The sequence below is a fragment of the Oryctolagus cuniculus genome, chromosome 7, assembly GCF_051225735.1.
Source record: "Oryctolagus cuniculus isolate XC-2025 breed Fujian yellow rabbit chromosome 7, ASM5122573v1, whole genome shotgun sequence".
Classification (NCBI taxonomy): Eukaryota; Metazoa; Chordata; class Mammalia; order Lagomorpha; family Leporidae; genus Oryctolagus; species Oryctolagus cuniculus.
In genome coordinates this window covers 146636170-146916083 of record NC_142873.1, presented here as the reverse complement: position 1 = coordinate 146916083, position 279914 = coordinate 146636170, and the positions used below count along the sequence as shown (strand labels likewise).

Below are 279914 nucleotides of genomic sequence, written 5' to 3'. Positions count from 1 at the left end.
AGAGGTCACACAGGCGACTTCCAGGGGGACAGAGGTCACACAGGCGCCTTCCAGGGGACGGAGGTCACACAGTGCCTTCCAGGGGACGGAGGTCACACAGTGCCTTCCAGGGGGACGGAGGTCACACAGGCAACTTCCAGGGGACAGAGGTCACACAGTGCCTTCCAGGGGGACGGAGGACACACAGTGCCTTCCAGGGGACGGAGGTCACACGGGGCCTTCCAGGGGACGGAGGTCACACAGTGCCTTCCAGGGGACGGAGGTCACACGGGCGCCTTCCAGGGGGACAGAGGACACACAGGGCCTTCCAGGAGGACGGAGGTCACACAGGCAACTTCCAGGGGACAGAGGTCACACAGTGCCTTCCAGGGGACGGAGGTCACACAGCGCCTTCCATGGGGTGGTGGTCACACAGTGTTTTCCAGGGGGATGGAGGTCACACGGGCGCCTTCCAGGGGGACAGAGGTCACACAGTGCCTTCCAGGGGGACGGAGGACACACAGTGCCTTTCAGCAGGTGGAGGTCACACAGGTGCCTTCCAGGGGGATGGAGGTCACAGCCTTCCAGGGGGACGGAGGTCATACAGGCACCTTCCAGGGGGACAGAGTTCACACAGCACCTTCCAGGGGATAGAGGTCACACAGTGCCTTCCAGGGGGACAGAGGACACACAGGGCCTTCCAGGGGGACGGAGGTCACACAGCGCCTTCCAGGGGACAGAGGTCACACAGTGCCTTCCAGGGGGACGGAGGTCACACAGGGCCTTCCAGGGGACAGAGGTCACACAGTGCCTTCCAGGGGGACGGAGGTCACACAGGGCCTTCCAGGGGGATGGAGGTCACACAGGGCCTTCCAGGGGGACGGAGGTCACACAGCGCCTTCCAGGGGACAGAGGTCACACAGTGCCTTCCAGGGGGACGGAGGTCACACAGTGCCTTCCAGGGGGACGGAGGTCACACAGGGCCTTCCAGGGGGACGGAGGTCACACAGGCACCTTCCAGGGGGACAGAGGTGCCTTAGCGGGAAGCCAGGGGCCTTCTGCAGGATGTGCAGGTTCCAGGCAGAATCCTCTCCCTCTTTATTTTCTCCAAGTCTTACAACAATAGGAAGTAGACACTAGGACATCATCACTGTGTTTTACTTTATTCTGAAATGACTTGCCATTTGTACCCTCATTATTTTTCAAAGATTTATTTCCTTATTTTTTTGAAAAGCAGAGCAGCAGAGACATGGAGACACAGAGAGATCTTTCATCCACCAGTTCACTCCCCAGATGGCCACAGCAGCCAGGGGCGGGCCAGGCCGAAGCCAGGAGCCAGGAGCTTTATCTGGTGCCTCCGAGCTGCATTCGCAGGCAGCTGGGTCGAAAGCGGAGCAGCTGCAGTAGGCGTCGCTTTACCCACCGCATCACAGCGGCGACCCTGCCATCATTTTCACCGTCGCCTTGTCCCTTCTCAACGTCCTGTTTTAGGAAGTCGCTTCTTTGGTTTCACCAAACCACGCTGCTGTAGCTGGAATCCACCTGCCGCCTCCCCCTGCACGCCTCCAGGGGTGGCCCAGAGACTGGCCCCACGCTGAAGAAGCAGGAGTGCCCCTGGGGCTGCCAGGCCTGGCTGGGCCGTCCTGATCAAGCCCCTCCTCTCGGGCTCCCGTCCCCCCCCCCCCCCACACACACAGGCTCTGTCCCTTCCCTCGGCCCTGGTCAGTGGGAGGCTGGGCCGTGGCTCTTTGAAATTGCCTGCCGCTCAGAGGGTCTGAGAGGGCCCTGGCGCTCGGGATTCTGTTGCCTCCTCACGGGATAAAATGCTCTCCCCGCTTTCCCATCAGCCAAGGGGACACCTGGTGTTCCTCCTTGCCTTCTGTGGGGCCACCGTCCAGTCCCACTCCTGGTCTCCCGGGGGAGCCGGACGCCGCGCGTGGCCCCTCAGGGTTATGGACTCTCAGCCTATTGTGTGTGACGCGGCTGTCACTATTGATTCCGCCGCGTTGACGGAGAAGCTGCTGATTCCCTCTCAGGGACTTCGCTGGCAATTAGACGGGCTGCCAGCAGGTGAGCGATGCAAACTTGGAAATGGCCTAAGGCTTTTATACTCCATTACTCTTTGGAAACAAATATTTAAAGAGTTAAATAGTCCCAAAAGATCGAGATCGGCAAGGAAACCATCTCGCGAGCAGGACAGGGCCCCTCTCTCCCGGCACGCGCTCGGCTCCGCTCGCCCAGCGCGGCTTCCGTCTGCAGATTAGTCCCAGCCTCCCTGCGGCTCCCCGCCCGCGCGAGCAGGCAGTGAGCTCCGGGTTTGAGGATTCCAGGGAGTAAGGATCCAACAGCCCTTCTGTCTGTTCTCTCTGACGGGGTGGGGGTGGGATTGCTTTGCTGCTGCTGGTCTTGAGACAAAGGCTGAAGGGCTGCAAGTGTCGCATTAGCTCCCTGTGGATGCTGTAGCTTGGGAGCCAAAGCCATCTGAATCTCACCGTTCTGGGGTCAAATTTCAGTACAGCAGGTCGGGGGTGGGGCTGGGGGTGGGGCTTGCTGCTGCAGTGTGCACCTCCCACTTGAGCGCCTGTTCAAGCCCCAGCCCCTCTGTTTCTGATCCAGCTCCCCGCTGATGCACCTGGGAAGGCAGTGGGGGATGGCCCACGTGCTGGGGCCTCTGCCAACCCACGTGGGAGATCTAGTTGGAGCTGCTGGCTCCTGGCTTGGGCCTGGCCCAGACCTGGCCATTGCAACCATTTGGGGAATGAGCCAGCAGATGGAAGATCTGTGTGTGTGTGTGTGTGTGTGTGTGTGTGTGTCGCTCTGCCTTTCAAAATAAACAAACAGGTAAATCTTTAAAAAGAAGCTTCCCTGCTTAAAATCAAGAGGGGCTATGAGGCTTCTGGCACCCTAAGGGAGAAGCCATTTCCTGTCTCACACAGCTCCTGGCGGCTGCCCGCATCCCGTGGCTCTCGGCCCCTTTCTTCAAACTCAGCACCCCCATCACAGTGGCCTCCGCCTCTGTCCCCGATCTCCTGGCCCCACGGCGCCTCTCCTGCCTTCCCCTCTCACTTGCAGCAGCCCCTGTGGCTCCACTGGGTCCCAGGCCAGTCCAGAGCCATCTCCCCATCTGAAGATCCTTGGCTGCATCCCAGCCACAAAGTCCCTTCCATGTGTCGGGCCACAGGAGGAGGACGTGGACCTGCAGGAGCCACGGCTCTGCTTACCCCGGGGTCTTAGAGACAGCAGGATCCAGCGCAGGACAGCCTACAGCCCTGCCCTTTCTGGCGGGACTCTGACCTCCTAGAGAGGTTGAGTCTATTTCTTGTTCATCTGGGCGTGGGCAGGGGGCTGTCTTTGGCCAAGGGGACTTCGGCAAGCAGAGGCGTGAAAGCCCTGAGCCTCAGTCCTGGGAGCAAGGTCACAGGCGGCCTGCTGATAAGGGACACGAGGCTCCGGCACCTCGTCGTCACCCCGGCCGCCACCAGCCCTGCACCAGCTTCCACTCAGCAGCCTGTGCAGGACAGCGAAGCAGGTCCAGCCCCCAGCGACCCAACCATAGGCTTCCCAGCCAATCCATGCCTGTTTCCGGCCCCCACCACTTCTGGGGTGCTTTGTCATGCAGAAACGCCGACCCAGATGGCCAGGGACCTGCTTTCAGTGTTTCAGGAGCCCTTGCCCACTCCAACAGACATCTCCTGGTTCTGATGGACAGGAACTCAGGAAACGGAATTTACATCCTATTGTGGATGCTAAGGAGGAAGTTAGAAATTAGCCTAGTGCTAATTAGCTCAATAGGCTAATCCTCCGCCTGCGGCGCCGGCACACCGGGTTCTAGTCCCAGTCAGGGTGCCAGATTCTGTCCCAGTTGCTCCTCTTCCAGGCCAGCTCTCTGCTGTGGCCCGGGAGTGCAGTGGAGGATGGCCCAAGTGCTTGGGCCCTGCACCCCATGGGAGACCAGGAGAAGCACCTGGCTCCTGGCTTCAGATCAGCGTGGTGTGCCGGCCGCGGCGGCCATTGGAAGGTGAACCAAAGGAAAAAGGAAGACCTTTCTCTCTGTCTCTCTCTCACTGTCCACTCTGCCTGTCAAAAAATTAAAAATATATAAAAAAATAAATTAGCCTAGTGCTGAGGGGCCTGAGGACACAGAGCACCTGCCGGAGCCCACCCTGGGAGCGGCCCAGGAGTTCACACTCCAAGTCCTGCCCGTGCCCTGGTAACTTCCCAGGCAGCTCAGCCCTTCCTCCAGGGGGCGCTCTCCAGGAGCGTCCTCTCTCCTCAGCACCACATGGGTTCCTGGCCTGATGACACGGGGCGCTCCCACCTTCACCTCCTTCCTCCACGGCAGGCACCGAGGGGAGGCCCCCCTGCCCGGTGCCAGAACCAGGGGCGGAATTTTCCTAAGCTGTCAGCTCTCCGCTGAGCCGCCCACCTGGCCCGCCACGTGTATTCGCTCCATTTAACCTGTAACCTTGCTTCCTTCAGTCCGAGTGACTGGGCTCTCCTCTCTCTCTCTCTCTCTCTCTCTCTCTCTCTCTCTCCCTTCTTTTCAAGTAGATAAATAAAATAAAAATTTAAAAAAGCCTTTTCCATTTGAGTTGGGTTTGGGGGCCTTGGCTCTTGGTGAAGAAGCGAAATTCCCAGGACCGACCTGGAGCTGACTTGTGTTCTCGGGGAGGTGGGAGGCGGCTGAGACACCGCCAGCCAGTGCATCGGGAGCTCCTCACTCAGGGGTCTGCCTCCACCTCAGCACTGGCCCCTCCGCTCCTGCCGGGGTCCTCATTCATGATCGTGCTGGGCAACGGAAGCCCTGGCTGCACCCAGGACAAGTATTCCAAGGTGCCCTGCCCGCAGCCTCGGGAGTCGCCAGCGAGGTTTCAGAGCAAAACGGTGCTCGATGACCAGAAAACTCCCGAAACCGGCCCTGCGTGCGTTCCCGCAGCCACTGCTGTCATCCGTTCAATTGGCAAACTTTGGAAACGGTGAGTCCGCAGCCCAGACGTGGACCCCGTGGGACGCTCACCTTCACGCCACATCCGAGGCTCTGTGGCTACAGCCAGGCACCTCCCAAACGTTAAACTTTTAAAATTATGAGAGAGAGAGAGAGATTTCATCCATCGCTTCAGTCCTCAGATGCCCCCGGCAGCCAGCACTGGGCCAGGGCTGTGCCAGCAGCCCAGTCCAAGTCTCCCGCATGGGTGGCAAGAGCCCACTGCTTGAGCCATTGTCTTCTCCTGAGATCTGTGTTAGCAGAAAGCTGAAATCAGGGCGGCACTGGGACTCCCTCCCAGGCACCCGCCACGGCACGCGGAGTCCCGAGTGGCATCTTAGCTGCTGCACCACGGCCTGCCCACACTTTACACTACGGGAAGCAGTCCTTCCCAGTCAGGCTCCAGTATCAAGCCGACAGGTTTGCTCTCTGGCTTTGTCACTTATTGGCTGGTAACTCGGGACAATTAGCTCAACCTCTGTTCTTTTCGGGGCTGGAGAACCTTTTTTCTGCCAAAGGCCATTGGATATTTAGAACATCATTCATGGGCCATGCAAAATTATCAACTTAAAATAATGGCCGATAGGGGCCGGCATGGTGGCGTGGTGGGTAAAGCTGCCACTTGCAATGCCAGCATCTCATATGGGCACCGGTTCATGTCCTGGCTGCTCCATTTCTGATCCAGCCTCCTCCTAATGGCCTGGGAAAGCAGCAGAAGATGGCCTACATTCCTGGGCCCCTGCCACTCAGGTGGGAGACTGGGAAGAAGCTCCAGGCTCCTGGCTTCAGCCTGGCCCAGCCCCAGCCACTGATGTGGTTTTGGGAGTGAACCAGTGGTTAGAAGATCTTTCGCTCTCTGTCACTCTGACTTTCAGGTAAACAAATAAATAAACATTTAAAATATGATAAATAAATCGGCCTGCTATAGATTTATTGAATTTTGCGTTTGCCCTGTGGTTGCCATGGCAGGGCCAGCCCAAATGATGTCACAGGCCGTATGTGGTCCATGGGCAGACGTTTCCCACCTGACAGAAGCCAATAGCACCAACCTCCAGGGTTTTGAGAGGGTTAAAAGCTTACATGTGGGGCTGGCGCTGTGGCGTAGTGGGTAAAGCCGCCACCTGAAGTGTTGGCATCCAGTATGGGCGCTGGTTCGAGACCTGGCTTCTCCACTTCCGATTCGGCTCCCTGGGAAAGCAATAAAAGATGGCCCATGGCCTCAGGCCCCTGCACCTGCATGGGAGACCCAGAAGAAGCTCCTGACTCCTGGCTTCGGATCAGCTCAGCTGCAGCTGTTATGGCCATTTGGGGAGTAAACCAGCGAATAGAAGACCTCTCTCTCTCTCTGCCTCTCCTTCTCTCTCTGTGTAATTCTGACTTTCAAGTAAAATAAATAAATCTTTTTTAAAAAAATCAGAAAGAAAGCTTACATGTGTCACAGAGGACGCATTCAGCAAGTGGATATCATTATGATCGTCCTAACTACGACCGCCCCTGCTTCTGAGCAGAGCTAAAACACAGAATAATTTGCCCGAACTGACGCAAGTGCCCTAAGCGTTCCCGGTAAGTGAGCGGCTCAACCACAAGGCGAGCTGACGTGGCACGGCTGCTCAGAGGTGGGAGAACTGCTTCTGGCTGAGGTGCTCGGGGAAGGCAGCCTGGAGGAGGTGGCTTGTGAGCTGGCTGTGAGGGTCAGAGAGCACTTCTGTTAGCAGGGATGGGTGGAAGGTTCTTGTCTTCACGCAAGAAAGAATTCAGACGTGAGTCAGAGAACAGTGGTAAGCAGGGTAGCAGGGTTTACTGGGTAGGGCATCCATTAGAATGGATGGGACAGAATCCAAGAGAGAGAGAGAGAGAGAGAGAGAGCGCCCAGGCACCCAGCACAGTTACATGGTTACACGGAGAGAATACACCCGAGGCCAGGCGGGCGGCTCAGCGGAGAGCTGAGTGCTGAGCGCGGTCTGCATTCAGACCGGGGCTTCTAGGGGAAAGGGGTCCAGTTCTTCCCACCGCTTCTCCTCCCCCACCCCTCCCCCAGGACAAAGGTTGCTGAGTGTGCATTAGGTGAAATTCCTCGCCAGGGTTCACTGTTCAGTGCTGTCAGACTGGGGGGCCCACCTGGGGCCTGCCGGGCAGGGGGGCCTCCCCTAGGTGCCTGCCGTGGAGGAAGGAGGTGAAGGTGGGAGCGCCCCGTGTCATCAGGCCAGGAACCCATGTGGTGCTGAGGAGAGAGGACTCTCTCGGAGAGCGCCCCCTGGAGGAAGGGCTGAGCTGCCTGGGAAGTTACCAGGCACGGGCAGGACTTGGAGTGTGAACTCCTGGGCCGCTCCCAGGGTGGGCTCCTGCAGGTGCTCTGTGTCCTCAGGCCCCTCAGCACTAGGCTGATTTCTAACTTCCTACCAAGCACTCTCACATCATGATGGGGACACGACCCCTGCAGGAGGTGGGTGCAGGCTCCGGGGACCACTGGGGCGCCCCTTGCTGATGCTCTGCTGGCACACCGGGTGTAAAGGAGGCAGGGAGGCACAGGGGCAGACAGGGCCGGGCGTGGTGGGGCGGGTCTCTGCACCTGTGTGGTCGCTGGAGCCTCCCCCGGCGGCACGTGTGGAAGCTGGGGCGGGGGGTGGGTCGTCCAGAGTGGTCCGCGCGTGGGGAGCAAGCAGCAAGCAGGACCTGGCCCCCGGCCTGGCTCGGCAGCAGAGAGCACAGAGCTCCCACCAGGCGGGAGCCCAACTCTGTCCTCCGGCTCCTGCTCACGCAGCCCTGCAGGGTATGTGTTGGAGGCACCGCTTGGCGTCCACGTAGTCCGGCCGGCCAGCACCCTGCTCACACAGCAGCCCAAGCTCCTGACTCGCACCGCCACGCCTTCCCCAGCATCTCCACTTCTGCCCCGCCAAGTCCACTTTTCCCCTCCGGCCCTTGCCCCCCACCCCGACACCCCCACCAGCTGAAGCAGAGGATAGCAGGGGCGGCAGCAGAGGCAGTCCTGCCTGTGAGTGGCCCCTCCCTCCCTGGCTTGTGGAGGGTGGGATGGAAGGCACAGGTGCCTCCCTCCTCCAGGAGCTTCTTCCCAGCCCCTCTGTGACATCATTTCCTCGGGTCTCAGTTGTCTGACCTGGAAAATGGGGAGAACCACGTCTCCAACTCTTCCGCGGGGATCCTATGGGAAAATCGAGGTGAAGCCCAGAACCAGACGCTCCATAAACACTTCCGCGTGCTTCCTATTGCCTGAGCCCTGCAGGCCCGCCCAGGAGCCCCGAGCACACCCATCCCTGGCCTCTGGCCTGGCCAGCCCATCACCCTGGGGGCTGCTTGGCCAAGGGGGCCCGCTTCTCGCCTGGCTGCCAGAGGGGCCTTGAGCGCTGAAACCCTTCCATCCCACAAGGCCAGAGACGTGACGATGTGATTAATTAAAGCAAGATGCCGGGCTGGGGCATTTGTTTTCTTTTCCATATCTGCGGCTGTAAATGCCACTCAGGGAGCTCAGAAGCCCGCGTCGGCCCGAGGGGGCCCCTGAACAGCCATTCTGTTCCTGCCAGTCTGCGCGGCCCCTCTCAGCGCCGGGAAGGAAGCGTGTGCCGTGACACACGCCCCTCACCCCAACTTCCCCCACTCCCCCCGGCCGGCGCAGGCCCGAAGCGGGGAAATACCTGGGCAGTGCGGGATGGGGAGGGAATTTTCCAAGAACTTTGTTTTAAGTTTCTGCCCCATCATCGCAGGAGCTGCACGCTGCTATTTTTAGCGGCACATCCGAGCCAGGGCCACCCGCCCCCCAATCCCCTGCCCCCACCTTTGTTTATACAAAGCACATGCTGAAATCATTAGGCTACAAACCTCCAGATCCGCGGCGGCTCGGGGTGGTGAAGACAGCGGCCTTTAAGGCTGGCCGGAGTGGCCAAGGGGACCGACAGCTCAGCCCACGGGGATGCCCCGAGGAATCCCATAATGCACGGCAACGCAAGTGCAGCCAAGAATAAACAGCCCTGGAGCACCACTGAACCTCGCCCGAGGCTGCAGCCCGGGTTCCGCCTGTGACAGTCGAGTGACAGCTGGGCTGCCCAGTTCCGGATCCCAGAGTGCCAGGGATGGGCTGTGCAAGCTGCCCGTCTGTACCTCAGTCTCCTGGCCTGTAGAATGGGTGTAATGGAAACGCCCTCCTGATGAGGTTGGGTGAGGGTTGATGCTAAGATGTGTCTCGGGTCTGGGTCTGCAGTGCACACGGCTGAGCTGAGAGCCACCCCTGGGAGCTCCTGTGTGCCCAAGACCTGGGCAGGGCCACGCAGTGGGTCACCTACAGCTCTGGCCGTCAGGGGGCCTTCCCATCAAGGGGCCTTGCCTGGACGGGGCCTGCAGCGAGCCAGGCCAAGTCCCCTCTTCACCTGGTGCCACAGGACCCCTGAGGCCACACCTGTGAGCTGAGTGACAGGTGACATGTTGGGAAAGGAAGTGACATGGGGTCCGCCCTATTATACGTTCAGATCACTTACTTGTGACCCTTGAACTTGCTCGGGCCTGACCCCAAATGAGTCACCTGCATCCTGCAGCTGGAAGGAAGCGCTATGCCCCAGAACCTCGGAGCCCGGCAGCTCACACCGCACGCGCGGCTCTGCCACGAGCTCGCCGGCACCGCAGTCGCACACTCAGCCTCTGGGAGGGGAAATGTCATGTCAGCAGCTGCTTTTCAGGTGGAGAGCAGCTCTCTGCCAAGAGGGCACGGCCTTCCCACAAAACCCCAAGGATGGGGCCGGTGTTAGGTGCAGAGGGTGAAGCTGCCGCCTGCAGCGCCAGCATCCATAGGAGCGCTGGTTCAAGTCCCAGCTGCTGCACTTCCAATCCAGCTCCTTGTTGAGGCACCTGGGAAGGCAGCAGAGGATGGCCCAGGTGCTTGGGCCCCTGCACCCAGGTGGAGTTCATGGCTCCTGGCTTCAGTGTAGCCCAGTCCTGGCCATCGAGGCCATCTGGGGAATGGATCAGCAAATGGAAGATTCTCTGTGTGTGTGTGTGTGTGTGTGTGTGTCTGCCTTTCACATAAATGTATAACTCTTTTTAAAAGAGCACCCAGGGATCTGCACTCTCTCCCAATGGGACTCACCAGGTGCTCCCCATGGGGTCCTCATGGACCACAGAAGCCATCCAATGAGATGGCTCATATGGCCCAAGGGGCGGAGCTGTGTGTACCTCAGGCTATGTGATGCCTTTCATGTATTCAGGGTCATTTCTTGCATTAAAAAAATACTAACAATTCTATTTTATGCTTCTATTCATATGAAGAAATTATCTAGGATGAATTCATTATGATTATTTTTATTTTTTCTCTTGATTTTAAAATACATTAAAAATGCTTTGTGGGTCGGGGCTGGCGCTGTGGCACAGTGGGTAAAGCCGCCACCGACTGCAGTGCCAGCATCCCACATAGGCACTGGTTTGTCTCGGCTGTTCGACTTCTGATCCAGCTCTCTGCTAATACACCTGGGAAAATAGCAGAAAATGGCCCAAATTCTTGGGCCCCTGCACTTGTATGGGAGCCCTGGAAGAAGCTCCTGGTTCCTGGCTTCAGCCTGGTCCAGCCTTGGCTGTTGCAGCCATTTGGGGAGTGAACCAGTGGATGGAAGATACCTCTCTCTCTCTCTCTCTCTCTCTAATTCTGAATTTCAAATAAGTAAATTTAAAAAAAAGTGTTTTGTGGGCATCTAGAATACCATGAGTGGGGCTGGCATTGTAGCACAGCCAGATAAAGCCGCCATCTGCGACAACCAGCATCCCGTATCAGAGTGCTGGCTCAAGTCCCAGCTGTCCCGTTTCCAATCCAGCTCTGGGATAATTCATCTGGGAGGAAGCAAATGATGGTCCCAGCGCTCGGGCCTGCCCAAGATGGAGTTTCTTGGCTCCTGGTCCGGCCTGGCCCAGCCCCAGATGTTATAGGCATTTGGGGAGTATACACGGGGTTGGAAATCTCTCTCTCTCCTTCTGTCATTCTGCCTTTCAAATACATAAATAAATCCTAAATAAAACAAACCCTTGTGAACGCCTCAGGGCTAGGAGGTCCCTCTCAGCCTGGACACTGCAGGACGGGGCCCTCTCGCGCTCTGCCCACTGGAAGCCTGCACCTGTCCACATCACCCGGTCTTAGCCAGCGTGCCAGATGCTGCCTCCAAAATCCAGAGAGGCGCCCCGGCGCGAGGTCGGCTTGAGTGAGAGACATGGACGGCGACACTCATCCTTTCCGTGGAGCAGGGGTAGTAGCAGCCCCCAGACCACTGACTCCACCCGTGGGGCAGGCCCCCAGATCTTGGTGGGATTTACCATCAGTCTAGGGCCCATAAGGTCCTGGTTTACTTAGGGTACTCGCCACTTCTGCTCCCCAAGTCCCTTAGCATGAGGTCATCCGTAGAGCGAAGCAACAAGGTGGCCTGCAGAATGTCACGGTCATCCCCGTGGCCCGCGCCAGGGCAGGAGGCGGGCGTATTGCCGTGGCCCTGGCCCAGGCAGTGAGCCCGCACTGCTGTCCCTGCTGTGTGACAGCCAATGACTGGGGAGCCTCCCTGCTAAGGGACGGAGAATGACTCACTCGCCTCGCTCACAGGCGCGTACTAAGCACTGACGCTCAAGAAGTGGCAGGTGCCAGAGCACTTCAGGGTGCGGATTTTCTGATTAGAGAACTCGGCTGGGAAGTTCTAAGCCAACATGCCAAACCCAAAGAAAACACCACAATCATCCACACTTCCGGTCCCAAGCATTCTGGGGAGGGGACATCGGGCCTGTGGGGCTTTGTCGATGCTACGGCTCTTCCAGGTGCTGGCACCTGCTCGTGCCATCACGGACCCCTGTGAAGTACTGGGAAGCCATCAATTCCCAGGGGCAGACGCAAGTTTTCCGAAATCCTGATTTTCACTTAGAAGCTCAAATTTGATTATTGGGACAAACGCAGTAAGTTGTTTGCCTTGAAGTCACTGGCTGATTGTTTATTTTCAAACACTGAATAACCCTCATTTCTCAGGCATTCTTGCAAACAATATATGCAAATTCATAAACACACAGCTGGTTCAGCACGCTACTCAAAAAAACCACATCAACTACCAGCCTTCCAGAAGGTTCTGTGTTAACCACCCAGCTCCTTCCTAGAATACTAAGGAAGTGTCTACTCAAGGGGCACAATTCAATAACACTAACCTTTTTTTAAAAAAAGATTTATTTATTTAAAAGGCAGAGTGACACAGAGGGAGGGAGAGACAGAAAGGAACCTTCCATCCTCTGGTTCACTTCCCGAATGGCTGCAATGACCTGGGACTGGGCCAGCCCAAAGCCAGGAGCCAAGAACTCCCATTCGGGTCTCCCACATTAGTGCCGGGGCCCAGCACCTGGGCCGTCTTCCACCGCTTTTATCCACATTGGCAGGGCTCTGGATAGAAGCAGGGTAGCCAGGACTGGATCTGGGAGGCCGGTGTCATGGTCCTCAGCTCCACCCACTGCGCCACAGTGCCGGCCCCCAGCACTAAGTTTCTTGCTTTGTTTCCCTCTGAGTCTTGGCCTTGGAGAATAAATGATGCTAACGCAATGGGAGCACAGTCGTGACTGGCGTGCAGGCACCAGGGTTCACCCGCCTTTGCTTGGGTACCATCCCTGCCAACGGATGCCCTGGGAAAACAGCAAGCCTCGCCGGCTGCTCCACTTCCGATCCAGCCCTCTGCTAACGCATCTGGGAAAGCAGCGGAGGACGGCCCAAGTGCTTGAGCCCCTGCCACTGCTGCGGGAGGCTGGGGTGGGGCTCCTGGCTTCGGCCTGGCCCAGCCTCCACTGTTGTGGCCATTTGGGGAGTGAACCACCGGGTGGAAGATTCTCTCTCTTTCTCTCTCTCTCTCTCTCTCTCCCCCTCCCCATCTCCCTCTGTTTCTCAGCCCTTTACATAAATAACTAATCTTTTTTAAAAATACAGAATAAATGGACAGTGAAGAACACTATCCAATATTCCAGTAAGAATTTAAACATGGCTTAACTTTTGTTGTGCCTTTTCCTGATTTTGAAGGCGGACGTACTGGACGACCTTGTCAACTCTCAGGCGAGGACCAAGAACGTGCGCAACATGTAAAGCCCGATCTCAGATAAGAGATGCAGCTCTGCCAGGTTCCACCCTGCCCTCATTTCCGATTTCTCTTCTTGCACTAGCAAACTCAAAATTTAGTCTTCTATTTTATTTTATTTGACAGGTAGAGTCACACAGAGAGAGAGAGGCCTTCTTTCCTTTGATTCACTCCCCAAATGGCCGCCACAACCGGCGCTGCGCCAATCCAAAGCCAGGAGCCAGGTGCTTCCTCCTGGTCTCCCATGCGGGTGCAGGGCCCAAACACCTGGGCCATCCTCCACTGCCTTCCCGGGCCACAGCAGAGAGCTGGCCTGGAAGAGGAGCAACCGGGGCTAGAACCCGGCACCCACATGGGATGCTGGAGCTGCAGGCAGAGGATTAACCTAGTGAGCCACGGCGGCGGCTCCAAGAATGCAGTCTTTGAAGAGATTCTCGAAGCCCATGATGGCTCACGAGTTTGTGGAAGACAGAGCAGTCAGCGGCTTTGCCCCGTAATTGTGAAGGAATTGCGTTTTTAGATTCATAAGCACCAATGAGAATGAGCAATCCGCTAACATGCTTCCCGTTTATCAGACATCCCCTTCTAATGGAGGCCTGTCTTTGCACGCGCCCCCTTCTGCAGTGGGTCATGCAAACGCGGGAGCACATGCGTCACGACAGGGGAGGGCACCGCTGTGATGTGATGCATCTGGTAGGAGAGCAAAGAGCCCAGGTCCTCGTCCCAGGATATCGCGGGATGAAACCCTTCCCATCGGACGACCAAGCAGATGAGACCACTGCCTTTTCCCCTTAGAAATACGCTATTTATTCAGCTGGAGATTCTTGAGCCTGGGAAAACTCACACAGGGCGCTGCCACGGGAGTTGTCGTGACCGTCAAGGGTTTTCCCCCTGGGTGTGCGTCCATGTTCTCACGTTTCCCTCTTTGTCATTGTGGACGGACAAGGAAAAACTCCAAGTTTCCAATCGGACTCTATGGTGGGGTCTCCAGGCTTCTACTTGATATCTGCTGACAATGTGAAAGGAGACTCCTGTCGCTGCTGTTACAAAAGCGTCGGGACCCCGCGGAGCTCGAACACCGCACCGAACTCTCTTAGCTCCGGAGGTCAGAGGCCTGCCCACCCAGGTGCCCTGGCCGAGGTCGAACCCTCAGCGCGGCTGTGCACCTGCTCCCTCCAGGGCAGAGTCCCTCTGTGTTTCTCCCAGCTCTGAGAGGCCACCCGTCCCCTCGGCCCACGGCCCCATCTGCAAAGCCAGCGGCAGCCATGGAGTCTGTCTCGCCCTGCGTTGCCGCTGGTTCTCTGCTTCCATAACCACACCTCTTCCTGGACTGTTTCAGGGCTCTGTGGCTACACCGGGTCACCCCGATGATCCAGAACCAACTCCCACCTCAAGGCCCACAACTCAACCACACCTGGGAGGTCTCTTTGGCCAGGTGAGCCAACCTCTTCACAGGCTCTGGGGATTCGGATGTGGGCATCTCTGGGGGTCCACTACTCTGCCCAGCACAGCCAGCAACACAGCGAGAGAAAGCACAGGAGGGGTGACTCATCTCGTTACTACGTCGCCCCTCTGGGTGATGCCACCATTGTCCCATTTCCTTACTGCGTCAGGCTTTTCAGCAGAGTTGACAAGTCAGGACGAAATACTGCTGACAATGAGGAAATAGCAACATTTTTCAAGAGATGGGAAAAATAAGATCAATAAAATCCCATACTACATCTCAGATTCGTGGGCGTGTGCAGTGGGCGCAGGTGGTAAGTGCAAGAGAAAGTAATCTCTTTCTACATAAACCTAACAAGCACAGTTTCCCTTTGTTCTCTGGTATGTCTCTAAGGAAGAATAAAAGCCATGAAATCGCAATCCTTGCGAACAGAACTGTTCAAAGAAACTAAGCTAGGTTGCCACAGCCGAGGGTGGGGCTGTGCCCAGGCAAAGCCCTCGTGCACTCCCAGATAAGAACAGAAGACAGGGCTGGCAGGCTAAATCCTGACTGCCGAACCTCCAGTTAAAATCCGGAGCGGGAAAGCAAGTGGAACAGGAGGCACTGTGCTAGTTGGGGCAAGGTAACCCGCCACGAGGAATCCCCTGAAATCGGTCGCTTTTAAAAAAGCAAACATGTTTCTCCTCCCGTTCACATCGAAAGTGAATGCTGACAGTTGGCAGGTACCTCTGCTCTGTGCAGGTGACTCAGGACCCAGGCTCCTTCCTGGACCTTGGGGCTCCACCATCCCTTGGGAAGCTGTTGCCTGCCCTCCCCCTCCCCCACACCCTGCCATGGTCAAGGTCCCAGCGGATGGGAATGGGAAGGACTCACAGAGAAGGCCCAGCCACTTTCTCAAGGCTTAGCCCAAAAGAGGCGTGCAGCCCGTCCTGTTAGCATGAACCCGGTCACGGGACCTTGGTCAATGTGGGGAGAGAGGCTGGGACTTTAGCCGCGGCTACGTGCCTGGGTGGGTGGGGCAGGAGGAGAGCCGCTGTTGGTGACACTCCACCCTGCGGAGTGACCTCGTCCTTTGCCCACACAGAGCCGCTGACAGTGCCCAGCCGGATGTCTCCGCCACAGGCAGTGGCCTCGTTTTGCCCACACAGGAGAGCCCAGCTCAGCTCTCGAAGGAGAAGATGACACTGGACCCCGTCACAAAGCACAGGTTCTTGCTGGGTCAGAGCCGAGGATCACTGTGCTCCGGGGGCCCGGGCAAAGCCCCCCAGGGGATCTGGCCTCCTTCAAGGTCTGTGAATGGGGGCAAGACAGGTAAGGCCGGTGTGCGGGGGTCTCTTGGTGTGGATACCGACGCCCGGCTGCCTCGTGCCCTCAGGGGCTTCCTACGCCAGCATCAGACTGGAGTCTGGAGCCGGCTCTCAGCGTGTACCGAGTGAAGCTTGGCTGAGTTTATTCTTACTCTCACAGCAGGAAAAAGCAGAGTGGGGGAGTCCTTTGAAATGCCATTGCCCCATCAGACAGATAACTGTGTAGCCACCAGCTCAGAGAAATGGCACCTCCAAGAGTGTCCCTCCCGTGGCCTGGGGACAGCGGCACCCCTGCAGCCACCGCCCCGCCCCTGCAGCCACTGCCCTGCCCCAGAAGGCACCGCCCCACCCCTGCAGCCACCGCCCCACCCCTGCAGCCACCACCTCGCCCCTGCTGGCCCCACTCTGGAGCAGCGCTTCTGGCTTGAAGGTTTGGCTGCAGATTCTGCCCTGGGACCTCGGGAGTCAGGATGCTGTTTCCTAACAGCCTCGGGTCACGGCCAATGCCATGGGCCTGCAGGCCAGGCTTGGAGGACGGAGGAGCTAGAAGGCCAAGGAGCAGGCGCAGGGGAGTGGCAGAGGAGTGCAGCGCTGCTCCCTGGCGGCTGAAGCCGCAGGTGGTTCCTGCCTGTCTGCCCGGCTCTTGGGGAGGGGGCAGATTCCCGGCCTGTACTTGAGGGTCTTACAGCACCCCAAGGTGTGACGTGGGGTGAAAGGTGACACTTGGGGCCTGGGGTCCCTTCCCTATGAAGCAAAATTATTCCCAACATCTTTTGGGTGGAGCAGAGGCCAGGCGACCTCTTTTCTTGACGACTCCCTGGCGAAGAATCTCCCAGCAGTGAGATGAACTCTGAGTGGCTGAGACAGAGACTGGGACCCAGAGCAAGAGGCTCTAGGTCCTGCTCGTTTGTGGTTCGTTAGATTTTATTTTTTTTTTAAAGATTTATTTTCTTTATTTGAAAGGCAGAGTAACAAAGAGGGAGGGAGAGAAAAACTTCCATCCACGGGTTCACTCCCCCAAATGGCTGTGAAGACTGGCCCTGGGCCAGACTGAAGCCAGGAGCCTGGAACTCCATCCTGGTCTCCCACGTGGGTGGCAGGGGCCCAAGCACTGGGGCCACCTTCTGCTGCCTTCCCAGGAGCGTTAGCAGGGAGCTGGATCAGAAGTGGAGCAGCCAGGACTCTAACCAGTGCCCATGTGAGATGCCGGCATCTCAAGCAGTGGCTTAACCCCCTACGCCACAGCGCCATCCCCAGACTTTATCTTTGGGTCCCGGTTGAGGCTGAAAGCATGGGCGTCCTCAGCTGGGAGGGACTTTGGTAGCTTTGTCCGAGGATCTATTTTCCCAGTGGAGGCAGACAGGCAAAAAATAACCTGTCAAAGGCCACAAAGTTAATATCATTTCCATTCTCTGGGCTTCCAGCCTGGGCCTAAACGTTTCCCAAGGAATCACATCATCTAAACAACTCGTGGGGTGGCGGACGCTGTGCCCGCCGGCCCCCTCCGGCCCGGCCCGGCCCGACCCGGCCCCGCCAGCTGCCGGCCTTGCAGAAGGCCCTGGGCGATGCTCCCTTCCTCCCAGCGTTTCATTATTGATCCCAGCCCTCGTGGCCGGTGCTGGCCAAGTAAGCAGCATGCGTTGGTGTAATGTCAACTTCATCAAAAATGCAGGAGTTGGGGTTTTACTCGTCTGCGTGCTACCTAGACGGTTTAAGTCGATGGCTGGCGGTTTCCGCGAGCCCAGGAGGGCACGAGCAGCCCACAGGCTGGCTTCTGGCTTCTCTGAAGTGACGCTGGGTCCCCAAAGCCCTCGGGAGCCCAGCATCCCTCAGCTCCTGAGTGTTTGTGGCAGAACAGTGAGGTGGAGAGTTGGGGAGGTCGGGAACGGAAGCTTTTCTTTTTAACGGATTTTTAATTTTATTTGTATATTTGGATGTATTTGGATGGCAGAGAGACAGATAAGTAGACATCTTCCATCCTCTGATTCACCCTCCAAATGCGCGCAGGAGCTAGGACTGAGCCAGACCAAAGCCAGCAGCCTGGACCTCATCCTGGCCTCTCAGTGGGCGGCAGGGACCTAAGCCATGGAGCCACCCTCTGCTGCCCCCGGGGTGCGCGTCAGCAGGGCCTGGAGCAGAGACGCAGTAGTCGGGACTCGAACCCAGGTGTTCCGCTGCTAAACACCAACCCCAGGGGCAGCTTTTTCAAACAAGCGCCGTGGGTCACCACGCGCACCTTGACGTCTTCGGGCTCCACCGCCTCCTCCCGCCTGGAGGATAAGAGTCGCTGGAGGCCTGAGGCTGCTGCCCAGCTGCTTGGCGTGTGGTCAGGGCTGGGGCGGGGCCAGCGTGTCTGAGGGTGGGCCTGGAATGGAATCCTTTTTTTTTTTTTTTTTTAAGATTTATTTATTGGGGCCGGCACTGTGGCATAGCTGGTAAAGCTGCTGCCTGCAGTGCCAGCATCCCATATGGGTGCCAGTTCAAGTCCCGGCTGCTCCACTTCTGATTCAGCTCTCTGCTATGGCCTGGGAAAGCAGTGGAACATGGCCCAAGTTCTTGGGCCCCTGCACCCACGTGGGAGACCTGGAAGAAGCTCTTGGCTCCTGACTTCAGATCAGCCCAGCTCCGGCCGTTGCGGCCATTGGGGAGTGAGTGAACCAGCGGATGGAAGACCTCTCTCTCTCTGCCTCTCCCTCTCTCTGTGTAACTCTAACTTTCAAATAAATAAATAAATTTTTTAAAGATTTATTTAGTTGCTTGAAAGGCAGAGTTACAGAGAGAGAGAGAGAGGAAGAGAGAGAGATCTTACACCCATTGATTCACACACACACACACCCCACACACACATAACCATAACAGCCAGGGCTGGGCCAGACAAAAGCCAAGAGCCAGGAGCTTCTTCCTGGTTTTCCATGTGAGTGCAGGGGCCCAAGCATTCAGTCCGTCTTCTGCTGCTTTCCCAGGTGCATTAGCAGGAAGCTGGAACAGAAGTGGAGCAGCCAGGACTCGAACCAGTGTCCGTAGGGGATGCTGGTGTTGCAGGCACCACAGCGCCAGCCCCTTGCATGGAATTCTTTAACAAACGTCCCCAGGTGGGCGTCAGGGGCCACGGCCACTGCTGCCGGGTGGGCTGGTGCCCAGACACAGCCTCTCTGGGAGAGCAAACTCCTGCTGATGCTGATGCTGCCGGCCCCACTGGACCCGTGCCCTTGCCAGGGGGGTGGAGGGCAATGGCAATGAAGGTCCTCCATGCTCTGGCTCCGAGGCACCTGGGGGGCATGGTGGGTGGCTGCTGCAGGTGATGGTGGTGACCACAGCAACAATAAGTCACACAGAGGCCTCTCCAACCCTGCGCTCTCAACACATGGGGAGGCCTGAGGCCCCGCCCTCTACACGTCTTAATCCATCTAATCCTCATCATCTTCATCATCCTCATCCTGTTTTACCGGTAAGGAAACAGAGGCCCAGAGAGGTCCAGTCATTTTCCCAAAGCCACACAGCCAGGGAGTGTTGGGCGGGCAGGCTGATTGAATCCCACCCCCTCACCGCCTGGCCACACTGTCCCCTGCCCCCTGGCCAGGCTCTCTAGGGAGATGCCCTCAGCACTGGCTACATGCGGACAGCAGCTCTGATCCCTGTGGAGGCTGGGGAAAGGGGAAGTATGTGTGCGAGGCTTTGCCTCCTGGCCTCGCCACCTGCTTGTGCGTGACCTTAGTCACTTCCTTTGAACGCACGGCGTCTGTTTTCTCATCGATGAATTGGAGATGTGACGTCTGACTTCTCAGGTTTCGGCCAGGTTATTGTGCATTCCGACAATCACCAGTGTCGAGCAGGGGCTAAGTTTGCCAGCGCGGTGCAGACCCGTCCATGCGTCATGGATCTCTGTGACACAGTAGACACGAGGATCGCCTCCACTGGGCAGGGGAGGACCCTGAGCTGACCCAGGTCAGCAGCTTCCCGAGGTGACGAAGCAAAGGTGCGGCCCCTGGGCTCAGCCTGGGGCCTCCCACTGCGTGTGTCAGGGGAATGGACACCTGTCGGGGCTGGGCACTGAGCCTGGCTCCCACCAGCCCTCGGGGAGCTGGGGTGGTGATCGCTGCTCCTCAATGAGGGTGGAGAAGGAGCGTGTGCGCCTAGCGCGGGGCCTGGCACACTGGCAGGTTGCAGGAACCACGCGTGCTGCCCCAGGCACGGCCAGGCACCTCCTTACCTCTGAGCTCTGCGCCCTGAGGGCCCCAAGGGCCACTTCCCCCTCAGTGCACCTGGGAAGCAAGGAAAGAAGTTCCGGACAGTTCCATCCTCTACAACCCAGAGTCCCTTCCGGCCCCCACCCAGCCTGATTCAGCTCAGGATCAGCCCTGGGAACCCCCCGGCGCCCAGGCTGCCGGCAGTGTGATTTCTGCTGTGCAAACATCTCTGTGGCCTGATGTCCCTCCCCCATGGGGAGGGGCAGAGCCTCAGGAGGCTCAGGACTGGGGTTGTTTGTTCTCCATCCGCCCTGCACCGACCTCAGGTTTAAAGGCCAGTTGCTCCCCCGGGGTCCCCCCAGAGGCCTCAGTGGCTCCCATCTAATCCTGTATGGCTTAAATCCATTGTCAAGTTCTCCCAGCCCCCAGAGCCTACATAAAAGACAGACATGTGACAAGTGGAAAGGACCCACCAACATGCACTGTGACCTACTCACTTCACAGGAAAAATGATCAAGGCTCAGAGATGTTAGTGACTTGCCCAAGGCCACTCAGTAAATGATGTCACTGTGGTCAGAACCCGCATCCCTGGACACCCAACACCGTCCTGTGTCCGCGGCCCACCTATGTCTGAGGCACCCGAGAAATGTCAGTTGTTGTTGGTTACTCTGGACTTAAGGATCTTGGTGGTATTGGCCTTGACCTTGACTCCAAGAGGTTTTACACAGGCCACAGAGAGATTCTCAGATGCTGCAAGTTCACCAAGCAGGCGGCAGCAGAAGGCGAGGCCTCGCCCCTCCACTGCAGATGGGGAGACGTGCTAGTGCATTCGAATCAAAGACCAAGATCCTGCCTGCAGTCTTGGACTGACGGTTTTGCTGCTGTGAGCACTAGTTTACCTGCAAAATGGGTGGAGCTGCTCTCTTTAATAACTGAAATAATGAGGCCAGTGTCGCGGCACAGTGGGTTAAAGCCCCCGCCTGTAGCACCTGCACCGATATGGACACCAGTTCGAGTCCCGGCTGCTCCACTGCCGACCCAGCTCTCTGCTAATGCACCTGGGAAAGCAGTGGAAGATGGCCCCCAAGTCCTTGGGCCCCTGCACCTGCATGGGAGACCTGGAAGAAGCTCCTGGCTCCTGGCTTCAGATCAGCCCAGCTCTGGACACTGCGGCCATCTAGGGAGTGAACCAGCAGATGGAAGACCTCTCTCTCTCTGCCTCTCTCTCTCTCTCGCTGTCCCTACCTCTCTCTGTAACTCTGCCTTTCAAATAAAAATTTTAAAAATAAATCTTTTTTAAAAAATAAGTGAAATAGCGCGTGCAGCATCCAGCTCAGCGCCAGGCTCTACAGAGGAAATCGCAGAGCCAAACGTAGGCACCCTGAGCCGCACCTGAGACAAAGACCCAGCGACGCGTGGTCCTGGGCACGGGAGGGGCTGGGTGTTCAAGACGTGGTGCTGTCTCCCACGGAGCGCCGTTGAGTCAGGCTTGGAGCGCGAGCTTCCGCAGTGTTGGCCTAGGTGTTGATCGAAGGCAAGCGCCGAGAACATCAACAACCCGCTCGCGTGCGGAGCCAGCTCCTCCATCCCGGTCAGCCCCCAGCCTCTGGAGCGCATCTTCCCACGCGGTGCTGCTCTGCCTTCCAGGGCACTGCTGGCGCGGCACTTTCTAGAGAATCCAGGGGAGAAGTAAAGGCTCTGGGCGCCGGCCCTGACCCCCACTGCAGCGCCACGTGGCGCCAGCTGGCTTTTGACCATGTGTGGGCCAGGATGCTCGATCGGTCCGAGGGGCCATTTCTCCCTGTTTCTCCCGGGGTCATCGCCACTGCCATTGCTTTGTAGACGGTGACGGGGAGGCACAGATAAAGCGATGTTCCCAAGTCCCCCAGCTCACAAGGGCACAGCCAGGATTTGAACCGAGGTCTCTTCCGTCTAATCACCATAGGAGAGACGGATCCCTTCCCTGGGGTTTCCTCCGAGCTGGGTTTGTGTTAAATGAAGCCACCCCCGAGCTCGGGGAGCCATTCCTATTTTGTTTTCTCACTCTAGAGAGTGGCCACAATAACACCGCGTGCCAGGTACTGCTCTAGCCGCTGTGTGTGTCCTAACACATATGACGTTCCCAGCTGCCGAAGGCGGTGGGTCCTACCATCAGCCCATTTCACAGACGAGGAAACTGAGCTTCAGAGAGATGACATCACGTCGTCGTCAGGATCGCAAGGGTGGAAGACGGAAGGGCTGGGATTCAAATGCAGGCGACCGGCTCCAGCTCTCACTCCTCCCCCACGACTCCCACAGGAAATCCTCTGCCGGCCGCCCGAGTCCTGTTGACTCTGGTGGTGGCCGGGCTCCTCTCCTGCTGGGCGCAGGATCCGGGCTGTCAGGCCCGAGTCAGACGGATGGCTCTCCCCAGCCAGGCCTGGCTCCCGAGTTTCTTCATGCCGGACCCAAACACAACACGATCTAGCGGGCCTGGCTGCTCTTCAGAAGCAGACGCGAGGCAAGTGTGGAAAGACATCTAATTAGAATCCCTGGGAGCCCCAGCTCCCTGCTTATTAAGTTAGCCCCTTTAATGTGGAACTCAACTCATTAGAATAATTTGAATGCTGAGGGATTGTCTTATATGCTCCTGATCTGAGAAAAGCTGCTTTCACAATTGCATTTGCTCCCTCCCCAGTGGGACAAAGCGTGGCCGTGAGTGCCAAATGCTTCCTGCTCTGGGACTGGCGCGGGCGGGGGCCAGGGCGCCCACTCCTCTGTGGGCCAGAGCCGCGGAGGTGCCGGTGTTGGGGACCCCACACAGATATGGGGGACGCTTAGGCCCCCCCAGGCAGGGGCCGGGGTCAGAGACCACTCCAGGATGTACGAGCGGGCGGGGAATCCTAGAAATCCCAGGCCACGTTCTTCCTGTGGCCCGAATGGCCCTGAAGAGGGGTCCCACGTACAACCCACGGCCTGGCTCAGAAGGACCCGGTTGCAGGCCGTGGGGTTCCCCTCTGGGGTCCTCACACACGCAGTTGCGGAAGTGGTGCAGCCAGGTTTGGACCCACAGGGAAGGCGAGGCTGGGCCCCCGCCAGGTGCCTGGGATCTGATGACCACGCCCAGCCCGAGTCACCAAGCCGAAGCCCTGGACAGGCCTGGGGCTGAGTCCCCAGGGCGGGGGTCAGCTCCATGGCCGAGCCCCTCCCCTCCCCGCTGCCTGACATGGAGCGGCCTCCATGGCCCGCACCCTGGGTGGGCTTCCCCTTTGCCCACAGCGCCAAGCAAGGCGCCTCCGGCTCTCAACGTTAGCAAAGGAAGCGGCTTTGGAGATGCGAAGATCCGCCCCTTCTTGCTGACCTATTTCAAGTCCCACTGCCTCTACGAAGCCTTTGCTGAATGCCCCAGCCCCACGCAGCCGCACCCCAGGGACCCCCTCACCAGCCCCCCAGCTCCCAGGCCACCCCTCGGCCAGGCCTCTCCCCGGGGGCTGTGCCGTGGGGACTCGGAGCTGTGGATTGGTCTCTCTCACGGGCACCAGAGGCCCTGGATGGAGGCCCAGGCGGTCCCGAATCAAACAGCTGATCCCTGGGCCCTGGGGGAGGCCTCTGGGGCAAAGGATGCCCAAGGCCCAGGCCCATCAGCCCCTCTGGGGGGCCAGAGCCCCTGCCCCCAACCCAGCCTTCACGCACCGGAAATAGCTCCTTGTTCCTCTGACAAATCAGAGAGACACTGGGCATTCCTGTCCCCATCAGGGAGCGTCCCAGGGCCCCCTCCTCCCGCGGAGGAAGGAGCCGTGGAGCCGGAACTGCTCCAACCCACAGGGCTGGCCCCAGAGAGTGCCGCCTGGACCAGGCGCCGTGCCTCAGCGGGTCTTGGGAAGGAGCCGCAATGTCCTCGAAGAGAATTGTGGTCAGAAGGATGCCTCGGTCTCAATGGCCCGCTTTACTCAATTGAGCCGCTCTCTCTCCCTGGCTGCAAGTCCCATCCGCTGGCCTTGCTGTCCCACGGGCAGGGTCTCCGCGGCCGGGGCGGGGGTGCGGAGCTGCCAGCAACAATGCTCTCCTCACACTTTATCCTTCCCCTCCCCGTTCCTGAGATCCTAAAAAAGAAGAAATTGAAATATCTGACTGGCAGAGAGCGTCTCCGCCATCGGCCAGCAGTCCAGCCCGGCATGGCAGCCGTCCCGCGTGTGTGCCAGCTCGCCCAGCGGAGCCCTGCTGGGACACCCAGATGACATCAAAGACTGGCAGAGCCACCGCTCTCAGCAGGACCAGCACAGGGCACAGCTTTCTCCTCTGGTCTCCCATTCATACCCTTAGTTAGCGCCGGTCCACACTGCAGCCTGCCCCACACTGCAGCCTGCCGGGGGCCGTGAGCACGGTGATGCTAGCACCCGCCCAGCCCCCGGAGTCCCTCCCACCGCTCTCCCTCTGTGGGCTGCCACCTGCCAACCTTTATTCTTGCAACAACCCTAGGACAGAGAGCCTACATGCTCTGGCATTCCATAGACCTGAATTCAAGTCCTGGCTCACTCCGCCACTCTTGACTTTGGACAAGGCATGTCATCTCTAAGCCTCAGTTTCTCTATCTTTTAAGTGGGAATGATAGTACCCCTGGATTTAGTGAGCTCAGTAGGCAATGGCTTATCAAATGGCCTGGCAGAGTGGGGCTCCCAAGAGGGTTGTTACCTCCCATTTCACAGATGGGAAAATTGAGGCTCAGAGGGAAAGAGATTTCCCAAGAGACATGCAGATATGCAAGGTCTCCTGGAGGCAAACCCGTCTCTCCAGGTCTACATTCTGGCCGTCTTCATTCCACATCCCTACCGAGTTCAGCCTTTAATGCCGATGTGGGGACAGAGGCCCTTGACAAAAGCTCCGAGGGCACCAAACAGGATGAAGTCACATGACCATGACGCCCGAAGGAGCCGGGTCCCACCGACCGCTGCCGCCTCTGACACCAATCCAGCCTGGGACACTAGGGGAATGGAAGAGGTGGAAAGAGGGGAGTCCCTGGGGCCCCCACATCAGCCAGGCACGCAGGGCCAGCCCCCAACCGGCTGGAGAACTACACGCAGGGCTCTGTCCCACGGCCACAGGCGCCCAGCCCCAGAGACAGCAGAGGCTCCCAGGTTCCTGCTCGCCCATCTCTGCCCTGGAACATTCTCAGGCCAAAATAAATGTGGGAACCCCACGGTGGAGTCTTGGAACTGGCAGAGAATCCAAGATGTCGCCCAGCGCAGCCCAGTCCTTCCAGGCAAAACCACACCAGAAACCGTTCCCGACAGATGCTAATTAGATGAATGGTTTTAAATTAAATCATGGGGATGGGCAGGGCGAAGGGTGCCAAGGAGAACTGGAGCAGAAACGCCGGCCAGAGAAAACAGAGGGGAGAACCAGCGCGGCGGCCGCGCGCACAAAAGAAGCCGGGCCCCAGGTAGAAGGCCATGGGGAAGCAGCAGCCACAGGTCCCCCGGCAGACGGGCGGCAGCGTGGCCTGGGCCCATCCCGTTCCTGCTGGGCCATGGCTCTCCCCACTCCACTGCAGGTGCTGCCTGGGGAGGCCCAGCTTCCTCATCCTCCCCTCCTCCGAGGCCAGCGCAGGGAGTGAGCAGCTCTCCCTACTCCTTTGTCTTGCAGCTACGGTTCCCCCAGCCTGGAACACCCTTCCTGCAGCCCACGCCCTGCCCCCCAACCCCGAGCCTGTGGCTCACCCCGACCCTTCCAGGAGGTCTAGGCTTCGTCCTGGGGAGCCCATTTCCCACCCTCATCCCCTCCCCCAAGGCACAGGCTCCTGTGGGGGCTCCCTGTGTGCAGCCCAGAGCACAGCAGTGCACGTCGCCAGTCGGCCACCTTGTCACCACCGTGTCCCCTGGGCCAAGCGCTGAGCCGTGGACACGTCATAAATATTTGCTGGATAACAAGACGACGCGACTGCTAATTGCCCCTAACAGGGCCCACCAGTCCAACTGCTGAGGCTGGAATAATGAGAAGCGGGCCCCGAATGCGCCCTGGAAGACCGTTAAGCAGACACGGGCCAGCGTTTATGAAGCCTCCAACGTGGGAGGCTTGTTCAAGGGCACAGAATCCACCGCAGTTCAGCAGCACGACCCACGCGCCAGGGCGTAGCCGGCACGACCTGCGGGCCAGGGCGGCTGTCCTTATCCCCTTCTCGAGGGTGGGGGAACGGAGATCAGAGAGTCTGAGTAACTCGTCTGAGATCACAGAGCCTCGATTTAACTGAGGGCCAGCCTGGTCCTGGGGCCTGAGCCGGGGCGTTGCTGTGACGCCAGCCTCTCGCCCTGAAGCCCCCTCGCGACCCCCACAACACCCCTCCCCGTGGTAACTCAGAACCAGGCCCGTGACAAACTCAGCCCATTTCCTGCCCTAGTATTTCAAGGCCGGATGGGGTCCGAGTGACGCTTCTCCCATCCCCCGTCCTGGAGCTGGAGCCGGGCAGAGCCCTGGGACTGTGGGACTCCTTGTGGACCGAAGGCAGGAAGCAGTGACTGCTGCCGGAAGCGGCCATGGACCCCTGGGGTTCAAGGAGCCCCCGGGCCCTGGCAGCCTCAACCTCAGCAAAACAGCAGTCACAGGGCCAGGCGGGAAGCAGGAGGCAGGCAGAGCGCCGCCCCAGGCTGGGGCGTCCTCCGTCCAAGGCCAAGGCTGCCTCCCCCGTGCAGTCTTTCCAGCCCCCCAGAGCCCCGCCCTGACTCCGTTTGCATCTTGAGGGCTGACTGCAAGCAGCTCTACCGCTCACTTCAGTTCTCCATTGCTCAGTTGTCTCATCTGTAAAGTGGGGGTGTTAACAGCACCTATCCCTAGGGACTACTGGAAGGAGGGTGTGGATACACACACACACACACACACAGAGGCACTGGGGAGATGAGCATGCTGTGTGTGTGTGCGTGTGTGTGTGTGTGTGTGTGAATGCTCAATGCTTAAACTCCAGGTGTTCACTAAGTGCTTCGTGAACGACCTGTCAACACGACCGGGCACACAGGCCAGGGAGGGACATCGCCTGTGATGGGTGGGGTCCGTGCCATCTACAAGCTCCAGCTGAGGTTCCCAAACCCTGTAAGTCTGCCTCCAGGGGATCTCGCGAGGGCACTTGTCAGAGAGGTCAGACTCCCAGGTCCCACCCCCAGCCCCGCTCACGTCGCGTCTCTGCCATGGAGCCCAGGATTCCCATTCTCCCCACCTGCCCAGAGGACCACAGGTTGGGCACCCACAGGGTCGCCCAGCTCTTTCGCCAGAGACAGGCGGTGGGCTCTGCTGGGAGTCCCAGGTGCAGAGGCCCTTCCTTGCTTCTTTCCCATCGTTTCTGTAAAACGATGCTTCTACTGGGTTGTTTGATTATTTATTTGAGAGACAGAGAGACAGAGCTCGAATCTGCTGTTTGTTCTCCAAATGCCAGAGGGCTGAAGCCAGGAGCTAGGAATGCAATCCAAGTCACCCACGTGGGTAGCAGGGACCCAATTCCTTGAGCCATTGCCACTGCCTCCCAAACTGCATTAGCAGGAAGCTGGAGTCAGGAGTCCGAGCCAGGAATCCTACCCGGGTGCTCCGATACGGGGCGCAGGTGTCTTAACCCGTGTCCTAACCAACTGCGGGCCCAAACACCTGCTCCCTTCTTCCTTTGTTGCTTTTGTCAGCATCTTCTGCAGCTGCTTCGCCGCTGGTCCCCAGAACTCCAAGGAGACTGTCTCCTGGCCCTGTGAACCTGGGGCAGGCTAACCCTTGTTCTCCAGCCACTAAGTATCTTTCCAACCTCTGCACTTAACCAAGGTTTGCCACAATGTGACTTGTGCACATTTGATGGTTGGGGGCCACATTCAACCTACCAGACAGGTGCCTTGTGCACCACGTATTCTGAGCCCTTGGTTCACAGCTGAAGAACCAAGGGCAGAGAGGGCAAGTGATTTTTCCAAGGTCACACAGCCAGCAACCAGAGGGAGGTCCACAGCCCATTTCTTCTTCACCACTGCCTTTCCCACACAGCTGGGAAGACCCAGGGTTAAGTCCACACCTGCCTGATTCCAGAGCCCGACTCTCAGCCTTTCTGCCAGTCACGGAGCGGTTGTGTCTCACTCCAAACCTGCCCATCATGACTGCCCGCGGAGCTGGGGCGGGGACTCTGCCGTGTGTGAGCTTCACCTGCTGGCCCTGGGTTTGGCTTCCCCTACAGACAGTGGCAAGGCTGGACCTGCTGCTTCTGGCTCGCTTCCCGCTGCACCCCAGCCTCACCCCTGCACCTGGGGCAGCAGCAGGGTCTTCGTGTAGCAGCGGCTGAACCCGGTTTGCAGTTTTCCCACCAATGACAGAACTGCTCTGAGTCCAACAACACCTGCCAGCCAGCGCCCCCTTCTCAGAGGTCGGGGTCCCATCTCTCAGAGATGCCAGCCAAGTGCAGCCGACAGATGCAACCGCTGGATCTCACGGTGCAGCGTAAGGCACCAAGGCGGCTGTAAATAAGAAAAGGGCTTGTGTTGGTGGGCAGAGGGTCCGACCCCAAGGTGTCTGTTAGACCTAAGCAGGACCTACTGACATGCAGGACTGTCCCAAAGGAGAAGTCTGCTCCTTGCTGTAGCAAGGCCAGGAGCAGAGAACTAAGCCCCATGGGGTGGACCAGGCCCGGTCTGCACCCAGCACCGCCCATCCCAACTGCCTGGGGTTCCACCAAAGGGGACAGTCAGCGCGTGGAAAGGAGCGCCACGCTACTTGGATAAAACCCCAAGGAAACGTCTCTCCACACCTACAAGAACTCCTCAAGGCCAGACTCGGCCAGCACAGCACACGCTGGCCAGGATGCAAACGGCCCCGTTCCGACGTCGCCGGTGGGTCTGTTAGTGCCACAGCCACCATGGAAAACAGTTGGCAGTTTCTTTAAGGATTAAGCATGTAATTGTCAAAGAAGCCAGCAATTGCACCCTCGGGCATTTATCCCAGAGAAACAAAAGGCGTGTTCACACACAAAAGGGCAGTTTCCAGGGTGGGCACTGGGTACAGCACTTGGTTGAGACACTGACAGCCCACGTTGGAGTACTTGGGTTTGATCCTAATTCCAGCTTCCCGCTAACACAGACCCTTGGGGCAGCAGGTGATGGCTCGAGTGACCTGGCTCCTGCTACCCACGCGAGAGACCTGCATGGAAGCCCCCAGCTCCCTGCCTTGGCCCAGCTCCCTGCTGGAGCTATTGCAAGTATCTGGGGAGTGGGCAGGCAGAGGACAGAGCTACTCTCTGCCTCTTAAAGAAATAATGTTTTAGAAAGTAGAGTTGTTGTGTTTTTTTTTTTTTAATAGCCAAAAACTCAAAACAATCCAGATGACCGTCAGTGAGTGGTTAAAGACATCGTGGTATAGCCACACAGTGCAATACGACTCAGCAATGAGAAAGGACAAACTACAGCTGCACGGACACATAATGGCCTGCACTAACCCCAGAAGGGCACGGAGGGAAACAGGTCCTCTCAAAAGGTGAAACGCTGGCCGGGGCTATGGCTCACTTGGTTAATCCTCTGCCTGCGGCGCCGGCACCCCGGGTTCTAGTCCTGGTTGGGGCGCCGGTTCTGTCCCGGTTGCTCCTCTTCCAGTCCAGCTCTCTGCTGTGGCCCGGGAAGGCATTGGAGGATGACCCAAGTGCTTGGGCCCTGCACCCGCATGGGAGACCAGGAGGAAGCACGTGGCTCCTGGCTTCAGATCGGCACAGCACACCGGCCGTAACAGCCATTTGAGGGGGGAACCAAAAGAAGGAAGACCTTTCTCTCTGTCTCTCTCTCACTGTCTAACTTTGCCTGTAAAAAAAAAAAAAAAAAAAAAAAAAAGTGAAATGCTACAAGATTCCTTGTATAACTATTCCAGAAAGGACAAGATTAGAACTAGGAATGGAGACCAGATGAGTGGCTCGGGGGGGGGGAGGGGGGTCAGAGGGAAGTGGGTGTGGCTACACAGAGTAGCATCAGGGCTCTTTCTAGATGTGACATTGCCCTACCTCTTTCTTTTCTAAGACTTATTTATTTATTTGAAAGGAAGAGTATCAGAAAAAGAGAGAGAGAGAGAGAGAAGTCTTTCAGCTGCTGGTTCATTCCCCAAATGGCCACAACGGCTGAGTCATGGCCAGGCCAAAGCCAGGAGTCTGGAACTCCATCTGAGTCTCCCACGTGGGTGCAGGGGCCCAAGCGCAGGGCATCTTCTGCTGCTTTTCCAGGTGCGTTAGCAGGGAGCTGGATTGGAATCGGAGCAGCTGGGACAGGAGCTGGTGCTCCCTTATGGAATGCCGCTGTCCCAGGAGGCGGCTTAACCTGCTGTGCCCCGACGCCGGCCCCTGTTCTGCACCTTGATTGTGTCCAAGCCGGCACCCTGGCTGTGAAGTGGTACAACAGTCCTGCAGGACGTTGCTGGGAGGAAACCCAGGAAAAGGCCCAGGGATCTCTGTTTTGTTTGTTTGTTTGTTTCTCTTTTTTTAAGAATAGCAGATCCAGAAAGAGAGAGAGGTCTTCCATTCCACTGGTTCACTCCCCAAATGACCGCAACGGCTGGAGCTTTGCTGATCCGAAGCCAGGAGCCAGGAACTTTTTCCAGGTCTCCCACGTGGGTGCAGAGGCCCAAGGAGTTGGGCCATCTTCTACTGCTTTCCCAGGCCACAGCAGAGAACTGGATTGGAAGAGAAGCAGCCAGGACTCGAACCGGCGCCCACATGGGATGCCAGCACTGCAAGCTGGGGCTTTAACCCATTGCACTACAGCGTTGGTCCCTGTATTGTTTCTTTATTTCTTTCTTTTTTTCTTTCTTTTTTTTTTTTTATAGGCAGAGTTAGACAGAGAGAGAGACAGAGACAGAGACAGAGAGAAAGGTCTTCCTTCCATTGGTTCACCCCCTAAATGGCTGTTACGGCCAGCGCACTGCGCCAATCCGAAGCCGGGAGCCAGGTGCCTCCTCCTGGTCTCCCATGGGGGTGCAGGCGCCCAAGCACCTGGGCCATCCTCCACTACATTCCCAGGCCACAGCAGAGAACTGGACTGGAAGAGGAGCAACCGGGACAGACCGGCGCCCCAACCAGGACTAGAACCCGGGGTGCCGGCGCCACAGGCGGAGGATTAGCCTAGTGAGCTGCGGTGCCGGCCCTGTGTTGTTTCTTACAACTGCATGTGAGTCTACAGTTAGCTCAAAATATTAAATGTAGTTAAGAGAACAACGCCGCCAAGCACCCTTCTCAAGACCTCACCCAGGGAACGGATTCCCCGGGGTGGGGATGTGCTTATCTAAAGCCCCCCAGAAGCTGAAAACCACACAAGTGATTTCTAAAGTTCCTTCGCCTAAAAGTTTAGCGTTTTGATGTGAAAATCTGGCAAACTCCAAATGCCTCATGGAATCAGGTGGGAAGAGCCCCTCCAACACCACCTCCCAGGCAGAAAGGGAGAAGAAGCCGGAGGAGGCGACAGATCGGGGCGCAAGCAGCGACAGGAGGTGGGGGGCAGCTCTGTCCGTCACGGTCTGCGGACTTCCAACCAGAAGACTGTCAGTTAAGCATAGCTAATGGCCGCGGTGGCCAGGGGCGGCTGAGCCCGGCTGTCTGGCTCTGCCCTGCGAGGCCCCTGCAAGTGTCAGAACAGCCAGAAATGGTTCTAATTATAACCAGGAAGCTCGAGAGCGAGCGCGTGGGTGGGAAGGAATGCTGCCCACAGCTCGGCCCCACCTGGGAGGGAGCCTGTGGCCGCGCTCGCCGGCGCAGGTAGGGCCTGCGTGTCACAGGTGACAGCCCCCAAGGCGCAGGAACAGGAACAGGACAGCCGAGGTCTTGGGGCCCCCGGCTTCTCTCTAACTGGATGGCGTGGGGTTTTTTCCCCTTCTCCCATCATAATTAGCCACGAAATTATCCTCTTCTCCATGCTAATGAACCACTGAAGACTCTTTGAGAGACGGGAATAATCACAGATGTTTTACCGCCCGCAGCCCCCGCCCCCGGCTCTGGCCCCCGCACACGGCTCCTTCGCCGCCCTGAGCCCAGAGCTGTGAACTTGTGATCCGGAGCCAGTGAACTTCACAGCTAATGTGCCCAGCAGCGTTCCAGGCGGCTTCTGGAGCCAGAGCGGGGTGGCGGACGGGCCCCCGAGTTTGACGGCCAGGAAGCCAGAGCACCAAACTAAGTGAGGCTCCACTCTTCCCTCCCGGGAGGGGCGGCTGCGCCCAACCACACGGCCCGGCTGCAGCTGGCACCACGCCCGCCTTCCCCCCGTATCCGGCTGCGACCCCAGCTGCCAGCAGCAATGGAAAAATAACTGCAGGAGGCCCGGGAAGGGGCATCTGGCCCTAGCCAAGGCTGGCTGGTTTCCGGCGGGGCACCTCACCCCGCTGAGCCCCCCGGGGCTTCAGTTCCCACGAGACCCTTCAGAGTCATCAGGAGGATGAGAGAATCACAGCTCAGTGCCTGCGGGGAGAGGGGGACGCACCCCGAGGGGCAGCCACACAGGTGACCAGGATGGTCCACTTCCAACCTCCAAGGCTGCACCCAGCCTTTGGCGGGAAACGCAGGGCACACGTCCTCTCTGTGGCTCTGCTGTCGCGGCCCTGGCCTTGACAGCTTTGAAAGGCCAGAGAGCCACGGTGCCGCGTTCCCAGAGTGCTCATGGCCACGGGGAAAGAGCCCACCTCCAAAGCATCCTGAGTGATCAGCATAGAGCATAGCTGTGTACACAGCTGGACGCCGGGACTATCACGGCAGAGAAAGGTCTAGAACGAAACCCACCAAGCTGCTGCCAAGGGCTTTCCCTGGGTGCTGGCATGGGGGAGGGGTCATTAGAAGAAGATTGTGATGAAACTAACATGAAATTTCTACCATGAGCACTTAATATCCACAGAAATTCTACTCTACAGTTCTATTCCACATAGAACGCTTTGCTATTATACATCGCATTGGAAAGCAACCTATTTAAGACCTGTGCCTTCCAACAGAAGTGTTCAGAGCCAAAGAGCCAGTCTGTCTTTCATTCATGCACTGAACTGGCCCTGCAGGCTGAGGGGGTGGGAGTGCAAAAAGGAAGCAGACGTGATGTGCAGCTGAGCAAGGAAGCAAAGACAGGCATTGGCGAGGAGTCCTGCCGAAGGGTCCTGGGAATCCCAGAGCAGAGGACCAAGGCGGGACACAGAGCGCAGAGCCTACGTGGCACTGCTTCACGCCCCTGCAGCAGGCAGAGCGGGAACAGGGGAAGGCAGGTCTCCCTCACATCCTCCCACCTGCTTGCCTGTGGACTCAGCACAGAGCACAGTCCCTCTCTGGCTGCTCACGGAAATCACGGGACCATAGCAAGTCAGAGGTGGGCGGGTCACTTGGGGGGTCAGAGAGTTGAACCCCCTCACTCCACAGTTGAGCGTAACTTACAGTGGGGATGCACCCTGAGCACAGCACTGCTGGGCGATGTCGCGAATGTGCAAACATCATAGCATGAACGTAGCAAACCAAGCTGGCTACATCACCAGGCCGTGTAATCAGAAGGGACCGCCATCACACACGGATCCCCTCGGAGACCAAACGCTGCCATGCCACACACGGGTGTATGTACCAGGAAACTGGTACCCAGTGAGGGCAAGGGCCTTGCCCGGGGTCTCCGGCTTTCCAGCCAGAAAACCAGCGAGCTCCGTACTCCAGGGCCCACTTGGCTTTTGACACTTGCCACGGGAGGGTGCATTTTACAGAAGCAGCAGCCTCAGCACAACCAAGCAGTAGCTCTGAATGCTGCTGACTCCTTCCCCCTGCTTGTCTTCCGGGCATGGGCAGCACCTGCAACAATGTTACAGCGCCACACAGAGGGCTCCAGGGCTAGGGAAGGAACCTCCGGCTGCCTGAGTCCTACCTTGGAACTCAGCTCCGTCCAGGGGCTCACTGACAAGTCCCCCAGATCCATCCTAAGAAATCTCAGTGTCTCCACCAGCACCCTCCTCCAGACCTGCACGGAGGTGCCTTCCTGGCATGCGCAGCAATGCCCACGTCTCAGAGCCAACCATGTGACGGCTGAGGACAAAGACTTTGTAGCCAGGCCGACCTGGGTTCCAGTCTGCTCCATCCATTACCAGCCCACTGACCTTGGTCTGTTTACACAATCCCCTCCTCCCGTCTCCTCATCTACAACCCCCACCCCCGGGTTGTTAGAAAAAGTAAACTAAAGAGTGTTTAGTGCTGGGCTGTAATTCACACTGATAGACTGTGGGCTGCTGGGGAGCAGGGGGCTTCCGTCTTGTTCACTCTGCATCCCCAGGACTCATCTGGGGGTCACTTCACATCCTGGCTGCTCCTCTTCTGATCCAGCTCCCTGCTAATGTGCCTGGGAAGGCAGTGGAAGACCGCCCAAGTGCTTGGGCTCCTGCACCCGCTTGGGAGACCCAGAAGAAGCTCCTGGCTCCTGGCTCCTGGCTATTGTAGCCGTACCTCTCTGTTACTCTCCCTCTCTCTCAGTAAAAGTCACTGAGTGAATGAATGATTGAGTGAATGAATGAATTATCAGCCAGATTACAGGTTCAGTGCCGTGGTTGTTGTGTCTTACAGTCCCCTACCTGCATATCCAAACACAAGTTAAAAGAGAAAGAAACTCTGAAACTGATTCCCCAGTTTGCACTCCAGCGTTGCCAGCAGGAGAAAGGGCGTTTTGTGTTCCCAGCGAGACGCTGGCCTAAACACTCTCTCGGCGACCTTCCCACCAAAAAGAACCAAATATGCTAACTAGGAGGGAAATGCTTTAATTGCATCAATTAATCTCCAAAATATAAGGCATGCTCAGAACTGAGAGTTAAGTGAAGATGGGAACTCAGAGATGTTAACGGCAGGGAGCCCACCCACGGTGAGGACTCCAACAGGAAACCCCTCTGCACGAAGCCAAGACCCCAAAAAGCTACACATTGGTGTCAAGGTGAACAAGACCCAAACCACCCTACCCTGCTCCCTGAAGACGGAAGGCAAATTGCTTGTACTGAATCTTGGCAATGAATGGAAGAGGGAAAAAAAAAATCCCTCCCTTAAATCTGTAGCGAAAGCCAACCCTAATAAGAGGGTTTGCAGCCTGAATTCACTCTACTTGGGTGGTCCAAAAATGCCAAGCCAAGAATTTAGTTTAAAGTGGTCCCAAGTCAGTAATGACCACAGGCTCCTGGCAGGAGCCAATGCAAGTCCGCTTTGCAGGAATCCACCATCGACACTGTCCCAGAGATTGCCCAGAGGTAAAATTCCACACTGGGAGCTCGCAGTCGCCATCGCCAAGCACACACGGTGACCAGGCAGCAGGAGCAGTCAGCAGAAGCAACAGGCAGTAGATTCAGACCCACAAAGACCTCACACACCACAGTCATCACACATGGAATTTGAAATAATTCTCCGAACATGTTGAATGATGTTTTACAGTATTAGAAAGGTGAGTAGGGGCCAGCGCTGTGACGCAACAGGTTAAAGCCCTGGCTTGCAGTCCCAGCATCCCATATGGGCGCCAGTTCAAGTCCCAGCTGCTCCACTTCCAATCCCGCTCTCAGCTATGGCCTGGGGAAGCAGTAGAAGACGACCCAAGTCCTTGGGTCCCTGCACCCATGTGGGAGACCTGGAAGAAGCTCCTGGCTCCTGACTCCTGGCTTTGGATCGGCTCAGCTCTGGCCATTGCAGCCATCTGGGGAGTGAGCCAGAGGATGGAAGACCTCTCTCTCTCTCTGTCTCTACCTCTTGCTATAACTCTTTCAAATAAATAAATAAATCTTTTAAAAATGGGAATAAAGAATGAAAAGCTGTAAAAGTGACTGCAGGGATTCACTTTAAAAAAAAAAAAAAGAACTTCTAGAAACCAAAAACATAATAACCAAAAGCTAGAACTCTGAAGATGGGTTCAACAGTAAACCACTCACAGGTGAAGGAGAATGAAGGCAGAAGCATCAAGGTGGAAAGGTCAAAGATGAGGGAGGGAACAGCGCATCACATTGCAGCGTCTGCCTGACCACGGCCGCAGGACGAGGAAGAGTGGAGCAGAGGCGGTAGCTGAAGTGCAAGGTCACTGAGCCAGTGCCTCAGACACGTCCACACGATTCATAGATGCTCCATGAAGAATGGAACTCAATAGCCGCAGGTGTAAGACCCTGGAAACGTCCAAGCAGGGAGTGGGCATTCGGCACAGTGGTTAACACAGCACTTGGGCCGCCTGCCTCCTGGATCAGAGTGCCTGGGCTGGAGCCCCGGCTGCACTCCCGGCCCCAGCTTCCTGCTCACACGCACCCTGGGTCCCTGCTGCCCACGTGGGAGACCCACACGGAGCTCCTGGCTTCTGCCTCTGGTCTGGCCCAGTCCTGAGTGCTGGAGGAAGGTAGGGAGTGAGGGAGTGGTGTCTCTTTCAAATAAGTTGAATAAATGATTTCTTAAAGCCCAAGCAAGACAAATAAAAAGAAAAATTAATACCTAACAGGGTTGCCAGACTTCACAGATAAAACTGTCAGATAATCAGTTAAATTTGAATTTCAGAGAAACAAGGACTTTTTAGTATAAATATACAATATTTGAAACTGACACTAAAACCATATTTGTTGTTTCTTTGAAATTCAAGTATAACTGAGCATCTATCTTTTTTTTTCCTGATAATTGCAACACCCAGCCCCCACACAGGGAAACCGTACAACACCAAAGAATAAAGAGAGGCACACAAAAGTGGCCAAGGAGGTGAGACAGGTGGCCTCCAAGTCCGTCATAGTTAGAGTGACAGCTCTCACCCCAACAGAAGACGCTAAAACTCGCTGGAATAATGTCTTCAGTGTGTGGAGGAAAAAATATAACTAGTACCTCTATCCACAGAATATATCTGTAAAAATGAGACGAGGGGCGAGCTTTTGGCACACTTAGGGGGGCGGGGCAGCGTTGTGGCACAGCAGGCTAAGCTACTGCCTGCACTGCTAGCATCCTATATCAGAGTGCTGGTTCAGGTCCTGGCTGCTTCGCTTCTGATGCAGTTCCGTGCCGCCGGCCTGGGAAGGCAGCAGAAGACGGCCCAAGTGTCTCAGCCCCTACTACCCACGGGAGACCCACACGGAGCTCTGGTTCCCTTCCTCAGCCTGGCCCAGCCCTGGCTGTTGTGGCCATTTGGGGAGTGAACCAGTGGATGAAGGAGCTCTCTCCCCCTCCCTCTCCCTCTGTCACTCTGCCTTGCAAATAAATAAAAAATGAATAAATCTTCATCCCACTTCGGAGTGCCTGGTCAGAGTCTTTCCACTACTCCACTTCCGATCCAGCTTCCCACTAACGCATGCTGGGAGACTGCGGATGACGGCTCAAGTGTTCGGGTCCCTGCCACCCATGTGAAGAAGCCAGATGGAGCTCTAGGCCTGGCCCAGTCCCGGCTGCCGTGCACATTTCGGGGAGTGAATCAGTAGATGGACGATTTCTCTCTGCTTTTGTGCTTTTCAAATAAAATGAAGAAAAATTTCTAAATGAGACTAAATTTAAAATGTGAACAGGTTTGCCCTAAACATATCCTCAGCTTTTCAAAGATCTGCTACAGGATCCCTTCGGCAGGAGAAAAGTGATTCCAGACAGACTCAGAACGCAGGAGCAGGGACCAAGGAGGATGGCGAGTTTGTGGGAACTTGGTGCTGAGGGCAGAGCCGTGAGGGCGCGTGGAGATGGAACCCCACACAGGGTTAAGATACACAACCACTGGAGGTGGAAGAGTTCAACAATGATGATCAGGTTTGAAAAAAAATTTTTGACAGGCAGAGTTAGACAGTGAGAGAAAGAGAGAGACAGAGAGAAAGGTCTTCCTTTGCCGTTGGTTCACCCTCCAAGTGGCCACTATGGCCGGCGCGCTGCGGCCAGTGCACCACGCTGATCTGAAGCCAGGAGCCAGGTGCTTCCTCCTGGTCTCCCATGCGGGTGCAGGGCCCAAGCACTTGGGCCATCCTCCACTGCCTTCCCGGGCCACAGCAGAGAGCTGGACTGGAAGAGGAGCAGCCGGGACTAGAACTTGGGGTGCCGGCGCCGCAGGCGGAGGATTAGCCTAGTGAGCTGCGGTGCCGGCCAGGTTGGAAATTTGATTAAGTGAATGCAGTCACATTTCTGTAATGAGGGCTAAAAGAATAGCAATAAAACACTAGCATACTTCCAAAAGTTTATGGAAAATGGAACTCAACGATCATCTTGTTTTGGTGCAAAAAACCTTAAAATGCAAGCAGATTTGCTCACAATCTGTGTTTTTAATGTGCTTTTGAAGATGCTTCTGGGCATGGATTTCAAATTGTTTTGCAGCAAAATAAATGCAGCTTTGAATTCCACTTTCCAGAGCATTTTATTTAAAAAAATTTATTTTATTTATTTGAAAGGCAGAGTTACAGAGAGAGAGTGAGTGAATCTTCCATCCACTGGTTCACTCTCCAAATGGTGTAAGGGCCGAGGCTGGGCCAGGCTGAAGCCAGGAGCCAGGAGCTTCATTTGGCTGTCCCACATGGGTGCAGGGGCCCAAGCACTTGGGCCATCTTCCACTGCTTTCCCAGGCCATTAGCAAGGAGCTGGATGGGAACTGGAACAGCCAGGACTCGAACCAGCACCCATATGTGATGCCGGCACTGCAGGCAGCAGCTTAACCTGCTACACTGACGTGCCCTGGCCTCCAGAACACTGCACTCAACATAGCTTCAAGCATACATGAGGCGATTATCATGGAGTCATCAAAGATCTGGTGTCATAGGGCTGCACTCGCTAAGGAGGTGCAGGTACGTTAGTTAGAGGATCAGTAACAACATGGGACTGGAGAAATCCCTGTGTTCTGAATCCCAAAACGTTTTGTAATTGACTCATGCATGAAAAATAATTCATAATAGAAATTATAAAATATTTAGAGCTGAATAAAGAAAATATTTCATATCCAACTGATGGGACACAGCTAACAACACTGAAAAGGAAATGTACAAACAACGAAGGGTGACAACTAATAAATAAATAAATCTTTTTAAAAAATCTAACTTATTTGAAAGTCAGAGTTACAGAGACAGAGAAAAAGAGAGAGAGAGAGAGAGATCTTCCATCTGCTGGTTCACTCCCCAAATGGCCGTAATGGCCAGAGTTGAGCCAATCCAGAATCAGGAGCTTCTTCTGGGTCTCCCACGTGGGTTGCAGGGGCCCGAGCAGTTGGGCCATCTTCCACTGCTTTCCCAAACCATTGGCAAGGAGTTGGATTGGAACTGGAGCATCCAGGACTTGAACCGGTGCCCATATGGGATGCCGGTGCTGCAGGCAGCAGCTTTACCTGCTACTACGCCACAACGTCGGGCCAAGTTCAATGTTTACTTAAGCAACTTCAAAGACCATAGAATGAAAGAAACAATAAAAATAAGAATAGAAATAAGTGAGATAAAGACCAAACATTTTGAGTCAATAAACCCAAATACCAGTTATGTGAGAACCAATCACTGAATCTAAGCACAAAGAAGCCATCAAAGAAACCCAAATGCGAAGATGTACCAGTTTTTGTTGGTGCCTTAACAAATGGCCACACATTTAGTGGGAAAAAACCAACCAGGACTTCCTACCTTGCAACTCTGCAGGTCACGAGTCCGACGCGGGCCCCCCCAGGCTGTCATAGTGCCGGGGAGCTGGCTTCCTTTCCCGAGGCCCCGGGGGGGGGCTCGAACAGCCCGTGGGCAGAAGGTGAGACTGCCACCCCCACATCCCTGCCGGTATCGGCTTAGGGCTGCTTCCAGCTTCAGCAGGCCGCCCTGGGCCTGGCCTGGCTCCTCTCAGGTTGAGCCCCTCTCCCACTCCACGGCTCTCCTCCTTCTACCGTCTCAGCTCTCCTGACTCCCCTGCTCCAGGGGTCTCCACTTCTAGGACTCACCTGGATATGGTAGGATATTATCACCTGCCTGATATAGTGTTCTCTCCCCTGTGTGCTACTATAGAGCACTCCCTCCTGGATACTACAGGACACTCTCCCCTGTGTGCTACTATAGAGTACTCCCTCCTGGACACTACAGGACACTCTCCCCTGTGTGCTATAGACTACTCCCTTCCTAGATGCTACAGGACACTCTCCTCTGTGTGCTATAGAATACTCCCTCCTGAGTAATACAGGACACTCTCCCCTGTGTGCTACTAGAGTACTCCCTTCCTATATGCTACAGAATACTCTCACCTGGGTGCTATAGAGTACTCCCTTCCTAGATGCTACAGGACACTCTCCCCTGTGTGCTATAGAGTACTCCCTCCTCGGTACTATACAGCATTCTCCCCTGTGTGCTACTATAGAGTACTCCCTCCTGAGTACTACAGAGCACTCTCACCTGTGTGCTATAGAGTACTCCCTCCTGAGTACTACAGGACACTCTCCCCTGTGTGCTATAGAGTACTCCCTCCTGAGTACCACAGGACAATCTCCCCTGTGTGCTACTATAGAGTACTCCCTCCTGAGTACTACAGGACACTCTCCCCTGTGTGCTACTATAGAGTACTCCCTCCTGAGTACTACAGAACACTCTCCCCGTGTGCTATAGAGTACTCCCTCCTGGATACTACAGAGCACTCTCCCCTGTGTGCTATAGAGTACTCCCTCCTGAGTACCACAGGACACTCTCCCCTGGATGCTATTCAACACTCTCGCTTGTATGCTGTAGACTGCTGTTACCCAGGTATGATCAAATACTCTCCTCATTCAAGTTCCCTTCATCGCATCCCCAAAGTCCAGTTTGCTGTGAAAGGGGACCTATTTACAGCTTCCAGAGATCAGGGCCCGGGCATCTTTGGAAAGTCACAGTTCTGCCTTCAGAAGGTTGTTCTGAATGTCAGTATCATAAAAGATCAAAACTGCAAGTGCTGGCGAATTGTTGGAGATTGAAAGGACATGAAGAGACCCAAGAAGTAAATACAATGTGTCCTATGTGGATGAGTCCTGGAATAAGAGAGAAGACGGTGGCCAGCGCTGTGACACAGCATGTAAAGCCACCATCTGCAGTGCTGGCATCTCATAAGGGTGCAGGTTCATGTCCTGGCTGCTCCATTTCTGATCCAGCTCCCTGCTGATGGCCTGGGAAAGCAGCAGAGGATGGCCCAAGAGCTTGGGCCCCTGACCCACATGGAAGACCCAGAAGAAGCACCTGGCTTCTGGCTTCAGACCAGCCCAGCTCCAGCCATTGCAGTCATTTGGGGAGTGAACTAGTGAATAGAAGATCTTTCTCTCTCTCTCTCTCTCTCTCTCTCTCTCTCTCTCTCTGTAACTCTGACTTTCAACTAAAATAAATAAATAAAAGCGAGAGAGAGAAGACAGCTATAAAATTCATTGTTGTGATGATAGGGAAATTCAAATGAGGGCTAAATAGTAGTGATAGTATTTGTGCATTGTTAAACTTGCCTAAGAAGGCTGGCGCCGTGGCTCACTTGGCCAATCCTCTGCCTGCAGGGCGGGCACCCTGGGTTCTAGTCCCGGTTGGGGCGCCGGATTCTGTCCCGGTTGCTCCTCTTCCAGTCCGGCTCTCTGCTGTGGCCCGGGAAGGCAGTGGAGGATGGCCCAAGTGCTTGGGCCCTGTACCCCCATGGGAGACCAGGAGAAGCACCTGGCTCCTGGCTTCGAATCAGCGCAGCACCGACCGTAGTGGCCATTTGGGGGGTGAACCAACGGAAGGAAGACCTTTCTCTCTGTCTCTCTCTCTCTCTCTCTCTAACTCTGCCTGTCAAAAAAAAAAAAAAACAAAAAAAAAAAAAAAAACTTGCCTACGTGTGATTAGTGTACTGTGTGGTGTGGAAGAGTGCCTGTGTTTCCAGAAAAGAGGCACGCACCTGCTTCTGGATAAGGCGTCTTGTGTAACTTACCCTGCATTGTTCTGAAAAGTGATGAGAGAGAGAGAGAGAACACGGATGCAGCAAAATGTTAACATTTGGTGACTCTGTAAATTAGTGAGGATTCATCGTACTATTTTTCCAACTTTTATGTAGGTTTGAAATTCTTCCAAACAGAAAATCCTGGTAAATTTAATTCTGAAAGAGACAAGAGAAACAAAATTGTAATACATTCTGGCAAAACTGAAAAAAAGGCAAAAAAATAGGAATTTTAAAAGGGCATAACTACAGATGCTGTGGAAGTTAAAAATACAATAAGCAGGGATCGGCATTGTAGCACAAAGTTTAAGCCGCCATTTGCGATGCCAGCATTCCGTATCAGAGCGCCAGTTCAAGTCCCAGCTACTCCACTTGCAATCCAGTTCCTTGCTAATGTGCCTGAAAAGGCAATAGATGATGGCCCAAGTATTTGGGCTCCTGCCACCCACGTGGAAGACCTACCTGGCGTTTCTGGCTCCCAGCTTCAGCCTGGCTCAGCCCTGGCCATTGTGGCCATTGTGGTCATTTGGGTAATGAACCAGTGGATGGAAGATCTCCCCTAACTACAATAAGCAGATATCACAATCAAATGCCAAGAAATGTGAAAGCGTACACGAGTTGGGAAAATTCAAAAAAAAAAGTACAAATTACCAAAACTGACTTCAGGAAGAAGCAGAAACTGAATAATCCTAAAACTCTCAGAGAATTTTGCTTCAATAAAAACCTTCCCACAAAGAAAAGCTCAACATGAATGAGCTTATCAGCAAAATATTGGAAACATGTATTTATAATATCGGAAATATTGCAAATTCTCCCAGACTAATACATAAGAGGGAACACTCTCAGCTCATTTTATTATGGATGACCTTGACTCTAACACCTTCTGAGGACAGGATGAGGAAGAAAAATTGCATCCCAATCTCACTCATGGACATGGAGGCAAAAATCCTAAGTAAAATATTAGGGAACTAAATCCAGCAACGGGTAATTAAAGGGATAGTAAATATGTAAACATGCCGTGACCGTGTTGAATGACCTTGGGAATCCAAGAGTGGTTAACATTAGAAAATCATTTTGGGGTCGCTGTTGTGGCATAGTAGGTTAAGCCGCTGCCTGTGATGCCAGCATCCCATGTGGGCGCTAGTCCAATCCCTGGCTGCTCCACATCTAATCCCGCCCCCTGCTAACACACCTGGGAAAGCAGCGGAAGATGGCCCAAGTACGGGCCCCTGCACCCATGTAGGAGACCCTGATGAAGCTCCTGGCTCCTGCCTTGGACCTGGCCCAGCCCCGGCTGTTGTGGCCATTTAGAAAGTAAACCAACAGATGAAAGATTTGTTTCTCCTTCTCTCTTTGTAACTCTGCCTTTCAAATAAATAAATACATCTTTTAAAAAGAAAAGAAAATCACTTTGTGACCAACTGGGCATTGGGGCGCCACAGGTTAAGCTGCTGCTTTGGACACCCCACATCGCATATTTGAGGGCTGGTTCAAGTCCCAGCTACTCTGCTTCCAATCCAACTCCCAGCTAACGCACCTGGGAGGCAGCAGGTGATGGCTCAAAGACGAGTCCGTGCCGCCCGTGTGGGAGACCTGGCTCCTGGCTTCAGCCCGGCCCAGCCCGAGCTGTTGCAGCCATTCAGAGAGTGAACCAGCAGATGGAGCATCTCTCTGTGTTTTTCCCTCTCTCTACCACTCTGTCTTTCAAATAAAGAAATAAAATAAGTATATATACATACTTTGCCACATCAACAGATTACAAAATTAACATGACGATTTCAGTAATGCATAAAAATCATTTGCTATCATTCAACGCCCATTCATGATAACAAAAGAGTTATCAAACCAGAAGTCAAAAAGAAGTGTCTTAATTGTTAAAGGACATGAAATAGACAGGGGCTGGGGGAAGAGCGAGAATCACCTTCCATCAGCAAGCACAGCAAGCATTCTATTTAAGAGCATGAGCGCGGGGGGGGTGGTTCACTCCAGCTCCTCTGTTCATCCCTCCCTATACTAGACTCCTTGGCTAACACAGGAGCTTCTTCCAGGTGCAGGGGCCCAAGCACTTGGGCCATCTGTTGCTGCTTTCCCAGGTGCATTAGCAGGGAGCTGGATTGGAAGTGGCACCCATATGGGATGCTGGTGCTAAAGACAGCCAGCCCCAGCTCCTGATCTTAAAGGGACACATGCTGCTGGCGACAGCATAAATTGGCACAAGCCTTTGGAAAAGATTTCTGCAGTCTATGGACATTCTCTATGAAGTAGGTATACTTTAGGGCAACCCTTACACCGGGGGTGGGGATTGGCCTGCCCGCAGGCTGGATAAGGTCCACAACATCACTGGGTCCGGCCCAGGCTGGTTAAGTCCGTGATGTCACTGGGTCCAGCCCTGCTGAAGCAATGGCTGGCAGGACTTGAAATTCAATAAATCCACAGCAGGCTCATTTTTAAGCTGATGCTTGTGCATGGCCCGTGGATAACTGTGTTATAAATATCCCGGTGGCCCAAGGCAGAAAAAACTTCCCCATCCCTGCCTTCCACACACGCCAGAGGGCACAGATAAAATGTTCCTGGCAGCACTGTGTGTGACGGCACAGGCTGGAATCAATTGGAAAGTCAGGCCGCTGCAGAAAGCATAAAATAAACAGGGTACGCAGATAAAAGTGTGGCGAACGCCGGGTAGAGTGAACTGCAACCCTGCCCCACCTGTGGTGTGGATGTAGCTCAGGGCCAAAACGTGGACCGCGAAAGGCAAGTCCCAGAGAAGGGCAACATCTCATCTCTGGAAACTTCAAGATGGCACAGCGTGGACGGCACTTATCCCCAGCAACACACTCATCTGGTAAAACGGCCTCTGCGGGGGAGGTGAGGAGATAAGATGGGGAGGGAAGAGCTGGTGTTGTGGCACAGCCACTGCCTGAGACACGGGCATCCCAGATCCCGGCTGCTCCACTTCCAATCCAGCTCCCTGTTAGTGCACCCGGGAGAGCAGCGGATGATGGATCAAGTGATTGGGCATCTGCCCCCACTGAGGAGACCTGGATGGAGATCCAAGCTCAGCCCCAGCCGTCGCAGACATTTGAGGAGTGAACCAGAGGATGGAAGATCTCTCTGTGTGTGTCCCACTAGAATGCAAATAAATAAATAAAATCTTAGGGGGAAAGAGTGATTGAGAGGGAGGCACCAAGGACTTCAAAATAATGATAAAGCTGCCTGGGGGAGGGGAGAGAAAGGCTTGGAAGCGGGTTTTCCCAGTGGTCTTCCCGGAGAGAGGAGGAGCGAGGCCCGGACCCCCTTGACTGAGTGGGTTAAGAAGCAGAGGTGGGGAAAATCCAGGGAGATGCAAAGTGCAGAGGACAAGTTGGGGTGCGGAGGATGGAGAGGCAGAAGGGAACCCTGACTTAGTTCGCCCGGTGCTGCTGTGAGAGAGCACCCCGGGCTGGGAATCGGCTGTGCAGGCGGGGGGCCAGCAGCTGGCCAGGGCCTCCCAGCCACATTATCACACAGCAGGGGCGTGGGGGCAGACTCACCCTTTCTCAGTGGCGCTCGTTAGGGCAGAGCAAGTGCCTCTTAGAGGGCGTCTGGTTAATGCTGCCAAGACAGAAGTTAGGTCTCAGAATGAGGTTTGGACCATTAGGGTCTTTAACATACTCGGATGCTTTAATCCTTAGGATCTTGTAAAGAGAGGCATTATACCCATTTTTCAGATGAGGCAACTGATACCCTCAGGCTCCTGGGCTGATGCCTGTCCCAGTTTTCAAACGACCCAAAGCCCATACCTCTTCTCTATGTCCGCTTCCATGTGGGAAATCTGACCTAATCCACAGTTTTCAGTGTCATCTGGGGCTGGATGTTTGACACGGGGGCTTGGAACGCCCACGTCCCGTATCGGAGTGCCTGGGTTGGAGTCCTGGCTCTGCTCCTGGTTCAGCATCCTGCTGGTGCACACCGGGGAGGCAGCAGGTGATGGTTCAAGTACTTGGACTCCTGGGGCTGGTGTTGTGGCATAGTAGGTTAAGCTACCACCTGCAATGCTGGCATCCCAGAGAGCACCGGTTCAATTCCCAGCTACTCTAGTTCTGATCCAGCTCCCTGCTAATGTGCCTGGGAAAGCAGCAGAAGATGGCCCAGGTGCTGGGGCCCTTGCTGCCTACATGAGAGACCCAGGTGAGACTCCTGGCTCCTGGCTTCATCCTGGCCATCGTGGCCATCTGGGGAGTGAACCAGTAGATGGAAGATCCGTGTGTGTGTGTGTTCCTCTGCCTTCCAAAGAAAAAATGATGACAAATAAAGCAATGCTATTCAATGTCCCTGTCGACTGAGAATCTCCACGTGGCTGTCTGCAGCCACACATCTCCCAGGAAGCACTGGGCGGCGGCCCCAGCAGCTCACCCTCCACTCTAGTCTAATCAGTGTCTCAAATCTACTGCATCCCCCTGAGAATGCTGGGTTTTCCTCCGGCAGGAGGAGGGGTGCTTCCCCAACCCTCCCCGTCTCACTAAGGACACGTCCATCCACCCAGAGCCCAGCTCAGATCCCTGCATGGGCCTCGTCCCCTGTCTCCCTCCTCGCCCCACATCCAATGCAGGAGCTCACCACGGCCAAGGGGCTGGCGCTGTGGCCTGGTAGGTGATGCCTCTGCCTGCAATGCCAGCATCCCATGTGCTCACTGGTTTCTGTCCCAGCTGCTCCACTCTAATCCAGCTCCCTGCTAATGCCCTGGGAAGAGGAGCAGAAGATGGCCCACGGGCTTGGGGCCCTGCACCCATGTAGGAGACCTGGATGAAGCTCCTGGCTCCTGGCCTCAGCCTGGCTCAGCCTTGGCCATTGCAGCCAATGTGGGGAGTGAACCAGAGGATGGAAGATCTCTCGCTCCGTGTCTCTCCTTCTCTCTGTGTAACTCTGACTTTCAACTAAACAAATAAATCCCCCCCCAAAAAAAAGCCAAACCCAACCTCTTCGCGCCCTCCCTCACATCCTCCTGGTTTCTCCACTGAACCTTAGCAGGTAACAAATTCTCTCATAGCCATGCCAAGCCCCTTGTCTGCCCATTCTGCACAGAGCAGCCAGGATGGGCCTTTAACAAGGAAACCATCTGGGTGTGGTCTCTGGGAGGCGCCCACTTTGTAAAACCCCAGGGAACTCCACGGGTACCAGTGTCACCGCTCTGCATGTGTTTATGCTTGGGTGGACGCTCCCCCTGCTCCTCCTCTTGCCTTCCTTTCCCTTTCCCAACAACTCAGTGGCTCCTCACTCCTGGAGGGGGGCGAGCACCGACAGCAGTGGCCGCCAGGGGGCGTCAGGGTCTGAGCAGGAGGAAGAGGAGGCGGCGCTGAATGGGGCGTCCAGACTCCAGCAGGTGAGGAAGTCCTTTGCACAGGGGACAGCGATGGTTTGGCACCGTTGTCCCTCAAAGGGGCAGAAGTGGCCCGGAGAGGCTCTACTGGCTAAGGCAAGGACGCTGTGTGGTCCGCCCCATGGACAGGCTAAAGAAAAAGTCTCATGACCTTATCCACACTCGCAGGAAAAGCACGAGACAAATCCAGCATCCATCCGTGACTTTAAAATCCCAGCAGACCAGGAACAGAGGAGAGCTTTCTCCAAATCCCGTAGCAGCCATCGTACTAAGTAGTGAGAAACTAGCAGCTTCCCCACCGAGACCAGGAGCAAGGAAAGATTTGTCTTCTCAGCGCTCCGTTCAAAATCGTGCCGGAAGTCCTAGCCGATGCAATAGGACAAGATAAGGAAATAAAAGTGTACAGACCAGGAAGGAAGACGTGTAACTTTGTTTGTACATGACATCATTGGCTACATAGAAACTCGGAAAGAATCAGCAGCAAAAATCCTTGCAACTAGACAGCAACTATATAGCAAGGTCGCAGGGTACAGAATACACACACAAGTCCGTCTCTTCCTTATAGGCTGCAGAACGAGAGGAACCTGAAATGGGAAAAACCCCATTCACAGTGGCAGAACCCCAAAAACGAAACACGCAGAAGTCCCTGGGGCTATGCGTTCCCAGAGCGTGTCTTCTGAGGGACCTGGGGGTGACCAAGGGCTCGGATGTTACGTATGCGTAGGCGCGCATTTTGGATGTAAGGGGTAGTCGTCATATTCTCCATCTCGTCCCTTCCTTTTTGAAAAAAAAACTTAAACTTTCTATTTTAAGAGAGCGTTAGATTTGCAGGAAGGCAGCAGCCGCGTGGAGACCTCCTGTCCACCATCCTCCCAGCACCTCCCATTGTAGCCTCTGACGTTGGTATGGGCCATTTCCCGCTACTAAGGAACCAACCCAGGTTCACCCCTGCACTAGTTCCCCGCAGCGCTCGTCTTCGGCTCTGCTGAGCCGTCCAGACCCCGCACTGTGTTTGGTCGTCACAGCTGCTTGGCCTCCTCAGTGCCTGGAGGACAGAGGAGGGAGGAAATCCCATGCCCACTTCTACCTTTGGAATTTTGAATATGAATGGTTTAAAAAGCACAGTGGCATAGGTTAAACCGCTACCTGTGGTGCCGGCATCCCATGTAGCTGCCAGTTCGTGTCCCTGCTGCTCCACTACCGATCCAGCTCCCTGCTAATGTTCCTGGGAAAGCAATGGAAGATGACCCAAGTGCTTGGCCCCACATTCATGTGGGAGAGCTGGAGGAAGCTCCTGGCTTCAGCCTGGCCATTATGCCTGATTGGGGGATGAACCAGTGGATGGAAGATCTCTCTCTCTCTCTCTCTCTCTCTTTCTTTTTCTCTCCCCTTCTCTATCTCCACCTTTCAAAAAAATAAATAAATCCTAAAAAAAAAAAAAGCATGGTTCTGGAATGAAAGAGACAAAACACTAATACCTGTTCAGATATGGGGACCCTGCTAATCTAAATAATTATGTTCTGTAATTTTCTGCCTATTTGAAAAGTTAAAATCTCAACCAGAGAGTTCTGTGTGTGCAAAGGCCCTGAGGCAGTCTGGGCTGGGGAGCAGGGAGCAACATGGCACCAGAGGAGAGAAGAAGGTGGGACTCAGTCCCACAGCCACAGAAGACAGTGTCCTACCCACACATTCCAGAAGGTTCCACCCCGCCATCAGAAAGCCCTTCCTTTCTCAAGGAACTAGCAGGGCTCCTGAGCCTGCCTCCCCCGTCACTCAGAGCCGACCCAGCCCGGGTCCTCTCTCTCCCAGCACATGATAAGTTCATTGTTCCCTTCTCCCAGGGCAGCTCTTAGAAAGAGGCAGCTCCGAGCTGACAGGTTCCCGTGGGCAGCCGCCCTGGGCCGGGCTCACAGAGGCACCACTGTCGGGCTCGGCAGAGCGGGGCCCCCTCCTGATCCTCCAGCCCCACATCAAAGAGGGGACATCAAAGCTCCCGCCTGCCGCCCGCAGCACTGTGTCCACGTGCCAGGGGAGGCTCTCACACGGCACATTTCCTCCTCGGAGGGGGGGCGGAGGAGGAGGAGGCAGGACACGGCAGGGGCTGTAGGCGCTGGCTGGTGGCCCACCAGGAGGAGCGCCAGGCGGGACCGCGTCCTCTCCAAGCTGGGGCAAGCCAGCTGAGGGGAAAGAGTGGGGCCTTCTTCCCAGGACACCCGAGAGAGAACCTGCTGGACAGTGCTCACACACTCCCCGGTGCCCGGCGGTATGCATGGTGCACGGGCCGGGGTGGGTGTTGGGGAGGGGCTGCCTGGCCTCAGAGAGCCCCCTCTGGGCACAGCCCCAGCCCCTCCCCAGCTGAGCTGTGGTTAAAGGCGCTCAGAGCCACAGAGCAGGTGTGGGAGCCGAGAGACCTGGGGCCCAACCCCTGTGCACGGCAGTCGCCTTTGTTTCTTCCCCAGGCTCTGCCCCCGCCATCATGGGGGACAGTATTTATGCATGCGGCTGTCACAGGAGGGGGTGCCTGACCCCCAGGCGAGAGCAGCCCCGGTTTCCCCGGTCCACGTGCTCGCTGGCCCTGAGGTGTCTTCCTCAGCAGGTGCGGCTCCTCCATCTTCTACTTCCCAGTGCGTAGAAACGTGAGCCAAGGCCGGCACAGCCAGCCCTGCGGGCCCAGCGCTGCACAACAACCCCGCTGACCAGGTGCGCTGTGCGCCAGGCGCCCATCCAAGCGCCTTCGGTCTTCACCGTGACGCCAGGACGCAGGGTCTCTTGTCCTCACTTCCCGGATGAGAACACCGTTGCCCCGAGAGTTGAGGGAGCTGCAGAGTGACGGTGCAGCTACAGGGCCCCCTGCCCTGCCAGAGCCCAAACTGCCTTCCAACGGCTTCCCGTCACCTCCATCGCCATAGCTCAGGCCCCAACCCGTCCTTCTCCCACCACTCCCTGTCGGACACCCTGCTGCCCCTCTGTGTACCCCTTACAATCCACTCTCAACAGAGCAGCGGAGACAGCTTTGTAAGAGAAACTCAGTTCAGCTTTGTTCAAGCCCCTAGCGTCTCCCATATCACTCAGAGCCAAAGCCAAAGCACTCACCTTGACCTGCAGGGCTCCACTCCCTCTGACCCCTCCCAGCCACTCCCTTCCACTCAGTCTGCACCAGCCCCGCTGGCCTCATGGCTCAGAGGCCTCCGCACTTGCTGTTCCATCCCCTCAGCCTGAACGCCCTTCCCCCACTCTTAGCCCGTTTTCAGTCACTTTAAGAAAATCCCCAAGACCAGGTCATTTATAAAGAAGAGTTCATTTGGCTCGTGGTTCTGGAGCCGGCACCTGTTCAGCCGCTGGTGAGGGCCCCCTGTTGGCATCAAAACCCAGCAGAGGGCGTGCCATCGCCACACGGGGCAGGGGCGCTGGCTCTGGTCTTCCTGGCTTCATACGAAGCCATGAACGCCATCCTGGGGACCCCACCCTCCTGACCTCGTCTCCTGACCCCCAACCCCCTCCCAAAGACCCCACCTCTAAACACCATCGACACAGAAATTCGAGGAATAACTTCGCAACACATGAGCTTTGGAGGGACACATTTGCCCCCTGGCACCCCAGTTGCCCAGTGGGTTCATGCCATTGCTTGCCAGTGAAGTCTCCCCTGACACGCTCCTTAAAGTGCCATGTCCACCACCTGTCCTGTCCCCTTTGTTTGTCCTCGGTTTGTTCATAATAGTCGCCTTCCATGAACTTTTTGAAGAGCTCACCTATCGGTCCAAAAGACAAACCAATGATGCTGGCATGAAATTCCTCCAGGCACAGCTGCAGTCCTGTGGGAGTTCAGAGGAGGCAGAGTAGTCTCAGCTGGGGATGAGGGCCTCATACGGTTGGAGGTGACATCTGGGAAGGCTTCCTGGAGGTGAGGGTCTGACCTGGGCCAGTTGGCTTTGCTGAGGGCAACGAGCACAGCCACACAGTGCCTGCCCCACTGCAAGCGGGGAGCCACGTGGAGGTGGGCAGCAAAGGCTGGGGGTCCCCAGGGCGTTCTCCCTGGCAGACCGACAAGGCCCTGCAGGTCCGCCCTGCAGTGGGGCTCAGCTGCTTCCACCAGGTGGCAAATGGCCCCTGTGTGAGATCTTGGGTGCCCGTGAAAAGTCAAAACTCCGAAGACTGAATGTGCAAAGCCTCAGCTGCGTGGCCCTGGGCCGGAAGCAGTGGCAATGGTGTTGCAGCGGGAAAATCAGGGAAATGAGGAAGGGTGGTGCATGGGAAAGAATAATTCAGGTGCCGGCACTGTGGCGTAGCGGGTAAAGCCACCATCTGCAACGCCGGCATCCTATAGAGGCAGCTGTTCGAGTCCCGGCTGCTCCACTTCCAATCCAGCTCCCTGCTAATTTGCCTGGGAAAGCAGCAGAAGATGCTCAGGCCCCTGCACCCATGTGGGAGACCCAGAAGAAGCTCCTGGCTCCTGGCCTTGGCTTGGCCCAGCCCTGGCCACAGCACCATTTGGGGAGTGAACCCAACAGATGAAAGACCTCTCTCTCTCTCTCTGTCTCTGTGTGTCATTCTGCCTTTCAAATAAATAAATGAATAAATCTTAAAAAAAAAAAAAAAAAGAAAGAAAGACTAACTCACCAGTGGCACACAGGGCTGCAGGAAGCCAAAGTGAGGGAGGCCCCACTGGACTGGAGAGCCGGGGGGTGGGGGTGGGGGGGCTCCGTGGGAAAGGCGTCACACACCCTGGCCCACAGGAGGTCTGAACTCTGCATCCAGAAGGGTTTGGTTGTAGGGCAGGGCGTTGCCCAGCAGATGAGATGCCGTTCCGGATGCCCACATCCTGCATCGGGGTGCCAGGGTTAGAGTCTCCACTCTGCTCCCAATCCCAGCTCCCTGCTAATATACCTGGGAAAGCAGCAGAAGATGGTCCAAGTGCTTGGGCCCCTGCTACCCATGTGGGAGGCCCTGATGGAGTTCCAGGCTCCTGGCTTTGGCTTGGTCACCCTTGACTGTTGGCAGCCATTTGGGGATGAACCAGCAGGTGAACAATCTCCCTCTCTCTCTCTCTCGCTCTCTCTCTGATACTCTGCCTTTCAAATACGTGAATTAAATATATCTCTTTTGGCCGGCGCCGCGGCTCACTAGGCTAATCCTCCGCCTAGCGGCGCCGGCACACCGGGTTCTAGTCCCGGTTGGGGCGCCGGATTCTGTCCCGGTTGCCCCTCTTCCAGGCCAGCTCTCTGCTGTGGCCAGGGAGTGCAGTGGAGGATGGCCCAGGTGCTTGGGCCCTGCACCCCATGGGAGACCAGGAGAAGCACCTGGCTCCTGGCTCCTGCCATCGGATCAGCGCGGTGCGCCGGCCGCGGCGGCCATTGGAGGATGAACCAACAGCAAAGGAAGACCTTTCTCTCTGTCTCTCTCTCTCACTGTGCACTCTGCCTGTCAAAAAAAAAATTCTCTTTTTTAAAAAAAAGCATGGATAAATCATTATGATGCATTTATAAAATGAAAAGCCCACAGCAATGGAAAAAAAAATATTGCTACAAATAATAATGCAGATAAATCTCACAATCATAATGTTCAGTGTAAGAATCCAGACACAGAAGAAGACATAGCGGGTGACTCCATCTGTGTGACGCTCGAGAGCAGAGGAGGATAACGCATGGTGATAAGAGTCAGAGTGATGGAACCCCGGCAGGGGCTCTGGACTGGGGGAGATTTCTGCGGTGCTAGAAATGGTCTGGTTTTGATTTAGGTGGCAAATGCCCTTGAACAGCACAGTAATAACCCCCTGAGACCTGCGCCTTACGAGTTATATGCGTATGTACCCACTCACAAGATGGACCAAAGCATCCAGAAGGCACTAAAGGGACCAACAAGGCATTTGCCATCGACGCCTCTCACTGAAGGGAAGATGCCCCCAAAGCCCCAGCAGCCCTTGGGTCACCGCTGGGTCAGTGCCCGTCCCAGACCCACAGCAGCAAAGGGAGCTGGGAGTACTGCGACTGGCGAGGACCAGCTGTGACACAGGCCCTGGAGCCGGGCCCCTGATGCTGGAACAAGACCCGGGCTCCATTATAAAAGGAGGGGCAGGGCCCTTGGGCAGGCAGCCGACAGTGTCCACCATGACTGCAGAGAGCACGGGGAGAAGTGAAAGGCATCCCAGGCAGGGAGCCGAGAATGGAACCAACGTAGGCTCCCCAGGCACCCCCTGTGCCAGGCTCTGTGCAAAACACTTCCATGGAGAAGGGTGCGGAACAATGGTGTTGAGAAAGGTCCAAAATGTATGGCCAGGGTTCTCCAGAGAAACGGAAGCAATAGGATAGATGAATGGGTGGGTGGACAGGTGGGTGAGCGGATGGATGGATGGATGGATGGATGGAAGGATGGATGGGTCAATGGATGGATGGAAGTGTAGGTGGATGGATGGATGGATGTTTGGATGGGTGAGTGGGCAGATGGATGGATGGATGGATGGATGGATAGATGGAAGATGGAGGACGGATGGGTGGATGGATGCATGCATATATTTATTTTAAGGAGTTGGCTCACATGAGTGCAGGGGCCCACAAGCCCCGAAGTCCACAGTCGCCCAGCAGGCTGGAAACTCAGGCAGGAGTGGCTGCTGGCTTTCTTGAGGCTGAATTTCCGCTTCTCTGGAAACCTTGGGTTTGCTCAGAAAGCCTTCAGCTGATTGGATTGGGCCCGTTCATGTTACCTGTGTGTTCACTTACAGTCCACTGGCTGCAGGTGGGAACCATGCCTGGGTGCTGGGGCCAGCCAAGTGGCCCAGAACCGCCACCCCGCAGTGGCCACAGCCGCAGCAGCCTCCCATTCCCTGACCACGCCACCCAGTCCCGCCCCCGTCCCAGCTCAGATGGCCCAGGATGAGCCTGCAGACAATGCCGTATCCACCACTGAGGCCTCCCGGAGCCTCCCAGCCTCGGACAAGGACCTGGATGGAACCAGAAAGGTGTTTCTATCAGGAAATTGGAACAGGAGACCTGGACTTGGCCAAATCCACACACACACACACACACACACACACTCATAAAAAGGCAAAGAAAAACCCTGCTCCCCAGCTCAGCTGAGCCTCCTCCGGTTCTTGCTCGCGCTGCTCCATGGATTCCTGGGCACTCGCTGTCTCTCATGAACGTATTTCTGTGATATATACTGTAAATCTGCTTCATTTGAAATTCATAGCTAATGACCTATTCCCTCGTATTCAGGAAACAGAGTGAGGTTCCGGCTTTTAAAGGCCAGGAGTTTACTAGCCAGAATATGACAAGTATTACAAAGTATAGGCCTGCTCTAAAAGCACTTAGGAAACAGTCTCCATCAGAAATTTCAAGAATACCTTCAAATAACATCATTTATCTGCCAAGAGGCCGAGGGGATGGGGAGTGGCAGTGGGTGGAGGGCGAGTAATGGATCAAATCCGAGCTCTCGGCTCCGGGCGGGGCTGCAGGCAGCGGGGTACAACGTGCACCAGCCCCCTCGCTCTGGAAGGGTTCGTTTCCACGCTTACGTGCGCCAGGGAGTGCGTGCGAGTGTACACAAACCCGCGTGTGCACCAGAGCCTCGCCCCGCCCCCGCAGACACACCAAGCAGCAGCCCCACGGCTAGCTCTGCCCCTCTTGGCCCGCTGTGAGCAGGGGAGTAATTGAATCACACCAGGATCCCTGTTTTCGGACGGGCCCACTTAACTGAAACCCAAAGCCAGCTCGAGGGTAGGTTGGGCCCTGGGCGCATCGATCTGGCCCAGCGGCACTTTCTCATTTTCAATAGAGTCAGGCTGTAACCGGGTTAGTCTCGTTAAACACATTAGCCAGGTGCTCTCCTCTTACAGCCCAGCGATTTTGTGTCGGGCCTGAAGGATGGTAATTGCAATGCAGCGAGACGCTCGCTGCACCGTGTGATTTACCCGGGGCTGCGGGGCCGCGCCGGCCGCCTACCTGCCGGAGGCCGAACGGGAACCGCGCCGGGGAATCTGGTCGTGATTCATGGCAGCACGGGGCAGAGGCCGTCCCTGGGGAGGGCGGGGACCGGGGCCTGCCTCCCTGCAGTCCGGGGGGGCTAGGAGGAAGTGCCTCTTTGTTCCTTGGAACAGAAGCGCAGGAGGGGCCTCTGCCATCAGGGTCACTGGGAGCCGTGCCTGCTCCCTGAGCGCGGGTGAGCCACCTGCCTCAGGCATAGAACTTTCCCTAGACTTCCTTGCCAATCGCCCCCTGACCCCAGGCCTCAGCATCCCGAGACAGGCCCAGAGCCCTCCCCACCAAGACCTACGGCCCACGGGCCTCTGCCCCTGCACACGCCTGGTTCCGCCTGCTCTGTGGTCACCTCACTTCCCCGGGGCCCAGTCCCCTCGTCTGCGGAACGGAGGGGAGGAGGGCAAAGCCTGGGCACAGGGCCTGGTGCATTGTCAGGGCTGTGCCCTGGGTGAGGCCCCTGCATATGAGTGCTAGTTCAGGACCCGGCTGCTCCACTTCCGATCCGGCTACCTGCTAGTGTGCATGGGAAAGCAGCTGAGGACGGCCCAAGTCCTTGGGCCTCTGCACCCACATGGGAGACCTGGAAGAAGCTCCTGGCATTCCAGGCATGGAAAGCCAAGACATTGTGACAAAAAATGGCCTACATGAAAGATCTCTGTGAGTGAGACCCCAGTGGAAAGAAGGGGCCATCAAACAAGGAGGTACCTTTCTCTGAAGGGAGGAGAGAACTTCCACTTTGATTATGGCCTTGTCTAAATACCGACGGTGTTTGTGGACTCAAGAGGCTTCCATAGCCTTGGCAGCTCATGGCAAGAGCCTCAGGTGGTCACTGACATCATAAATAAGAGCGTCAATAGTTAAATCAGCAACAGGAGTCACTGTGCACTTGCTCCCCATGTGGGACCTCTGTCCCTAATGAATTGTACTATGAGAATTAACGCTCCAACTTGTCTTCAAACTGTACTTTACACTTTGTGTGTCTGTGTGGGTGCAAACAGTTGAAATATTTACTTAGTATAAAATTGATCTTCTGTATATAAAGATAATTAAAAATGAATCTTAATAAAGAATGGGATGGAAGAGTGAGTAGGTGGTGGGACAGGAGTGGGAGTGGGAGGGTGGATATGGGGGGAAGAACTGCTATGTTCCAAAAGCCGTACCTATGAAATTTATATTTATTAAATAAAAACTTTCCCCAGCCATCTGGGGAGTGAACCAGCAGATGGAAGACCTCTCTCCCTCTCTCTCCCTCCCTCTCTCCCTCTGTGTGTGTGTGTGTGTGCCTCTGCCTCTCTGTAACTCTGAATTTCAAGTAAATAGATAAAATATTTAAAAAAAAGAAAAAAGGTAAACACCAACCCCTCAAATCTACTAAAATAAATAAATAGATAAATCTTTAAAAAAGTAGAATGTTCAACGTGCAGGTACCATCCAGCCCCGTCCTTCCCCTCCTGAGAATTCACCCAAGAGAACCGGAAGCCGGGTGCACAGAGACTCCTGCCTGAATGGCCGCAGCAGCTTGGTCTGTTAGGGCCTGAAACCGGAGGGAGCCCGGTGCCTGTCCCCACCCATGAGCGGATGAGCAAGGCGTGGCTCGGCCGTGACAGGTGCGGAGTCCTGGCAGCTGCTGTAACAGGGACGAACCTCAACCCCGCTGTGCCAGTGGAAGAAGCCAGATGGGAAGCGTCCAGAAAAGGCGAGGCTGCGGACGGGGGGCGACCCGAGGCGAGGACGGGAGCAAGGGCGCTCTCATCGGCGCGGGGCCGAGTTCTAGACCCAGACTGCGGCGGTGCTGGCACAGCCCGGGGAGCTGGTGAAAGGCGTCGAGCTGTGCCCTGAAAATGGGCAAGTTGGACGGGCTGTAAATTATGCTTCAATCGAGTTGTGTCGAAAGAGAGGACAAGAGAGGCTGGTGCCTGCCGCTGACGGAGAAGCTGCCACCTTGGTGGCATTTGGTTTGTTGGCTTGTTTTGCCAAGGTGGAGCCGTGGGGTTTTGTGGGGAATGGAAAAGGTCAAGTCTGCGTCATCACGTGCGGCACTGGCGTGAAGCACCCAGCACCGGGCCACACATGGCACTGACGTGAAGCACCCAGCACGGGGCCCAGCGTGGTGCTGGCAATGGCAGCAGGCAAACTCGGTCTCCTGTGGGTTCTCGGTCACTGGGAAAAGCCTCCTGGGAGAGATAAGATCTAAGGGGCCATGGGCCTCCCGCCAGCACCGCCTGCCACTGGGCGTCCAGCTGTGACACTCCCACCCACCGGCAGGCAGGGGCTCATTTGTTTTAAAAGATTTATGTATTTATTTATTTATTTGAAAGGCAGAGGTTCAGAGGCAGTGGAGGTGGGGGGCGGGGATCTTCTGTCTGCTGGTTCACTCCCCAAATGGCTACAGCAGCTGGAACTGGGCCAACCCGAAGCCAGAAACCAGAAGCTTCTTCCCAGTCTCCTACATGGATACAGGGGCCCAAGGACTTGGGCCAACTTTTACTGCTTTCCCAGGCCATTAGCAGGGAGCTAGATCAGAAGTGGAGCAGCTGGGACTTGAACCAGCGCCCATATGGGATGCCGGCAAGGCAGACTGCAGCTTTACCTGCTACACCACAGCACTGGCCCCAATGCAGTGGATCATTTTTAATATTCATTTATTTTCATCCACTTGAAAGGCAAAACAAGAAAGGGGGAGAGAGAGAGAGAGAGAGAGAGAGAGAGAGAGAGAGAGAGAGAGAGAGAGCTTCTGACCCAGCTCCCTGTTGATGGCCTGGGAAAGCAGTGGAAGATGACCCAAGTGCTTGGGCCCTGCACCTGCATGGGAGACCCAGAAGAAGCTCCTGGCTCCTGGCTTCAGATCATCCCAGCTCCAACCACTGCAGCCATTTGGGGAGTGAACTAGAGGATGGAAGACTTCTCGACTCTCTCTCTCTCTCTCTCCCTCTCTCTCTCTGTGTAACTTTGCCTCTCAAATAAATAAATGAATATTTAAAAAATAATAAAATAGAACTTGCTTTGTAAGGTGCTTAGAACCCAGGTGGGTGCCGAGCACGAGCTGCATTCGTGTTGCATCGTTATTGGTTTGAAGCAGGCAGGCCCTGGCTGTGTTATGGGGAGAGAAAGATGCATACAACACACCTCCCGCGAGGGCTCTGGCTGGCCAGGGGAGGAAATGGACCAATGCCCGCCCCAACCCAGCAACTCCTTGAACAGAAGGTCAGATCCCAGCATTATTCAAGACATAAAATACTGCTCAAATGAAACACCCACACAAATGAGTATTGTGCAGCTAATCTGAATAAGGCAGATGGGTTTACCCACAGTCAAGGTCAAGGCGCTGTATCGGCATTGACCTAATGGCTGTGATATTGAGCAGAGTTACACAGGACGCCACCCTTGGGAGACACTGGGTGACAGCCATACAGGATCTCTCTGTATCATTCCTACCACTGTATATGAATCTGTGGCTATCTCAGAATAAAAAGGCTTTTTTTAATGTTCTTCAATATCAAAAGAAAACGTGGCCTGCCCTTCTGACAGTAGATGGGACTTGAATTCGGCGCGCGCGCACACACACACACACACACACACACTGTTGTGGCTGCCTGCCAGGAAGCCGAGGAAGGACAGGAGGGTCTTCCTATCAGGGGCCAGGCAAGCCCTCCCTTTCTCTGTATCGTCTCCCTCCCCCCAGCCCCACCCCGAGAAACAGGGCAGGCGGCACTGTCACCTTCGGATTCAGCTCACAGCTACAATGTATTCAGAACGTTGGGTGGGTCATACCTTGGCTTTGTGTCTCCTGAGGGTTTGTTGTCCCGTGGAAACAGTCGTTGGAGCGTGGCTACGTGGCTAAGTGGCTGCGTGGCGGCGGAGCCACACGCCACAGCTTCCACGGCACCCAACCCGTCAAACAGCTGCCAGAAGGGAACAACACAGGCCCTGGTTGATGAGGCAGCCGGGGGGCCAGTGGCACTGGGGAAACAGGATGCAGTCACTGCCCAGAGAGTCGAACCGTTCCACTAGAGACAAACGAGCTGAAGATCTTCGGGAAGTGACCGAGTAAGCGAGGGGAGTGTGGCTTTTCATCTGGTTCCGTGGCTTAATCTGCCACCAGGCAGCCAGGGCCTGTGGCCTGATTGTGACCCTTCCTGCCACCCACAGGACAATCTGCCACTTTCAGGGCAGAGCCCTGGTGGACGGCACAGACCCGTGAGGTCCACACCGCACTCCACAAGTCCTTGCAAGAACACTAACCCAGCATCAAGAAGAAAATCAGCCAGGGGCTCGTGCTTGGTGTAGTAGGCTAAGCCTCCCCCTCTGCACCAGTGTCCCTTATGGGCACCGGTTCAAATCCCAGCTGCTCCACTTCCAGTTCAGCTCCCTGCTAATGCGCCTGGGAAAGCAGTGGAAGATGGTCCAAGTGCTTGGGCCCCTGCACCCATGTAGGAGACCTGGAAGAAGCTCCTGGCTCCTGGCTTCAGCCTAGCCCAGCCCTGGCCGTTGCCGCCATTTGGGGAGTGAACCAGTGGGTAGAAGTCCTCTCTCTATGTCTCTCCCTCTCTCTGTTTGTAACTCTGCCTCTCAGATAAACAAATAAATCTAAGAAGGAAGGAAGAAAGGGGCACGGGCAGTCTGGGGTAGCCTCAGTGAGACTGGAAGGGAAAGGTACACCTCCCAGAGATATTTAGAAACCTTTGGCTGGCACTGCGGCTCACTAGGCTAATCCTCCACCTTGCGGCGCCGGCACCCCGGGTTCTAGTCCCGGTCGGGGCACCGAACTCTGTCCCAGTTGCCCCTCTTCCAGGCCAGCTCTCTGCTGTGGCCCGGGAGTGCAGTGGAGGATGGCCCAAGTGCTTGGGCCCTGCACCCCATGGGAGACCAGGATAAGTACCTGGCTCCTGCCTTCAGATCAGCACAGTACGCCAGCCGCAGTGTGCCGGCCGTGGTAGCCATTGGAGGGTGAGCCAACGGCAAAGGAAGACCTTTCTCTCTATCTCTCTCTCTCACTGTCCACTCTGCCTGTCAAAAAAAAAAAAAAAAAAAAAAAAAGAAACCTTAGAAGTACATTGGAGAAGTATGTAGAAATTGTAATTTTCTAAGTTACATTCAAATAGAATACAATGGCAGCTATAATGGTGTTGTCTTCTTGACCCAAGAAGCCCTTTTGGGAAAGACTTTGCTGCATTGCTCTGCCCTTCAGAAAGCTCTGGAAAGTCTCTGGACCCTCACAGGTCTCCACGGGTCCAGCAGCTCCCGACAGCGAGACTCAAGGCACTCCCAAGGCTCGTGGTGGGCGGGCACCGTGCTCGTGTCCCTGGGTTCAAGGCCGGCTCCAGCTCCTGACTCCAGCTTCCTGCTCGTGGCTCAAGGAATCAGGTTCCCGCCACCTGCGTGGGAGACTGCTTTGAGTTTCCGGCTCCCAGCTTCAGCCTCCCCACTGCGGGCACGTGGGCTGTGTCTACCTGCCTGTCTCTCTCAAATAGAAGAATTCTTCCAAAGTTCGTGAAAAATGGAATTCAAAAATCAGTTTATTTGGGTGCAAAATATTTTGAAATCCATGAAAACACAAGGTCTTCAATACAGTTCCTAGAAATATATACGGTGAAAAAATTCAGGAACAAATTTCCAAATTTTTTACCAAAATAAGTGCCCTTTTCATCCGTCGTCCTCGAACTCTCAGGCGTCCTCATGTGCAGACTTGGTGGGAGGAGGGAGCTCGGTGGCTGGGCCCAGGTCACCTAGAGGGACTTGAACCCTGGCCTTTGCATCCGGACCTGCGGCGCCTCCCAGCAGGGGCTGCTGCCCTCCCAGCCCTGGGAAAATTCTCTGCCACCCTTGCTGTGGCACAAACGTGGCCCAGGATGCAACATTTCCACGAATCATGGTGCAGCATCTATTGAAGGGATGAGCTGATCTTGGAAAGGTCTGGAACTTTATACATGTTTAGGCACAAGGGAGATCAACCCACACGCTCTCGCTGTAAAACGCGGTTGGCTGTGCACCCTTCCGTGTGCAAGGCGAGCTCCCGGGCAGAAGGAAGCAGCCCCCAGGCCTCACCGAGTTCCGGAAGACAGTGGAAGACGCCATCGAAGGAGAATATGACAGGAGGGAGATAAACGGACGCCCGCTCCGGCAACCAGCTGATCCCCCGGGGCTCAGCTCCCTGACCAGCGGGACAGTCTTCCTGCCTCAAAGTGGCTGCCTCTGCACGGTGTGCAGGCCCTCACCGCAGGCAGCCAGAGCAGCAGGCCTGTGCCTCGGTTCCTTCTTTTCAGAAACCACATTTTTCTCCCCCGGCTCCTGCACGGGAGCGCCGTCGGCAGCACACTCGCTGTCTGGGCACCGCGCTGTCTCGGCCGGCTCTGGGTCACTGACTGCACAACACCATGCGAGGTGGGCGTCTGTTCTGGGTTACAGAAGAGGCAGCGGAGGCCCCACAAGGCAAACACGAAGCGTGCACACCAGGCCGTGCCGCTGCCCTCGCGGGCGCCAGACATACAGCAGCCGCCGCCCGGCCCCTCCCCACCGTGCACCTGCGACCTGCGGCGCCTGCTTGTTCTCCCAGACTCCACTGAGCTCCCCCACAGCGGCTCCAGCCGGGTGGTTTCCAGGCCCTCCGGCCTCCCCGGCCTGAGCCACAGAACGAGTGTGGGTGCACACGCATGTGTGAATGAGTGTGCCTGTGTGTTTCCCGTGCGTCTCCTGGTGCTGTGCCCACAGGAGAGAAGCACCATGGTAGGGGCCAGGCAGGGGCTCCTGCTGCTACTGCTGCTTCCAGAAGGATCCAGAGCCAACGGGAGAGATCCTGCACCCCAAAAACCCCTGCTTCCCACCTGAGCAGCCAATGGTGGGGCGCGGACCACGGTCTCCATTTGTAAATGGAGAAACCCAAGAGAGGGTTGCGTGGGCACCATGGCCTCTCCACCCACACCTTCCTCTCCTGAGCACACCGCGCACAGCCCAGGCCTCCAAACCCGGGCACCGGGCACTGCCTGCCAGGACTCAGCGGCATGCCATCTTCCCAAGAGCCGGCAGCTGACGGAGCACTGACCGGGTGCCCACACGGTACCCGCACAGCCTTTGCAGAGGGGCAGAGAGCTTTGCCGATGGACAGAAGCACCAAGGGCAGATGCCACACCTGCTCCCCTGCACACATCCCCGATTAGTTCCTTAGGGCAGCCAAGCCGAGGCAGCCGGACGCAGGCTTCCGGCAACACGGAGCCCCTGGCGCCCCCACCAGCCCATCTCCGCCTCTGCTGGAAAGCTCCCTCCCACCTGACCTGGACCCTTCAGTCACACAGTCAGAGCCCAGAGCCTCTGCCACTTCCACTCCTGCCAGAAGGCTCAGGGCTCCCAAGCGAGCCCCTGGCGATCAGCCCGGATGTCCTAAGGTGACTCAGGTGGCAGAGAGGCCGACTCCACCCCACCACCACACACCCAACCTGTTCACAGGCACACGCAATAAATGGTTTTGGGTTTTTTTGGGTTTGTTTTTGTCTTGGTTTTTGGTTTTTGTTTTTTTGACAGGCAGAGTTAGACAGTGAGAGAGAAAGAGAGACAGAGAGAAAGGTCTTCCTTTTCCGTTGGTTCACCCCCCAACTGGCCGCTACGGCCGGCGCGTTACGGCAGGCGCACCGCGCCAATCTGAAGCCAGGAGCCAGGTGCTTCCTCCTGGTCTCCCATGCGGGTGCAGGGCCCAAGCACCTGGGCCATCCTCCACTGCACTCCCGGGCCACAGCAGAGAGCTGGCCTGGAAGAGGGGCAACCGTGACAGAATCCAGCGCCCCGACCGGGACTAGAACCCGGTGTGCGGTGCTGCAGGCAGAGGATTAGCCAAGTGAACCGAGGCGCTGGCCATAAGTGGGTTTGATTGGGACCGTGCAACAGGTAAGGAGCCGGCCAGCCCAGTGTGAAAAGCTGGGCGGAGGGCTGGCGCCATGGCTCACTTGGCTAATCCTCCGCCTGCGGCACCGGCACCTGGGGTTCTAGTCCCAGTCAGGGCGCCGGATTCTGTCCCAGTTGCCCCTCTTCCAGGCCAGCTCTCTGCTATGGCCAGGGAGTGCAGTGGAGGATGGCCCAGGTGCTTGGGCCCTGCACCCACATGGGAGACCAGGAGAAGCACCTGGCTCCTGGCTTCGGATCAGCGCAGCGCTGGCCGTGGTGGCCACTTGGGGGGTGAACCAACAGAAGGAAGACCTTTCTCTCTGTCTCTCTTTCTCTCACACTATCTAACTCTGCCTGTCAAAAAAAAAAAAAAAAAAAAAAAAAAGCTGGGCGGAAACAGGTCCGTACTAACAGACCCCACAAACATCCTGAGAGGAGGAACCCCCCCAAGAATGGGTGGGTGGGACTTTACCCAGGAAACAAAGGTTTTGCGGGTGGGGGGCTGCCAGTTCCTTCCGGTTCTGCTTTCTACCATAACTCATCCAATTAGGAGAGCTCCCCACTCACTCCGGAAGCGAAAGACCCCCTCTCAGCCCCTCCCCGAGAGCCTCCAGGGCTGCAGCAGCTGTGTGAATCTTTTCCCAAACTCATTAGCCCAGCAAAAATCCAGTTCTGTCTGGAGTCTGTCCCCTGGTCCCACCAGCGCGCTCCAGCCTCACTCCCCATTTCCTTCCATCCCTACCCCAGGTCTCACCAACCTCTTCCGGGGTCACCTAGCAAGGACAAAGCTGAATTCATAGCCCACAGCAGAGAACTTGAATTTGAGTTTGGACCTGGATGACAGGGATCAAACAGGGAACCACCTCAGGTGAGAAAAGGGCCTTGTCCTGCAGGCGTGCATGCAAACACACACTCACACATGCACACACATGCACACTCACATGCACACGCACACACTCACACATGCACACACGCACACCCACACATACACACACTCACATATGCACACACTCACACATACACACTCACATGCACACATGCACACCCACACACATACACTCACACAAATTCACATGCACACTCACACTCATACACTCACACATACACACACTCACATACACATGTGTGCACACACTCACACATACACACACTCACATGCACACACCCACACATGCATACACACTCATATGCACACACGCACACCATACATACATACACTCACACAAACTCACATGCACACACACTCACACTCACACACTCACACATGCACACACTCACATGCACACACGCACACCCACACATACACTTACACAAACTCACATGCACACACACACTCACACACACACACACACATCCGGCCTGATTTTCATTTCCCGGCTCCTGTTTTCCTTTGGGCCCTGTACCTGGGACAGTTCTCACGTTCCAGCCCAGGGCCAGGACGCACCCCGCCTGGCTCCGGGTCCCACCTAAGTCCCAGCCCCCAAAGCAAACACAGAACCAAACGCAGCCCTGGCAGCCGCCTTGATTTACAGTCCATCGTAAGCTCTGCGAATTCTATTTGATTTCCCCAGAAACACATGAAAAACTTGGCTCCTTCTTTTTGCTGACGAATCTCTTTCTTTTCTTGTTTTCCGTTACTTCTCCCTCCACGGTGCCTTCCTCTGCCGCGCGCCCCCCACCCCGCCCCGATCGCCAGGGCATTAATGAAAAGCTGCAGTTGCAGGGCAGAGAGATTGGGCAAACTGACTCATCTCGATCATGACTCCCCTCCTGACGCTGCGGCTCCTCCCGGGGCCGACGTGAGCTGTCCCAGCTGCCTCGCTCCCGCAGCCGGGCACCCGGCAAGCCTCCGCCCGAGAGGTGGGAACCGGCACCCCCTGCACCCTGCTTGCAACTGACTCTTGTATTTTTTTTTGAAAGGCAGAGAGACAGAGACAAACAGAGAGAGATCTCCCATCCACTTGTTCACTCCCCAAATACCCACGACAGCCAGACAGAGGCCAGGAACTTGATGCACATCTCCCAGCGTGGGTGACAGGGACCCAAGTACTTGAGCCGTCACCTGCTGCCTCCCAGCGTGCACAGTGGCAGGAAGCTGGAACAGGGAGTGGAGCCGGGACTCCCAGTCCAGGCGCTCTGACACGGGATTCGGCACACAGGCATCCCAGGCAGCATTCTAACCACCGCCCTGCACTCCTCTCTCGGGGTAAAGCCCTGACGTGGGGCCCCCTACAACCAGTCTGCCTGCTGGATTCTCCCGAGCCCCACTGGGACTTGAGTCAGAGGCACGTGGCACACACCTAGCCAGCACGTCCCCCTCCCCTCCCATCCACACAGCCTCAGGGAGGACCGTCCCTCATCCACAGCACAGAAATGTCAGGCCACAGAGCCACAGGATCGTTCCAAAGCCAGAAAGTCCCCACGCTTCCTCCCAGTCCTGTGCTGAAGTGCTCGCCTCTAGGCACCTCGTGTCGCTGCTGGGTGAGGGTGGTTTTTGGTCGCTCAATGCTGCCCTGCCTTTGAGGCTGGGGACCAAGCTCACCAATGGCCTTGGTGGGCATAGAAACCCTGGAAGGTGTCTCTCAGCCACACAGGGGGGACTCAGAGCCTCGGCAGGGGCAGTGACAGAGCCACCCGAGAGGACTGTGCCATCTCTGACAGCCAGAGCGCTGCGCACAGGCCGAGGGAGGGGCCGGGAAGCCCAAGGTCACTCCCGAGTGTCCCCAGGCCTCCAGCATCCCCTGGGACCCCAGAGGACACAGGCCGGCTGCTGCAAGAGTTCCAAGGCTATGAGGATGGTCCTCAGGGCAGCCCAGCCCACTCAGAGACTGTCCTGTAGACGAAAGGACAGCTCTCTCCATCCGGCCTGGGCGGGCACGGCGCCACTGAGCTCTGTAACAAGAGGGCCAGAGAAGTCACTGCCGGAGGTCAGACAACATGAACTGTTAGGGGCACAGTTAAGACCCAGCTCGAGACACCCACCTCCCCATCAGAACGCTCAGGCTCCGGGCTGCCCCCTTCCTGACTCCACCCTCCCTTGGGAGGCAGCGGGTGATGACCTGAGTATTTAGGTTCCTGCATGCACGTGGAAGACCACATTGAGTCCCAGGTTTCTGGCTTTGTGAACCAGTGGATATGAAATCCCTCTCTGATTCTCTCTCTCTCTCTCTCTCTACACACACACACACACACACACACACATATATATATGTGTATATCTTCTGTCTCAGTAACTCCTCAATACCGCTGTAAAAAAATTTAAATGTAGGGGCCAGTGTTGTGGCACAGCGGGTGAAGCCACTGTGAGACGCCAACACCGCATATTGGAGTCCGGCTGCTCCACTTCCCATTCAGGTCCCTGCTAATGCGCCTGGGAGAGCAGTGGAAGATGGGCCAAATGCTCGGGCCCCACCCACCCAGGTAGGAGACCCGGATGGAGCTCCCCGCTCCAGGCTTCCACTTGGTCCAGCCCCCGCTGTTGTGGCGGGTGTTTGGAAAGTGAACCAGCAGCCAGATCTCTCCGTGTCTGTTTGTTGTTGGCTCTTTGCCATTCAAGTAAAGAAAAATAAATAAATCTTTTTTAATAAAATGAAAGCACAGCCGCTGGCACGCGTTGAACCGGCAGCTCTGGCGGAGCGAGACCTGGCTTGCCGTGCTCGCCAATCTCCGCAGGGCAAACACTCCCACGGCCACCAACTCCCGTGTCCCGGTGGGCGGGCGGGCGGGACACGGCATAGCCACCCCCAGATGCGATCTCTGCAAATAACCTCAGGAGCAGGGACAGCAGCAGTACGCACCAAGGCCCCGCGGAAGCAGCAGGTTGAGAACACGGACTGTCTTCTGAAAAATCTAATCTGAGGGTCAGCTTAGGTAGCCTGATCTTTAATGATACTGACAGAAACAACAGAAAAAAAAAGTCTGAAAAGTCTGAAGATTGAACAGTCGGCTCTCACCAGCCAGCGCCAGCCAGCGCCAGCACGCATTGGGCAGAAGGTAGAGGCTGCGACTGAAGCCGCGATCCCCACACGTCCCAAGGCCCTGGGGTCGGGGGCGGTGCCCAGAGCTGGGGGGCAGCGGGGCCGACTGGAGCCACCCTCAGACTCAGATGCAGGCGGCGCTCCAGAGGTCCTGGGGTGCTGGGGTGGGGTCCCTGGCTTTGCAGGAACAAGGACAAGAAGCTGGACGGCTGCACCCTGGAGGCACGGGGGCAGGGACCCCTCGGCCTCCTCTGAGGGTTACGTAGGGGACGTTTCCCTAAGCAGCTGCAGGAGACTCAAGGCCGGAAGGGACTTGGAGAGCGCTGTGCTCGAGCGCCCCCTCCTGAGCTCAAGCAGGAACTCACCGCCGCACACAGGGCCGGGCGGCGGGCGCTGCTGTCCCAGGGGTGACCCCAGCGCAGCCCCCGGGGAGAGCCCGCGCCTGACCCGGCTCTCCTCTCTGGCCCTTGCCTGCACCTGACCCCCCACCCCGCCTCGCTGTGGCGCAGCTGCAAGGCCCCCGGCCGGTGCGGACACCATGCTCTTGGACTTCACCGCCCCCAGAACCAGGAGCCAGATCGACTCCATTTCTTGTTCGTTCCGCGGGCGCAGAAACCGACCCCGGCAGCGGCTGAGGCCAGTCTCCCCGCTCGCGGGCACTGTCTTTGCAGCTCTTTCCCAGATGCCCCCCAGGGAGCCCACTGCTTCCCGCCACTCACTCACGGAGGAGCTCACCGGTGCCCGCCTGTGCCGAGCACTGTGTTGGGTGCTGACCAGGCAGCGGCGAGCCTGGAGATCATGAACTTAAAGTCTCTTCCAACTGTTAGGAATCCACCCCGAGGCTCAGGAGTCAGGCCGACGGGACTTCCTCTCAGCTTGCTCCTAGCTACGTGGCTTTGGGGAAGGACTCATCTTCTGAGCCTCAGTGACCTCACCTGTAAAATGGGCACAATCATCCCTCTGCAAGACAATATTAGAAGCACAAGGCGTGGCTCAGAGCAGGTGCTCCCAGGGTCCTCGCTCTGCCCTCCACAGCCATGGGAGGTGTGAGCCCTCCCAAGAGGGACAGTGACCGCGATGACAACGATGATGACGATGATGAAGGGGATGACGATGATGGCGGCTGCGACCACTAATGCGGATCAGGTCGGTGTGCCAGAGGCCACTCTTGAGATTCTCCATTCATTCCTTTCATTCTCTCAACATCCATGGGACCTAGGCTGTCATACAAATGGAAAGCAAATACACAGAGAGGGTGAGCACCTTCTCAACGACACAGCGAGAGACTGGGCAGTGTCCTCCAGGTGACATCCCTGTCACACCTCAGGAGTTCCACTCGGTTCCTCTCCGTTTCCCACAGCCCCAGAACAGGGCTCCCTGCTCCAACAAGGCTCTGCCACGCCAGGGCGCCCCTCCCACGGCTGGGCTCCCCGCAGCCAGGGCCCAGGGTAGTGCCTCCCCTCCGCCGCCTCTGAGCGCGTCCTCAACGCCAGCGGGCTTGGAAAATGCCGTTTTAACCTGAGGCTGTCACTTCTTGTTCAACACCCCCGCCCTTTCCAGGACAGGCTTCTGGGGTCCCTGCCACGGTGATGGTGTTCAGCAGAGAGACGCTGGGGGCTGAGGTTGTGTGTGGTACAGCGGGTTAAGCGCTGTTGGGACCCCCACATCTCTTATTAGAGCATTGGTTCAAGTCCCGGCTGCTCCATTTCCAATCCAGCTCTCAGCTAACGCACCTGGGAAGCAGCAGGTGACGGCTCAAGTACTTGGATCCCTGCTACCCACGTGAGAGGCCAGGAGGGGGGTCCTGGCTCCTGGCTTCAGCCTGGCCCAGCCCTGGCTGTTACAGCCATTTGAAGAGTAAGCCAGCAGGTAGAAATATCTCTCTCTCTCTCTTGCTTGATCTCTCTCTCTCTGTTTTGATCTCTCTCTCTCTCTGTCTCTCACTCTCTGTTATTCTATCTTTTGAATAAATAAATCTTTTATTGTAAAAAAAAAAAAAAAAAGTGGAACCTGAGAGGTGATTATGTCTGGGTTGCTGCACCTGTTAGTCCATTGATCTGAGTAGTTGAATGCAGTTCCGGGGGGGGTGGGGGGAGGTGGGCCAGCTACCAGGGGGTGGGCTGCCTCTCGCTCTCTCGTGAGCCCCTCTTTCCCTTCTGCCTTCCACCCTGGAGCCAGCCCCTTGACGCTGGGCTCTGCAGCCTGCAGAACTGTGAGCGTGTGAATTACGCAGCAGGTGCGCCGGGGGGAGTGCCGATCACACTCCGTGTGCGGGTTTTGAGGGCTCTCCGGGCTGCACTAATTTCTGTTCCTCCAATAGCATACAAGAGGGGAGCGGGAGCCGACGAGGCCGGCGAGCACGTGCAGGAGGCAACGGCTGCTCCTCCTCACGGGCAGGGCAAATGCCAAGGCCGCTGCTTCCTCAGGTCTCAGTGCAACAGCGACTCTGGAAGACATGGCCCAGACTGGCTTCCTGGAAAAGATAGGAGGTGAGGCCGGAGTTGTGGCCGGAGCCAGGCTGCCGCCGCCTCGCTCAGCCCTAAGGCCGGGCCGGTGTGCGGCACAGTGGGCAAAGCTGCTGCCTGCAATGCCAGCATCCCATATGAGCACCAGTTCCAGTCCCAGCTGCTCCACTTCCCATTCAGCTCCCTGCTAATGCACCTGAGAACGCAGCAGAGGATGGCCCAGATGCCTGGGCTCCTGCCACCCCTGTGGAGACCTGGATGGGACTCCTTGCTTTGGCCTGGCCCAGTTCCAGCCATTGCAGCTGCCTGGGGAGTGAACAAGACGATGGACGATCTCTCTCTCTCTCTCTCTCTCTCTCTCTGTGTGTGTGTGTGTGTGTGTGTCCTTCTCTCCATAAGTCTTTCAAATAAATTTTTAAAAATTTTAAAAAGAAAAGAAAGAATGGAGCTGTTGTCAGGAAAAGAGTGCAGGATAGAGAGGATGCAGTATACAAATTTAGAGCCAGACCAAATGTATTCACAGAAAATAAATCCACAGAGGTGGGTGACCAGCTGCTGGTGTGCACACTGATGGAGCACACGGCAGAAGGGGGCGACCCCAGGGGCCCGGCCTTATTATATTATAGGAGGGCTGGGGCTGGGGGTGGGGTGGGGCAGCAGGTGGAGGGGACTTCTTGGTCTGGTCTTCCAGGTGGCCTGAGGGGCCATGGGGACCCAGCAGGGGTGTGAAGGCAGAAGGGTGTGAGCCCCAGCTGAGATCCAAGGGTGAGGAATACCTTCCAGCCTTTATCTATCCATTGGGCAATGAGGGAGAATGGCTGAGGCTCACGTCTTTGTCCCATCAATCCCGACTCTGGGTATAGATAAGGAGAAGGGGTGCTGATTTCTCTCTGGCTACTTCCTGCTGATACGGGGTGTAGACAGGGAGCCAGGACTTGAGCGGAGGTCTATACTCGAGATCAGATTGATTGAAGAAGAGAAGTCTTGTGCTGTCCTGCAAGATGGCTAGATAGAGCAGCTATTCATTCCTGCAAGAACCTTTGGGATGAGTTAGTTATGCTTGGCAGAAATAGGAGCGCTGTGATTATGAGGACAAAATAAGATACTAGAGCCATTGCCCACAGCAGAAACGGTGGCCAGAATGAGGCAGAGTTACCTTGTGATACATTTCGCGGCGCGTTGACCTGAGAGAGGCGGTCCTGTGGGCGTAGACTTATATGAGGGAGATGGTACCAGTTTTTTTAAAGATTTATTTATTTATTTATTTATTTGAAGGGCAAAGTTGCAGAGAGGCAGAGAGAGAGAGAGAGAGAGAGAGAGAGGTCTTCCTTCTGCTGGTTCACTCCCCAGATGGCTGCAATGGCCAGGGCTGTGCCAATCCGAAGCCAGGAGCCAGGAACTTCCTCTGGGTCTCCCACATGAGCACAGGGGCCCAAGCACTTGGGCCTTCATCTACTGACATCCCAGGCCATAGCAGAGAGCTGCGTCAGGAACAGAGCAGCCAGGACTAGAACCAGCGCCCATAGGGGATGCCAGCACTGCAAGTGGCAGCTTCACCTGCCACGCCACAGCACCGGCCTGACGTTATTGGTTTTAATGCAGTAAAATGTACCCCAGGAGGGCTTGGCCGCGGTCGGGGTCGTCAGCATCACTAGCAGGGCCTGCTCCATTTTGGCTCTAGAGCAGCCTCACCTTGTTTTGGGAAGACCCAGTCACGGGTTGAAAGGTAGGAGTACAGGGGGAGGCAGAGTGCGGTTTGGGTGGGTGTGTCCGCGAAGGTCCGCAAGTGAGAGCGCCTGTCGGTAACGAGAGGGAGCGCGCGGGGAGGAGGAAGGGCTGCAGAGTTCTGTAAGTGGGGTGAAAGGAGAGGCCTCCGTGGAGATTCCAAACGGGCTGAGCATCAACAGCTTCCGCGGAAGAGATCTGATTCTTAGCAGAGCTAAAGGGAGGGGCTCACCCAGTCCAAGTGGACCTGGCGGAGAGTTTAGTTGGAGCCTGTTTTAAAATTCCATTCATCCGTTCTACTTTACCTGTAGGGGGCCGATGGCTTCGAATCAGCGCAGTGCACCAGCCACAGCACACCAGCCGCAGCAGCCATTGGAGGGTGAACCAACGGAAAAAGGAAGACCTTTCGCTCTGTCTCTCTCTCTCACCGTCCACTCTGCCTGTCCAAAAAAAAAGCCATCTGCACCTCCATGTTTATTGCAGCTCAATTCACAATAGCTAAGACATGGAATCAACCTGAATGCCCATCAACAGAAAACAGGACAAAGAAACTATGGGATATGCACTCTATGGAATACTACACGGTGGTTAAAAAAAAATAAATAAATATATATATATACACATATGGTCATTTGCAACTAAATGGATGAATCTGGAAAACATCATACTTAGTGAAATAAGACAGTCCCAAAGAGACAAATACCACATGTTCTCCCTGATCTGTGATAACTAACAGAGCACCTAAAAGTAACCTGTAGGGGCTGGCCTGAAGCACCAGCATCCCATATGGGCGCCGGTTGGAGAACCAGCTGCTCCACTTCTGATCCAGCTCTCTGCTATGGCCTGGGAGAGTAGTAGAAGATGGCCCAAATTCTTGGACCCCTACACCCACGTGGGAGACCCAGAAGAAGCTCCTGGTTCCTGGCTTTGGATCGGTGCAGCTCCGGCCATTGCGACCGAATGGGGAGTGAACCAGCGGATGAAAGACCTCTCTCTCTCTTTCTCTGCCTCTCCTCTCTTTGTGTAACTCTGGCTTTCAAATAAATAAATAAATCTTTTTAAAAAATAAATGAATAAAAAGTGACCTATAGAAGTGAAACTGACACTACTAGAAGCAATTCCTTGGACAGCCCTTGTCTTGACTGTAGAGGAAGAGTTTAGTATTTCATTTTTTTCTTATCCTTTTTTTCTACTTAATATCATTGGTTGAACTTTTTACTTAACATAGAATTAATCATAGGTGTATTAAGTCACTTGAAAATAGATCCCAGTTAAAAATAAGAGTGGGAATGAGAGAGGGAGGAGCTGTACAGTTCGGCACACACTCCCACAGACTTACCTCTAAGGGTGAAGCTAAAAACTTGCCATGGGACTCCAAATCCCATTAAGCTGGGTGGTACTAATCCCAGCTTATGTGATAAAGTAATCATAGTAAGTGTGGAATTGATCATATAGATAGGAACAAAAGTCAAAGGGATCACACAAATAAGACCAAGTGTCTGGTAATAACAATAGATGGAATTACAAAGGAGAGAAGGTTCCAACATGGGAAGCAGTCCACACAGCAGACTCATAGAATGGCAAACACCCTAAACAGCACTCTGACCTCAGAATCAGTCCCTAAGGCATTTCGGATCTGGCTGAAAATCCCAAGAGAGAATTTCAGGCATGGAAAGCCAAGACACTGTGGCAAAAACTGTTATTCATGAAAGATCTCTGTGAGTGAGACTCCAGTGGAAAGAAGGGGCCATCAAGGAAGAATGTACCTTTCTCTTAAGAGAGGAGAGAACTTGCACTTTGCATATGGCCCTGTCTGTGGACTCCAAAGGCTTCCATAGCCTTGGCAGCTCATGGCAAGAGCCTCAGGTGGTCACTGACGTCAAAAATAAGAGTGTCAATTGTTAAATCAGCAACAGAAGTCACTGTGCACTTACTACCCATGTAGGACCTCTGTCCTTAATGAGTTATACTATGAGAATTAATAGTAAAACATCTTCAAACTGTACTTTATACTTTGTGTGTCTGGGTGCAAACAGTTGAAATCTCTACTTAGTATAGAGTTGGTCTTCTGTATAAAAATCAACTAAAAATGAATCTTAATGAAAAATGGAATGGGAGAGGGAATAGGAGGTGCGATGGGAGTGGGGGTGGGAGGGCGGGAATGGGAGGAAGAAACACTATATCCCTAAAAGCTGTACATACAAAATTTGTATTCATTAGATAGAAACCTTCTAAAAATAAATAATATAGTGGAAATGGTGGAAGCTACTTTATTAGTAGTGGGGAAAGCCTCTACCCACCCCTAGAAGGTGTCCACCATCACCAGGAGGAACGTGTTCGCCTAAGCAGTAGCATATGGGCGAAGTCACCCTGCCAGTCCTCTCCCAGGACTGATCCTCAGGCCTGGTGAGTGGGGCATGGGGGTGTCCTGGTGTCAGAGTTGGGGTTAGCGGTTTGACAGATCTACATGTCTGAGATGTGTCGTGCACAATCTCTCGTAGGGTGGGAGTTAGGCGTATGTGTGACCTCAGGAACTGGAGAAGAGAGTTTGAGTTTGAGTGACAGAGAGAATAGAGGTTGTTGTTGTTGTTGTTTTAAAGACAGAGTTAGACAGTGAGAGAGAGAGAGACGGAGAGAAAGGTCTTCCTTCCGTTGGTTCACCCCCCAAATGGTTGCCACAGCCAGCGCACTGCGCTGATCCAAAGCCAGGAGCCAGGAACTTCCTCCTGGTCTCCCATGCAGGTGCAGGGCCCAAGCACTTGGGCCATCCTCCACTGTCCTCCCGGGCCACAGCAGAGAGCTGGCCTGGAAGAGGAGCAGCCAGGACAGAATCCGGCACCCTAACCAGGACTAGAACCCGGGGTGCCGGCGCCGCAGGCAGAGGATTAGCCTAGTGAGCCGCGGTACCAGCTGAGAATGGAGGTTCTTTAGAAAGATAGCTTGGAGAGGAGAAGGGAGCATCGGTTTTTCATCCAGAAACCACATGAGTCCTTCCCGGATGCCCCTTGTCGTTGGAACTGAGAGATTCGAGGTCTGAGAATACAGGAGCTAAGTCACAGAGAAAAGGTGGGTCGCCTGCCCGAGCCGCGGCTCTGGCCGTGAGATCAGCCTTGCTGTTGGCGTCACACAGGTGGTGTTCCCCTTTCTGGTGGCCTGTGTGGTGAATAATAGCGGCTATGTTGGTAGCTGGGCGGCATCGAGAAGAGCTTTGATCAGTTTGCCATTGACTACAGGGGCCCTCGGGCTGTCAGAAAGCCCCTTTCTTGCCACATCTGGGCACTGGAATGATGACGTTACAGGCATGTCGGGAACCCGCAGATGAGAAAACCGAGACTCAGCGACACTGGGACATCCTTCCAGACTTCAGCCTCGTGTGGACCCCAGGCAAACCCACCCCAAGTCTGAGCTGTGACCACCGTGCCAGGGAATGAAACCCTAAGACTCAATCCATATTTGTAGGGTGACATTTTTGAGACCCCCTGGGTGACTCTGAGCAAAGCCGGGTTTGGGGACATGGCCAACCCAGAGGGCAAATGCCCCCCCCCGACTCCCAGTGGACACTGGACCTTCCCGCAAAAGCTCTGCTTGCCCTCGCAATTCTGGACAAAGAAGCGAGCAGGTGTGGGAAGCTGGCTCTGGGCCAAGCACAGAGGCCCTCTGGGTCCCTCCCACACAGCAGGACAAGTGAGGAAGCTGAAGCACTGTCCATCAAGTGGTACGGCAGCCAGTAGGAGGTGGCAGTGGGCCTTGGAGCCAGGCAGGGCAGCCCCAGCCCAAACCTCCACCCCCGTGTGACCCCTGGTGCTGCCCCCGGCATGTCCCCCGGCATGTCTCCGAGGCCATCAGCAGCTGGGCGATGGCATTGTCATGCACTGTGACAAGTGTCCCCTCACAATTGCTATGTCCCCTCCACAGCCCGGCCGGTGCCTCTGAGCTACAAGACAGGGCCTGGGGCCTGCACCCTGGACGCCGTGAGGAGGAAACCACCCCTGTGCTCCCCTGGCCAGGCCTGCCCAGGGCACGCAGAACACCAGCAAGTGTCCTCTTCAAGGGCCCTGAGGAATGAGCAGGACACACACTCACGAAGTGTGACACCAGCTAGCTGTGTCACCATAGTCAGGCAGACAGGGCGGGCCGAGCTGGCGCCGTGATGATGATGGTCTCGGGGACAGAAGCTCACACTCGTCCACCTACTGTGGGCCAGGCACATGGTCCTCCCAGCCGCCCTGCGCTGTAGGCCAAGCCTCCCCCTCACAGAGTGAGAACCGAGGCCCAGGGTGCCTACGCCACGCGTCCCAGATCGCACAGCTGGCAGCTGACAGAGCAGGTGTGAGCCCAGCAACCCTGGCTGCAAAGAGGAAGGAATCCCAGCAAGGATGGGGACTGGGAGGGGTGGGGTGGTGGGAGGGCAGCCCAGGGGCGCGGGGGCAGGTGGCGTCTGGGAGGAGATGCAGTGCCCCTCCAGCCCTGCCCTCTGGGGGCCCTAAGGAGCCATCTCTGTCCCTTCACCTGACCTTGGTGGTTCCAAAAGGACAAAGCCAACCCAAGGGGCTGCACGGAGGACCCGGCCCACGCTGGCAGGAGGCGCTGAGGGCAGGAAAGCAGGGCAGAGAGAGCCTGCGGCCCAGTGCCTGGATAAACACCCCCTGCCTCGGGCTCCTCTCCTCCGTGTGTTCTGCTGTGTCTGCAGCTCGGCGAGACCTCCCTGCAGCCACCGGGACACTGCGGCTCCCCCGAAGCGCAGCCCGGCCCCTGATGCCTCGCCTGGCTCCACCCAGATGCCCGGCAGCCCCCAGGGGACGCCTGGCGAGTTTACGAGTGCCAGAGGCCAGAATCGCTCTCCGAGGGAAGAAAGGGATCGTGTTGCCCGTCGAGGACCCATAAAGCACACTGGTGACAGCAGCGACAGATCGGGGTCCTCGGCGGGTCATTGGCACTCGGGTTAATGGCCGCGATGATGATGAGGCCGGAGCTGTTACAGAAGCCCAGGGGGGCCGCTCAGGAAGCTTTAAGTCTGCTGGGGGGGGGTGGTGCACAGAGGAGACGCTCCTGGCTGGGGTGCCTCACGCCGGCCCTGCTCCCCCTCCTCTGTGTTGGCTGCACCTTGGCAGGAGGGCCCCTGCCACAGGGAACACACAGGCTGAATCCTGACTCGGGGGCACAAGGGAGCAGCAGTGGTGGCATTTCCCAATCTTTGTCATTGTCTTCGGAACAATGCTCCTCTCTGCTCATCTCAGATGGGGTGGGGCAGCGGGATCCGGGAGACGGAGGCGGAGGGGAGCACGCCCAGGCGGCAGCAGAGATGCCAGCGGGGGCAGTGGCTGTCTGGGGGCCACGATGAGGAAGCCCTGCCAGCCGCAGTGTGGTCTGAACTGCACCCCCAATTCCTGTCTCCCTGAACCCCAACCTTAAGCCCATCAAAGGAAAGAGCTGGCTGGCACACACCACGCCCTGCCTGCCCCGTGCAAGGATTAAAAACCATCAGGGTCTGAACCAAGGAACAACCTCATGATGCCCAAACAGCTGTTCTTAGCTGATCTAAGTGTGTGAGTGAGAGAGACACACAGAGACAGAGGGGACAGACACAGAGACACAGAGAATCAAGGGCGAAGGGCGTGGCGTGTGAACCATCCATTGGCACACGAAGGAAAGATCCAGCAACCCTTGGCAAGCTGTGAACGTGCAGAAACACTGGCTTAATTACCCATTCATCCGCTCGGCTCTGCCCGGCACTTCCGCGTCACTGTCGCCAAGACCCAGCCGCACGCGGGCGCGCCGGGCCGGGGCTGCCCGGGCACACATTCCAGTGTGGTTCCAGCTCTTTCTGTGTTGAAAGAGAGAGAGAGAGAAAGAGACAGAGGCAGAGAGCCAGTGCTGGCGGGAGCAGCAGCGAGGCCCCCATCAAGGGGCTCTCATGACACCGAGCACCGCCGGGCGCGGCCAGCGAGGTTTGTCACCAGAGCCCCAGTGGAATTGACTCAGGCACATCTGCAGAGTTGTTTCCAGCACGAGGCCAAAAGGAAGCGGCTGCGTGTGGTTAAAGGGCGGCTCTCTGGTGTCCGCCTCCCTGCACGGATCCCAGGGCCCCTACGAGCCACTGCGGTGAGCGGGGCGGCTAAGACCCCACTGCTGGTCCTCCCAGCGCAGATCACGGGCCCCGCGGGGACGAAGCAGGGTCTTGGGGGTGGGGGTGGAGGAGACTGAGCTACAAGTCAGGAGCCCACACCTGCAGAGTTCTCTCAGGTGGCCTTGGCTCGGGGCCCAGTAGAGATGGGGCCCCCGGGGTCAGCTCCGTGCACAGACCCCTCCCAGGGTGAGAGCCTGAGCCGCAGGAAGCCGGCGCTCCAGCTGGGGATCTTGGAGCCAGGAGCAAAGCAAAGGCCCTGCAGGTGCACGGGTCCCAGGCCAGAAGGGGCCTTTGTGTCGCAGAGGCGTCCTGGGCTCCCTCGCGGACCCCAAACCCCAGCGCTTCCTCCCTCCACAGCACACGGGGGGCATCACACCTCCAAGGTGATGGCCCCATCACTCCTGCTCCAGCCGCTGAGTCCTCAAATCCGCCCCTAGAGACAGCTCCTGCGCCCCAGCCAGCCTCGTGATCTGTCAAGAGCGAACGAATCCAAAACAGCAGCACAGATGACCTTCGAAAATACCCCGGACTTGAAAATTTAAGGCAAAGAAAGCCGTTGGCAAAGACCATTTCCGGGTTGGCCAAATCCAAGGCTTTGAACAAATGTCTCGAGACACCTCCCCAAACCCAGGACCAATTGTTTGCAGCTTGTCTCTCTCCGAAGCAATTTTCTTCTATCCGCGAGCTGAGCTCCTCTGACCGAGGCTGGGCACAGCCCCCCCTCCCCCACGCCATCCCAACCCCACAGGCGTTCACGAACGGTTCTGGCAGGCAGCAGGAATGTAAGGGCCTCCAGCTCCAGTGGGAGTCCCCTGGGGACCCTGGCCCACTCTGGGCCTGCTCCATGTCAGTGCCAGGGGGCAGCGTGCACTCAGGGCCAGGCAAATCGACATTTGCCCAAGCAGGGCCCAGGCAGGTTGGCAAGGCCTGGCCGTCTGGACAGGGCCTCTTGGGTAGCAGTGTCTGACAAGGCTTGGGATACCTGTGCCTGGGAGAGGCAGGGGCACCTGGGCCTCTGGGAGGAGGCTCCCCCACCCCACAGTGCATAGAACAAGTTGGGCGGACGTGTTTCTTGATGGCGACCTACAGAGCTGGCTTCCAATCCCAGTCCTGCAACTCACAGAGGAGGACCCAGAGCCAGGAGCAGACTCCTCCTCGTCCACAGAGCTGGGATGAGCCAATGTCCAGTCCCAGTCCCAGTGTTGGCTGTGGTCTCCGGCATGGACGGCGAGCGGATACTTGGGGCCTTCTTGCTCCCCCACCTCCCCTCCACCGTTCTGTCTCCGCCTCCCATCCTCAGCCCGAGCTCCGCGGCGTCCAGGTCTGCAGCTCTTGTGTGCTCCCCTCTGTACCCCACAGCCGATGGCACGGCACTCCGGGCCACCCCAGGCCGGCGGCATCCATGTTCAGCCTTCACCCACGCGCGCTGGAGGTCCCATGTTGGAGCGGGAGATCAAGCCAATGGGTAAACAGATCCCAGGGAACACCTGCTCTGAGCCCGCCTCCCCCAGGCAAGGCCCTGGCACACCTGCCAACACCTTGGGCGCCAGAGTGACCCCTCCACCTCCCACAGCTCCCGCAGAAGCGAGCATGCAGGGCGCTGAGACCCCAGCATAAGCTTCCTCCACCTACGCCCCACATGCCCTAGCTTCATATTTCTGCTCTGGATACCCGTCGGCACGGCCCACGACAACAGACCATGGAGCAGTAAAAGAGCCACAGCTCCTGGCACGTTCATTTCCAGACGCCCCAGGGGGACCTGCTCATCAGAGGGCCTGGCGTGGCCGGGCACCTCACTCTCCCGCACGTGGAGACCTAGAACTGCGCTCCCCGTGCGCCTGACCCGGGGACCGCTGTGCCTCGGCCCCACAGAGAGCAACCTGCAGGCACCTCTGCTCTGCGTGTCGGCCCGGAGCCCTCTCCCCGTGGCCTCTGTGCCCCGTGTTTAGTCTGTGCCACGCCGCACCTCGGCCGAGGCTTCTGGCTCCTGTCACTAAAAGCGACGACCACGCTGATGGGGCTTCTGCAGGGTTAACTCATCAGGGCCCACCCGGCAGGACCGAGGTGTCTATACACAAAACGCCCAGGAGAGCGCGGCTAGGAAGCCGTCCAAGATGGAGGGACTCGGGCTAGGGGATGCAGCTCAGGCTGAGGCCAGGCTGGCTGCCGGAGAGAGAACCCCGGGTCCAGCCGCGGGGCCCGAGAGAGTGAGCGGACTTCTCTGAACCATGTCCGCCTTCAGACGGGAGGGAGAAGCGATGCATACTACAGAGGGCTCGTGGGAATCCAGCAGATACGGGGCATAAAACGCCCAGGAGCGAACAGGCTTCACCTGCAGGGGAGAGGAAGCCCAGGAAGTCCGAGGGCAGAGGCTGTGCCGGAGCTGGCGGAGGGTGACGCGTGGCCGCTCCGCCTCGTGGCAGAGGGCAGCTCGGCTCCTTGAAAGCTCGTGGCTGGCAGTTTCACTACAAGGGAATGAAACCCAGCAAGCAGTGCCTCACCTGCCGCAGTGAGGACACGGTGATTAAGGACGGGTGCGCGCAGGTGATTCTGCCGCTGCGCGCCATGGTCTTCAGTCTCCAATGCCGGGTGGTGCCCCACCCAAGCCTCTCACCTCCCCTAGGTGCTCCTGCTCTCCCCCTCCCCCACAAGCACGGCCACTTCCCTACTCCCGGTCACCCACCTGGGCTGGTGACCCAGCCCCTCAAGGCCTGGTTCAGTAATCTCTTCACCTGCTTCCAACCCGCCGTCTTAAAGGACCAGGGAGTAAGTATTCTAGGTGGTGCAGGCCACCGTGCCTGTGCCACAGCTGCTCGGCTCTGCGGCAGGAGCACAAAACAGCCCAGACAAACGCTAGGGAGTGCGGCTGGGTTCCAATAAAACTTTATTTACGGGGCCCAGTGCTGTGGCGTAGTGGGTAAAGCTGCCGCCTGCAGTGCCGGCATCCCATATGGGCGCTGGTTCAAGTCCTGGCTGCTCCACTTCCGATCCAGCTCTCTGCTACGGCCTGGGAAAGCAGTGGAAGATGGCCCAAGTCCTTGGGCTCCTGTACCTGCGTGGGAGACCCGGAAGAAGCTCCTGGCTCCTGGCTTCAGAATGGCCCAGCTCCGGCTGTTGTGACCATTTGAGGAGTGAACCAGCAAATGAAAGACTTCTCTCTGACTCTCTCTCTCTGCCTCTCTATAATTCTGCCTTTCAAATAAATCTTTTGAAAAAATGTTTAAAAAATTTACTGACAAAAACAAGCATGATGGCCAGCGCCACGGCTCACTAGGCTAATCCTCCGCCTGTGGCATCGGCACCCCGGGTTCTAGTCCCGGTCGGGGCGTCGGATTCTGTCCCAGTTGCTCCTCTTCCAGGCCAGCTCTCTGCTGTGGCCCAGGAGGGCAGTGGAGGATGGCCCAAGTGCTTGGGCCCTGCACCCACATGGGAGACCAGGAGGAAGTGCCTGGCTCCTGGCTTTGGATCGGCGCAGTGTGCCGGCCGCAACGCGTCGGCTGTAGCGGCAGCTTGGGGGGGGGGGTGAACCAACGGAAAAGGAAGACCTTTCTCTCTGTCTCTCTCTCTCACTGTCTCACTCTGCCTGTCAAAAACAAAACAAAACAAAACAAAAAACCATGAGCCATTTTTGTCCCAAGAATGTTAGTTCTCAGGTAGTTAGTGGCTTTTACTGGCTGATATATTGGACCTTCTTTTTAAGATTATTTTATGCATTTATTTGAAAGGCAGAGTGACAAGAGAAGGGGTGAAACAGAGAAAGAAAGAGATCCTCCCCTTGCAGCCTCACTCCCCAGATGCCCACACAACCAGCATAGGTCAGGCCAAAGCCAGGAGCCAAGAACTCCATCGGGGGCTCCAGCTGGGTGGCAGGGACCTAAGTATTTGCGCCACCGCCTGCTGCCTCCCTGGATGTTTCGGCAGGGAGCTAGATCAGCTGGGACTCGAACTGGTGCTCTGACGGGGATGTGCGCTTGATCACTGAGCCACAAGACCCGCCCAGTACGCTGGATCCAGAGACTCACTTCCTGTTCCAGCTGGAGCTTTCCAAACCTTCACCCTAAGTCATGATTCGTGGTGGACATTTTACAGACTGGGAAAATCCAGTGCAGAAGACACCTGAGACACGGGTGTCTCTCATCACACGCCTGCCCCATCACCCACCACTCCTGGTCACCTCCCAGGCCGGCCGCTTCCCATTGCAAAAGACCTCGACCTGCAGCGGCTCTCCAGCTGGTGAGAGCAGCGGCCTCGCCCACAGGGCTCGTGCGGACACACATTGCCAGACCCTGCGCCCGGAGTTTCTGATTTCACATTTCTTTCTTTCTTTCTTTCTTTTTTTTTTTTTTCAATTTTTTGACAGGCAGAGTGGACAGAGAGAGAGAGAGAGAGAGAGAGAGAAAGGTCTTCCTTTGCCGTTGGTTCACCCTCCAATGGCCGCCGCGGCTGGCAGGCTACAGCCGGCGCACCGCGCTGATCCCAAGGCAGGAGCCAGGTGGTCTCCCATGGGGTGCAAGGCCCAAGCACTTGGGCCATCCTCCACTGCACTCCCGGGCCACAGCAGAGAGCTGGCCTGGAAGAGGGGCAACCGGAACAGAATCCGGCGCCCCGACATTTCTGACAAATCCCCACGTGCAGCCGGGGCTGCTGTTCCCCGGACCACACTTTGAGAATCGCGGGGCTACAAGCTAGAAACCTGAAGGTACAGTGCCACCTAGTGGATGCTTCCTGGTAGTACCCTAGGCCAACTATCACTTTGATTCTTTTTTTTTTTTTTTTTTTTTTTTTTTTTTACTCACAACTATTTTAATTAGAGGTGTTAACATATAGATTAACATTATCTTCAGCTATCATGGAAATATGCTCTATAAAATTCAGAAATAGCAGGTATCGATGAACCTGGAGCAAGCATTTTGAAGATTTCAATGCACAGGATGGAATTCTTCAAGAATTTCACCGTAAGTTTTCTTATCTTTTTCAGGAAAATCCTCTGGATGTGAATTCATATACCCAAACATGTCATGGTCCCTCACAGCATACATATAATCTTGACGTTTTAAAAGATAATAGCCAGCAAAAACAAAGGAAGTAACATATAAAAGCTGGCGATGCAAACCGGCCATCGTCACAGGCCTCCGCCGGAGAGCGTTATCAAGCAGGCCGGAGCAGTAGCCCATGAAGCCGAAGTAGAGCAGCCGCGGGTCGGTAAGCTTGGGTGGCGGCAGGCTCCGGGCCTCATCAGGCAGGAACTTTAAGGGCTCTCGGCCCGGCCGTCCGCTCATCATGGTGTCGCCGTTCCCACCTGAGGCTCGGCCTCAGAATTGCAGCCACAAAGAAAACGACCACGACCACTGCACCGGTCTAAGCAGCGGACTTTTCTCCTCCGAGCGCGGGGCTAAGCGTACCCAAAAACTAGGATTGTCTTTTGTGTGCTTGGGAAGCCATGACCGTATTCCAAGTTCCTTTAAAGAAATGAGATGTCACAGTATTTACAATAACACGGCAGTGATTTTGAATCAACTTAAACCAGAAACAGATTCTTTTCCACCAGAGGAAAACCACGTTAAATATCTAAAAAGAAGAAAAGCGCGGCTGGCTTTGTTCTCTGGCCACTCTCCCATCGCCAGATGCACACGCCCCTCCCGAGATACCACACGCACAGCCCGCCCTCGCGCCGCCCTGGGGGCGCCACGCCGACCGGGAGCCGTGGGCAGCTTCTGCAGGAGAGGAACCCACAGGAGCCTGCCGTGACCGCTGCACACCCCGGCCGTGAGCGCGGCTCAGGCTTCTGTCCGTGGTAACCGTGTCACAGCGAGCACACGCCCGGGGCTGGTGTGCTGGTGCCAGATCCTGTCCCGGCTGCTCCACTCCGATCCAGCTCCCTGCTAAAGAAGAGCAGCCAACGATGGCCCACATGTCCGGGACCCTGCTCCCCATGTGGGATACCCAGATGAAGTTCCTGGTTCGGCCTGGCCCAGCCCAGCCCAGGTCGCGTGGTCATCCAGGGAGTGAACCAGCAGATGGAAGGGCTCTCTCTCTCGCTCTCTGTAACTCCGACTTTCAAAAACAAAATTTTAAATATTTAAAAAAAATGAGTGACCACACATGGAAAAAGCAAAAGGCTCTTTTTTAAAAAAAAGATTTACTTTAAAATCTTTAAAAATTTTAGACAGACAGAGGGAGAGGTCTTCCATCCACTGGCTCATTCCCCAAATGGCCATAATGGCCCGAACTGGACCAATCCTAAGCCAGGAGCCAGGAGCCAGGAACTTCTTCTGGGCCTCCCACGTGGGTGCAGGGGCCCAAGGACTTGGTCCATCTTCTACTGCTTTCCCAGGCCATAGCAGAGAGCTGGATTGGAAGTGGAGCAGCTGGGACTTGAACCGGCGCCCATATGGGATGCTGACACTGCAGGAGGCGGCTTTACCCACTGCGCCACAGCACCAGCCCCCAAAATGCTTTCTTAAAGTTGAGATCTTCTGGGGCTGGTGCAGTGATGTAATGGGTTAAGCCGCCTCCTGCAGCGCCGGCATCCCACTCATATGGGCACCAGTTCAAGTCCCGGCTGCATCACAGTTGATCCAGCTCCCTGTTAATGCACCTGGGAAAGCAGTGGAAGATGGCCCAAGTGCTCGGGTCCCTGCACCCACGTGGGAGACCCAGAAGAAGCTCCCAGTTCCTGGCTTCGGGCCTTGCCTGGCCCAGCCCTGGCCATTGCAGTCATTGAGGAATGAACCAGCACGTGGAATATCTGTGTGTGTGTGTCTGTCTGTCTGTCCTTCCTCTCTCTGGCTTTCAAATAAATAAATAAATCTTAAAAAAAAAAAACAAAAAAAAAAACAAAAAACAAAAAAAAACAAGTTGAGCTCTTCTGCACCTCTCTGATTCTCATCTCTCAGGTCATTTTTCCATTCACCCGGATGTGTCACCTGTGTCCAAGGCCTGGAAAAGCCCCGGTGTGTGACTCCACGTGGCACACAGAGCTCGGGGCCTCCCAGCGGGCAGGCTGCTGGGCTTCGGCGGCGTGGAGGTCAGGCTCCCGCTACAAAGGCTGGCGCGGGAGCGCGCGGAAGTGACAGGGACCGGAGCGGTGTTTGGTGCCAGCGGCTTGTATTTGATCTCCAGATGCGAAGCAGCTGACAGATAATTAGTCTCACTCAGATCCGCACGGCTCCCGCGCCGCCCACACGTGCTACAGCCATGCGAGTGTGAAAATGTGTCTGCCCGACTTGGCCTTTGATTGAGAATTCTCTGGAATGAACATACCCGGAAGGCCTGAGGACCCCGGAGCCCTGCCCGGGGGTGCATCTGGGGAGAGGGTCTTGTCCCTCCCTGAGGCCCCGGGAGCAGCGAACACAGCGGCTTTCTCCATCCCAACAGCCGATCCCGCCCTAACCAAGCGGGAGAAACCGCTCAGCTTCGGGTCTCAGCGTCCGAGGCCGCCGAACCCCAGAGACGAGGGCCCCTGCAGGTGCGTTCTGTGGCCATTGTGGTCCCTTCGCCGCGAGCTACTGGCGGGAATGAGAACGGACCACGGAGCAGGACAGGAGCCCTGGCAGCCCAAGAGGCAACAGGGCGAGGCGGACGCAGGGGCTGCCTGCCCACTGCCTGGTCCCTCCTGCCTCCTCACTGGCACGGATGCTCCGACAGGGGCACCAGGACCCCGGCCGCAGCATCCACACGGACATGTATGCGCCCTGGCTCTCGGCCTCCACCTGGTGCCGCCCTGGTCATTGAAGCCCTGGGGGCAGCGAACCCGCAACGGGAAGATCTCTCTCTGTCACTCTGCCTTTCAAATCAATCAATCAATATTGAGGGGGTGGGGAGGGGAGGGAGGAGGAGGATTACCCTGTCACCTTCCTGTGGCTGCACGGTGCAGAAAATGGCTTTCCCGCCCCTCGGCCACATGGCTCGCTTGGGCCCATGGGAGGTTTCCTGGTTACTCGGGCAGGGTTTCGATGCGTGCGGCCCAGAACGAGTCGCGTAGAGCAGCGTCTGAAGCCAAGTACCTGCAGCTGAGCAAACCGCAGCCAACCCACTGGCTGCGCCAACACAAGCGGGGGCCGGTGAAGCTCACGGCCTTGCGCGAACCCGTTCACGGCCAGGACAGCTTCCCGGGACCATTGCACCGCCAGGGGAGACTCAGCCGTGGCCCTGCCACCATCGGTGCCAGCCCGTGGACGTCATGCCCAGTGCTGGGGCACAGAGCAGAGGCCAGAGGCCAGCACGCTGAGGCTGTCCACCCAGAGAGAAGGGCGACCTCGCCACACCACTGGGCAGTCACCCACCCCCATGGGCTCCTTCCTGTTCAAGTTCATGTTAGCCAGGTGCCTGTTCCTCACCCTTGTTGGCTTTCCTAAGAACGGCAGAAACTTCCCCAAAGCCTGCATCTGCCCATCTCCCCCACCACCACCACCACCACAGCAGCCCCCAAAGGAGCGGGCTGTGTGTGTGTGTGCGTGTGTGTGCATGTGTGTGCGTGTGTGCATACATGTGTGTGACATGTATGTGTGCATGTGTGTGTGCATGTCACAAATCCTGCTGCTTCGCGTCCATCAAGCCACCTGCTGCAACTTGGCCTGCAGGCAGCTTTTTAGAGCTGCCTGAGGGGGAAGCACCTTAACCAGCGTCAAAGCTTTGCTCTTCTACCGGAAACTAACATTCACAATGGCCCCGCATCCGGACAGCTCTGCTGCAGCCCTGCTGGCCTCCGGACAGCTTCTCAGACACACGAGGCCCCGCCCCACCTGCGGGCCCCTGCCCCGGGCTGTGCCCCACCGCTGACGCCCTGAGCTCCCCGCTTCCGCTCAGGTCCTGCCTGCTCAGTGAGGTGGCCAGGAGCCATTTTACCCGAAATTGTATTTCCATGAAGCTGGAGGTGTGGCGTGGCGGGTGAAGCCGCCGCCTGTGATGCCAGCATCCCATACAGGTGCCAGCTGGTGTCCCGGCTGCTCCACTTCCGATCGAGCTCCCTGCTACTGACCTGGGAAAAGCAAAGGAAGCCGGCCCAAGTGTCTGAGCCTCTGCCACCTACAGGGGAGACCCGGATGAAGCTCCAGGCTCCTGCTTCCGCCTGGCCCAGCCCTGGCTGTTGTAGCCATCTGGGGAATTGAACCAGCAGATGGGAGATTCTCTCTCTCTCTCTCTCTCAATAACTCTGACTTTCTAAATTAATTAATTTTAAAACTAAAATAAAGTTATATTTCAACTTTGTACACGTGTTGAAATACTGCCGTATACCCCATAAAAATGTAGCAGTATTACATGCTAATCAACAATTCTTTCAATAAAAAGGTTTTTTCAATCATAATAAAATAAAATTACACCCTGTCCCCAGAATTCCCAACCCCGTATCCTGTTCTAAGGTTTGGTTTGGCCTCTGGCAGCAGTAAGAGCCTCTGGCAGCTGCACTTGTCTTTTATTTGTTTCTCCTTGCTAGTATGTAGCGCCCGGTAGTGCGTACAAGGGCCTGGCCCCGAGTCCTGGCTCCCACCCTCCCCCGCCCCGGGTCCAGCTTCCTGCCGCCGTGCACCCTGGGAGGCCGCGGCGATGGCTCCAGCGGCTGAGTCCCTGCGTCCCCCTGGGAGCCAGCACTGGCTCCAGCTCAGCCCTGGTCATGGAGGGCGTGTGGGGAGCGAGGCAGTGCATGGGAGTGTTTTCCTGCTCTCTCTCTCTCTCTCCCTCCCTCCCTCCCTCTCATAAACAAATAAAAACAAATCACTGCTTTGCTCCCCTCCCTGTCACAGCCGTGCCCCTGCGACACTCCCTGGCTGCGGGCGCTCTGGAGCCTCTGTTAAAGGAATCCTTTCCTTGACCGATGGGCGTTCCTGCAGAGGGAGCCGTCCCTCTGGAGAGGCCACCCTGGCTTCTCCGTCTTCTCCAGGGGCCCCCTGGATACCGCACTGTTAGGAAACTGGCGCAGTTGTAGCCAGGTGGCCGCATGGCCCAGCTACCTGAGCCAGGCTCCACCCCCATCCTAATGGGATTCGCTGCTCCTGCTTCCCTGCCCGCCCTCAGGCAAAGTGTTTTTTTTTGTTTTTTGTTTTTTTTTTTTTACAGGCAGAGTGGACAGTGAGAGAGAGAGAGAGAAAGGTCTTCCTTTTGCCGTTGGTTCACCCTCCAGTGGCTGCCGCGGCCGGCGTGCTGTGGCCGGCGCAACGCGCTGATCCGATGGCAGGAGCCAGGTGCTTCTCCTGGTCTCCCATGGGGTGCAGGGCCCAAGCACTTGGGCCATCCTCCACTGCACTCCCTGGCCACAGTAGAGAGCTGGCCTGGAAGAGGGGCAACCGGGAAAGAATCTGGCGCCTTGAACGGGACTAGAACCCGGTGTGCTGGTGCCGCAAGGCGGAGGATTAGCCTAGTGAGCCGCAGCGCCGGCCCAGGCAAAGTTTTAACAGGGCCTGTTCCTGAACACTCTTGACTCTTCTCTCTCGATTCAGTTCCTCTCTCTAGCCTCCTCCTCTGGGCTCTTGGCTCTTGGTTCTGCTCTCCTTTCTCCACTTCTCTGCTCTATCTTCTCTCCTTGCTAGCTCCTCTCCTCTCTGTTTCTCTCTTATATTCTCTTTCTCTCTTTTTCCTTCGCCACCCCTTCACTCCGGTCTGTAGGGTGTTCCCCAGTAAACCCTTTCCCTTACTCCGGTGTCCGGTGTGCTTTGCGACAGCTGACATTAAGATATAACACCGCACCCCTGTGCATTTGCGAAAGTCACACCCCCTGCGTGTTAAACAGACCTTCCCAACACGATGCTACGCCCACTGACAGAAACCTGCACGCTTCGTTGAGATAGAATACACTCACCGTAAAATTTGCCCTTTTACAGTGCACAGTTCAGTGGCTTTTAGCACTCCCAGGGTTATAATTCTAGAACAATCTCACCACCCCAGAAGGAAACCCCACTAACATTCACTCCCCATGAGCCCCTTCCCCCTCACGCAGCCCCCGGCAACCGCTCCTCTACCTGCTGGGTGACAGGTTTATCCTGAACATCTCACGAGCGGGATCACGCGGTATGTGTGGTCTCTGTTTTCCATTTCTTCTACTTGGCAAAACATTGTCAAGATTCAGCCACGGGGCCAGCGCTGTGGTGCAGCAGGTAAAGCCGCCACCTGCAGTGCCGGCATCCCATGTGGACACCGGTTGGAGTCCCGGCTCTTCCACTTCCAATCCAGCTATCTGCTGTGGCCTGGGAAAGCAGCAGCGATGGCCCCAGTCCTCGGGTCCCTGCGACCCACGTGGGCGACCTGGATGGAGCTCCCAGCACCTGCCTTCAGCCCAGCCCAGGCAATGTGCGGAGCTGTCGGTTAGAGAGCCGCCGGCTGCCCACACCCGGCCTGGCAGGCCACACACAGCAGCAGGCCTGCTCCCGAACACTCTCAAACCACATCCAGGATCTCTCAGTTTTCCCTTGTTTGCTCCTCGTTGTGGAACGAGACAGGCTCAAACTTCGGTAAGTGATGTGAGGGTTAAGCTAGTCCCACACACAAACCCCGGACAGACAGACAGACAGTCACAAGAGAAAGCAGCATCACATGGCAGCCAGTTGGGGAGGGGACTAGCGGATGGAAGATCTCTCTCTCTCTCTCTCTGTCTCTCTCTCTCTCTGCCTCTCCTCCCCTCTCTGTGTAACTCTGACTTCCAAGTAAAATAAGTAAATCTTTAAAAATAAATAAATTAATGAATTAATTAAATAATTAAAAAGAGAGTTTCGAGGCTGGTGCTGTGGCATAGCAGGTAAAGCTGCTGCCTGCAGTGCTAGTGTCCCATATGGACGCCAGTTCAAGTCCCGGGTGCTCCACTTTCAACCCAGCTCTCTGCTATGGCCTGAGAAAGCAGTAGAAAATTGCCCAAGTCCTTGGGCCCCTGTGCCCACGTCGGAGACTCGGAAGAATCTCCTGGTTCTTGGCTTCAGCCTGGCCCAGCCCTGGCTGTTGCAGCCATTTGGGGAGTGAACCAGAGGATGGAAGATCTCTTTCTCTCTGTCTCTCCCCCTCTGTGGCTCTGACTTTCAAATAGATAAATAAATCTTTTTTAAAAATTAACGAGAGGTTCAAATTAGTCCTGGGCTTCCCCTACCTAAAGATTTCATAAACCAATAAATGTATATCTCCCATCCTCCCCCCATGGGAAGAAGAATTTTCTATAATAGTTATGAATTAATGTTACGACGAGAAAAGAAGCCTTTCTGTTTGTTTTTACGTCCCCTAAAAAAACGCTGTTAGGTTGAAACATTGCAAGAATGATTTTGCAGCTATGCGCCTTGGGTGCCACAAGGGGGCGCGAAGCAGCGGCCGCGATCGCCTGGAGACGCTCGGGCACCCTGGGCCGGGCCCCTCGCCCTTCTGCCTCCAGGCTCCGCCCCTGTCCGCCCGGGCCTCTAAGCCACAGGAGCGACTGTTAGAAGAATGGGGAATGTCCAGACAGGATTTCGTGGTATGCTTTAACGTCTGACGGGTGGGGGACGCCCTCCCGGCATCCCTGTGTGCATATCTGAGACTGTCAGGTGCTGTTTGCATCCTCAATGGACCGGTTCGGCTGAAGAAGCACACACCTCTTCCCCTCCACGCACACGCACCTGTGCGCAGGCACGCACACCTTTCAGCAGGAGAGATGTCAGCACTCCCAGCCGCTCCTTCTCCATCCAGCCCAGAGCGCTCTCAACAGCCTGTAGGATTTCCAAACCAGAAAACCGACAACAGAGGGGCAGTCATTTGGCCTCGTGGTTAAGACACCCTTTAGGACACCTTCATCCCACACCAGAGTGCCTGGATCCGAGTCCCAGAGCTGATTCCAGCTCCCTAGGAGGCTGTGATTAGGGCCAGCACTGTGGCACAGCTGTGGCCTGCGGCAGCAGCATCCCATATGGGGGATGTGGAGCTGACTGTTCCACTTTCCATCCAGCTCCCTGCTAATGTGCCTGGGAAAGCAGCAGACGATGGCCCAAGTGCTTGGGCCCCTGCACCCATGTGGGAGTCCTGGAGGAAGCTCCTGGCTTAAGCCTGTCCCAGACCTGGCTGTTGTGGCCATTTGGAGAGTGAAACAGCAGATGGAAGATCTCTGTCTCTCCTTCTCTCTCTGTAGCTCTGCCTTCCAAATAAATAAATAAATCCTTTAAAAAGAATAATGCTGAGGTTATGCCTCAAGTAGTTAGGTCCCTGCCACCTGGATTGGGGTCCGGACTCCCAGCATTGGCCCAGCTCAGCCCAGGCCACTGCAGACGTCGGGGTAGTGAGTACGCAGATGGGAAGTATCTGAGGTTCTCTCTCTCTCTCTCTCTTTCTCTCCCTCTCAATCTATCTATAATTACTTTGATAATTTTTAACAAGACATAATTTTAAAAAATAATCCCATCCCTGGGAACAAGATTGTCCAAAATGTGAGCATTTGTTCGAGCTAGAGCCTAGCGTGGGGAGGAGACACTGTTTCTGCTGCTCTGGCCGTCAGAGCCACAAACCAGGTGGGACTCCTGGGGCTCCAATCCCGGCTCTGCCAGAGCCATCACCTCGCACAAGCGGGATCCTGGCTCCAGGTGCTTTGGATCAGAGGAGCAGCCCAGGGAGAGCAGGAAATCAAACCTGCAGAAGCAATGCATCCTGGCAAAGAGCCCCAGGGAATGAGCCAGCGCGGGGCAGAGCCTGGCGGGGTGACCATGGCCGGCTGGCGCTGCTGGGAGCTCAGAGCCCCCCGCCCCGACTGCCCCCTCTCTTCAAAGCCTCCAACTGGCAGCAGACAACATCCTGCTGGCTCTTACAGCACGGCCAGGACTTTCAGGGATGGGGAGTGAGTCACATGGGAGTCCCACCTCCCTGGAAGATTCTGGAAAGCTTGATGTGGAGTGAGGAGAGGAGAGCAGAGCCAGTGTGGGAGATTCGCACTCGTTCCTGGTTGGTGGGTGCTGTTAGTGGCTCAGTGCCCACTGCGAGCCAGATGCCGGTCTCAGCACTCTGCACCTGCACAGTTCTCACTCAGTCCGAGCCAGGCATTAGTAACGCTTCCTAGAACTGGGGAAACTGAGGCACAAAGTGCATGGGTGATGTCACAGGCTGTTTCATATGGAAATACAGGAGATCCCAAGTAGCTAAAGCAATCTTATACAACAAAAGCAAAGCCAGAGGCATCACAATACCAGATTTCAAGACAAACTACAGGGCAGTTATAATCAAAACATCCTGGGACTGCTACAAAAACAGATAGATAGACCAATGGAACAGAATAGAAACATCAGAAATCAATCCAAGCATCTACAACCAACTTATCTTTGACAAAGGAGCTAAAATCAATACCTGGAGCAAGGACAGTCTCTTCAACAAATGGTGCTATGAAAACTGGATTTCCACTTGTAGAAATAAAAAGCAAGACCCCTACCTTACACCTCATACAAAAATCCACCCGAAACGGATCAGAGACCTAAATCTATGACCATATTCCATCAAATTATTAGAGAACATTGGAGAAACACTGCAATACATTGGCATAGGCAAAGAGTTCCTGGAAAAGACCCCAGAGGCACAGGCAATCAAAGCCAAAGTTGACAAATGGGATTACATCAAATTGAGAAGCTTCTGTACTGCAAAAGAAACACTCATCAAAGTGAAGAGGCAACCGACAGAATGGGACAAATTATTTGCAAACTATACAACTGATAAAGGATTAATAACCCAAATAGATAAAGAGATCAAGAAACTCAACAACAAAATAAGAAACAACCCAGTTAAGAAATGGGCAAAGGACTTAAACAGACATTTTTCAAAAGAGGAAATCAAAATGGCCAACAGACACATGAAAAAAATGTTCAGGATCACTAGCCATCAGGGAAATGCAAATCAAAACCACAGTGAGAGGCCGGTGCTGTGGCTCACTAGGCTAATCCTCCGCCTGCAGCACCAGCACCCCGGGTTCTAGTCCCGGTTGGGGTGCCGGTTCTGTCCTGGTTGCTCCTCTTCCAGTCCAGCTGGAAGTGGCCTGGGAAGGCAGTGGAGGATGGCCCAAGTGCTTGGACCCTGCACCACATGGGAGACCAGGAGGAAGTACCTGACTCCTGGCTTCGGATCAGTGCAGCACCGGCTGTAGCGGCCATTTGGGGGGTGAACCAATGGAAGGAAGATCTTTCTCTCTCTCTCTAACTCTGTCTCTCAAAAAAAAAAAAAAAAGAAAAGAAAAGAAAAAGAAACACACAGTGAGGTTTCACCTCACCCCAGTTAGAATGGCTATCATACAGAAATCTACAAGCAACAAATGCTCGCGGGGATGTGGGGAAAAAGGTACCCTAATTCACTCTTGGTGGGAATGTAAACTAGTCCAGCCACTGTGAAATACAGTATGGAGATATCGCAGAAATCTGAATATATACCTACCATATAACCCAGCCATCCCACTCCTGAGAATTTACCCAAGGGAAATGAAATCAGCATATGAAAAAGTTATCTGTACCCCATGTTGACTGCAGCTCAATTCACAATAGCTAAGATATGGAATCAACCCAAATGCCCACCAACTGAAGACTGGATAAAGAAATTATGGGATATGTACACCATGGAATACTACACAGCAGTTTAAAAAAATGAACTCTGGTCATTTGCAACAAAATGGATGAAACTGGAAAACATCATACTTAGGAAAACAAGCCAGTCCCAAAGGGACAAATACTATATGTTTTCCCTGACCTGTGATAACTAATAGAGCACCTAAAAGGCAATATGTAGAAAAGAAATTGACATTTTGAGAAGCAATGACTTTGAACTTGACTGTTGAGGAACAGGGTTTTGTTTTGTACTTTTTATACTATTTGTTGAACTCGTTACTTAACATAGTTAATCATATGTGTATGAAGTTAATTGAAAATTGATCTTAGTAAAAAATAAGAGTGGGAATAGGAGAGGGAGGAGGAAGAGAAGTGGGAGTGTGGGTGGGAGGTTGGGCATGGTGGAAAGAATCACTATGTTCCTAAAGTTGTAATTATGAAATGTATGAAGTTCATAACTGTAAAGCTGTATAGTTCTGCATACATTCCTATGGACTTACTTCTAAGGGTACAGTTTAAAAACTTGCCCTGGGACCCCAAATCCCCTTAAGCTGGCTGCTAAAAATAGCAAGTATTAAAGTGATCATATGGATAGGATTAAGTGTTAAAGTGTTATGTGATAACATAGATAGGATTAAGCATTACAGTGATCATATAAATAGGATTAGGTGTTTGGTAATAATTATAGAGAGAGTGGCTGGCACTGTGGTGTAGAGGGTAAAGCTGCTGCCTGCAGTGCCAGCATCCCATATGGGCACCAATTCGAGTCCTGGATGCTCCACCTCTAATCCAGCTCTCTGCTATGGCCTGGGAAAGCAGTGGAAGAGGGTCCAAGTCCTCACATGGAGACCTGGAAGAAACTTCTGGCTCCTGGCTTTGGATCTTCACAACTCCAGCCACTGCAGCCATCTGGGGCATAAACCAGCAGATGGAAGACACCTCTGTCTCTCTTTGTCTCTCTGCCTCTGCCTCTCTGTAACTCTGCCTTTCATGTAAATAAATCTTTTAAAAATAATAACTATAGAATTAAAAAAGAGTGAATGCTCCAATATAGGAAGCAGACACATAGAATGACAATTACTTTCAGTAACACTCTGACCTCAGAATCAGCCCTTAAGACATCCTGATCTGGCTGAAAAGCCCACGAGAACATTTCAAGCATGGAAAGCCAAAACACTATGACAAAAAAATGCCCTACATGAAGGACCTTGGTGGGTGAGACCCCAGTGGAAAGAAGTGGTCATCAAAGAAAAATGTACTTTTTTCTGAGGGGAGGAGAGAATTTCCACTTTGCTTATGGTCTTTTCTGAATATGATGCAATTTGTGAATTCAAAAGCCTAGCCAGCTCATTTCTAGAGTCTTAGGTGGTCACTGACATCATACATAAGAGTGTTAATTGTTAAATTAACAACAGGAGTCACTGTGCACTAACTTCCCATGGAGAACCTCTGTCCTCAAAGAGTTGTATTATGAGAGTTAACAGTAAAACTTGTTCTCAAGTTCTATTTATTCTTGTTCTCAAGATTGATTTCATTTTAGTGTATTAAGTGGAGGATATTCTTATGTACCATAAGTCTTAGTTATGCCTAAGTGTCCAACTCCATTGCTTGTTTTGTTAGATGCTTCTTTAAAGATAAAACTTGTTCTCAACGACTTACTTTCTTTTAATGTATTAAGCAGAGGATATTCTTATGTCTCAGAAATTATAGTTATGTCTAAGAGCTCACGAAAGATGTATCATTCTTGGGTGTTTCTTTAAAGTTAATTAATTTTATTAAAAAAGTGAAATTAACTTTGAGATGCAATGACTGAACAGTCCTTGTCTCGACTGTTGAGGAACAGTTAATTTTTTATACTAATTGTTAAACTCTTTACTTAGTATAATCTTCTATGTATACAATTAACTGAAAATAGATCTTAGTCACAAAATAAGACCGGGAATAGGAGAGGGAGGAGGAAGAGGGGTGAGAGTGTGGGTGGGAGGGTATGGTGGGAAGAATCATTATATTCCTGAAGCTGCACTTATGAAACACATGAAGTTTGTATTCCTCAAATAAAAGGTTTCTTTGGGGAAAAAAAAAAAAAAACCTGAAGAGCAAAAGAAAAAATTAAGTATCCATGCTGACGTCTACCCACAGTGCACCTCAAGGTCACCACACAATGGAAGAGGAGACGTTTCTCTGCAGAGAAGCCTTCCAGAGATAAATGAAGAAGGGATGGAGCTGGAATGTCACCACTTAGTGGCCCCTAATGGACGATGACTCCAGGAGATACCCAGCAGCTGCTTACAGCTCAGGAGGCAGGCCCACGTTAACTGACCTTCCAGTGCGTGGGGGACACTATATGAAGTGCTCATCCTCACTCTAATCACACCTGTAGGCCCAGCTATCAACTCTCAGGAAAGGCGAGGCACAAAGGAGCCAGTTAAGTGGTGCCATTGGCCCACAGAGAAAGCAAGCAGATGAATGCTTGCCAGGGCTGGGGCAGGGGCAAACGGAGCGTAATTGCTGAATGGGCAATAGATTTCTTTTTGGGTGGAGGGAAAGCTCTGGAATTATATTACTCTTCCTCTTTCAAATAAATTTTAAAACAGGGTTGGGGTATCTGGCACAGTGGTTGACACACCTTGGAACACTGCCCTCCCATATAAGGGTGCCTGGGATGGAGCCCCAGCTCTGCTTCTGATTCCAACTTGCTGCTAATGCACACCCTGGGAAGCAGCGGTGGGGGCTCAGGTAGTGGGTCCCTGCCACTCACTTGCAAGACCCAGGTTAGTTCTGGGCTCCCGACTGCAGCCTGACTTAGCCCTGGCTGCTGTGCATATATGAAGGGGGAACCAATGGAATAGATCTTTGTCTATGTCTCCCTCTGCCTTTGAAACAAATAAAAATTTAATTCTGGAATTAGGAGCCAACACCTGCCACGCCAGCACAGCATGAGCGCGAATTCCAGTCCTGGTGCTCCACTTCCAATCCAGCTCCCTGCTAGTGTGTCTGGGAAAGCTGCAGCAATGGCCCAAGGGCTTGGGCCACTGCTACGCATTTGAGAGACCCGGATGTAGTTACAGGCTCCTGGCTTTGGCTTGGCCCAGCCCTGACAGTTGTGGCCACTTGGGGGGTGAACCAGTTGATGGAAGCTCTTTCTCCTCTCTCTGGCACTCTGCCTTTCAAGTAAAATAAATATTCAAAGAAAAGAAAGAAAAGGAAATCCTGACACCTGTTACGACATGGATGACCCCTGAGGACACTATGCTAAGTGAAAGAAGCCAGATACAAAAGGACTGTACTGGGAGGTTTGGGGCTGGCATCGTGGGGCAGCACGTTAAGTCACCAGCGATGCCAGCAGCTCATACAGATGCTGCTCCACTTCCAATCCAGCTCCCTGCTACTGCACCTGGGAAAGCAGCAGCAGATGGCCCAAGTGCTTGGGCTCCTGCACCCAGGTGAGAAACCCGAAGTTCCTGGCTTCTGTCTAGTGAGCACCTGCTGTCATGGCCTTTTGGAGAGTGAACCAGGAGATGAACGATCTGTCTCCCCCTTTCTGTAAACTCTGCCTTTCAAACCAATAAATCTTAAAAAGAAAAAAGAAAAAAAAAATAGAAAAGGAAATAAGATTGGCTGTGAATTGATTCCTGAACATGGGCACCAGCTAGCTGAGACTCATTGCACTACTCTTCTTTTGACTATGGTTGAAATTTCTTACAATTAAGAAAATTTTCAGTGTGTATGGAAAGTCAACACGTCTGTGTGTTTGTGTGTACACACAGATAATTGTGGTTTAAGATTTATTTGAAAGGCAGTTGCAGAGAGGTCTTCTATCCACCAGTTCACTCCCCAAATGGCTGCAACGGCCGGAGCTGCGCTGATCCGAAGCCAGGAGCTTCTTCTAGGTCTCCCACAAACGTACAAGGACCCAAGGACTTGGGCCATCTTCAACTGCTTTCCCAGGCCATAGCAGAGAGCTGGATTTGAAGTGGAGCAGCCAGGACTCGAACCAGCACCCACACAGGATGCCAGATCTGCAGGCAGCAGCTTTACCTGCTATACCACAGTGCCGGCCCCAGACAGTTGTTTTAAATAACGTTGTAAGGATTCTATTCCAAAGCACTGTACTGCTTTTTTAGAAAGGTGATATTCACAGGATGGTCTTGCTTCTCCCTGAACCTGGCCGCGTGTGGCCACAGTGGAGACAGGAGCTGCCCTCCAGCAGCCAGTGTGGGTTCAAGGTCAGTGACTTGCTCCCCTGGTCCAACTCTGGATTCTGTCAAATTCCCAGTAACATTCATGGTATAGTGACTATTTTGTGAATATTGCCACCAATCTTTTTTTTAAAAAGATTTATTTATTTCAAAGAGTTATACAGAGAAAAAAGGAGAAGCAGAGAGAGAGAGGTCTTCCATCCGCTGGTTCACTCCCCAGTTGGCTTCAATGGCTGGAGCCGTGCCAATCCAAAGCCAGGAGCCAGGAGCTTCTTCTGGGTCTCCCAAGTGGCTGCAGGGGCCCAAGGACTTGGGTCATCTTCTACTGCTTTCCCAGGCCACAGCAGAGAGCTGGATTGGAAGTGGAGCAGCCCGGACTCGAACCGGCGCCCATATGGGATGCCGGCACTGCAGGCGGCGGCTTTACCCACTATGCCACAGCACTGGCCCCACCAGCAATCTTAAACCCAAAATGCTTCAGGGATTGAACAGTTTTATACATTTAAAATACATTTAAAAATATAATTAGGATTTATACAAAGTATATTTTTACAAAATAACTTCACTACAAGAAATACATCTTATATCCAAGCACAAAAATGTGGAAATATACATGGACATGTATGTTTAAGAAAAAACATTTATTTCTAAGTGCTGCGTGGGAAGGCAGAGACCAGGTTCTGGGTTCAAAGCAAACTCAATCTGGTGGCAGAGATTTTCACCTACTGTCAAGTTTATAAAAACAGTTCCTGAAGGGATTAAACAGCTGTTCCTCTTTCCAAATTCTGTTTAATTTCAGCCGTGTACTTCCCGTAGAACCTTTCGGCTTTCTTGTTGAATTTGGCATTTCTCTCGTTAATGTAGTCAATATCTGCATCGTCGTTGTAAGGACGTCTCCGGCTGTATTTGTCTCGCTTTTCAATTCTAGAGGAAGAACAACATAATTCACAAAATTCAAAACTGTCTCGATGCAGTACAGCTGAATAGTGAGGAACGGAGGCAGTACGTCTAGAACACGATGTTCTGGGATTAAAGCTGATGAACAGGATGCCCCTGGGTATGAATCGTGAAACTCGGCAAATGCAAACTCATCTTCAGAGCATCCTGCAACAGCACCGCTGCAGTGCTGGGATCTGCACACCCAAGTGTCACCAGAGGTAACCATTACAGTAACCGTACCCACCGTAACAACCATGCCCGGCACGGAGCATGTAGGAGAACACACTGAACGGCCATTGTGCAGGGGCCAGTACGTGCCAGACCTGGCTCTCACTACACCTGCTAACCCCCATGTGTAGACTCACTCTGTTCTACCTAACACACACACACCCATCAGGGTTAAAAACGTGGACACAACTTCGGCACATTAACTAGAACATTCTTGCTTCTTCAAATCAAATAGTGGAATAACTGTTAAAGTCAAACCCCTAACAGTTTTCTCCAGACCCCTTCAATTCAACTTCTCCAGTGCTCTGTATCTCTGCTCCAAACCCCAGGGACTCCACCCACGCTTGCTGTGAGTCTTGAAAACCGCATTTCTGTCCGCTGTCACTCAGAGCACATCCTACGCCCACGGTGCCATCTGCGCGTGACCTCGCGGGCTGCCCCGCTGGTACTCACTGCTTTTCCAGGTCGGTGACCATCCTGTCGATCTCCTCCGCAGAGGGCACGTGTGTACCGTGCAGCAGACTGTTGGATGTCGGGAAAAACTCTTCTCCACTGGAATGACAGCAAAACAGCCTTCCGGTACCGCAACAAGCGCTCCACCCCACATTCACACAGACCCCGCTCACAGCGAGAGAGAACAGATACCAGACCCCACCTCAACGGTTTTTAAAAAAGGAAATACAGAACTAGAAAGGACTAAAGCAATCCACCCCCTCTAACACCCCTTCCCCACCCCACCCTTCCCCACTCCCACCCTTCTCCTCGCACCCCTTCCCCACCCCCACCCTTCCCCACTCCCACCCTTCTCCTCACACCCCTTCCCCACTCCCACCCTTCCCCACTCCCCCCCTTCTTTCCACTGGTGAACGAGCCAATAGCCAGAGGCCGCAGGCTCACCAAAGCCAAAAAAAATGAGGAACAAACTTGGGATTACACTTCTAAGCTCAGGTCTCCTCTCCTCAAAAGCGGGGATTTGCTACTACAGCCCACCACCTGCTGGTGGCAGGGTTTTTTTGTTTATTTGAAAGGTAGAGTGACAGAGAGTGAGAGACAGAGAGAGATCTCCTGCCCACTAGCTTACTCTCCAAGAGCCCTCCACACCTGGGGCTGGGCCAGGCCGAAGCCAGGGCTCCCACATGGGTGGCAGGAACTCAAGGCCGTGAGCCATCATCCGCTGCCTCCCGGGCACACGCAGGATGCTACACCGGAAATGCCCAGCAGGGGACTGAGACCACTCGGCTACGGGACACGGTGCTTTAACCCACTGCCCCACAACGCCCACCCCTCACCACCTGTGTCACTGGGACACAGTCACACCCACTCACTGGTCTCCTCTACGGCCGCCACCTTCACACTGAAGCAGCACAGGCGAGCAGTTACGACAGACACCAGACGGCCCACAACGCCCAAGATACTCACTCACTGTTCCTGCACATGAATTCAGCCAGGCCGCGCCGAAGCAGCCGGCCTCCTGCAACAGCGTCTATGGGACGATAATCTGGGCTGACCCCTCGCCCTGTCCTGGAATGCCCGGCCAGGAAGAACGAGGTGCTCAGCCTGAACTGCCGTGCGTGAATGGAGGCCCTCTTAGCTGAGGCTAGCCCAGACCTCACCACAGCTGAGGCTAGCCCAGACCTCACCACAGCTGAGGCTAGCCCAGACCTCACCATTAAAAAGAGGATGCGAGGGAGACAGACAGGCAGACAGACAACCCCCCAACACACAAACACATCCACACTGCCTTGGAATGGAAACTTAGCAACTTACTGCTTCTCTCTCAGTCTCTCATACGTCTCCATGTCAGGCTTGATCTGCTTGGTCAACCTGTGATACTGGCGTAGCTGGGCGGCAGCATAATCTAAAAATAAAATGAGACCCAGAGATAATGATTCCTTGTTGGTTACTACTTTTCTGAGGGAACTAAAACACCAACATTATTAAGAAACGCATGCATGAAGCACTATGCACAGCCTCTAGCCTAAAGATACTAATAAACATACTTGGATTAATTTTACCACAGAACATAAAGGATCCAATTGTCTGAAGTGCAGCCCTTTTTTTTTTTCACTCTGCCCAGTGAGAAATATTTGCATTTTTCATGGGTTCAGGCCTCTCAGAAAGTTTCTCACGAAAGAAGCTCGAGGTGCACATCGTCTCTCCACGCCAGCAACACTGAGCCACGCTCATCTCCCAGGCCAGCGCAATGCTCACGCTCAAACAGTGTCAAGCGTACCTGAAAATCCGAGATCCGGGTTTTTCCTCTTCTTTTTCCTCTCCCACCTCTCTGCATCCTCTGCGCTGATCTCCAGCAACTTCACTTTCTCATAGTCTTCCCCCCTGGCTGCACACTCCTACAAAGAGGAAAAGGAGCGGGCATTTGGCCTGGAGTTGAGACACCGGATCTCACATCAGAGCACCTGGGTGCGAGTCCCAGCTCCACTCCTGACTGCATCCCAGGAGGCAGCCGGCGAGCACGCACGTGGCCGGCTCCTGGCCACCACGCGGGAGACCTGGATGAGCTCCCAGCCCCAGCAGTTTCAGGCACTGGGGGAGTGAACCATGACAGGAGCCCTCTTTCTCTCTCTGCCTCTCTTTCTTTCTCAAGAAGAAACAGCTGATACCTACAATTATGTTACAAGTAATGATCTATTTTAAATCAAGAAATATCGAAAAGACATCAAGTAACATTTTTAAAATAATGACTCATATTTAAAGGAAACTTGGGAATCCACTAGGGTGTGTAGAAGGGAGCATATGAGAATTCTTTACCACATCTTTGTTAAAGATTTTTATTTATTAGTTTGATAGGAAAAGTTATATAGAGGCAGAGAGAGAGAGAGAGAGAGAGAGAGATCTTCCATTTGCTGGTTCACTCCCCAAATGGCCACAACAGCTGGAGCTGTGCCGATCTGAAGCCAGGAGCTTCTTCTGGGTCTCCCACACAGGTGCAGGGGCCTAAAGTACCTGGGCCATTGTCTACTGCTTTCTCAGGCCACAAGCAGAGAACCTGATTGGAAATGAAGCGGCCAGGACTCAAACCAGCACCCATATGGGATACCGGCACTGCAGGCGGCAGTTTTACCACTACGCCACGGCCCCAGCCCCCAGACCGTTGTAAATGTCCTGTATGCAGTAACTCATTTAATTCATAAGTAACTCATGTAACTACGATTATAATCCCTTTCTTACAGATGAGGAAATGGAGATACAAAGAGATTAAACAATTCACCCCGCGGGCTCTGTGGTGCTAAGCCCCAGCGTGGGACACCCGCATCTCTGGCTGCACTGGTGGCTCAAGTCCCTGCTCCTCCCTCCACTCCAGCTTTCTGCTGGCGCATCTTGGGAGGCAGCAGGTGCCGGCTCAAGTGCCTGGGCCCCATCACCCACGTGCGAGACCCGGACAGAGCTCCAGTCTCCCGGCTGCAGCCTGGTCCGGGCCTGGCTGTGAGGGCATGTGAGGAGTGAACAGCACATACCTCTAACTCTCTCTCTGCCTTTCAAGTAAATAAAAAAAAAAAAACTTTTTTTAATGGCAGGTAGAGTTATAGACAGTGAGAGAGAGAGACAGAGAGAAAGGTCTTCCTTCCGTTGGTTCTCTCCCCAAATGACCACTATGGCCAGTGCTTCCTCCTGGTCTCCCATGCGGGTGCAGGGCCCAAGCACCTGGGCCATCCTCCACTGCCCTCCCAGGCCTCAGCAGAGAGCTGGACTGGCGGAGGAGCAACCGGGATAGACCCCGGCGCCCATATGGAATGCCGGCGCCGCAGGCAGAGCAGGCAGAGGGTTAACCAAGTGAGCCAGGGCGCCGGCCCTAGTAGATTAAAACCTTTCCTTAAAAATAAGCATAAAAAAAAACCCTCCCCTCAAAGCGTGCGAGCTACCAAAGGACAGAGCCAGGGTTCAATTCCCGCCGTTCACCGCCAGGGCCCGCGTCCGCGGCCCCCACGGCCCCCGGCCCATACAAGAGAAGGAAGAGACCCCGCCCACAGCGACAGGCTCCCAACCTTTTTCTTTTCTTCCTCCTGAAGCTCCCACTCCAAACGAGCCTTCTTGGCCTCCCAGTTTGCCGGTAACTTGAGTCTCTTATCTTCTTCCACAACCTCCTGGTGGTTTAACTTACGAGCTTCGTTCTAGAAGCGAAACACGGAGAGCAGAGGCTGAGCCTGCACACCGCCCGCTCTCGGGGCTCGCGGATCGCCTCCGAGATGGACAGCGACCCAGGGAAGCTTCCGCCCGCGTCCGGCCAACGCAGCCCACCGAGCAGAAACGCCGCTAGGAACACACGTGCAAACCCGAGACAGACAGACAAGGCAGATCGGGGTGCAAGGGGCGGGAGCGCCAAGGCGCACTCCCCAAAGTTGTCGGGGCGACTGCAGTGGCCGCCCGCGGGACGCTCCAGCGCGGCGCGGCGTCTTCCTCGTCCCCTAACAACACGCAAAGGGCCCGGGCAGGTGACGGTCCGAGCGGGCCCCCGGGACCACTCACCCGCTTCAGGTGCAGCTCCCGGAATTTGCGCAGTCTCTGTTCGCGCTTCTGGGCCGCCAGCTCCTCGGCCGCCGTCAGGGCCCCTTCCTCGGCGCTGTCCACCGGCACCTGCAGCGAGGAGAACTAGCTTCAGGCGGGGCCGGCTTGGCTTCCCCCGGGACAGCCCAGGCCGAGTCCTCGCGGATCCCGGCAGGACGGGTGGGGCCCTCCACCGGCGACCCGACTCCAGGGTCTGGCGCCTCCCTAGCCCGTCGCCCAGGCTTCGCCTCCACCTCCGCCTCCGGACTCTCCATCTCCTCCTGACTCCATTAACAAAACCTCCTAGGCACAGCGCTGGCACTCACCTTCTGGACTTCAGCCGCAGCCGCCATTACAACCTCTCTCTTCCCACTTCCGGCAACAACTCCGAAGACTTCCGTCAGCCTTTGGAAAGCCTCGTCAGACAAGCCCCGCCCCTTCCCGACAGCCTCGGGAATGCAGGGCCAATCGCTGCCCCTTCAAGCGGTGCGAGGTTTTCGATTGGGCAGGGCCGTGCGCAGCCGCAGAGGGCTAAGGAGGTCAGAACCGGAAGGGGAGGAGGAAGAAAGGGCGGGGCAAAGGCTCGGAAGAGGGTGGTCGGCTAAGAGCGGCTGAATGGAGCCTGGTGGGCAGTGGGTCCGCGCTGTTCTCGAGAGCAGAGAATGCTTTCCGTTCAGCACTGAGCCAGTGTCACCTCCTCAGAGAGGAGGCCCGGCTTCCCGGACCTCCCGCCGCGTGACACTTAACTCCTCGATAGTGTTAGGGATCCTTCCTGTGCGCTGGTTTCCCGTTCCTGCATCAGCCGCCGCAGGGCAAGGCCCGTCCCGCCCTGGGCCAGCAGGCAGACGGGCTCCCATCCAGTCACAGGGCGAGGTCGCTTCGTCACAGAGAAATCCGGGGCGCCGACAACTCGGAGAGCTGTAGAGACGGGAAATACTCCCCAGCTAGTGCAGGCGTGACATTAAACATGCAGTTTGTGAATAATTAAATCCGAATCATGATGAAAGAACCTGTTGTGTGGTCGTCTTCGATACAGTCGCACAGCGATAAAAGGGCTCACGTATGAGGTGGTGCATTTCGGGTTTTTGGTTTTAAGATTTTTTTTTTTTTTTTTTTTTACAGGCAGAGTGGACAGTGAGAGAGAGAGACAGAGAGAAAGGTCTTCCTTTTGCCGTTGGTTCACCCTCCAGTGGCCGCCGCGGCCGGCGCACCGCGCTGATCTGAAGCCAGAAGCCAGGTGCTTCTCCTGGTCTCCCATGGGGTGCAGGGCCCAAGCACTTGGGCCATCCTCCACTGCACTCCCTGGCCACAGCAGAGAGCTGGCCTGGAAGAGGGGCAACCGGAACAGAATCTGGTGCCCCGACCAGGACTAGAACCCGGTGTGCCGGCGCCACAGGGCGGAGGATTAGCCTAGTGAGCCGTGGCGCCGGCCTGGTTTTAAGATTTTTATTTATTTGAGAGGTAGAGTTACAGAGAGAGAGAGAAGGAGAGAAAGGTCTTCCTTCCGCTGCTTCACTCCCCAAATGACCACAATGGCCAGAGCTGGTGGGGCTCCTGGCCTAGATTTTTTTTTTTTTTAAGGTTTATCTTGTTGCGCGTGGCAGGTGCAGCAGCCAGCAACACCCTCCTCTTCTCCCAGGGGGTGGCCTGGCAGCCGTGTGTGCCCCCACTGCACTGTGTGAACCTGAATGCACATTAAATTCTCCAACCGCACCAAGAAAAAAAAAAAAAGATTGTTTATTTGAAAGGCCGAGTTATAGATAGGGACACACACAGAGCTAGCGAGCAAGCTTCTTTGGGCCTCCCACATGGGTGCAGGGGCCCAAGCACGTGGACCATCTTCCATTGTTTCCCGGGCCATGGCAGGGAGCTGATGGGAAATGTTGCAGCCGGGACTCCAGCAGTCACCCGTACGGGATGATGGCATTGCAGGCTGCGGCATTACCCACTGTGCCACAGCACCGGCCCCTGGACTAGGATTTTGAAAGTCTCCTCTCCCTACTTCCTCCCATCAACCCAGGTGAGCAGGATGACCCTAGAACTGGAGACGGGGAAGAGTATTTGTCTTCATACAGTGAGCTGGTCACTCATCCCAAACTGCACTACTGCCCTTGGGTGTGGGACAGCCAACGAGGGAGCGGACGGAGCAGGAAGCAAGGGAAAGCCTGTAGCCAACAACTACTGAGGAAGAAGGACCTCAGAAGTGCCGAGAAGACCAAGGTGACACGCCGGGAACTCTTGAACGATGGGAAGGGAACAAGGGGCAAAGGAAGTCCTCACTGGGGCAGGAGGTCAGCAAGCAGCAGCTGCAACTGGACACAAGGGTACTGCACAATATAGGGAGAACAGTCAGCTGCAGGGCCAAAAAAACTAAACAACAGACGACCACACATTTAACTCACCTGAAATACTGTATAAAGAATAGACAGTAGCTATTTTTTTTTCCCAAAGATTTACTTATTTATCTGAAAGGCACAATTACCGAGAGAGGGAGAGATATCTTCCATCACTGGGTCACTCCCCAAATGGCCACGACAGCCGGAGCTGCGCCCATCAGGAGCCAGGAGCTTCTTCCAGGTCTCCCACACAGGTGCAGGGGCTCCAAGGACTTGGGCCATCTTCTGCTGCTTTCCCAGGCCATAGCAGAGAGCAGGATTGGAAGTGGAGCAGCCGGGACTCAAACCAGCACCCATATGGGATGCCGGCACTGCAGGCAGTGGTTTTACCGGCTACGCCACAGCGCCAGCCCCAGAATATAGAGTTTCGACAGAATGCACAGAAGCCAGATGCAATGTGAAGCTGTGATGTAATAATCAAGGTGTCACCCTCTGCAGCCCACTGAGTCCCTGGACTGCTACCACCACCGAAAGAGAGGAAAGCAGAGACGCTGTCTGTTTGGAGAGGGCACGGCACCAGCCTCATATAAAGTAGCCTTGCTAAGAATCAATGCGGCCTACGTGGTAAAGCCCCTGCTTCTGATGGTCACCTTGCAGGAAACACAGACACCAAGGAGCACGTCAAAGCACGTGGCACAGAGGCAGCCAGCAAAACCCACTTTGGGAAACTATAGGAGCTGCTTTTCCAGCCCCCACCCCCTTTCCCACACAGAAAAAAACATGGGGTTAAAAAAATGGGGAGAACCTATAGATTAAAAGAAGGCTTGGCAGATATAATGATTAATTACAACATATGGACCTTGTTTGAATAGTTCAAACTAAAAATAATGAACATTATGAGATCATCAGGAAAACATGAGCACTGGTAGGGTATTTGATACAAAAGGATTATTTGGGCAGTGTGATGATGATACTGTGCTATGTTTAAAGAGATTAAAATGTTTACAGAGGGGCTGCCACCGTGGCATAGCAGGTAAAGCCACTAATGCACCTGGAAAAGCAATGGAGGGTGGCCCAAGTGCTTGGGCCCCTGCACCCATGTGGAAGACCCGGAAGCAGCTCCTGGCTCCTGGCTGGCCCTGCCCTGGCTGTTGCAGTCATTTAGGGAGTAAAACAGTGGATGGAAGACCTCTCCCCCTCTCTCTGTTAAGTCTGCATTTCAAATAAGATCTTTAAGAAACACATTTTAAAAGTATTTAGAGACGAAACACAGTTGAAAATCGATTTGTATTCTCGGCCTAATTCTACCACTAACTTTGTGACCTAAAAACTTTTGAACTTCATCAACCACAAGGGAGTTGGGTTTGTTCAGTGTTTTTCTTTAAATTATCCTTTAATATTACTATTTCAAATGCTTTTGCTTTTTTAACTTTTTAAAATCCATAATTCTTTCCATTTTTTTATAAATAATTATTTTATGGAGGTTGAGAGATTTGTGGAGGTTCTGGTTTTTTTCTAGAGTTTCAGTGTGGGCTTTGCTGGCTACATTCTGATGGTGTCTCCTAACCCCATTGGAGACTGAGAAACTGTTAAAATGGGTTTCTCAAGACTATACTTTCAGGGATCATTTCTATAGTTCACTACTAGAGAAGTTTCTCTGTTAACTGAAAAGTGATCCCTGTTAAATATAAGAGTGGGAATAAGAGAGGGAGGAGATGTACAATTTGGGACATGCTCAATCGGACTTGCCCCACATGGTGGAGTTAGAAACGTGCCAGGGGGTTCCAATACAGTCCCATCAAGGTGGCATGTACCAATGCCATCTCACTAGTCCAAGTGATCAATTTCAGTTCACAATTGATCACACTGATAGGTCTAAGAGTCAAAGGGATCACACAAACAAGACTAGTGTCTGCTAATACTGATAGAATCAAAAAGGGAGAGAATGATCCAACATGGCAAGTGGGATACACAGCAGACTTATAGAATGGCAGATGTCCTAAATAGCACTCTGGCCTCAGAATCAGCCCTTAAGGCATTTGGAACTGGCTCTGAAGAGCCCATGAGAGTATTTAGGCATGGAAAGCCAAGACACTCTGAAAAAAAAAAAAAAAGACCTAAATGAAAGATCTCTGTGAGTGAGATCCCAGTGGAAAGAACAGGGCCATCAAAGAAGGAGGTACCTTTCTCTGAAGGGAGGAGAGAACTTCCACTTTGACTTTGACCCTGTCGGAATAAGATCGAAGTCAGCGAACTCAAAAGGCTTCCATAGCCTTGGCAACTCATGACTAGAGCCTAGGGAGATTACTGATGCCATAAGCAAGAGTGTCAAATTGTTAAATCAACAACAGGAGTCACTGTGTACTTACTTCTCATGTAGGATCTGTCCTTAATGTGTTGTCCAATGTGAAGTAATGCTATAACTAGTACTGAAACAGTATTTTACACTTTGTGTTTCTGTGTGGGTGCAAACTGATGAAATCTTTACTTAATATATACTAAATCGATCTTCTGTATTATAAAGATAATGAAAAATGAATCTTGATGTGAATGGAATGGGAGAGGGAGCAGGAGATGGGAGGGGTGCCAGTGATAGGGAAATTATGGGGGGGAGTGGGGGAGCCATTGTAATCCATAAACTGTACTTTGGAAATTTATATTTACTAAATAAAAAAAAATTTTAATGGGTTTCTCAAGGTGTGAAGACCCCCTAGTGGCTGAAACTCACCTTCAGTGGACCCTCCAACGTCCTCTCAACCAGGTCTGCTCAGTGCAGCTCAGCTTTGGGAAGCCTTGTTTCCTCCCAGGCTAAGGGAACTGCTCAGGTCCCTTAATCCCAAACACTGCTCCTGCCACACTGCCACACTGTTACCCGAAGGCAGGACAACCATGCCCAAAGGTTTAGGCAGTCGTTTGTCCCCACCTCACACCCCACCACACACACAGCATCCTCCAGTGGCTTCCCATCCCCACCACACACACACAGCATCCTCCAGTGGCTTCCATGCCTCTCGGGAGAAAATGCAAGCCCCTGCTTTGCCTGGCCCACAGGACACAGACAGGTTACATCTCTTTAGATTTTTTTGTCTATAGTAACAAATTTTGTGTCATGGTGGAATGAAGCTGAAAACTAAATCACAGGAAGTTATGCAGATAAAAGACTTAAGTTTCCTGCAACCCTAAGTTAGAAAAGCTCATTTGGAATGAAGATGACAGAAAACTCAATGCTGCCATTCTCACAGCTGTGGATTTAAATGTCTCATAGAGGCTGTCTACGGCAAGAACGAAATACACAGTATGAGAACAGTGTGTGGAACATTCAGAACAGTGCCTGAGCACCCTTAGAGTAGCATAAGCATTGGCTAATAGGGCACAGGGCTAAGCTACGATGACAGAAGCTCTAGCAATAAATGATAAAGTTCAGTAATCTCACCGGCGCCGCGGCTCATTAGGCTAATCCTCTGCCTTGCGGCGCCCGCACACCGGGTTCTAGTCCCGGTCGGGGCTCCGGATTCTGTCCCAGTTGCCCCTCTTCCAGGCCAGCTCTCTACTGTGGCCCGGGAGTGCAGTGCAGGATGACCCAAGTGCTTGGGCCCTGCACCCCATGGGAGACCAGAAGCACCTGGCTCCTGCCTTCAGATCAGCGCAGTACACCGGCCGCAGTGCGCCGGCCGCACCGGCCATAGGAGGGTGAACCAACGGCAAAGGAAGACCTTCCTCTCTGTCTCTCTCTCTCACTGTCCACTCTATCAAAAAAAAAAAAAAAAATTCAGTAATCTCTCATTATGTTCCCTGGAGAACAGCCCAAGTTGGAGGGGTAGGTCTGTTCCATGCAAGTATTCAATTACTCTGCCATTCGCAAGTATAAGACTGGCAGCTGCCAGGTAGTTACTAGGTACTAAGTAGTTACAAGTTCCACCCAGAAGGCGAGTGTACACTTGCAGCTACGGTCTAGAGTGCGAGAGCAAGCCTCGGCACTTCCACTTGTGTTCTGTTCAGAACGTCAGTCACCTGGTCGGACACAGTTCAAGGAAGGTGGGAAAACGGGCAGCCTTGAGCCCAGAAGGGAGGGGAGAAGGGACTTTAACACAATCTATCCACAACTATTTTTTAGTGTGTTACTTAGAAATATACACAATTTTCTTTGAAAGTTGATCATAGTTGAAAGGTAGAGATGTCAGCTGGTCTTCCATCTGCTGGTTCACTCCCCATAGGGCCACAACAGTCAGGGCTGGGCCAGGTGACAGGAGCTTCTTCTGGTCTCCCACCTGGGTGCAGGAGCCCAAGCACTTGAGCCAGCTTCCACTGCTTTCCCAGGTGCATTAGGAGGGGCTGTATCAGAAATAAAACAGCTGAGCCTCGAACTGGCACCCATATGGGATACCAGAGCGGCAGGCGGCGGCTTTACCAGTGCCTGCACTGATCAACATATAGTCTAAACAAGTCTCTAGGTCTCTGATTTAAAAGGAACCAAGGAATCATTAAGTGATAGAGCCAATGTTTTGTTCCCCCTTTTTAGGAATATCTAGCCAAAGACTACCAGAGTAAGTTCCTGGTGATCCATGCAGAAGATCCAAGAGGAAGACGGGGGATTGGGGGTTTGTGTGTGCCGATTTGTGCTTTTCAGACAAAATTGGCTTTTACTGGGCCTGGCATTATGGCACAAATTAAGCTGCTAACACCGGCATCCTGTTTGAGAACCAACTCCAGTCCTGGATGCTCCACTTCCAATCAAGCATTCTGCTCATGCACCCGGAAAAGCAGTGGATGGTCCAAGTCCTTGAGCCCCTGCCACCCACCTGGAGAACCTGGAGGAAGCTCCTGGCTAGCTCCAGCTGTTGCAGCAGCCATTCAGGGAGTGAGCCAGAAGGTCTTATAACTGTGCATTTCAAGTAGATGGATCTCTAAGTAAACTGGCTTTTACTTTACAGAATGGGCCTATTAATGCTGAATTTAGTAACAAGACTTATAGTGCTCCAATCTCAATTACAATGCTGTCCAGTTATACCAGTATCACTGGTAGACCAAGCACATCAAAGCTGACATAGAAAAGGCTGAGAAACAGGGAGGCAGTGTAACTTGATAGCCTACTCGGTTGCTAAAAGGACTTGAAGAGTGCTGATTCTGGCTGCACTGAGCTAGGACGTAGCCTTGGTTGTAGGAGTAACTCGTGCTGACCTCACAGGGCTACTCTGCGGAGGCTCTCACCAGCAGTGACACGGCACCCTCTCCCTACAGTAGTCACCAAGTGCTGGGCATCTGCACCAAGTGGGAGATCCGGACGGGACGAGGCTCCAGGCTCCAGCCTGGCTCAGCCCTGGCCATTACGGCCATCTGGAGAGTGAACCAGCAGATGGAAGGTCTCCCCAACTCTTTCAAAATAATACATAAACCTTTAAAAAAGCTTCCCTATACTTCTCTGTTAAACGAAGAATCATGAGAGGAGTTAAAATAATTAAATCAGTTTATTAACAAATATACAAAAGTTTATTTTCATCTTACAAATTTCACTCTGCATAGCTGGTATTATACAATATTTACAAGTGTATGTACAAAGCGCCCACCTGTATGTAACCTCTGGTCCATTCGAGTTCTCTATGAAGCAAGAGAAACCTAGAATGTTAATATTTGATTATTAAATGCTTCTATTTTTTGTGTGCAACAATTACTATAAATGGCTCAAAGGGATGGGATAACACTAAAAACAAATTTGCAATAAAGTGCAGTTTTGGGCGATCTTAGCCGTTAGTCTTCTTCTAGACGGGTATCCACAGTCCATACGGGCTTTTCTTCTTATCTATCTTCGGTGACCCTGAAGATACTTCTTCAGCAGCAGCTTTAGCCAACTTGTGTACCGGCTTTGCTACAGAATTCTGCAAGAGAAGAAATTAAGTCAGCGTCTCAAAGATACATTTCATATATTTATTTTCACCAAATATATCAGATCTATCCATTGAGGAAACCAGACATCAACCAAATCCGAAGCATGGGCTCACACCTGTGATCTGACTTAACGGGATGGTAAAGCCAGGAAAGCACGGAGAAGACACGCACGGTGCGACGGCTGAGGCTGCGCTTTCTGAGCCCTTATTGTAAGACATTCTCACTGACAAGTAGTCAGGGATTTCCTTTCAAAATGTTCCAACAACTTTAAAAGGGATTCAACAGCCAACGCTGAAACTGAGTCTGGGGGGTCAGACATAGGTGGAACCCCCTGTGACGGTCACCTGTGAAGTGGTGCCAAGTTACAGGAAACCCTGTTTTCAGGAGCTTAGCAACTCCCAAATTCTCACAAAGATGAACCAAGAGCAAACCCTCTGCAGTGATCCTGAGCGGTCAGTTCTCGGGTAACTTACGTTAGAACTAAAAGCTATGTTTCTCTGCTGAGCAGACTTTTCACTGAGTTTCTTAGTTCCATCTTCTGTCAGCTCTTCTGACACCTACATAAACAAGAGGACAAGTATTTTTTAAAAACACATATTCTTAGTTTACAAGTACTGCATAAAAACCAACCCCAGTGTATATAAATTTACAATAAGACACACAAACCAACTCAGACCTAACACTGTACAGTTAACAGCCTCAACAGAGAACTCTGTTTTTCCCTTAGGGAAACTGATTTAATAGTAGGTGTTAGGCACAGCTCCTCATATTTTATTCAAACTCTAATAACTTTTAAGTCATACCAGAAAGTAACGAGTTTCAAGGAACTAAATCATCTGCCAGTTGAGAACTGAATCATCTGAACAAGTACTGAAGTTAAGATCCTGTCTACTGGGGGGCTGGTGCCGTGGTGCAGCAGGTTAAGCCACTGCCCGCACTGCCAGCATCCCATATGGGCACCAGTTTGAGTCCCTGCTGCTCCACTTCCGATCCAGCTCCCTGCTAATGTGCCTGGGAAAGCAGCAGATGCAGGCCCAAGTCCCTGGGCCTCTGCCACCCCCGTGGGGGACCTGAAGCTTCAAGACTTTGGCCTGGCCCAGCCCTGGTCATGAACCAGCACATGAAGATCTGTCTTAACTCTGACTTTCAAATAAATCTTACAAATAAACAAGATCTTGTCTACTAATACCAAACAAACTCACATCTGGATTCCAGTGATGGGCTCACTTAGTTGTAGTGTTTTTACTATATTTTTACTATATTAACTGGTTTTTATTCAATTCTATCTTAGGGCTTTGAAAGCCAATAATTTTAAAGCTTTTGATTTTACACAATTAACTCGGAAGTACAGTGCAATCTGCCAATGCACATCCTGCACATTTCTGGAGAATTATAATAAACTTATCTTCAAATGAAGCAGGCATCCTCTTCTGTAATCTCTCAAAACATCTGGAATATATTGCATACATTATGTAAGGGACATCTATAGCAGAGATGCCCCACCATTACAGAGTGTACCTTTGCTTAGTTTAAAAACTGTCTTGAGTACCATATGCAAATGCAGCCCCAGATTCTAGCATGCACATGGATCTACCAATAGGGAACTCGAGTTTTCAGTGTCTGAGGGAAACTCAGGTAAACCTCTGGTGCTTTAGCCATGTACCAATTACCAACAGATTTTCTTCATCAATGTCTGGAGAGCACATTCATGATTTCTATAAGACAGAAATAAAGCAGGTAAACTATACTGTATGCTGAATATAGATGTGCAGGAAAACAACGCTGCAAATGAAAGCTACGGACAAACACCCTGAAGGCTAGAGTTAAGACCGGAATTGTAAAAAACTTAATAAAAATCACCAATGTCCCAGCTACCATATATTGATGTTGTCGTGAAGTGACTAACACCGTGTCTACTGAAGGTAAAGCTCATTAACTTCCCATTCTCACGGGTGCGATCCTGTCTAGAAGGTCACGACTGCTAATTTTAGGGAATTATGTATGGGTAGATGTCCCGAGAGATAGTCTAAGGTCAATCAAAACGGCTAATGAAACCCCTCTGGCAGCAGCTTTCTCAAGAGTCTGTTCGTGTAAACGAGAGTGCTTACCTCAGCCTTCGCGCCATCATTTGGCACGGCCGCCCCATGGCTTGTTTCTCTGGCTACTAAAACCGCTCTGAGACTAGCCGGCAGCTCGAAGTTGGTCGTTCCTAAAGCTTTCGCTGCATTGGCTTTTGCTATTTCTAACAGCTCCATTCGATCTATTAAACAAACAAAAAGACACATTTATTATTATTACTCCTGTAGTTTTTCCCAAAAATGTGCTTGTTTTACTTAAAACAGCTATATCCAGATGTGTAAAAGCCGTGTTTATTTGCCACAGGCACAGTGAAACCCTAGTTTTCAGTTCTTCTGACAACCACCTTGTTATTTTCTCTTCAAATATTTATTTCTGAACCTAGGAGTTTTTAACAGACCTTTGATATCAACTTCTTGATCAATACTACTACTACTAAAGCCCACATTCACACTTCCGTAAGTTTGTTACCTAATTTTTTCCTATTCCACAATCCCACCTACCACACCAGAAGTCATGTTACAAAATACTAGACAATTCAACTTTGTTTACTACTGACACTTTAAAAAATGTGTTTTGGTATTACTCCAATTCAATAAATATTTAAGGGGCAGGTATCTGGGAACCAATTTTAAAAAAATCCTTGGTACTGGCCGGCACCGCGGCTCACTAGGCTAATCCTCTGCCTAGCGGCGCCGGCACACCGGGTTCTAGTCCCGGTCGGGGCGCCGGATTCTGTCCCGGTTGCCCCTCTTCCAGGCCAGCCCTCTGCTGTGGCCAGGGAGTGCAGTGGAGGATGGCCCAGGTGCTTGGGCCCTGCACCCCATGGGAGACCAGGATAAACACCTGGCTCCTGCCATCGGATCATTGCGGTGCGCCGGCCGCAGCGCGCCGGCCGCGGCGGCCATTGGAGGGTGAACCAACGGCAAAGGAAGACCTTTCTCTCTGTCTCTCTCTCTCACTGTCCACTCTGCCTGTCAAAAAAAAAAAAAAAAAAAAAATCCTTGGTACTTTCCTCCCCAATTCAACAGTTCATTTAAGGGATAGATATTTGGGGAGCAGCTAAAAAATGTTCTTTAAAGATCATTTATTTGAAAGGCACAGTTAGAGAGAGGAAGAGGGGGAGGGAGGTAGGGAGAGGTCGTCCATCTACTGGTTCACTCCCCAGATGTCTGCAACAGCCAGAGCTGAGCTGATCATAGCCGGGAGCTTCTTCCTGGTCTCCAATGCGGGTCCAAGGGCCAAAGGACTTGAGCCATCCTCTACCGCTTTCCCAGACCAAAGCAGAGAGCTGGGTTGGAGGCAGCACAGCCAAGACTCAAACCAGCGCCCATATGGGATGCCGGTACAGCAAGCAGCAGCTTTACACACTATGCCACAGCAGCTAAAATTTTAAGCAGTTGGGACACCCCCATCACATGTCAGAGCACCCAAGTTCAAGTTCTTCCAGCTCCCTACTGAGGAAGCAGGAGGGGTCCCTGACACCCATGGAGGAGACTGGGTTCTGGGCTCCAGTCTGTGGCCCCGCCCCACCCTGGCTGTTGTAAGCATCTGGGCAGTGAGGCAGCAGATGGAAAAGTTGTCTACCTGCAAAAACAAGAAAATTTCTGGTAGTTACTTTAGTTAGCAACTTAGAATAGGTAAGCACATCATTCCCATTTAAAAGACTATGCCTGGGCCGGCGCTGTGGAGCAGCGGGATAACGCCCTGGCCTGCAGTGCTGGAATCCCACGTGGGCACCGGCTGCTCCACTTCCGACCCAGCTCTCTGCTATGGCCTGGGAAAGCAGAAGATGGCCCAAGTCCTTGGGCCCCTGCACCTGCGTGGCAGACCAGAAGAAGCTCCTGGTTTGGATCGGTGCAGCTCCAGCCTTTGTGGTAACTGGGGAGTGAATCATCGGATGAAGACCTCTCTCTGCCTCTCCTCTCTCTGTGTAACTCTTTCAAATAATAAAAACTTTTTTCTTTTTTAAAGAAAAAGACCAGGACGAGAGCAAACAGCCTGGAGAAAGCGTCTCCTCCACCCGAACCATCAACCCCCACCGCGTCCAAGGGCACCGCTCTCAGCCGCACTCCAGCCCGCGTGCTCCCTCCCCACCAGCACCCAGGCTTCCCCGCAGCACCGCGAGCGGCGGAGACCCCCAGACCCCGTCCCTCCCGGACCGACACCCACCTTTCTCGCTCAGCCGGAAGGGGGTCCTGCTGCGGGACCTCGTGCGGGACCGGGCCCGGCGCCGGCCGCGCTGCTCCGGGTACACCGTGCGCCCGAAGCCGTAGTGGCGGCGCCCGCGCGGCGACCTCCGGGAGCGCGAGCGGCTGCGGGAGCGGCCCCGCCGCGGAGACCCGGGGCGCCTGCGGGGCGATGCCCGGCGCCTGTCCCCGCGCCGGCGGCTGCGCGACCACGAGCGGCTGCGCGAGTAGGAGCGCGAGTAGCGCCGGTACTTCCGCTGGTGGCGCCTCCGGGAGCGGGACCGGGAGCGGGACCGGGAGCGGCTCCGGCCCGGCGACGACGACCGACTCGAGCGGCGGGAGGCCGGGCGAGAGCTGCCGGAGGACGAGCGGCTGGAGCGGCCCGAGCTGGCCGGCGAGCCCTTGTCCTGCGGCGAGCCGGGCCACAGCGCGCTCACGTAGCCGGACATCTCGCCCCCGCGGTCTGAAGAGCAGAGTCCTTCCCGGAAACTCAAGCCTGGCGGGGAACGAGAAACAGGAAAACAACTCAGCGCCCGGAAGTGGGGGCGGGGCCGGGCGCCCGCCCCGGAAGCAGCCGAGCCCCGAGGCCTCGGTCGGCCCCACGGCGCTACCGCGAAACGCCACCCCCCCCACCCGACGGAACTGCGGGAAACTTACGGCCGGCGGTCACCGCCTCCCTTAGGGCCGGAAGAAAGGCTAAGGCCAGCCTTTCTTTCGAAGGTCGGGACGAAGCTGCGCTTTTAGCGCCCACTCCGAAAAACGCGGCAAACTACCACAGCGAAGTCCTGACGCCAACTGAGCCGGACGTCCCCCAGGCGCGACTAAAGTACCAGAAACCCGAGGCCGCGCATGCGCACATACGTTAGCGCGGTGGGCGTGGCTCGCCTCTAACCCAACCGCCGCCTTCCCCTCCCTTTTTCCCGCCCACCGCCTCGCCTCCGAGATACGCATGCGTCAGCGCGTCCCGGGCACTGCGCCAGTATTTCCGGGTGTTGCGGCGGAATGTTCCTGGGTTGTTCTGATTTGAGGCCGCTGTGGGCTCCATCAGGCTCGATCTAGACTTGGGGGCGCCGTGTGGCTTGGCGTGACGCCCAGGGCAGATGCGGGCCCGAGTGCCTGGCGGGGGATGGCACGAGGGGAGACCCCGCCGCCGGCTGCCGATGGCGGCACCCTCCGGGCGGCTGTAGGCCTGGGCTGTGCCCTGGACGCTCTCCTGGCCCCCGGCCCCCGGGGCTGCAGGAGGCGGCGGCCGCGGCTAGACCCCGCGACATCACAGGGTTCATGCAAGTGCAGTGTTGTCTCTGAAAGTTTCACGTGTTAGCTGATAGAGGTAACTCAGAGACAAAATGCAGGGACCCCATAATTGGCCTTTAAGGGGTTAGGTTGATGTGGGGGATTAAATAATGGCGATTTGCTTGTTTGCAGGATTATACAAATAGGGTACATTCCAAGTGTTACCGGTGAAGGGCAGCGTTTTTTTCGCAAGAAAGAATTCAGGCCTGAGACAGAGTAGTGGGAGGTAAAATAGCAAGGCTTATTAGGGAAGTGACATCCGTGAGAACGGATGGGCACCTCTCCAGACAATCAGAGAGAGTGCCCAGTCGCTCGGACTGGGGAAGAGCGAGGTTGCATGGTTGAGTGGAGAGAGTACAGGCGGGCGGCTCAGCAGAGGGCAGAGGGCTGAGCGCGCAGTTGAGGCCGGGGGATTTTAAGGCCATGGGTCTTGCTTCCCCACCTCTGCTCCTCTTGGAACAAAGGACTTTTTGGATGTAAATAGAAAAACTCCGATCTGAGTTTTACCCCTTAAGTTAGATCTGAGTTTTCCCCCTGAAGTTATCAGACAGGGGGAAGCCTGCCTGGGGTCGCCCAGCCTGAGAGGAGCCTTAGAGGAAGGATGGTTATCGGGTAGGAGGGGCTGGGCTGCAGCTGGAAGATTGTCAGGCAGAAGGGTCGGGGACCCCCACCAGGCAGGTTATCGGGTAGAAGGAGCAGGGCAGGATGCAGGTACTGGGCTGCCCCTGTTATAGGGATGACTTCGAGATGCATATGCTGGACCCAAATGTCTCCTTAGGCCTTTGTCACACACACACATAAGCTCATATCTGACTTCTGCCTAACACAGGCATTGTAATGAAACTTGAAAAATGTGAATCAACTGCTGACTGAACTCGCTTCTGTGAGGAGAGCAAGTGCGTTTTTTTAAAAGATTGATTGATTGATTGGAAAGGGTTACAGAGAGAGAGAGAGAGTCTTCTCTCCACTGGTTCACTCCCCAGTTGGCTGCAAAGGCCGGAGCTGCGCTGATCAAAGCCAGAGCCAGGAGCTTCTTCCAGGTCTCCCACGCAGGTGCAGGGGCCCAAGGACTGGGGCCATCTTCCACTGCTTTCCCAGGCCATAGCAGAGAGCTGGATCAGAAGAGGAGCAGCTGGGACTAGAACCGGCGCCCATATAGAATGCCAGAGCTGCAGATGGCAGCTTTACTGTAGTGCCGGCCCAGGGAATGTTTCTTTCTGAAATTCTTTTTTAAAGATTTATTTATTTATTTGAAAGAGTTGTGCAGAGAAGAGGCAGAGAGAGAGGTCTTCCATCTGCTGGTTCACTCCCCAGTTGGCTGCAATGGCCAGAGCTGTGCCAATCCAAAGCCAGGAGCTTCTTCCAGGTTGCCCACGCGGCTGCAGAGGCCCAGTGACTTGGGCCATCTTCTACTGTTTTCCCAGGCCGTAGCAGAGAGCTGGATCAGAAGTGGAGCAGCCGAGACTCGAACTGGTGCTCATATGGGATGCCCACACTTCAGGCAGTGGCTTTATCCGCTACGCCACAGCGCCAGCCCCGCTGAATGTTCTTTTAAGTAAGCGAGATGGGTAGCTGACTGCCAGGAACCTTGGCTGAAAGTCCTCTGTGTGAGTGGACTGACCGCATATTGAGCTTCAGGCTGAGGAGTGGTGTAAGAAGGATCACGTTAGGGGAAACCTAACAAAAACATTTTAAAAGACAACTGCTTGTGGTAGAGTTGGAGCTGTTGGTGATGAGTAAAGGGGGATAGGCAGTATAGGAAGTCTGTGCTGGGAACCCGGTAGGAAGCGGCTCCGCCCCTGCGAGCGATGCTGCGTTTGCCGCTCATGCGCGGTCTGCCACAGTTAAGGTTTGCAAGGGATGCCAGTGCCATTATGTCTTCAATTGGTATCTCTAGAGTGTCGACTTCCCTCATGCAGAAGTCCAGCATCAGCTATGAGAGCACGGAGCTCTGAACTTGGAGGCCAGTTTAAAAGGCAAAAACGACATCTTCGCAATCCCTCCCATCTGAGAATGTGACACTTAGACACCCAGCGTGAAAAGCTTTTCCCTTCCATGGGTAAATCCAACTTTTACATTTATTGGACATCTCCACATTGACCTTCTCTCTTGCACTGGGTCTGTTTATCATCCTGTGCTTTTTCCACTTCTTCTTTTCCCCCATTTTATTTTGCTAGCTGATCAAGTATTCCTGCTTTCTCTGTCTCCCACTATTGAGTAAGAGTTTTTCAGGACTTCATCTTGCCATTCATGGTCATCTTTTATATCTCTACCAGACACACTTAAACCTGTTCCTTCCCTTCTATCCCTCCTATCCCTCCTTTCACGGATATTTATAGAACATTCATTGTATTAGACGCTGTTGGGTAGGTTAAGAAAATTCGCCATCCTTTCCTCCACCAAAATTAAATATTTTTGTTAATTTTAATTATCAAGCTGATTTTTTTAAACAGGGAAAGTATTCTAAATATGTATAAAGTGAATCTGATGTTAATCCATTGCTTACTTGTACCCAATTCTGTTTTCCGTTTACTTTGCTTAAACCTTAACTGAGATGACTGGAGTCAATAAATTTGTACTGTATTTTGCTTCAAAAAAAAAAAAAAGCTGTATAAAGTGAAAGGTAATGTGCTAGTCCATTCTCTGGAGGTGTGGCAGCCTCTACAAGAAGCTTCCGGCATCCTCTTGGTAACCAGTGCTAATGTTTCAGTAAGTGCTCTTTCATATCCTTTCTCCAGGATCTTTCAAATACACACGCTTATAGAATCCGGTGAGAATGGGCTCATTCTAAACAAACTGATTTGAAACATTTATAACCAATACCCTCTAAGATAAACCATGTAGATCTATCGTGTTTCTGTTTACCAACTGTTTAATGTTTCATAGTACAGAAGCCCCAGAAATTACTCTTTGTCCCATTATTTTTTATTCATGAACATGCATCGGTTTCCAGGTTTTCTGCTAAAAACTATGCTTTAAAACCATTGAAAGAGGTCGGAGTAGTTGCAGAACTCCTCCTGGTAATCCACCAGGCCAAGGTCAACAGAGCCGTGTACCAGGCACAACCTAGAACTGCTGGCTGCAGTAAAGACCCAGCACTCCTCAAAGAGTCACCGTCTGCAGGTCGGGGGTGGCTTGGCTCCTTCCCTCGGAGAGACAGGACCAGAGGGGCTCATCCAAAAGCATGAGAGCTGCAAAGAGGAAAAGGGGACCCTTGAGGGATTCCGGTATAGAAAACGTACTTGTTGATCTTCCATCAGAGATGAGTTGAGAAAAGACATCTGTGGTGTTAACGCTGCTTTGGAATCATTATTCACACATGAGTGCAGCATTCAAGACAGTTAACGCACAGATCAGTAGATATTCCTGTCTTCTGGGATGTCTCAAGGAATTCCTGCCACCTGCTCGCCATCGCCCTCCTGGGGGCTCACTCCTTCACTGCCTGCAATTACTGAGCCTCGATGGAGCTCAGCTGTTACTCCCACTGCTCGTCTTGGTTGATGGCTTCTTGGGTCGGTCGCTGTGGCATGGAAACACCAGGCTTGCAGTGGCGTACAGGAGGCACCCTTCATTTCACACTTGGCACAGCTGCTTCTTGCATGAAGACGTCACAAGTGAAGATGCTGTGCGTAGCAGCACCAGGAAAGCTGATGCCTCTGACCCAGCTCAGCCCTCACGCAGAATCACGAATGCCCCAGCACTGTCATTTGGCTTCTGTGTCTGTGCAAGCCAGGGAAAGCAACCAGCATACAAACATAGACGTGTGCCTGCGAGTATGGTGCCTGATGACCCCCATACAGCCGCCATTATTACCACTGGTGTCAGTAGAATGTAAGGACTGACCGGTGCCTCTGTGACTGGGAATGAGACAGTGTGTCCATGCCTGATGGCCACTTGTATTGCTTGTTTAAGGACTGCTGACTCTGCATAGCAATTCAACCATGCAGTGCACACCTTCGCTCACTAGGGTACTGTCTTGGTTGTGTTGCTATAACAAAATACCCAAGGCTGCGTAGCTTACAAAGAGGGGGTTGAGGCATGATTATTTTTTTAAGATTTATTTATTTGTGAGGATGAGTTACAGAGAGGGAGTGACAGAGAGGTCTTCCATGTGCTGGTTCACTTCCCGAATGGCCAAATGGCTGGAACTGGGCCGATCCAAAGCCAGATTCTAGGTGCTTCTTCCAGGTCTCCCAGGGGCCAAGCACTTGGGTCATATTTCCCTGCTTTCCCAGGCCATTAGCAGGGAGCTGGATTGGAAGTGAAGTAGCTGAAACTCAAACTGGTGCCCGTATAGGATGCTGGCACTGCAGGCAGAGGCTTAACCTACTATGCCGCAGCACCGGCCCAGAGGAACCATTAGCTGTGGATGGGTGACGCTGAACAACTTTCCCGAGGAATTTGGCCTCAGGAACAGCAAATATAACAACAAGAATGTCAGCTGGCCCCCAGTAGAGAAAGGAGAAATAGTATGAAAAGGTAAACGACAGATGCCGTAAGACTTCCTTTCCAAGCTTCCACGTAGTGCCATCTACTCCAAATCCTGCTCTCCCACGACCTCTCACAGCCTCTACTTGAGTTAACAACTCAAGAATGACAGGCACTGCCTCCAGGGACTTGGCACGTGTCTGGCCCTTCGTAAAGAACTATTTCATCCTCATCCCAGCAACAGATGCCCCTTCGTCAGGATGCAATGCAGTGAAGCCATGTGTTTCACACAATGGAACAGATCTTCAAGCACCTTGCACCAGTGGAAGATGACACACCCCAGTCTGGCCAATGAAATCCATGTGCTTTGGAAAAACAGCTCTGCCATTACCCCCTTGCTCATCAACCATTTCATCAAAGCCCTAAATAGTTTTTTTTTTTTCTAGAAGATTTTCTTTAGGATATTAAAGTGAGCGCTCATGTGTTGGAGGTGTTTGTATTATTGGACCTAAATCTGATTTCTCTGGGATGCAGGCTGTATCTTCAATGAGTCCATCTGCTTGGACAGATCACTTGCTTTCCCCAAGGCGCTAGGCTGGCCTCTCACTCTGACCTCTTGGGCAGCCTGCCTTGGGACATTGTACTTTTGTAACACTGGCAACTTTGCTAGGGGCCAGAGTCACATGCTGCTGTAAGTGCTTTTAGTGCTATATGATAAAGTCCCCATCGTGGGATCTCTAAGGTATGTGATTTTATTTTTAAGATTTATTTCATGTATTTATTTATTTGAAAGGCAGAGAGAAGGAGAGAGAGAAAGAGATCTTCCATCTACTGGTTCACTCTCCAAATAGCCATAACAACTGGGACTGGGCCAGGCAAAAGCCAGGAGCCTAGAATTCCATCCAGATCTCCCACATGGGTGGCAGGGCCCTAGTACTTGTGACATCTTCCAATGCATCCCCAGGTGCATTAGCAGGAAGCTGGATGGGAAGCGGAACAACATGGACTTGAATCTGCACCCATATGGGATGCCAGCATCACAGACGGCCATGCACTGGCCCGAGTCTGTGTGATTCCATATATTGTTTTCCAAAGAGGTTGTTACAACAACAATGTACCTTTGTTTTCCCGTCATTTCCCCCGTTGAAGAGTGCCCTAATTTTCTTGCCTCATACTTGCAGCATTTATCACAACCATAATTAAGCTTTAGTTCCCTTTGTGTGTTTTTCTTGCTAGAGTATGAGTTATTTAAGGACAGGAACTTGTTCTTCCTGTAGCCCAGCATTCCAGACAGAGCATAAACAGACACCTAAAACATCTACACTACAGAAATGCCTGCTCACCATAGAGTGATAAAATATGGCCATAAACAGCCCTCTGCTGTGGCCAGGGAGTGCAGTGGAGGATGGCCCAGGTGCTTGGGCCCTGCACCCCATGGGAGACCAGGAAAAGCACCTGGCTCCTGGCTCCTGCCATCGGATCAGCGCGGTGCGCCGGCCGCATCGCGCTGGCCGCGGCGGCCATTGGAGGGTGAACCAACGGCAAAAGGAAGACCTTTCTCTCTGTCTCTCTCTCTCACTGTCCACTCTGCCTGTCAAAAAAAAAAAAAAAAAAATATGGCCATAAAGTACACAACCCAGTGTTGTTTTTTTTTTTTTTTTTTTGGACAGGCAGAGTGGACAGTGAGAGAGAGAGACAGAGAGAAAGGTCTTCCTTTTTCCATTGGTTCACCCCCCCAATGGCCGCTTCCGCAGGCGCACTGCGGCCGGCACACCGCGCTGATCCGAAGCCAGGAGCCAGGCGCTTCCTCCTGGTCTCCCATGCGGGTGCAGGGCCCAAGCACTTGGGCCATCCTCCACTGCACTCCCAGGCCACAGCAGAGAGCTGGACTGGAAGAGGGGCAACCGGGACGGAATCCGGCGCTCTGACCAGGACTAGAACCCGGTGTGCCGGCGCCGCAGGAGGAGGATTAGTCTAGTGAGCCACAGCGCCGGCCAACCCGGTGGGTTTTTTTTAAATAAAGATTAATTTTATTTACTTGAAAAGCAGAGTGACAGAGAGGAAGACAGAAAGACATCTTCCATCCACTGGGTCACTCCCCAAATGACTGCATGGCCTGGAAGGCAAAAGCCAGGAGCCCGAAACTCCATTTGGGTCTCCCACGTGGGTGGCAGGGGCTCAAGCACTTGGGCCATTATCCGCTGCCTTCGAGGTGAATGAGCAGAGAGCTGATTCAGAAGTAGAGCAGCCAGGGCTCAAACCAGTGTTGATATGGGATGCAGGCATTGCAAGCAGCAGCTGGCTAGGACACAACACCGGCCCCCAGTTTCTCTACACTTTTCATAGTCATTTTAGAGTATATGAATTTACAGGAGTTTTGCTGCAAAGAGAAGTAAATAATTAATTAGACTGTTGGTTGAAATGGTAGTCTTTTTTTAAAAGGTGCATATATATTTTTCAAATATATTTAATTTGAAAGAGAGAGTGACAGAGAGAGGGAAAGACAGAGAGAGAGATCCTCCACCCACTGGTTCACTCCCAAAATGCCCACAATAGCCAGGTCTGGGCCAGGCTGAAGCCACAGACCAGGAACCAGGAACTCCATCTGGATTGCCCATGTGGTTGGCAGAGGCCCAAGAGGTTGGGCCATCTTCTGCTGCTTTCCCATGCACATTAACAGGGAACCCGACCAGAGCGGAGCAGCTGGGATGCAAACCTGCACTCTGATACGGAGTCCCGCATTCCAAGCAGGCTGTAGCTTAACCTGCTGCACCACAACAGTCCCAAGCTTTTCTTTTTAAAGAGGGATATACTGTAGCATTTTATCCACTGATGGAAATAATCCGGGAGAAAGGTTAAGACTGATGTGTTGAGAGAAGGGACAGCTGTGGGCCGTGTTCTTGAGTAGAAGAGAGAAAGGTGGGCGGAGAGGCCAAGTGGGGGGCTGCCATGGGAGCGCAGGTGTCCAGCAGGTGTACCAGGGAGGAAGGCAGAGTGTGTGGCTACAGGCAGGAGGATGAACACTTGTGAAGACCTCTAGTAATCTGTCTTCCCTGTGAGATAAGCAGCTGAGATCCCGAGGGTCTGTGGAGGCAGAAGGTGCGACCCAGTCAGCGGGGCAGAACTGACTGGACTGCAGCAGGACCGCCAGTCATCACTCAGAATCCACTGCAAGGGGCCAGCGCTGTGGCATAGCAGGTAAAGCCGCTGTCTGCAGTGCCGGCATCCTGTATGGGTGCTGGTTCAAGTCCCTGCTGTGCCACTTCCAATCCAGCTCTCTGGTATGGCCTGGAAAAGCAGTAGAGGATGGCCCAAATGCTTGGACCCTGCACCCACATGGGAGACCCGAAAGAAGCTCTTAGCTCCTGGCTTTGGGTCTGCCCAGCTCCGGCAGTTGTGGCCATTTGGGGAGTGAACCAGTGGATAGAAGACTCTCTCTCTAACTCTGCCTTTCAAATAAATAAATAAATCTTTAAAAAAAATAAGAATCCACTGAAAGTTGGTGACCACGAATTTAAAAGGAGACTAGTCACTTTTTTTATGTGACCTTACTATATTGGAGTGGATAAAGTGAGATAACACTGAATTTATGTTGCATGCAAGGAAGATATTTTTTCCATTTGCTATTTTTTTAAGATTTATTTATTTATTTGAAAGGCAGTTAGAGGCAGAGGCAGAGAGAGAGAGAAAGGTCTTTCATCCACTGGTTCACTCCCCAAATGGCCGCAATAGCCGGAGCTGGACCGATCTGAAGCCAGGAGCCAGGAGTTTCTTCTGGGTCTTCCACACAGGTGCAGAGGCCCAAGGACTTGGCCATCTTCTACTGCTTTTCCAGGCCACAGCAGAGAGCTGGATCAGAAGTGGAGCAACCAGGAGTCAGACCTGTGCCCATATGGGATGCCAGTGCTGCAGGCAGCGGCTTTACCCACTATGCCACAGCACCAGCACCTCCACTGGCTATTTATGTTAACTGAAAATGCCATGTTTGGGGCCAGCACGGTGGCGCGGCGGGTTAAAGCCCCAGCCTGCAGGGCCTGCATTCCATATGGGCACCAGTTCGTGTCCCAGCTGCACCACTTCCGATCCAGCTCTCTGCTATGGCCTGGGAAAGCAGTACAAAGTGGCCCAATTCCTTGGGCCCCTGCACCCGTGTGGGAGACCCAGAAGCAGCTCCTGGCTCCTGGCTTCCGATCGGCACAGCTCTGGCCGTTGTGGTCATTTGGGGAGAGAACAAGTGGAATGGAAGACCTCTCTCTCTGGCTCTACTTCTCTGTAATTCCTCTTTCAAAAATAATAAAATAATTCTTTATAAAAAACGCCATGTTTTGTGGAGCATATTAGTCTTCCTGGGATGCTCTATGGAGCTTTTTTCCCTTCGGCACTGCTCTTGCTGGCGGCAGCCTCCTCAGGACCGCTGCTCCTTACTCCTTGGTAGAGAATTTCCTCTTTTTCTTGGGGAACTTCCTGCTGCCCACCTCTTCCACACCATTCGCCATTTCCGAAGGTTTCTTCCTCTTGGGAGGGCTTACAAATGGCAGCTTCTTTTAAGGCGTGGTATTCATGCTATAGGGATCTCTTTCTAAAAGTCTGAATATGATTGGTTATCCCTGCGTTTATTCATTCAACAAGCATTTCCTAAGTATCTCTGCTTTCATTAGTTACAGGAAACACAAAACTAAATTAAATGTGATTCCCACAAGCTTCTGGATGTTACTTTGTTTTGAGAAGTGCCAGGGAGCTGATGTCATGGTGCAGTGGGTTAAGCTGCCACTGTTCCATATTGGATTGCTGTTTCAAGTCCTGGCTGCTCCACTTCTGATCTAGCTTCCAGCTAAGGTGCCTGAGGCGGCAGAAGAAGACAACTCAAGTATTTGGTCCCCTGCCACCCATGTGGGAGACCCTTGGCTTCAGCCTGGCTGTTGCAGCCATCTGGGGAGTGAACCAGCAGATGGAAGCTCTCTCTCCCTCTCTCTCTGTCTCTCCCCATCTCTGTCACTCTGCTTTTCAAATACATAAACCTCTTTTTTTTTAAAAAAAAAAAGAGGCAAATACACTTTTATATTAACAAATTCCTTTAGACAGTGTGTCCCTGTGTATCATCACATGAAAGTAGCACTATACTTAATAAGTTTATGTATTATAGGTGAGATTTTCCTGGTAGGGCCTCTGCTTTTGCAACAGGCAACACTGCTTTATCACCACTACATTGGTGTGTTTTGCAGAATCTTACTTTTCTTTAAAAATGATTTATTTATTTGAAAGATGAAGTTACAGAGAGAGGTAGAGACAGAGAGAGAGAGAGAGTCTTCCATCTCCTGGTTCACTTTCCAAATGGCCACAACAGCTGGAGCTGGGCAGATCCAAAGCCAGGAGCCAGGAGCTTCTTCCAGGTCTCCCACGTGGGTGCAGGAGCCTAAGCACTAGGGCCATCCTCTACTGCTTTCCCAGGTGCATTAGCAGGGAGCTGGATGGAAAGTGGAGCAGCAGGGACTTGAACCGGAGCCCATATGGGATGCTGGCACAGCATGACTCTCACTGTTCTGAAGACCACTTGGTGCTGCGAAGAATTAACAGCTCTGTGATCCTCATGGTGCTTCTGCTTCAGACCCGTGCCGCGGCCAAAGGGAGAACCGTGCACTGTCCCGACTGCAGGACTCCCAACAGGTCAGCGCGTGGCGATGTTTGCACACGTGCAGGCTGACTGCACCTGCATCCCAGGACTGTGATTTTCTGTTCTACTGCTCTGTCTCACTCTTGCCAAACAGGATGTGGAAAATGGATGGTTTCTTCTGCAATTTCAGTGGACCAATGGTCAAAATCGACTAAGAAGAGCATAAACAATTTATCACTGAAGGTGGTGCACACTGTGTGTGTGTTGGGGGGGTTACTGTGGAGAATCTTGTCTTGGCAAAAACATTATTTTCTTCAAAAATTCTGACAGACTAATGTTCTTCTTGTTTCCATGATGCTTGAAAAAATAAAAATGAGCACACTGTTAAATTAACACTTCTACTAATATAAATTAGTTGTACAGAGGCCACTGCCTCTAGCCAGGGTCGGTTCTTGGTGAAGCCTCCCTTCCTGTGTCCTCTCACACTCCTGATGCCTCTTCCTCTTCCTTTTCTCTTTAAAGAGAACTTTGTCTTCAGGCAGGCATTGGCGGAACTGTTAAGACGCCCTTGGGCTGCTTGCATTCCACATTAGGGTGCCTGGTTTGAATTCTGGCTCCCCCGATTCTGATGGGGCTTCCTGCCAAAGCACGTCCGAGGCAGCAGGTGATGTCTCAGGACGTGGGTCCCTGCCGCTCCCACGGAGACCCAGACTCAGGGAGTTCTGGGCTCCTGGCTGCAGCCTGGCCAGCCTTGGAGGCTGCTGGCATTTGGGGAGTGAGCCAGCAGATGAAGAAGATCTCTTTCTCTGTGTCTGGCTTTCAAATAAAGTGAAAATAAATTTTTTAAAAAGAGAAATTCTATCTTTGAATTATTTATTATTTATTCAAAAAGCAGAGATGCAGAGGCAAATCGAGATCTTTCAATCACTGGTTCACTTCCCAAGAGCTCGCAACAGCCAGGGCCGGGCCAGGCCAGGCTGAATGCAGAAGCCAGGAAGGGCCACAGTCATTACAGATGATAACTTTGTGGTTATTGTCCGTATGCGTGACCTTTCTGTGTCCACTGCCTTTCTTTCAGAGTTGCTGCCATCACACTTGGCTTTGATAGAGTGTGGTTTCCCTATTCCCCACACTACGAACTGCATCCCAATCAAGACATGTGTCTAGTGAGCACTCAACGTATTCCACAAGTCGGCCCATGAGGATACATCCATGAAGCAGCCATAACCCTGTCCTAGTGCCTCAGAGTCTGACTAGACTGTTGGAAACTCAGAAAATTTGCTACATACAAAGACATCCAGAGGGAGCAGTGTTGTGGAACATGACGACAGCTGAATGCGGTATTCTGTACAGGATCCTGAACAGGAAAAGGACATTAGTAAAAACAGGAAATCTGAATAGACTGGACCACAGCTAACGTCACCAACATTAGCTCATTAATTGTAATAAATGTACCACAGAAAATGAAAGATGCTAGCAATAGGGGAAAATCAGGGTTGGTGTGGGGGCGGGGAAGGGGGAGTAGGTACAATGAAGGAACCCACTTTCCAGCTCCTCACCCACGGCTCCACAGGGCTCCAGTTTAGGCACATAGAAATATTAGGATCAGAGAAATACTGGTGAGAGAAAAGGCCCGTAAGACAACTTTAAATCTCTCATTCATCCTTTGATGCAACCACTCTTTTAAACAGTATCCTCAGTGACCTCCCAAAGACCATAAGTTTCTTTCTCAGTTTTCATTCTTTTCTTTTTTTAAAAGATTTATTTATTTTGTTTGAAAATCAGAGTTAGAGAAATCTTCCATCTGCTGGTTCACTCCCCAGATAGCTACAATGGCCAGGAGCAAGGAGCCAGGAGCTTCATCCGGGTCTCCCATGTTGAGTACAGGGACCGAAGCACCTGGGACATCTTCCACTGCCTTTCCCAGGTGCGTCAGCAGGGAGCTGGATCGGAAGTGGAATAGCCGAGGGCTTTACCTGCCAGGCCACAATGCCAGCCCCTCATCCCCCCCCCCCATGTCCGCCTTTCCTTGGCTACTGTGGCACTGAACTCACCTGGTTCTATGATCACACTTGTTTCATATATATATATATATATAATTATTTTTTATTTGACAGGTAGAGTTATAGACAGTGAGAGAGAGACAGAGAGAAAGGTCTTCTTTCCGTTGGTTCACTCCCCAAATGGCCGCTATGGCCGGCGCTTCACTGATCCGAAGCCAGGAGCCAGGTGCTTCCTCCCGGTCTCCCATGAGGGTTCAGGGCCCAAGCACTTGGCCATCCTCTACTGCCCTCCCGGGCCACAGCACAGAGCTGGACTGGAAGAGGAGCAACTGGGACTAGAACCCAGGGCCCATATGGGATGCCGGCGCTGCAGGCAGAGGATTAACCAAGTGAGCCACGGCACCGGCCCCCCCACTTGTTTCTTTGCTCCTCTGTTTACTTCCTAAAATGTAGGCAATGCTTAAGGTCTTGAGTCCTTTCTGATTGTCTCATCTACTTCAAGGATTTCTGTACAAAATATCACAGAGACAGAGGATGAAGCTAAAGCCAGACCAGGTTTATTCAGAGTAAAATGAAGAGTAAAGCCTGGGAGGGGCGCACTCCCAGGGGAATGCACAGCAGGGCGAGGGCCCCCTCCCTCACAGATGAGCGGTTTCTACAGTACAAAGTGGTGGGAAGGGGCTTGGGGGTCTGAGCTAAACCCTGGCTGCCAAGACAGAGGGAGAACTTGGGCTCCTTCTAAAGGTCCTGCAAGATCAGTGTGAGCGGGGAGGGGTCTGGGCTGAGCTGCTGAGCTGGGGGAGACTGTCTGGGAGCAGTGGGGGGAGCCCAGGCTGATGGCTGCACTCCTCAGATAGTGCTGTGTCCAGCAGTCCATGCAGGGCGGGGCTGGCCAAGGCAGGGTGGGGCTGTGTTAGCAGGGCAGAGGACTGGGAGCCTGCTCGCTCTATGTAGGTGAGAGGTCATCCTGATCTAAGGCCTTTTGTCTTTGCTACGTCACAAAAGATCCTTTATCTTTTAGCCCTCACCTATTCTCCAAGATCTAGACCGAGGCCTTGGTGTTCAGAGAATCCTACTTGTGCAAAACTAACTTCAGCATCTGTGCATGTTCAGCGCCAGCCCCATATCCATTCTGTCAAGACCCCATGGCTTCCTTAACACCGTGCAAAAAGCCCCTTCATGGGGTCTTCCTATTGCTACTCATATCCTGCCTCAGTGCACCCTAGTAGCTGATGCCAGAGTAACCCTAAGCTCAGCTGGGGTCACCTCTCTCCTAAGCAAGCAGACTTTAAGGAGGTTCCCACTGCTCACCACGTCCAACTAGACATGCGCAAAGCCCTTAATGAGTGGCTCTGACCTTTCTTTTTCTCTCGGCATCTCTATACTTTCCCAATTCGGTATTTTCACCTAATCCAAAGTCTTTCCTCCATTCTGTCTGTTAAGACCCAATTCTGTGTACAAGGCCCTCTTTATCCTTTCTGCCAAAACTTAATAATTTGATAGCTCTCTTTAGCCAAAAGTAATTGGTAGAGAGCAGTGGGGGAACTCAGAAAATCCACTTTTAAAAGAGGAACCAAGGGGGCCGGCACTGTGGGGCAGTAGGCTAAACTTCCACTCTCTGTGCTGGCACCTCATATGGGAGCCAGTTTCTGTCCTGGCTGCTCTCTTCTGATCCAGCTCTCTGCTGTGGCCCGGGAAGGCAGTGGAGGATGGCCCAAGTGCTTGGGCCCCTGCACCCGCATGGGAGACCAGGAAGAAGCTCCTAGCTCCGGCTCTTGTGGCCATTTGGAAAGTGAACCAACAGATGGAAGACCTCTCCCTCCCTGTAACTCTGCCTCTCAGATAAATAATCTTTGAAAGAAAATAAATCAAAATTTCAGAGTTAGGACAACCTGGGAATCCCAACTGGAGAAAGCCAAAATAATTACCATAATACATAATATACATGTTATTTCAACAAAAAATGAAATATAGGTGTTCAGTTGAAAGTATATGTTATATTAAATCTGCCTGTCAAAAAAAAATAAAATAAAAAAAAGAAAGTATATGTTGTATTATCTATTTTTTAAAGATTGATTTATTTGAAAGGCAGGTTACCGAAAGAGAGGGAGACAGACAGAGAGATCTTCCACCCACTGGTTCACTCCCCAAATGGCTGCAATGGCTGGGACTGTTCCCGGACAAAGTCAGAAGCCAGGAGCTTCATGTAGGTCTCCCAAGTAGGTGCAGAGGCCACTGCTTTCCCAGGTGAATTACCAGGGAGCTGTACTGGAAGTGGAACAGCCGGGACTCAAACCGCTGCACCACCATGCCAGCTCCATTATTTACCTTTCACTTATATAAATACAATTCTTTAAACAAAAGTAGTTAAAAGCAACAGGCAGCAATCATTAGACTAAACAAATAATGAGAAACACAGCAGCCGGTGGTGCTGTGGCGTAGCTGGTAAGGCCACTGCCTGCAGTGCCAGCATCTCATGTGGATGCCAGTTTGAGTTCTGGCTGCTCCTCTGCTGATCCAGCTCTCTGTTATGGCCTGGGAAAGCAGCAGACGGCCCAAGTGCTTGGGTCCCTGCACCCACATGGGAGACCCAAAAGAAGCTCCCGTCTTTGCTTTAAAAAACAATGAAAAATACCTAACAATTTTATGTATCCTTGTTTTCTAAAACAGCAGTTATTTTGTTTTTAAAAATTCTGTTGAGGGGCCAGCATAGTATTTATTTTGAAAGTCAGAGTCATAGAGAAAGAGGAAGAAACAGAGAGAAATCCTCCATCCTGGTTCACCCCTCAGTGGCAAAAGCCAGGGCTGGGCCAGGCTGAAGCCAAGAGCCAGGAACTTCATCCAGGTCTCCCATGTGGGTGGCAGGGGCCCAAGCACTTGGGCCATCCCCTGTTGCTTTTCCCAGGCCATTAGGAGGGAGCTGGATCAGAAATGGAACAGCCGAGACAGGAACTGGCGCCCATACAGGATGCCACCAGCACTGCAGGTATGCCACAACGCTGGCCCCTCCATAGCCTTCCCATGCAAAAATAAGACTTTTTAAAAGAACACATATACAACAGCATTCACTAAACAGATACTAGACTGTCTCACGACACAGCAGGATACATTCCCTGTTTTCTTTCCCAGCAGTGCTTGTCTGAACTGCCTGCAGCCTTATGCAGTGGTGAAACCCAATGGTCAAATGGGAAATTTCTTTTACTTCCAGCTGTGCTCCTTTCAAACCCTGTTACAATGACCCCTGGCATCCGTCCAGGGCCGTGGCCTCAGCCTGAACAGCCTCTCCACAAAAACATTTGAGCGAGGAATTCTCAGAACTTTGTTGACTAGCAGCAGCAGGTTCTAAGATTCTCCAAAAATGTCTACCTTTTATCCATTGGCTTGCTTTGCTAGACCAGCTGCTTGTTGTTCCGGGGCTTTGCATCTGTAAATTCGCCATGGAGGCTACCCACGCCTAAACATCACCCACCATTGTTAAACATCCTGAAGCACACTGGATGTCATCCTAAGTTAAACCTCTGTTTCTCGGGGCTGGTGCTGTAGCTTAGCGGGTAAAGCTGCCGCCTGCACTGCTGCCATCCCATATGGGTGCCGGTTCCAGTCCCACTTGCTGTCCCAGCTCTCTGCTATGGGCTGGGGAAGCAGTGGAAGATGCGCCAAGTCCTTGGGCCCCTGCACCTGCGTGGGAGACCCTAAAGAAGCTCCTGGCTCCTGGCGTCAGCTCAGCTCAGTTCTAGCCATTAGGACCATTTGGGGAGTGAACCAGCAGATGGAAGACCTCTCTCTCTGCCTCTGCATCTCTGTAACTCTGCCTTTCAAATAAATAAATCTTAAAAAAAAAAAAAAACCCTCTCTTTCTCAAGAAAAGTCATTTTAAAACAGATAATCTCAACTTGTAAAATAGAAACTGGATTCCAAAAAAGCTATAATCCTGGCACGGAAGTTACGGAATCCCTGTTTCGCTTGGTCACCCTTTCCTGGGTCGATGAGTCACTCCTTCACTGTGGGAGTGTCTGTCGCAGCCTGCGAGCCACCACACAGCTCAGGTGCACCCAGTGCATCCTTCTCCCCGTCTGGCGTCCTCGCAGATCACCAAGCCGTTCTGGACAAAAAGCACACACATTTCCGTTGTACTGGGATTCACTGCTCCATTTTCCTCCTCAAAGGATTTGCAAACTAATAACGTTTCTTTCCTACAGTATAATAATGCCAGTTGATGCCAGGCCAACACTACCACCCTTCAATGAGGGCCATGTGTAGGCACCTGCCTATCACTTCTACCCAGTCCAAAATCTCATTAAGTGATGCCACGTTTTGAGGAAACTGAAAAGTAACCAAAAACTCTCATTACGAAAGCCTCAGTATCACAGGGAAGCAACTCACACCCTTCCCGGCAGTCTTGTGTACAGGGCGTGCAGGACTCGACAGGCAAGATCTTTCCGTTTCGTTACTAAGAAGGCTACAGACCGAACAGAATTTGCCGACACTTACATTGCACTCTTCACCGAATATGCTGATAAGCCAAGTTGAGTTTGCATTTAGACAAGATGTCAACAACCTTTTATGTTTTCTGAGGTTTCACTAAAATCTTCATAGAAATCAAGTGTGGGGAGCAACTCGGACTAGACTGTTACTGGAATTAAGACTTATTCTATGCATCTGCTCTCCCACAATATGGCGCTGGGAGAGGAGTGAGCTTCTACACAGCTGCCTCCAGTTCAACCAATAAACTGTAGGACCTGCTGCTGATTGGAGGAGAGCAGCGTACTCGGCGTGTGGGCAGCCGAGTTGGGATTGGCAGAAGAGGACTATAAAGGAGGAGAGAGACAACATGCACGAGGAACATCTATCTGAAGGAACACCTGTGCAGCCCCCGAGAGAGCCGGCCGGCGGTGTGCCGCTCCCCCGCGGAAGTGGAAGGGACGGTAGCCAACCCGGGAAGAACCAGCAGCAAACCCGGGGAGGGCCGAGCAGACGAAAGAACAGCGCAGGGTCCTGTGTCGTTCCTCCACGAAGACGGGGAGCGACAATCAAGAAGATGACTTGAAGTTGTGTTTTTCACATCAAAGAGCCTCAGAGCTAAGGGGAAAACTCTACTGCCATGACTCAACGTGCCACCTGACAAACAGCCGAGTGCATGATCCCTGGTAAGAACCGGCAGCCCAGATGGACCCAGCTCATCTGCTACCCGCTTCCCCCTCTGCTTGCCCACAACACCGTTTGGTTGCAGCTTCTGAATTAGGAAACGAAACTTCACTGTTTCAAACAATCAAGGGAACTACAGCATAATGCATGTTCGTTTGTGTGCTAACTCAGCAGCGGAGATTTTTTTTTTAAAGATCTTTTTATTTATTTGAAAGGCAGAGTCACAGAGACAGAAAGAATCTTCCATCTGCTGGTTCACTCCCCAGAAGGCTGCAAAGACAGAGCTGGGCTGATCTGAAGCTAGGAGCTTCTTTCAGGTCTCCCACGAAGGGGCAGGGGCCCATGTACTTGGGCCATCTTCCATTGCTTTCCCAGGCACCTTAGCAGGGAGTTGGATTGGAAGTGGAGCAGCCAGACTCAAAATGGCGTCCAGATGGGATGCTGCGATTTTTGACTGAGCATTGGTGTCTTTTGGGGAGACAGAAAATACTGAATTGATTCAAAAGTCCTCTGACTTGTGAGATTCAGCCTCCAAGTATGTCTTCACATTCCCCTCTCCACCGCAGCCAACCCAGATTCTGCTCTGCATGTTCTGCAGTTCGCCCTATTTGGGTAACTTACCTCCCCGAGCCAGCTGTATGCGTCCTTCCACCTGTCATTAAAATAGCACAGCTGCATAGCCTTCTTTTTCAGCAACTTCAGGGGCAAGGCTGCATGCTATTATTATTATTTTTTAAAGATTTATTTATTTGAAAGGCAGAGTTACAGAGGCGGAGGCAGAGAGAGAGAGAGAGAGAGAGAGACAGAGGTCTTCCATCTGCTGGCTCACTCCCCAAATGGTCCCTACGGCCAGAGCTAGACCCATCCGAAGCCAGGGGCCAGGAGCTTCTTCTGGGTCTCCTACGCAGGTGCAGGGGCCCAAAGACTTGGGCCATCGTCCACTGCTTTCCCAGGCCATAACAGAGAGCTGGATCAGACGTGGAGCATCCGGGACTCAAACTGGCACCCATAGGGGATGCCAGCACTGCAGGCAGTGGCTTTACCTGCTACGTCACAGCACCGGACCTGGCTGCATGCTATTGTACTTGTTATTTTCATTATCTGAACTCTTAGAAAGGTAACAATAGACTAGCAGTAGCTCCTTAGAAACCGCAACCATTAACTGGATTGTTAACACCAGGATTAGACTTGAGCAGCACACACTTCAGAACTTAAGTTGCTCTGAGAGGATGCAACAAGGGATGATGCCTCACCACGAGCCACAGTCATGGTGGCCAGGTTAGCTGACAGAGGCAGACAATTGCCACATTCATTTTCCACTAAAAACGATGCTGTCTTTGGCCTCTTTTGTGGTGGTGGTGGGGGCACCCCATGGGTTTTGTACTTTTGCCAGCCTTTCCCACGCATTACTGAAAAGCAAGTCTCTGCATTCGGGAAGGGTTTCCTGGAACATGCAGGGCCAGCGCCTGACAACCAGGACTGCCGGCTCACCAGAAATAAGGTCCAGGACTCTCCCATCTTCATGGTGACAGCCTGCCATTTTGACTATAGCAAATTAGATGTAGTCTTTCTGACAAGTAGTCTGTGATAAATGCAATAAATGGTTCACCGGATCTTTCTGACAATGGTTCTCAAGGGTTTTTCGTTAGTTTTTAATATACCTGCAGTACATACCTCAAACTCAGCATTATTTGGTACAGCTGTTCCACAGTTTGTTTCTTTTTTATTTTTATTTTTTGATAGGCAGAGTTAGACAGTGAGAGAGAGAGACACAGAAAGGTCTTCCTTCCATTGGTTCACCCCCCAAATGGCCACCACGGCTGGCGCGCTGCGCCAATCTGAAGCCAGGAGCCAGGTACTTCCTCCTGGTCTCCCATGCGGATGCAGGGCCCAAGCACTTGGGCCATCCTCCTCTGCACTCCTGGGCCACAGCAGAGAGCTGGACTGGAAGAGGAGCAACCGGGACAGAATCCGGCACCCCAACCGGGACTAGAACCCGGGGTGCCGGCGCTGCAAGGTGGAGGATTAGCCTAGTGAACCACAGCTCCGGCCCCACAGTTTGTTTCTTCAGCTACAGAACAGTTCTGAGATGAGCTGGCAAGTCAGGGCTGGCTATTCCTAAAGTTTTAGCTGCACTGGCATTTCCTAGCAGCTCCTCTCTATCTACAAACAACAAGCACTCATTACTCCTGTGGCCTTCCCAATACTGAGAACAACAAACTGAGCACACACTTTGGTCTAGCAGCAATATAAAGACACTTACTCATGTTTCTAAAATATTGTAAAAATCATGTTAAAGTTAAAAGCGGGGGGCGGGGGGGGGCAGTAAGAGACAGACACTGCACAGAGAAAGGCAAGTTGATACCTTTCCTCTCAGCTTTTAGCTTGTAGAAGCCGAAGTCAAGGTTTAGTGTGGCCGGTAGGCTAATAACTGGTCATCTCACAGACATGTACAGGTCTCTTTAAGAACCACCTGTGCTACATTCCTCCACCCTGAGACATTAAACTGTCACGGTCAGCTTTTAATCCTGAGCTAAGAATGATGTTCATTTCAAAACAGGTCACGGGGGCGGAGCTGCAGCATGGGGTAATGCTGCTGCCTGCAGCGCCAACATATGGGCGCTGGTTCAAGTCCCCGCTGCTCCACTTCCGATCCAGCTCCCTGCTAATGCACCTGGGAAAGCAGTGGAAGAGGGCCCAAGTGCTTGGGATTCTGCAAGCACTTGGGAGACCTGGCTCTGGCCAGGACCCTTGCAGCCATTTGGGGATAATAAGATAAATAAATAAATAATAAGATAGATAGGTCATGGACTGTACTGTACCGTTTTGCCTATTAATTAGCCTGCGAACGCCCCTCCAAAGTCCCGGGCTACCCAGATTTCACGCCTCAAAGGACACACAGGCACCTACTCATAAACCATCGCTACACAAGGACGTAAGATGAACGTGTGGGCCTCTCAGCCACAGACGGCCCATTATTCCCACCTAAGTGAGAGGAGTCTGCTCCGCCCGCCGCGTCCTTTGGCTACAGCCCGGGCTCTCCCCGGCCTGACCGCGGAGGTCCCCCGGCGCAGCACCTGCCGCCGCAGAGACCGGAAGCGCCTCCGGGACGAGCGAGGCCGTCGGCAGAGCGCCTGCTTCCTGCGGCGGAGCTTCCAGAGCCGGCCCTTGACCTGCATTTTCTCCTCGGCTGTCCCCGGCGCACCCCCGGGCAACGATCGACTCGACCGACAGCTGCTGGAAGAGGGGCGAGCCCGGCCGCGAGCCCTTCATGCAGCCAAGAATTAGCTGCTTCCGGCTTCTCCTCCTCCTCTTCCAGGAGGGCGACTTCCAGAGAGCCCGGACGATCCCCCAACTGGGGCTCTCCACACAGGTGCGCTTCCCCCGGGGGGTCTCCCTGGCCGCGTCTGGCGGTCCCCACGGGAGGAGGAGCTGCTTGCATCCAGCGGGAGGACGCGGGGTATGCGGATCAATACCCTACAATGTACTGACCCGTCCTCCATAAACAGAATTATCCGCCGCATCTGTCCGCAGCGCCCGGGGCAAAGGAAGGGGTCACCGTGCCGGGACCGGAGCCCACGAAGCTCCTGCCTCTGGAGACTGGGCAGGCGGGGCCGGGCTCCGAGAAAACAAACAAGACCAGAATCCCGAGTGTGCGGTGCTGGGGGGCCGCAAACCCGCACCCCGCACCTGTGCTGCGACCCACATGTGAGACAGCGGCGGACCAAGCCTCGCACTGCAGTTTGCCGCCTCACTTAAGGCGACGTACAAAGGCCCAACGAGCTTCTCCCTCTCGAAAGGTTAGAGCAAAGAGCGACTCCCTCCGCCGACTTTTACACGGCGCCCTCAAAACCACCACATCCGACGCCCGCACAGCCCCCTCAAGAGCCACTGAAGCGCCCGAAGCCAGAGCCCCGAGCATGCGCGGGTTCTGCGGCTCGGTGGGCGTGGCTCCCTCGGGGCACCACAGCTTCCGGGCTCCTGTCCTTGCGCGTGCGCGACTGAGCCCGGCTGGGCGGGAGGCGGAGCTGCCACATCCGGGTGTCTGGAGGCCTCAGGCTGTTTTGTTTTCGTGGGAGAAGCCTAAGCAAAGTGAAGGGGCCGGGTGCGGCGACGCCTGGCTCCCGACCCCACAGCCCGGGCAGGGCTGGACGTAAGTGCCGGGCGGAGTTCGGGGGGAAGGCAGGCGCGGACTGTCTGGCTAGCTGATGCCGACACCCTCCGGGAAGCCGCCGGCGCGAGCTGTGCCTCCCTGGATCCTCGCTGGCCACTTCCTGCTGTCTGTCCCGAGGCTGGCGGCGGCGGGAGACGCCGACCGCGTCCAGACTCCGTCAGGGCAGGGGTCAGTGGGGACAGTGCCCGGGGACGACACACAGACCCCGGAGACCGTCTCGCACCCCTGCTAGAGAGCCGAGACCCCGAGGGGGCGTGGGGTCCGGGTCCCAGGGCCTGCGGGGAGGGGTCGCAGCCAGGCGCGCCCGGAATCCGCGCCGAAAGCCCGGGGCTGGCTTTGCTCTACCTCCCGGGAGGGCGGAGGGAGCAGCTGTTCCCCGTGGAACGTGTCCGAGCGAGCGCCGGTTCAGCTCCGCGAAGTGAGGCTGGCGCCGGGCTTCCCGGAGAGTGTCCGGGATGCGGACGACGCGTGACTCCGGGCACGGGGTCCGCCTCGCCGTGGGAGAGCGTGCTGCTTGGGTAGGAGCAGGCGTCACGTCGGGCCTTTTTCTTGTTTCGCAAATGCTCGGGGCCGGGTCCTCGCGGCGCAGCGTGGTCCTCGCGGCCCAGCTTGGAAGGCTGTGTATGTAGTTCGATAAGAGTTGAGGTCGGCTGTGGGAAATTAGATAGCGATTTGTTTGCTTGTTTGCATTAATGTTAACCGCAATGCTGTGCTTGCTTTTGCTGGAAACAGCTGCTGGAGTCAGAGATACTAAAATGGGTGTTTTTAGGAATGCCACCGAAAAGCTGGCTTGGCGAGGAAAACACAGTATCGCAGTGGAAGGAAATGGTGTGGGTTCAGTTCCTTAATCTGGGTGTGAAAGTGCCTCTTCTGTTGCCTGGACGGGACTAGGCAGGCGGGGACCAGGTTCTTGGAACCTCGGACTGAAGGAGGCTTAGACGAACTACAAGCCTGACAGTAGAGGTTTATTTTTATTCCTTTAAAATATTTATTTGAGAGGTGGAGTTACACACAGAGGGAGAGACACAGAGAGAGGTCTTCCATCCTCTGGGTCACAGGCCCAAATTGCCGTAATAGCCAGGACTGGGCCAGACCAAAGCCAGGAGTCTGGAACTCCATCGGTCTCCCATGCATGGATGGCAGGTGCCCACGCCCTGAGAACACTCTCTGCTGCTCTCCCAGACACGTCAGTGGGGAACCAGCTTGGAAGTGGAAGTGGAGCGCCTGGACGTTGAACCTGCACCCACACAGGCTGCCAGAGCTGCAGGCGAGGGCTTAACCCCTGTGCCACAGGCAGGCCCCGAAGTTGTTACTACAGGAAGGAAGGTACACTTTTTTTTTTTTAAGATTTTTTTGTTTGTTTGTTTATTTTGAGAAGAGTTATAGACACAGGGAGAGACCGAGAGAAAGATCTTCCATCCACTGGTTCACTCCCCAGATGGCCGCAATGGCCAGTGCTGGGCTGATCTGAAGCCAGGAGCCAGGAGCTTCTTCCAGGTCTCCCATGTGGGTACAGGGACCCGAGCACCTGGGCTATCTTCCACCGCTTTCCCAGGCCATAAGCAGATCGGAAGCGGAGCAGCTGGGACACAAACTGACACCCGTATGAGATGCCGGCGAGACAGGCTGAGGCTTAGCCTACTGTGTCACAACGCTGGCCCTGAAAGTATACTCTTGAGAGAGTAGAAGTGGGCCAGCGGATCCGAGCCCCGAGGCCTCTAAGGCATGGCTGGCTGCAGCTTTTACAGGGGTAGTTAGGTACTGGGTAAAGGCCCTTTGTGTGGGTTTCTGACCATTATCGTATTTGTACGTGCAGCTTTTCGCTTATTTGAGAGGCAGAGTTACAGAGAGAGACAGAAAGGTCTCTCATCTGCTGATTCACTCCCCAAATGGCCACAACAGCCAGAACTGGGCCGATCCGAAACCAGGAGCTTCTTCCAGGTCTCCCACGTGGGTGCAGGAGCCCACCTGCTTGGGCTGTCTTCTGCTGTTTCCCAGGCACGTTAGCAGGGAGCTGGATTGGTAGAGAAGCAGCAGGGACACAAACCAGAGCCTGTGGAACACCAGCGCGAAGGCAGAAGCTTAGCCTGCTGTGCCACAGCGCTGGCCTCAGTACCCGCAGCTTTTCAGTGAGGATTTTTTTTTTTGACAGGCAGAGTTAGACAGTGAGAGAGAGACAGAGAGAAAGGTTTTCCTTCCGTTGGTTCACCCCCCAAGTGGCCGCCACGGCCAGTGTGCTCTTCAATCCGAAGCCAGGAGCCAGGTACTTCCTCCTGGTCTCCCATGGGGTGCAGGGCCCAAGCACTTGGGCCACCCTCCACTACACTCCCGGGCCACAGCAGAGAGCTGGACTGGAAGAGGAGCAAACGGGACTAGAACCCGCGGTACCGGTGCCGCAGGCAGAGTATTAGCCAAGTGAGCCACGGCACCAGCGTTAGTGAGGATTTTCTCAAACTTGCAAGTTTTGTCAAACTCTGACAAGCAGAACAGCAGGGTTGGTTTGGTTTCTCTCTTATCTCTTTAAAGATTTATTTATTTATTTGAAAGTCAGAATTACAGAGAGAAAGGAAGCAACAGAAAAAGAGAGAGATCTGCCATCCACTGGTTCACTCCCCGAATGGTCGCGACAGCCAGGGCTGGGCCAGACCAAAGCAAGGAGCCAGGAGCTTCTTTCAGGTCTCCTACTTGGAGCAGGGGCCCAGGCTCTTGGGTCATCTTTGGAGCTGGATTGGAAGTGGAGCAGCCAGGACTCAAACAGGTGCCCAGGTGGGAAGCCAGCGGCGCAGGCGGCTGTATCCGCCGTGCCGTAGCACTGACCCCCGTCTTACCTGTTGTTATTAGGTGTGACAGATTCTTCTTTACTAGTCAGCAAGAAACATTTTCAGTAATTGGATGCCCATTTTTATCCATATTACTGAAATATACCAAAGCCATCTTTTAAACTAAAAGAAAAACACTGAATGAATCCAGATTTTGTTTTCCAAAGGTGAAATGTGAAGATTTATCAAAAGCCAGGTCGAATAGTCTCACTTAAGAAGTAGATGGAACCAAAATAACGCGTTTGTGATACTTTCATTCAGCCGGCCTGAACCGTCCGTTCTTTCCAGGAGCGTCAGTCAGGACTGCAGCAGGTGGTGGAGCAGCTCCAGCCGTGTGTGCGCCGTGGCCTGAAGGATGTCGGGATTCCTAGAAGGCATGAGGTGCTCCGAGTGCGTGGACTGGGGGGAGAAGCGCAACACCATCGCGTCCGTGGCCGCCGGGGTTCTTGTGAGTGCTGGCGGGCGGGACCCGGGGCCGTCCGTGTTTCCCAGTGTGGCCGTGGGTTTGGATTCTCTGGGATGTTTTCAAATGTGTGCTATTTGTTTTATCTTTGACCACACTGAGTTTATTTGAGTAATTGTTGATTTTCTTAGAAGCTTTATTTGGAAGAGTTACAGAAAGACAAATCTGTTGACTGGCTCACGCGCGATGGCCGCCACAGCCTTGCTGGCTGGGCCAGACCAGGAGCTTCATCCAGGCCTCCGAGTCGGGTGGAGGGGCCCGGCCGCTTCGGTGTCTCCTGCTTCCCCAGGCCACAGCAGGGCGGGTTTGTAGCGGGACTGAAGCAGCGCCACGTAGGGTGCCAGCATTGCAGGCAGCAGGTCACTTCTCTGTGCCACGACGCAGCCCCAATTGTTGTTTTTTTTTTTAAAAGATATATTTTATTTATTTGAAAGGCAGAGTGGTAGAGGGGGGAAAGAGAAAGAGAGCTCTTCCATCTGCTGATTCACTCCCCACACGCCTGCAACAGCCAGGGCTGGACCAGGCGGAAGCCAGGAGCCAGGAACTCCATCCGGGTCTTCAGTGTGGGGTCAGGGACCACCGCTCTTGGGCTGCTACCTGCTGCCTTGCAGGCCCGTCAGCAGGAAGCTGGATCAGAAGTGGAGGCGGCGCCCAGTCCCAGACAGCCTGGCGTGGGTGCAGGCACGCCGAGCAGCAGCTGACTGCTGTGCCGCAGCGCCCACCCGCGATATTTGTGTCTCAGGATCTTACGGCATTGTGTGCTCTAAAGGGTACACTGTAAGTAAACAAATTAATAAAGTAAGTCTTTCCTCTTTGCCTGATTTCTGATGTTTTAAATTACGAGAAACATCCTGCGTTTTTCTAAATTAATGGCAAAATTTAATACCACTGTAGAAACTTAGTTTACAGATATTTTTTCAAAGCTTTAAATTTTTAAAAATTTTTTTTTCTATGAAGATGTCTTAAATCTATTGATTTAAGGGTTAAAAAAATAGTGAATAAGTTTTCATGCTGGCCAGTGATAGTATCATTAGTAGAGTATGGATCTGTGTGTAACCTGATGAGAGTAATTTGATTAGGCTAACATACTTATTTTAAAATACTTGTGAAAAGGCCAGCACCACTGCTCACTAGGCTAATCCTCCGCCTGCGACATCGGCACCCCTGGGTTCTAGTCCCGGTTGGGGCGCTGGATTCTGTCCCGGTTGCCCCTCTTCCAGGCCAGCTCTGCTGTGGCCCGAGAGTGCAGTGGAGGATGGCCCAGGTGCTTGGGCCCTGCACCCCCATGGGAGACCAGGAGAAGCACCCGGCTCCTGGCTTCAGATTGAAGAGCCCTCGGGCCGTAGCGGCCATTTGGGGAGTGAACCAACAGAAGGAAGACCTTTCTCTCTGTCTCTCTCTCTCACTGTCTAACTCTGCCTGTCAAAAAAAAAAATACTTGTGAGAAAATGGCATTTCCCATAACTAGGGCAGGGATACGAGTCCAAGCAGGAAACAGGTTACTTTGAAAACCTTCCGGGGCTGGCATTGTCATATAGCAGGTAAAGCCGCTGCCTGCGATGCCAACATCCCAAATGGGTGCCAGTGTGTGTCCTGGCTGTGCCACTTCCAATCCAGCTCCTTGCTAATGCGACTGGGAAAGCAGCAGGAGATAACCCAAGTGCTTGGGCCCCTGCACCCACGTGGGAGACCAAGAAGCAGCTCCTGGCTTCAGCTTGGCCCAGCCCTGGCCATTGCAGCCATCTGGGGAGTGGAAGATCTCTCCCTCTCTGTGTAACTCTGACCTTCAAATAAATAAATAAACCTTAAAAAAAAAAAAAAAAGAAAAAAGCCTTCTATGCTACTTGTCATTTCAAAGTTTCTGCTCAAATGACAAAAATGTATGCAGTGTTGCTTTTTAATATATTATTTGCCTTCGTTATTATCGAAAGCCAAGTTCAAGTAGCTGAGTTATAATCTGTTTAAACTGAATTTCAGATCACACCTGAACCGTCCCTAGACTGTGCTGAATGTGATCCCTCACGGGGCGAGCAGGGCTGCAGAGCTGTTTTCATCCACAGCACCAAGAGTTTAGCTGAAACTCTGCCTGCAATACGTTCCTCATATCAATCGGAGTAATTTTTTCTTCATGTTTTAAAAACTGAGAAGTTTGAGAGACAAGGAGAGAGCACTTCCATCCTCTGGTTCACTCCCTGAAATGCCTGCGTTGGCCAGGGCTGGGCCCCGGTGGACCTGGGAAACCACAGTCGAGGTCTTCTCAGGTGATAGCAGGAACCCAGTTACCTGAACCTTCACCACTGCTCCCCCCCTCCCCCCACCGGCTCTGCGTTAGTCGGGAGCTGGAGCCAGAGACAAAGCCGGGTGTCAACCCAGGCGCTCCAGTGTGGCTCTCAGACATCTTAACCTCTGGGCCAAAGGTGCCCCTCACTTGATCTTCGTTTGTGATAATATCTTTCTGGATGATTGTTCCATGTCAGCAACGGGGCGCCTCTGTCTGTTTGAATGTGCAGTGTACTCCCAGTTCACAATATCAGGTTACTGACTTCCTTGTGATACTATGAAATAATGACTGGAGCAGGTTTAGGAAGGAAGTTCACGTGAATTACTGGGAGATTTAGTGCACCTGCTGTTAAGCCATGTGCAGTTTACATTCAAGACACTGTTGGAACAGTGTCTTTGCTTTTTTAAATGTATTTATTTTAAAGATTGATTTATTTGAAATGCAGAGTTACAGAGAGGCAGAAAGAGAAACAGACAGAGAGGAGGTCTTCCATTCGCTGCCTCACTCCCCAAATGGCCGCAATGGCTGGAGCTGAGCCGATCTGAAGATGGAGCTTCCTCCAGGTCTCCCACTCGGTGCAGGGACCCAAGGACTTGGGCCATCTGCTGCTGCTTTCCCAGGCCATAGCAGAGAGCTGGATCGGAAGTGGAGCAGCTGGGACTCAAACCAGCACCCATATGGGATGCTGGCACTGTATGTGGCGGCTTTACCCACTGTGCCACAGTGCCGGCCCCTACCTTGCTTTCTTTTTGGCCAACAAGACATGAAATTGCTAAAATTTCTCACTGGTATCCCTTTTTTTGTCTGTCTGTTGTTTGCATTAGTTTTTTACAGGCTGGTGGATTATCATAGATGCAGCTGTTATTTACCCCACTATGGAGGACTTCAACCACTCATATCATGCCTGTGGCGTGATAGCAACCATCGCCTTCCTAATGTAAGTGTCACTGGTACCACGTAGAGAGATGCTCACCGACCAGAGTTGTCTTGCATGTAACTCATAGGCTTAACATGTTAGGTGTTGTCAAGTCCGCACTGGCCACGACCTGGACGTCGCATGACAGAGAGCACTTGCATAGAGCAGCACCCCCGTTCTTACTCCTTCTGCTCCTCTCGCTGTCCCAGCTCTGCCCAGCTGGCCTCTCAGCTCTTTGCTTCAAGTGTTTATACATTTACATGTAGGCCAGAAACAGTGTCCTTTGCCTAAGAGATTGCTCATTCATCCAGCCACTATCGGTAAAGCTTTATAATCCAGGCCCTGCTGTAGGTAGCAGGGAGTGAGTAGTTATTGGAGAAAATTCACGCTTTATGGAATGTGTGTGCTAATGGATGAGGCAGGTAGTCGCGGAGGACTAAATGTACGGCATGTTAGATAACGGTGACTGCAGGTGGGAAAACAGCAAGGCAAAAGGGGAGATGAGATGTCAGCAGGAAGTGAGTGTAGACAGCTTTTTTTTTTTTTTTTTTTAAGATTTATTTATATTTTGGAAGGCAGAGTTACAGAGAGAGAGGTTTTCCACCTGCTGATTCACTCCTCAAATGACCACAACAGCCAGAGCTGGGCCAGACCAAAACCAGGAGCCAGGAGCTTCTCCCAGGTCTCTCACATAGGTGTAGGGGCCCAAGCACTCAGGCCATCTTCTGCTTTCCCAGGCACATTAGCAGGGAGCTGGATCAGAAGTGGAGCAGCCAGGACTTGAACTGGTGCCCATAAGGGATGCTGGCACCACAGGCAGCAGCTTAACCCATTATGCCACAGCGCTGGCCTCAAAGTATTGAAATCTTTAAACAGGAGGGTCTCCCTAAGAAGGTGGTTTCGAGTAGACTTGAAGAAAATGCGGAAGCTGAGCATGGAACAGCACGTGCAAATGTTCTGTGGCAAGGAGGGCAGTGTGGCTGGAGCAGGGTGATCAAGGAAAGGGGCTGAGGCTGCTCCGAGGGCTTTGCTTTCACTGTGACTGTAAAGGAAGCCATTGAAGAGTCTTGAGCAGACAGATGATGTGGCCTGACAGATTTTAACAGGCATATTTCTGCTGAAAATTAAAAAAAATTTTTGAAAGGCAAACAAAATTCACTGCAAAATGAGATCAAGTTATAAGAGCAGTTTCAATACCACAACCCCTGATTTTTAAGATTTTCAAATTCATTTAGCAAATATTGTTGCACCTACCATGTGTTACTTAGGTTGTAGTATATGTTCATTTGATTCATCTTCATCATGCTTTTCATATTTAGTGTTTTTCTTGGAGTCTGTGGTTGCCCTTGTCTTGTTGATTGAAAGAATATGTATATTTTCCCTGGAATCTACTTCATTCTTCAATGCTGTTCTCATTTGGATAGTTGCTTACGCCTTGTTTTCCCTGGAACTTCTGGCATTTCTCTCTTTTGCATTTTCTCCCTCTTTTTTAAAAAATTGTATTTATTTATTTTTTTAAAGATTTATTTATTTATTTGAAAGAGTTACACAGAGAGAAGGAGAGACAGAGAGAGAGAGAGAGAGAGAGGTCCTCCATCCACTGGTTCCCTCCCTAAATGGCCACAACAGCCAGAGCTGTGCCGATTCGAATCCAGAAGTCAGGAGCTTCTCCCAGGTCTCCTACGTGGGTGCAGGGGCCCAAGGACTTGGACCATCTTCTACTGGCTATAGCAAAGAGCTAGATTGGAAGAGGAGCAGCTGGTACCCGAACTGGCGCCCACATGGGATGCTGGCATTGCAGACAGCGGCCTTATCCGCTACGCCACAGCGCCAGCCCCTGCTTTCTCCCTCTATCATCTTTAGTTCTTCCGAAGTTCTCGTAATCTTTATTGTATTATAACCTCCATTTTTCTGAGCTCTCCATCCGAGAAGCCCCTTTGTTTCAATGTAAAGTTGAAACTTTCCAGATAGTTCTTTCAATTAGTTAAACCATAAATAACTTGTTTACCCCTTGCCTAAAGATGGTTACATTTGGGGCCGGCGCTGTGGCTTACTTGGTTAATCCTCCGCCTGCGGTGCCGGCATCCCATATGGGCTCCAGGTTCTAGTCCTGGTTGCTACTCTTCCAGTCCATCTCTCTGCTGTGGCCCGGGAAGGCAATGGAGGATGGCCCAGGTGCTTGGGCGCCTGCACCCACATGGGAGACCAGGGGAAAGCACCTGGCTCCTGGCTTCGGATCAGCACAGCGCCAGTCGTAGGGGCCATTTGGGGGGTTGAACCAACGCAAGGAAGACCTTTCTCTCTGTCTCTCTCTCTCACTGTCTAACTCTACCAGTCAAAAAAAAAAAAAAAAAAAAGATGGTTACAGTTGCCAGGTGTGCTGTAGGCCAGGTAGGGCTTAGCAAACTACAGCCCCCGCTGTTTTGTAAATTGGGACATAGCCACATCCTTTGGTTACATATTGCCCATGGCTGCTTACTTGTGAAGATGTGACAGAGCCTGTACGACCCACAGGCCTGAAATATTTACAGTGGGATCTTCAAGAAAAAGTTTGCTGAAGCCAGGAACCTAGAACTCAATCTGGGTCTCCTACAGGGTGACAAGGACCCCAGTATTTAAACCATCATCTGCTGTATCTCAGAGTGTGCGTGAGCGGGAAGCTAGATTGGATGCATGGGAACCAGGGCTTGAAGGAGGCGCTCCAGTATGGGATGTCACCTCTGTGACAACCAGCTGCCCCAAAAATACTTTGTGCTAAATTTACAAAATAATGGGGCCAGCGTTGTAGGACAGCAGGTGGGGCCACCGCCTGTGATGGCAGATGGCATCCGTATGAGCATTCGTTCCCGTCCGGCCGTCTGCTTCTGGTCCAGCTCACACACGCGCGTTCTCTCCTTCTCCCTCTCCCTCTCCCTCTCCCCCCCCCCGCCTCTCTCTCCCCTTTCCCCCACTTTGTAACAGCCTTTCAAATAAATAATCTTTTTTTAAAATGGAGGAGAATTTAAAAAACTATATAGAGGTTCTGGTTAAAAACCTCAGAAAAATGATTCTTTCGTCTCCTTCCCAAAACCTATTCAAAGTGAGAGGACACCGTGCAGTCGTGTGGGAGCAGCATTCCTCAGCAGGTGACATCCTCTGTGTCCGGGATTCAGGTGACAGGCGGACGCCAGGAGCCGAGCTTAGCCTCTGCACGGAGAGGGCTGAGCCCTGGAGGCGCTGGCTGACAGAATCCCCGAGCTGCTGCAGACAGGGCCTGGAAACAGGGGTTAAAATCGGCTCTGTGTGCAGAAGGATGAGCCCCTTCCTCGTTTCTGCTCCCCTCCCCCACCTGTCTCGTCCTCGTTCTGTCTCCAGCACGCATGGATGTTCTAAGTGGTGTTAGGCGCTTCTCTTCCTGTACTGACATGTTCAGTCCAGAAGCCAGAAGCTGAGGGCCGGGTGTGGTGGTCCGGGCTCGGCAGGGGCTGTTCTCCATGCAGAGCAGGTGGGGGTGTTGCAGTCGAAGCCCAGGGAGGCGGGTTGGTGAGAGGGGAACACCTTTACCTGGATGCTGAGTGCCTCTGCCCGAATTCTCGTTAATGACCCGGGGGCGAGCCCCGGGCAGCTTCATGCCAGGTGCACATCGCCATCGTGGCGTGCACACCGCGTCAGAGGCACTGGGAGCGCCTGTCGTTCCTGGGCTGTTTCTGCCGCAGATGAGTAACCAGCATCTAAGCCTGAGGAAACGTTAACTAAACCCAAACCGCACGGGGTTTGTAACTGTACACGTGTCATCAAAGTCACGCGGGACCAGACAACTGCTGCAGAGAAGGACAGAAAGGCACAAGGGTGAAATGCATCCCAGGACTGTGCACGGGTCCTTCTGCTACTGAGGGCACTTGGGATTGGGACGGTTGGGGAGCTGGAGTGAGGGCTGCAGGGCTGACGGTGGCAATGGTTGTGGCTGTGGGTGTGTACGAGAACAGGCTTGCGGTAAGAGATAGGAGCACACGTTGGCAGTCCTGGGGTGTCAGGCCAACCTTCAGGTGCCTCAGGAAGAATGTGTTCATACTGCAAGTTTTCTGTAAATTTGCGACTATGTGTAAAAATAGTAGTGTCGGAGAGCAAGCGGAGACATCTATCCCAGGTGTCTCCACCGTGAAGACAGAGGGGTGGGGGTGGGACACCGGACTCAGACGAGCTCGGTTGGCTCTCTGCGGGGAAGAAGGAGCATAAGAGCCACTGCCTAAGAACGTCTGGGTTTGTTTTAAATATGAAGCTTGTTTCTAAATGTATCTGTTAATCACAGAATAATTTAGTTGTTATGGAGTCCACTGAAAATGATTGTATTTTGATCATTCAACAACTTAGATTTACATTATATTAATAAATTCAGATTTCATATTGTGAAAAAATCAGAGTTCTTGTATTCAGCACATGTATTTAGTATCTGCTGTGTGCCAGGCTCTGTCCTAGACCCTGAGAATAAAAACGAGAAACGAGATGGACTCGACCCCGTCCTCACGAAGCTTGTGTTCTAGTGGTAGGCGCACACACACACACACCCCTACACGGTCATAAATATAAAATGTTTATGTTTGTTATGACTTAGCTTGATATACTGTGGACATTGCCCCATGACATTTCCAATGTTTCCAAGGATATTCTAAAGAAAGCAGAGTTCTCTCCCAGCTTAGGGTGTTTCCTAAAGGTCATTGAAAGACCTTTTTTTTTTAAATTGAAAACATGTTTTAAATGATTTATTTATTTGAAAGACAAAATTATAGAGAGAGGGAAAGAGAGAAGTTGATTATCCATCTGCTGGTTCACTCTCCAAAGGCTGCAACAGCTGGGAGTAGGCCAGGCGGATGCCAGGAGCCCGGAGCTTCCTCTAGGTCTCCCACATGGGTGCAGGGGCCCAAGCACTTGGGCCATTCTCCACTGCTTTCCCAGGTGCATTAGCAGGGAGCTGGATCGGAAGTGAAGCAGCCAGGACACAAACCCACACCCACATGGGATGCTCATGTTGCAGGCGACAGCCTAACCTGGCCTAACAGCGCCAGCCCTGGTGAAAGATTTCCTGTGGTTAGAACACACATCAGGGATTGAAACTAGATTGTATCACTGGAATTTGTCCTTGATAAAATTTTCAGGTGAAAAAATTATTGGTTTTTTAAAATATGATTCTCTTAAACATCGGACATTACAACATTGTTAGAAAAATTTCATTCCAAAGTAATTTTTGGCTTGTCTAGGGACCATTCTGTCTCTGCCATTGCCATGCATGATTACATGTTAAGTATGTCTGATGTGTACAAATGGAAAACTGATGGAACCAAGCCAAATCATCCTTTGATCTGTTCCAGTCTTAGCAAGGTAAAGTCTTGAGAATTCTGTTCTTGGATTCTGACAAGCTTCTGCAACACCTGACGGACTTGTTAAAACTCAGAGGCCTGGGCCCCGCGCCCAGACTTCTGCTTCAGTAGCTCTGGGGTGAGGCCAGGGGGTTTTCCACCAGCTTGCCTGGTGATTCTGCCAGCCTGGGGCCCACAGCCGCGGCCTTAGAGTATGTGCTTGACGGGACTAGCCTGAGGTCAGAGGGACCCATTACTCAGGATTCAGGAGGCCTAACCTTGAAGCTGAGAAATGCTAGCCTATCGCATCTGGTAATCTGAAGTCATGGATAGTTTTCTTCTTGTAGTCAGAGATTGATTTCTTGGTTTTATTTCGTACAGGATTAATGCGGTATCGAATGGACAAGTCCGAGGTGATAGTTACAGTGAAGGTTGTCTGGGTCAAACAGGTAAATAGGTACCAACAACATCTTACTGTACGTGTGTCCGTCCTGAAAGTGAGGGTGGAGCCTGGAGGGCCGCCTGTCTGACTCCTGCAGGTCAGGCGAGGGTGGAGCTGTGTTGAGAACGGAGGGGAGAGGTTCGAGGGCATAGCAGAAAAGTTGCCTTTGGTCCCAGCTGGCTGCGTAGTACAGGATACCTGTGATTGTGAGTGTGAGCTCTGGCTGTTGCAGCCAATTAGGGAGTCAACCAGCAGATGGAAGACCCGTCTCTCCCTCTGCCTCTGCCTTTCAAATAAATCTAAAAAAAAAAAAAAAAAAGAAGAAGAAAAAGAAAAGGCACATAATATTCTATTTGCTATTCTTTATTGAGCCAGGCAATTTTAATTAAAATGTATATATGCTAATGAGGTAAAGAATTCCATCTCAGAATTCATTTTCTGCAGTCTAATGGCTGCACTTGTTGATAGTGAATCTTCATAAATATTAGACAACCGTGATTTAGAAGTTGATGTGATTTTAACGCCGCTTTCCTAAGTGGCAGCCACAGTGCCTTGAGTTTACTGCCTGACCTCTGTGAGGGTGGAGTGTCCTAGCCCTCAGAGTCCTGGTGTCAGCACATGGGAACTTCTTCAGTGTGTATGTGTGCTGCCTGCAAGTACTCTTGAGGATGGAGCCCAGTTCCTAGAAATCCATGCAGAGTGAGCCTGCAAACGTGGCGAGACATCTGAGGATGTCTCCTGGGGAAGCAGTTGGGGAAAGTAAATAAATGCTCCTGAAATACACGACCTATAAATGATGATAACTGGTTTTTTTTTATTTTAAAAATATTTATCTATTTATTTGGAAGTCAGAGTTAGAAAGGGAGAGAAAGAGAGAAGAGAGATCTTCCATCTGCTGGTTCACTCCCCCAGTGGCCACAACAACCAGGGCTGGGCCAGGCTGAAGCCAGATAACTGTTTTTTTTAAAAAGAATATGCAAAGCAGCCGAGAGGAGAGAGGCCAGCACCTGCCCTCTGAAAGATGCTGGGCGTGTGTTTTTCCCGCTGTTCTGTTTCGACTCTGGTTGTTTGGGTCTGGGTGTTTGTCCTCCTGGGGGTCTGAAGTGTCCTGACGGCCTCTTCCGGTTCTCCTTCTCCCAGGTGCCCGGATCTGGCTCTTCATTGGTTTCATGTTGGCCTTTGGCTCTCTGATCGCATCCATGTGGATCCTCTTTGGAGGTTACGTCGCTAAAGGTGAGCAAACACGGGCTCCGCCTCACTGCTGGGGACGCCGGGATTCTGTCTTAGTGGTGGTTTCAGAATCAGCATTTTAGCAGTCAGTTACCAGCAGTGCATTTCCACCCGGCCACGCCTCGCACCCGTGTGTGTTGCCTTGTGTGGTTTGCTTTCCTTTCTTCTGTGCTGTTTTTTCTTCTAATCCGGAGCCCGGGCAGGATGGCGGGAGGCGGCTCCACGCCCTGCTTCTCTGTGGCTCCCGAACCTCCGCAGCAGCGTGTGTGTTGTCTAGCTCTTGAGCAAATTTTGGAAGCGAAGTTGGTTCAGTTAAGCCTCCTGCTGACAGGGTGTCATCTCCTCCTAGACAGAAAAATAAGCAATTTTAATGCACACCTGCCTGAGAAGACAGTCGAAGGCAGGCTCTGGGAAGGGACACTGTTAGGTCCCTGGCTGGGGCTTCACCCGGAGGCACCCAGGAAAACAGGAAGCATTTTCGTGTTCCAGGTACAATGGCCTGTGCTTGTATCTGCAAACATATGGTATTCACGATGGGCTGGCCTCCATCTAACTCACCTTGTATCTTCATTTTACCTCCTTGAATAAACTGTTACCCCTGGACTAAAAGCACGGGTTTCCTAAATTTTTTTTTTTTAATTTTTATTTATTTATTTATTTTTGACAGGCAGAGTGGACAGTGAGAGAGAGAGACAGAGAGAAAGGTCTTCCTTTTGCCGTTGGTTCACTCTCCAATGGCCGCTGCACCCCTGCGGCCGGCGCACCGCGCCTATCCAATGGCAGGAGCCAGGAACTTCTGGTCTCCCATGGGGTGCAGGGCCCAAGCACCTGGGCCATCCTCCACCGCACTCCCTGGCCACAGCAGAGAGCTGGCCTGGAAGAAGGGCAACCGGGACAGAATCCGGCGCCCCGACCGGGACTAGAACCTGGTGTGCCGGCGCCGCAAGGCGGAGGATTAGCCTAGTGAGCCGCGGCGCCGGCCAGGGTTTCCTATATTTTTAATAAAATCATTTAGATCTGGAATGGTAGACATTTTTAAATATTTTATTTGCATCTTTCGTTTATATATTTTATTATTAAACTATGTTACCAAAGATGTAGAAAAAAGAATCTGTAATAATCTTGCCACTCTTAAATATTTTAGTATATTTCCTTTCACTCTCTTTTCTTATTTTGTTATGTATTTATTATAATATAAATGTAATTTTGGTCCCTGCTTTTTGCATTCAACATATCATAAGGTTTGTGTGTGTGTGTGTGTGTGTGTGTGTGTTTAAGATTTATTTATTTATTTGAAAGGCAGAGTTACAGAGAGGCAGAGGCAGGAGCAGAGGCAAAGAGATATCTTTCATCCGCTGGTTCACTCTCCAAATGGCCACAACTGCCAGAGCTGAGCCAATCTGAATCGAGGAGCCAGGAGCTTCTTCTGGGTCTCCCACGTGGGTACAGGGGCCCAATGACTTAGATCGTCCTCCATTGCTTTCCCAGGCACATTATCAGGGAGCTGGATTGGAAGTGTAGTAGCCGGGACTTGAACTGGCACTCTCATGTGGATGCCAGCATCCCAAAGTGGCAGCTCAGCCTGCTGTGCCACAATGCCCCCCTTCCAATTTTAATTAATGAATTTTTTATTCATTTGCGAGGCAGAGAGATACAGACAGCTTCCATTCAGTGATTCGTTCTCCAGATGCCTGCGGTAATTCAGCCCAGGTGTCCCGTATGGACGTCAGGGCCCTAGCCACTTGAGCTGGTACCTGCTTCCTCCCAGGATGCAGTTAGCAAGAAGCTGGAATTGGAAGCAGAGCCAGCACTCAGACCTAGGCTCTCCAGTATGGGGTGCAGTGTCTCACCAGCATGTTTTTTTTTTTATTTAAATTCATATTTTATGTATTTGAAATGCAGAGTTACAGATAAGGGGAAAGGGAGAAACAGAGAGAGAGAGATCTACCATCCTCTGGTTCACTCCCCAAATGACCGGAGCCGGGCCAGGCCGAAGCCAGGAGCCAAGAGCTTCTTCAGGATCTCTCACATGGGTGCAGGGGCCCAAGCACTTGGGCCGTCCTTTGCTGCTCCCCCGGGTGTATTAGCAGGGGCTGGAGCAGAAGTAGAGCAACCCCTGTGGGATGCTGGTGTTGCAGGCGATGGCCTGGCCTACACCGGCATCTTAGCCAGGTCCAATGCCAACCCAAGATAATCTGGATGTAATATTTTTATGAGCAATCCTGGTGGCAATGGATAGTGAATGTGGGATAGTAGTGAAAGCCTTTACAAACCACACATGCAGGTGAATGAGATTACTTGAAGCTATTCAGAGATGAGAAAAGTTAATTTATGTGTTCTGTGCCCCGCTCTGGCGGTCAGTGGGTTCTCCCTGACAGCCCCAGCAGTGGACGCTTAGGAGAGCTTCAGTCAGCTCTGGGCACGGTGAGAGCGCACGTCCCTCACACAGTGTTCCCGGCCTGGTTAAGGGCTGCCGCGGCCTTCCAGGCGTTGGGAGGCCTGTGGGGACGCTGGCTCTTTCCCTCACAGTCCACCAGCAAATGCTGCTGGCCCCTCCGTGTCTGTGTCCGGAATCTTGCCACGTGTTATGTGTCCATTGCCAGCACCCCGATCAGTCCATCACAGTCTCTTGCTGAAAGAGCCCCGCAGCTGCTCTCGGGCCCGCCCCTTGTCCTAGCTGATGGACTGTCAGCACAGCTGGCACAGCTGGCCCGCGTCAGCCACAGGACCTCCCGTGGCGTCTCCTGTCGTTCAGCGAGCATCAGAGCCCTCACCAGCCGCGGGGCTCTGCCGGGTCCTGGCTGCCCGGCCCGCGCCCCTCATGTCCCGGTCCCGGTCCCGGTCCACGTGGCTGCTGCTCTGCGGGACCAACGTGCTCCGACCTCAGGGCCCTTGCACTCGCAGTCGAGCTGCCCTTCCTGTGCTCACTGCAGCGTCACCCTCTCGTGAGGTCTTCCTGGCCAACTGCCAGGCCGCCGTCTCTGCACGGCTCTGCCTTTCCCGCTTGATTGACCTGCGTGGGTTCTGCAGGCTGCCCGTCTCCCCGGGAGCCCAGCTGCCGCGTCCTCGCATGTAGCGTGCCCTGGGACGCGTGTGTCAGATGAGCGGAGACAGCCAGTCCCTCAGCCACGGTGGGCTCAGTCCATGCCATGGGTCATTTAATGTTCACGCCAGTTGTGCTTACTGGAAAGTCTCTTACGAGGGCAGGAAAGTATATCTGCCAGTGGGTCTGAGCAAAGTGTTTTGAGATTCTAAACCTCTACATGTTCCAATTATTTTACAGAGAAGCCCATAGTATACCCTGGGATTGCTGTATTTTTCCAGAATGCCTTCATCTTTTTTGGGTAAGTTTATTTTTCATTCTTTATCTTGTCGGTTTTTTGTTGTTGTTGTTGTTAATAATAGCTTCTGTTACATCATTGACTATATTTAGTTGCTTAATTTGCCTCTGTCTGATGGTCCTCCCCTGTTATTTTCTTAAAGTATCAAGAATGAGGTTGAGGAGGACATTTTTTAATACAGGGGTTGGTTTGTTGCCAACCTTGGGAACATATATTAATTTTTTAAATCGCCACCAGACCTCCTTTAATGAATAACTTTCGTGTAGGTTTAGTTACGCGACTCTGACGATGTTTATTTTAAACCTAGATCTCTTAACAGCTGCTTTTAATGAAATCTTGCTTGAAACCATTTCTACTTAAATTCCGGTTTCTGGATGCATTTTGTAGCTCTTTTATCCTTAGTGTTATTCGAGTTTGTGGGTAGATTCGAGATAGGAAAGAAAAGCCGTCCCATGGTTTCTCCTGATGCAATTACTGATAAGCTGGAGCGGTCATGGTCATGGTCATCTCTGCTGCTTGTTCATCCTGGAAACCAGGGGCCTGCCCTTCCCCTTTCTGACCACGCCCCCAGCCAGGAAGCAAAACAGAACTCTCCATCGGCTGGGCTGCCTCGGAGTCCTTGACCTCCGTTCCATGGGCCCCTGAGGGTGGGGAGTCAGGCGAACCTGGTGTCCCGCTCACTTCTGGACAGGCAGAGTCTCTGGCTTTCACGGATTTTCAGAGAGAAGTCCCCAGTCCAAAAAAAGGTTAAGACACTGCTGTGTTCCTTCTCTGTCCCTCCCGCCACCTCCCGGTGGCCGCTCACACCACGTCTGTCCTGTTCCACCAGCAGGTGTTTTGGCAACTCTATAAAGTCAGTTTGGAAATACAGAGAAGGTAAACTTAGATCTGGCGAGGTGCACAGCCCCTTTGGATCCTACCTTGTGTCCAGAAACTCGTGGAGAAACTTCAAAGGGTTAAGAAAAAAAAAGGAGCAAAGCCACTGACTTTCACTAATGACCGAGGGCTGTTGAGCAGTCACCATGTTCCAGGCATGTCCTGTCAGTCACCTGCCCCAGCAGCCCTGGAGCTGGCCCCGCATTGTCCTGTTTACATGGGAGACACAGGCACAGAGAAGTTAGGTGACTTCCGCGAGACCACGCGGCAAAATTCAGACAGAAGCATGGAATGGGAGTGGGTGTGGTGCTTTGTGTTCACGTGAGGGAGGCTGTGTGTTTCTAATGCCTCTCCCTTTCAAGGACGGGGCGGCCTGAATTTTGGCTTTTCCCAGAGAACTGGCATATCTGGCACAGGGGCGCACCCCACCATCAGCCGGAGCTGAGTGCTTGTTGCTTTGGGTGGGGGCATCTGCACACAGCCCCATTTCGTTCTGCATTGCGGGCGCTCAGCACCGACGTCCCCTCACGAGCACACGCCCCGGCCCCCGGGCGAGACTCGCCACCCCGACAGTTGCCGTCCCATAAGCTGTAACCTGGCCATGCTGAGTCCCTCCCTGTTGTGTCACAGCTCCAGCGTCTTTGACACCTGCGAGTGCCCTCCTCGGCATCTTTAAGTTGAAGCGTAGATGCCCGTGCGCCCCCTCACCTGACCCAGCCTGTGAGCCCTGGGAGGCAGTGTCCCTGACGCCCTGCGCTCGTGGCGTCCACGCTGTGCGCCTTCCTCTCCCTGAAACACCTTCCTCAGCATCCCGCTGGCTCTCTTCCTCCCGGCCTCCCGGTCAGACCCCCCCTTGATCCGGTAAAGCCCATCTCAAGTACTTCCCACCCTGTAAATCCTGGTCCAGCTCGTCCGTGGTTCTACGCTCCTTTACTGACGTATGGTGAATGAGCCTCTCCCCTTCGCCCCAGTCCCTCAGCACCTCACCAAGCACGCAAGCCGCCTGAGGCCTCTATGGCCCTAGCACTAGACACCAGGACACTCCAAAATGTGTGTTGAATAAATGTGATAAAATCAAACATATGATAATTAGGTACTAAACTTTGGTCAACTTTTTGAAGTCACATGTGCAGGGACAATGAGGTAACAGCACAGTTGAGTATGATGTAAGATTTTACTATCTTGGGGCCTGCACTGTGGCGTAGCGGGTAAAGCCGCCGTCTGTGGTGCTGGCATCCCACGTGGGCACTGGTTCAGGTACTGGCTGCTCCACTTCTGATCCAGCTCTCTGCTAATGTGCCTGGGAAGACAGTGCTAAGATGGCCCGAGTTCTTGGGCCCCTGCACCCGTGTGGGAGACCCAGAAGAAGCTCCTGGCTCCTGGCTTCAGATCAGTGCAGCTCCAGCCATTGCAGCCAACTGGGGAGTGAACCAGCAGATGGAAGACTTACCTCTTTCTCTCTCTCTCTGTGTCTCTCCCTCCCTCCCTCTCTCTGCCTCTCTGTAACTCTGCCTTTCAAATAAATAAATAAATCTTTTAAAAAAATTACTACCTTAGAATGACCAGTTTCTGCTTGGATACATTCCATGTCAGATTGTTTCATACAACTCATCAAAGGTTGATTGGAAAGGCAGAGTGATCGACAGAGATCCTCTGTCCCCTGGTCCCTAATAGCCAGGGCTGCACCAGGCCAGAGCCAAGAACCTGGAGCTCCATCGGGCTCTCCCACCTGGGTGGCTGGGAACTGAAGTGCTTGGGCCGTCACCTGCTGCTTCCCAAGTACATTAGCAGGGACTGGAAGCGGAGTAGCCAGGACTCAACCCACAGCTCGATTTGGGATGAGGCTGTCCTACGCAGCGACTGCACGCCCTCTGCTGCAGCGTGGTGTCCACTGCTAATTATTTGTTCCTTCCCACCGTTCTGAGCCTCAGTACTCGTCCTCCTCCCTTGTGACGTGATACTCCTTATCTTAATCGTGTGATGTTTCTTCTCTTATTCATAGAGGGCTGGTTTTTAAGTTTGGCCGCACTGAAGACCTGTGGCAGTGAAAACCTGACTTCCTGTAGCGTGGAGCCCCGCGTGCGTGGATTTCTACTGCTCACTGCCAGCCGTTTTGTAATGCCGTTTTGTAAACCTCCTGAGTCTGGGCTTGGCTTACCGCTGTGTAACACTGAAATCATGAGAACTCTTCCTGTTTCAGCAACAACAGGGTGTTATGGTATGCACTTGATTAACTTATAACACGTTAAACTGTCCCACACGCGTCATTTTTGTCAAGTTTTATCATGGTATAGTTTGTAAAAATAAAAGTCAGTTACAGGAGAAATCGTGCGTATGTGTTCCTTCTGAAGTCCAGAACTCTGCGTGAGCGCTCTGAAGGTTGCGTTCACTGGACGTGGCCTCTTCACGTCGGGTGTTCAGCCTGTGTCAGCAGCCACCGTGTGGGGCGCCAGCACCGCTGCGCCACGACGCGGCCCTGGCTCCGCTTTGAGCCGTTTTCAGTGGTGAGAATTCGTGCTCACGGTGCTTTGGCTTATGCGGTGTCACCGGTGTCCTGTCAGCGTTTGCACCTCACGAGCATTTCGGGGCCTCCCAAGAAGGGGGTGACCACGCTGGAGGAGAGAGCCCAGAGTCCTCTGACCAGGCGTCTCGGGGCCCGTCTGTGGGGCTCTGTGCCACTGTGCCCCGTGGTCACTGCACGGGCACCGCTGGGGAAGAAGGAAGAGCATGGGGCCCGGCTCGTCTCGTGCTCGGGTAGCAGTGTCTGTCTGTTCGAATAATGAACTGGATTCCATGTTTCACTTTACTTCTGCCCTGGGCCACTAAGCTTGATGGACCGGCAAGGTCGATCGCCGGGGCCAACAGCTGTGTTTTCTCCCGGGCTCTGCACCCCAGTCAAGTGGGGTGCACGCCCTTCAGAACTACAGTTTGCCATGTCGCCCTGCTAACGCGTGCCACGATTGGCCCTGCGTGAACCAGAGTTCTCCTTGTGATTTCCCTGTGGGGCTCCTCCCACATCAGCCAGAGTCCTAGGCCGTGTTCTGGGTGTTGTCTGGTTACCAAGACATGACTCAAAGTCAAGACCGCATTGCTGCCACCTCTTGTGTTTTCACATGAAGGCACAGGACAGGCACTGGAGAGGATCTTTGAAGTCACCCTCTCTCTGCACAGGAGGAACCCCAGAGCATGGAAATCAAAACAATCTCAAGGTGAGAGAAGTCGCCTCCAAAGCCAAGGCAACGCGTCCTCACCCTGCACGCAACCCCAGCCTCTCCCTGTAGTGCAGTTCGCAGTGTGCTCGGGACACCGTGTCTGCTAAGACTGTAGAAATCAAAGCTTTACATCTGGGGGCCGGCGCTGAGGCACTGTGGGCTGAGCTGCCACCTGCATCACCGGCGTCCCACGTGGGTGCAGGTTCGAGTCCCGGCTGCACCACTTCCGACCCAGCTCCCTGCTGACGTGTCTGGGAAAGCAGCAAAGGATGATGGCCCAAGTTTCTGGGCCCCTGCACCCATGTGGGAGACCCAGATGGAGTTTCTGGCTCCTGACTTAGGCCTGGCCCAGCCCTGGCTGTTGTGGCCATTTGGAGAGTAAATCAGCAGATGGAAGATCTCTGCTTCTCAGTGTCTAACTCTGCCTCTCAAATCAAATAAATCTTAAAGAAACAAAAAAGCGTTATAAGTTTGCCGTTGTCTGCACTGCTGATGGAGGCAAGAGGTGATCTGGGGGCATGAGAAAGAATCCAGGCACAGTCAATAAAATTGAGCCAAAACCTTAATTACATCTGCAGCCTAGAAAACCATGATATTTAATGAAACCAGAACTGGTATTAAATTAGCACGAAAACAAATCTTTGATCTTTTGTTTTTTAATATGCAGTGACACCTGACCCTGTTTCCTTGCATGGGAGGGGACGTGGCCGTGATGAGTGCGGCACACGAAGCTGGGCAACGTGGCTTCCACGCAGCTCTCGTCTCCCGTGGACCTGCTTGCTTAAAATCCAGCAGCCAGATGAGGAAACTGTTAGGGTAGAGCAGAGCAAACGCCAGTGTTAGCATGAACCATTCAGCGCTGGATTTGTCTGTACACTGCCAACCTCACCCCTTGAAACTCACCAACCTCCGGGTCTCCTGTGAACAACTGCGGGGGTGGGGGGGACCTTTTCTCTGTCAAGGGCCATCTGGAGACTTAGAACCTCATTCAGGGCCAAAGCTCAGCCTTTGCACTGAGCCTGCTGCAGCTCTGTGGAATTGGAGCCCCGCCTGCACCCCGCCTGCAGTTGCCTCTGAAGGGCCAGAGCAAATGATTGCGCAGGTGGACACCTGCCCTGGAGGCTCCTTCATGGAATCCGGATTAGAAGAGAAGTTGGACAAGTCTGTGTGAGGCTCTTCCTGGGTCACTGGTAGTTCAATGCCTCCAGTGACGGGGCTCACCTCTGCCACATGCGGTAGCTCACGCCCTTTTACACGTTTGGATAGCAGCTCCCAGAGGAAAAACTTTCCCTCTTCTGCCTGCCAGTCTTTTCAGTTTTCCAAAGAGAGTCCTTAGGTTCCCTGGGGGTCTTCTCTTGCCATCTGGGTATGTCCTTGGTTCTCGCTGGGCTGTGTTACAGCCTGGGATATGGTACCACAGCTTGTGGAGTAACCTTGGCCCACAGAGCAGTGGAGCTGGGAGTCAGGGTAGCTAACAGCCAGGAGCTGTGTTTTTGTTTGTTTGTTTTTGACAGAGACAGAGAAACAGTGAGAGAAAGAGACAGAAAGGTCTTCCTTCCGTTGCCTCACTCCTCAAATGGCCGCTACGGCCAGCCAATCCAAAGCCAGGAGCCAAGTGCAGGGGCCCAAGCACTTGGGCCATCCTCCACTGCCCTCCTGGGCCACAGCAGAGAGCTGGACTGGAGGAGCAGCAACCGGGACTAGAACCCGGCGCCCATATGGGATGCTGGCGCTGCAGGCGGAGGATTAACCAAATGAGCCATGGCGCCAGCCCCAGCAATAAAGCCATTTAAAAGCGAAACTGCAGGGGCCTGCGCTGAGGTGTAGTGTGTAAAGCCGCCGCCTGCAGTACCAGCATCCCATATGGGCGCCGGTTCGAGTCCCGGCTGCTCCACTTCCAATCCAGCTCTCTGCTATGGCCTGGGAAAGCAGTGGAAGATGGCCCAAGTTCTTGGGCCCCTGCACCCACCTGGGAGACCCAAAAGAAGCTCCTGGCTCCTAGCTTCAGATCAGCCAAGCTCTGGCTGTTGCAGCCATATGGGGAGTGAACCAACAGATGGAAGACCTCTCCCTGCCTCTGCCTCTCTAACTCTGCCTTTCAAATAAATAAATAGCTTAAAAAAAAAAAAAGCTGCGGAGGTGCGCACGTGGTGTTTGGGACACCCATGTGCCGTACTGGAGTCCCTGAGTTTGAGTCCCAGCCTCTCTATAACATGAACCTGGGAGGCAGCACATGATGGCCCAGGTGCCAGGGGCCTGCCACCCACCTGGGAGACCTGGATTGAATACCAGGCTCTTGGCTTTGGTTCGGCTCAGCCCAGCCCTGGCTATTGTGAGCATTTGGGGAGTGAACCAGTAGACGGAGGATCTCTCTCTCCCCCCTCCTCCACCCCGCCTTTCAAATAGAATAAACAAACGCACTTAAACACATCTCTTTTTTGCTTGTTTCTTGACTCCCATAAACACCAAGTTCCCATCTACAGCAGAAACCCTGTCAAGTTCATGCACTTGAAATCTAGCATATTATGGGTTAAAACTCTTACCTCCCAGAAGGCTTGGTCATCAAAAAATTTTGCCACATGAGGTGCTCTCCATATTTTGAGATTTAGGACCAAACCTGTTTAAATTCACAATAAAATGTTACAACATTTGGAGCACAGCACTCATCTCAGTATGAGTGGGAATGATGTAGCTCGACCCTGGGACCTTGAAAGAAAGCTGTTTGCTTCTGTTCTCAGGAAGTAAGACAAATGCAAACCCCGTCCTCCTGGGGCAGCCCGATCAGGTCCATGGACATCGAACAGGACTGGCAGGAGCCACGCGCAAAGGACTGAGCCTACCCTGAGTGGTGTCCGAGATCTGACGGCCTTCCCAAGCCAGGGTAGCAGGGCTCCGACAGACGGCGCCCAGCTAAAGAGTAGGTGCAACCAAAACACAGGTGCTACCACGGAGAGCAACTCCAACACGCTCGCTCACGTCAAGTCACTCTTGTGCCTGCCTCCCCTCCCCCACTGCCTGGCGCCTCTGCCCAGAGCACCTGACCCAATTCAATCCCGGCTCCACCGGGACAGCTGCATCTCCCAGGATACATTAAGTGAACGCTTGCCTGTCGTGTGGGACAGGAAGACGTTCCTGATGACGCGTCTGCGTGTCTTTCACGATCAGTCCCGGTGTATGAAAGAACAGATTAACGCAGGCAGGTGCGAGCTCAGTGCAATTCAGGTTCTCCTCGCGCGGTGTGTGCCTTTAACTGGCACTGGTGTGCGGGCACAACCGGCACCCCGCACACACCTGGGCTCACTCAGAAGTAGCCCCTACCGCCCACGTGGATTTGCCAGACAGCTGAGGCTTCACTCCCCACCGATGGAAACCTGGCTCACAGATCTTTTCCTGTCCCATGAGACAACACTGAACATAGGAGAGTTCTTCACAAAGTGTGTGGAAGAATGGAATTAAAAGTGTGTGTTGGGGCTGGCATCGTGGCGTAGTGGGCTAAGCCACTGCCTGCAGTACAGGCATCCCATATGGCCACCACTTTGAGTCCCGGCTGCTCCACTTCCAATCCAGCTCCCTGCTAGTGCACCTGGGAAAGCAGCAGAGGATGGCTCAAGTGCGTGGGCCCCTGTACCCACGTGGGAGACGTGGATGAAGCTCCTAGTTCCTGGTTTCGGCCTGGCCCAGCCCCAGCCATTGTGGCCATCTGGGGAGTGAACCAGCAGATGGAAGATTCTCTCTCTCAACTCTGACGTCCAAGTAAAAAATAAATAAATCTTTAAAAAACATAGATGGTGTGTGTGGCCGGCACTGTGGTCCAGAGACAGGACGGGGGTGTGTTCGAGGCCACACAGCTCACTGGGGAGCGCTGTGCCACTATTCTGTGTGCGTTCTGGCGTCGACCCCTGCCTGGGGCATCTAACCAATAGATGTTCGCTTGTAGAACATAAGTGGACAGGTCTGGACAGGTGCACATGGTGCCTGTTGTACAGGAAGACTGGCTAATTAGTAACTCCCTGAGAGCCTCTGCTGTTCCATCGCCTTGCAGGAGCAGACACCCCCCTCCCCCCCTGTCTAGAGACCGCCCAGGGCTTCCAGGCCCCTTCTACCACTCGGCCCGCATGCCCTCCACGTGGGTCACACTGTTCTCCCTGCTGACCCCCAGACACGCAAACATGCTCCTGCCCCAGGACCTTGGCACCTGCTGCCCTCTGCGTGAAGTGCTCTTTCCTGGAGATGATGCCTTCCCCTGGGTCTCCCAGCTTCTCCGCGAGCTTCCCCCGCCCCGGGCTGCGTGTGTGGGCGTCCCTCATAGCACTCCCACCCTCTGACCCCATATACCTTGTCTGGCTGTTTATTATCGATACCCTCTCTGCTGCGAGTGGCAGCCCGGGGAGGTCAGGAAATTCGCTGTTCACTGTGGTGTCCCTAGTGCCTGGTTCCTCCTTAAAGACTGAAGATACTCGCTGAGTGACAGTATCGTGCTGTCTTAGGCAGCAGAAGGTAGGCTCCTGGGCATAAGGGTTCCTTGGCCTTCGGTGCACACTGGGCGCAAACACCAGCCTGGGCGCGAGAGGCCCCAGCCCGACACACACCGAGAGCCCGGTGAAGGCCTGCCTTTCCCCGGCCTGAGTCTGCAGCAGGCGACTTCTAAAAGGGCCTTCCCAGTGCTGAAATGACGCGGTTGCCTTTCTTTAAAACAAAGTTTGAGCCCTTTGCCCCGCTGGGTGAGAGCGGAGCGGGTGGGCACGGACAGAGCCGGGCAGAGGGCAGAGGATGGAGGGGGGCTCCCACCTACCTGCCAGGAGACCGGACGCCAGGCCCATCGCCACGGCCAGGCTGAGCGCCCCAGCGTCGTTGAGCACCTGGAAGCCGACCCTAGAAACGACAAAGCACGGGGGTCACCCGGGCATCAGGCTGCAGCGGTCACCGGGGACAGAGCGGACAGCAGCAACGTGGGGGGAGGGTGTGTCCTCTCCCCACAGCCACACTCCCATCGCCTTCTCACAAAGCCACGCACACTGGAGATGGGAAGTTGGGAGGGAAGGTGGACCTTAGGGTCCCCTCTGGCTTCCTCTGGCCCTGGGATCCCAGGGATAATGAACCAGGCCACAAATCAGAAAACCCACGTTCAAGTCCCAGCTGTGTGGCGCTGGGCAAGTTGCCTCCGTCTCCATCCCCGGTTTACGTTAGAAATGAGACGAAGGCTTCCTTCCTCCCCGGGACGAGATGGGGTACAGCATGGCCGCCACACCCTCCCCCTGCCCACCATACGCCCCGAGCCCTCTCCTCTAGCGACCTCGGGCCCATCAACTTCATGTTAAACTGTTACGGAGACCCTGGGTGCTGGCTGTGGGTCTCCCAGGGTTAGGCCTGCACCTGCGCACTGCCGGTCCCCTCACGGTGGCCCCAGGACACTTGCTCGGAACCAGCTAGTGTCTGAGTCTTTCCTGCTTCTTGTCTCAATGGTTCCACAAAATGGGGGCGGCCTACGGCCCCAATCTGAAGAGCAGGAAAGCACAGCTCAGAGCCTGCAGCCTCGTGGGGCGGACTGCTTCTGCGACCTTGGCCCGGTCACTTCAGCTCCCTCTGCTGAACCCTTGTCACAATGCAGAAGCAGTGACTGCACCTTCCTTACAGGGGATCCGGGCACAGGGAGCTCCCACACTGCCGCTCACGTGTGAGCGCGGGGCTCAGCGATGACGGACCACTGCCCAACTGCCCACTCAGCACGCCCCCACCCCCTGGAACGCTCCAGGCCCCCATTCTGCCGGCCTGGGCTATCTGGAGCAGTCTGCTTCTTCTCTAGCCCCCAACACAACCCAGGGTATCAGAAGCTCAGGGGACGTCCCTCTACCCCTCCTGGACTTTTGGGGCTAATGTAATCCCATGCCACTCTTGCTTTATAAAAAACAAAAGGGGGGAATGTTAATATAATGGCACAGTCATATCTATGGTGTAATCTACACCCCGGACACCATCCTAGGCTCTAGTCCCCGCCACCCTGGCTGGAAGCCAGGTGGCCACATGGCCCAACTACCGGTGTCAGCTCCACCCCCACCCTAATGGGATTCGCTGCTCCTGCTTCCCTGCCCGCCCCCCAGCAAAGGTTTAACAGGACCTGTTCCTGAACACGTGGCTCTCTCTATGTCTCTCTGTCTCTCTGTCTCTCTGTCTCTCTCTCTGGAGTTCCAGGCTCCTGGCTTGGCCTGACCTGCCCTGGTCATTGAGGCCATCTGAGGAGTGAACCAGAGGATGGAAGATCTCTATCCCTGTGTCTCTCCCTAACTCGGCCTTTTAAAATAAACAAATAAATAAATATTAAGATCATAATAGTATAATATTATATATAATAATTATAATATCTTATATATTATGTATATTATATATTATATAAGTATAATATATAATAATATTGCATATTATAATATATATTATATTATTTATTATATATATTTATTAATTATTTATTTGAAAGAGTTACACAGAGAGAGGAGAGGCAGAGAGAGAGAGTTCTTCCATCTGCCGGTTCACTCCCCAGATGGCCGCAATGGCTGGAGCTGCGCCAATCCAAAGCCAAGAGCCAGGAGCTTCTTCTGGGTCTCCCAAGAGGGTACAGGGGCCCAAGGACTTGGGCCATCTTCTACTGCTTCCCCAGGCCATAGCAGAGAGCTAGATCAGAAGAGGAGCAGCCAGGACTAGAACTGGCACTCAAATGGGATGCTGGCACTGCAGGCCAGGCATAAACCCACTGCACCACAGCACTGGCCCCAAGATTTATTTATTTATTTTTAAAGGCATAGTTACAGAGAGGCAGAGGTAGAGAGAGAGGTCTTCCATCTGCTGGTTCACTCCCCAAATGGCCACAACAGCCAGAGCTGTGCCGATCCAAAGCCAGGAGCCAGGAGCCAGAAACTCAGTGTGGGTCTTTCATGTGGTTGGCAGAGGCCCAAGCCATTGGGCCATCTTCCAGTGCTTTCCCAGGCGCATTAGCAGGGAGCCGGATCGGAAGTAGAGCAGCCGGGACTTGAACCGGGGCTCACATGAGATGCTGTCGCTGCTGCGCCACAACACTGGCCCCAGATTTTTAAAAAGCAAAAACATCAAGCGTGGTAGCCGGGTGGTTAATTAAAGGCGGAAGACACTGAGCGAGCACGGAGAGCACGGGGAGTGGGAGCAGTGCTCGGGCTGCACTGGCGCAGACGGCACAAAGCGCAGGACCCACTAAGCTCGCGGCCGCAGAGCGGGTGATACAGCAATTCACTTCTACGCACGCACTCAAGAGAAGCGCATGCATATGCTGCAGGGAGTGAAGACGAAACACGGCTAGAATGTCCACGCTGGCTCCCAACAGGAAACTCCCCAGGCTCATCAACGATGGATAAACAAACCGTGCTGTGTTCAAACAAACTTGTTTAAGCATCTTTTCTTGGAGCCAGTAGTTGTCGCTCCCACGTTTGCTCATCACGGGCCGGGCTCGCAGCCCATGCTGGAGGCCTCACTCCCCGGCCAGTCACTTTTGTGGGTGTGGGAAACTGATCCGTAAACCCCTCACCCACCAACTCACACGTGTGTGTTCCCTGCCAGCCCCGTGGGGGACATCCCCACCCAGTCACCCCCTGCCATGAGTCACAGAGGCACAGGGCCAGTTCCTCTCTCTCTGCTGCCTGGGCCCTCATGGGAGTTGGGTGTGGCCCTGTGTGGGCGCAGTGAGCCTCTGGGCGACGTTAAACTGCCCTTCCAACCACACCCACCTCTCGGGGTCTCCACTTAGTCATCTTTTTTTTTTTTTTTTTTAAGATTTATTTTATTTATTTGAAAGACAGTTACAGAGAGGCAGAGAGAGAGAGAGAGAGAGGGCTTCCATCCTCTGGTTCACTCCCCAGATGGCCACAACAGCTGGAGCTACGCCGATCCGAAGGCAGAGCTAGGAGCGTCTTCCGGGTCTCCCATGTGGCTGCAGAGGCCCAGTGACTTGGGCCATCTTCTACTGCTTTCCCAGGCCACAGCAGAGAGCTGGATCAGAAGTGGAGCAGGTGGGACTAGAACCGGTACCCCTATGGGATATTGGCACTTCAGGCCAGGGCTTTAACCAGCCGCGCCACAGTGCCGGCCCCACTTAGTCATCTTTGTAAGCGCAGACACCACCACCATAGAACGCTGCCCCCAGTGAACCTGAAATATCTGTATAAGGCTCAACCCCAGCCAAGACTGGCACAACTATGTACAGAGGGAGAGCACAGCCCGACTGCGTGAGAGCAGCTACACACAGGCAGAGCCGACGGATACTGTAACAGCCAGGTTCATGGTTCCCCTGGGACGAGGCATAGGGGGGACCTGGGTGCTGGTGACATGGGCATGTCAAGTGGAACCCTGATGATGTTTGCTCTTTTCTGAACACACTATAACACACTAACAAGGGTTGCTTTTACTTTTAATTTGTAGGTGGCAGAATGGAGGCTGAGCCCAAATCTGCTGACCTCCAACCCCGACCTGGTCTACCCTTGAAAGCGGGACTGGAGGAAGCGGAACTCCGTTGCCATAGCAACCGGGCCCCGCCTCCAGGGCCACCCTGCACCGGGCCTTGACTCCATGCTTTCCCATCTGACTTCACCCGTCCTCACGGTGGCCGTGGGGGTGGCAGCGTGGGGCTGCTGTGTCCATGGTTCACCAAGGGCAAGTCCAGGTCGGGAAAGTGAACCAATGTTACGTGCTGGGACCAGGTGGCTTGTGGGATTCCAACCAGGCTGACCTCAGGGCCAGTGCTGTGGCACAGCAGGTTGAGCCTCAGCCTGAGAGGCCGGCATCCCATACGGGCTCCAGTTTCTGCCCCGCTGCTCCTCTTCCGATCCAGCTCTCTGCTATGGTCTGGGAAAGCAGCGGAAGGTGGTCCAAGTCCTTGGGCCCCTGCTCCCTGTGGGAGACCCAGAAGAAGCTCCTGGCTCCTGGCTTTGGCCTGGTCCAGTCCTGGCCATTGCAGCCATCTGAGAAGAGATCCAGAGATGGAAGATTTCTCTCCCTCTGTCTCTGTCGTCTCTTCTCTCTCTGTAATCCTGACTTTCAAATAAAATAAACAAATCTTAAAAAAAAAAAAAAAAAGACTGACCCGGCAGTGGGTACAAAGCTCAGCCAGATGCTTCCCACAGGTCAGCACCTGAGGGCGACCTGCCTGGGCTTCGCCATGGGTATTCCAGGGCCGCTATTTTCCTAAAACAGATTTTTCTTCAAATTAGCCTTTTTTAACATGCACATAAATGAAGTAAAAAAGAAACTTTGCATCACTAACTTAAGTGCAAAGGAAATGGGAGGTAGCCTGGGGTCTCCTCTGCTACTGGGGACCCTCGAGCTGGAAGAGACGCCAGCTGCTCCACGATTTCTCTGAGAGCCCCCACCCCCGTAATAAGAGCTCAGTGCCACTCACCCCAGCACCTCCCCAGCTGGGTTCCAGCCCAGGGACCCGGCAGATAATGGTCCCATGGGACCACTTCCTAGAGAGTGGCAATCCATCCTCACAAACGAGATGGGACACGCCATGCTTTCTGGCCCAAGACCTGGCACTTAGGCAGTGGCTGATCAACAGTGGGGACGCCTACTGGTCTATTCTCATCACCACAGCCACTCATCTGTCAAACTGTAGCCCTGTCGCGTGCCCAAGTCCCTCTCCGGGTGCAGGAGCCACATCTGGGAAGTGCTTGTGGCCTGCAGGAGGTCACGGCCGGGGCTCTGGGGAGTCAAGTGCACCCCTGCTGTCCGTGGGGTGGGGGACACAGGACCTCCCTGTGGCCCAGCAGCGCACACCCCAGGACCTCGGCCAGGGCCCTCCTGTGCTTTGCGCTTACCTACACCAACTTGCTAGGTCCTCTGAACCACACAGCAGCCCCCCGGGAGCCCTGGCAGCGGAAGCCCTCCTGCTCTCACCCTCCAGCCAGGAGTGGGATGGGCAGAGCAGTCTCAAGGCCAAACCGCACCGTGCACACTCCCCACCACCATGGCGGGTTGAGAAAGGACCCAGCTGGCCTGATCCGCTCGGCCCGTGCTCGTGTGGTCTGGGAACTGAGGGCCTGTGCCCCACACCTCGGCTGTCCCGTTCAGCAGGAAGCGGCCCTGGGAGGTGATGACTGCACTCAAGGCAGGGCGTGGGAAGAGTTTCTGAACAAACCAGCCAACCAGTATTCAGCAGGGCCCACGGAGCACGTGGCCCTGGGCGCCGAGCACATTTCTCCCACCTGGGGTGCGATGTGCGAAGGTGGGAGAGCCCAGCCACTCACCAGGGACTGCTGGCCCAGCTGGCCTGAAGCACCATCAGCACAATGTAGGTGATGCCCCCGAGGAGGCCCGGCAAGCCGAAGGTGTAGTGGACACCGCTGGTGTCGTGAATCCTCAGCACGCGGTGAAGACACACCTGGGGACGAACGGCACCGTGGGCGGGTCTGCAGGTGAGACCCCTGTCCCCTACCCACCCTCTTCACAGAGCCTGGCACCCGGGGCCACCAAAGGGGGCGCATCTCAGACTTGAACGTGCACGCACCTCACCCGGGGATCTCGTTAGGATGCAGAGCGCACAGGAGGTAGAGCCCAATACGCCACATTTCCAACAGACCCCTCTGCCTGCGCTCTGCGTAGCAGGGGCCTGCATCAGCACCACTCCCATTTGGGGCTGAGGATTGGGAACTGGGGCGGAGGCTGCCGTCCGGTGCACTGCAGGGTAGTCAGCAGCGCGCTGGTCCCTATCTGCTCGAGGCTGGCAGCCCTCCACTCAGCATGCCACCCTAGAACGTCTCCAGGGACTGGGTGGGGGGCAGGGGCCAGCAGAGACCCCCTGGGCTAGCCACGCTTTAGCACAGCTGATCAGAGGGAAAGCGTCTGACCTCACCCCAGCTCCACTCAGCGCTCCCTCGGCCTCCTCACTCAGCCCCCCAGAGCCCACAGATGGGAACACCAACGCAGATCTGACCAGGCTCCTTCCCTCCGTAACTGCCACTCCCTCCGCCATAAAATCCAGGCTCCTCAACCGGCACCTGGGCACCTGCCCTCTCCCAGGCTCCAGTCCTAGCAGGCTCCCCGCTGAGCCTGTGCTTCGGCCCTAAGAATGTCTTTGTGTGTCCTGTGGCCATGTGTGCTTCTCACCACTGAGCTTGCTTTCTCTTTTTTCTTTTTTTTTTAAACATCTATTTATTTGAGAGGTAAGGTTACAGAGAGATGGAGAGACATAAAGAGAGATCTTCCATCCACTGGTTCACTCCCCAAATGGCTGCAACAGCCAGAGCTGGGCCACTCTGAAGCCAGGAGCCAGGAGCTTCCACCGAGTCTCCCACATGGGTGCAGGGGCCCAAGTACTTGGGCCATCTTCTGCTGCTTCCCCAGGTGCCTTAGCAGGGAGCTGGATCAGAAGAGGAGCAGCCAGCACATGAACCACCACCCATATGGGATGCCGGCGCCACAGGCGGAGGATCGACCTGCAGCCCCAGCTGCGGCCCCAACACTAAGCTTTCAACACAGTGGTCCTTCTGCCTGGAACACTTGTTCCCACTTCTTCGCCTGGCTAATTCTACTGTCAGCGTAGGCTGCGCTCTGGGAAGCCTTTCCTGACCTGTCCCAGGCTGGCTTGGGTGTGTTCCTGCAGCGGTCATCACACTGGGCTCTGGTCACTTGTCCACCTCCCTCTCTAAACCATAGCTTGAGAACCAGGTTAAGTGTTAAAACACACAAGGGGTCTTCAAAAAGTTTGTGGAGAATGCATAGTATGAAAAAAGTCACGCATAGATTTCAAATGCACCCCAAATGAACGTATCTCCTTTTAAAATGTTTCTTATTTATTTTACTTGAAAGGCAGAGAGAGAAAAGCAGAGAGACAGAGGAAGATCTTCCAACCACTGGTTCACTCCCCCAGTGTTTGCAATAGCTGGGCAGGACCAGGAGCCTAGAACTCAATCATGGGTCTCCCATGGGGGTGACAGGATCCCAAGTACTTGAGCGTTATCTTCTGCCCCCCAGGGTCTGCCTTAGCAGGAAGTTGGACCTGGAAGCAGGGCTGGGGCTCAAACCCGGCATTCCAACATAGAATGTGTGCATCCCAAGCAGCCTCTTAACCACTGCGCCAATGTCTACCCCAAACTTAACTTCTTTTAAAAAAGATTTATGTATTTATTTCAAAGGCAGAGTTACAGGGAGAGAGAGGGAGAGACAGACAGAGAGAATCTTCCATCTTCTCCTTCACTCCCCAAAGGGCTGCAATGACAGGGGCTGGACCAGGCCAAAGCCAGGGGCCAGGAGCTTCTTCCAGGTCTCCCACACGGGTGGGAGGGGCCCAGGGACTTGGGCCATCTTCCGCTGCTTTCCCATGTGCATTAGCAGGGAGCAGCCGGGATTTAATCTACTACACTACAGTGTCATCCCCCACAAACTTATCTTTTAATTCCATTTTCCATGAACTTTTTGAAACACCCTTCAGCACAATGACAAATGGTCTCTGAACAGTCCTCCTTGGGGACAGAGGCGAGGGAGCCGAGGCACCGAGACAGCCAGGGACTCTGAGCCCGATGACGCCCACGTGCCACTTCCTCTGCTGTGCCCGTGGCTCCTTCATCTCGGGGTTTCACAGCCAGAGACACAGGACCTGAGTTCCCACCGCAAGGGGCAGACCGCCCCGCCTTCGGTCAAATCAACCTGTTGGGAAATTCTCCCTTCTTGGGGGTGGAGATGGACCCTGCACAGTCACCGCTCATCCACACTCAGCCCTCACGATCCTCCCTTTCCCTCCTTCCAGCCTGCGTGGGCCCCGGGTGGTGCTCTCAGAAGTGCGCCGTAACCAGCCGGCCACAACGGGGCCCTCCGGTACGGTGAGCGCCTGTTGAGTAATAAAGGAACGAAGATCCGCCCACCTGGGAGAACTAAGCAGCGGAAGTGGCCGTGACCCGGATTCTCAGCCCTGGGTGCTTCTGCTCCCACCCCTCACCCTCCATGGCTCACTGGGGAAGCCGCGAGTCCACGGCACATCCCTCCGCCACCCCAGCTAAACCAGCAAGCCCCTTCTCCAGAGAATTTGGAATTGTGGCCAAGAGATTCCACTGACAGCTTTCTTAGGCAAGACGACATTCCATGTGCAGTGTGAGAGAAGGCAGGCCTACGGCGTGAGAGGAAAGCAGGAATTCAGGAAAAGCAAAGAAAGAGTACAACAGGGAGCTTTTGGGCTCTGCACACTCCAGTCCCTGGTGCCAGCATTTCTGGGTGCCCAGTGGCAGCCTCTTTGGTGGGTTCTATGATACCCCTGCAGCCATGCAACAATTCCCTGTCTGCAAACTCGTGTGGGCTCTGTTACTTGCTCCCCGGCACCCTAACCAATGAACTGTCCAACTGGGGTGTGGGCCCCTCATCCAGGCCCTGAAGCCAACCTACGAAAGTGCCAACTCCGGCCTAATGCAGCCCATGGCACCAACACTCGGGCCCACCAGGGACCCAGGAACCCAGGGTCCTGCTGCTCTAAGCCCAAACACAGGGTGTCCCCGGTCCAACTCCTTACCGGCAAGCACACGGCTCCTGAGACGGAGATCAGCCCAGCCACAAGGCCCAGCCCCATGGCGAGGGGAGGGTAAGGGATCAGGTGACAAGATGCACCCACAGCCACACCTCCTGCCAGCACCGCATTGTGGATGTGAGTCTGCAAAGAAATCGCTGGTGGGTGGATGAGGTGAGGCACAGAGAGGTCACCCGCTTACCCCAGATCACCTGGCAGCCTTCCCCTCCGCTGGGATCCACACCTTCCATCACCAGGCTTATCCCACTGCCACCTCTCGGGCCCAGGGAGCAGTCACCCCAATGGCGCCCCGCCCAGGAACAGCTGGAGAGCGCAGTCGCTCAGCCTCCTGGCCACCCCTCCCGCCTGACCCACCTACTGCTGCCCAGCACACAGCCCCCTCCTCACCAGGTTGATTTTCCCCTGAGGGTGCGTCCAGGCCGACGCGGAAGTGGCTATCACTGTGCTGACCGCGAGGGCGTAGTAGGTGTTGAGCACGGCGAGCTTCCTCTCATTAGGAATGTCCAGCAGAGCGGAGTTGAAACTCGGCCAGAAGATCCACAAGAAGAGGGTGCCTGGGGCCAGAGAGGGTCAGTGACCTCGGGGCGGGGGGGCTCAGGCAAGGGGGATCCTGGAGCTGGCAAGCGCGGGCAGTCACTTTGCAGGCTCTGGGACCTGGGGTGAGTCATGTCTCCCCTCCAAATACTCAGCTTGCTAGAAACCATCTCCTGGGACAGGCTGAAATCTACGGACCCCAGGCCTCAACTGCAGCCTGAGGGCGTGGCATGCACCTGCTGTGTTGATTTCGCCCCGTGGCTATGCTGCTATGCCCTTGCTGCTGTTGGGCGCCTCACGTGACTTCCTCTGAGCCTCTCCCAGCCATCTAGACTCATCCCTCTCCCTGTAGCCTCTCCGAACACCACATTGGGACCATTCTCCTCCTACTCCTGCTCCCTGCTCCCTCCTCCACTCCTGGGCTCTGCTTTCTTCCTTTGTCCAATTTCCCCCTTTCCATTGAGGGCAAAATTGCTCAGATAAACTTATTTAAACTCAAATGTAAGGGCTGGCACTGTGGCATAGTAGGCTAAGCCTCTGCCTGCGATGCCAGCATCCCATATGGGCACCGGTTCAAGTCCAGCACCTGCATGGGAGACCTGGAAGAAGCTCCTGGCTCCTGGCTTCAGAATGGCCCAGCCCAGCTCTGGCCATTGCAGCCATCTGGGGAGTGAACCAGCAGAAGGAAGACCTCTTTCTCTGTAACTCTTCCTCTCAAATAAATAAACACATCTTTTAAAAAACTCCAGTGTAACAGATCTCTCCTCCTTGCTGGCTATTCGTGAGCAAGGGCTCTGGAAGACAATGCTTCCTTCCAAGGCGTGATTTCAACAGGACCCCTGGAATGAGCCCCCCAGATGGGACGCCTCGGACTCGCGGGGCAAGTGGGCAAAGCACAGAGACGTTTTCGGCACAGGCTTCACCCACCCCTCCCACCTTACCCAGCATGGCAAACAAACTGGGGCTCGTGGCCATCTTTTCTTTCTCCTCGACTCCCTCGGGCAGAGGCTTTGACAGGAACCAGGCCACAGTCAGCCCAAAATAGGCTGCGAACACGTGGATGTGCATCATGCTCACGTGGTTGTCCATCTGCAACAAAAGCCAGCGGCAGCCATGAGTGTCAGGTCAATCCCGAAGCTCCGTGGACCAAGTTCTGGCTGGACTGCCGCTGGGACTGCCGTCACGAGACGGCGCTCAGCGCTCCCCAGCCCCTCCCTCCGCGGAGAGGCCGCAGGCTGGCCTTTACCAGCAGCTGTGGGCTGAGGTCCACCTGGGGGGTAAAAACGCGCCACCCAGCCTCTGCCTCCCTGCGGGATTTCAACCCTGCACCAAGTGCTGAGTGACATGCGCTTTGCAGCATGAAGCGGCGGACTGAACTGAAGCCTTTAGCAAAAGCTAAGAGATACACTAATTTTGAAAATGAAAACACAACATATCAAAACCTGTGGAATACACCAAAAGCAGTATTAAAAGGGAAGTTTATAGCATTATGTGCTTACTTAAAAAAAGAGAGATGTCTCAAAGATCTAATGATGCATCTTGAAGACTTAGGAAAACAAGAACAAATCAAACCCCAAATCAACAGGAGGTGAGAAATAATAAGAATCGAAGCAGAAATAAATGAAACTGAAACTAAAAAAATACAAAGGATCAAAACAGAAAGTTGATTTTTTGAGAAGATAAAACAGATAAACTTCTAGCCAGAAAGAAAAAAAGAGAAAAATAAAATAAAATTAGAGATGAAATAGGAGGCATTACAACTGACACCGCTGAAATACAAAGGATCATAAGGAACTACTATGAAGAACTATATGATAATAAACTGGAAAATCTCAAAGAAATGGATAAACTCCTGGATTCATATAAGCTACCAAGATTATATCAAGTAGATATAGACAATCCAAACAGACCCATAACAAGCAATGAGATTGAAGCAGTAATCAAAAGTCTTCCATCAAGGAAAAATCCGGAATCCGATGGCTTTAATACTGAATTCTACAAAACATTCAAAGAGGAAGTAACTCCAACACTCAAACCGCCCCAAAATATTGACCAGGGTGGAATTACGTCCAACTCTTTCTATCAGGCCTGTATTACTTTGATACCAAACCAAAGACATGACACAAAAAAGAAATCAGAGACCTATATCCTTTTTTTATTTTTTCAGCAGAAAATGAGGCTTTATTCAACCCTGGTGGAAGCAGGCCCCAGACCAATGTCCTTAATGAACACAGATACAAAGGTTCTCAACCAAATACTAGCAAATTGAATCAGAAACCACCTAAAAAAGATCATACATCACGATCAAGTGGGATTTATCCCAGAAATGCAAAGATGGTTCAACAGCTGCAAATCAACAAACATCATAAAATCGTAAGTTGGATGCAGGCACTCTGATGCAGCTTGTGGACATCTTAACCAGCAGCGTGGCTGCTAAGCCAAATGCCCACCCCTGTGGAGCACTTCAGCTCCTTCTAAAGCCAGCCCAGAGTCCGCCCGCTCTTTGTTATACCATGCGCCCACAATCCCAGACAGCGGCAGTGACCAACGTGCCGCTGGAGGACACAGGCCACCCCCTTGGCCCCGGCGCTGTCCTCAGATCCCCGTGTGGCTGTGCGCTCGCTCACTTCCTCCAGGGCTCTGTCTGCGTGGAGCCTTCCCCAGCCCCCTAACACCTTGTCCCCACTCTTTCCCCGCTTCGTTTCCCCCAGGAGTGCTTGTGGCTGTGCCATACGCCCCATCTTCTGCCTGTTTCGCTGTACTGGCCAACTCTCCCTTCAGACTGGAGCTCCTGCGAGAGTTCAGGGTTCCCACTGCCCCAAGAGCGCTGAGAGCACAAGAGGCACCAAACAGACCTTTGTGAAGTGAACGGCTGACGGCCAGCCGCACGCCACGACCGCGGTGAGGCCTGGGAGGAGGGCTCGCACGCTGGAGTCTCTCCAGCTCCTCCAGGAGCCCGGGAACCACCCTTGGGGCTCACGGGCCTGCATGCTTTGTTTCTGGAATCTCCTGAACTCTGATCCCCAGCTCTGGGTCCCCGGGGCTGCCCACCGAGCAGGACCCAGGCGGAGCTGAAGTTTGGAGGAGAGTGAGCCCTCAGTCAATGATAAATCCTCCCCGCGACCGTGAAACCTTTAGCAGGTCAACGTGGCAAAGAAGAGAAGAAATGGCAGTGAGCGAATCCAGTCTCTTCAAGGTGTCACTAGGAAGATCCCAGGGAAGTAGGACAAGGCTACAACGCTCTGCGTATAGCGAGTGCTCGCTCATGCATTTGTCTTATTTTATTCTCATTTGAAAGGGAGAGACGGAGTGACAGAGAGATCCTCCGTCTGCTCCTTCGCGCTCCAAATGCCAGATACCAGGAACTCCTTCCAGGTCCCGCAGGTGGGTGGCAGAGGCCCAGGTACTTGAGCCATCACCTGCTGCCCCCCAGGGTGCAGGCTAGCAGGAAGCTGGAATCAGAGGCAGAACTGGGACTCCAGGCCAGGTACTCTGAGACAGGGGATGAGGGAATGCCAAGAGCTGTCTCAACCCCGCCCCACGGGCTGCTGCGTGGGCCATTGTCCATGCTAGCTGCAGCTGGGTGGACCAGAGACTCAGGAGCCCAACCTGATTCTCGCTCCCTGAACTCTGGAACTGAGAGAACTCAGAGGAGTGTTCTTTTCTGGGCGGTTTGGGATGGGGAAACGCAGGAACACGTGGCGGGGAGGGGTTAGGTGGGGTGCAGTGCAAAGACACGAGCTCTCCCGGGATAGGGAGAGCGTGAACTACCTGGACTCTCCAAGGCTTCTGGTACCCGGTGCAGCCCCTTCCTGGGTCTGGCTTCACCTCCTGCCCCTGGCGGGCCTCATACTCAACCTCCCCCCATTCGGCCTCAGAGAGCTCCCAGTGACATTTCTCCCTTCGCACCAAGGCATTGTAATTAATCATTATATTAAACAAAGAGAAACAATAAAGCGTGCCTACGTGACTCCATGAAGTCACAGTGAGATGAAGAAGTGAGAGTGCCTCCTAACAGAACAATGCCCACTAACGGATGTCAGAGGGAAGGTGGAGTTACAAAAACCAGTATCAGCGGTCGTCATAGTCCTAACTGATTCAGGCAGGAATCGTGGTTGCTAAGACCGGAGCGTGAAAGTCTGATGAGAAATAGGGTGTTCAAAGGAACCTGTCTTCTTACAACACGTTAATTCATTACAAAGAGTAACTTAGGGGTCAGCACATATGAGCGCCGTTTCGAATCCCAGCTACTCCACTTCTGATCCAGCCCCCTGCTAATGGCCTGAAAGCAACAGAAGATGGCCCAAGTGCTTGGGCCCCTGCACCCCACATGGGAGACCCAGAAGAAGCTACTGGCTCCTGGCTTCAGATCGGCCCAACTCCAGCCATTGTAGCCATTTGGGGAGTGAGCCAATGGATGGAAGACCTCTCTCTGTGTGTAACTCTGCCGCTCAAATATATAAATACATATTTTTTAAAAAAGAGTAAAACAGTGACTTTACAGTGGAAGATGCTGGAAGACCCCACTGAAGTCAAGTGATCCGAGTCAACACGCCCCATAACGGGACACGTGAAGACTGTGTCTTCTGATACCAAGGACACACGTGCCTTCTACGGAATTCCTGCCAAAGCTGCTCAGCCTCCATCTAACCGCGAGGAACCAAAGACAAGGCCACATTCCAGCAAATAACAGTGCGTAGCTTCAACACAGGTCAAGGTCATGAAAGAGGAAGAAAGACCAAAGAACTGTTGTAGATCAATAAACTGCAAAATTACCAAGGGTAGGTAAATGAAAGATGGATGGATAGATATGGATAGATAGAAACAGACAATAGATAGGGAAGGATAGATAACAGATGACACAGATACACAGGTAAATGGCAGGTGATATGTATAGACAGATGACTGACAGATATATAGATAGATATTGATAGAGACATGTAGATACATAGATAAAAAGGCAGGAGAACTGAGTGCAAAGTGGATCTTGTAACAGGAAAAGTTTTTTCTTTTGCTGGACAGATTATTATTGGGCAGTTGGTGAAATTTCAGTAAGATGATAAAATCACTTCCATATTAACTTCTCAGTTTTGCTAACTGAACAATGGCTATGGAAGAGAATGCCCGAGTTTGGGGGACACGTACACGGAAGCGCTTAAGAGTAAAAATAGAAGTCATGTATACAGACAGGGAGAACCGAAAATCAACAGACAAGAGCCCCCCGCATCCCCTCCCAGGTCACTGCTCTTTCCTTTCCAGCCCCACCCCCACCCCGGCTTCCTGCTGCAGGTGTCAGCCTTGTCCTGCCCCAGGGCCCCATGTCTGCACCTGCCCTCCAGCCTTTCTCTCCATCACTCTCCCCAGGCACCACCTGGTCCACCCAACTCCTTCATCTCCCCTCCAGCATCTTTCCCTGCATCCGCCCACGTCCACGAGCAGCTTTAGTGCTGGTCACCCCCAGTACCCGCACCTCTTCCCAAATCCCCGTCTCACGCTTCTCCGCTTCTCACAGCCATCGCCTCCCACCTGCCCGGCTCACTTCCTCAAGGACCCCACGGCACCCTTCCAGGGAACAGAGCTGGGGGCGCTGGCGAGCTGGAAACGGCCAAGCCCTTTTCCTAACGCTGTTGAGGCCATGCTAAGCCGAACCATGACCCTGTCACATTCAAAACTGAACCCTGGATTCTCCCTCCCGGATCTGCTCGAGCCCAAGGCCTCATGGGCCAGCCACTGGCTCCAGAGCAAACGCTGGAAATCCTCTCTGCCCTTGGTCTTTCTCTGCCACCCCACGTGCAGCCCAGACGCACACCCTGCCAGTTCTGTCCTCAAACGCCGCCAGAGTCCGGCCACTGCTCCCCCAGCCACCTCCGCTGCTCTCAGTGCCCAAGCCCAGATGACCCCCACGCTCCTTTCTGGTCTCCACTCGCCCCTCCCCCTCTCAGCCCCCCAGGCTTTTCTGAACCCAGCAGCCAGAGTGAGTCTCTGAAAACATGAATCAGATGTCTCTCTCCTCTGCTCAAACTCCCCAAGGCGCCCTGTATTTCTCAGGGCAAAATCCAAAGTCCTTTACCCTGCGCCCCCTGAGACATAATAAAAATCCCTCCCTTCATTAACTCGGCTGCCCCCTGAGCCCAGTGCGGTAGCACTGCCGTGCTCGTAGAACGACGGAGAAACTGAAGTCTACGAGGCTCCCCCTGCCCGGGGCGGCACGGGACGCAGGGCAGAGCTGAGATGCAAACCCCGGGCTGGGCTCCCAACTCCGGCGCGAGCCCTGCGCGCCTTTCTGCTCGCCCATCGGCCACCCGCAGCCCCGGGGCTGGGGTTAAGGCGGCGGGGAAGCTGCGAGTGGCCGCCTCTCGCGGAGACATCACTCGCGCAGCTGCTGCCGCACACTGGGAGACCTTGGCAGTGCGCCTCGCTGGGACCCGTGCGCGCGAGGCCGCGGACGCGCACGCGCCCGGGAAGAGCACAGTTCTACGCCTTCCTACGTTGGGAGTCGAAGGCAGGCGGAATCCGAGTCTACACACGCGGCTTCGACCTTACTTGCGTAATCCCACGCCTGACGCCACGCGGTGGGCGAAGCCTCCCGCAGGGGCGCCGCAGCCAAGCCGGCTCCCCGCGTCCCGCTCCCCTCTCCAGGGCCCCTGGCCCTCCCCACAGCGCCGGGACTCACGTTCAGGACCCTCCTGTCGAGCATCCTTAACGTGCTGAAGGCCGTCACCTCCACCAGCGCCATCACCAGCAGCTGCACGAGGCTGGCCTTGCCCAGGACGGCGCCCGCAGAGATCAGCACGGACGTGGCGCTCATGGCGGCCGGCGGAAGGCTGCGGGGCGAGGAGAGAGAGAGGGGCGCTCACGCATTCGCTCCCGCAGCCGGCCCCCTGCCTGCCGCTTTTCAGCTCCGCGAGGACGCATCAGGGAACAAGGCAAGGTTTCCACCCACGGCGGGGCTCCCTCTTGCCCTCAGTCCAGGACAGGGAGCAACGCGCACTGGTCAGTGCCCAGGTCGCAGGGCCCGCTCCTGGGAGCCCGCACGCTGGGGCGTCTGCTCTGCAGGCACCACCCGCAGAGACTCAGTAGGGGGCGCGCCCTGCGGCTCCGTCTCGGCGCGCTGCACCTCCGCGTGGGAGGGCGCTGGGAAGCTGGTGGAGCCTGGCGCCCCTGCTCTGCCGCCCAGGCCGCTGCTCAGCCTGGCGGAGCCTGTGCAGTGAGCATGGGCAGCGCCCGTGTCCCGTGGGAGTGCGGCGGGACCAGAAGCAAGCGCCCTCGCTCCTGCGTGCCTGGAGGGAATTCACTGAGGAGGGAAGCCGCACTTCCAGGGAATCCGTCGCTCGCGCCTTCCTGCTCTCGAGGCCGGGCTTACCGGAGGAGGCGCAGCTTCTGTCTTCAAAGTGCTCTGTGATTCAGCGGGGAGGATAGTCCTCCACACCATGGACTAAGCAAACCTGCAGTGTCACAGCGCTGCGGGTTCGCTGGAAGGAGAGAGCATGCTCATCCTGGAGGGCTTCCTGGAGGAAGTGGCACAGCCCACGCACAGTCCACTGTCGCCTGAACACCTTGCTCTGAGACCCTCTCTGCTCCGCTGCAGCGAAGGGTGATGCGGCTGTGACCACAGCCCACAAGGAGATGATTTAGTCCACATTAGGGTGTTATTCCATCATAGTGAGCTGCAAAACGATGTCACTTTGCTGCGTGTCAGCCCCATTTTACAGAAGAGATCATCGAGGTGAGAGGCCACCAAGGCGAGAAGAAGGCAGGTTTTTGGCCACAGCCGCACAGCCATGAGGTTCAGACCTTGGTGGTCTGGGCGCAGCTGCCCCAGCGTCAGCTGCAGACACAGCGCCCTGTTGACGGCCCCAAGGTTCCAGAAGGAGGTTGGACAAGGGCACGGGGTCCCCTGGGGACCAGGCGTGATTTCCAATGTGGGAGCTCATCACCCCTGGGCAGAGTGTGCCTTGTAAGGGAGTATCCACTCGTCCACAAAGGCTGATGCAGGAGAGTGTGTGCCGGCCTCAGGGGCCAGGGTCGCTGGGGAGCCGTGGAGACGGTCAAGTACACTGGTTGGCAGAGTGGCCTCAGGGGTGGGCCACTGGGGCTGGGACTCTGGCTCAACCACTCCTGGCTGTGTGACCTCAGGCAGATGCCCTAACCACTCTGTGCTCAGTGCCTTTGTAAGGTGCAGGCAATCCCTTTGGAGCTGTCATGAGGGCAAAGCGCGCTGAGATGTGTGCCAGGTGCAGTAAGCGGGTCGGCTGTGGCTAGCGTGTTCCGGGGAGAGTCCCCTGGGCCTTTCAAAATGCAGCAGGAAAATTCATGTTTTGTTCCCCTAGTCGTTCACTGAGTTCTTCTGGGAGGAAAACAAAGGCAGGCAAAGCTGAGAAACAGGGCCCGGCCCTGGAGGGTCGGCCAAGGCGGGACCCGAGCAGCGCCGAGGCGGGACCCGAGCAGCGCCGAGGCGGGACCCGAGCAGCGCCGAGGCGGGACCCGAGTAGCGTCGAGGCGGGTGGCACTCGTTCCGCGGACTCCCGGGAGGCCGGCCAGCGCCCTGCCCAGCAGGAGGAAGCCCACTGTTCTGCTCTGGGAAGCCAGTTCCAGCAGGGCCCCGGCCACGGGAAGCAGCCCCCGAGGGGTGCCGGTGGGGCTGGGCCCTCCGGCTGCAGGTGGCCCCTTCCTGTCTTCCTGGATCGAGTCAAGAGCCAGCAGGTCCCTGCAGGTGTCCCAGGGGGCTTCTTGCTCCAACTGCCAAGGCCCAGAGGCTGCAGGCGTGTGTGCTGCTCAGCCCAGGCAGCAGAGACACCGGGCTAGGGTCGCCGCTGCCACAGCTCCCCCAGGGTGCCTTTGTCGCTTCCCAGGTGGAGCCCTGGGAGGGGTGGGGGGACCCAGTAATGCCCTTTAACAAGGGAAAGCATGGAGAGCTGTCGTTTGCTTCCAGGGCCAACGGGGAGCTGGTGAGACCGCTTCAGGACACAGCCACTCTGGAAGGGTTTCAGCTACGGAAAAACGGAAGCCACGGCCACCACTTAGCTGTGTGAGCCCAGGCAAGTGCCTTCCGTCTCTGAGCTTCCATTCCCTTACCTGTATGCCAGGTGAGCTCCCTACCTGGGAGGATGAAAGAAACACAGCAGGATTTGTGGAGTGTCGGCACAGGGCCTGGCCCACGGACAGCGATGCAACAGCAGTGCGCGGATGGCTCAGCAGGGGCCAAGAGGGGCGGCTGGCGGGGCCTCCGGAGGCCCCCAGGGCCCGGGACGCCTCAGATGGGGTTCTCCACCATCTGGGCAGGGCCGCGATGCAGAGTTGGATAAGACAAAAAACAAGCAGTGAGGAAAAACTTCACCGCGTTCCTCCTGTCAGGGGCCAACGCCTTTGTTAAAAGGATGTCACTTGATGTGTGCGCAAATTCCATGCGTCCCCGTGTGCCCATCGGCCAGGCTGGCAGCCGTGACGCGGCCGTCCAGCACCGGGGGTCCCTTCTGCTGGTTCTCAGCACTGGCCTCCCCTACCCGAGCAGATGAAAGGCCACAGAAGGGAAGCAACGGGGGCGGGGGGGGGCGCTAGCGCTTGTCCGCCAGCATCCGCGGGCCCAGCATCCTTCCTAAGAGAGGCTGTCTCTTTGGGTGTGGTCTCTGTTTCTCTTTGTCTAATATGTTTTTCTTGATTTTTCCATGAACCTACATTGATGGCATAACGTCACAAAATCATAACTGAGAATCAAAGCAGGGAGGCCCCCCGGGAGGGCTGTCACCCTCCCCTGGGCCCTGACCGGTGAACTCAGTGAAGAGGGCTGTCAGACAGAATGCAGGATCAGCTCCACTTACAGGCCAGGTGAACTATGCGTAGTCTTTTGTCTAAGTCTATCCCAACTGTAGCACCACATTGTTGGCAGCTCTTCTAGAACTTTCCCTCTTGGCTCTCCTATCCCCTCAAGTACCCAAAAGCAATTGGGCCATCTTACGGTTACCTGGACAGTTTGATGGACACCTTCCCATGGAAGGGTTGGTTCAGGAAACCATCAAGCAGGACTGCCCACTGCACGCCCACGGCCAGCAGGAAGAGGTTGAAGGCCACGCTGCTCCAGCCGTGTCTTCGCAGAGATGAGGTGAGGAAGCCTAAGCCGAGGGCCGCCATGACCGAGAGGTCCTGGACCACTGCACGGGGAGGACAAGGCAGGAGGAGGGAGGGCCGTGAGCCAAGAGTTGCGCAGAATGGCTGCTGGAAGGGGCCATTCCAGATCCTTCCATGGCCTTTTTTCTGATTGCAGTGCAGGGTGGAGGTGAGGAATGTGGGAGCTGGCGCCCTGGCGAAGTGCGTCCGCCAAGGCCCTGCTCACACTGGAGCCCGGGAACTGTAGGCCTCTTCTGTCTGTAAACAATGCCATGAGCTCGGGGAGCCCTCGGGGCTGGTGCTGGGCACAGAGTGGCCACTCAGGAGCGGTCCCTGCTGCTGCTATTCTGGGACATCGGGCTCAGCCCCCTGGTCCCGCACAGCCCAGACACTCAGTGACCTGGCCCAGGTCACACGGCAAGAGCAAGCAGAGGTGGGCCCAGGGCTCCCGCAGGCACCATCTGATCCCAGAATGGAGGACTGAGGCTAAGCGGGGCCCGGGAGCAGGGCGGAGCATCTGGAAGCAGTGTGATCAGAGCTTGTTTCCCAGAGCCGTTCCAGGGAAGCTCATCTTGCCACGTTGCATACAGGGGGGGCCTGACCTCCACCAACCAGGGCAGGGCAAACCTGCCTGGGTGAGAGCTGCCTGAGCAGGAAGGCCCCGCCCCCGTCTCCATCCTGGGTGCTCCTCCAACCCTTGCTGCAAAAGCCCTGGCGCCTGCTGGGTGGGGAGGCGGCTTCTTTGGGGGACAGCGCCTTCTTTGGGGGACAGCGCCTTCCTGCCGTCTCCTGCACATGTCGTCCTCTGAGCAACTGCCACTTGAGACTGCCTGTTTGGTGACACCCCAGGCAGACCCCCGGCGGGGCTGCCTTCACCACCTGCTGCCAGGGCCCTGGGGTGGGGGTGGAGGGGCAGGCAGCATTATACACCAGGCCCACCGGGGGGCCCTCACCTTTCCTGGCCCCAGAGCAGAGGTAACCGAGGCAGCTAGGTGGACGGGCAGACGGAGCTGCTGGCAAGGAGAGGACCAGCAGAAGGGAAACAGGAGCGTTCGGGTTGAATCCGGCTTTGAAAGACGGTCAGCAGGGGACAGCATTGAGCCTATCGGGTGAAGCCGCCATCTGCAGTGCCGGTTTGAGTCCCGGCTTCTCCACTTCCAATCCAGCTCCCTGCGAATGGCCTGGGAAAGCAGTGGAAGATGACCCGAGTGCTTGGCCCCCTGCACCCACGTGGGAGACCTGGATGAAACTCCTGGCCGAGCCTCAGCTGTTGTGGCCTTTGGGGGAGAGAACCAGCAGATAGATCTCTCCACCTCTGTGTATGTGTGTAACTCTGCCTTTCAAATAAATAAAATAAATCTTAAAAAAAAAAAAAAAAAAAGAGAGGCCGATGCTGTGGCCTAGTGGGTTGAGCTGCCCCCTGCAGCACCGGCATCCCATGGGGCAGTTCGAGTCCTGGCTGCTCCACTTCTGAGCCAGCTCCCAGCAATTGCTTGGGTTCCTGCACCCACGTGGAAGAACCGGATGGAGCTCCTGGCTCCTGGCTTTGGTCTGGCCCAGCCCTGACTGTTGTAGCCATTTGGGGAGTGAACCAGCGGATGGAAGATCTCTCTCTCTCTCTGCCTTTCCCTCTCTGTAACTCTTTCAAATAAATAAATAAAAATCTTTAAAAAAAGAAAAAGAAAAAGAAAGGAAAGGTGTTCAGCAGTCTGGGCTTCAGACCTCCACAAAGTTGGGTTCGGGTCAGAGCTGTGGCACTTCCTAGCTGTGTGACCTTGGTCTACTTCCTCAACCTCTCTGAGCCTCAGTAGCAGCCTGCATTTGTTCATCGTTCACCATGTGCCACCCTGGGTTGGTCACTTGGCGTAGACTCTCTTCCCACTCTCACAGCCACTCTTTGAGGTGAGTGCTGTTACTGTTACCATCCTACAGATATGAAAACTGAGGTACAGAGCATTCAGGAACTTGCCCCAGCCCATACAGCCAGGATTGAAACTCCCAAAACATTCATGGAAATGGTATTATGGAAAAACGAGACATGGGTTTCAAATGTATTTGCACCAAGTTAAATGCATCTCTTAATCCCATTTTCCCATGAACTTTTTTTTTCCAAAGATTTACTTATTTGAAAGAGTTACAGAGGAGGAGAGGCAGAGACAGAGAGAGAGAGGTCTTCCATCCACTGGTTCACGCCCCAAGTGGCTGCAACAGCTGGAGCTGAGCCGATCTGGAGCCAGGAGCCAGGAGCTTCCTCCAGGTCTCCTATGCGGGTGCAGGGGTCCAAGGACTTGGGCCATCTTCCACTGCTTTCCCAGGCCACAACAGAGAGCCGGATTGGAAGTGCTGCAGCTGGGACACGAACCAGTGACCATATGAGATGCCAGTGCTGCAGGTGGCAGCTTTTACCCGCTACGCCACCACGCCAGCCCCCCAGGAACTTTTACAAGTGCCTTCATGTCTGCTCTCTTCCCGGTCCCATCTGCTAAATGGGAAAATTGCTGTCCCCAACCAGGGTGCCAGAATCAAATGCGTGGAGTTGCTCAGGATAGGAACAACTATTTTGCAATAAACACCAACTATTTTTACACATGTATAGACGCCAAAGATGGATCTGGAAGGATTTTTATTTTCTTCCCCATGGATATTATCTCTGGATGTGGGAGATTTCTTTACTTTTGCTGTTGGTGTTTAAAGTTTCAGCAGGCCGGCGCCGTGGCTCAATAGGCTAATCCTCCGCCTTGCGGCACTGGCACACCGGGTTCTAGTCCCGGTCGGGGTGCCGGATTCTGTCCCGGTTGCCCCTCTTCCAGGCCAGCTCTCTGCTGTGGCCCGGGAGTGCAGTGGAGGATGGCCCAAGCCCTTGGGCCCTGCACCCCATGGGAGACCAGGAGAAGTACCCGGCTCCTGCCATTGGATCAGCGCGGTGTGCCGGCCACAGAGCACCAGCCGCGGCGGCCATTGGAGGGTGAACCAACGGCTAAAGGAAGACCTTTCTCTCTGTCTCTCTCTCACTGTCCACTCTACCTGTCAAAATAATAATAATAATAAAATAAAGTTTCAGCAGCCAGCACAGACAGTAAACAACTTTAGCAAAGAAGGAGGGGGAGGAGGGAGAGGGTGGGCCTGCGCTGTGGTGCAGCAGGGAAAGCCACTGCCTGCGACTCCAGCTTCCCATGTGGGCACCAGTTCAAGTCCCAGCTGCTCCACTTCTGCTCCAGCTCCCTGATAATGTGCCTGGGAAAGCAGCAGCAGATGGCCCAAGTGCCTGGGAGACCTGGATGAAGCTCCTAGTGCCTGGCCCAGCGCTGGCCACTGTGGCCATCTGGGGAGTGAACCAGTAAATGGAAGATCTCTCCCTCTCTCTCTCTGTTAACTCTGACTTTCAAATAAAACAAATTGGAAGGAGAGGAGGAAGGAAGGAAAGGAAACACCGCAGGGGCTTCGAGTTCTGACAGACCCCGGCGCTATGGTTTTCTATTACGCTAAACTTTATTAAATTGCTAACTGGCGGCCATTTTTGACTTAACACCAATGTTAGTGTGCTTCTCGCCCATAGCCCTGGGCCCTCGCTTGTGGTGCGCATTGTTTACTTTCCTTGTCAGCTACATAAAGGCAATCATTGCCTACCGCAGAGCTCAGCCAGTGCCTGGCTCACAGACAGCGCTCGGGGGGTGCCCGGTGGTGACTCCCCTTCAGCACGGGACCAGCACGGGACCAGCACGGCTCCTGCCCCACCTCCTGCACCAGCACTGCTGGCCACAAGGCAGCTCTTATGAGCCCTCCGGGGTCTTGGAAGCTCCTCTGATTGACACAAGCTGTTCTAGTCCACGCCTGCTGAAAACACCACGCACCTGGGGGCTGGCCTATAAGACCAGGATATAGGAGGCCCCTGAGAACCCCGGGGAATCGTGGGATCTGGGCAGTGGGTGCAGAGCGGGCATCAAGTCTTTGCGCCTTCTCCAGTAAGCTCAAGGATTTTTCCATCTCCTCCTTGCATCCTTTTAGGAATGGAAGTGGGAGGGTGCTGTCTTCCCCAGGTGCCTCCTGGGATGGCTCAGAGCCCATGAGGAGCCAAGCAGGAAACAGGTGTATGAAGATGCACTGTGTGTGTGGGAGTGGTGAGGCCTGCGGCTAATAGCGACTTCATACCCAACTTGAGAGACTCAGATTCAGCCTACGGGATCTTAGGCGAGTGCCTTGACCTCTCTGGACCTCAATTTCCCTATCTGTAACTTGTAAGAGTTGGACTTGATACTTTCGAAGGCCCTTATATTCTGGAATATTCCAAGGAGAGGGTCAGTGGGAGGATGGGTGGAGGAGAGGCGTCAGATTAAGAGTAGAGGGGGACCATAGGATTCGAAAGTCAGGATCCAGGGTGTAGCTGCTGCCCCTGATCCCAGACAGGGGGGCCAGGGCCTTCCTCGTCGAGGGCCCGCACTGTCCATCGGAGGAACTGGGCCTCAGCCAGCAAGATGAAATGAGGCGGCAGTGTCCAGGAGCTGCTGGCAGAGCCCAGGCACCCCGACTGCTCAGCAAATACCATTTGGTTTCAGGCTCCCTGGCCCCTCACCCCCTGCATCCACCCACTTCCTATCCCCAAGACATCAGGGCCACAGCCCAGCTCAGGGACTCCCCATGGGCCTCAGTTCCCGCCTCCCAGAGCCTGCCCCGTCTGATAAGCTACAGGAGACAAAGGTGCTCAGGGTGATAAGAAGAGGATGCGCCTGCCCTGGGCCCCCAAGGACTGGGCTGGGGATGTCTCCTGGTCTAAGGCAGGCTCGGGCAAAATTCAGGAAAGCCCCATGACTTGCAGTAAGAAAGTCTAACCTGCAGTCCAGCACCCGAGGAGGTGATAATTAGCATCACTAGAGGGAACCCTGCACCCACCAGCCCTGTTCCAATGGCTCCCAGCCTAAACCCACAGCAACCTATGCAGTAGGTACAATTTATTATCCCCGATTTACAGACAGGAAAAGGCAGGCCCAGGTCACACAACTTGAAACGATGGCAGGAAGTTTTGAACCCTGACTACTGGGGTTTAACCACTGTGCCATCCTGCCTCCCCACACAGCACCCATGGTGTAATGGTGATGCCCACAGGCCTCTGAGTCAGATGGTCAAGGGTCAGGGCCTGGCTCTAGCTCTGTGTCCCAGCCTCCTAAGCTGTAAAAAGAGTAGGAAACGATGACACCTGCCCCGAAGACTGTGGGGAACACTGAGCTCACCGGAGCATGCAAATCCCTTTGCCCAGCATTGGATGCAGAGCGAGGTTTGGAAATGTCACCCTGTGCCCGTCCTTGTTAGCTGTGCGAATTTGGGCAAGACTGGGCTTTCTCCAGACCTGTCTGTCCACTTGCAAAGAGTTTGGATAACTGCAGTTTGATCTCCCGTGTCCATCCACACGGGCAGCTGCTCCCACCAGCTTGCAGCCCCCACCAGCCTCGAGCCCCCACCAGCCTCCAGCCCCCACCATGCTGCCACCCCCACCAGCCTGCAGCCCCCGCACCCTGCCGTGCCAACCCACAGTCTGCTCCCCTAGCCATTCTGGACTTGTGAACCCCTCTGTTCTTGCCCCTCTGTCTGCCCTGCAGAGACTTCAGCACCGATGGCTCTGAAGCCAATCCCACTTCCACCCCCCAGGCTCTGGCCTGCACCCCTACACTGCCTCCCTGCTACTGAGCAGGGAAGACGTCTGTGGCCCCAGGCTGGAGCCACGCATGGACTTTGCCTGTGTCTTATCCCACAGTCCCTACTTCCACACTCCCCCTCCCTTGGGAAGGGAACGAGATTTCCCAAAGGGACGGCCCAAGGCTGAGATGTGGCAGGTGTCGTCTCACAGCCCTTCTCCCTGCCTCTGAGAGGTACAGGGAGAGCTGGTGGCACCCACAGCACAGGACTTAGGGTGGTGCCTCACTTTGGTAGCCCTAGGGCAGGCTCTGTGTGGCAGATTGTTTCAGTAATAGCCCCCATTGAATCATGCCTTCCAGTAGAGTCACTGGCTTTGGCCAATGGAATATTAGTAAACAAGCTACAATCAGAGGCTAGAAGAGCACCTTCATATTGGGCTTGCCCTCTCTCTGTGGGAGTCGGCTGCAGGAACCACAGTGCCCAGCGGCCAGCCAGCACCAACTGCAAACCCGAGAATGAGGCCCTCTGAACCCATCCCCCTCCAGCGAGATCCCTAAGGCAAACCCAACAGAAGAACCGCCCAGTTGAGCCCAGCCCAATTGCTGAACCCAGAGTCACCATCACAAATGAGTTAAAGAGCTGCTATTTTAAGTCACTGAGTCTGGGCGTGGTTGTTATGCAGCAATAGGGAACTGATACACTGTGTCGCCTGAGCTCCTCCTAGGCATCTCAACTCCACGCCCACAAGGACCACGCCCTTGCTCACTGAGCCCACACCTGCCCCTGCTCTGGGCCTCTCATCTCAGGGATTGGCACTGCCATTCTCCAGATTGCTACCCGTAGCCATCCTCCTCGCCACCCTCCTTTTCACCAAGAACGGCTGATGTTATCCCCTAAATATCTCTGGAACCTGAACTCCTTGCTTCTCTCCATTGCCCCTGCCCATTGACCTCCATCTCAAGTCCTCCAGCCCAATAGTCAGTAGAGCAAGGAGCACAAACTACAAGAAGCGTCCAACACAACCTAAAGAAGTTTCTAGAATATTAGCACTTCTAGCTTGATTTTTATTTAAAAAATAAGAAATTAGGGGCGGTGCAGTGGCGTAGCGGTTAAAGCCACCACTGGCAGTGCCGGCATCCCATATAGGCACCGGTTTGAGTCCCGGCTGCTCCACCTCCGATCCAGCTCTCTGCTATGGCCTGGGAGAGCAATGGAAGATGGCCCAAGTCCTTAGGCCCCTGCACCCGTGTGGGAGACCTGGAAGAAGCTCCTGGCTCCTGGCTTCGGATAGGCGCAGCTCTGACCGTGGCAGCCAGTTAGGGAGTGAACCAGTGGATTCTCTCTCTACCTCTCCTTCTCTGTGTAACTCTGACTTTCAAATAAATAAATAAATAAATATTTTTTAAAAAATAAGAACTTAAAGACTATTAATAACAAAAACTAATACTGTCAGTCTTTATGTGTGTTAACTCTTTTAGTCCTTCCAGCACTTAGTGAGATAAATACTAGCGCCAAACGGCAGCAGTTGACCTGGAGGCGGGGAGAAGCTGAGCAGTTCGTCCACGTGCTCACGCTCACAGCTAACAGGGCGCGCAGGGAGCCTCCATCAGTCCGGCTCAGCGGTTCCCAAGCTTTCTTGTGCAGTCTCCACCCTCAGGTGGCCTAATCGGGAGGCCTGGACTAGAGCCTGGGACTCTGCCTTTCTAGTAACTGCCAGGGAACCTTGAGTGGGGAACTGCTGACCTAGGCCATCTGTCTCTCGAGGTGCCGCTGGAGACCCTGCGAGGTGTTCGATATTCACGTTAATCCAGAAGCCTCCCCACGCTGCTCCAAACACCAGGCAGCCCGAGGTCCCGTTGCTTTGGGGGCCCCTGGCAAGTACTTCTTCAGGCTGCAACTCACGGTAGAATTTATAAAAGTTACTTAGCCATTATGGAAACCTTTAAGTATACACTAAAGCAGAGAAGGTAGCACAATGACCCCCCGGACTCGTCTCCAACCTTTGCCAAATGCTTCACAGGGCCAATCTTGTTTTTTTGTTTCTTTGTTTAGTTTTTTTATCCTTTTCTCCCCCCTTTCATATTCCTGGCTTGAAGCAAACGCCAGCCCCCCCCCCCCCCCCCCCCGCCATTTCGGTAGGCTTCTCTAATAGACAGGGCCTTAGAAAATAGCCACTGTGCCTCTCCCACACCTAACCAAGTCCACAGTCATTCCTGTTCGTCCAGATAGTCACGTTCTAGTCAAGTTTTGTGGCTGTCTCCAACATTTCTTTTTAGATGTGGCAAGGTTGAACAATTTATTGTAGCTTATGCACTGGATTAAATTAAGTAGACTGCCTGATTCATTTATCAAGGTTGAACTCAACTCCCACAAAACAGACTAACGGCTTAAGCAACTCCTGCAAAGCAAACCCAGAGTGGAGGCAAAACTGACCCTGGAGGCGGCAAGTGCACAGAAAGTGAAGGGCACAGCCATGCGTCTCAGTGGGCAAGCTCCATGTCAGTCACGTTCAAGGTTAAAAAAAGCATCAGTCAGGGGCCTGCACTGTGGCGCAGTGGGTTGAAGCCCTGGCCCAAGGTGCAGGCATTCCATGTGGGCTCCAGTTCTAGTCCCGGCCGCTCCTCTTCCGATCCAGCTCTCTGCTGTGGCCTGGGAAAGTGGTGGAGGATGGTCCGTGTCCTTGGGTCCCTGCACCCATGTGGGAGACCCGGAGGAGGCTCCTGGCTCCTGGCTTTGGATTGGCGCAGCTCTAGCCGTCGCGGCCATCTGGGGAGTGAACCAGAGGATGGAAGCCCTCTCTCTCTGTCTCTACCTCTCTCTGTAACTCTGTCTTTCAAATAAATAAAATAAATATTTTTTAAAAAAAGCATCAGTCCGCAGGCTGGCACTGTGGCGCACTGGGTTAAGGTGCCAGCCCCAGTACTGACATCCCATATGGGTGCTGGTTCGAGTCCTGGCTGCTCTTCTTCCGATCCAGCTCTCTGCTGTGACCTGGGAAAGCAGTGGAGGATGGCCAAGTCCTCGGGTCTCTGAGCCCACGTGGGAGACCTGGAAGAAGCTCCTGTCTCCTGGCTTCGAATCAGCTCAGCTCTGGCCATTGCAGTCATTTGGGGAGTGGACTATTGCGGAATTTGGGGAATGGATCAGCGGAAGACCTCTTTCTCTCTGGCTCTACCTCTCTCTCTGTAACTCTGTCTTTCATATAAATAAAATAAATCTTTCCAAAAAAAAAAAAAAAGCATCCGTCCAGACACACCTGACAATGAGACGTCTGTATCGTCAGCAGCAACCGCGGACCTCACCCCGAGACTGCCTGGCGCCACTAGTGATGGGAAAAAATCTCTGTCATTTTGATCTCCTCGGAGTTTTCTGATTTGTGTGTACGCATTATCATGTACAAAGCACATCACTGCAGGGGCCGGCATGGAGGCACACCAGGTTAAGCCAACACTTGCGACACCAGCATCCCATTTCAGAGTGCCAGTTTGAGTCCTGGCTCCTCTGCTTCTGATCCAGCTCCCTGCTAACACACCTGGGAGAGCATCAGAAGATGGCCCAAGTGCTTGGGCTCCTGCACCCACGTGGGAGACCCAGATACTCTTCCTGGCTCCTGGCTTTAGCCTGGCCCAGCCCTGACCATTGCATCCATTTTGGGAGTGAATCTGGATGGAAGAGCTCTCTCGCTCTCTCTCTCTCTCTCTCTCTGTCATTTTTCCTTTCAAATAAGTAACTAAATCCTATGTATATGTATATGTATATGTATATGTATATGTATATGTATATGACTGCGGTAGTCCTTGCGTGTAACCCAGAAATGTGCTGCGTGCACACTCACCGCAGGTTGAAGTCCAGTGACTGATGCTAGGCTACAGCCCCCACACTGGCCTCGTGCCCTCTCTGCCCCTGCCCACATCACCTACACCAGCTCCAGAGCAGCTTTCTTTATGACCCAAACTCAGTCCCTTAACTTCCTCTTGGGTCAGCAGAATGCAGGTCAAACTCAGCCCAACAGCCTGCTGTCCACTGGCCACTTTCCAAAGCTTTATACTCCGGTGACCCTGCTGCGTAAACCCCAGCCAGGCTCCTCCCAGTGTGCGTGCCCATGGCTGCTGCTGGCTTTCACTCCTATGGAGCCTTCGGGTCCTGGCTGAGCAGTCCCGGCCCTCCAGCATCATCGCCTCCCCTGCCTGAGCTGTAGGCCTCCGCTGTGCTTCCATATAGAGTGAGCTTCCAGTACACTTCGCACTGGTGAGCAGCACAGCGTCGGGCTGGGTTGCAATGGCGGCTCCTCCGCCTACTGGTTGTATGACCAGTGACTCAACTCTGCTTCGAGAAAGAGCCATGAGGCGTAACTGCTGAGTGCACAGAAGCCAGGGCCAGGAGGTCCAAATTCAAATCTGCCAGGCTATTGCCAGCTGAGGGACCTCAGGCAGATTGCTCAATGCCCACGTGCCCAGCTTCCTCGTAAGGAAAACAGAGATCAAAAGAGTAGCTACCTCATAGAGTTGTTGTGAGGGTTCCACAGAACGCGTGTAGAACAGTAGCTAGTGCACAGTGAGTGCCCAGCAAACATCAGCTGCAATGGTCATGCATCTGAACCCCACGTTGGATGCAATACGTGGTTGAATGGAGAAGTGCAAGAACGCAGGCATTGAACTATATTGGACTGGGATCAAAAGAATTAAAGGAAATTGAAATGGATTAAAAATGTGCCCATACCAGGAAAGCAGCAGCAGACGACCCCGGCACTGGACCCCCGCCACTCCTGTGGGAGACTCAGATGGAACTCCTGACCCCGGGCTTTGGTGTGGCCTGGGCCCTGATCATTGTAGCCATTTGGGGAGCGAGCCAGGGATGGAAGACCTTGATCTCTCCCCCACCCCCGCCTTTCAAATAAATTCATCTTTTAAAAGGCTTGTGCCCAGGTCTTGGCGCTGAGGCCAGGGGCTCCCTAAGTCCATCATGGCCCTCAGGGGCCTTCCCTTTGCTTCCAGGTGACCAGGCCATTAGCATCACTTAGGAACGAGCAAGCACTCAGCTATGCCCAACCTGGTTTCAGCCTTTTCCCACGGACGTCACGCAGTCTGCCCGTGACCACAGATGACGCAGCAGTGTACTGAGACGCCCGAGTCTTTGTGGAAGCCCAGTCTCACACTGTGGCCATGTGTCTGTTTCACAGTGTCCTCATCACAGTCTGGGGATATTTTTAGCTGCATATAACATCACCAGCAGCATTCTACAGCGCTCCCCCCCTCCCCATACGCTGGCTTTGCAGGCCCGATGCAGACTCCAGCCTCTGAGAAGGGGGCGGAGCCGGGTAACAGGCTACAGGTAGAGAAATGAGTAAGAGAGACCAAGAATGGCGACAAAAACCCCCAACAACAACCCACAATTCCTTGCTGCTAAGGAGAGTGAAGTTGGGGGGAGCACACAGAAGCACAGCATTACAAAGAACCACTGGCACAGGGAATTCGGGGAACGGGAAAAGGCCGCCCCTCCCTCTGCACTGACAGATGAAGGCAGGCTTCGCGGCAGAGGTGTGCCCAGGCTGCTCCTCAGGAGAGCATGCGTCGTTGGCTGGGTGAATCCCTTTCCGCGGGGATTTTTGTGGGAAGGAACACCCACGCCCCTGGGGAACCACAGACCTCGCTGGCCCCCAGCCCCTGCTATCTGCCTGCGTGCCCACTTCCCCAGGGGCCCCTCACCTTGGTAGGTCCCCAGGAGCTTCTTCTGATCCTTTGAGGAAGTGTCATAGGAAGTGAAAAAGAAGAAGATGAGGACGAGGGCGCCCTGCAGCATTAAGGCCCAGGGGGGCAGGCAGCCCCGGACAGAGCGCGGGTACTTCGAGCCCATGGTGCATCTGTCCGCGCTGGGCTCCACCAGCAGCAGGCATCCCCTCTCCCCACGCCCACTCGCGGGAGCGATAGGGGAGACACCCGCCAAGGGCCTTATCTCAGGCCGCAAGGCTGGCTCTGCAGGCCTGTCCGTCGAGTTAACACCAGCGTGCAGGGCCCGTGATCACGGCGGGAGGGGGTGCATTTTTCCCACATTCATTCATCCAACAAACATTTTCCATACGGTTCCTGCCAAGCTCACGGTGAAGGGGGCATCCCCCCCCTCGAACCCAAACATGATAACACTGTGTCACTTGGTCCTTCAGCTCATCCTCACCATGTCCGTGTAGGAAAGACAGCGAATGGGTCAGCACTCCTGCTTCACAAGTGGGGAAACTGAGGCTCACCGGGGTCTGTGCACCCGCAGGCTCCCGACAAGAATGAATTGATCAAGAGAGAACGGACGAATGAATGAATGAATGAATGCCAGCGAGGTACTCGAGAAGCCCCAGGGAGTCTGCAGACCAGACCCAGGAAGAGCTGCCCTCCAGGCTACAAGGCTGCAATGACTTATGTTTCAATCCGTATTTAAATCCCCTTTTTTCTAAGCATTTTTTAAAGGTAGGTGGGGGAAGAAAAAAATGGCTTGAATTCATTCAGTTCTGGAAAAATCCAGACGGGTCCTGGCCCAGCATCGGGCTGAAGATCCCCCCACCTCGGGCCGCCTCCATGCAGAGCATCCAGGACGCTGCCTGGGGCACGAGTGTCACTGACCTTTGCCGAAGGCCCCGTCTCTGCGTCCCCTCCCAAAGTGGTGACAGCCCCCGGCACAGGACTTGGGAGCCCGACATGGAGTTTTTTTTTAAAAAAGATTTATTTATTTATTTGAAAGGCAGAGTTACAGAGAGAAAGGAGGCAGAGAGAGAGAGAAAGAGAAAGAGTCTTCCATCTGCAGGTTCACTTCCCAGATGGTCCCTGCAAAGGCCAGTAGAGGGCCAGACCGAAGCCAGGAGCCAGGAGCCAGGAGCTTCTTCCGTGTCTCCCACGTGGGTACAAGGGGCCCAAGCACTTGAGTCATCCTCTACTGCTTTCCCAGGCGCATTAGCAGGCAGCTGGACTGGAAATGGAGCAGCTGGGACTCGAACCGGTGCCCATATGGGGTGTTGGTATCACAGGCAGCAGCTTTACCCATTGTGTCATAATGCCACCCTCCCCCTGCCCCGCCATTTGTCACTTGAATGTTTGTTTATTGTCTGTCTTCTCTGCAGCGTCTGAGGGAGTTTTGGGTGCTGTGGTGCTCAGTCCATAGTAGGTGCTCAATAAATACCTGCTGGATGAATAACAGCCACCATTTCTGCAACGCCCAGCACCAGACAAGCATCCTGCACACATTACTTCATGTAACCTTCCCCCGAGCCTGTGGCCACAGGCATCATTGCCACTGTTTTACAAGGAGGAATCTGCTGCTCAGAGAGGTCATGCACGTCCCCAAGGTCACACAGCTAATAAAGGGCAGGGTGGGACCTGGGTGGGACCCAACCCAGACACCCACCTGTCAGTACAGCTTGTGCTGTTAACCGATTTGCCACCCTGCCTCCCAGGGTACTAATCAACCCTCAGTCAGTTTCCTTGTGGGTCGAACAAGATGACCCGACCTGCTTCCCTCGCAGGGTCACTGCAAACACAGAGCCCATCTGGCAACTGGTGTTACAGAAATGCAGGCGGGCAGGGGCTTCTGCGACTCTGGCTGGCAGCGTGAGGGCCCAGGCTTTCCCCAGGTGTGGCGAACCGAGCCAGGGAGCCCGCAGCTTGCGCAGGGCAATGCCTGCCAGGAAACTCGCGCGCTGAGCTGGATTTCACCCGGCCTTTTCTGCAAGACCAGGGCTCGGTGGGAACGCCCGCCACGACCTTCCGCCCTGAGCCAAGCAGGCAGGGAGCAGTGCGGTGGGCAGGTCCTCCCTCCCCTCCCTGAGACTCGTCCCCACCAAGGCATGATCTTGCTCTGCTCGGGGCACACCTGGCTAAAGCGTGGCTAAGCCGAGCCTTCATTCACTGAACACTCATGAGCCTGGGAGTCGGCCACCTGCACTCGACTCCTGGTTGTGCAATTAATTAGCTGGCAGGACCTCAGGGAAGGTGGTCAGGGTCTCAGGGCGTAACTTCTCATGTGTACAGCGTTACTCTCCCAGGGCTGTGACGCTAACATGAGGTTGTGCACTGAGCATAGTCCATGAACGTTAGCAATCATTATTACCACACAGGCCTGGCACACTGACTGCAGAAAACTCTGAAAATTCCAAGCTGCACACGGCTTCTGTCAAGTACCCGCGGTGCTCCATCCCGAATACCAGTGCTGCGTTTTGTGCGTGCATCCTTTCAGGGGTTTTCTGGCTTAGGCCTCGTTTGTTTCCCTGCAAACATGGGATGGTACAGCACAGGCCAGGACAGCTCCTCTACAACATTATATACGGCACAGTGGTTAGGAGTCCGGACTCTGGCAGCAGCCTGCTGGGGTTTGAGTCAGAGGTCTCTGTCACTCGGTGTCCTTGGCGGAATCCCCTGCCCACCCTGAGTCACGATCACCTGTGGCGATGATTCTAGCCCTGTGTCTCCCATGATAAGCAGGTCATGTTGGCTCCACTTCGTAGATGAGAAAACTGAGGCTCAGAGAGAACAAGGCCAATGACTGGGCCTCTCTCATCTGGAAGACGGTGTTGTCATAATCTCAAGCTCATAGGATGTTGTGAGCTTTAAAGCAAATGCATGGGACTCGGAGCAGGGACTGTGATCCAGGGTGCTCGCGGGCTTCCACAGCCAGGGTGTGCGGCAGCTTCCTTAACCAGCCCTCTTCGTAGGATAACTGTAGGGCTGTTTCCAAACCACCCGGATTGTGACTGGTGTAGGCCAGGAACAAAGCCCTCCTGCGATTGAGGGAACTGAAGCTGCGGACCGAGGTGGAACCCACATTTCCTTATTTGGAGAACAGGATGTGGTGATCTCCCTCCAGGCTGCTGAGTTGAGCTGAAGCCCAAGTGTCAATCCCAACCCCTGGCTCATCAGAAAGTCCCAGGAGCGGGGGACAAGCCTCAGTTCCTGTCTGGGCCCTGGCCTTTTGAAGGAGAGCTACTTACTTCCCTTCCTCGTCTTACTCGTCTGTAGAATGGCCAGTGCAGGTCTCCGCCGCCTCCTGACTGGAGTGGCAGGATGGGGAGCAGGGGGCTCTCCTCTTCCCCCTTAGAATCCCCGAGGGCCACGGCGGGGCTGAGCAGGGAGAGGCTGGTGCTTGGCTGCAGCCCAAAGGGCTTGGCCAGGCTGCGTAGGGAAAAGGCAGCTGGGACTGTGGGAGGGGAATAGAGGGCCATGGAGAAGGGCAGTTGCACTCTGGCCTGTTCTTGGGCTCCTGGCAAGAAGGCCATGCCCAGACAAGCGCCCGATCAACACCCCTAACATCCACAGCACGCGCCTGAGCCTCGAGGCTTGAACTTGCTCAGCTCACGCCTGGGCTCATTTGCTATACTCTGCCGACTGTGTGGCTTTGTTTTCTCTGAACCTCAGTTTTCTCATCTATAAAGTGGAGCCAATGTGACCTGTTTGAGCGGGAACACGGGGCTAGGATCATCTCCAGAGTTGATCTAGACCCGGGGGAGGCAGGTGATCCCACCGGGGACACCGTGGGTTGGTGTCGGGATCGGACGGCTCCTTCTCCGGGCCTCACTCAGACTGCACTTCCTCTGCTCCCAGCACCCAGCCCTCCGACCGCTCCGGGCCATTCCACGCCTCAGCCCTGTCAAGCTCTTATCTGATGACAGGCTAGACCCGGAGCTTCAGCAGTCTGGCACAGGTCCCCAGCGCCTTGCTCATCTGTCCTCTGGATCACTCACCTCTCCATTCCACAGGGTGCCAGGGCCCTGACCTAGACAGCAGGGGCATGGCAGGGAGTGGGAGACACCACGGAGGCGGGGGCGGGGGTCTCAGCCACTCTGTCCCTTGCAGTTATGCGCATGAGGGATACGCAGGACTGGGGTCCCCACAGGGTCTGGAGCCAGAACCTTACCACGTACCTGTCCTCCCTAGCGCATCCAGGCCTCCGGATAACTCGGGCCCCTCCTGCGTCTTCCTCCAGGAGCCAGTGTGACTCGGCAGCAGCTGTGCCTTCCTGCTGCTCCGAGCAGAGCATTCTGCCCGTATCCTTTCCCAGGGATGGGCTGGCCTTGGTGCAGCTCCAAGCTTGCAGAGTTTGCTATTCTTGACTACCCAACATCACCCTACCAACGTAGCAGAGTAGAAGCGAGGGCCAAGAAACAGGCCCAGCGTGAACAGCAGTTACTTACTGTTAGCTACTGTACACCTGGCTCAGGAAGCTCATTACCTTCCAAGCCTTCAAATCAACCTGGGGCAGGGCGGGGTGTGTGTGGGGGGAGGCTCTGAGAGACTCAGGAACTTGCCCGATCTAGTTCAGTGGCCAAGCTGGAATTTCAACCCCGGTCTCAAAAAGCAGGACTCTTGCCATCTTTCTACAACTGCATCTCCACAGGCAATGGATGCGGTTCCCAAGGACCTTTTGGTCCAGGCGGATGGCTGCACCTCACCCAGGACACCCCATGCTAGACACAGCACCCGCAGAGACAAAGGCAGGAAGGAGGGAGACACAGCTGCAGGGGATTTAAGGACAGTGAGCAGGCCTGGGGCACTGGAAGAGGAGGGTAGGGCCGCACCCGACCGGCTCTGGACTCGGCACTAAAGAGAATGTGCTTTCTATTCCAGGCACTGGGCCACCTTTGAAGGTTTGTAAGGAGCAGAAAGGAACAGCTGGGATTCGGGTTCCTTCCGGGGTGGGTGCTGATACGGGGGTGACCATAAGGGAAAAAGGTCCACCGCGTCCATCTACTCCCCAGGAAGTTTGAAAAATGTCCTGGAAAATGAACTGCCCCCCCCCCCCCCCCCGCTGCTGGAAATCTGGTCAAGCCACGTGCTGGGATGCCCTGCAGTGACGGACGGGGCAAAACCGTGGAAAGACGCTGTGTACGCCGGAGAACAGGAGGCGGGACTTCACAGCCATTCGGCCCCTGTTCCCTGTGGTACAGTAATGTCATCCGTGGGGGAAGTGCGAGGAAGGGCAACGCAACGGGACGCCAGCAGCAGTCGTGCGGAGGCTGCGAGGCTCTCCGGCTCCTAGGCGGCATGTCCCCAGCTCCCTCTGCCAAGAATCCTGGCGGTCCTTTCTGATGGTTGCTCCGCCGTCCGTGCATGGCAGGGGCGTTAACGGGGAGAGACGCCAGTCGCCCAGCACAGCGCTACTACGGGTGGAGGGTCGCCGGCCCGGCGCCGCGGCCTCACAGGAGCCCAGCCAAGGCTCCGGTCCCCGCCCCGGGGCGGGCACGCCCCCAGTGACGAGGCGCGGCGACGGCGGCGGCGGCGCCCTCACAGGTCCCGCGGACCCAACGCGGCCTGCGGACGTGGAAGCCCCGGCCGCGCCGCCCCGCACAGCCCGGCGGCCTCGCGCGACGTCGCGCGCCCCACGGCCACGCCCCCCGTGACGCAGCGCCCGGGGGCGGGAACCGCGGCGGCCCCGCCCCGCGCCTCCTGCGATTGGCCGCCGCGCTGTCACCACGTCGCGGGAAGCTGGCAGGGTGTGTGTCCGTGTGTGTGGGGTTTGCTTTGTCATTCGTACCCCCGCCGCGCGCTGACGCGGCCGAGCTGGCCGAGCGCTCCGGCGTGCGCAGCGAGGGCCCCGGCGCCGCTCCCGGGACGCTCCCTTACATAATGACGCAACGGGCTGAAGCACATGTCAGCGCAGAAACCCCACACGCCGCACGCCCGGGCTTCAGGATCCCATTGCTGGGCGAGAGCCCACTCTGCCCTTCGGCGCGGCGTGCTCTGGAATGGATTCTAACACAGTGACACACGCAACCCCAAAACCCTGAAGCGTATCTTCGCAACAACGCATAATATAGGATGTTATATTTATAGGGCCTATTTATAAGCCTCTATTTAACTCTTTTCTGATAGGCCCTTCAGCGGGTCCAGACACCATAATGATTGGCGCATTCTTCCGTCCTTCAAGGAGGCGGGTTCTAGAGTCCGTTTTGCTCCAGTGGGCCCTCGGATTGGCCATCGGCAGCCTACCGGCGTCTTCGATTGGTCCCGCGGGCCGTCCGTCGGGGCCGAGGAGGCGGGGCAGAAGGCTGGCTGGTGCTGGGCGGGCGGGCCCCGGAATTGTCATTTCTTTGTTTCCGAAGGCGGAGGAGGCTCTGAGCCCCCCCTCCTCGTGCCACCCCCTCCCCCCGGGTGCTGGCTCCATGTCTGTGTGACCGGCCCCAGGGGTAGAGTCCAGGCCCGACGCGGGGCGGGCCGGCGGCGGCGGCGGCGGCTGAGGCGAGAGGCGGCGGCGGCGGCGGCGAGGGCGGCGCGGGCACCGGCCCCCCAGCGGGAGGATGAAGCGGCGGAACGCCGACTGCAGTAAGCTCCGCCGCCCCCTAAAGCGGAACCGGATCACCGAGGGCATCTACGGCAGGTGAGCGGCGGCGCCCCCTCCGCCGGGCGCGGGCCCCGCGTCCCCCGCCGCTCCGGAGGGGCCCCGGCCCCGTTATGTAACCCCGACTAGGCCGCACGCCCGCGCCGGGGGCTCTGCTGGCGAGCGCTGCCCCGGGAGCGGCCAGCCGGCCCGCCGGGGGTCCGCCCGGGGGGGCGCGGGGCGTGGGGAGGGCGCGGCGGGCGCGGGCCGAGGAGCCGCCGCACCGCCGTTGGGGCGCCCGGGCCCGCCGGGGGGAGGGGCGGCGAGCCCCCTGCCCGCCCGGCGCAGCGCAGCCCCCGGCCCGCGCCGTCGGGCCCGGGGGGCCTCTCCGCGCTGGCCTGAGCCCGGACGCGCGTGGACCCTAGGCACGGGGGGTGCGGAGCTGGCGAAGTTGGGCAGCCCTGGCCCCCCGGCGCCCCTGGGTGGCGGCCACGCCGCCCCTTCTTTCGCCTTCTGCCTGTCTTATGGGACCTCAAACTTGGCACCCGGGGCTGACGCCCCGAAATCCTGCCCTGGGACTCAGTCTCCTGGCGAACAGTATTTTGACCATTCCGAGCAGATAGTCCCCTCGAACGGTTTCCGAGAGCTTTTCTCCAAAGTCTTTTTTTTCCCCCCTCTCTTCTCCAAAAGGAAAGCAGTGTCCCTTTAAATAGAAATTGCACTCGGTCCTCCGAGGAGGACAACAGGTTCATGGGGCAGCGCAGGGACGTCGGTGGCTTCCCCAAGCCGACTTGGTGCGCGGCTGCTAATTTCTGGGCTGCTCACGGTGCGCGCTCTGAATGGGACGTGCCTGGCTGAGGAGGTGACTTCGGGGGAGAGGTGATGGGTGTGCAAAGCGGCCTTCTCGGCGTGGGGACATGCGCTTCGCCGAGTGCTGGGGGTGGGCCGCGGGGGCTCGGAGAAGTGTGTGCGGACGCGGGGGACCCCGGCTCGCCGTAACAGGACTGCCCGGCCCGGGCGTGCTGTTTGTTTACACGCGTGGGGTGTTTGCGCATGTGAACACTGGCGTTTTTCCGTTTTTAACTTCAGGTAAAAGCGTCAAGAAAAAGTGCAAAGGTCTTGGCTGTGCGCTCTGTTAGGGGCTGCAGCTCACGGGAGTCATTCATTCGCTCTGCCCTTGCACACGCCGTGTGTGTGTCAGGCCCTGTGGTAGCCGCTGAGCAAATGACTGGGGAAAACACTCCAAGATCTGCGCTGAGTTAGCCACACCGATGTTAACTCAGACCGCAACAGCAAAAGTATTTTTTCCTGAAGACCTAATGGGTGGAAAGGAGGTCTCTGCAAGTTACACTATGTAGATAGATAGATAGATCTCCTTGGATAAAGAAAAGGGTTTCCCCACCCACCTCAAAAAAGATTTGAGCAATCAAACCGTTAATAGTGGCACAGGGACAGAAGAGTGTGCGGCAGAGTTGGTAGACTCAGGACTGCTGTGTGTGCACGGCGGCCATTCACGGGAACCCGAGATGATGTGCAAGTCCTGTGTTGTCCGTGTTTTCAACTTCTCTTTGTACTTGAACAAATAGACTCAGTTTGCTACCTGTAGCATAGAAGCCACGTGCTCGAGCGGTGGGAAGCAGTGAACTCGCTGTCTAATCGAGGGCTGTTACTCTCCTGGTGGCTTTTGGAATGTGAGTCTTCCTACCCTAAGTTCACTATGCAAGTTGTTGAGGTCCATCTATGAAATTTTCAAAAACCAACAGTATTTCTGCCCTCAGCTCTATTTGCCCTCCTAAGCTTGGCCTTCTTTAAGTAAAATCTTGATGAAAAGACCAAAAAATATTTTACCTGTGTTTTCTGGTTGGAGCATCGTATATCACATGAACACGTCAATTTGCTTTTCTGCTTCTTAGTTCATATTATGGAGTATTGGACTAAAGAACAAGATCATGTATTTTTTTCCAATTCTGTTTTTAAGGAGATACTTAGAAAATTTCCATCTATTTCTTAGGCAAACAGAGTGAGTAGGCTAGTTATAAATTAGGATATTTGAAGATTCACGGATATCAAATTTCTGTTGATCATCACATTTAAGTCTGTCCTAAATTGTTTTTCACACCATCTAGGGCCCATTTTCTTCCTCAACATCTGGCCAATTTTAGTCTCATTAAACAGAGAGCTTTGTTGTTTTTCTGGTCCTGTGTTGACAGTTTTGATAAGCACTGTCTACTGTTTCGTAGCATAATCCTGGTGGACTTACCGTTTTCCGATTCTCAGTCTGTACAACTTTGTGAGCGCTGGCGTGGGAAGGAGGCAGCTGTGGAGCGGACAGCCCTGGACTGCAGGCTTCCGGAGGCCCGGGGTCAGACTCAGGATCCCAGCTCTGCCACTTGGGACGGGCAGGGCAGCCACAGCTTCGAGCCCCCGTTCTCACACCAGTTAAATGAGTTTTGAGGACTAAAGAAGATATGTACAGTTTGTGAAACTATGAATTATAGCTTGGTAAATATTACTAGGTTGTTGCTGTCACAGTTTTAACACTTGTGGTTTATTCTTTAAGGAGGCAGGAAAGACTGTAAGAATTGGTGCAGCCGTAAACTAAGAGATGAGCCATCGAAACAGGGGTCAGTTGTTGCTTGCTGTTGCCTAAAAAAGTCCTGTTGCTCCATGGGCTCCAATCCAGCAACTGTTACTGAGGTGATTGTCAAATGATGTCATTCATTGTCAGTGTCACGGCTGTGTTGTTGGAATTCTCTTTCAGGGACAAGATACAAGGCAAATTAATTTTAGACATTTTATGTATATTTTAAAGATTATTTATTTTGAAAGAGTTACAGAGAGAGAGAGAGAGAGAAATAATCCGTCTGCTGATTCACTTCCCAGATGGCCACGGTGGCCAGCAGTGGTCCAGGCTGAAGCCAGGAGTTTCATCTGGGCCTCCCATATGGGTGGCAGGGGCCCAAACACTTGGACCATCTTTTGCTGCTTTTCCCAGGCCATCAGCAGGGAGCTGGGTTGGAAGTAGAGCAGCTGGGACATGGACCAGTGCTTTACCCGCTACGCCATAATACCAGCCCCATTAGACATTATGCTAGTGGTTTTTTTTTTTTTTTAAAGATTTATTTATTTATTTGAAAGGCAGAGTTACACAGAGAGAGAAAAGGCAGAGAGAGAGAGAGAGATGTCTTCCATCTGCTGGTTCACTCCCCAATTGGCCGCAATGGCCAGAGCTGTGCCGATCTGAAGCCAGGAGCCTCTTCCAGGTCTCCCACATGGGTACAGGGGCCCAAGGACTTGGGCCATCTTCTGCTGCTTTCCCAGGCCATAGCAGAGAGCTGGATTGGAAGTGGAGCAGCTGGGTCTTAAACCAGCGCCCATATGGGATGCCAGCACTTCAAGCCAGGGTGTTAACTTGATGCCCTACAGTGCCAGCCCCTCATTATGTTAGTGTTATCTGCATGTAGATATATGCCCATCGTTCATAAATTGAAACCTGCTGTGGAAATATTATTCTAGTCAATTTAATAAGAGAAAGGAAGCAGGAATGGGGATTTTTAATATTATTGAAGGTTAAAATTCAGTGTAATTTTTTTTTTTAAGATTTATTTATTTGAAAGGCAAAGTTACAGAGAGGCAGAAACACAGAGAGAGAGGTTTTCTATCCGCTGGTTCACTCCCCAAATAGCCACAATGGCTGGAGCTGGACTGATTTGAAGCCAGGAGCCGGGAGCTTCTTCCAGATCGTCCTTGTGGGTGCAGGGGCCCAAGTATTCAGGCCATCTTCTACTGCTTTCTCAGGCCGTGGCAGAGAGCGGGATCTGGAAGTGGAGCAACCAGGACTCGAACCGGCGCCCATATGGGATGCTGGCACTGCAGGCAGTAGCTTTACCTACTATGTCACAGTGCCAGCCCCAATTCAGTGTCATTTTTTAAAAATCAGAGCCTAACACAGGGTAAGCAGTGAGTGTTGAATAAATGTTGAGTGAGTAAATTAATCAGTGAACATAAACTAGCCCATTCAGTTCATTGGAGGCCTGCAGTGTTCAGGGTACGGTGGAGGCCACAGGATAGGACATGCTCCTTGTCTTCAAAGCGTTAGTAGTCCAGTAGGCCAGAGGACCACCCTCTTAAATTCATACAGTGCTTTAGGGCTGCGACAGAACTTAGGGTTCTGTTCAAATAAAAGTCCTGCTGTTGGACCAAACTGTAGCTGACTGTATTTAGTGCTTCCCTTGACACATTAACAGCTATGTGTTGCCTCGTGTTATTTTATGATACAGTTGCCGTGAACTGATGTGAGATAGACGTGAGAGAACCTTGACAAACATGGAAACACGTTATTGATAAGAGGAAGAAAAATAAGAATTCTCCCCAGCTGTTCCATTTTCTGAGGTCCTCGGGTTCTGGCACGTGGCCCTCACACACAGAGCAGCCACTCCCCGTAGCTCATTGCGGACGTAATTCTCCAGGTGAGGTGGGGCTGGGCGCTGGGTGTTTCTCAAGGGGATTGTGGGGGTCCCCCCACCCCTCGGGCTCCTGTGCTCCCACCTTTCTTCTCCCTGGCAGTTACAGAGCCTCTCCTGTGTTGAATGTCTATTCCAAATCTCACAGTTACAATTGTTACCCAAGTAGGCACATGAGAATGTTAGTAAGGTGTGTCTTTACGCTTTGGGACACTGTTTTCTCTGTTAGTGTGGTTGGAGCTGTGAACTGATGACTACTCCCCGTCTTCCCGTGCTGGTCTGTGCAGTGCTGCTGCAGAAGCTGAGTGTGTACTGTGCCCGACCGTCCTGCTCCTGCAGCTAATGCCTTTGAAACGAGGCCCGAGCACGCAGACCGCCCTGGTGTTTGTGAGAGCTCTTCCCGTCTTTATTCCAGAGAAGAGTTCGCTGGTCTTTGGGGCGTCTCAGAAGTGACTTTTTAAATCATCAGATTTTATGTCTTTTTTAGCTTCTCCGTTTCCTTTTTCAGACCCTTGTTTAAATATTGTGGTCCTCAGAGAGTTCACTGCCGGGTTTTCCTGCCTCCCTTGTGGTGTCTAGGCCCAGTTTTCTTCTCCTCTGGGCTCTGCTCATTGAGGTCGCTGGAGGCTGGCTGCCTGGAGGGACAGGTGCTCCGCAGCTGAGCCAGGCCCTGGTGTCGCCGCCTCCCAGCCGAGAAGCCTGTCGCTGAGCTCGGCAGGCTCAACGGCCGGCTGCTGCACCTGCCATCCAAGTGACAGGTCTGGATGTTTTCAGAGGAGAGTTGGGGAAGGGAGTGAGTATACTGGAGAAACTGAGATGTACTAATGTGTGTGGTGAAGTGTGTTAGCTAAACTCCTGTGTTTGTGGCGTCCATGAAATACCTTTTAAAGTGTCACACTGGAATGTTTAGACTGTTTTTGTTGATAGTGTGTTCCCTTAAGAAAAGTACGTTCCTTCCACGTTGGTTGTGATTCTTGTCTGAGCAGCCTTAGCGCTGTAGTTGCACTGGGTGTTCCCAAAACCCCCTTCCATGGCGGCCTGGCTGAGGAGGGAAAGGACAGATGGGACCTACTCCAGATGACTTGTTTAAGCACTTCCTGTTTGTCAGTGGCATTCCCTTTTTCTTCACGTTGATTCTTCATGGCCTTGCTTTCAAGAACCTCACCAGAGTTGGAGATTGATCTTACTGGCAGGCTTAGTACTTTCTTTACCCTTCTCACTAGTTGTGTACCTGTGTAGCGTGGACTCAGACCTAGTTCTGGAAGCACTTGGGTTTCTAGAGCCTCTTTATTTGGTGATTTCTCCCCGATCTGCCTGGGTTTTGTGCGTATTTCATTTTGTCATTTGCTAGGCCAACAACTTATGGAGTCTGGAGGGTCAAATAGAAATTTCATGTAGTTAACTCAAATAAAGTAATTGAGTTGTTCTTCATAATATTTAGTATGCTGTTCACATACGCTGATTACTTTATTCTCTAGGTTTACTAGACTTGGATGTAATTATTTTACCTAGATCTTTCTCAAGAATTAGGTCTGGAAGAAGAGAAATTTGACTGAGAAGCTGCATATGTAAAGTGGCATGTGCCGATGGTACACACGTACCCTTTGCTGGACTTTTTTTCCATTGTGGATTCATTCAAATACTTAAAATGATTTCCTCATGGTCTCTCACCTTCAGGTGCATGCATCCTGGCAATGGAAACTTTAAACATTTATTCAGCTATTAAGAGAATATTCTTTGAGACTTCATGTATATAACTTGATATTTGGCTTAACTGGTATCAAATTGATCTCCGCTCATCAGACTTCCAGTGTACCTGTCATCCTGAGCCTTTGAAATTCTTTCATAGCACTGGCCTTTATTCCCTTACATTAAAGACAATAGACTTACTTTGAGCCATGGACTGTGACATCAGAAATAATTTATCCTCACGCTATCTTCTCTTTTTCTTTTCTGGGAGGTTTTTGCGTTCATGGATTGCAGTGTGCAGTGAGTGAATGCACTTTAGGTATATCTGTCTATATCGCTGAAGCATTTGAGCTGTTTGTGATCCATTTCCTGCCCAGTGCAGAGGAGGGGGCTAGAAATAATCCTCTTGTGTTCTTAAATAATATAATTACTTTGTTCATCTTGAAAATACTTAAAACCGTAAGTGGCTCATTGCTGAAGTCAGTACTTTGTCTTGTAACACAAGGACACTTGAACACTAGTGATAACGTGTGTCATGTTTGTGGCCAAAACAAGAATTCCTGTCTTGGACGAGAGAAATACTGAAGCTTGCATCTTCTTTCTCAGACATAGTAAGAATAGTTTTCAGCCGGTGACACGGCTCATTAGGCTAATCTTCTGCCTGCGGCGCCAGCACCCCAGGTTCTAGTCCCGGTCGGGGCTCTGGATTCTGTCCCGGTTGCTCCTTTCCAGTCCAGCTCTATGCTATGGCCCAGGTGCTTGGGTGCCTGCACCCGCATGGGAGACCAGGAGGAAGCACCTGGCTCCTGGCTTTGGATCAGCGCAGTGCTGGCTATAGCAGCCATTTGTGGGGTGAACCAACAGAAGGAAGACCTTTCTGTCTGTCTCTCTCTCACTGTCTGTGACTCTACCTGTCAAAAAAAAAAAAAAAAAAAGTTTTCTTTTTCCAGGTCTAATGAGCTGTTGCTCTTAATTCATTGTGCTTCTGACTTTATCAAAAAATGCATTCTGTTTATATTTTCTTTTAAAAAATTATTTATTCAAGAGGCAGAGAAAGAGAAAGAGCACCTGCTTTTCCATCCACCAGTTCATTCCCCAAATGCCTGCAGTGGCAGCCGGGACTGGGCCAGACCAGGTCTGAATGGGAAGCACCAATCTGGAGCCAAGAGCCAGCAGCTTCTTCTGGGTCTCCCAAGTGGGTGCAGGGGCCCAAGGACTGGAGCCATCTTCTACTGCTTTCCCAGGCCATAACAGAGAGCTGGACCGGAAGTGGAGCAGCCAAGACTCAAACCAGCACCCACAATGGGATGCTGGCACTGCAGGCAGCAGCTTTACCCACTATGCCACAGTGCCAGCCCCTCACCCCTGCTTTTTATTTTTAAATTACATGTTTCTCTATTACAGTGACCATTCTAGGAGAGTGAATGTTGTTGGAATGCAGACTTGACTTGTCCCATTTTTTTGTGCTGTAGTGACTTCTATAAAAAACATCTGACTTAGAATCTTTTTCTGGAGAGCTTCATAAATGTGTTTATAAATTAAGTTTATAAACTGAAAGATTATGAGTTAAGATACTGAGAGTTCTCATAAAGTACATCTGCATTTAAAAATATTTATTTATTTGAAAGGTAGAGTATCAGAGAGAAAGAGAGAGAGAGAGAGAGAGAGAGACAAGGAGGGAGAGATCTTCCATCCATTGGTTCATTCCGCGACTGGCTGCACCAGCCATGTCTGGGCCAGGTTTTTCTCTGATGTGAGTGGTAGGTTCCCAAGTACTCGGGCCATCTTCTGCTGACTTCCCAGGCACATTAGCAGGGAGCTGGATCAGAAGCGTAGTAGTCAGAAGTCAGGCTAGTACTTTGACATGGGATGCGGGCATTGCAAGCTGAGGATTAACCCGCTGCACCACAATGCGGGATCCACATCTGCTCATTTTTAAAAATCTTGTTTCTCTTGGGAGAATTGATGAATCATATAATCTGAATGTGTACATAAGAAGGGGTATATGGAAGGAAAATACTCACTGAACATCTAGTAGGTTGCAAAAGTCTAGGCAGTAGATAAATATGTGGACTTTGAAGTCATGGACTTGAATTCAAGTAATATCTGACACTAGTCGTGTGATCTTGAGCAAATCATTTATTTTATAAAATATTTTTTATTTATTTGAAAGGCAGAATTAAAGAAGACAGAGATAATCCTTTTTTTTTTTTTTTTTTTTTAAGATTTATTTTTTGTCTGAAAGAGTTACAGAGAGAGACAGAAAGAGAAAGGCCTTGCATCCACTGGATCACCTCCCAAGTGGCCACAACGGCCAGAGCTGAGCTGATCCAAAGCCAGGAGCCAGGAGCTTCTCCCAGGTCTCCCACATGGGTGCAGGTGTCCAAGCACTTGGGCCATCCTCTGCTTCTTTCCCAGGTGCATTAGCAGGGAGATGGTTTGGAAGTGGAGCAGCCAGGACTTGAACCAGCGCCCATATGGGATGCTGGCACTGCAAGCCAGGGCTTTAATCTGCTGTGCCACAGTGCTAGCCCCAAGAGAGAAAATCTCCTATCTGCTGACTTACTCCCCAGATGGCAGCAATGGTCAGGGCAGGGCCAGACTGAAGCCAAGAGCTTCTTCCAGGTTTCCTACGTGGGTAGCACTCAGGGAGCTGGATAGGAAGTGGAGCAGTCAGGACACGAACCAGCACCCATATCGGCGTCACAGGCAGTGGCCTTACTTGCTACGGCACAATATCTACCCTGTCATTTATTTATTTAAACCCCAAATTTTTTCATCTGTAAGATGAGACTGTTACCTATTTTATAGAGTTGTTAACAAGGAGACTATAGTTCACCAGTGTCCAAGTTTTTTCTTTTTTAAAAAGATTTTATTTATTTATTTGAGAGGTGGAAAATCAGGCAGGGGGAGAGACAGAGAGGAAGATCTTCCATCCACTGATTCACTCCCTAAGTGGCCGCAATGGCCGAAGCTGAGCCTATCTGAAGCTAGGAGTCAGGAGCTTCTTCCAGGTCTCCCATGCAAGTGGCGGGGGCCTAAGCACTTGGGCCATCTACTACTGGTTTCCCAGGCCACAAGCTGAGATTGGAAGAGGAGCAGCCAGGATGCTAACCACCTCCCATATGGGATGCCGGCACCACAGGAAGAGGCTTAGCCTGCCACGCCACAGCACTGGCCTCCCATTGTCTAAGTTTTTGCTTCCTGCAGTTTCAGTCACTTATGATTAACTGTGGTCCAAAAATATTTAATGGAAAAAATTAGGAATAAAGATTCATAAGTTTTAAATAACTTTTATTGTTATTATAATTTTTCTATTTATCATTAGCTAGTTCTTATTTCTTACTGTGCCTAGTTTATAGATTAAGCATTATCATAGATATGAATGAGGAGAAAAAAACATAGAGTATGTCAGGTTCAGTACTATCTGTGGTTTCAGGCATCCACTAGGGGTCTTGGAACATGGCCCTTGTGGATAAGGGGAGACTGCTGTCATTTGAGATAAGTCACATAAAATACTTAGCTTAGCATAATACCTGATACCGACAAATTGCACCCAAAGCTGTTCACTGTTACACTATTGCTATTATATTTTTATCTTCATTATCTTATTTAGTACCAATGAGTGTTAGCTTCCATTTATCAAGTGAGGAAGCCAAGGTTGCCAGAGACTTGGCTTGATAGAGACCCATATTTGTGTAACTCCAAAATCTACGCTCTTGTTTCATTATATTGTGCCATTTTACCCTTTAAACAATTTTGTTTATTTATTTTCTTTTGAAAGGCAGAGTGGTAGATATGCGGGATAAACGGAGGGAGAGAGAGAGAGATCTCTTTGATGTACTGGTTTTCTCCCTAAGTGCCTGGAACAGTAGGGCTGAGCCAGGCTGAAGCCAGGAGCCAAGAACTTTCAGATCTCCCACGTGGGTGGCAGGAACTCAAGTTCTTGGGCCACCATCTGCTGCCTCCCAGGTGCAGTAGCAGGCAACTGGATGGGAAGCAGAAGCGTGCCTTGATGCCAGCCACTCCTGATATGGGATGTGGGCATCCCAAGTAGCCACTTCACTCGCTGCGCTTAATGCCCATCCCACGGCACCGTTTCTGAATGGTACTTATGTGCAGTAATTTATCTAATACTTTCAAACCCTGTTCTACATGCAGGACAAGTGTCATTTTCTTCATTTTCCAGGTGAAGCAGTAGGTACCAGGAATGTCTTGCCCAAGGCCCATTAACCTTTTTCCTTCTCAAAATGGGAATCTCTCTTTCTATTAAATAAAAAAAATGAAAATAGATGAGAATTTAATACAGAATGTGATGCTAGACCAGGATATGTCTATTTGTCTGTGAGTATAAAGGACATTAGTGAGATAATGACTGAAATTTGAATTACATCTGTAGGCTAGACAATAGTGACAATAGTGCTATATGAATGTTCATTTCTTGCTTTTGCTAATTGTACTGTGGCTATATAAGTGAATGTCCTCATTTTGGAGATATTCAGGGATAAAGGGGAATTATGTCTAAAATTTATTTTCAGAGGGTTTAGAAAAAATATGTTTACACATATAGGGAGAGAATGTTAACAGACACTTGATAAAATGTTTTTATCAAGTGTTCTACATGGAATCTCAATGAACTAAGGGAATTCTTTGTGCCATTTTTGCAGCTTTCCATAAATCTGAAATTATTTCAAAATGAAACGTTAAATAACACATACTAGTTATAAAAAAGCTTAAGCGGTCTGACAATGTCTAATAATGATTTCCTTGTAAAAGCCCATAGTGGTTCTGCCCCAGGATTCTTGCTGTTGTATGATTTATAACTGTAGTTTATCTTTTCTGTAGAAACAAGTGTATTGCTTTCCCAACAAAAACAGGATCCCATCTTATGGTCCACTTCTTCACCCAGAGACTCACCTGATGCATTGGGCAGCAGCACAGGGTCCAGGTAGAATGACCGCTGTGCTCTGCAGACTCCTGCTCTATCCCTGTATGCTTTCAACAGTGCCCTGAGCCCGACGATTCCTTGTTCCTCAGGTTTCCGTCCTGTGAAATGCCAGGTGCCTACCTCACAGTTGTGAGGATAAAATAAGGTAATTACCATGAAAGCATTTGGAAAAGTTGCAAGTATGAATAAGTGCAAAGTGTAATTAAGTCGATCATCACTATTGATGACAGGATTGTATACTGGATCACTTTGCAGCGAGTCTCTAGTGTTTATACGACGCTAGCACACTTTTCCTAGGGCCTCTGGGTTGTTTTGCTTCTTTATCCTTTTCCTTCCCAGCCTACATAGATTCTACATGGTGTTAAATGTTTTTGAAGCAGAAATGTTAAACCCCAAACTCCCCTCTTGTGTTGGGGTACAGTACCTGTGTTGAATGTTCTGTATTCTCTGTGGTCCTTTATGAAAACCCCCACCGCGGGCCAGCACTGCGGCTCAGCGGTTGGAGCTCTGATCGCAGCACTGTCACCCTGTATCACAGTGCCAGTTCCAGTTCTTACTACTTTGCTTCTGATCCAGCTTCCTGCTCATATACCTGGGAAGGCAACAGAAGACGACCCAAGTGCTTGGGCCCCTGCCACCCATGTGGGAGACCAGGATGGAGTTCATGGCCCTTGGCTTCAGGCTGGCCCAGTCCTGGCTGTTGCAGTCATTTGGGGAGTAAACCAACAGATGGAAAATCTCTCTGTGTTTCTGTCTCTCCCTCTTTTTCGGATGCTCTGCCTTTGAAATAAATAAATGCATCTTAAAATTAATTATTTTTTTTAAAACTATGCAACAGAATTCTCGAAAGCTTTTTTAGCAATTTCCATCATGGATAATTTTTTTTCTTTTAAACTGTTAGATATGTCATTTCAGTGGCTGTGTGTCTATGTGTATGAGTGTGTGCGTGTGTAGGTGACTCTGGAATGATTCCCTTTGCAGTCTGCAGAAGGCTTAGAATAGAAAAGAGAAGTATAGAACAGCTTGGATCTTCCCTCTTTCCTGGATTTTACACAAGAGTGTGCTTGGAGAATCAGCAGTGGTTCTAGTCTATTTTATCTTGAGGCTCACACATCATTTCCCATAATCTAGCATTTCTCAATTTTATCTTTTGTTTTAGAACCTCTTTTTTTTTTTTTTTTTTTTTTTTGACAGACAGAGTGGACAGTGAGAGAGAGAGACAGAGAGAAAGGTCTTCCTTTGCCATTGGTTCACCCTCCAATGGCCGCCGCGGCTGGCGCGCTGCGCCTATCCGAAGGCAGGAGCCAGGTGCTTCTGGTCTCCCATGGGGTGCAGGGCCCAAGCACTTGGGCCATCCTCCACTGCACTCCCGGGTCACAGCAGAGAACTGGCCTGGAAGAGGGGCAACCGGGACAGAATCCGGCACCCCGACCGGGACTAGAACCCGGTGTGCCGGCGCTGCTAGGCGGAGGATTAACCTATTGAGCTGCGGCGCCAGCTCTGTTTTAGAACCTCTTTATGCTCATAAAAATGATCAAGAACCTCAAAGAGCTTTCATTTATGTGAGATTTACCTATAAATATTTACTTTGAAATTAGAAGTGAGAAAAATTTAAACATTCTATTAGTTCATTTTATTTTATTTTATTTTATTTTTATTATTTTTATTTTGACAGGTAGAATTATAGACAGTGAGAGAGAGACAGAGAGAAAGGTCTTCCTTCCATTGGTTCACTCCCCAAATGGCTGCTCTGGCTGGAGCTATGCCGATCCGAAGCCAGGAGTCAGGTGCTTCTCCTGGTCTCCCATGCCGGTGCAGGGCCCAAGCACTTGGGCCATCCTCCACTGCCCTCCCAGGCCACAGCAGAGAGCTGGACTGGAAGAGGAGCAACCGGGACTAGAACCCCAGCGCCCATATGGGATGCCGGCACCGCAGGCAGAGGATTAACCAAATGAGCCATGGCACCGGCCCCTGTTAGTTCATTTTAAATAACAATAATAGACCTATGAAAAAAATGATGAAGTTTACATTTTTGCATATCTCTTTAATGTCTGGTCTAATAGAAGATGCCTTGAGAGGCCGTTGCTGTGTAGTTGGTACAGACTCCGCCTGTGGGGCCGGGCGCCGTGGCTCACTTGGCTAATCTTCTGCCTGCGGCGCCAGCATCCCATATGAACGCTGGGGTTCTGTCCCAGTTGCTCCTCTTCCAGTCCAGCTCTCTGCTGTGGCCCGGGAAGGCAGTGGAGGATGGCCCAAGTGCTTGGGCCCCTGCACCTGCATGGGAGACCAGGAGGGGGCACCTGGCTCCTGGCTTTGGATAGGTGCAGCGCTGGCTGTAGCGGCCATTTGGGGAGTGAACCAATGGAAGGAAAGTCTGTCTCTCTCTCTCACTGTCTGTAACTCTACCTGTCAAAAAAAAAATAAATAAATCTTTTTTTTCTCATTTTTTTTAACTTTTATTTAATGAATATAAATTTCCAAAGTACGATTTATGGATTACAATGGCTTCCCCCCCATACCGTCCCTCCCACCCACAACCCTCCCCTTTCCCACTCCCTCTCCCCTTCCATTCACATCAAGATTCATTTTCGATTATCTTAATATACAGAAGATCAGCTTAGTATACATTAAGTAAAGATTTCAACAGTTTGCTCCCACACAGAAACATAAAGTGAAAAATAATAGATGATTTTTTTAAATGATGATGAAATCAGATCAGACCTATTGTCATGTTTAATCCCAGTGAGAGTCAAGTTGGGAGTTGATAATTTCTTTCTTTTTTTTTTTTTTTTTTTTTTTTTTTACAGAGGATCAGTTTAGTATGCATTAAGTAAAGATTTCAACAGTTTGCACCCCCATAGAAACACAAAGTGAAATATATTGTTTGAGTACTCATTATAGCATTAAATCTCAATGCACAGCACATTAAGGACAGAGATCCTACATGAGGAGTAAGTGCACAGTGACTCCTGTTGTTGACTTTACCAATTGACACTCCTGTCTATGGCATCAGTAATCTCCCTATGCTCCAGTCATGAGTTTCCAAGGCTATGGAAGCCCTCTGAGTTCTCTGATTCTTATCTTGTTTAGACAAGGTCATAGTCAAAGTGGAGGTTCTCTCCTCCCTTCAGAGAAAGGTACCTCCTTCTTTGAAGACCTGTTCTTTCCACTGAGATCTCACTCACAGAGATCTTTTGCCAGAGTGTCTTGGCTTTCCATGCCTGAAATACTCTCATGGGCTTTTCAGCCAGATCTGAATGCCTTTAGGGCTGATTCTGAGGCCAGAGTGCTATTTAGGACATCTGCCATTCTATGAGTCTACTGAGTATCTCACTTCCCATGTTGGATCACTCTCCCCTTTATTTATTCTATCGGTTAGTGTTAGCAGGTACTAGACTTGTTTATGTGCTCCCTTTGACTCTAAGTCCTTTTATTATGATCAATTGTGAACTGAAATTGATCACTTGGACTAGTGAGATGACATTGGTACATGATGGGATTAAATTGGAGTCCCCTGGTATGTTTCTAACTCTACCATTTGGGGCAAGTCAGCTTGAGCATGTCCCAAATCTTAAAAAAAAAAAACTCTGCCTGTAACTCCAGCATCCCATGTGGATGCCAGTTCCAATCACAGCTGCTCCACTTCTTTTTTTTTTTTTAAGATTTATTTATGGCTGGCGCTGTGGCTCACTAGACTAATCCTCCGCCTGTGGCGTCGATACCCCAGGTTCTAGTCCTGGTTGGGAGCCAGATTCTGTCCTGGTTGCTCCTCTTCCAGTCCAGCTCTCTGCTGTGGCCCGGGAGTGCAGTGGAGGATGGCCCAAGTGCTTGGGCCCTGCACCCGCATGGGAGACCAGGAGGAAGCACCTGGCTCCTGGCTTTGGATCAGCTTAGCATGTTGGCTGTAGCGGCCATTTGTGGGGGTGAACCAACGGAAAGAAAGACCTTTCTCTCTGTCTCTCTCACTGTCTAAATCTGCCTGTCAAAAAAAAAAAAAAAAGATTTATTTATTTATTTGAAAGTCCGAGTTACACAGAGAGAAAAGGAAAGGCAGAGGCAGAGAGAGAGAGAGAGAGAGGCCTTTCATCCGCTGGTTTACTCCCCAGTTGGCTGCAATGACCAGAGCTGAATGATCCGAAGCCAGAAACCAGGAGCTTCTTCTGGGTCTCCCATGCAGGTGCAGGGGCCCAAGGATTTGGGCCATGTTCTACTGCTTTCCTAGGCCATAGTAGAGAGCTGGATTGGAAGTAGAGCAGCCGGGACGTGAACTGGCACCCATATGGGATGCCGACACTGTAGACAGCGGCTTTACCTGCTACACCACAGTGCCAGCCCCATGCTCCACTTCTGATCCAGCTCCCTGCTAATGCACCTGGGAAAGCGGTGGAGGATGACCAAGTGCTTGGGCCTCTGTACCCATGTAGGAGATCCGGAAGGTCTATTTTTTTTTTTTTTTCAGATGGAAAGATGATGCACAGGTGACTAGGAAGAAAATATGAACAAAGCAGCATCAATAAAGATAAACAAACAGCTTCTGCCTAGAGGATCCCCATACACCACTCCTAGGTGGTGCTGACTGCCAGATCACCAGTCCTTTGGCCTGCTTACCACTGGCTCTGACTCAACAGTGGTTCTGAAGACGTTTTGTTTTGTTTTTTTAAACATTTTTTTTTTTTTTTTACAGGCAGAGTGGACAGTGAGAGAGAGAGACAGAGAGAAAGGTCTTCCTTTGCCGTTGGTTCACCCTCCAATGGCCGCCTTGGCCAGCGCGCTGCGGCCGGCACACCGCGCTGATCCGATGGCAGGAGCCAGGAGCCAGGAGCCAGGTGCTTTTCCTGGTCTCCCATGGGGTGCAGGGCCCAAGCACCTGGGCCATCCTCCACTGCACTGCCTGGCCACAGCAGAGAGCTGGCCTGGAAGAGGGGCAACCGGGACAGAATCCGGCGCCCCAACCGGGACTAGAACCCGGTGTGCCGGCGCTGCTAGGCGGAGGATTAGCCTAGTGAGCCGCGGCGCCGGCCCTTATTTTGTTTTTATTTAACAGGCACAGTGACACAGAGAGTGAGATTGAGAATGATCTTCCATCTGCTGGTTTACTCCCCAAATAGCCTCAACAGCCTGGGCTGGGCCAGGCAGAAGCCAGCAGCTAGGAACTCCATCTGTATTCTGTGTGGGTGGATGTCTTCTGCTGCCTTACCAGGCACATTAGCAGGGAGCTGGATTGGAAGGAGAGCAGCTGGGACTCAAACTGGCAGTCTGATATGTGGTGCCAGCATCGTAGGCTGGGGTTTAACCTGCTAAGCCACAACACTGGCCTCTCCTATCTTCCTTGTAACTCTGTAGTTTGGGTCAAAGCTTTACTGTCAATCCTAAATACCCCTCTGTACTACAAATCATTCATTCCACAACTATTTATTGGGGAAGAAGGTTTGTAAGTTCCTGTAGTGCAGTGTACAAGGTGCTGTACTGGACACTGGGCAGACAAAGCCAGGAACAAACGGGCAGCTCCTGTGATCTGTCGGCTTTACATATAAAGAGCTAATTACACACAATGTCATTGAATTATAATTGTCATTAATTGTTCCTATAGTATAGAATGCTATGCGAGCACTCAGTGGGGTTCTAGTACTTTGAGATCAAGGAGGCTCCTGTGAGAAAGTAGTGACCATGCTGTGTGCAGGATGATGGCAACAGGAGTGCTTCATGTAGGTTTAATTGTGGTTAGGTAGGGATCTTCTCTGTGATTCAGAAAGAGATGCAGAAAAATGGAAGAACTGACCCTGGACAGGTTGAGGGGTGGACAGTCAACAGGTTGGAGATAAGTACTGGTATCTGATTAGGGCATTGTCTTCTGAGACTTGCCGGAATTAAGTTGCAGTTCCGTAATAGTGAGAAGTTTATACTAAAGACCAGCTATCCTAGTCTGTTTCTGTAGCTATACCTGAACACCTGAGACTGGATAATTTATGAAGAAATTATTTCTTACGGTTCTGGATACCGAGAAGTCCAGGAGCATGGCACGGCGTCTGTTCACATCCAGTGAGGGCCTTCTTGCAGCAGAAACACGGTAAAGGGCAAGATGTGGCCAGATAGAGCAGCTGAGTGTCAACTCAGGTCTCTTCCTCTTTTTTTTTTTTTTTTTTAAGAGCTATTGATTTATTTGAAAGGCAGAGTTACAGAGCAAGATCTTCTGTCCACTGTTTTACTTCCCAAATGGCCAAAATGGCTGGTGCTGAGCCAGGTCAAAGCTGGGAACCTGGAGCTCCATCCAGGTCTCTCATGGGGTGTCAGGGGCCAAGCACTTCGGTCATCCTTCTCTGCCTTCCCAGGCACATTAGCAGGGAACTGGATCAGAAGTGGAGCAGCTGGGACTCAAACCAACTCTCATATGGGATGGCAGCATTCCAAGTGATGGCTTAACCCACTGTGCCACACGTTGGCCCCTCTTCCTCTTATGCAGCCACCAGTCCTATCACAACTTTATCTAAGCCCAAAGGCTCGCCCACCGAATACTGTCAACATGAAAATCTAGGGATTAAGTTCCTTCTTTTTTGTATTTTATTTTTATTTTTAAATTAAAAAAATTATTTATTTATTTGAAAGTCCGAGTTACACAGAGAGAGAAGGAAAGGCAGAGGCAGAGGCAGAGAGAGAGAGAGAGAGAGTCTTCCATCCGCTGGTTCACTCCCCAATTGGCTGCAATGCCTGGGGCTGTGCCAGTTTGAAGCCAGGAGCCAGGAGCCTCCTCTGGGTCTCCCACGCAGGTGCAGGGGCCCAAGGACTTGAGCCGTCTTCTACTGCTTTCCCAGACCATAGCAGAGAGCTGGATCTGAAGTGGAGCAGCCAGGACGTGAACTGGCGCCCGTAGGAGATGCCGGCTGGCACTGCAGGCAGCGGCTTTACCCGCTACACCACAGTGCCGGCCTATATATTTTTTTTAAAAGATTTTATTTATTTGAGAAGCAGAGTTAGAGAGAGAGAGAGAGAGAGAGAGAGAGAGAGAGGTCTTGGGGCCAGCACTGTGTCGTAGCAGGCAGAGCTTCCACTTGCAGTGCCGGCATCCATATGGGCAACAATTTGAGTCCTAGATGCTCCACTTCCAATTCAGCTCTCTGCTATGGCCTGGGAAAGCAGTGGAAGATGGCCCAAGCCCTTGGGCCCCTGCATCCGAGTGGGAGACCCGGAAGAAGCTCCTGGCTCCTGGCTTTGGATCGACACGGCTCTGGCCGTCATGGCCATCTGGGGAGCAAACCAGTGGATGGAAGACCTCTCTCTCTTTCTTTCTGTTTCTGCTTCTGCCTCTGTAACTCTGCCTTTCAAATAAATAAATAAATATTTAAAAGAGAGAGAGAGAGAAAGTCTTCCATCTGCTGGTTCACTCCCCATATGACTGTGACGGCCAAAGCTGGGTCGATCCAAAGCCAGGAGCCAGGAGCTTCTTCTGGGTCTCCCACATGGGTGCAGGGGCCCAAGCACTTTGGCCATCTTCCACTGATTTCCCAGGCACATTAGCAGGGAGCTGGCCACAGCACTGGCCCCAGAGATTAAGTTTCAACATGAGTCTCAGAGGGACATTCAAACTATGGCACCAGTGCTCCTCAATTCCGAGTTATGCACAAACGGCCTAGAGATCACATTAAAATGCAGGCTCAGAGTCAGCAGGGCTGAGGTGGGTCCAGAAATTCTGCTTTTCTAAAACGCTCACACGTGACGCTGATGCTGCTGGTTCATTGGCCATGCTTTGAGGAACCAGACTGAGTAGAAATGGCCAGCGTGAGACTTCAGCAGATGCACAAGCCCTATAGGGACTAGATGTATATTCTAGAGGTGATGCCCAGTGGAGGAGAGAATAGATAACAGAAGATAAAGCTGTTTGGTGGTAGAAGCATCGCTCTTTGTTCTGAGCACTTAGGACTGAGACAGATTGCTACCACTGCAGCTCTGAAATATTCCATAGACTCATTTCTGCGGTGAGGACAGAGTGAGTGGAATGTCCACTAGTCTGCCTAGGGAAAAGGTCAGCCCCTGAAGATTGATGGTCACCCCATGTAATTATGTGGGCTCCAGAGCACGAGCCAGGTGACAAGCAGCTAGAGGTCCTGAAGAGAAGGTGCACTACACCTGGAAACAGAAGCTTGTTCAGTACTGCTTCTCATTAATCATAGGTTAATCATCAGAGATTAATCCAGAACTGGAAAGTGTCATTAAATATTCAGGTAAAAACTGATTTAAATGTAGGAAGAGAATGAGGGGGGAAAAGCAAAAAACAAACTTGGGCTGGCATTGTGATGTAGCAGATTAAGCTGCCACCTACAACACTGGCATCCCATATGGGTACCAGTTTGAGTCCCAGCTGCTCCTCTTCCTATACAGTTTTCTGCTAATGCTCCTGGGAAAGCAGTGGAAGACAGTCCAGTCACATAGGCCCCTGCACCCACTTGGGGGACCTGGAAGAAGCTCCTGGCTCCTGGCTTTGGATCAGCTCAGCTCTAGCTGTTGTGGCCATTTAGGGAGTGATGGAAAATGGAAGACCTCTCTCTGTCTCTCTGTCTCTCCCTCTCTCTCTCTGCCTCTGTTTCTCTGTAACTCTGCCTATCAAATGAATAAAATAAATCTCAGGGCCGGTACTGTGGCTCACTTGGTTAATCCTCTGCCTGTGGCACCAGTGTCCCATATGGGTGCCGGGTTCTAGTCCCGGCTGCTCCTCTTCCAGTCCAGCTCTCTACTGTGGCCCGGGAGTACAGTGGAGGATGGCCCAAGTGCTTGGGCCCCTGAACCTGCGTGGGAGACCAAGAGGAAGCACCTGGCTCCTGGCTTCGGATCGGCACAGCGCCGGCCGTGGCAGCCATTTGGGGAATGAACCAACGGAAGGAAGACCTTTCTCTCTGTCTCTCTCTCTCACTGTCTATAACTCTGTCAAATAAATTAAATTTTTTTTAAAAAAATTAAAATAAATCTCAAAAAAACAAAAACCCCACAAACCTTATAGTTAATGTCCACTTTGAAAGAATCATTGCCATTAAACCTAATATTTGCATATGCCTTTTCTTTACTTCCCTGGTACCCAGAATAGAGGATTAGAAGGCTGCAAAAAGGCATTATTGGTTTCCTGAATTACTTTAGAAAATGCCTTTTTATTGTAGTTATGCTTTATAATTTTGTTCAATATGTTTTGTAGTTTTTAGAAAATTCATTTGGGTCTGAGAATCAAAGTAACATCCCTTCAAGCTATAACAGTGAACTATGTACATAAAGCTGTTTGATATGTAATCATATTTTCTTCATGGCTTAAAAGAAAAATTTTGAAATGCCACAATGTTAAAGCCCTGTTTCGTTTTCTTTCCTTTTGGAATGTCGTCTTTTTAGATTGGTCAAAATCTTAGGACCTTCACAATGTGGAAGGAGAGGTATTAGTGGGTCTCTATACTAGTGAGCAGTTAGCCATCTTTTAACTTCTGTCCAGGCACCTGCAGAATGAGGAGACATGATTTACTGCTACAGAAGACTGTGACTATTGAGTCAGCTTTCTTTTTAAGAATTTTTTTTGAAAGGCATAGAGAGAGGGGGAGAGACAGAGAAAGAGATCTTCCATCCACTGGTTAATCCCCAAATGGCAGCAAGGACCTCCATTCAGGTCTCCCACATGGGTGGCGGGGCCCAGATATGTGGGCTATCTTCTGCTTTCCCAGGTACATTAGCAGGGAGCTGGATCTAAAGTGGAGCAGCTGGACTTGAACCAGCACTCTGATATGGGACGCAAGCTTTGCAGGCAGCAGCTTAACCACTGTGCCAAAATGCTGGCCCCAGGCAGCTTTGTTAAACTTTCTAAAACTATAAGACTGAAGTGACTTGATAGAATTAAAGATTGACTCAAAAACAGAGAAAATCAGCTTTGTTAATTAGGTTGGTTGAGAGGCAGAGTTACAGAGACGGGGAGAAAGAGAGAAAGGTCTTCCATCTTTTGGTTCACTCCCCAAATGGTCACAATGGCCAGCGCTTAGCTCATCTGAAACCAGGAGCCAGGAGCTTCTTCCAGGTTTCCTATATGGGTACAGGGGCCCAAGCACTTGGGCCATCTTCCACTGCTTTCCCAGGCCATTCCCAGGGAGCTGGATCAGAAGAGGAGCAGGTGGAACTCGAACTGGCACATATATGGGATGCTGGCACTGCAGGCAGAGGCTTAGCCCACACAGTGCCAGCCCCTATGTTGTCTCTTGTTTTGAGAGACAAGCCCTCCTGAAAGGGGAGCCAGAAGAGACCTAAGGGTATTGCATATGTTAGTGAAAGATGAAGTTTCCTTAGAAGTCTGGGCTTATAAACTGTAACTCAGTAAGAACTGGGTGTCAAGGAACATCAAAGGTATGAAAGAAGTTTCTTGAAAAAAAAAACAAAATATATAAAGAACCTCCTAGCTTTGACATTACAGGCTTGGGGAAGAGTAGTCACTCACAAAGGTGCTCCTTTTTGTGTTGCCTTAGCTTAAATGATTAGATTTTAAGAACATCTTCAGGATTCTTTTTTTTTTTAAGATTCATTTATTTATATGAAAGTCAGAGTTACATAGAGAGAGAAGGAGAAATGTGTAGAGACAGAGAGAGGTCTTCTAACCGATGGTTCACTCCCCAATTGGCTGCAATGGCCGGAGCTGCGCTGATCCGAAGCCAGGAGCCAGGAACTTCTTCTGGATCTCCCCATGTGGGTGCAGGGGTCCAAGGACTTGGGCCATCCTCTACTGCTTTCCCAGGCCATAGCAGAGAGCTGGATTGGAAGTGGAGCAGCTGGGACTCGAACCAGCACCTGTATGGATGCCGGCATTGCAGGCGGCGGCTTTACCCACTATACCACAGCGCTGGACCCAGTGATTAGATTTTGTAAAGACATTCAACAGACTTCTGTTCTCTGGTTAGTGCTGTCTAAACGGAAAAGCAATGTTGCCAACCTGACTGAACACCTGCCATGTCTAGGGGGCATTTGGGGAAGATGGCAGCTGGTGATACTGTTCCTTCTCCGCCCAGGCAATGGTAGCACCTAGACAGGAGGAGTGGTCTCATCAGTTCCCTTCCAGGGCAGCTCCCCAGGAAACAGGATTAATCAGGAAAATATCTGCATTTTCATGCCATTTTTGAGGTGTCTTAGAAACGAGGTAGAGACTGTTATTCTATCTTCAATACCTAGAAGCAGTTCTGGACACAGGGAAAAGTCTTTTTGCTTTAAAATATAGCAGCTTGGACATCTAGCTTCCAACTAGGTTTGTGTTCCTGGATACCTGCGTGGCTCAGTTGTTCCTTCTAATAAACGGGCATTGTGCTCCACTGGGTTAGTTATGGATTTAATGAGTGAGAATGAGAGCTCTGTCCTCATCTGGCCAGCGAAACTAGTAAAATGAAACTGAAAGGTAGGACTTGGGCTCCAGCTGTGTTCTTTTGCTTCACTTTGGGTTCCCTGGTTTTAGAGCACATTTCCTTTTTTTTTTTTTTTTTTTTTTTTTTTTTTTTTACAGGCAGAGTGGACAGTGAGAGAGAGAGACAGAGAGAAAGGTCTTCCTTTGCTGTTGGTTCACCCTCCAATGGCCGCCGTGGCCGGCGTACCACACTGATCCAATGGCAGGAGCCAGGTGCTTTTCCTGGTCTCCCATGGGGTGCAGGGCCCAAGCACTTGGGCCATCCTCCACTGCACTCCCTGGCCACAGCAGAGAGCTGGCCTGGAAGAGGGGCAACCGGGACAGAATCCGGCGCCCCGACCGGGACTAGAACCCGGTGTGCCGGTGCCGCAAGGCGGAGGATTAGCCTAGTAAGCCGCGGCGCCGACCATAGAGCACATTTCTTAAATAGAAACTTATCAAACCCAAAGGAAGTCCTAAGAATTAATCCTAGATGAGAAGTTGTGTATCATCATGGATACTGTGCGACTGAGGGTCACAGATGTTTGTTCTTAACACGCTTTACCTGTGTGGCTTCAGAAGCCTCAGAAACCTTCAGTACTGAATTTTGCTTTTGTTTTCTTTTTTTTTGCCAAACTGTATAAGCCCTTTTGTATGTCATTGAAATGTATTTTAAAATCATAATTTTGGGGGCCGGCGCTGTGGCATAGCGGGTAAGGCCGCCACCTGCAGTGCTGGCATCCCATATGGGCACTGGTTTGAGACCCGGCTGCTCCACTTCCAATCCAGCTCCCTGCTATGGCCTGGGAAAGCAGTGGATTATGGCCCAAGTCCTTGGGCCCCTGCACCCACAGAGGAGATCCAGAGGAAGCTCCTGGCTCCTGCTTCAGATCGGCACAGCTCCAGCTGTGGCAGCCAATTGAGGAGTGAACCAGTGGATGGAAGACCTCTCTTTCTCTCTCTCTGCCTCTACTTCTCTGTGAAACTGTTACTTTCAAGCAAAATAAATAAATCTTAAAAAAAAAATCATGATTTTGTTGTTGGTGGTTAGCTCTAGCCAAAGTCAAAGTGAATTTTAGATATGTCCAACCCATGTATTTCAGGAAACATAAGTTAATTCATTTGAGAGGTCAAGACAGAGATATCTCCCATCTGTTGGTTCACTCCCCAAATGCCTGCAAAGCCAAGATCCCCGAACTCAATCGAGGTCTCCCATGTGAGTGACAGAGACCCAACTTGAGCCATCACCTGCTGCTTTCTGTGATGTGCATTGGCAGGAAGCTGGACTGGAGGCAGAGGCAGACTTGGACCCTCGCATAGTGACAGGAATGCAGGCTCCCAAACCTGACTCGTGGCGCACCACACTCCCACCCATCCCAGGAAACCCAGTTTTAATAAATTTTACCTCCAAAATTGGTGGGCTTAGGGACGCAGAAAATGGAAGCTTACTAATTGGTAGAATCTAAAGGTTTCTAATGAACTGGAAGATGGACTCACAGATTATATTAAAAATTTTTTTAATCTATGTCCTTACCTTGTTTGAGCGGTTGCAGTGGTTAGATATGTGTCCAAAGTGTCTTGTCAAAGCATATTTTGGTTTAACATAAACCAGAAGGAACTGAACACATTGACACCTCAGCTAGAGCATAGTTTGGATGCTTAAGGATTTTTTTTTCATTAATGCACATTTTTGGGCCCTCACAGCCCTTGGTGGTGACTGGCAACTGCTCCCAAAGTTGGTTTCTATTTTGGGGAAGTCATTTGGTTTTTGTTTGGTTAGTGCAGATGAATATTATATAGATGTGCGAGAGGAGAAAGGGGAAAAAAGGCAGAATTCCGGAAGCATGGAGGGATGTGCATGAAGAATTGCAAAGACTATTCAAACAGATGTAGGAAGGGCGGGGAAACAACAAATTTGAAGGCTTTTCAGCTGTGACATTCTCTTCTAATGAACAGCTTGAAAGCCATAATTTTGAGTGTTGCAGTATTTTAAAGTCAGACACTTAACACATTTTTTAAAATAGTGGTAAAATCTTAATGTTTTTTCCTCATCTCAAATGGAATTAAGCATTTTTTGGCCATCATCTTAACTTGGTTGGTGTGGCTCTCAGATGAGCACCAGGACTTTGGAAATTCAGATGGTCCATGGAAGCATCTCTTTCTATCATCATTGTTTTCACGGTATATGTAGTGAATTTTTAATCTCTTTTAGAGAGAATCAGCACATTTTCTCTTTATTAATTCTTCATAAATGACCTCAAGTTAATTCTTTATTTTTATATTTTGCAGTACATTTTTATACCTGAAATTCCTGGTAGTGTGGGCACTTGTCCTCCTGGCAGATTTTGTCCTGGAGTTCAGATTTGAATACCTGTGGCCATTCTGGCTTTTCATCAGAAGCGTCTATGACTCCTTCAGATACCAGGGACTGGTATGTGTACTAATACTGCTCTCCATGTATGAGGGATTTCATTTCCCTTCTAAGAAAATCTTCAGTGGCTGAGAGTGAGCTGCTTAAAGTAGATATTATTAAGCAATACTTAGGTGACTATATTGGGATGAGCTAATAAAACCTGTGGACTGAAGGGGCTGGGCAGAGGACTTTGGTCGAAAGACAGAGTAGTGGAAGAAGCAGTGCTTGCCCAGTCCTAGACCTGTTTCTGAAGCCTCTGCCACGGTGTTAGTGACTGGGTTAGAGTTGGTACAGTAGTTCTTAATTGTTTTTGGTCTCAGGACCTCTTTATACACTGAAAAATTATTGAGAACTCCAAAGATCTTTTGGTAATATGAACTACATTTATCCATATTTACTGTATTAGAAATTAAAACAAAAATTTTAAAAGCATTAGTTCATATTTATTAATTCTGTTAAGATTTATTGATTCATTAAAAATAATAAGTATCATGTTAATACAAACTACATTTTAAATGAAAAATAACTTTTCAAGATAAATAGAAGAGTGGCTCCATTTTGCAGATCTCTTGATTGTCTTGGCTCAATAAAGACAGCTGAATTCTCATACCTCCTTCTGAACTCTGTTATGTTAGAACAGCTCATGTAGCTTCTAGAAAATTCTACCCTTTTATGAGTGAATGAGCATGAACAAGGCAGATAACATCCTAATGTTATTATGAGAACCCTTTTGAACTCGGATACGCACTGAGAGAAACTCAGAGATACCCCACTCCCCCTCCCAGGAATCCCTGGGCTGTATTTTGAGAACTGCTGGCTTAGGGCAAGGACACAGACTTGGGCTTGTTCCCTTGGTTTTTGTGTTAGTTCTACTGTGTGCTACAGCCACAGATTACAACTGTAGCTCTCTTACCCAGCCCTGGTGCTCTTTTAGAAATCCATGCCCTTACCTTTTTAATCCATGTTTTATATGGTTGATTTTAAGGGTTTAAAATTTCCTGTTAACTTTCTCTGAAGTTACCACTTAGTGGTTTCAATGATTTTGTCCAATGTGCTTTTAGTAACCTCTGTTTGAAAATAGTAAGTCCTAAGATGTGTTTTAATTTTGTTTTGTTTTTCTTTTTAGGCCTTCTCAGTATTTTTTGTTTGTGTAGCATTCACGTCAAATATAATATGTCTGCTGTTCATCCCCATACAGTGGCTTTTTTTTGCTGCTAGCACATACGTGTGGGTTCAGTATGTATGGCATACAGGTAAGTCTAAAAACTTCCTTAGATGGAATAAAATCTTAGATTCAAGTTGTAAAAATGTGATAATTTCTTCGAATAAATTATTTAGAGTGGAGTTTAATGTGAACTTTTAAAATTTCTTTTATTTATTTAGTTTATTTGAGAGGCAGAGAGAGAGATCAGTCCTCCGTCTGCTGGTTCACTCCCCAGATACCTGCAACAGCTCAGGCTGGCCTGAGCTGAAGGCACTCAGGCCAGGTCTCCCATGTAGGTGGCAGGCTCTCCACTGCTTGAACCATTATTTGCGCCTCCCAAGGTGCACATTAGCGAGAAACTGGAATCAGGAGCAGAGCCAGGACTTGAACCCAGGCACTCGGATACAGAGTATAGCATCCCAGGTGGTGTCTATTTGGTCAGGTCAAATGCCTGACCCTAATGTGGACATTTTAAAGTGATCTCTTCCTAATAGATTGTATGCCTTTACAAATATATTTTTTTTTTTATTATTTGAATCAAACATTTAAGCTTTTAAAAGATTTGATATTTTGATTGTAGGCATTTCAACTACCAACTCTCATTGTATAGATATTCACTTTAAAAAAAGTTTAAATGATTCCTGTTTAGATTTACATGAGGACAGCCATGTGCTAAGTAAGGAAAATGTTCATGGAATTTCACACTGAAAAGAGTGTCAGAGGTCAATTAAGTAAACCGTTCGTTTGGTACAAGAATACCCACAGTGTCCCTCTGGCACATGGTGGTTTTACGCCTGATTGAAAACCTATAGTGACAAAAAACTTTTTTCCCTGGCACACTTGTCCATTTTGGAGCAACTATAATATAAAATTCTTGCTCATATTGAGCTAAAATTTTCCTACTTAACAGCTTTTTTTTTTTTTAATTTGCTTTATTTATTTGAAAAACAGTGGGAGAAAGAGGGAGGGAATGAGAGTGGGAGGGAGGGACGGAGCTCTTCCATCCGCTGGTTCACTCCCCAAATGACTGCAACTGCCGGGGTTGGGCCAGGATGCAGCCAGGAGCCAGAAACTCCATCCTGGTCTCCCATGTACGTGTCTGGGACCCAAGTCCCTGGGCCATCTTCCACTGCCAGTGCCACCCCCACCCCTTTTACTTTTGACTAAGTGTCTTAAACCATTTTTGGACTTGCTGATTTCTTAAGATGATATAAAAAAGCTTTTCTCAGAAAAATATGTGGAAATCCACGAAACTTTTCCTCAAAATTTCAGGGGCCTACAGGCCATCCCCTCCAGTCAAAACATTGCACCTCTGAATGAGTAGTCTCCCTTCCATGTTAATACTCCTTTAGACATTTGAAGAATGTCATATCTATCTTCTTAAGTTGGCAAAATCATCTCTGGTTTCACCAGCTTTTCCTTGTTTAGTGCCTTGAGCACTGTGGCCGTCCTGGCCTCTCTAGTTCTTAGTGGTTCCATGTTCTGTTTTCAGATACGTTCTAACTAGAGTGGAGTCACACAGCCACCGTCCTTCTTCTTAGAGCTATACTTACGTTACTGCAAACTGAGGTCGGATGAGATACTTCAGTGGCTGCAGCCCGCTGTGAAAGCTTGCCTATGGAATGCTCTGGTATTTGAAGGTGGCTCTCAGAGTCACACCTGTCTGCAAAGCTGCACGAAGCTTGACGGACTCGTAGGCCCAGCTGTACCCTGTAGGCTTTGGAGCCCTGAGGGAGAGCCAAACACAGTTCTGCAGCAGCGTTCATCCTCTTCTCCAGGCCGCCAGGAGAATGATGTTGGCTCATTTAGAAGACACACAGTTGAGCCTGGTTACAAGTAGCCACTATGAACATGGTTTTCTCCCTGTTTAACTCTTTTATATCTGACTTGATTTATGAGCTACCATGAAGGTTCTTTTTTTTTTTAATTTATTTATATATTTGGAAGTCAGAGCAAGAGAGAGAGAGAGATAGAGCTTCCATCTACTGCTTTTTTCCCCGAATAGCTGTAACAGACCTGGGCCAGGCTGGACCCAGGAGTTAGGAACTCTCTCCTGGTCTCCCACATGGGTGGCAGGGGCCCAATCATTTGGGCCATCTTCTACTGCTGTCCCAGACACATTAACAGGAAGCTGGATTGGAAGCAGAGCATCTGAGACTTAGAGCAGCAGTGGGGGGTTAACCCACTGCATCACAACAACAGCCCCTACCGTGAAGATTCTTTAGTCTGCTTTCCTCTAATTAAAGTGATTTCCTCTGCACCATTTTCACCTGTATTTTCTTGTCCTGGGCCTCAGTGTCCAGTGAGTTGCTATTTACACTTGTCACAGTCTCTTGGTCTCAGTTTCTTCTCTCTCATATGAAGGTGAAGTAATCTAGATGATGTTTAAGAGAGCCTTCTAGTTCAGAAATTCTGTGACTCTGATGAGTTATGGTGATTCCCTAATGTCCTTCAGTAATGTCTTAGTAGTAGAGAGGAAACCATGTAAGTACTTATAGACCCTCTTTGGTAGTTCAGTGACTGACCCCGTGGGACAGCAATATAGCTAGTGCCATAAAAATGACCCTGAGCTCTCCTCAGTGCTCGGCTCAGAGATGCCTGCTTTTAGCTAAACTGTGAAATATATATATTTTTTTAATTTTAAAGAAAAACAGACAGAAAAACCACCCTTCCACTGGTTCATTCTTTACATGCCCAAAATAGCCCCTAGCTGGGGCCAGAGGGTAACAGGGACCCAACTACTTGTGCCATCACCTGCTCCTCTCACAGTGGGTATTTTTAGGAAGCTGGAATTGGGAGCAAAGCTGGAACTCAAATCCAGGCACTCTGGTATGGGACATGGCATTCCCAGCAGCGTCTTAACCACTGCGCCAGACCAGACTTTTAATTTGGAATGATTAGTGTTTAGACAAACAAATGAAATGAAAAAAGAAAAAAAAAAAAACCTTTGTGTTCTAATTGGGCCCAACAAATAGAAGTACCACTTATGTGACTTACGAGTTAATTTTTTTTCCAATTTTTTTATATTAACATTTAAAAAATTTATTTATTTATTTATTTTTTGACAGGCAGAGTTAGGCAGTGAGAGAGAGACAGAGAGAGAGTTATAGGCTGTGTGAGAGAGAGACAGAGAGAAAGGTCTTCCTTCCGTTGGTTCACTCCCCAAACGGCCGGTGCTGCGCTGATCTAAAGCCAGGAGCCGGGTGCTTCCTCCTGGTCTTCCATGTGGGTGCAGGGACCCAAGCACTTGGGCCATCCTCCACTGCCTTCCCTGGCCATGGCAGAGAGCTGGACTGGAAGAAGAGCAACCAGGACTAGTACCTGGCACCCCAACCAGAACTAGAACCTGGGGTGCCGGCACCGCAGGCGGAAGATTAGCCAAGCGAGCCATGGCGCCAGCCATTTTTTTCCAATTGTTAGAACTTAAAATTATTTCTTAAGAATGTTAGAAATGGGAGTTGGTGCTGTGGCATAGTGGGTGAAGCTGCCACCTGCAATGCTAGCGTACCATATGGGTGTGGGTTCAGTCTTGGCTGCTCCATTTCCCATCCAGCTCTCTGCTATGGCCTGGGAAAGCAGCAGAGGATGGCCCAAATCCTCAGGCCCCTGCACCCACATGGGAGACCCAGAAGCTCCTAGCTCCTGGCTTCAGACCGCCCAGCTCAGGACAGTGCAGCCATTTGGGTGAATCAGTGAATAGAAGATCTCTCTCTCTCTCTCTCTGTAACTCTGCCTTTCAAATAAAATAAATAAATATTAAAGAAAAAAGGATATTAGAAATGTCTTCAGCACAGTGGAGCAACTAGAGTTTACAGTAATGCGTTATTCACTGTAGAAAGAACTGGAAGAGAGGAGCTGGAAGGCTCAAAACATAAAGAAAAGGTAAGGAACTAGAAATGCTGTTGCCTGATTTGATCAACTCATTCTATATGCATGTGTTGAAGTACCCCATAAAAATGTACAAGTATTACATGTTAAGCAAAAATTTCAGAATTAACTTGACAGCTTATAGCAGCTGATTGAAGGTGGGTATGATTTCAGGAGACATGAAAAGCTGTGTTCTGTAAAATCAGACACTGAAGAGATGAGCAGAATTATAAAATAATGCCATTCTTCTTACTAGTTTTTTTATGTTTGGAAAATACAGCTATTTCTCATAAAATATAATATTTATGTTGTATACATGTTAACATTTTTAAATTGAGTAAATGAGGGGCTGACATTTGCTGCAGCAGACTGCTTGGGACTATTGCATTTCATCTCAGAGCACCTGAGTTTGAGTTCTGGCTCTGCTTCTGATTCCAGCTCGCTGCCGATGGGCACCCTGGGAGGCACCAAGGGATGGCTCCAGCACTTGGGTTCCTGCCACTTAGTGTGGGAGACCCAGATTGAGTTCTTGGCTCCTGGCTTTGACCTGGCCCAGTTCTGGCTGTGGTGGGCATTTGGGAAAAGAACCAGTGGGTGCTAGATCTCTCACTGTCTCTCTCTGCCTTTCAAATAAATAAAATTAAAATGAATAAATTAATAAGTTTTTTCTTAATAAAAAGAGTATCACAGGGGACTAGCATTGTGACACAGAGTTTGAGCTGCCACCTGCAATGCTGGCAGCCCACATAGGAGGGCCAGTTTAAGTCTCAGCTGCTCTGCTTAATGTGCCTGGAAAGGCAGTGGATGATGGTCCAAGTACTTGGGCCCCGCCACCCATGTGAGAAACTAGGATGGAGTTCCTGGCTCCTGGCTTCACCTGGCCCTGCCCTGGCTGTGCTGCCAGCAGGTGAAAGATTCTCTCCCCCCTACACACACCCCATTGCTCTGCCTTTCAAATACATAAGTAAATCTCTTAGAAAAAAAGAATATTAGGAATGGTTGATGAAATTATATATGCCTGTGGAAGAGTGATGATAATGTTTTCCTTGATATTAAGAAAGTGAAAAAAAAAAAAAAAAACCCCGAGGATATAAAACTGAACATACAACATAACGATTTTATTTGTTTAAATATTTTTTCGGGGCTGGCATTGTGATACAGCAGATAAAGATGCCACCTACAAGCTGGCATCCCATATGAGCACTGGTTCAAGTCCACCTCCTTGCTAATGTGCCTGGGAAAGCAGCAGAAGATGGCCCAAATGCTTGGCCTCTGCATCTCCGTGAGCGAGCCACGAGAAGGTCCTGGCTCCTGGCTTCGGCCTATCTAGCCCTGCTGGTCTTTGCAGCCATCTGGGGAGTAAATCAGTGGATGGAAGGCCTCTCTGTCTGTCTCTCTAACCTTGCCTTTCAAATAGCTAAAATAAATCTTTTTTAAAAAATAAATGAAAAATTCTTTCAGTGTAGTTTTATTCATTTGATAGATACAGAATTACATATTTTTCTGTAATATGCTTATATTCATCTTAACTTTGTAAGTTAATATGGAGGGTAAGAATATAAATTTTTGAAATTATTTTTGAAAATGCATTATTCTGTGGATTTCTATTTTTCTTTCAAAGTTATGAAAATCCCTGTTTTTGGTATGTCAAATCCGTAAGAATGGATGAAGTTATTAGCTCCCTTCACAGAGTTTCCAGTGTTAACTCCAGGACAAGGTCTAGGGTACCTGGGCTCTCCTTAAAGCAGATCCAGTACTGCCCGTGAGCTGGGGCCAGATTTGCTGAAACTCCGGCCTTGACTTTTGTCTTCATCAAAATGAGGAAGTTGGGCTAAATGAACTTTCTGATTTCCAGATTCTATAGTTTGGGTTTTTTTTTTAGTTTCATCCCAGAGATCCATAGGACAAAGGCTTCAAGTCACTGGTTCCGTCCCAGTCAGGTCTGTGTAACCCACATTCATAAACCCCTCACCATAAGTCGTGTCCTCACTCAGACAGGCGTGGCCTTCAGATTTTGTTTCTGAGACCGATGAACATTTCCCACTATTTACTTCTTGTTTTCTCTGTTGCAGGTTGCTTTTTCCTCCCTTGAAAATTATTTTTAATTACAAAAGGAATATGAGCTGTGGTTAAAATTTTTAAATAGTAATTTAATGTCAGAAAAACGTTTCTTTGTCCTAAAACTCATTCTTACCTAAGAATTTCATGTTTTAAATATCATTCTGTGACAACACAGATCTTCCATTCTCTGGATAAGCTGCAACATACTTCATTGTATAGATCTATCATAATTTAAAGTTCCCAGTTACTAGATACTTAAATGAATTCTAAATTTTTTGTTATTGCAAATGATGCTGCAGTGAATGTTCTTATACATTTATTTCAGAGCTCTTCTGTATTTTTATAGGCTAGGTTTCTAGAAGTAGAGTTTCTGAGTCCAAAGTACAAATATTTTAAAACTAATTATGCAGCCAAATTGCCTCTAATGATGTTGCCCCAATTTCTGTTGCTGCCAAGGATGAGAATGAACCTCGCCCCCCACTCTTTCTGCACTGTTATTTATCTTTTAAATTTCTTGCCTAATAGGTTGAGAAAATGAAATCTGATTGTCTTAACTTACATTTTCCTACTCAGTAGATAAGTTGGGTGTTTTTTCATGTTTTTCAACCACCTGTATTTCTTTTATGATTTGCAGTTTTTTCCTTCAGTTGCCTTTTTATTGATTTATAGGAGCTCTTTGTGTTATGACTATGAATCGTTTGTTTTACATACATTATAAATATTTTCTGCCAGAATGTTTGTCTTTTTTTTTTAAGTAATTCAGTGTAATTGTTTGTCATATAAAAGCTTTCAGTTTGGACCAAATTGTTTTTTAGTTCAGTTGGAAGTCTTAATAGAAGTTACTGTAGTTGAATCAGTCTCCCAAACACCCCATCTGTTATGTTAGTTAATATGGCATTGATACTTGTCTCTCTACTGCTTTCCCACAGAAAGGGGAGTGTGTTTGCCTACAGTGTCCCTCTGGATTCTCTTTGTTTATATTGAAGCAGCAATTAGATTTAAAGATCTCAAAAATTTTCACGTAGACCTTTGTCGTCCATTTGCTGCTCACTGGTAAGTATTCTGTATTTTCATAATTTATCATTCATTTTGACGTAGAATGGTAAATTCAACTGCGAATTTTTTTCTTGGAGACTTTACATGAACCCAGAAAGCAGCATATCATGGGAGTGGAGAGCAGGAGCCCTCCTTTTTGGCAAATGAGTATCTGAATCCCAGCTCTGTCCCCTAACAGCCTCATTCTCTTTAAGCCTCAGTTTCCTTACCTATCTGGTGAAACTGAGATGATATATGTGAAGTATCTCACTTAATCCCAAGCATGTAGGTGACTGATAAATGTCAGCTGTTTTTATTATAATCAAATAATAGTCCAAAAAGTCTTGATGAACTATATGGCTATTTTAGCAAGCTTAAAAGAACTTAGGGGGCTAGTGCTGTGGCGCAGTGGGTTAACACCCTGGCCTGAAGTGCCCAGTATCCCATATGGGCGCTGGTTCGAGAACTGGCTGCTCCACTTCCGATCCAGCTCTCTGCTATGGCCTGGGAAAGCAGTAGAAGATAGCCCAAGTCTTTGGGCCCCTGCACCCACATGGGAGACCCAGAAGAAGCTCCAGGCTCCTGGCTTTGGATTGGCGCAGCTCCAGCTGTTGCTGCCAAGTGGGGAGTGAACCAGTGGATGGAAGAGCCCTCTCTCTCTCTCTGCCTTTCCTCTCTCTGTGTAACTCTTTCAAATAAATAAATAAATCTAAAAAAAAAAAAAAAAAAAAAAAAAAAACTTAGAATTTCCTTATTTATGAAAGACAATATTATTAATAGTATTTGAAGGAATGTTATTTCTCTTTTATGAAATGTAAATGAATATTAAGATATTTGACTTTGGGGCTGGCGCCGTGGCATAGCAGGTAAAGCTGCCTCCTGCAGTGCCGGCATCCCATATGGGCACCAGTTTGAGTCCCGGCTGCACCACTTCCAATCCAGCTTCCTGCTATGGCCTAGGAAAGCAGCAGAAGATGGCCCAAGCACCCACATGGGAGACCCAGAAGAAGCTCCTGGCTCCTGGCTTCAGTGTTGCAGCCATTTGGGGAGCAAATGAGCAGATGGAAGATCTCTCTCTCTGTCTCCTTGCCTCTGTCTCTATGTAACTCTGGCTTTCAAATAAATAAATGAATAAATCCTTAAAAAATATTTAATTTTAATCATGAAATACTTTTGAAAACTGAGCTTGATTCTAGTAATGTACATCTCTTTTCAAAATATCAATTTTTGCTAATATGTATGACAAAAAATAAACAAGGATCAAATACTGTTTCCAGTATTTTTAGCAAGTGAATTAAATAAACCTGCTCAATAACACTTACCACTTCAGAGGCCAGCCTTGTGGTGTAACAGGTAAAGCTACTGCTTGTGATGCCGGCATCATATATGGGCACTGGTTTACTTCCTGGCTGCTACACTTCCAATCCAGCTCCCTTACTCTTGGCCTGGGAAAAACAGCGGAAGATGGCCCAAGTACTTGGCCCCTGCCACCCGAGTGGGAGACCTATGTGAAGCTCTTGGCTCCAGGCTTCAGTGTGGGTCAGCCTGGGCCGTTGCAGGCATCTGGGGAGTGAACCAGCGAATGGAAGATCTGTCTCTCTGTAACTCTGACTTTCAAATAAATAAATAAATCTTTAAAAAAAAAAAAAACCGTATCACTTCAAATTTGTAGAAAGATCACAGACCAAATTGGGGGCCGGCGCTGTGGCATAGTGAGTAAGCCACCACCTACTGTGCCGGCATCCCATATGGGCGCTGGTTTGGGTCCCGGCTGCTCCACTTCCAATCCAGCTCTCTGCTATGGCCTAGAAAAACAGTGGAAGATGGCCCAAGTCCTTGGGCCCCTGCACCAGTGTGGGAGACCCAGAGGAAGCTCCTGGCTCCTGGCGTCAGATTGGTGCAGTTCCAGCTGTTGCGGCCAATTGGGGACTGAACCAGTGGATGGCAAACCTCTCTCTCTCTCTCTCTCTGCCTCTCTCGCTGCCTCTCCTCTTTCTGTGTAACTCTGACTTCTAAGTAAAATAAATAAATCTTTAAATTGATAATTGGTGTCTAATCTTGTTTAATTTTTAAAATATTTTTCAAAGATTTACTTTATTTATTTGAAAGAGTTTCAGAGAGAGAGGAAGGGGCAGAGAGAGAGCGAGCTTCCATTCTCTGGTTCACTGCCCAGATGGCTACAACTGCCAGGGCTCTGCCAAACCCAAGCCAGGAGCCAGGAATTTCTTCCCAGTTCGCTCCTGTGGGTACAGGGGCCCAAATACTTGGGCCATCTTCCACTGCTTTCCCAAGAGTGTTAGCAAGGAGCTGAATCAGAAGTGGAGCACATGGGCCAGTGCTGTGGCATAGTGGGTAAAGCTGCTACCTGCAGTTCCAGCAACCTTTAAGGGCACCAGTTCGAGTCCTGGCTGCTTCACTTCTAATCCAGCTCTCTGCTATAGCCTGGGAAAGCAGTAGAGGATGGCCCAAGTCCTTGGGACCCTGCACCCACGTGGGAGATCTGGAAGAAGCTCCTGGTTCCTGGCTTCGAATTGGCACAGCTCCAGCCATTGCAGCCATCTGGGTGGGGAGTGAATGGGTGAAGGGCCTCTCTGTCTCTCTCTCTGCCTCTTCCTCTCTGTAACTCTGCCTTTCAAATAAATAAATAAATATTTCAAAAAAAGTGGAGTAGGTGGGACTCGAACTGGCACCCAAATGGGATGCTGATGCCACAAGTGGCGTCTTTACCCACTGTGTCACAATGCCAGCCCCTCAAGTCTTTTTTATTTTATTTTATTTTTTATTTTTTGACAGGCAGAGTGGACAGTGAAAGAGAGAGACAGAGAGAAAGGTCTTCCTTTGCCGTTGGTTCACCCTCTAATGGCCGCTGCAGCTGGTGCCCTGCGGCCAGTGCACCGCGCTGATCCGAAGGCAGGAGCCAAGTGCTTCTCCTGGTCTCCCATGGGGTGCAGGGCCCAAGTAGTTGGGCCATCGTCCACTGCACTCCCTGGCCACAGCAGAGAGCTGGCCTGGAAGAGGGGCTACCGGGACAGAAACCGGCGCCCCAACCGGGACTAGAAACCGGTGTGCCGGCGCCACAAGGCAGAGGATTAGCCTATTGAGCCGCGGTGCTGGCCCCCTCAAGTCTTTTTTAAAAAGGTTTATTTCAAAGGTAGAGTGATAGGGAGACATCTTCCATTTGCTGGTTCACTCCCCAAATGCCCACAACATTCAGGCCTGGGTCAGCCCAAAACCACGAGCCAGGAACTCTCACCTGCTCTCCCCCGTGGATGGCAGAGCCCCAAGTGCTTGGACCATCCTCCACTGTCTTCCCAGGCACATTATCAGGAAGCTGAAACAGAAGCCGAGTAGCAGGAACTTGAACCGGCACTCTGATAGGGGATGCTGGCATCACAGGTAGTGGCTTAACCTGTGCTGCAATGCCAGCCTCAACTGTTAAGTTAATATTAGTGAAGCTTAGTGTGGGTTTTACAGTGTTTGCAGAGGCTTAGAAATGAAAGGCAGAGTGATGAGTTGAATTAAAATATTCCGACTTTCCGTCCTGTAGATGAGAGTTATAAGTACATATGGTGTGATTTCGTGTAGTACAAACCAAATGTTAGCACTGATAATTTCAGGGACTTATTTATTTACTTATTTACTTTTTAAAGATTTATTTATTTATTGGAAAAGCAGAGCATCAGAGAAAGAGAAAGATCTTCTAGCTGCTGGTTCACTTTCCAAATGCCCACAGTAGCCAAGGCTGGGCCAGGCTAAGCCAAGGCCAGGAATTCCATCTGGTCTCCCGCATGAGTAGCAACAACCCAAGTGCTTGAGCCGCCTTTTGCTTCTTCCCAGGGTGTAAAGTAGCAGAAAGCTAGAATCGTAGGCGGAGGTGGGACTCAAACCCAGGCTCTCTGATGCAGGATGCAGTGTCTTGAAGCTTTAGATTTTTAACACTCATGATGTGTACTTGTGACCACTCTTAACGTCTGCACTTTCAGTTGTACAAGCACACGCATGCCTCAGTTTGGTGCATACGGCAGATCGATGTTTCTTCAAAGACGGCAGCCACTGTGTGTGACAGGCACTCTGGTGACGTCGGCAGGAAGAGCTCTCTTACGGTCCAGCGGTCCCCTTCCCTGGGGGTTTGCTCTGTGGGCCAGCTGCCTCTGATTTCTGTGGCAGGCATCACATTTCCTTGTGTGGTCACTGCCTGCTCTCCTCCCCTAGAATCTTTTGATTTTAAGTCAAAGGGATCCTCATGTGCTTGATGTATGAGTTGTTTGTTTTAAACTTGCAATCACTGGCTGGATTGTCTTCTTTCCAGTATCGGGTACCCCGTGGTGACTTTGGGTTTTGGCTTCAAAAGTTACGTGAGCTACAAGATGCGGTTAAGGAAGCAAAAGGAAGTACAAAAAGAGAACGAATTTTACATGCAGCTTCTCCAGCAAGCCCTGCCCCCAGAGCAGCAGATGCTGCAGAAGCAGGAGAAGGAGGCGGAGGAAGGTAGGCCTTCGCCCCAGCGCGCTACCTCAGAGGCTGTCACTGTTTTACCTCCCAGTAAATCTCCTTTTTTTTAATTTGTTTTTGGAAAAATAGCTAGGATTTTAGATTTTCCTGTTTTCTGGTATTCCTCCTCAGGGCCATTGTTTTGTTTGCTAATGAAATACAGAGTATGAGTGGAATTTTTTTTTTACCTATTCTCTGAAGACCATGTACTTCCAAATAGTTTTATTATTTTTAGATCTTATTTCATATTTTATTTACCGTAAGTACTTTAAAGTATTTATTGTCAATAACACAATAGTAAGTGTGTGGGTTTGGGTTGAAACAAGCTAGGAACCAAAGTCTGAGCCCGCTGGGGATGTGCACATGAGGTTTCTAACCAGACGTCTTTTGGATGGGCTCTGACAGCTGGGTCAGTGCTCCCAGAGCTGTATCTGACGGCTCTTCTCTCGGGCGTTTAACCCATAGAAATGGAGGAACTGACAGGGGTACCAGTTTTCTCTGGTTTGGAGTGGGAAATTTGTGGTCATTTTTTTTTTTAAGATTTATTTATTTGAAAGGCAGAGTTACAGAGAGACAGAGGAAGAGAGAGAAAGAGGAGAGAGAGAGAGAGAAAGAGAGAGGTCTTCCATCTGCAACCCACTCCCCAAGTAGCTGCAATGGCTGGAACTGTGCTGATCCGAAGCCAGGAGCCAGGAGCCTCTTCTAGGTCTCCCATGCGGGTGCAGGGGCCCAAGGACTTGGGCCACCCTCCTCTGCCTGCCCAGGTCACAGCAGAAAGCTGGATCGGAATTGGAGCAGCCGGGACTTGAACTGGTGCCCACATGGGGTGTCAGCACTGCAGGTGGCGGCTCCACCTGCTGCACCACAGTGCCTGCCCCATGATCATGGTTTTAATATGATTAAAATATGTATCAAAATTTTTCTCCAACGTGGTGCAAAAAAAAAAAAAAATCTCTTCAACTAGACCTTAACAGATTGGAATGTGTGGACCTGATACAAATAGTCTGGTAAATGCTGTAGATTTCTTAGTACCTCAACACTGGAGTCAAGAAAAAGGATAGTTGTCATTTATCCCAAAATCATACCTCCTTTTGTTGCTTTTTCTTCAGTAAAGGTGTTAGCAGTTGCTTGATCCAGGCCTCTTTAAAGTATGGGCTCACAGGAGAGCGATCTTCCTCTCATGCCAGTGACAGCAAGTTTGATTTGATGGATACATGAAGTATGACTTAATTATAAAATTTCAGTCTTACATTCAAGGCCAAGCATTTAGTGGCTTTGCTGTCCATGATAGTGACTTTCTGGATCTGCAGCTTTTCAGATGTGTTTGGATTTGCTTCGTTAAGTTAGCATCCTATTCTCTGAGTTACTGCTTCTAATGAGTTTGCAAGTTAATGTAGTAAATTTCTAAGCTTAGATAATACAGTTCATTGAATCTGTCTATTCTGTGTTTTTAAAAAAACTAAATATTCTGGTATGGGTTTTTTTGTTTGTTGGTTGGTTTGTTTTTGGTATTGTAGCAGCCAAAGGGTTACCTGATATGGATTCCTCAATCCTCATACACCACAACGGAGGTATTCCAGCCAACAAAAAACTCTCCACAACTTTGCCAGAGATAGAATACCGAGAAAAAGGGAAAGAAAAGGACAAGGATGCCAAAAAACACAACCTTGGGATAAATAACAACAATATTCTACAACCTGTAGACTCTAAAATACAAGAAATTGAGTATATGGAGAACCATATCAATAGTAAAAGATTAAATAACGATCTTGTGGGAAGTACAGAAAATCTCTTGAAAGAGGACTCATGCACTGCTTCCTCAAAAAATTACAAAAATGCCAGTGGGGTTGTGAACTCCTCACCTCGAAGTCACAGCGCCGCGAACGGGAGCATTCCTTCCTCGTCCAGCAAAAACGAGAAGAAGCAGAAATGCACTAGCAAGAGCCCAAGTACACACAAGGACTTAATGGAGAACTGTATTCCTAATAACCAGCTAAGCAAACCAGATGCCCTGGTCAGGTGAGTGTGTGTGCTGTATCCTTACCAACACTTCCCAGTAAACTTCACACGCTCTGAAAAGCAAACGCCCCCATTGGGCCTGCAGGAATTGTTTGAGATCAGATCCTGTGACTGGTGACGTTTTGCTGTTTGTTTGACTTGGGTTTGGTGGCCACCTGTGTCACTGTCTTGCAGCCTTGACCTCAACTCTTCCCAGTGTTCCGAGTAAGAGACGAAGGTGATTGCTTTCCACACCTCACAGATCTGCGTGTAACCTGGTTGTTGTGCTGGTATCGAAAGGCACTGCTCTGGTCCTGCTCCTTTTATGTTTGCATATCCAGAGTTCTTTCGGCAGGGCCACAAAAGGAAGAGTTTGTTCCCTGTTCATACAAATCTCCCGATCTGTCAAGCAGCTACAGATGGGGAGGAGGTTTGAGAAGGTTGTCTTTTATACCTTGTGCGTGTTTCACTTGTCTATCTGTGCCTAGAATGTGATTTATCCCTAGGTCATTCTGGAAAATTTAGGTTTGAAAAATAATCTCTTTCGCAACATTCCCTAGGCAAACACAATGCTAGACATGGATTTTAATCAGAAATGTTTCTTTTCTTATCTTTAATTAAAAGAATAACATCATCATATTACATTGATGGGCCCAGGCTTAATTTTGCCATTTTTTTAAAGATTTATTTCTATTTATTTGAAAGGCAGAGACAAAGAGGTCTTCCATCTACTGGTTCACTCCCTAAATGGCCGCAAGGCTAGAGCTGGGCTGATCCGAAGTCAGGAGCCTGGAGGTTCTTCCAGGTCTCCCATGTGGGTATAAGGGCCCAAGCACTCTTCCACTGCTTTCCCAGGCACATTAGCAGGGAGCTGGATTGGAAGTGGTGCAGCCGGGACTGAAACTGGCGCCCACATGGGATATCAGCACTAAGGCGGTAGCTTTACCTGCTACGCCAGAGCTCCAGCCCCTTTGCCGTGTTTTTTATGTGACTTACATTACGCAAACACGAATGTGTTCCTTTTACCTCGATTCTTTTATCTGAAAACCGAAGTCCAAACTGGAGCTAGTGAGTTATCTTCTGTTCCTCTTCCTTTGGCTTGCTTTAAAACCAAGGATGGTTTATATAGGAGGAGCATGTCCAGCGCTAGATAATCAGTCTGTTCTCATTTTCTGATCGGCAGCTAGACTGGGGGAAATAGAATAGGTTTCTGTTGCTGTGGGCTTGAGAGGTTTCCTGGCCCCTGTTCTTTTGGATGCATGCTGTTGCTATTGCTGGGCTGGCCTCCACTTCCGGCGGTTGTGACGTTCTGCCCACCATGCCCTGCAGTGGAAACAGCAGAGAACACTCCTCCAAATACCCATGGGAGAAAGACCTGTTTGTTGACCTTCTATTTCAGAAGGAATTTCCCACAAATCCACTAAATGCTGTAATTGAAGCATCTGCCACAAGCTATTTAATATCCTTTCTCCTACACAATTTTAATAATAACAGTCAAGCCAAACAGCTTTCCTCTGTTGGTTGTTACAGAAGAGAGCAGTCCAGGCTCAGTCTTGTGACACCATCTCTCGTGGGTCCCTGTCGTGATGTGGATTGATTCTACTACCTGATCTGCCGTTACTAGAGAAGCCCAGAGACCCAGAGAGCCAGCTGTCTAGGGAACTAGGTGTGATGGCCTGCTTCTGGGGGCTGTGCCTCTTCCTGTGGTCACTGATACGTATCCCACCTTCACCAGTAGGGCCCTGGGCATGTGGTCAAATAAATGAAAGAGTAGCATATTTAAGTAGTTTTGTAGGCTTCCTTAGGATTACTTTCAACTTTTAGAATGATGTTATAAAAAATAAGAGGATGGGCCGGCGCCGCGGCTCACTAGGCTAATCCTCCACCTTGTGGCGCCGGCACACCAGGTTCTAGTCCTGGTTGGGGTGCTGGATTCTGTCCCGGTTGCCCCTCTTCCAGGCCAGCTCTCTGCTGTGGCCAGGGAGTGCAGTGGAGGATGGCCCAGGTGCTTGGGCCCTGCACCCCATGAGAGACCAGGAAAAGCACCTGGCTCCTGGCTCCTGCCATCGGATCAGTGCGGTGCGCCGGCCACAGCGCGCTGGCCGCGGCGGCCATTGAAGGGTGAACCAACGGCAAAGGAAGACCTTTCTCTCTGACTCTCTCTCTCACTGTCCACTCTGCCTGTCAAAAAAAAAAAAAAAAAAAAAGAGAGAGAGAGAGGATGACCTAAATATCTAACAATGAGGAGCATTTAAATTAGTTATGGTTCAATCATTTGATAGACTTTTAATACAGACATTACAAAATCATGCTTTTGAGCCATATTAAAGAATATGGGAAAGTACTCATGACATACTTTCTTATGAAGAAAGTAGAAACAAATTAATTAAAAACCATTTTTTTTCTAATACACACAGAGAAGAGATTTTCAGGGTGGATGTGCGGCATCCCAGCTCAGAATGGCAGGGGTTGAGTTCTGCCTCCTCTTCCCATCCAGCTTTCTACCAACGCACTTGCTAGGAGGCAGCAGATGATGATCCAAGTGCTTGGATTCTTGCCACCCACCTGAAGACCTAGATGGATGGAGTTCCAGGTTCCTGGCTCTGGCCCGCCCCAGCCCTGACTTTCACAGGCATTTGGAGAGTGAACCAGTGGATGGAAGCTCTCTTTCTGTGCCTCTCTGTCATTCTGCCTTTTAAATAAACAAATATGTCTATCTTATCTTTTTTTTTAAAGAGAAATTTGAAGGGAAAAGAACCAAATGTTCACAACAGTTATTACCCCTTGGGTAGTCTTGGGCATTTTTTTTCTTTTTACTTTCATGTGTTTTCAGATTTTTCTGTTGCCAAAAATGGGAGAGTTTCAGTGGAAAGTTCTATCTGAGCAGATTATCCAGCTTGGTTGTAGTGAGCTTTATCTCACTTCCCCTTCCCCTTGCCTAGCTCCTGTTTCCTCTTGTTTGACTTCATGTGTGTGATGATGAGTAGTAATGCGATTCTGACTGATCCCAGCCTGACGTGTTTGATGTGTTAGCCAGAGACTGGCTTTGTTATCTTCAGATGGAGAAGGGTGCACTCGTCGGTCCCCGAGGCTCCGTGGAGTGCCGATGTCCACAGGCTGACAGCGCCTACACACACGGAGTTGTGCACGGTTCAGACTCGCTGTAACTTCCATGGGGTTGTTTTAGCCATGGCATTGATTGCCCTTTTTCAAATGTTTAAGAAAAGAATTGAAAACAGGTGTTGTGGTAATCCTTAGTGCTGCCACAGCGGTTGCTCTGCAGCTGTGTCTTCCCTCCACGTGGCTGAGGACTGCTGTGTTTGAGGAACGAGTTCAGGGACTTTGGGGGACAGTTTCATTAGTCTCCCACTTTGAGGTAGGATTCTTCTAGTTTGCTGTGATTGTCCAAGTCAGGTGTGGTGGCCGCTGCCTGTGAAGGAGCAAGCAGCGGTACCTTCCACGCACGTGGACGTTCCCTCGTGTGCCGTCTGCCGCAGGTAGGAAACAGCAGGATGCAGGCCAAACCTGGCGCGCTGCCTGTTTTTGTAAAAATAAGTGTTATTGGAGCACTGCCATTCCCTTGAATTTCCCTGCTGTCCGTGGTGGCTTTTGTCCCACAGTGGCAGGGTTGAGTGACCGCGGCAGAAGCAGTGTGGCCTGCAAAGCTGAAAACACATGTTATCTGGCCCATTACAGGAGAGAGGGCTGCACTCTGTTACAGGCCCGTTACAGGAGAGAGGGCTGCACTCTGTTACGGGCCCGTTACAGGAGAGAGGGCTGCACTCTGTTACGGGCCCGTTACAGGACAGAGGGCTGCAGTCTGTTACAGGCCCGTTACAGGAGAGAGGGCTGCAGTCTGTTACAGGCCCGTTACAGGAGAGAGGGCTGCGCTCTGTTACGGGCCCGTTACAGGAGAGAGGGCTGCGCTCTGTTACGGGCCCGTTACAGGAGAGAGGGCTGCACTCTGTTACGGGCCCGTTACAGGAGAGAGGGCTGCAGTCTGTTACGGGCCCGTTACAGGAGAGAGGGCTGCAGTCTGTTACGGGCCCGTTACAGGAGAGAGGGCTGCACTCTGTTACGGGCCCGTTACAGGAGAGAGGGCTGCACTCTGTTACGGGCCCGTTACAGGAGAGAGGGCTGCGCTCTGTTACGGGCCCGTTACAGGAGAGAGGGCTGCAGTCCGGTATGCAGCGGCCAGTTGTTCGGAGGCTCTTTTCCTCTTACCACATTAGGAGCTAGTCAGGCTCATAAGGACAGAAGCTGGACCTGTTTATTTTTATAATTCTCTGTAAAAATCAAGTACTTGGTGAATGTTTAATTCATGCATGGCAAAGGGATAAGGAACTGAGTGAATGGAGAAGGCTCTGGGTTGCCAGGAAATTCAGGACAGTGTGGAGCGGAAGGGGCTGGATCGATGGCTGAGTAAACAGATGTGGGGGAGGTGGGGAGCTTGGAGATCCTCAGTGTCGCCTGAGGGATCTAGTCCCTGGGAGAGTGGGCATTTGCCAAAGCCAGCCCAAAGCCCTCTTTTGGCTTGACAAATACATGTCTTGTAAAACGATCCTGTTTCTTCCAGCTTGATTTCTGAATTTTTTCAAAAGATTATTTATTTATTTATTTGAAGGATAGTGTTACAGACAGACAGAGGAAAAGAGAGAGAGGTCTTCCATCTGCTGATTCATTCCCCAAATAGCTGAAACAGCCGGAGCTGAGCCAATCTGAAGCCAGGAGTCGGGAGCTTCCAGGTCTTCCACACAGGTGCAGGGGCCCAAGCATTTGGACCATCTTCCACTGCTTTCCCAGGCCATAGCAGAGAGCGGGATTGAAAGTGGAGCAGCTGGGACTCGAACCGGCGCCCATATGGGATGCTGGCATCGCAGGCAGTGTCTTTACCCACTACGCCACATTGCCAGACCCAAGATCTGTTATTTTAACTAAATGCTAGATCAGAAAGGAATAATGTACATTAAAGTAAGGTTCAAATGTTTTCATGAGTGGTGTCCAGGGATATTTTAAGTATGAAAATTTAGGCAAAGAACAGGGGAAAATAGGCTAGCCACTGTGACAAAAATCACTGTTAAGATTGTGGTGTATTTTATTCTTAACAGCAATTTTAAATAGTTGTGGCCATGGTGTTTTTTTTTTTTTTTATAGATTTTATTTTTTTAGAGCAGTTTTAAGTTCATAGAAAATAGAGAGTGAGGTCCAGAGATTGCTCATCTGCCTCTGCACCCTCACGTTCCTAGCTTACCCACCCCCCCCCCCCCGGAAGGGCACATTTATTGCACTGATGAACCCGCACTGGCACATCCTTATCACCCTAAGTCTGTAGTGCACCTTAGGGTTCACCCGTGGCATTGTACTTCTGTGGTTTGGGCAGATGGGCAGTGACGAGCATCCACCATGATGGTATCTTGAGAGCTCTGTGTGCTGCTTATTCGTCCCTCTGTGGTCCTCTGTTCCTAGCATAGTTTTGCCTTTTCTAGAATATCACGTAGTTGAAGTTGTATGGTGTGTAGCCTTTTCAGACTGGCTTCTTTCACTTAGGAGTATGCATTTAAATTCCTACTTGTCCTTTTATGAATTAATAGAACATTTCTTTTTAGCACTGAATATATTCCATTCTCCTGAGGCACCACAGTTTATCCGTTTGCCTGCCAAAGGACGTCTTTGTTGCCTCCAAGTTAATAGTCCTGAATAAATCTACCATAAACACATTTTTGTGCAGGTTTTAATGTGGGCATAAGTTTTCTCTCTTTATTAAAATAATTTTTAAAAATTTATTTGGAACGCAGAGTGACAGAAGATAAGAGACAGGCAGAGAGCTTCCATCTGCTGGTTCACTCCCCAAATGCCTACAACAGGCTGGGCCAGACCAAAGCTAGGAGCCAGGAACACAGTCTGGGTCTCCCTCTCAGGTGGAAGGGACCCAGCTACTTGAACCATCACCTGCTGTGTCTCAGGGTACACATTAGCAAGAAGCTGGCATCAGAAGCAAAGACGGACTCCAGATACTCCAATATGGTATGCAGATATCCCACTCAATGGCTTTAACCTCTGCCCCCATACCCGCCCTGGACATAGATTTTCATCACCTTAGGATATATTTGCAGGATCATAATTGCTCATTCATATGGCAAAAGTGTGTTTCGTCTTCTAAGAGACTACGGAGGGGTCTTCCAGAGTGGCTGCGCAGTCTTGCGTTCCCAGCAGTGAATGAGAGTTGCGGTTGCGTTCTTCCCGGCTAGCACGTGGTGGTGGTGGTGGTGGTGGTGGTGGTCTGCGTTGGAGCCGGTCTGCTGGGTTCGCAGGGGGCGTCACCAGTGCATCTTGCTGATGATGTGTGAAGTAGAGCATCTTTCCTCATGCTTGTTTGCCATTGCTGTCTTTGGTGAGAGATCTCGGAAAAGTCTTTGGCAAACTTCTAAAACAGACTGTTTGTTATTGTTGAGTTTTAGGAGTTCTTTGTTTATTTTGGATAACAATCTTTTATCCGATGTTTTTTGCAAATATTCTCTCCCAACCTGGAGATTATCTTTTTATTCCCTTGATACTGTCTTTTACAGAGCAAACTTTTTTTTTTTTTTTTTTGACAGGCAGAGTGGACAGTGAGAGAGAGAGACAGAGAGAAAGGTCTTCCTTTGCTGTTGGTTCACCCTCCAATGGCCGCCACGGCTGGCGCACTGCGGCCGGCGCACTGCACTGATCCGAAGGCAGGAGCCAGGTGCTTCTCCTGGTCTCCCATGGGGTGCAGGGCCCAAGCACTTGGGCCATCCTCCACTGCACTCCCTGGCCACAGCAGAGAGCTGGACTGGAAGAGGGGCTACCAGGACAGAAACCGGTGCCCCAACCGGGACTAGAACCCGGTGTGCTGGCGCCACAGGTGGAGGGTTAGCCTATTGAGCCGTGGCGCCGGCCTGGAGAGCAAACATTTTTAATTTTAATGAAGTACAACTTACCAATTCTTTCTTTCATGATTGTGCCTTTAGGGTTGCATATGTAGCTTTTGTGTCCTGCCTTTTCACTTAAGTTACATAGAAGAATTCCCAACTTAGCATAATCCTCATTTTCTCGTGGTGTGGAATATTCCATGTCAAGTCCATGCAGTCATTCGGCAGTCACTCTCTGAGGTTGGGCAGGCCAGAATGTAACACCTGTACTGCTGGCCTAAAGTTTCAAGACCTGCAAGCAGAGGGATCAACGGTTTTGTTTGGCACAAAGCTCCCTATCAAATACCCAAGATTCTGGGGTATCTCGCTGGTGATTGTTACTTGTTTGTTTCCTGGTTAAAGGAGAGAATTCAGACACTGAGTTAACAAAATATAAACTGATCAATAGTCTATAGAACTGTTGAAAGTCTTCTATTGCCTTTTTTGTATTCAAGCCAGAAATACTTTTTTATTGTAGTGTTTGTTTTTATTAGTATTATCTACCAATTAAAGTCGTTGAATTGTGCCTGGCATGAAGGGTTGTAAAGGTTAAGTACCCATGGTTTTGCTGAGTAGAAGAGTATTTGACAAAAATTAGTAAAATTTAGAATGATTCTTTTTTCAGCTGGAAAAGACCTAAGAGACTTCTAGGTCAGGCCCCAGCTTCATCTTTTTTTATCAGTGATGTAAACGGGCCCTGAAAGATCAAGTGGCTGATACAGGTGGCCCAGCTGCAGTGGCGGTACCAGGACCAGGGGCCGGCCTCTCAGCTCTACTCTTAGTTGTAGTATTTGAGGCAGAGAGAGAGAGTGAGAGAGAGAGCGAGGTCTTCGATCCACTGGTTCACTCCCTAGATGGCCGCAACAGCCAGAGCTGCGCCAATCCGAAGCTAGGAGCCAGGAGCTTCTTCCGGGTCTCCCACGCTGGTGCAGGGGCCCATTAACTTGGGCCATCTTCTACTGTTTTCCCAGGCCTTAGCAGAGAGCTGGATCAGAAGTGGAGCAGCCAGGACCCCAACCAGCACCTATATGGGATGCCGGCGTTTCAGGCCTGGGCGTTAACCCGCTGCGCCACAACGCCGGCCCCAGCATGCTGCTTTTAAAAAGATTATCAACCTGCTATATTGTTCTGCTAGTATTTTTGTTTTTGTGTTTGTTATAAATGGAAAAAAATTTTTTTAAAGATTTATTTATTTTGAAAGAGTTTGAGAGAGGGAGAGACAGACAGATCTTCCATTCACTGTTTCATTCCCCAGATGGCCGTAAGGGCCAGTACTGGGCCAGGCTGAAGCCAGGAGCAAAGAGCTTCATCCTGGTCTCCCATATGTTTGAGTCATCTTCTACTGCTTTTCTCAAGCCATTAGCAGGTAGCTGAATTGGAAGTGGAGCCAGCTGGGTCTCAAACCGGCACCTATGTGGGATGCTGGCATCCTAGGCAGAGCCTTAACCTACTATGTCACAGGGCTGACTCCTATAAATGCAAATTTAACTAACATTGGCTCCAAGATTGGCATTTGAGCTAGATTTTATGACCTCATAGCTAAAATCTGTAGAAGAATTGTTTAGAATTTCAAAATTCATTTTTTTTCCTTTCTACTAGAGAGATGCTGTTCCAAGTGTTTAATAGATGTTTGCTCTTGCCAAAGACACAAGGGCATGTACTTATCTGTGATCAGAAGAGAGCCAGCGACTTGTGTACCCTTGGACGCTCATAAGATCTCCAAGAATTCAGCTCTGGCCAGGGCTAGCTTGGGAATTGGTGTGGTCCAGACATCTGAGAGCCACCTGGTATGACATTTGTCCTTACTTCAGGAAGAGTCAAAGCTTGATGCAGCAGACCTAAGAACCCTGCACTGGAAGACTTAAGAACGGGGGTGGAACCTTTCAGGAAACCATCACTGGCTGTGTTCTTTCTGCTTGGGAGGCCTGTGTCCTGGGGCGTGAGCCTGGCTGTGATGGTAAATTCCTAGAAATTCCGAAGCCTTGGGAGGGCGAAGAGCCTTTTCTTAAGGGGAAAATGGAAATCTGGGGAAAGCTGTAATATTTTGAACACTCTGTTTATTTCTCTCTAGATTCATTTTGTTATTTTAAGCACACCAAAATGTTACTTAGTTTGCTCCTATAATTAGTTCTGTTTATTTGGAGATTTGAGAGCCTAAGGGGAAATGGAGAGAAGTTTCTCAGGACTTTTTCCAGGAATCTCTAAGCCACTGGTGGCCCTGCCTCAGAGGACAGGGAGAAATGGAGAAGCGCTGTCACAAAGTTTAGCTCCTTCCTTTGCACTGAGGAGTGTTCAACTGATACTTACATCTAGGAACTAACTCAAATGACCAGATCTGGGCCGTAAAGAAATATTTTGGAGCATAGGGATTGATGACAACCTAATTTATAAGTAAGCTGCCTAATGTTCTAATCGCTTGAGTATGTGCTTTAGGACTCTGTGATGTGACTCATCCCTCTCTTGTTTAACCTTGTGAGGAGAAAAATATCATTGCCCTTCCTTCTGCTTTCTGGTCCACGTAAGCCTTGTATTTAGGTTTTGTGATTTTAGGCTTCTCTCAAAAAGGAGAATGAAGATAGCTAAAGCCAAAAACAGCCAGCTTTTCCCTTTGGCCAGACTTTGCTGGCGTCACGGAGTGCTCAAGGGCGATTCCCTAACAGTTCACAGGCTTCTGAATGGAGCCTTGGCCTCCGGATGCCAGCATTGAGATGGCTGTGGGGCTTCTGCTTGGGTGTGGTCCTGAGTGCATGGTCAGAGACAGTTTACAGTGCTTGTTTTTCATTTCCCCACATTGCAAGATCTCTACACACAATTGAACATGATATAGTCATGAAAAGAAAGGACCATGTCTTCAGACACTGATTTTTAGTAGTGGGATTCGGTGTGACTTGGTGTCTGTGAGACAGAACAAGACGAAGAGAGAAGAGCTAATGCTCTCTGGTGGAACACGAGACCCCAGTTCTGACGGCTCTCCTTTCCACCTTTTCCTGTCCCTTGTCAGGAACTGGGCTGGGTCAAGGTTAGGAGTGGGTGGAGCTCACTCCTTCCCCCAGGAGAGAGGAACAAACTTGCTGGTCCAAATTGCAACAGAAAAGTGGGGGAAAGTTTCAGAACATTGAACTTGCGGTTACAGACACAAAAGAGGAATAGAAAAAAGCCAGGACTTGATTACTGGGAGAAAGTAAGACTAAGCCATCAGTTCAGGAGGCAGAGCCTCTGGGCATTCCCTGGGCAGGTCTCCCAAGAGTGGCCTTTGGGACCATTTCACTCCTTTCTGGAGGCCCTGAAGAGCCTTAATCAGGGAATTACAGTAGTTAGGGAGGAAAGGCAGCAAAGAATCCTCTTGAAAGGTGGAAGGAGGCCTGTCTAAAAGGTAGTGGGGTAAACTCAAGGTTGACTGTTGATGGAGGGGGACAGGGGAGAGTGAAAAGGTTGTAGAGTGGATAAACCCATTGAAAATGTATATTTTCTGGGTACTTGTGTTCCTCATGGCCCAGAAGATTGCTTGAAGTACATCCAGAGAGGCGGCTTTGGCTGTGGGGAAGCGTTCCTCTGTGCTGTCTGCCCCATCTGGCTTGGGTCGCTACAGCAGTATTGTCACGGCTGTAACAGAGCCCAGGCTCAGCAAGGACGGGGGACTGTGCTCTTGTCCATCGTGGTACGAGGTGCTTGCTGCACAGAAGGGGCTTACTGAGTGAATTCTACCTTTGGGTGGGGAAGATATTAGAAAGAGGGGAGTCGGAAGGCGGGGCTTGGCACTTTGATGGCAGTGCAGCTCAAAGGCCTTTGAAGTTAGAACCCCTAAGCAGTAGGAGACAGCCCAGGACCAGGCGTCCCGTGCACACTGTTTGTTGTCTTTTAGGCAGTTGTTGTCGGTTTTGTTTAAAAAAAAAAAAAAAAAAGGAAGATTTTCTACTCCACACCGCTTTCCTTGGTATTTCCCAGAAAGTTTTAGAATTCAGTACTCTGTCAGTACTTTCCCCAAGTCTTTGCAGGAAGCCCAGGGATTGTCTGAAAGTTAGAAGAAACAAGGCATAAAAGTCTTCTGCGGGACTACTAAATCCAGAAAGCCGCCTGCCCTGGCGGGGGTTGGCTGTGCTGCAGGGCTGAGGAGTCTGGGCACAGGCCCAGTCCCAGTCACGAACTTCATGGAAGGAGTGTCATCAGCCTTGTCTCATTCGTCCCTCCTGGTGGGTCTGGCCCTCTTTCTCTGCCAGTCCCACGTCATTCTCCTTGTCTGTGGTAGCTGGAGAGGGAGCTCAGATCCTACATTCCTGTCCAAGCTCTCCTCCAAGGAGATCTCCAGTTAGAATATGTGCTTGGCCTCCCACATTCCACATCAGAGGGCCTAGGTTCAAACCCTGGCTGTGCTTCCAGTTCCACTCCTGTTAATGTGCACCCTGGGAGACAGCAGGTGGTGAATCAAGTACTTGAGTCCCTGCCACCCACACTGGAGACCTGGGCTGAGTTCCTGGCTCCTGACTTCCGCCTAGCCCAACTCTAGCTGTTGTGAGTATTTTAGGGATTGAATTGGCAGATCTCTCTGTGTCTCTCTCACTGCCTTTCAAATAAATTAAATTAATAAAATTATTTTTAAAGCCTTGGTTTGGCTGCTTATATATTATCTCCAGTGCTGGAGAGAGAATGGCATGTTTGTTCTCTCTTGCATATGACTGCATTTTCCTGTGTATCAGAGATAGTTTGCAGAAGAGAATCTAACCTTGGGAGACAGTGATTTGGGATTTGTGGGCTTTACTCTTCTGCTTCCCTTGGGCGTGCCACATGCACAGCCCGGTGCAGAGAAGCCGTTGCCACAAAGTAACTTGACCACCCATGAGTGTGGCTCTCAAGGAAGGCCTCTCTGCTCCTGTGGGACCTATGGGTATAATCTATTTGTGGTGGCATATTTTTAGCTAAGGCATAAAACTGGTAAAAATGTATACAATTTTAGCATGAGGACTATGAACACTGGACACTTAGAGGTCCTAACGACTAGATTAAATATGTTGAATTTAGCTGCTACTAAATTATTTGGAAATGATTAAGTGGAAAAAACAAGTAGTAAAGCTATATGTTTGCTCAGTCAGTGCTTCCTGTCTCTGTGGAAATGTGTTTTTGATTTATATTTGCCCAGTACTCTGTCAGATACACATTGTCAGAGCTGACTTCATTTTCTGCTGTGCCCATCAAACTTAGGTACCTGTAGTTTTACTTAGCTAAGCCTGTTTATATATTTTTAAAAGATTTATTTTTTATTTATTTGAAGGAGTTACAGATAGAGGTAGAGACATGGAGAGAGGTCTTCCATCCACTGGTTCACTCCGCAGATGGCCACAACGGCCAGAGCTGTGCCGAAGCCAGGAGCCAGGAGCTTCTTCTGGGTCTCCCACGTGGGTGCAGGGGCCCAAGGACTTGGGCCATCTTCCACGGCTTTCCCAGGCCATAGCAGAGAGCTGGATTGGAAGAGGAGCAGCCGGGACTAGAACCGGCGCCCATATGGGATGCCTGCTCTTCAGGCCAACGCGTTAACCCGCTGTGCCACAACGCTAGCCCCAAGCCTGTTTATATTAATTCACAACATAGTTTGAATTAGTTTTAACCATTGAAGTTTTAAACTATAGTATTCTGAGTATTCTGGTATGTAAATGTGTTAATAGAAGCGTGATGGCTGCATGCTGCAACAAGGCTGTTTTCATAACTTGAAAAGCCATGGAACATTTTGAACCCAGGCATCAGTGAATTTGCAGAAGCAGTTCACCTAAAGTCTCTGTATGCAGGGGGTCAAATAGGGAGGTAATAAATAAATGACAGAATACCACGTAAGTCATTTTGAGGCAGGGCACATAAGAAAATTTTCATAGTGAGTCCTGAGAGTCGATTCTATCAAAACAGTGATTTCTAGATAGACCGAAAGTTTCCCTGCTAGAATCAAGAAGAAACTGGTGCACAACCTGGAAAGGCTTTGTGTTAAACTGACTCATACCTCTGCTGGCACATAATGAATCAACTAAGGGGATTAAGGGTGGATTCCTTGAAGGGGAGGTAACCTCAAGGAGAAGGAACCATATTCTTTAAATATTACTCATGCTATCATTTAGAAACTGGCTCTTTGGACTAGCTGGGACTCTCAGAATTAAAACAAATTTTAGTTTCTTTTTTTAATACGAAGAGTGACAACTCCTGTATCATACAGTGCATGTCACCTTTCCTGTGAGAGTGTTCCGAGAGGTCCGAAGCAGAAGCACAGAGTAGCCAACTGAGGAGGACCATCACGCCTCCCTTCGCCCTGTGCCCCCAAGTTCCGCAGTAAGCCTTGCACTCAGACTCCTGCAGGAGTGGCATAGGGCCCAGGAACAAGTGGGACAGGTTGGGGGAGCACTCTGGGGTCCAGCATCGTCTTCACTGGCCGTCAGTACTGCACCTGACACCCAGGAGTCTGGGGGCATGAACTCTTCTAAAGAGGACAGCCAGTTGATGCCATTGAAGATTGTAGGCCTGGTGTTGCTAAATCTTGATACCTTGAATAGATGCCCAAAATGGTTATCTATTTGTGAAATCTCCCAGTTAGAAAGCAGTTTTTGTTAATGTCAGGTAGGGGTAGGGTCAAGCAGAATGTTCTTGTGGGTCAGATTGACTCACCAGTTTGCCACCTCTGCTCCTGACCTTCCTGTTGGGCTTGTGCTTCGTTCCCCACCCCCTGGCACCACCAATCAAAACTTGACTCTCAGAGCAAGGCCTTTCTGTTAGGGAGTATCTGGTTGGTCCCATGAACTAACCTGCTGTGTATCAGTGGCTCTTTCTGCCGCCTCCTGTCTGGTGACCTGTGCTCCTGGAAGACAAGCACAGGCTGACAGTGCCTCCCCAGAGTCAGATCTCCCCTTCCCACGGAACTCCTGTGCTGGCTGTGACCTTCAGAACGCTCAGAAGCAGAGAGGACAACCTCGTGATCGGAAGGGTGGTTTTGGTCTTTACTTAGTTAGAGTTCGTCTTCTGTGTGCAAAGTTAATTTAGAATGAATCTTAATGGAGAATGGAACTGGGAAAGGGAGAGGGTGGGAAGGCGGGTATGGCGGGGAGAATAACTGTGTTCCTAAAGTTGTACTTAAGAAATTTGTATTCCTTTAAAAATTAACTAATTAAAATAAAATAAATAAAATCTGAAAAGAAGAAGAAGAAGAAGAAGGGTGGTTTCTGGCCTTCTGGTATTCTCAAACCATGTGGTGCAGAGAACTGCCCAGACCCGCTGTGCCTAGCGCTGGCGACTTCTTCCGTGTCAGATTCTTCTGCTATGTTCTTGGCGCATAAGGCATGCCGGGACCCAGACGTAGGCACACTGGTGTAGTCTGGGCCTCTCCACACCTCCCGTGTAGTACGGGAGCCTGGTGTCCAAGCGGTGCCTTCTGTTCTGTGGCCAGTGTTGTGTGAGGCCTAGAGGCCAGCACAGAGCAGTCAACCTAGGCTCTAGAATCTAGATTTAGAAAGATGATCATTTTGGAAGGGAGTGATGAGATGCACGTAGTTGTGGATTTAGGGACTGAGCCATTCTCAGCTTCAGAAGGCCAAGTTCCCCTTCCTTGGAGTGACCAGGAAAGTGCATGGAGTAAAGGAGTTGGATCTTCCCCAAGGCTTTCGCATTGTTCTGCAACTGGCCTGTGACGTGGGTGAATCCAAGAGTAACGGTGAATGCTGAGCAGCCGTGAAAGCAGACCAACCACCACTCTTTTAAAATAACTGGGGGCAGCAGTTGGGACACCCCTTGGAACGCCTGCATTCTCTGCCACTGTGCCTGGTCAAGCCTTGGCTTGCCTCCAATTCCAGCTTCCTGCTAATGCACGTCCCGGAAGGCAGCAAATGATGGGTCAAGTGCTTGGGCCCCTGCCACCCATGTGGGAGACCCAGATGGAGTTCCAGGCTCCCAGCTTCAGCCTGGCCCAGCCCCAGCCATTGTAGGCATCTGGGGAGTGAACCAGCGGGTGGAAGATCTTTCTCTCTCTCTCTCTGCTTTTCAAATAAATTTTAACAATCATAAAGTAACTTTTCTCTCAATTATGAAATAATAATTAAAATGTTAAAAATAAGTTTTCCATATTTATCATAGCCGATTTTGAAGATGAAGAGATAACCACTGTTAACTATATATCCTCAGCATTTTTTATCGCATATATGTATATTTTAAAGATTTATTTTATTTATTTGAAAGACAAAGTTACAGAGAGAGGTAGAGACAGAGAGAGAGGTCTTCCATCTGCCGCTGGCTCACTCCCCAGATGGCCGCAACGGCTGGAGCTGTGCCAGGAGCTTCTTCTGGGTCTCTCCTATGTGGGTGCAGGGGCCCAAGGACTTGGGCCATCCTCCACTACTTTCTCAGGCCATAACAGAGAGCTGGATTGGAAGTGGAGCAGCTGGGACTCGAACCAGCGCCCATGTGGGATGCCGGCACCTCAGGCCAAGGCTTTAACCTGTTGTGCCACAGTGCCGGCCCCCTTGCATATATCTATATCTATGTTTATATCTATCTATTAGCTGTATCTGCCTCTACCTCTCTATGTAACTTTGTCTTTTTTTTTTTTTTTTTTTGACAGGCAGAGTGGACAGTGAGAGAGAGAGACAGAGAGAAAGGTCTTCCTTTGCCGTTGGTTCACCCTCCAATGGCCGCCGCGGCCAGCGCGCTGCAGCCGGCGCACCGCGCTGATCCGATGGCAGGAGCCAGGTACTTATCCTGGTCTCCCATGGGGTGCAGGGCCTAAGTACTTGGGCCATCCTCCACTGCACTCCCTGGCCACAGTAGAGAGCTGGCCTGGAAGAGGGGCAACCGGGACAGAATCCGGCGCCCCGACTGGGACTAGAACCCGGTGTGCCGGCGCCGCAAGGTGGAGGATTAGCCTAGTGAGCCGCGGCGCCGGCCTGTCTTTCAAATAAATAAAATAAATCTTTAAAAATATACATATATGTAATAAAAAATGCTGAGGATATATAGTTAACAGTGGTTATCTCTTCATCTTCAAAATCGGCTATGATAAATATGGAAAACTTATTTTTAACATTTTAATTTATAATTGAGAGAAAAGTTACTTTATAACTATATACATATATATAGCTACTTCTACAAAACAATTCATAGTACATATAAAGCTTTTTTTTTTTTTTTTTTTTTGACAGGCAGAGTTAGACAGTGAGAGAAAGATGGAGAGAAAGATCTTCCTTCCGTAGGTTCACCCCCCAAATGGTTGCTACGGCTGGCGTGCTGCGTCGATTCGAAGCCAGGAGCCAGGTGCCTCCTCCTGGTCTCCCATACAGGTGCAGGGGCTTAGCCCTTGGGCCATCCTCCACTGTCCTCCCGGGCCACAGCAGAGAGCTGGACTGGAAGAAGAGCAACCGGGACTAGAACCCGGGGTGCCAGCACCACAGGCAGAGGATTAGCCAAGCGAGCCGCAGTACCAGCCATATAAGGCTTTATAACTTTTTTCACTGACTCGATCATGAAATTCTCCCATGTCATTGAATAATCTTCCTCAGTGAGTTAATAATTCGATTTTTAAATGCAGTCAGATACATAGATGTACTATAATTTAGCCAGTCTTCTATTGAATATTTAAGTGCTTCTGATCTTTTTCTTATTGCAACAAAAGCACTTTTACATAAATCTTTGTGTGCATCTCCCACTTGCTGCATCAACAGATAGGAACATTTTGAAGACTTTGATACAGAATATTAAATCGGACCCTACTCCTTTAAGGACCTTACTAAAAATACCACTTTTGACACAGTTTTATTGTTAAAGAATTTAAATAAATCCGCACATTTCCCTAAGTGAAAGTCTCTAGGATTCTTTGTGCATTCCTTAAAGAAAACTAACGCGTGTACCTTTTGTGTTGGCCAGATTAGGAAGCAGTCTGTAATTGTTCCACCTCGTCATCGAGTCGTCAGGGTGTTTGTGCCTGGTAAGCAGTTGTGGTGGTTACGGTGAGACCCGAGGCAGCGGCGTGTCGGTAGCTCCGAAGCTCTGGTTTATAAAAGATGCTGGCACAGGTTCAGGTCATCGCAGCCTCACGTACCAGGGCACATCTACCATGGACTCAGAGTAGTGTTTCTCTGAGTGACCCAGGCTACTCATCCTGTTGGTGTGGAAGACCTGCAGCGTGGGGTTCGGAGGGGAATCGGTCTTGCTTCTGGGGACAGAGCTTTGATTTATGAGTGCAGCTCTGTGCAGACAGCTGTGCGGTCCCTAAACAAGCCTTGTCTGGTCTGATTAATGTATACCCGGGGACTCCTAGTGGAGTCAGGCACTTATCCCGATGAAGCAGCTGCTCTTCATTCATTCTTCGCATGTGCACCTGCCTGCTCCATAAGCAAACATCCACTCAGCCTCCTCTCCTTCAGCACGATTTAAATTAGAACTCTGGCGGCCTGCTGTAGCTAGGTGGTTTCCAGAGCCTCGAATGTCATAACACTGACCGCGTTCTATTCTGAGCACTGAAGAGGTGGACGCGGAATGAGGGTTAGCGACGTGATCTGTCAGGATCGGAGGAAACTTCAGAAATGCAATCCAAGCTTCTAATTCTGTAGCTCAGTCAGTCCCTGGCTTCAACGGACTTCCAGTCTTAAGGGAATGAAATACGTAGCAAAGGAAAGATTGGACAGCACCCCCACCACAGACCCAGCGCAGGGCAGTGGTTCAGCACCAGGTGGGAAGTGCTGGCGACCAGGGCGGAATTCAGCTTCAGAGGGGAAGGAAGCAAAGCGCCTCTTGCCGGAGAGTTTAGTTTTTGTACGTGGACCTTGGAGAATGGTTGAGACTGCGGAATGGAGGCCGTTTCTTCCTAGGGGGTGGTGTGATTCAAGGCAGAGCTGTCTGGGAACGAGGACTGTGTCATTTGGGCAGGTGTGCGGGGCCTGCAGAAAAGCCACCTTTCAGCCGCTGGGCTGCGTGACTTGGAGCTGACTTTCCGAGCGAGGCGAGCAGCAGGGTGAGGTCTGCCTTGCGGAGCCTGGAGTGCCTGTGTCCCTAACTCGCGAGGGTTCGGAGACAACCAGCAGCGCCCCTCGTCCTCCCCAGGGGCCCGGGAGGGCCAGCAGCAGCCCTCAGGGATGTGGGCGAGCTGCTTCCCAGAGTGCTGGGAGCTTGCTCGTCCCTCGGCGGAGTGCCGGCCTGTTTTTCAGGGCTTGCTTCCTGGGGAGCTGTGCTGCGGCCCTGCCTCTGACCTGCTCTGTGCGCAGGGTCAGGCCCCTGCAGCCTCGGGCAGGCTTTAGAAAACCCTCGCTCCTGGCGGTCTTCTAAGCTTGCAGTGAAGTTGTAGTGCTGTGGGCTGCAGTGCAGTCATCGGCCAAAGATCTGAACTGCAGACGTTCAGGTGCAGTATTCCCTGCCACCTCAGGATCAGTCCGTGCAGGACATGAATCCTGGTGCTGCTTGACTGTCAGGTGTCCACCTTCCAGATACACACTCAGCCTGCCAGAGGCCAACATTTGAACTTCATTCTTTCGGTTAGTTAAGAGATGGCCCCTGGTTAAAATGGAAGTCTTTTCCTTTTAAAATTAGGCAAGTATCAATAATTCGCATTATAGATTGCCTCAGTTGGGTGAGATCAAGGAGAAGGGAAAACATAGCTACAGTTCAGAGTGGACCAGAAGGGTCCTCCCTGCCCCTGGCAGTTTTGCTTTGGAGTGTAGTCTGGCACTGACTCCGGAGGAACAGTCCCAGCTCTTGCCTGGGGACTTGGCTTCAGTGGTGGCTTCACAGCTTCCTGCCGCGTGGGGGACTCTTGTAGTTCTCCGTAAAATGGCTAGGAAGGTTGTCTGGGCCTAAAATGTAAGGGTTTAGAATCCTGGGTTGTAGTTGACAGATATGGACGTAATTCTTGTAGACATCAGCTTTGCCATGGGCCCTACCTGTCTCCAGAGTGATGCCATGAGACAGGCCTTCGTAAAGGTGCAAACTGGTCCCACGGAGCTGAGTGGGCAGCAAGTGCCTTTACGTATTTCCTGGCTAAGCCTTATTAAAGTTTGGCTAAGGAGTGTCTGGTTCAGTTTCTCTTTGTGTTGGGATGAGATTGTAGCTGTTAGTAGGAGCATTCCATAGTGAAGGGAAGAAAGGGCACTCAGTTCTGAAGCTTGCAGGTGAATTTTTTCCTCTGTTCTTTTGATCCTTGTATACTGACATTATTTGCAAAAATTATAAACTGTTACTTCTGCCTCATTTTCTCTCTGACCACTTGCTTCTAATTTAGGTTGCAGCTGTTGACATTTAATAAAATTCCATGAGTACATTTGAAGATTTTGCATTAACCTTTTAACACCATTTAATCAGCCTTCTTGTCTTCACACTAGTAAATCATGTGCCTGCATTTTACCTTCAGTGCCACAGGGTTAAGTATACCATTAAGTCAAGCAGTGATTATCTGTTGAGTAAATGCTCTTAGCACTTGACTTAGCACTTGGCTTAATTCAGCTCAACTTGCTAACTCACATAATTATTTTATAACTCATGATGTATAATTTTCTATTGAGTAAATGCAAAAATTTAGATATGTCTTAGAACATAAGATCATATTGTACATCCATCCAATGGTGTATCATACAATAATTCCTTATGACAGGTACCTAATAATGTGAGAAGGTGTCTATGATATGTATTGTGGTACTCTAACTAGTATGAAATATATTTCCATATGTGAAAAAAAAAAAAGACATACAGAAAAGAAGTAGACCAAATGTATACAGTGAGTGGTTCCGCCTGGATGAGAGAATTGTGAATTGCTTACATTTTTATTGGAAGTGTGATGTACTTATATTCTATATGGAAGTGGAGCAACTGGAACTCAAACCAACACTCCAGTATGGAATGCTGATGTTGAAACAGTGGTTTAACCTGCAGCAACACACCAGCCCCTGTTATATTTTCCCTTTTTTTTTAATTTTTTAAATTTTTTTTGACAGGCAGAGTGGACAATGAGAGAGAGAGAGACCAAGAGAAAGGTCTTCCTTTGCCGTTGGTTCACCCTCCAATGGCCGCCACGGCTGGTGTGCTGCAGCCAGCACACCGCGCTGATCCGATGGCAGGAGCCAGGTACTTATCCTGGTCTCCCATGAGGTGCAGGGCCCAAGTACTCGGGCCATCCTCCACTGCACTCCCGGGCCACAGCAGAGAGCTGGCCTGGAAGAGGGGCAACCGGGACAGAATCTGGCGCCCCAACCAGGACTAGAACCCGGTGAGCCGGCGCCGCAAGGTGGAGGATTAGCCTAGTGAGCCGCGGCGCCGGCCTGTATTTGCTTTTGATACTGATTGGGGATCACTTTTATAAAGAATACATCCAATATGGGATTATAAGCCATTTTTACAGCCTTCATCAATAAAGATTTAAAATATAGTGAATGTTCATGGTTCGATTAATGCTTTGTGTAGAAAGGGAGTAAAACATCGTCTGGCATAAATTTGAAAAGTAACTGAGAAATTTGCCGTTTGGTGCTTTTTTCTCCTGTGTGTCCTTAGGCACTGTACCTAGAGGTTGGTGTTTCTTAAACTGGGGGCGCCGGTGCCAACTCGCAGGCTTTCTGCAGCAGTTTGGAAAATAGTGATTCTGAGTTTTACAAAGTGACTGACTGCAGTTAGGAAAATCGTGACTTGTTTTGGTTCTGTCTCTTGAGATGGAGCTCTGTATGCTTCACCTGCTTTCCTAACTGGTATGTAACACACACGCAGAGCAGTGCACAGATCCGCAGTGTGTGACTTAGGATCTCAGGTGAGCCGCTCGCTTTACTTTCCGTCGTATCGTGCTGCCGTTATCTTTGACGGCATTGTCATGGCTGCGTGGTGTTCCCCGCTCTCCAGAAGTTGCACTCTGATACTTTGATCTCAACTGTATTAGCTCTTTTGGATTTTTACTTTTTTTTTTTTCAAGAATCTCTAGAATTTTACTCCAAGTAAATATTGTTACTCTTAGTTTGGCCTTTAAAGCTTTAAAATGGAAGAGAGTAATAATACAAAACCATGACCTCTAGCCTCCAAAGATTTAATGTTTCTTTGATTGCCCACTGCGGCCCAGTTGGACCTCAGCAGGCTGGCTGTGTGGAACTTGATTCCCATGCCTGTGCATGTGACCCTGCACGGTTTGCTGATCTGAAGCAGCGAGTCAGCAGCCGGCCGTAAGTGTGTCAGGTCCAGAAACCCGAGAGCAGCCCGGCAGGGCCTTTGAGAGCAGCAGCCTCTGGCAAGGGAGCGGCGCCTGGAAGACGGCAGGCCGGCCTTGCTGAGGGCCCCGCCTTGCTGAGGGTCCGGCCTTGCTGAGGGTCCCGCCTTGCTGAGGGTCCCGCCTTGCTGAGGGTCCCGCCTTGTTGAGGGTCCCGCCTTGCTGAGGGTCCGGCCTTGCTGAGGGTCCCGCCTTGCTGAGGGTCCCGCCTTGCTGAGGGCCCGGCATCAGCCCTGCAGCCATCTAGAGCCCTGCTCCCGAGCCCCAGCGCTGGACTCTGCTGGGTCCCCTGGTCTCATCAGAAAGCCACCCTTATTACCCAAACTGCAGTCCTCAGACTGTGAAATCCACTTCTCAAGAAAGGTAAATTACCCAACACATTCTTTAGCCAAGCCTCTTCCTGGGGATGCCCTGACAGCATCAGAACCTCCCTGAGTGGTGGTGGGGTGAAGGGTGGCCTGGTGACCTGTCATGTTCAGAGCAGTTCCAAGAACACATTCAACTGGAATAACCCTGGCAATAGGGAACGCGTGGCATGCTGTCCTGTGACCCTTCCCTGGGGAGCTGGTGGTGTCAGGAGACCCAGCGTGGCTTCTGGAACACAAGGTTTCTAGGCCGCACTCCCAGACGCTGGACAGGAGACCTGGCTGCTGCATTTACAGAATGCCTGTTTCAGTATTTTGTGATTTGGGGTTTGGAAATCTCCATAAGTGGCCTAAAGGTAGATAAGTAACTCAGGCTGCTCTTTGGTTTCTCAGGGAGATTAGGCACTGTGTATTGGGTAAGTGCAGACCACTATGCTAGGCCTTGGAGTCTGTCCAGACTCAGTCCATGGAGCTGACAGGCCCAAAGATGACCCGCCATTGCCCCCCAGGAATCGTGGTTCTGCTGGTGTGCGCAGTCCACGACTCAGCACGTCTCATCCGAGCACACTGACTTGTACCTGCCTGTGAGTTTGTATCCTGATGAAAAAAGTGTCTTCTCCCTGGCCTGAACTCCAGTGCCACTGTCCACGGCCCCATGTGACACACCCGTGCTACCTTTTCCCGCTGTTCCTAGCGCAAGCCTGTCTTGCCTCGCATATCTGTGGCTGTTCCCACCTGTAGGTTCTGAGGCCGTTTTCCCCCCAGAATGTCCCTCGCTCCCTTCCACTACTCCAGATGCTGCCAGTCTTCAGAGCCTGACTCAGTTCCCATCTCTGCCCAGCCTTTCCTCTGAGAACACAGGTAGCACTGCCGTGCTGTGGATGACGAAGCTGCCGTTTGGCCTAGAGGTGACGAGAATGGACCCTGCAGCTGCTGCCTGGGAGGGCCTTGGGCTTCAGCCTTCCTGGCCCAGATTTCTCCATCTGGGAAAATGGGAATAACAGTTGCACCCAGCCCACGGTTTTGCAGATGGAGTGAGTTCCGACCATTAGCGCCCCTATAGGGAACAGTGCTTGGCACCGAAGTTCTTACGAAACAGTAGCTGTAGCCATTGCTCCTGGTAGCACGTGTCTGACCGTAGCCCTCCGTGTGTCATCTTGCGGTTACGTGTCTCTTGCTCCTACTGATTTTTAAAGTCCTCTCTCAGAGAAATGGACTTGGTTTTACCTGTTTGGTTGCCTGCTCAGTACGACCTGTGCATTTACTGGTCTCCCAGCACACATAGCTTAAAGTGAAACTCCGCTGCATTAAAGGAAACAGGTGGGCCCGAGGAAGCCATGGAAGAATAAAGAGGCTTCAGTTCACGGGTGGAGTTTCTTGTGATTCCCGATGCGGGATTGTCACCGTGCTGAGGCTGGTGCTCCCTCTGCCACAGGCACCAGATCTGTTAGCATCTCCTGCAAGGAAGCCCACGGTCCAGGAGCCGTTGCCGACACTGTTTTCCCTAGGCCTGTGGGGGGAGGGGGTCCCAGACCCTAGATTCCGAGCTGTAAGAATGTCTCAGAGCGCTGTGTGCTGAGTCTCCAGCTGAGGGGCGTGGACAAGTCGCCTCCTCTGCCGTCCCTCCTTCCTGTTAGCAGCGCTGTCCTCACTGTCACTTCATAGACATTGGGGGAATCGAAAGTTGCCCCTGGTGGAAGGAGGTGGGAATCACTCCGCAAACTCTGTTGCAGTCAGCAGACTGAAGGGCAGGAGCGGCCAGCCGGGGCCTCTGCCGCCCCCCAGCAGCTCCGGGGCGCCCCAGCCCGAGGCTGTCACTGAACCCCGTGGGCCCTCTCCAGATGAAATCACTGTGTTTTTCCTTCCAGGCTGGAACAAGACATTAAAAAGTTAAAGGCTGACCTGCAAGCCAGCCGGCAGGTGGAACAAGAGCTGCGCAGTCAGATCAGCTCCCTCTCGAGCACGGAACGAGGGATCCGCTCAGAAATGGGCCAGCTCCGGCAGGAGAACGAGCTGCTGCAGAACAAGTACGTGCGCCCCTCCAGCCTGGGGCGGGGCCGCCGCCCGCGCAGGGGCTCCCTGATCCTCTTGTTTGGGGGATTGGCGTGCAGCACTCAGGTGACAGCAGGGACGTTTTCACACAGCGTGTTTAAAATAGCAGATAGCCGACATACACATAAAACTGCAAGAACCTCCTTGCAATAAAACAGTGTAGTAGCGTTACTGTTTGTCTTCTCTCATTTAGTAGTGTGTCTTAATTTAAAAGTTCCGAGCTTTTGTGATAATATACGTAAAATTGATAAGTAGTCCTGCCACAATTTGAACATTTTGCTCCTTTGAATGTTTTCAGAGGATCCAGCTTTGATATTGACTTTGGTTTCTGGCAGGCACTAATGACGCTAAACTTTGGTGTTATTAGAAGAGGCAGGCAGAGGCCAGCTCCGGTGTCTAAACTCCTCCAAGCTTTCCATTCATTCATTCCAGGATTACTTGTTGATTCACCGTGGGTCTGAATGACTTTCTCAGTTGCTAAGCAGCGTGTATCTGTGGTAGTGATTACTGTTACACACGCTGAGCTTTCTCTATTGAGAAAGGAGGCCAACATTTTTAAGGATTATAATTCAAAAGCTAGAGCCGTTGTAGGCAGATAACTTCTCCATTGCTTCTGGCCAACTTTCGTGGTGGTTTTAGCATTGCTGCCTAGAGACCCTCCCTAGTAAGTTCACCTGGTGTTGGTAGGTAGCACTGCAGGTGATGGGCGTACGGCTGAAATTTCCAACCGAAATGAAGCATCCCATGGCTCTTTAAGAGACTGGTTTGGAGCACTAGAGAGGCAAGGTGCAGCATAGCTGTGTTCAGAAAGACTTCTCCCCTCGCACCCCTTACCCTGGGTTCCGGGGGATTGGTCCCATCAGTGCGGCTGCGGAGGACTGGAGTTCTTCCCCGGGGCTTTAGGACACTAGAGTCATTCTGCAGTGAGTCCCTCTGCTAGCAACGTTCTGTCTTCCTTTCTGAACTGCCTTGGGAAGATCATGTACCTGGAGCGGAGGCTGGGTCCGATTCTGTGTCTTGCAAGGCAGTTGGTCTGTTGGTGTTTGGGAATTGTAGATACTGGCGCAGCGTCCTGACCCTGGGCACTCCAGCAGCGCGTGCACAGGAGCTGGCTCTTCAGGCCTCCTGTTCACTGGGCCTTAGGAGGATGCCGAGAGGCCGCGCGTGAGTGTTTTCATTTTAAGACTGTGTGACACTTGTTTCCATATAGGTTACACAATGCTGTGCAGATGAAGCAGAAAGACAAGCAGAACATCAGCCAGTTGGAGAAAAAGCTAAAAGCTGAGCAGGAAGCCCGAAGTTTTGTAGAAAAGCAATTACTGGAGGAGAAAAAAAGGAAGAAGTTAGAAGAAGCCACTGCTGCCCGGGCTGTTGCATTTGCTGCTGCATCTAGGTACGGCTGCCACCTGAGAGGGTGATCCACGGTTGGCTTTCCCTGTGCCAGGACAGGTGGGAAGTTGATGCCTTGGGCGGGGTTGGACAGCTAGCAGTCAAGCACAGATGGGTCACTTTTAAGTCCATTTTGCTGGCTGGTTTAAACTCTGCAGCCTGTGCTGTCATCCTTAGGACCTCATCTAGGAAGCGGGATGGGGGCCTCACCGTTCTGAGAGCAAAGGCTGCTGGTCACTCTGCAGAACCGAGCATTACTGAGTGCTGAGAGGTTCCATCTGGGCTCGACTTCCCTTCCTAGAGTGCTCGTTGCACTCTACTCATGTGTGTGTGTGTGTGTGTGCGCACACGTGGGGGGTGTTTCTAAAATTTTTGTCTTAAAATGAGAGAAAGATAAAATCCTGGTTGCCAAGGGCAGCACTATAACATAGCAGATTTAGCTGCCAGCTGTGGTGCCCGTATCCCACGTGGGTACCAGTTCATGTCCTGGCTGCTTCACTTCCAATCCAGCTCCCTGCTAATGTGCCTGGGAAAGCAGTGAAAGATGGCCCAAGTACTTGGCTCCCTGTACCACGTGGGAGACCCAGAAAAAGCTACTGGCTCCTGGCTCCTGGCTCTGGATCAGCCCAGCTCTGGCTGTTGCGGCCATTTGGGGAGTAAACCAGAGTATGGAAGACCTTTCTCTGTGTGTCTCGCCTTCTTTCTCTTTCTAACTCTGCCTTTCAAATAAATAAATAAATCTTTTTTTAAAACAAAATCTTGGCCGGCACCGCAGCTCAATAGGCTAATCCTCCGCCTTGTGGCGCTGGGTTCTAGTCCCGGTCGGGGCGCTGGATTCTGTCCCAGTTGCCCCTCTTCCAGGCCAGCTCTCTGCTGTGGCCTGGGAGTGCAGTGGAGGATGGTCCAAGTCCTTGGGCCCTGCACCCCATGGGAGACCAGGAGAAGCACCTGGCTCCTGGCTTCGGATCAGCGCGGTGCACAAATCTTGGTTGCCCACCAGCTGTATACTCACTGATCCTATCTTTGTGGAATGTCAATGAACTCTCAAATGAGATGAAAATAAGTGAAATATGAGTCTCTGTTGCATAGCATTAAATCTGTGGAGTAATGAAACCTGGGGACTACTTCCTGTGTCAGTATTCCAAAAACTGATCTAGCAAGGGGAGGGGACAGCTGACAGTCATTAGGAAGGAGTCTTCCCTTTTCCGTGTGTGTGTGTGTGTGTGTGTGTGTAGATTTATGAAGTCCATCTGCATAGGGGATCAGTCATAGGTTGGCAGATGTAAATTAGTATTGTTTTGTTTGTCTCACTTTTAATGTCCGACCTAATTTGTATCTATGTGGTATAATTCAACTGTAATTCTTCTTGAGTTTGCTTCGTTGTATTCAACAAGTAACTCCCTTGCCAGCCCCTGGCTTGTTCTTAGCCTTTCTGGGGCTCTGGCATGTGCAGAGTAGCTGGTGAGTCATCACTTCACTTTCGGAAAGTAATGGTGAGTGAGAATACCCGTCCTGTGTGGCCCTGCCTGCCCCAGGACTCTGCCTGCAGATGGCCGAGCCCACTGGGCCCCAGTGGCCGGACAGACTCCAGAGACCCTTGCTTGACCAGCCTGCCTGGGATGTGGGGTGGTTTGCGCCTGTGCTTGAAGATTTTCCTGAACAGAAATCTAGTGTGGCCAGTACTCTGCTTAATTCACCTAGCACCTGCCCTTCTTGAGCAATTCCCCCGAGGACACACAGCTCCCTTAGCCGTATTGTTTATTGTCTCCAGGCCTGAGAGTCCGTCCTCGGGTGTTTGTGTCTTCTCTAGAGCCTTCTGCCTCTAGTTAGGCATATTGGTTTTGCTCCTGCCCCTGGCTGGCCCCCGCTGCCACCCTTTCCATCCTTAGAGCCGTTTTTAGTCTGAAGCGGTCTTTGCCCTTCCCTCTTTGGTAGGCAGAGGACGCCTAGTCATCGTGCCGTTTCTGCTCCTAACACTAACAGTGCCTGCTCAGTGCCATCATCTCTCTAACTTGTTCTTGCCATAACCCTGGGAGGCAGCCAGTGCTGCTCCCTTCTTGCGCTCTGGACTCTGTGACTCAGCAACGGTGAAATCCCCACGTGTGGCCTCTCAACATAGAGGGAAGAGCTGCTCCCTAGCTCGCTGCCCTGCTGGAGATGACGTGTTCCGTTCTGTCTCTCAGCCCTGTGTGCCCAGTGTCGTGTCACCACGGCCTGGGGGCAAGTGTGCTGATGGGGAAGCTGGAAACCCTCTGGGGTTGTTTTGTTCTTAAAGATTAGCTGATTGTTTTAAAAGGCAGAAAGGTAGAGAGAGGGAGGAACACAGAGAGAATGATCTTCCTTCCGCTGGTTCACTCTCCAAATGGCCACAACAGCTGGGACTGGGCCAGACCGAAGCCAGGAGCCAGGATCTTCATCCAAATCACCCAAGTGGGTGCAGAGGCCTAAGCACTTAGGTCATCCTCTGCTGCTTTCCCAGGTCATCAGCAGGGAGCTGGATCAGAAGTGGAACAGCTGAGACTCAAACCAGTGCCCAGATGGGATAATGGCATTGCAGGCAGCTTAACCTACTGTACCACAGTGCCAGCCCTGAAAACCTGTTCTTATTGCAGTTCTGTTACCAACAAGCCTCAGTGACTTTGAAGTAAAATGATGTCTATGTAGCTTCAGTTTTCTCATCTGAGAAATGGGAGTATATCCCATGTTGATGTAAGGATTGAAGAAGTTAGTTGTTGGCTCCTGTAGATAATAATAATTTTAGGTCACTGTTGAAATTATCAAATAATAGAGTGAATGAATCTCTTGAACATAAGCTAAAACTTGACAGGCCCTGGAGTATCAGAGAAATAACGGCTCTGCACTGTAAGTGCACTTGGCCCTCTACATCCATGGGTTCTGCAGCTGTGGATTTACCCATCCACAGATCATCTTTGGGGAAAAAATGCATATGTACAGACTTTTCTTGTCATTCCCTAAACTGTACAGTCTAACAACTATTTATACGATATTTACATGGACTTGGATCTGCAGGCATTCTGGAGTTGATTTAAAGCATGCAGGAGGATGGACATGGGTTATATGCTAATACTGTGCCTTTTTATAAAAGGGACTTGAGCATCCATAGATCATGGTATCTGGTATCTGTAGGGGGATCCTGGAGCCAGTTCCCTACGTGATTCTGAGGGACAACCGTAAACCTGTAGTTTTTTGAAACCCCTCTATTTCCTTCTCTTTTTCAAAAGGGGAGAGTGCACCGAAACCTTACGGAATCGGATCCGAGAACTCGAAGCAGAGGGCAAGAAGCTCACAATGGACATGAAGGTGAAGGAAGACCAGATCCGAGAACTGGAGCTCAAAGTCCAGGTAACGTGCGCTCTGCTCTCCACCGTGGTGTGGAGCTCGTGCCGGTGACCCGGGCGTCTGGGGATCTCCACGTGAGAGACGCGAGGCTCCAGGCCAGCTCCTCTCCGGTCCTGGTCAGCAAAACCAGGTTCTGATGCAAGCCTGAAAGGCGATGTTCCCTTAGCGTGTGCTGCACCCGGGTTTGCCTTCCTGTAGATTCACTGAACTTTTCCGGGTTCTAGACCCAGGTCAGTGACCTTAGGAATTGACGTGTCTCTTCCTAGTCCTGACCCTGTGTCCACTGCCGGGGAATTGACCCTCCTGAATGACCCTGAGCCTTGCAGATTGTGGTCCTGAGCTGCACATGATCAATGGCCACTCTGGGGGGCTCTCTGTAGCCTTGCCAGGATTTGGCATCAGCTCCTCAAAGGCACATCTGCGACTAAGGTCGTATGTGAGATGCCTCGCGGCAGGGTGCACCCTGTGGCGGTGCTGGCGAGCCAGCGGGCTGCAGTAGGTGACCTGAGACAAAGCCTCAATGCACCGCGGAGGTCGCCCCGGAGGGCCGGGAGCCGAGGAGCAGTCAGAGAAAGGCTTTGGAGCACTGAAGAGCGGGGAGAACCACAACACTAGGAGCTCATCTCGTACCAGACAAGAAGACATTCCAGATAGAGGAGAAAAAACACATTTTTTAAAACAGGCAAAAATAGTTGAATTTATTTTCTTATGGAATAGGGAAAGACTTTGTAAATGAAAAAAGCAATGGACACAATCACAAAGTGAAACAAATGAAGATCGATTGGGGAAGGTACAGATATTACAATAAATATAAATGAGGAAGTAATACTTTTAATACATAATAGCTCATTAAATTGATAGGGAAGGCGCAGATAGGCAGAGAAGTAGGCAAAGGACGTAAACAGATAATTCACAGAAAAAATGTAAATGATAAGAACATGAAGAATATATCCTCATCAATCATGAAGACATGTAGATTAAAATTAGGTATCATTTTTCTCCTGTGAAATTAGCAAAGAATTTCTAAGTAAGATATCCATCTTGGTGCAGATGTTGCAGAATGGGCTTCATTTGTGGCTTGTGGGGATGTAGCTTCCCGTGAGGGAGCGTGCACTTTGTCAGTGTTTCCCACTGTAGAGATCCAGCATCGGGCAAGTGTTTTAAAACCTCACCAGTGTTGGCCGGCGTCGTGGCTCACTAGGCTAATCCTCTGCCTTGCGGCGCCGGCACACCGGGTTCTAGTCCCGGTCGGGGCGCCAGATTCTGTCCCAGTTGCCCCTCTTCCAGGCCAGCTCTCTGCTGTGGCCCGGGAGTGCAGTGGAGGATGGCCCAAGTGGTTGGGCCCTGCACCCCATGGGAGACCAGGAGAAACACCTGGCTCCTGCCATCGGATCAGTGCGGTGTGCTGGCTATAGCAGCCATTGGAGGGTGAACCAACGGCAAAGGAAGACCTTTCTCTCTGACTCTCTCTCTCTCTGTCCACTCTGCCTGTCAAAAAAAAAAAAAAAAAAAAAAAAAAAAAAAAAAAACCTCACCAGTGTTAAGTGTACAAGGATGGTCATGACAGTGACAAATAGTATAAAAAAAAGATTCTTAATCTTAGAGATTGATTTAAATTGTGGTATGTAACCATGCAAGAATATCATATAGCCATTAAAAATGTTACTTTGATAGAATAGGTGAGGTTACATTTTTTAAAGACTATTTATAAAACCCTTCACATGATAGGGATTATTTCAGTTATGTTAAGAGGTATACATGTGTATAAAAAGGACTAAAAATGTATCAGAATTTTTAGTGATGGGATTATGATAAGTTTTCATTTTATTTTTTAGTTTCTCTGTATTTCTAAATATTCTGCGATTAGTTTAGCTTTCTGTCTTTAAAAATGCAGAAAATCAGGTCTCTACATATTTCTTGAATATATTACCAAGTATTTGAAGTGGGCTTATTCTGCAGTTTGCCCTGTCAAAATAATGTATACAGCTTTTAGTGCAGGTTGACAGGAGAAGTTTTGCCAAATTTGACTACAACATTTGCAACATTTGCAAGTGGCCAGCAAGGAAACCATTCTCTGGTTCTGAATTAGGCTTGCATGAAAACGGTTTGACTAAAGGCAGAGTCCATTTGACCTGGGCACAGGCCCCCGCAGTCGAGTGGTTGTTTGCTAGGTGGCGGCGTCTGTGCACGTCACCGTGCGGGAACATTCGGCACCTTTCTGAGTCGTGAGCTCTGACTCCGGGCGTGCCAGGGCGGAGTCCTCATGGCCAGATCAAGAACAGTAGGATGGGATTTGTGATTTCCGGCTCACTGACAGAAGCCTGTGCCTCAGCTACCTTGCAGCCTTGCGCTCTGACGGTGTTGATGTTGGTGGTTTCGACAGGAGCTGCGGAAGTACAAGGAGAACGAGAAGGACACCGAGGTGCTCATGTCCGCCCTGTCCGCCATGCAGGACAAGACCCAGCACCTGGAGAACAGCCTCAGCGCGGAGACGCGCATCAAGCTGGACCTCTTCTCGGCGCTGGGGGACGCCAAGCGGCAGCTCGAGATCGCGCAGGGTAGGAGGGCGGGGCCCCTGGAGGGGGCGGGGGCGTGCAGACTGTGCGGGACCCGCGGATGCAGAGAGCGCACCTCCTCCTAGGGCGCTGAATCAAAGGGCATCTCGGGTTCTTCTGAAGTGGTTTGGTTAGTGCCTGACATGCAAACGTCGGGCTCCCTAGGGGTGGGCATCTCACAGTGCCTGGGTTCGCGGCCCAGCTCTGCTCCCAATCCCAGCTTCCTGCCAGTGCGCTCTCTGGGAAGCAGATGGTTGAGTCCCCACTGCCCAAATTGGAGACCTGGATCAAGTTCCTGGCTCCCAGCTCGGTCTTGCCCAGTCCTGGCCACTACTGCAGGCATTTTAGGGAGTAAGCTGACACATGGGAATTCATATTCACTCCCTCTCTCTCCCTGTCCCTATCTGTCTCTCAAGCAAATAAAAATTTTAAAAGCAAAAAAAGAAAGTTGATTTTAAAAAAGAGACGTTGGAATCCCACGCTAATTCCATCTGCAGTCATATTTTGAAATGTGAAAAGTCAGGTGCAGGGTGTACAGAGGAGTTTCTACGTCTGGGAGCTCATGGTGTTAAAGAAGAGAACGGTAGCGTGATCAGAGGGTGCTGGCAGAGGAGGGGCTCAGAGAGGCAGGGACCAAACCAGTGTGGAGAAATGGAGAGGGCCGTTTCCCAAGGAGCTGATGTCTGACCTGGGGCTTGAACGATGAGAAGGGGTTGACCCCGTGAAGAGTGGCAATCTGTGCAGAGGAAATAGGCCAGCTAAGGACTCGCAGACCAGGTGGGGCCTGATATTCTTTGGGCAGCTGGCTCTGCTTGGCTGGTGCGGTGGTGGGAGACTTGGAGGGCAGCCCCTCCATGTGGTGGATACTGAGTCTTACTGTGTGCCCCTGAGGGTGCGGGGCTGTGGCCCTGGCCGGGACAGACACGAGCAAGCCGGCAGGGAATGTGTCAGACGGCAGTAGGTGCGATGGTGAGAATGAAGATGTGGAAGCAGGTGAGTGCGTCTGCTCTCTTGACCCGGTGCTCACAGAAGGGCCCTGGGACAGGCAGAGTGGGGCAGAGGCCGAGCCTCAGTAGCTGGGGGCAGCACTTCCACCAGATGCCGCATGAGAGCAGAGCCCCGCAGGGGGCTGCCCCGCCTGGCAGGAGAGTGGGGGAGGGCCAGGGGCAGGGGTGGCGGCCACACCGGACTGGAGGCCACGGAGGAGCTGGAGCTCTACCTGAGTGAGCTCTGCCCTACTCTGCAGGGCTACTAAGGCATGCGGGAGCTGGAGGAGGCACGTGTGGATTTGTGGGAGAGAGTGATGAGCCGCCTGATCAGTGAGAGGGCTTATTTGAGTGCTGCAGAACATTTTGAAAGAGAGAGAGTAGCCGCGTTGTCTGGATGCCCGGGAGAGAGGAGGCTGCACACAGCAGGGCCGGGGCACCCCCTGGCAGTGGTGTGCCAACTGCTTGGGGACCCCTTCATTCAGTTGAAATGGTTGGCGCATCACAAAGAGGTTTTTCTAAGTAGATACATCTAACAGTAGTTACTGGGCCTAAATTAAAACTTAGAGCATTTATTTAGGACTCCATTTTAAAATTATAAACATGGTACATGTCAACATAAATAACATACATTTCTGAAAAATGACTTTTCCTAAAAAATATGAGAAAAGTGGCATCATTTGACATTAGCAAGTCTCTGATCTAGCCTAAGAAGCCTGTTCGGGTCTCGTCTCTGTTGGATCGTTCTGCCCTGGTTCTGCAGTCGACGTTGCTTACGGAAGACTCCGTTTCCGCTCCTGACAGAGGCAGATGCTCGGCCGTGTTGAGGGTGGTTCCTGTGCTCACGGAGAGGCCTGCCGCCGTCAGGGAGCAGCAGAGGGCCAGGAAGACCAGAGGCGAGATCAGGGAGGCCTTCATGAAGGAGGCACATTCGTTGAGCTTTGAAGTATGAATTTTTTTAAGATTGATTTATTTATTTGAATGTCAGAGTTGAGGTCTCCCATCTACTGGTTCACTCCCCAAGTGGCCTCAATGGCCAGGGTGGATCCAGGCCGTAGCCAGGAGCCAGGAGCTTCTTCCAAGTTTCCCACGTGAGTATAGCAGGGGCCCAGACATTTGGGCATCTTCTGCTGCTTTTTCCAGGCCATAGCAGAGAGCTGGATCAGAAGTGGAGCAGCCGGAACATGAACCGGCGCCCATGTGGGATGCGGGCATGGCTTTACCCCCTACACCACAACACCGGCTCCTGAAGTACGAATTTTAAGAGCAGAGAATGTTAGGGAAGAACACTTTACCTGAGCCTGGGCTGTCCGGGTGAGTGGTCCAGCAGCTCCAGCTGGGGGACGTGGAAGAAAAGAGTGAGTGACTCGGTGCTCTGTGAATGGAGCTGTGCTAAAAAATACCTTCCCTAGGCTTCTGGAGGAAGTGGTGACAGGCTCCAGCCATTATCTCCCAACAGCAGGCTGGGGGTGAGAGTGAGTGGAGGCAGAGGCCAGTTAGGAAACTCTCACTGTCTTCTGGCTACACAGGTGGTGGCTGTGGGGGAAGGGTGGTGCTGACAGGGGAGTGAAGGGGCATGGAGATGCCTGAGCCCCGGGAGCAGGGGCTGCTGGAACCAAGGAGGGGTGACCGAGCGGGAAGGTGGGTGGAGAGCCCAGCAACCTTACTCTGGCCTCGGGGAAAGGCAGGAGATTCCTCAGGTCCCAGCTCTGCACGCCCTGGGAGGCAGCTGACGGCTCAAGTGCTGCGTCCCTGCGCCCATGAGGGATACCTGCACTGGGTTCTGTCTCCTGGCTTCAGCCTGACCCCAGCCATGGCTGTTTAGTGAATGAACCTGTGGATGGGACACATCTCTTTGTGTCTCTCTCTCAAAATTTAAAAAAGGGGGCAAAAATAAGAGCAGCCTAGGAGTCCTGATTCTGTCCCTACGCTGACTTTTTTGCCTGGCTTCACTCCCTGTTCCCTTGGGTTGCAAACTTGGAAAAAAGTCTCCCTGCGCAGGGTAGCACCTGGTCTCAGAATAGCCATGGAGAGGAGAGCGTGGCCTCCCAGCAGAGATGGCGCCCGCGCCGGCCCGGGAGCCCCGTCTTCCCCAGTGCGCTGAGGGGTTTGCGTGGTGCTGCTGACAGAAATGCGGTGTAGATCTGCATGGAAAGACAGTGCAGGTCCTGTGTCAGGCGTTCATCTGAGCCTCATTTTGTTCAAAGAGCAGGGGATGTGTGCCGGCTGGGCGCTCGGGGGACCTGCAGGGAGGGAGAGGGAGCAGCGGTTGCCTTGCCTTCCTCCCCCCTCCACAGGGTGCTGGGATCTTCTCGTAAAAATGCAACTTTGTCATCAAAACCAGAGCCCTGTTGTTTTTCTTCTCCCTACTTTCTGTATCATTTGATTCATCCTGGTTCTGAAATGGCTTTCATCTCTACGTCCTTTTACAGCGTACGCCACCGAGCTCTCTCACGTTCCAGATACATTACCAGGTTTTCTGTTAGGCCGTGGGAAAACTCACACGCGAGTTGTTTTTAGAGCGTTTACATTTCTGAAAGGCTGCTTCTGAGTGTTCTGGTAGACCAGGGAGCCACAGAGCACGGTGGACACTGCGTAGGCTTGGAGACCGAGAGGTCCGGTTTAGTTGTCTCCCAAGGAAATGGCATTGAGGAAGAGACCCAGCTTGCAGGGCCCCGGCTTGCCACTGGGTGGGACCCCAGGGCGAGGCGCTGGAGGGAAAGTAGTCTCTGCCCCAGAGGAGCAGAGAGGGCACCAGGGGCACCAGGGAGCAGCCGCAAGGGCTGGAGCAGGGTGTCGGGCTGGAGCAGGGTGTCGGGCTGGAGCGGGGTGTCGGGCGGGAGCGGGGTGTCGGGCGGGAGCGGGGTGTCGGGCGGGAGCAGGGTGTCGGGCGGGAGCGGGGTGTCGGGCTGGAGCAGGGTGCGGGGCTGGAGCGGGGTGTCGGGCTGGAGCAGGGTGCGGGGCTGGAGCGGGGTGTCGGGCTGGAGCGGGGTGTCGGGCGGGAGCAGGGTGTCGGGCTGGAGCAGGGTGTCGGGCTGGAGCAGGGTGTCGGGCGGGAGCAGGGTGTCGGGCTGGAGCAGGGTGTCGGGCTGGAGCAGGGTGCCGGGCTGGTGTCGGGCTGGAGCAGGGTGCCGGGCTGGTGTCGGGCTGGAGCAGGGTGCCGGGCTGGAGCAGGGTGTCGGGCTGGAGCAGGGTGCCGGGCTGGTGTCGGGCTGGAGCAGGGTGCCGGGCTGGAGCAGGGTGTCGGGCTGGAGCAGGGTGTCGGGCTGGAGCAGGGTGTCGGGCTGGAGCAGGGTGCCGGGCGGGAGCAGGGTGTCGGGGCGGGAGCAGGGTGTCAGGCGGAAGCAGGGTGTCGGGCTGGAGCAGGGTGTCGGGCGGGAGCGGGGTGCCGGGGCTGGAGCAGGGTGCGGGGCTGGAGCAGGGTGCTGGGCGGGAGCAGGGTGCCGGGCGGGAGCAGGGTGTCAGGCGGAAGCAGGGTGTCGGGCTGGAACAGGGTGTCGGGCGGGAGCGGGGTGCCTGGCTGGAGCAGGGTGCCGGGCGGGAGCGGGGTGTCGGGCTGGAGCAGGGTGCGGGGCTGGAGCGGGGTGTCGGGCTGGAGCGGGGTGTCGGGCGGGAGCGGGGTGTCGGGCTGGAGCAGGGTGCGGGGCTGGAGCGGGGTGTCGGGCTGGAGCAGGGTGCGGGGCTGGAGCGGGGTGTCGGGCTGGAGCGGGGTGTCGGGCGGGAGCAGGGTGTCGGGCTGGAGCAGGGTGTCGGGCTGGAGCAGGGTGTCGGGCGGGAGCAGGGTGTCGGGCTGGAGCAGGGTGTCGGGCTGGAGCAGGGTGCCGGGCTGGTGTCGGGCTGGAGCAGGGTGCCGGGCTGGAGCAGGGTGTCGGGCTGGAGCAGGGTGCCGGGCTGGTGTCGGGCTGGAGCAGGGTGCCGGGCTGGAGCAGGGTGTCGGGCTGGAGCAGGGTGTCGGGCTGGAGCAGGGTGTCGGGCTGGAGCAGGGTGCCGGGCGGGAGCAGGGTGTCGGGGCGGGAGCAGGGTGTCAGGCGGAAGCAGGGTGTCGGGCTGGAGCAGGGTGTCGGGCGGGAGCGGGGTGCCGGGGCTGGAGCAGGGTGCGGGGCTGGAGCAGGGTGCTGGGCGGGAGCAGGGTGCCGGGCGGGAGCAGGGTGTCAGGCGGAAGCAGGGTGTCGGGCTGGAACAGGGTGTCGGGCGGGAGCGGGGTGCCTGGCTGGAGCAGGGTGCCGGGCGGGAGCAGGGTGTCGGGCTGGAGCAGGGTGCCGGGCTGGAGCAGGGTGCGGGGCTGGAGCAGGGTGTCAGGCTGGAGTCCCGCCTGGACGTGAATCCTGGCGGCACCCTTGAGCAGCTCTCAGCTCCTCCCTGCCTTGGTCCCTCCTCTGTGAACGATGATGATGGTAATCGCCACCTGCTAGGGCTGATGGGAGCCTGGCACGTGGGAAGCCCCAGGTGACCGTCCTTCTCATCACTGTGGGAAGCTGGTGACCGTCCTTCTCATCACTGTGGGAAGCTGGTGACCGTCCTTCTCATCACTGGTGCAAAGAATGAGCGAGGAAGAAGTTCAGAGTGTGTTGAGGACCTGGGAGGTGGGGCGCTGGTTTAGGTAGGAGGACCGGGAAAGCTCTTCCAAGGAAGTGCAAAGAGAACCCGCACCAAGAGTTAGTGGTGCAGGGGGCAGGAGAGCACGGGAGGGGACGTGGGCAGGGGCTTGGTGCTGGACACCGCATCCCGCGTTGGAGTGCCTGGATCGAGTTCCAGCAGTTTTGTTTAAGTTTTGTTGATTGTATATGAAAGAATTACTCAGAGAAAGAGAGAGATCTTCCATCTGCTGGTTCACTGCCCAATGGCCACAATAGCCAGGGCTGGGCCAGGCCAAAGCCAGGAACCCGGAACTCCATCCAGGTCTCCCACGTGGGTGGCAGGGGCCAAGGCACTTGGGCCATCTTCCATTGCTTTCCCAGGCGCATTACCAGGGAGCTGGATCAGAAGTAGAGCAGCCAGGACTCGAACTGGCACTCTGATGGGATGCTGACATCACAGGTAGCAACTTAACCCACTGTGTCGTCTCTGCTTCTGATCCAGCTTCCTGCTAATGCTCGTCCTGGGAGACAGCAGATGATGGCTCAAGTGCGTGGGTCCCTGCTCTACCTACACGGGAGACCTTGGCTGAGTTCTGGGCTCCTGGCTTAGCCTGCTGTTGTAGGCATTTGGAAACTGAGCCAGCAGATAGAAGATATTTTTCACTGTCTTTCTTTGTCTACCTTTCACATAAAATGAAAATAAATAAGCAAACTTTTTTTTTTAATTGCGGAAGGAAGTGACTGAAGCAGGCAGGAGCTGATAGGATCAAGAAGCAAGCATAGTGAGGGGCTGTGCCCAAGCTGACCAGAGTAATGACGCCGAAGCCACCAGCAGAATCTAGCCTGGGCGGTTGGTCCGAGGTATGGGCAAGCAATCTAGGTCACGCCTGAATCCGGCCCCCACCCCACCCCCCCGGCAGCAGGCACAGAACCGCGTCTGTTTTCTGTAAGAAAACCTGGAGGCAGAAGTGTATTGTGACCGGTTCTGTGGCCTTGACTGTTCTATGTCTCAGAGATGGTCCATCCTTCCAGAAAAAACGTCAGAAAATGTTAGAGCCATAGGTCAAAATCCACACCCCTCTGAAGTGGTCAGAGGTGACTGCCGTGTCTAAAACGTGGCCCCTGGGCACTGACTCCTTCGGTCACATCCACGTGAGCAGAGTTGCTTCTTCCCTCTGAGCCAGGGATCACTGAACTGTGGCCCACAGGCCAGTCCTGGCCTCACACTCCCAGCGTTCCTGAGCCAAGACTGGCGGTTACCTTTCTCCGTAGCTGGGGGCTTGGGAGGCAAACGGGGGAGGCAGCGCGTGGCCCACCGGTGCCCAGCACATCTGCTGAGGCCCTTTGAGGAAAAGCTTGTCCGCCCTTAGGCTGCCGAGCCTGGAGGCGCGTCCGCTGTGCCCGAGCTGGCGGGGTCGACCCGCTGAGCCCGCCTCCTCACTGACGCTGGGTCTTTGATTTTCCAGGACAAATCCTTCAGAAAGACCAGGAAATCAAGGACCTGAAGCAGAAGATAGCGGAGGTCATGGCCGTCATGCCCAGCATCACGTACAGCGCCGCCACCAGCCCCCTGAGCCCTGTGTCCCCCCACTACTCTTCCAAATTTGTGGAGACCAGCCCCTCTGGACTGGACCCCAACGCCTCTGTTTACCAGCCCCTGAAGAAATGAAGACCAGCCGTGTGTTTTGCCCCATTTGGTTACCAGAAGGCATCACAAGGGAGTGTATCTGGCAGTCAAGATAAAAAAAAAAAAGTTTCTATTGTATTTTGTGGGACTCTGTATGTTGTCATTTTTCAAACCGGGGGGGAGTTAACACCAGGTCCGATCAGAACTGCCCATCAGTTTTTCTTGTAAATTTTTAGAAGACCTCACAGAACTTTGCAGTTTATTTTTTTCGGCCAACACATTAAAACCATTCTTGGATTTCAAGTAGCCAATTTTGCCTTTTATGTATTCTTACATAGTTCCCTCTTGAAGGAAAAAAAAAAAGCAGAGTTTTTGCTTTTCCACCCTTTGTTTTGTTCTTAAAAAAAGAAAAAAAGCAAAAACTGCACATTGGATTCACACGGGTTGATAATGGAAAGTTAGTTTTTAGAGTAGAAGTGAAGTAAGCCGACAGCCTTGATTCCCCAGCCACATTAAAGAAGATTCCTGATGTTACAGGAAACAAATCGGTTGCCCCTCCAGCCCCTCAGATTCCAGGCGCGTGACGTAAGCGGGGGCCGGGGCTCTGCCCTGGCGCGTGTGCACGGTTGCGTGGGAAGTCCTGGTACCCCTGGTGTGTTCAGGCCGAGGAGATGGCCGGCAGCAGCCTTCCTCAGTGCCTTGGGAAAGGCGTCCAGAGCAAACGCGTCGTCCTCACCCCCCCCCCCATGCCATCCCTGTCTTCTCCGTCACACTCACGTGGGTCCTGCCGTAATGCTGGTGGGCAGCTGGGCTCGGCATGGCCGCGGCCGCTGCATCTTGCGTTCCTCTCCCCGGAAGGCGCCGCGTGCTGTGTGCTTGTCCCTGGTAAAGCAGCCGGCCCGGGAGCCGGGCGGTGTGCGTGCGTGCATGCGTGCGAGACTCTGACGGCGGCTAATAAAAGCTAAGGTCTAGGGGGTTTTTCCCCTTCCATTTCATTTAACTGTTTTCTCCACTTCTCATCATCTTGTGTTTGACCATTTAAAAGAAGCTTGACTATTCCCCAGCTCTTGTGCCAAGGAGGGCTTTTTCTTTTTTAAGACTTTTAAATTCAAAACTGCACAAAGTACAAGTTTCACGCGTGTATTATGCGTGGATAGAAAAGAGTTTGCAAGGCAACTTTTGGAAGTGTTTAAGAATCAGGAAGGAGGGGGAGGGATTGGGAGAGTGGGACAAGTAAATTATATTTGGAAACTAGGAAAAATTAAGAAACCAAATAGGCTGGTCTTGCTTGCTTGCCATGGGTTCTGGAAGGACATGGTCCCTCTAGTTAATTGGCATGTATGTCTTATTTAAAGCAATCTAAGTAGGACAAGCAAGTCAGTAAAATAGAAGCATTAAAAAGAACCATCCTTCAATCACAGATCTTATTTTGGGATTAAGAAAAAAAAAACTTCTAGCTTTAGCCAGGTGTGCATGTTGCTGCCATTTGCATTTTTGGAATCCTCTTGTGTAACTGTTGCCACGAAAGTGTTACTTAGAATTGTCATAGCTCTCTC

The 279914-nt window shown here is 52.4% G+C and overlaps 6 protein-coding genes, 2 long non-coding RNA genes and 1 pseudogene across 27 annotated transcripts; 3 read left to right on the top strand and 6 right to left on the bottom strand.

The window, feature by feature from the left end:
• Positions 1-82027: 82027 nt before the first annotated feature.
• Positions 82028-82669, bottom strand: LOC149125795 (NADH dehydrogenase [ubiquinone] 1 subunit C2). The gene has a single exon (XM_089301352.1). It carries the CDS (start codon positions 82547-82549, stop codon positions 82187-82189), a length of 363 nt encoding a protein of 120 aa, XP_089157478.1. The 5' UTR covers positions 82550-82669; the 3' UTR covers positions 82028-82186.
• Positions 82670-97104: 14435 nt separating this feature from the next.
• On the bottom strand, positions 97105-103040 carry SYF2 (SYF2 pre-mRNA splicing factor). 2 transcript variants are annotated; one of them, XM_089301351.1, is made up of 7 exons: positions 102906-103040; positions 102634-102741; positions 102153-102278; positions 100382-100499; positions 99916-100006; positions 98602-98700; positions 97105-97905 (listed from the first exon to the last, which is right to left on the bottom strand). In XM_089301351.1, exons 1-7 carry the CDS (start codon positions 102924-102926, stop codon positions 97740-97742), a joined length of 729 nt encoding a protein of 242 aa, XP_089157477.1. In that variant the 5' UTR covers positions 102927-103040; the 3' UTR covers positions 97105-97739. The 2 variants fall into 2 exon arrangements, with proteins under 2 accessions (XP_089157477.1, XP_002716059.1); XM_002716013.6 differs by having other exon boundaries at positions 102978-103040.
• Positions 103041-106592: 3552 nt separating this feature from the next.
• On the top strand, positions 106593-106698 carry LOC127493773 (small nucleolar RNA U3; annotated as a pseudogene).
• Positions 106699-110433: 3735 nt separating this feature from the next.
• RSRP1 (arginine and serine rich protein 1) lies at positions 110434-115985 on the bottom strand. Of its 5 annotated transcripts, none has more exons than XR_016211229.1 (5): positions 115793-115985; positions 115119-115631; positions 112979-113130; positions 111344-112319; positions 110434-110860 (listed from the first exon to the last, which is right to left on the bottom strand). XR_016211229.1 is itself a non-coding variant. In XM_051856665.3 (5 exons), exons 2-5 carry the CDS (start codon positions 115582-115584, stop codon positions 110744-110746), a joined length of 819 nt encoding a protein of 272 aa, XP_051712625.3. In that variant the 5' UTR covers positions 115585-115631; positions 115793-115985; the 3' UTR covers positions 110434-110743. The 5 variants fall into 5 exon arrangements, 4 of the variants coding, with proteins under 4 accessions (XP_051712625.3, XP_089157475.1, XP_089157476.1 ...); XM_051856665.3 differs by having other exon boundaries at positions 111344-111427; XM_089301349.1 differs by lacking the exon at positions 110434-110860 and adding an exon at positions 112541-112585 and having other exon boundaries at positions 111360-111427.
• A 10700-nt stretch (positions 115986-126685) lies between these two features.
• Positions 126686-133100, bottom strand: LOC149125794 (uncharacterized). The gene is made up of 3 exons (XR_016211228.1): positions 132962-133100; positions 127757-127824; positions 126686-126824 (listed from the first exon to the last, which is right to left on the bottom strand). It is a non-coding gene; the product is annotated as an uncharacterized LOC149125794 (long non-coding RNA).
• Positions 133101-136721: 3621 nt separating this feature from the next.
• On the top strand, positions 136722-157816 carry TMEM50A (transmembrane protein 50A). Of its 9 annotated transcripts, none has more exons than XM_089301343.1 (9): positions 136722-136988; positions 137150-137415; positions 138972-139115; positions 140897-141056; positions 144177-144289; positions 149983-150050; positions 151184-151276; positions 154557-154617; positions 157493-157816. In XM_089301343.1, exons 4-9 carry the CDS (start codon positions 140964-140966, stop codon positions 157536-157538), a joined length of 474 nt encoding a protein of 157 aa, XP_089157469.1. In that variant the 5' UTR covers positions 136722-136988; positions 137150-137415; positions 138972-139115; positions 140897-140963; the 3' UTR covers positions 157539-157816. The 9 variants fall into 9 exon arrangements, with proteins under 9 accessions (XP_089157469.1, XP_089157470.1, XP_051712623.1 ...); XM_089301346.1 differs by lacking the exons at positions 136722-136988; positions 137150-137415 and adding exons at positions 137646-137768; positions 141683-141848; XM_089301344.1 differs by lacking the exon at positions 138972-139115.
• Positions 157817-159342: 1526 nt separating this feature from the next.
• On the bottom strand, positions 159343-194385 carry LOC100342463 (RH-like protein). 4 transcript variants are annotated; one of them, XM_002715970.6, is made up of 10 exons: positions 194202-194385; positions 182726-182912; positions 179438-179588; positions 173706-173853; positions 172618-172784; positions 172216-172353; positions 168965-169098; positions 163495-163574; positions 161246-161319; positions 159343-159510 (listed from the first exon to the last, which is right to left on the bottom strand). In XM_002715970.6, the coding sequence occupies exons 1-10, from the start codon at positions 194347-194349 to the stop codon at positions 159484-159486; spliced, it is 1254 nt and encodes a 417-aa protein (XP_002716016.3). In that variant the 5' UTR covers positions 194350-194385; the 3' UTR covers positions 159343-159483. The 4 variants fall into 4 exon arrangements, with proteins under 4 accessions (XP_002716016.3, XP_089157466.1, XP_089157467.1 ...); XM_089301340.1 differs by lacking the exon at positions 168965-169098 and having other exon boundaries at positions 194202-194356; XM_089301341.1 differs by lacking the exons at positions 172216-172353; positions 172618-172784 and having other exon boundaries at positions 194202-194356.
• A 1186-nt stretch (positions 194386-195571) lies between these two features.
• Positions 195572-198529, bottom strand: LOC149125793 (uncharacterized). The gene is made up of 2 exons (XR_016211227.1): positions 198392-198529; positions 195572-195660 (listed from the first exon to the last, which is right to left on the bottom strand). It is a non-coding gene; the product is annotated as an uncharacterized LOC149125793 (long non-coding RNA).
• A 1975-nt stretch (positions 198530-200504) lies between these two features.
• Positions 200505-278664, top strand: MACO1 (macoilin 1). Of its 4 annotated transcripts, XM_089301338.1 has the most exons (13): positions 200707-200844; positions 203345-203481; positions 205065-205253; positions 225554-225695; positions 226804-226930; positions 233739-233862; positions 238154-238332; positions 239853-240354; positions 263681-263839; positions 265075-265257; positions 268496-268616; positions 270997-271171; positions 278198-278664. In XM_089301338.1, exons 7-13 carry the CDS (start codon positions 238212-238214, stop codon positions 278398-278400), a joined length of 1464 nt encoding a protein of 487 aa, XP_089157464.1. In that variant the 5' UTR covers positions 200707-200844; positions 203345-203481; positions 205065-205253; positions 225554-225695; positions 226804-226930; positions 233739-233862; positions 238154-238211; the 3' UTR covers positions 278401-278664. The 4 variants fall into 4 exon arrangements, with proteins under 4 accessions (XP_051712618.1, XP_089157465.1, XP_089157463.1 ...); XM_089301337.1 differs by lacking the exon at positions 203345-203481 and having other exon boundaries at positions 200693-200844; XM_051856658.3 differs by lacking the exons at positions 203345-203481; positions 205065-205253 and having other exon boundaries at positions 200505-200844.
• The last annotated feature ends 1250 nt before the right edge of the window (positions 278665-279914 follow it).

What these genes read in the sequence shown, in the direction of transcription:
- LOC149125795 (XM_089301352.1), bottom strand. Translation starts at nt 82,549, where the DNA reads ATGATGAGCGGACGGCCGGGCCGAGAGCCCTTAAAGTTCCTGCCTGAT.
- SYF2 (XM_002716013.6), bottom strand. Translation starts at nt 103,004, where the DNA reads ATGGCGGCTGCGGCTGAAGTCCAGAAG. An exon ending in CCCGGATCTCGGATTTTCAG is followed by an intron (nt 100,007 to 100,381) that starts GTACGCTTGACA and finishes TTTTATTTTTAG; the next exon opens with ATTATGCTGCCGCCCAGCTA. An exon ending in GAGAGACTGAGAGAGAAGCA is followed by an intron (nt 98,701 to 99,915) that starts GTAAGTTGCTAA and finishes CTGTCATTCCAG; the next exon opens with TGGAGAAGAGTTTTTCCCGA.
- RSRP1 (XM_051856665.3), bottom strand. Translation starts at nt 115,584, where the DNA reads ATGTCCGGCTACGTGAGCGCGCTGTGGCCCGGCTCGCCGCAGGACAAG. An exon ending in ATGATGGCGCGAAGGCTGAG is followed by an intron (nt 111,428 to 112,978) that starts GTAAGCACTCTC and finishes TTGTTTATGTAG; the next exon opens with GTGTCAGAAGAGCTGACAGA. An exon ending in ACATAGCTTTTAGTTCTAAC is followed by an intron (nt 110,861 to 111,343) that starts GTAAGTTACCCG and finishes CTTCTCTTGCAG; the next exon opens with AATTCTGTAGCAAAGCCGGT.
- TMEM50A (XM_070079066.2), top strand. Translation starts at nt 140,964, where the DNA reads ATGTCGGGATTCCTAGAAGGCATGAGGTGCTCCGAGTGCGTGGACTGG. An exon ending in GCAACCATCGCCTTCCTAAT is followed by an intron (nt 144,290 to 149,982) that starts GTAAGTGTCACT and finishes TATTTCGTACAG; the next exon opens with GATTAATGCGGTATCGAATG. An exon ending in AGGTTGTCTGGGTCAAACAG is followed by an intron (nt 150,051 to 151,183) that starts GTAAATAGGTAC and finishes TCCTTCTCCCAG; the next exon opens with GTGCCCGGATCTGGCTCTTC.
- LOC100342463 (XM_002715970.6), bottom strand. Translation starts at nt 194,349, where the DNA reads ATGGGCTCGAAGTACCCGCGCTCTGTCCGGGGCTGCCTGCCCCCCTGG. An exon ending in AGCTGGGCCAGCAGTCCCTG is followed by an intron (nt 163,575 to 168,964) that starts GTGAGTGGCTGG and finishes TGTCGTTTCTAG; the next exon opens with GGTCGGCTTCCAGGTGCTCA. An exon ending in GGCGTCCGGTCTCCTGGCAG is followed by an intron (nt 161,320 to 163,494) that starts GTAGGTGGGAGC and finishes GAATTTAAACAG; the next exon opens with GTTTGGTCCTAAATCTCAAA.
- MACO1 (XM_051856658.3), top strand. Translation starts at nt 200,765, where the DNA reads ATGAAGCGGCGGAACGCCGACTGCAGTAAGCTCCGCCGCCCCCTAAAG. An exon ending in ACCGAGGGCATCTACGGCAG is followed by an intron (nt 200,845 to 225,553) that starts GTGAGCGGCGGC and finishes TATATTTTGCAG; the next exon opens with TACATTTTTATACCTGAAAT. An exon ending in CGTCCATTTGCTGCTCACTG is followed by an intron (nt 233,863 to 238,153) that starts GTAAGTATTCTG and finishes TCTTCTTTCCAG; the next exon opens with TATCGGGTACCCCGTGGTGA.